This window comes from Bubalus kerabau, chromosome 9, assembly GCF_029407905.1.
Source record: "Bubalus kerabau isolate K-KA32 ecotype Philippines breed swamp buffalo chromosome 9, PCC_UOA_SB_1v2, whole genome shotgun sequence".
Taxonomy (NCBI): domain Eukaryota; kingdom Metazoa; phylum Chordata; class Mammalia; order Artiodactyla; family Bovidae; genus Bubalus; species Bubalus kerabau.
This window is the reverse complement of record NC_073632.1, coordinates 70087827-70359911: the sequence shown is the minus strand read 5'-3', so window position 1 is coordinate 70359911 and position 272085 is coordinate 70087827. Positions and strand designations below refer to the sequence as shown.

Genomic DNA, 272085 nt, shown 5'->3' with positions numbered 1-272085 from the left:
TATAGTTGATTTACAATGTTAAGCAAAGGGATTCACTTATATCTTTTTTATATTCTTTTCCATTATGGTTTATCATAAGATACTGAATTTAGTTCCCTCTGTTACACAGAAGGACCTTGCTGTTTATCATACCTGTAATTTAAAAGTGATGTTAAAGATAGGTTGGCTGGCTGTTGAGGCAAAAAACCTGGGGGTGAGAGTGGGGGTGGGAGGGCTCTGTCCCTGAAGATGGTGGGATGGTTAAAGGTGGTACTAAACTTTACAAATTCAGGAATTTGACTTTACCTATTCTAATCAACCCTCTTTTGATCTTACAAGATTCCTAAACACAGAAAAGAATGGCTGATAAACCACAATTTGGGGTTCTGAAGTTAGGGCTGAAAGTAAAATTGCCAAGCAAATAAAAACACGAAATACGATTTGCAAAGCTAATATCAGAAAGTCATCTGGTAAGAATAAAAGAATCAGAATAAAGGGAGCTAGGTCACGTGGTCAACTCCTCTTCTCCCAGGACTTCTCTGAAGAGTTCTGACCATATGTTGGACCCAGTGTCATTTGGTCAACACCATTTCAGCAGGTCATAGCCCGAATTCATTTTCTCTACCAAACTTGTTTCTCCCTCTGTTTTTCCTTCTGTGGTCAAAGGTATCACCACATACTCAGCAGCATAAATTAAAAACTTCTGGACTGTCTCCCACAGCCCCTACATTTAACTAGTCATTGCACCCCGCTGATTTGGCTTCAGCTGCCTTTGAGATCCGTGTCTTCCTATTCTTATTGCTGTTGTCGTAATTTAGATTTAGAACTATTGCCTGATTCACCAGCATAATTTTTGTAATATATAAATCTGATCAGATCACCTGGCTCCCTCCCCGCCAACCCTCACTCCCCTTACTTAAAAAGACACTTTTTTCATTATCTAGGGGATAAAGTAAAAATTCCTTAACACATGTGAGACTTTTCAAAATATATCCCTTTATCTTTCAGTTGCATATTCTTCCTCCGTGCTCTCTGTACACATTATATACATAGTAGGCAGAGTCCCAACGGTCTGAATATATTAGAGTCTTCAATATACCTTTGTCCCCTGGAATAGACTCCACAGACAGACCTAGGAAATGTTTGTCCCCATGAAATCTGTTCATCAGTTCAGTTCAGTTGCTCAGTTGTGTCTGACTCTTTGCTACCCCATGGACTGCAGCATGCCAAGCCTCCCTGTCCATCACCAACTCCTGGAGTTTACTCAAACTCATGTCCATTGAGTCAGTGATGCTATCCAGCCATCTCATCCTCTGTCATCCCCTTCTCCTCCTGCCTTCAATCTCTCCCAGCATCAGGGTCTTTTCCATTGAGTCAGTTCTTTGCATCAGGTGGCCAAAGTATTGGAGTTTCAGCTTCAACATCAGTCCTTCCAATGAATATTCAGGACTGATTTCCTTTAGGATGGACTGGTTGGATCTCCTTGCTGTCCAAGGCACTCTCAAGAGTCTTCTCCAACACCACAGTTCAAAAGCATCAATTCTTAGGCACTCAGCTTTCTTTATAGTCCAACTCTCACATCCATACCTGACTACTGGGAAAACCATAGCTTTGATAAGACGGACCTTTGTTGGCAAAGTAATGTCTCTGCTTTTTAATGTGCTGTCTAGGTTGGTCATAACTTTTCTTCCAAGGAGCAAGCATCTTTTAATTTCATGGCTTCAGTCACCATCTGCAATTTTGGAGCACAAAAAAATAAAGTCTGCCACTGTTTCCCCATCTATTTGCCCCATCTATGAAGTGATGGGGTCAGCGGCCATGATCTTAGTTTTCTGAATGTTGAGTTTTAAGCCAACTTTTTCACTCTCCCCTTTCACTTTCGTCAAGAGGCTCTTTAGTTCTTCACTTTCTGCCATAAGGGTGGTGTCATCTGCATATCTGAGGTTATTGATATTTCCCCCAGCAATCTTGATTCCAGCTTGTACTTCATCCAGTCCAGCATTTCTCATGGTGTACTCTGCATATAACTTAAATAAGCAGGGTGACAATATACAGCCTTGACGTACTTCTTTCCCGATTTGGAACCAGTCTGTTGTTCCATGTCCAGTTCTAACTGTTGCTTCTTGACCTGCACACAGATTTCTCAGTAGGCAGGTCAGGTGGTCTGGTATTCCCATCTCTTTAAAAATTTTCCACGGTTTGTTGTGATCCACACAGTCAAAGGCTTTGGCATGGTCAGTGAAGCAGAAATAGATATTTTTCTGGAACTCTCTTGCTTTTTTGATGATCCAGTGGATGTTGGCAATTTGATCTCTTTTTCCTCTGCCTTTTCTAAATCCAGCTTGAACATCTGTTTATCAGATTTCATTTTTTCAGTGAAGGTTTTCCCCATCACCTTTGAGATAATTAATTTTTCTTCCTTGGATTTTCACAGGAGTTTATACATACTTTTACTATAATAGGGCTTGAAGTAAAAAGGTCTATATGTGTCCCTCTGTATTCTCCCTGTTAGACTGTGCATTTCTTGAGACCTGAGATGTGTTTTAGCCATTTTTACATCCCTAGTATTGTTACTGTATCTGAATGAGTTTTTTAAAAAAGGAATGAAAGAAAGGACAGACTGGAATCAGGGTATTGGTTGAGTGATTACTTTAATAGTCAAGGTGGTAGTTCAGTGGCAAAGTAGTTATTGGAAAATAAAAGGAAGAAACACAGAGAGGAAAAAGGAGATCACCTTTGGGGAAGTTGGTGGAAAATAAAGCTGGATGAGGAGGGTTGGCATAGATTTTGTAGAACTCTGAAAGACAGAGGAATGTGTTGCCTTTCTGTAGTATGATATTAAAAAACTACAACAAAACACTGGCTGATCCTGGAACAGAAGATCTACTGAGGGAGAGAGATGCTGGAATTGGTGAGATGGAGAAAAGTGAAAGTGAGAGTCACTCAGTCGTGTCCGACTCTTTGTGACCCCATGGACTATACAGTCCATAGAATTCTTCAGGCCAGAATACTGGAGTGGGTAGCCTTTCCCTTCTGCAGGGCATCTTCCCAATCCAAGGATCAAACCCAGGTCTCCCGCATTGCAGGTGGATTCTTTACCAGCTAAGCCACCAGGGTGAGATGGAGGGGAAGCTGTTAACAAGGGTTAGGGCATTGTGGTTTTGGATGACAGGAAGGGACAAATGTGAGATTTAAGGAAGGAGATATAACAGCCCAGGAAAGAGAAGGGAAAATCAAAGTTTCTACCCTGGGAAACAGAGGATGATATGAGAAGGGGAAGTGGTTGGTCAAAAAAGATGATGTGTTCAGTACTAGAAAATTTGAATTTAAGAAATGACAAAGAAAGAAAAGCAGAGGTGACTAGAATTTGATCTGGAGAAGGGTAGTTTGGGGGATCATCACCAATGAAGGGGGATGGAATGAGGAGGAAGAGAGAAGACAGAGAAGCAGTCAGAAGAGTAGGAAAAAATGTAAAGCAATCTCTGTGATCACGGAAGTAAGGTCTAGATCTTCTACTTATTATCAGCTGTGTTATCCGATCTCTCCCCGCTGAGTTTCTTCATCATCAAAATTGGGATAATGGTTCCCAACCCATTGGCTTGTCTGAGAGGATTAAACCAGTTCAGTTCAGTCACTCAGTCATATCCAACCCTTTGTGACCCCATGGACTGCTGCACTCCAGGCCTCTCTGTCCATCACCAACTCCCGGAGTTTACTGAAACTCATGTCCGTTGAGTCGGTGATGCCATCCAATCATCTTATCCTCTGTTGTTCTTTTCTCCTCCCGCCTCCAATCTTTCTCAGGATCAGGGTCTTTTCAGGTGAGTCAGTTCTTCACATCAGGTGGCCAAAGTATTGGAGTTTCAGCTTCAACATCAGTCCTTCCAATGAATATTCAGGACTGATTTCCTTTAGGATGGACTGGTTGGATCTCATTGCTGTCCAAGGGACCCTCAAGAGTCTTCTCAAACACCACAGTTCAAAAGCATCAGTTCTTCAGCACCCAGCTTTCTTTATAGTCTAACTCTCACATCCATACATGACTATTGGAAAATCCATAGCCTTGACTAGATGGACATTTGTTGGCAAAGTAATGTCTCTGCTTTTTAATATGCTGTCTAGATTGGTCATAACTTTTCTTCCAAGGAGAAAGTGACTTTTAATTTCCTGGCTGCAGTCACCATCTGCAGTGATTTTGGAGCCCCCCAAAATAAAGTATGTCACTGGTTTCCATTATTTCTCCATCTATTTGTCATGAAGTGATGGGACCATGATCTTAGTTTTCTGACCAGTTAGTTAACATGTGTAAAGCATTTGTCTGGTAAGTGCCTTGTTAATGTCAGCCAAGAGAGGAGAGATCCCCAGTGTTTTGTTTCTCCTGCACCCCCACCCTCATTTTTCCTGATTTCTGTTTTCTAGATCTCAGGACTTAGAATAATGCTTGGCACATTAGGACTTTCCTTAAATGTTTGATGAACAAACACAAGAGGCTGAAGGATGGAGTTGGCAACTGCTGAGCTGTTTTAACAGTGTTGGCTTGAGTTGAAATAAGATTGCAGCCAGCGAAGCAGAAAATTGTAAAACTAAGTACAAACTACTTATCAGTGACTGTTTGGCAGGAAAGGAGAAATGAGATTATGGTAACTAAAAATGGAAGCAGAGGAAAGGGAGAGTTAAGCTCAAATAAGAAATGTTTAACCTGGGGTGAGGGGAGGAGGAGATGAGGGGGTAGGGTGAGAGAGAGGTCCAAGAGGGAGGGGATCTATGTAGGCATTTGGCCAATTTACTTCATTGTACAGCAGAAACTAAGACAACATTGTAAAGCCATTATATTCTAATAAAAAGAAAAAATAAAATCTATTAACTTAAAAAAGAAATATTTAGATACTGATGATTATTACTCATTTAACTCTTTTTAAACTCAGTTCAGACACTGAATTTTACCTTGTGTCTTTGTATTTTTAAAACAAATTTTCTCAGTTCTAAAATGCTACAATCCTTCTGGTTTGTCTTTAGTAATTTTTATACCACAGGAAAGAGTTGTTTTAAAATCACAGTGAAAGTGCAAGTTGTTTAGTTGTGCCCGACTCTTTGCGACCCCATGGAGTATACAGTCCATGGAATTCTCCAGGCCAGAATACTGAAGTGGGTAGCCTTTCCCTTCTCCAGAGAATCTTCCCAACCCAGGGAGGGAACCCAGGTCTCAGATTAGTTTGGGATTTTTTTTAAATAGAAGAATGAGAGTAATATGCTTAATCTGCATTTGTCTACACAGTTCTTTAATGGTTTACTGTACTTTAAACCTTGCCACTTTTAGTAATCTATTGTACAAATACCATACTTGAATTGAGCTACAATCTCCTTAAGCCTTTTGGTATTTGCTTCCTGCACAGTCTTTTTGTTTAATGAAGTTCACGCTTTTACTTTGTTACTAATGGAGATAGTAGTGGGCTTCCTTTCATACAATTCATTGAGACTAGAGTAGCTCTGATACCTAAGCAGAGACAGAAGTGACAGGGTAGCGAGACAAATACTGCAGTGTGATAGTGACAATCAGAAAGATCACTGGGGTCTCAGATGGAAAGAGCAACAGCTGCTGTAAGGTTATTTCATCATCAGGCAAATGATCTTATAGCTCACATGATGGAGATGTCTGCTCCTTGCTCTAACCAAGGTTTGTACAGAAAACTAGACATACATAAAAGAAACACATTGAACTGATACTTGTCCTGGAAGACTTAGGATAATTCGAAATGAGAAAGTAAAAATTACCTTAAACCAAGAATGTAAATATCTGCTTGGCCATTCACTGGGCTGGGATGAGAAACACAAAAATCCCAGCTTCAAAGTTAACAGGAAACAATATCTCCCTCAAGGATATGCTACAGTTGTAAAGTATAATAACACCCCCCTTTTTTGAGTGTCTGCTTTCTAATTCACTGAAAAGTTTTGTTCTCTGAAATCATACACTACTAGGAACCCTGCTGTGGAAATTGTATCAGTAACAATGAAACACTCTATTCTTGCTTGAAGGATTTCAGTGACTTTGATCCAAGGACGCAGCTTCAGTTTCCAACCTAGTTCCAAAGCCTTCATTTAGGGGACTCCTGAGTGTAACAGTTCACATATACAGTAACTTTGGAGTTTCCAAGAAACAGGATCCTGAGACTATTCAGCTCTGATGTTGAGTTTTTCACACACAGCCCTGTTTTGAATCTAACAAAGTACTGCTTCTCTTTAAATTTCACCCACTCTAGTATTCATGTCTCGGAGAAGGCAATGGCACCCCACTCCAGTACTTTTGCCTGGAAAATCCCATGGATGGAGGAGCCTGGTAGGCTGCAGTCCATGGGGTCGCTAGAGTCGGACACGACTGAGCGACTTCACTTTCACTTTTTACTTTCATGCATTGGAGAAGCAAATGGCAACCCACTCCAGTGTTCTTGCCTGGAGAATCCCAGGGACGGGGAAGCCTGGCGGGCTGTCGTCTATGGGGTCGCACAGAGTCGGACACGACTGAAGCGACTTAGCAGCAGCAACAGCAGCAGTATTCATGTCTAGAAAATCCCATGGACAGAAGAGCCTGGCGGGCTACAGTCCATGTGGTTGCAAAGAGCTGGACATGATTGAGCAAACATACACAGTAAGTCCATCCTTCCCCCAGATTCTGTAACTGTCTTTTCCTTTGTTTCCCGAGACCTCCCACAGTAATTCTGATGTGCAGTCTCCTTCACTGGAATGGACCAATCATCCTGACGCGTTCTGACTATAGGTTTGTCCCTGGTGGGTTTTGGGCTGATCAGGTTAGGACAAGAGGCATCAGAATCTAGTCAAGGCTCATGGTAATGGAGCAGAAAGTCTTTGCAGGCAATGAAAATTTTAAGAAGGAAAATTTACATTATGTGAACCAGAAATGCCACAAAACTAGCTCTAAAGCATTTTACCCACCACCCTAATTATGATCAGTGTGTATATGTGTAATACTCTTCTCCCTGAGAAGGAACCATAGTTTCTTGAAGTGTAGTTGATCCCATGGCTTAGAAGAGGGAAAAATCAAGATTGGCCTGGAACCTGGGACCTTGTTGCCAGAAATCAAAAATGTTTCAAAAAATTTCTGCAGATTTAAAGAAAGGAGTGGACGTATAGGGTTCATACTGGGGCAATTTGAGTGTTCAAAGAATAATTATAGTTAATTGAAGTAAGTTGAAACTATAATGATGCTCCAAAATAGGAGATAAATAAACCATATAAAACAATATAGAACAAAATAAATGTATGATAGAATATTTTTAATTTTTGCAATTAATTTCAAGTACAGATATGAGTTTTTAAGTATATATGGGTAAGTTTAAGAACATACAGCAGGGAACTGAATAATTGCCTAAGTGAGAACTGTACCAATTATAGGAAGAGGTGATTAGCACCAGTCAGCACGCATACAACCAGGCAGAGGCAAGATTTAACATTGCTCTGAACTGAAATTAATCAAATGTCTCACTATATAAACCATGGTCTCCTTCTTTGACTTCCTTCTGATATTGTTGTTTAAGTTGCTAAGTCATGTTTATTTGCTAAGTCCTGCTCTTTTGATACTCCATGGACCATAGCCTGCCAAGCTACTCTGTCCGTGGGGTTTCCTAGGCAAGAATACTGGAGTGGGTTGCCATTTCCTTCTCCAGGGGATCTTCCCCACCTAGGGATACAACCTGCCTTCTTTACACTGAGCTATCTGGGAAGCCCCACTCCCCCCTATTAATGTGATGCTAATAAGGAATGAAAAATTTTGCAATAATATTAAAAGGATATATATATAAAAAATGATCTTAGGTTCAATTCAGTCACTCAGTCATGTCCAACCCTTTGTGACCCCATGGACTGCAGCATGCCAGGCTTCCCTGTCCATCACCAACTCCTGGAGTTTACTCAAACTCATGTCTGTTGAGTCGGTGATGCCACCCAACCATCTTATCCTCTGTTGTCCCCTTTTCCACCCACCTTCAATCTTTCCTAGCATCAGGGTCTTTTCAAGTGAGTCAGTTCTTCACATCAGGTGGCCAAAGTATTGGTGTTCCAGCTTCAGCATCAGTCCTTCCAACGAACATTCAGGACTGATTTCCTTTAGGATGGACTGGTTGGATCTCCTTGTTGTCCAAGGGACCCTCATGAGTCTTCTGCAACACCACAGTTCAAAAGCATCAATTCTTTGGTGCTCAGCTTTCTTTATAGTCTTTATTTCTTTATAGAGAAATATCCATATATGCCTACTGGAAAAATCACATCAATATATGGCTACTGGAAAAACCATAGCTTTGACTAGATGGACATTTGTTGGCATAGTAATGTCTTTGCTTTTTAATATGCTGTCTAGGTTGGTCATAACTTTTCTTTGAAGGAGCAGTGTCTTTTAATTTCCTGGCTGCAGTCACCTTCTGCAGTGATTTTGGAGCAAAAAAAAAAAAAAAAAGTCACTGTTTCCACTGTTTCCCCATCTACTTGCCATGAAATGATGGGATCAGATGCCATGATCTTAGTTTTCTGAATGTTGAGTTTTAAACCAACTTTTTCACTCTCCTCTTTCACTTTCATCAGGAGGCTCTTTAGTTCTTCTTCACTTTCTGCTATAAAGGTGGTCTCATCTGCCTATCTGAGGTTATTGATATTTCTCCCGGCCATCTTGATTCCAGCTTGTGCCTCATCCAGCCCAGCATTTCTCATGATGTACTCTGCATATAACTTAAATAAGCAGGGTGACAATATACAGCCTTGACATACTCCTTTCCCTATTTGGAACTAGTCTGTTTTTTCATGTCCAGTTCTAACTGTTGCTTCTTAACCTGCATACAGATTTCTCAGGAGGCAGGTCAGGTGGTCTGGTAGTCCCATCTCTTTAAGAATTTTCCAGTTTGTTGTGATCCACACACTCAAAGGCTTTGGTGTAGTCAATAAAGCAGAAGTAGATGTTTTTCTGGAACCCTCTTGCTTTTTTGATGATCCAGTGGATGTTGGCAAGTTGATCTCTGGTTCCTCTGCCTTTTCTAAAACCAGCTTGAACATCTGGAAGTTCACGGTTCATGTATTATTGAAGCCTGGCTTGGAGAATTTTGAGCATCACTTTGCTAGTGTGTGAGATGAGTGCAATTGTGTGGTAGTTTGAGCATTCTTTGGCAATGCCTTTCTTTGGAGTTGGAATGAAAACTGACCCTTTCCAGTCCTGTGGCCCCTGCTGAATTTTCCAAATTTGCTGGCATATTGAGTGCAGCACTTTCACAGCATCATCTTTCAGGATTTGAAACAGCTCAACTGGAATTCCATCACCTCCACTAGCTTTGTTCGTACTGATGCTTCCTAAGGCCCACTTGACTTTGAATTCCAGGATGTCTGGCTCTAGGTGAGTGATCACACCATCGTGGTTATGATGGATCATGAAGATCTTTTTTGTACAGTTCTTCTGTGTATTCTTGCCTTACCTCTTACCTCTTCTTAATATCTTCTGCTTCTGTTAGGTTCATACCATTTCTGTCCTTTATTGTGCCCATCTTTGTGTGAAATGTTCCCCTGGCATCTCTAATTTTCTTAAAGAGATCTCTAGTCTTTCCCATTCTATTGTTTTCCTCTATTTCTTTGCATTGATCACTGAGGAAGGTTTCTTCTCTTTCCTTGCTAGTTTTTGGAACTCCACATTCAGATGGGTATATCTTTCTTTTTCCCCTTGCCTTTCACTTCTCTTCTTTTCACAGCTATTTGTAAGGTCTCCTCAGACAACCATTTTGGCTTTTTGCATTTCTTTTTCTTGGGAATAGTCTTGATCACTGCCTCCTGTACAATGTCTCGAACCTCCATCCAGTTCTCAGGCACTCTATCAGATCTAATCTATTGAACCTTATTTGTCACTTCTACTGTATAATCATAAGGGATTTGATTTAGGTCATACCTGAATGGTCTAGTGATTTTCTCTACTTTCTTCAATTAAGTCTGAAAGTCATTTAGGGGAAAGATCATGCTACAGAAGGTGTAGGCTGCTGGGCATCTCACAAATATTGTACCCATGTTCCTGTAAGAATGGAGGTACTTATATCCAACAATATTTTTAACCAATCCACATATCTTGAAAACCATTTGACAGTGAATTATTTCTAATATCGCTTATGCCAATTAACATGCTTCAGTGAACGTGGAGATTATAGCGGTTGAAGTCTGTACCTGTTGATATGCCTAACGTTTTGAAGCGAAGATTGTGCAGTTAGAATGTCTAGTAAGGTAAATATAATCAGAGATGATGCTGATGATGAGGACACAGCCACAAGACTTTGAACAATATATAATATAAACTTTAAGTTTAAATAAGAGGTAACAACAGAAGTTAATGAGTGAGGAACTTAATGCAAGTTACAGAAGTTGCCTAGTTTCTGTTACTTTCTGGGTTTTTGGACGATATACAACAGCTTTGCCAAAATCCTTACATCGAAGACCAATTCCTATTTGCCGCCAAATCACCTGGTGAGGACTACAGTTCCCAGAAGGCAACGCTCGGCTCTCGCGACTCAGCCTCGTTAGCCGGCCGGGAGTTGTAGTTTACAAAAGAACGCTGTGGAACCTAAGTTTTTACTCCCTTGTCAACAGAAATTGGGCGATACCGGTCTCTTCTCCCTCCGGGTCCGCCCCTTTTCTGCAGCGGACGAATTCGTGAACCTAGTCCAGGTGCTTGGCTGGGCGGGAAGCCGCGGCCGGTTGGCCGGCGGGGCGCTCTAGGCCCCGCGGTTTTCGTCTCTATGACTCCGGGAGGCGGTCCCGGGTGCCCTGACGCCCGCGGAGCGGGTGCGGGTCAGTTCCGCGCGGCGCTGTCGGGGAACCATGGCAGCCCCAAGAGGTGAGGCCGGGGCCGGCGGGACTGGAGAACCCGGGTCGGGGGCGCTATGCCGAGCGAGCCTCGGCACTTGTCTGCACCTGTCTGCGGGCGAGCATCTTCCGTGCCCGCGGGGCTCGGGTCTCCGGGGGGTAGGCCCGGGCGTCGGGGAGCGGGGATTTGTGTTGAGCGGCTCCCGAGCTTGAGCTCGCGCTGCCACGGGTCAGGGGAGCGCGGGGCAGCCAGCCTCCCACTGCGGCTGCCTTCCCGGGGGGCGGACTCAGGGCCAGCCGGTTTGGCGGCCGGAGACCGCGCCTGCCTGGACGAGTGGGTGGGAACAGAATTCAGACAGGCCTGGGCTCTAGCGGACCAGGCGAGGGATCAGTGCTCCGGGCCCGGGCTGGAACCGCATCACCCAGCGGGAGGCAGGACAGGTCTCAGTGCGGGCCGGCGTCACCGCGTTTGCGGACTCCGCGGTGCCTTCTACACTGGGATGCTCAGAACCTTAAGGGTATGCTCCGGGTGCAGAACCTAAGCAGCGGCTGGTCCACCTAACAGATACACCTAACAGCCTTGCAATGTGACGAGACGGAGAAAGCTGTCGTTAACAGTTACTCTCTAGAATGTTATGTGGTTAGAAGTAACACTTGAATATTTTGTGGGAAGGATGATACCCATCCTCCGCCCCTGCCCCTTCCCCAGGGATAGCTCATTAGAGTAATAATGTTTGATGACTAATTGCCTTTTCCTGAGTGTAAGTATCATTAACTCTGCAGCTCGTTTGCTTTGCTGGATGGGATTAAGTTAAAACCGGAGTTGAGTTTCTGAATGGTCAAGCTACAAGAGATTGGGCAACACCCGGATTCTTCTCCACATTTCCTCCATAGAGCTCTTGGCTTCACCCCTGAGTATACGTTGAACAAATATTTGAACAATAGCTTTTTGCTTGGGTGGCGAATTATTTTCCTGGTTGGAGAGGCCACATTTATCCTTCAAGCCCTGCTCAGGGGCATTGTCTGCAATTGCATATGCTTCTCGCATTTCAAATAAGCCCACCTTTAAGAGTCTTTTATAGCAACACCCGAAATAAAGGAAAAAAGTAGAATTCTTTTGATAATTGATATAAAATGAAAATAGCAAGATGAATGGTGAAGGCAATTGCAGAATTACCTAAGTCAAATCATCTGAAATAGTCGCTCAATTTACAGATTTAGGCTTATTGCCAATACCTATTTGTTGTGCCTGGGTCGTGTGCTAAATCTTACATGTCCGCTAGAACTGTGTAATACAAAATTGCAATCCCGAACTTCTGATATTCACAAAGGATTTATTTATCTGGGACTTCCTAATTTCCACCTTCTCAGGTGTTACAAATAATGTCCCCTTTAAAATATAGTAAACTATAACAGAAAAATATACAACTCCAGATTGTAAATTTCTTTTGCGGGGCGGGGTGGTGGGATTCTCCACATATAAACAGAAGTTGTGTGGGAGCTAATGGGAGCTTTGAGAGAAGGAGAAAACAGTGTTGATGTGCCACTGTGCCCACTCAACAATGCAGTTGAGCTGTGGACTTTTTGCCACCGCATGGATCTTAGTCCCTGACTAACGATTGAACCTCTGCCCCCTGCAGTGAAGCTCAGGAGTCTTAACCATTGGACCACCAGGGAAGTCCCTGTATGGACTTGTGATAATATTACCTTGAAACAAACTGAAATTGCTAATAATTGCACTTTCATTATACAGATATCTAAACTTATTTGCTTGCTCTTCTATTTAATTGGTAGTTATTTTCAGGAATATCATGTGTATTCCCATTTAATCACTATGCTAATAGGTGTATTTTCAAAATTTTAGCCATTCATTGTGTTGTTTTGGAATCAGGAACCTATATAATCGCTGACATAGTTTTTAGTTTAGGAGTCCTAACCTCTCTTATTTATGAAAGTATTGATAATCTAGGACATGTGGGTTGGTAAACTTTTTCTGTTAATAGCCGATGGTCTCTGTCATAACTACTCACCCTGCTGTTGCAGGGCAAAAAAAAAAAAAGCCATAAATAATTCCGAAACAAGTATGTTCTAATAAAACTTTGTGACACAGTAGTTTGAATTTCATATAATTTTCATACATCACAAAAGGTTATTTAAAAACTTTTTTCCATTTAAAAATGTAAACCTATTCTCAGCTTTCAGATCATAGAAAAATGAGAGGAAATGTACTTTGTTCACCCCTGATCAAGAAGATGGGAAATGCTTTCTCCTGTACTGCTGTTTATTTTTTGTCTTACATTTCCTCCTTGTGTAGGAGAGTTTTAGGGCAAGTGAAGTATTACAGTAATCCTCTTCAATCTCTTTTACATTAACATTGCCTTTTGGGTCCTCAAGATCTATTGAAACTTTAGGCAGAGATAAGTTCTATTTTTTCTGTTCTGCCATCCAGCTTTTTAGTTAAGACCTAATGTACTTTTAAACATCTGCCTGAATTTTGCAAATAATTCTTTAATTCACCCAGGGGAAAATATTTATATTGAAGAACCTGTTTTCCTAGTAAGTTTCCACCTTACCATATAAAGATGATTTGTTTGAAACTTTTATTTTCCTGTGCAAGTCACCTTTGAATTATGGTTAGGTTTCCAAAGTAGTTAAGAAGCATACTTAGATGTAATGTAGTTATAGTAGCAGCCCAGAGTAACCTCTGTCCCTATGGTTCTTAGCCCAGGTTGTCAAAGTATGGCCCATTGGTCAAACCCAGCCTATCACTTATTTTTGTATGGCCTGTGAGCTAAGAATGGTTTTTACAGATGAACGTTTTGCAGTTGATCTGATGGAACACCAACTTTGAAGACCAGTGAAGCATAATGTTACCTGCCTCCACCTCCACCCCCAGAATTCCTGTCTTCTCAATACAAGAAAGCATTGTACTCAATTATTATTATATTTTGAATTTTTCCAATTAAATATAAGTTAAATGTGAAAATATGTTTTCTCTCTTGTCACCTAAGTACCTACGTGATATCCTTAATTTTGCCTCGTGGCCTAAAAAAACTAAAATATTTACTGTTGGCCCTTATAGGAAAAAACTTGCTGATCCCTGTTTAACATGTGCCTGAAGATTTGAAGAAGGTTAAATATAGCTGGGGATGAGGGAAGTATGAAGTGGGTAAAAAAAGTAGGAATAGTTTGAGTTTTAGGTGATGGCTGTCTCATAACAGGGCTGGGAGTACTGAAGGAGACCTGGCTCCCCACTGCTTGTGGTTTTATTGAAGTTGGTGGACCAGCCTTGGTGCCTGAATGACAGCTGATGCTCAGATATACTTACAATAAATTCTTAAATTGAGTGTTCATAAGTTGTGTATATTTCCTGGATTTCAGGTTTTACAGAACTTCATTCTTAATACTCTTTTTTTGTGTGTGTTATGAGTTATCTTTCATATAATGCTGTGAAATGAGAGGCTGGATGTAATTTATAAAATTCTGTATTATTTTATCATTCACTTATTCCTTTTGTTTTCTTCCTGCTGTCTCTGTTTAGAATATACATTGCTGCTGTTGTTTTTATCCTGCCATCAATGTTTTGCTTTCACAAGTATGAGTTATAAAGATATAGAAAGTGTGTAATTTATAACATCCTAAACTAGAGTTAGTTAAGCCAGATATCTTGCAACTGAGCCCTCCCCAGGAGCAAAATCTGTGCCTAACCAGTTGATATTGAGAGTCAGCTATGTATTGTGTGTGTGTGTTTCTTTTCATGTAGTTAGCATTGTTTTGAAAACAAATTTTTTAATGTATTTTTGTGCTTGAAATTGGAAAGCATCTTGAAGTATAACACTGATTAACTTTTATATACGTAATGTTGTCTATTAAATAATATCTTTGCACATATTTTCCAGAAAATGTCAATTTATTATTCAAGTTATACTGCTTGGCAGTGATGACCCTGGTGGCTGCAACTTACACCATAGCTTTAAGATACACAAGGACATCAGACAAAGAACTCTACTTTTCAACCACAGCCGTGTGTATCACAGAAGTTATCAAGTTATTGCTAAGTGTGGGCATTTTAGCCAAGTGAGTATAAATACTTTTTAGTGTGTTAAATTATTACTTTTTTACTCAGTTACGTTCTTTATTAGAAAATTCAAGCTATATCTTCATATGTTTGATTGCTCTAGAGCAAGCTTTCTCAGCTCAGGTCATTTTTGCTCCCCAGGAGGTATAATTTTGGTTGACCCAACTTGGGGGATGCTACTTACATCAAGCGGGTGGAGGTCAAGGGTGCTGATAAACATTGTGTGATGCCGTGTCCTCCAGGACAGCAGTCCATAACAAAGAAGTCTCCATCCCCAAATATCAGTGGTGCCAAAGTTGAAAAACCACCATAAAGCAGGTGGAGTTGGCTAACTATGGCCCACTGGTTAATCCAGTTTGCTGCTTGTTTTTGTTGCAACATAGACTGTGTGGCTCACACAGCCTAAACTATTTACCATTTGGTTCTTACAGAAAATGTGCTGACTTATGTTATAGAGGAATAAAGTGATCGTAATAGCTAACATTTCCTTAGTATTTTCTATGTTAAGTGTTAGACACTGTACTAAGTGCTTTTCCTTAGTTATCTTGTTTGGTCTTTATACATTCTTTAGGTAAGTACGGTAATTACCCCTATTTTACCTGCACGGTGTCTGAGGTTCCTCACTATCGTGCTATTAATATGTGGTAGCACTGGGGGCTTTGGATCAGTAACATTGGGTGAAAATTGTTTTAGCAAGGCTGAAATATAAGACAGGGTTGAGCATAGTGCCTTTGGAGTGAGACAGACCTAATTTTAGTCCTAGACTCATTGGGATTATGACTTTCCATATATTCCTTAGCTTCTCTTCTTCTCCTAAGCTTCAGTTTCTCAATTTCTTTTTCTTTTTTTAAAGTTCACATTTTAAGTCTTCAGTGCTGCCCATAAGCCCAGCAGTTTTTTACTTGTCTGTTTTCATTTCCCACATTATATTCATGGACTGGAATATTTTAAGTCTAATAAAAATCAGGTGACTTTCTCCCCACCAGTAAAGGAAAGTGGGAAATATATGCAAAGGGAAGTTCTGGACACTGTCTATAAAACCAGGGGTAAGAGTCCATTCAAGATAGAGGAAAATAGCCATAGGCTGTGGATGAGAGAAAACAGTAACAAAAGACAAAAGAAAATGAGACAAACAAGAAGGCAAGCTTCGAGTTACACAGTAGTTTCTTCAGTTTGTAACTGGAGAAAACAGAGTTGTGAGAATTAAAATCTGGTAGGAAATTACTTGAAAAGTTTTTTTTTAACCTTTTTTTTTTTCAGTTTACTTATTTGGCTCTGCCAGGTCTTAGTTGTGGCACGGGGGATCTAGTTCCCTGACCAGGGATCAACCAGGCCCCCTACATTGGGAGCCCAGAGTCTTAGTCATTGGACCACCAGGGAATTCCCATACTTGGGAAAGATGTACGAGATGGGGACCCACCTGGGTCATGTGGACAAGTGAATTCATACAGGTTTCAAGATGTATGCTGGTGAGTGTAAGAAGCAGTGAAGAATAGCATGTGTAAGGGTTAAATTACATTTAAACACTTTAAATTTCATTTAACAAATATTTATTAAGTGATTTCTCTGTGATGGTTTTATAATAGGTGCTGGATATAGAAATAGACTGGAGAAGGAAATGACAACCCACTCTAGTATTCTTGCCTGGGAAATCCCATGGACAGAGGAGCCTGGTGGGCTACAGTTCATGGGGTCGAAAAGAGTTGGACAGGACTGAGCAACTAAACGGAGAAGGCAATGGCAACCCACTCCAGGGTTCTTGCCTGGAGAATCCCAGGGACAGCGGAGCCTGGTGGGCGGCCGTCTGTGGGGTCACAGAGAGTCGGACACGACTGAAGTGACTTAGCAGCAGCAGAGCGACTAAACCACCGTAGAAGTAGACTTGGTATGATACGAAACAGATACAGTATAAATAAAATAGATGTTGTGGAATGAATGAGATATGGTTCCTGCTTGCTTCAAATTTAGGTTTAGTGGAAGAGACAGAAAATATACTAGAAAACACATGCATGATTACAAATAATCCATCTGAAAAAAATACCTTAAAAATGGTGTGGAAAGGGAGTAAAGAACAGAAAAATAACTTGAGGCTAGACAGTGGAAAGGTTTAATAGAAAATCTGTGTTTGAGATTTGTCTTAACAGGCAGAGCTACTGTGGCAGTCTAATGTGTTGGGTGGCAAGTAGGTTAAAATCTCAGACGTTTACAGTTTCTTAACAAGATCCATTTTTAAGGAAATTTGGCTTCCACTATTCTGGAGAATGTCAGGTAAAGGAGAGGCCTTATTGTGTCTTTAAAAGGCAAGAATCTCTGTATTTGAAATGCCAGAACAACAACCAATTTAGGAATAAATAAATTAATAAAAATCTTATGGCTTAACTTCTTTTAATACAAAAATGGAGATAGTGGAAAAGAGGCACAGGGAGCACATTTCTTCTCCTTATCCCCCAGCTTCTTTAGGGAGAAAAAATTATGACCCAGGAATGAAATAGGACTGTTAAGCATGGAATCCACTATTTAAAGCTGTAAGATCAAATCGTGGTTCAGCTGTTTTGTAACTGTTTAAGGATTTTTTAAAAAGCAGTGAAGCCTTTGGTTTAACTCAGCAGTTGGGCTAGTGTCCTGCCAACCCACTGCATGGACTTTTTGTGTTATTTTGATGCTTTCCCAGCTTTGCATTGCTCGCTGTATAGTATTTATTATTCTTAAGCTATTCAATGTTATGGGTATGGTCAGTTGAAGTTTGTTTTGTGGAAACTTTCTTTGAAATTAATATAAAAGCAGAAAAGTTTCTAAGAATTCATCAGATTAGTTAGATAATGGTGTTGAAACAACAACTGTGGAAAACCAAACTGTACTTCATTGTCGTCATCATCAATAACCAGGTGGCTGTTTATGTCACCAGGATAATGTAGTGAAAGTGAAAGTTGCTCAGTCATGTCCTTTGTGATCCTATGGACTATACAGTCCATGGAATTTTCCAGGCCAGAATACTGGAGTGGGTAGCTGTTCCTATCTCTAGGGGATCTTCCCAACCCAGGGATTGAACCCAGGTCTCCCACATTGCAAGCAGATTCTTTACCAGCTGAGCCACAAGGGAAGCCCAGGATAATGTAGAGCCTCTTTTATAAACATTACTTGCAGAGTTCACAAGACCAGGGACAATCAGAAAAAAGTAAAGAATTATGAGACAGAGTTTTGATGGCTGCTGGCATTTGACTTGACATGGCTAGCAAGAGTTTGGCTGCGAAGAAAAATCATTTAAAACACAAGGAGTTTCCAAGTGGGAAAAAACACTGGGGGAAAAAGAAAGATTACAAAGCATAAAAGAAGTGAAATGAATATGAAATTACTGGATTTTAAAGCAAACATAATTTTTAATGAGAAACATGTTGGCAAATTATGTGGTTATTCAAAACACGTTGGTAGGACAGAATTTCTTGGAGCAAATAGGGCATCTGTGAAAACGTTAATTTCTTGGAATGGTAAAATAGTGAAAGAATTATTTTACAGTGTTAGGTCACAGGTTGATAGCTGCAGAATGAAATGAAAGGACATTGTGTATTACTTCTTCAGCTTATTCAGCAATATGTCATGAGACAGTTGCTAATGAAACTAAATCAGCGCTGTGTGGGAAACACACCCAGTGAAAACGTTGCAAGTTGATTCTAGATCTTGAAAGGACAACTAACTAGCTTATCATGGTTCACCTGAAGCAGTTTGGAATATGGAAGAGATGAATAAAATAGATGGCTGGACTGTGATTGAACAGTTAAGAGTTGGAGCACGTGAAAGCGCCTAGAACTTTATGTTTGTCTTTTTGATGCAGTTGTGTGAAGTTTGCAAAGTAGATTTTCCAGATATTCTCTATGCTGTAATTTCTTTATACACATATTAAAATCAGTAATTTAAAAAAAGTGCACCAAAGGCAAATAGGATGTTAAGTAGTTTGTCCCCACCAAAAAAAGCCAGGCTGGATGTCAGTGCTTTATTTGCTGTGGTAGAGAGACTTCTAAATATCAGAAGATACTTGTTACTCAGAAATTTTAGGAGTTGCTTTGTTGATACACATAAGAAACAAATTGATTTCATAATTTTGAACTTATATTGTTTGAAAATGCTTTACTACCTGATGTTAAACTAATTCCTTCTATAAAGGTAAAAACATGACATTGGACTTTTTTACTTTGTTTTCAGAGTAGAAGCAACACTTTATCATCTGAGAGAAAGGATGACGACTTCAGGATATTGTGGGAGAATGTGAAAGAATTCTGTTAGAAATAACTAAAAATTTAGAACTTGGAGAATCTTCTGAGAAGAAAAAGGGAAAGTTAGATCTTCATGATTAATACATTTTCCCTATGTTCCAAAAAACTAAGTTAATGTAAAAATTAGATAATACTAAATTTTGATTGGAAAGTTTTAGATAATGACAGAAAAGGAAAAAAGTGAAGTACCATGTCAATGGAAAAAACTGTTAAAGGAGGTAAAAGCTTATTCACTTCTTCCCCCTTTTTACACTCTGTTAAAGGGCAATAACTTTATCGAGTTGGTAACTCCAGAACTTCACTTGTTTCTGATGTGTGCAAAGCTTGCCCCACTTACTTAGGATGGTCCCTCCAGTAATGCTCTTTGCTCAGTAGTATGCTTCAGTTGAGTTCAGTTGTTCAGTCCGACTCTTTGCAACCCCATGAATTGCAGCACACCAGGCCTCCCTGTTGGCTAATTGTTAAAGTAAGTACATATCATTTTATACTGTGTGGAGATGGGGGCAGAGACTCAGGACAGTTCTTAAAAGTTCTTAAGGTCTTGCTTATAATTAAGTTCACTTAAAGAGAAATGTGTCACTGCCATGTCCAAATAATCTGTTTCACTACCTTCAAACACTTTTTTCTAAGTTTTTTTTTTTTTTTAGATGTGGACTATTTTTAAAGTCTTTATTGAATTTGTTACAATATTGCTTCTGTTTTATGTTTGGGCTTTTTAAAAGTTGAATTTGTTACAATATTGCCTCTGTTTTATGTTTTTTTTGTTTGTTTGTTTCTGTGTTTTATGCTTTGGCGTTGCATGTGGGGTCTTAGCTCCCTGACCAGGGATGGAACCCTCACCCCCTGCATTGGAAGGCCAAGTCCCAACCACTGGACCACTAGGGAAGTCCCAAACAAACATTTTAAATATAGTCATGCTTTGTTTCAATATATTGCTAAAAAGATGTAGTGCAATAGTCAGGTTCATTCATTTATCAAGCCCCAGTTATTTGCTCTTGCCTGGAAAATCCCATGGACAGAGGAGCCTGGTGGGCTGCGGTCCATGGGGTCGCTAGGAGTCGGACACGACTGAGCAACTTCACTTTCACTTTTCGCTTTCATGCATTGGAGAAGCAAATGGCAACCCACTCCAGTGTTCTTGCCTGGAGAGTCCTGGGGACGGCGGAGCCAGGTGGGCTGCTGTCTCTGGGGTCGCACAGAGTTGGATACGACTGAAAGTGACTTAGCAGTAGCAGTAGCAGTTATTTGCTCAGCACTTTTCAGGATGTAACAAATATAGCTGCAAATTAAAAAGATCTAATCTGTCCTCATGGAGCTTGAGTCTGGTGGAAAACTAGATATTAAGCAAATGAATAATCAGTGGGTGGTGTTAAGAGGAAAAGTAGTTTGTTGCATAGTAGCTAAGTCATGTCCAACTCTTTTGCAACCCAATGGACTGTGGCCCACCAGGCTCTTCTGTTCATGGAATTTGTCAGGCAAGAATACTGGAGTGGGTTGCCATTTCCTTCTCTAGGGAATCTTCCTGACCCAGGGATCGAACCCATGTCTCCTACTTGGCAGGTGGATTCTTTACTGCTGAGCCACCAGAGGATAAATAGAGGATGCTGTAAATAAGTAAGAGGGGGGTCTCCATTTGAATATGAGGAAGTTATATTTAACACAGACCTGAAGATCAAGCAGAAGATGGGCAAGAAAAGAGCAGAGAGAAGGTAAAGAGATCAGTGTGTTAAAGAACAACAGATCACTGGAGTGCTATGAGAGTGGAGTGGTACTAACACGAAGCAGGAGAGGTGGGCAGGGCATCAGGAGGAACTGTGTGCCTGTGAAGGAGTTCAGATTTTATCTCAAGTGCATCAGGAAATCACCAAAAGGATGAAACCAGGGACTAACAAGGCGACCCATATTATGGTGAGTCACTTTGGCTCCTTGGAGGAGAATGGACAAGAAAGGTGTAAGAGTTGGGAGTAAAGAAGCTTATGAGAGCCCGGGGATTGTGGGCATGATGACAGTGTGATGAAGAGAAGTCAGTGAAGAGAAGCTTCTGCTTCTCAGAAGTAGAAGCTACAGGACTGGTGATGGCTTTGGATAAACAGTTGATTACTACTATCGCAGTAGTTCCCACAAACACTGAATTAGTGATTACTGAACTTGCTCCTAGAGGAGCAGGGGTAGGTTCCTGTGAGCCTCTGGTCACAACATTTTCATCAGCTGATCACCATAGAACCTTGTTTCTGTTTAAAGACACCTCATTTAATATGTATTGTTGACTTATTAGCATTGAACTCAGGGCCAGGAGTGCTGTAATTCATGCCTGGACAAAGCTTATCTAACGTGTTTTCTCTATAAGGCACACCACAACTTTCTTGCACTAAGGAACACTAGCCACCACTTTAGCACTATTGCTATAATGTATAATAAGTTGAAATTTCCTTAGAAAAAAACAAAGAATAATGCTTCTTTGGGTGTCTGTTGTGAAAAAAATTTTTGAAAACCCAATGAGCATATATCTAACTTCTTTTCTTTGGAAGGGAAGTGACCACTCTCTGGAATACTGGCTGTTAATCACTGTCAAAATGTGTTATGTAAAGTGCCAAACATCCTCTTTTAAGATTGCAGCAACTGCTCTTGCTGTCTTCAGACAGTCAGGATTGTTGCTGTTGAGAATGGCAGGCTACCAGAGAGTAAAGGTGTTAAGGAAACATTCTCCGCTTAAGAACAGGTGAGGGAGACACACAGGTAAACACAGCTTATTTTTGTTTGATTCTTGTTCCACTGTTTTAACCTTAGGTATTATTTCATCTTCTGTAATGAGAAATCTGAGGCTGAGGGAAGTTTTAATTTGCCAAAGATCCCTAGAAAGTGACTGGCAGTGACAGCATTAGAAAGTTCCCTGATTTTTACTTTTCAAATTATTAGTCTTTTAGAACAATGAAATAATTGAGCTGTTATGTGATTAGCCAGGGCAAAGATAAGCATTTAGTAGTAGCATTGTTAGACACCTCAATAATTTTATTTTTTTCCTTAAGTTTTCATTTCCAAATGTTAACATTTTACCATGTCTGTTTTATCATATTCTTGATTTCTGTGCATTTGTATGTGTGTATAAAGTTTCTATGAACTGTTTGAGAGCAAGTTTTACACAAGCTGCCCTTGTCCCTAAATTCTTCAGTGCATATTTTCTAAAAAACATAACATTCTCTTACATACTCACAGATATCAAATTTGAGGCATTGGTATTGACGTGATACTGCTAACTAATTCACAGACCTTAGATAATTTTGTCAGTTGCCCACTGGTGTCCTTTAACAGTAAAATAATCACACTTTAGTTTTATCTCTAGCTGCCTGTAACCTGAGACTGTTCCTCCATCTTTTTTTTTCTCATGTGTTTGCCACTGTTAAAGAGCATAGTCCATTTGCTTTGTAGAATATCCTTCAGTTTGTTGAATGCTTTGTTATGATTAGGTTTTTGGTCAGGAATATCACAGAAGTGATACTCCTTCTCAGTGCAGCTTATCAAGAAGCACATAATGTCTATTTGCTCCCATTACTGGTGATTTAACTTTGATTTCTTGATTAAGGTAGTGCCTGCTGCTGCTGCTAAGTCGCTTCAGTCGTGTCCGACTCTGTGCGACCCCATAGATGGCAGCCCACCAGGCTCCCTCGTCCCTGGGATTCTCCAGACAAGAACACTGGAGTGGGTTGCCATTTCCTTCTCCAATGCATCAAAGTAAAAAGTGAAAGTGAAGTCTCTCAGTCGTGTCTGACTCTTTGCAACCCCATGGACTGCAGCCCACCACACTCCTCCGTCCATGGGAATTTCCAGGCAAGAGTACTGGAGTGGGTTGCCGTTGCCAGGTTTCGCCAAATAAAGTCACCAATTTTCTCTTTGTAACTAATAAGTATCTTATGGAGAGAGATTTTGAAACTAGGTAAATATCCTCTTTCTCTTTTTTTTTTTGATTTGATGTTTCCAAATGGTAATTTCCCAATTCTAACACTCTCTACACATTGATTGGTTGGCTTTCTACTCTGAGGGTCTTCTGTGGTGGCTCAGACAGTAAAGAATCCACCTGCAATGCAGGAGACCCAGGTTCGATTCCTGGGTCGAAGATCCCCTGGAGGAGACCAAGGCAACCCACTGCAGTATTCTTGCCTGGAGATCCCACGGACAGAGGAGCCTGGCAGGCTGCAGCCCATGGGATTGCATAAGAGTTGGAAACGATTGAGCAACTAACACATACACACATATTTTACTCTAAGAAGCTTTTCCTTCTTTCTGTCCTTCACTCCCTCCATCCACCTCTCACTCTCAGTGTAGATTCATGGATTATCTTACTATGATGGCTGGAATCCATTATTATCACTCTTTATTTCTGTGCTCACATTGTCCAGATTTGGACAGTGGGATCATCCTCAAGCTTCCCCGTTTTTTTTTTGTTTTGTCTTTTTTCCTTTCTCTGTCTTTCTCATATTCTTACCAATCTTTGAGTAGTTTCTTTTAGCATAACAAAGGGTGTGTTCCCTGCCCCAATCCTGAAACCATAATTTCTCTAGGAAACCTTTCTTTTTTACAAGAATGGTATTTAGAAACCAGAATCTGGATGCATGATGTGCATATTGGTACTGGAGAGAGATCATTATTTCTGGGCCCTTTGAGTAAACAGAGCTGGGTAACGTGTGTTAAATGTATCTGTTACTCTGTTTCTATATATGTATGTATATAACTATGAGTTATATATTGTTTGATACCTGCAATTCTGACCCAGTACCACAGAGTTCATTACAACTTTCCCCTTTTCTGTATTTTCTTTTCCAATGATGGTAAGTTTGACTTTCATTATTTTAAAGATATTTACTTATTTGCTCAGTCCTAGAATATATAATAAGTAGATTCAGAATTTCTAACATACAGCTGTGGAAAAGCAAACCTACTAACTAAAGTTCAGTATTTGTATGTAGTTCTTTTTGCATTTAGTTTTGAAGCATATAGTAAAAAGACTGTTTTAGAATACTTGGGTTAGTTCTGTTTTTCTCCATCAGTGTTATTTTGGTATTCATGAAAAAAACTGACAGGTTTGTTTTTTCTTTTTGGTTTGTTTGTTTGTAATTAATTTGGAGTTTTCCACCATCTTTGTTTGATTTTACTTTTAAGTTTCAGTAATTTTTGGAATATGAAATTATACTTGTTTTTATCATAAGTTAGAACTGCCAAAAAAATGGGGACTGGGGGGAAGAATTGATGGGTGGCTACCTTACTTTGATAAATAAGGTTTAAGGTTTAAATGGTCTGACTGGGGAATTTTAGTGCATGTAACTAAAATGCATGTACATGTATGTATGTACAATGCTTGTAATTTTGTGTGCATACAAAGTTTACACTGTGCTTTGCTTTTTAACTTTTTTCCACTTAAATGTTTTATCTTAAAGATGGTTCCATGTCCATACATAGAAATCTGTCTTATTTTTTTAAGAGCTGTGTGGCATTCTATTATACAGATGTATTATATAGACCAGTTTCTACTGATGGGCATTTGGATTGTATCCAGCCTTCTGCAATTGTAAAACAAAGATGTAATAATTATCTTTTAATATACACTGTTGTGCATATGTATGAGTTATATACATATGAATGAGTCATATATGTATGAGTCAGACCACTCGTATGGTAAAGGAAATAAATATCCTATTTTGTGGAGAGGGGAGCAGCTTAGCAGTCTGATGCAAAAGCAAGTATTTGAATGTTAAGTTATTGATTTCTAAGTTATAATCCAGTTGAAACATAAAACAAATAAATGTTTTAGGTTCATAAAATAATTACTACAACAATTCACAGGAAAATTGCTAGTTAGCTTTACTAAACTCTGTCATAGCTATTAAAATGAACACTTTTGATTTACATCTGTCATTGGTGATATGAAAAAGGAAGTGCAAACATTGTTACATTGTCTTAGAACAAAGTCAGCTTTTTGTAATTTGCTGTCCACCACAGCCTGTAAAGACTAAAGAAACCTAGCTGCTAAGTCACTTCAGTTGTGTCGGACTCTGTGCGACCCCATAGACGGCAGCCCACCAGGCTCCCCCATGCCTGGGATTCTCCAGGCAAGAACACTGGAGTGGGTTGCCATTTCCTTCTCCAATGCAGGAAAGTGAAAAGTGAAAGTGAAGTCGCTCAGTCGTGTCCGACTCTAGCGACCCCATGGACTGCAGCCCACCAGGCTCCTTGGGATTTTCCAGTCAAGAGTACTGGAGTGGGGTGCCGTTGCCTTCTCCAAGAAACCTAGAAGGATGTGTAAATAAACATATTACTTTGTGTGTGTCTAGTAATAAATGCATCTTAAATCTTTGAACTCCTTATCCATGTAAGACTGGAGAAAATTATTTTACTATTTCGTAGTATTACCTAGAATAATGAATGAAGATTAACTTTGCAGATAAGAAATTTGTAAGCAAAACTGAAATTTCTTAAGCTCATGAGTAACTTGTGCTGTATTATTATTCCATTTTACACAGTGCCTTGGTAACCTAGCCAAGGATTTTAGGTCTCCTAGTAGTTCTCGTCAGATCAGGAGCTGGAAGAATGAGACCTACTTTTGACCAAACATAGATCAGAAAGAATTGGTTTCAGCTGGTTAGTAGGAAATTTAGGGGGGTAGGCAGCAGCAGAATCTGTCTACAATCAACACAGAGCATCAGCATTTCTTCAGGTAAAAGAGGTTGAACATAGATTCTTTTCCAGTGATAAAAATCAAACAGTAAATTTAATGGGACAGACTATTTTTTTTAAATATGCCTTTTGATTTTAGACATGTTTTCTCTTATCTCACAATGTCATTTATATAATTAAATTCAATAAATTTGCTTTTAACAAAATGTACTCATTAAAGTGCATGGGATTTGATTTCCAAGAAAATATCAGGGTGGGAAAATGGAAGAAAAAATGGCCTTTGGTTTTTATGTGTTCCTTTCACTAGGGCTTCCCTGGTGGCTCAGAGGATAAAGTGTCTGCCTGCAATGCAGGAGACCTGGGTTCGATCCCTGGGTTGGGAAGATCCCCTGGAGAAGGAAATGGCAACCCACTCCAGTATTCTTGCCTGGAGAATCCCATGGACAGAGGAGCCTGGCGGGCTACAGTCCATGGGGTCGCAAAGAGTCAGACACGACTGAGCGACTTTACTTTTCACTCACTTTTTTCACTAGTATATTCAGGGCTGTAGTATATTTAAAATTGATCATTTATCTTTGTCTGCTTAACAGTAAAACAAAAGGATAGATGATTACTAGTGTTTTCTGGAAGATACATAGGTGTGTGTGTGTGTGTATATATATATATATATATATATGTATATAAACTTTCATGAGTAAAACTAAGTTTTAGAGCTGTTTTCTTCATATGTTAAAATTAAGCAAGATTTAATCTCATGCTGAAATAATTTACCTCTTCCTTTAAAACTTTCTGTGTGTTGATTCCCATATATTCTTTGTTATACTTCCTAAATCTCTTTATTGAGGAAGTTGCTAAGTGGTGTCCAACTCTTCATGACCCCATGGAATGCAGCACGCCAGGCTTTCCTGTCCTTCACTATCTCTCGGAGTTTGCTCAGACTCATGTTTGTTGAGTCAGTGATGCAATCTATCTCATCCTCTGCCACCCTCTTTTGCTTTCAACCTTACCCAGCATCAGGGTCTTTTTCAGTGAGTCCGCTCTTTGCATCAAGTGGCCAAGGTATTGGAGCTTCAGCGTCAGTCCTTCAAATGAATATTCAGGGTTGATTTCCTTTAGGATTGACTGGTTTGATCTCCTTGCAGTCCAGGGGACTCTGAAGAGTTTTCTCCAGCACCACAATTTGAAAGCATCAATCCTTTGGCGCTCAGCCTTCTTTATGGTCCAACTCTCACATCCATCCATGACTACTGGAAAAATCATAGCTTTGACTATAAGGACCTTTATTTTACTCTACAATGTCATTAATTATTCTTGAGCTTTTGTTTTCTTTTACAAGTTCTTCTAGCTATCTCGGCTATTTTTTGTAACTTATTTCCAAATGTCTTGTTATAATTAAATATTGATATAATTCTATGGTGAAGCTTGAGCTTTCCACTAATAGCATTCTGGTAGACCTTGGCTTCTCTAATATCTGCATTAGAGAAGAAACCAGAAAAAGATACTAAAGCCTTCTTGGCAATGAAGAAGTAGTAATTCCTAAGCATCCAAGAAAAAAGATCCAATAAAAAGGATCTAATAAGGAGCCACAGACCTGAAGGTTAATCCGGACACAGTACACCATACTCTGCTGGTTTGCTACATTGAAGAAGTGGAGTATTCAGATTGACCAGTGATGTCTCACAGCCCTTCTTTTGATGTGAAAGCTGAAAAGTGTAGAAGTGATAAGAAAAGTGACATGGAGAAAAGATGCCACAGCAACCCTGATTATTGTTGCAGGCATGGTGGTTAATAGAAGAAGCAATCAGATCTGTAAGCAGCCCATACTCGTGCAGAGCAAGAGAGTCAGTGATAAAGACACCAACTCTGATCTCTGGATAGCCAGTAGTTCACCTGATACTCTTGAGGGTTTAGAGTATCTCTATGGAGTGGATGTGGGGTGGCATTGCCCATAGATGGGGATTAGAGGAGGGATAAATAGCCACTATTTAATCTTTTTTTATCTTCAGTTTTATAATGGAAAATTTGAGAAATTTTTCTTTATACTCTTTTAAGATGTGGAGAATTATATGGAACATCATAGATTCGTGTTTGTTTTTTTTTTTTTTTTTAAAAAGAATGTTAAAGGTTTAAAGGGCCAAACTTCAGGTGTCTGGAAATCTCTATATAGATTTTCCCAGTAGAGTCATCTTTCTTGTATTCTCTCCCTCTTCTGGATGGCATTTGTCCTCTCTCTCTAGGCTGTGTGTTACTTTTCAGCATGAGGATTTCCCATTGTGGTGTGGAGTGTATTGAATTTGGCAGCAGACGGTCTGTAACTAAGGACATTGTGTGTTTCCGTGGTCCAGGCCAACTTTCCTGTCTTAAGTATTTTCTTGGGGGCTGTAGTGTTCTGTGGTGCAAAGGCATGGGTAGTCGGTTCAACATTATGGACTTTTTGCTCCCCGTCAGAACCTGGGTAATTATTTTTGCCCTATTTAATATGAAAATACCCAGTTAGTGACTGTTGATTCTAATATGTTAACCGAAAATTTGGAGGCTCATTTTGTGAGTTGACATAGATTGGTCTTCCCAATGAAGCATTATGGTCCTCTTAAGGATATTTTGAACTGTAGTTAGGAGCCTTTTGATATAACATTTTTTGGTGTTGATGCTTATGAAAATGTTCTTTGATATGTATTTTCAGGGAATAAATGAGCTGATTTATAGCAGGGGAAAGTATAAGTCAGATTAGCTATTAATAGTTCTTCCTGCAGAAAAATAAGAATACTTAAGAGCATGCATTAATCAATATGCAGTCAAGTAGTGAACTTTATGTACACTGTAGATACAGTTTACTGGTATTAATCAGATTTCCTGCAAAGTTATATAGATACACACTTGAGTTTTATGAGAATATGGTTATCTAAAGATTTATTGTCCACCGTATTGCACAAACACCAAATTAGTTTACAAATAATATTGACCTACATCACTCAATTCCTATTCCTATCTTATTGAGTGATGCAGGTCAATATTTATAAATTAATCTCAAGTAACTTCTTTAAGTACTAAAGCCTTTTCCTTTTGTTTGCAATTTAAATCTATTGTAATTAAAAATTGTTTAAAATGGATATGCAGTCTGATTAGTCTAAAAAATAATCGGGGTAAACTTGATGTAATGGCAGTTAAAGTGGCAGGGATTAATTTTTTATGGGTAATATCAGCAATTCTGGTTTTCTGTTATCTCATAACTTCATATACTCAGAAGCCTCTGGAGCTCTGAGCAGAGGTGGATGATGGTAAACCAAGTTGTCATATTTTCCCAAATAGAAATTGTAATTGTTTTCCACTTATTGTTGGTATATTTCTTTTAATAAATCTAAAATTAGTCAAAAATTCTAAAAATAAACTAAGTTTGCTAAATTCTATCAGTGAACTTAACACACTGTAGCTCCCCTACCTGTGATGGTATCTAACAGGATGACCTTTCATGTTCTTCCTCACCTCCTCTCATTTCCCCTTTTTGTTTTCAAAGAGAAACTGGTAATCTGGGTAGATTCAAGGCATCTTTGAGAGAGAATGTCTTGGGGAGCCCCAAGGAGCTGGTGAAGTTGAGCGTGCCTTCCTTAGTGTATGCTGTGCAGAACAACATGGCTTTTCTAGCTCTGAGCAATCTGGATGCAGCAGTGTACCAGGTAGGTGGTAATCAAAAGTGCAGAATCTTTAAAAACATGTTTTTATGGCGAAAGGATTTTTATTAACCCTTTATCTCACTATCAAATATTTTTCTCAATTCTATTAATGATACCAGATATATTTGTGTCAGAGTCTAATGTTAGCTGAGTTGATTAGTTCATTGTTTTGTTCTTAGGTGACGTACCAATTGAAGATTCCCTGCACTGCTCTATGTACTGTTCTAATGTTAAACCGGACGCTTAGCAAGTTACAGTGGATTTCAGTTTTTATGCTGTGTGGGGGAGTCATACTCGTACAGTGGAAACCAGCCCAAGCCACAAAAGTCGTGGTAAGAAACAAAATACTTAATGTAACTAAACTAGGAAACTTTTTAAAGTCTTATGCACTTCAGACAGTCACACTGAGGCATGGAGCTTGATTATATTTCTTTGAGTGAAAATAACCTTTGCCAGACTTTCCTGGTGGCTCAGACAGTAAAGCATTTGCCTACAATGCGGGAGACCGGGATTTAATCCCTGGGTCGGGAAGATACTCTGGAGAAGGAAATGGCAACCCACTCCAGTACTCTTGCCTGGAAAATCCCATGGATGGAGAAGCCTGGTAGGCTACAGTCCATAGGGTCGCAAAGAGTTGGACATGACTGAGCGACTTCACTTTCACTTTGAACCTTTGCCTTACATATATCCTTTTTTCTCCTCAGGAAAATGTTATTGTTAAGGAGAGGTATACTGGCTTCTTTTTTTTAAAGAGGAGAATATGCATAAAATACGTTAGAGATGGATGGTATCTTAAACTCAATATAATGCCCCTCCTTCATTTTATGGATAACAAAATTGAAGTAACTTCAAAGAGAGGAAGTAACTTATTCAAAGTTCCACAGTTAACAGCTAACCTGTGACTCAGATTGTGCAAACTTCCACACAGTGTATATGTTCAGAATTTCTAGGCCTCTTTTAGACGTTTTCTCAGAAATACTGGGCAAAGTTTTCTCCATCTAATTTTCATGTTCTCCTGCAGTCACAAAAATTTTTGCTTTGTACATAACAACCACTGTCAACAATTGGGCTTAGAGAGGAGTGGTAGTGGTTTTCCTGATAATTGATAACTAAAATAGGGCAAAAGGCGCCTTCACGTCTTTTAGTCCAAGAGTTAAATATTAAGGTATATACCTGATTTTTTAAAAAAAGTATTATATGCTTTAATTGGTTGTTTTCCCAAAGAGTAGAAAGTAGAACCACAGTGGGGATCTGAAGGCCAGGAGCTTCCTTCTGCATATTCCCAAATGAGAGACCATGGGTTCTCCCATCCAAGTACTAACCAGGTTCCCACCTTGCTTAGCCTCCAAGATCAGAGGAGTTCAGAGTGGTATGACCATAGGGGGCCCATGGTCTTTTAGGAGCGGAAGGCAGCCGGGGAGGTATACAGAGCTTGTGAAAGTAGAAAAAGTCAGCTTTTTACGTACTTTCTGGCCTGGCTGAAGAATTTTTTTTCTCAGAAACTGAGTTTTAAATTAGTTTTTATTGTCTTTACATGATGTTTAAATGTGCTTATATTCTTGGTGACATTTCAAACACTGATCAAAGGTGTACTGCACTGTAACTCAGATGTAGACCATTGGAGAAATAATTTGTTTGGGAAATAATGCAAACACTTAAAAGTTAAATATGAACTTCCAGGACCACTTTACATGTTTAGCAAATGTCCACCTCACATAGGTAATGTGTACTAAAAGCTTAGTAAACTAAAGCAGAGAATTTGACTACTGGAGCACTCTAGAAAGTTCTTTCGTATCTTGAACAGAATGCAGCTTCCTGTAACTGCCTCTTGTTCCCTGCTCTCATCAGAGTAACTCCGATCCCTGCTAGCTCCACATGATGATCCTCGGAATGTCTGAGAACAGTGTCACAGCCCTACCCTCTGTGTCTGTTTCTGTCCCGCTATTGAGAGAACCTTGTTTCTTTCTCTAATATGCCTTCTGGAGACTTTGTGATCCCTGGCTCGTGCCAGTGCTGCCTTGTATTTTGCCGAGGTCCAGCCCCGGCTGATCCAGGGTATTCGAAGGGGAGACGGAGTAGGCGACCTATTTATTTATTTATTTATTCAGAGATATAAAGAATAATAGAATGAGGATAGCTCAGTAGGAAATTTCAGTGGAGAAAAGAAGCTGAGTGGCTTGGTTTACGTGGGAGACCAATAAAACTTCAAGACAAGAAGTTTGCACCACTTACGTAGGCCGCAGGCGTCCTTCCGTTCTCCCGAAGGAGAGGAGACACTGAGGCCTCCCCGGTCAGATCTTAGAAGCCCAGGCATAATTAGTAAGCATGGTGGGTTCCGCGCTCCAGATGGAGACTCAGCTGGAAGTTAAAGGGAAGAATGACATGGGGAGACCAAGCGTTGGTGAGCTAGGCCCCTAGCTTTATTTTCAAAAGGGGCTTTTATACCCTAAGTTACACATAGAGGATAATAGGGGATGCAAAGTCAGCAGTCTTTGATGCTTATCAAAAACCAGGGTTTCTTTCCTGCAAATTGATCGTTTACAAATGGTTTAGGTGATTTACATCATCTTCTGGCCAGAGGCCTATTAACATTTTATGACTCTTGACAAGCACTTATCAACAAAGACTTATTTTCTCTAAGAGTAATTATTTTAAGGTTTGGCGCCATCTTTCGAAGATAAAATTACATTCCTATAGGGCGGATGTGTAATGGGTTTACAAAGGAAAGAATTTATTACCTTAAGGGTCTAAAGTTACTAACACCAAGGCCACTACTTATTTTTTCTACATACCAACTATATTAATTAATACATATTCAAGGATACAATACAGGGGATGTGGAAACTTGGCAGCAAGCATTGGCTCGTCAATGAAATCTATTACTAGTTTTATTCTGACAGTTTCTAACTCTCTGAGAGGCTCTAAGCTATTTGAATATCTTAAGCTTCCCGTGCCTCTTGAGGCTGGGAGACTGTAAACAATCGTATGCATAGCTGTAGGTGTCCGGGTAAACTTGTCAGGCGAGTTAGAGAGCCATCTGAGGGGTTTGGATTTGAACACTCCTAATTGCCCAGGAACTTTATTAATTGGAGCTGTAAGTTAACTCTTTGACAGAGAGAGCGAGATGGTGGTGGGGGACAGCTCCCAGTAAAGTCAGAGGTGAGAGCACAAAGCAATAAAGCAGGCAGACTCTGGTTTTTTGGGGGTAGATGCTCGCGAATATCCGGGGGCACTCCCAAGGCTCGATCCCGCCTTTGCATATGCCGAGCCTCCTTCCTCATGACCTTTGTCACGAGTGGAATGTCTCTCGCCGGCTTCTGGCAGTATTTCTTTTCTAGATGCCTTTATCCATTGTTTTTCCTCAGTATGTCCCCAAAGTTCATACCATCTCCAGATGTTGACTGAATAGTGTGAGTTGTGGTGGTGGTGGTTGGTGGTGGTTTAGTTGCTAAGTTGTGTCTGACTCTTGTGACTTCATGGACTGTAGTCTACCAGGCTCCTCTGTCCATGGGATTCTCCAGGCGACAATACTGGAGTGCGCTGCCACTTCCTTCTCCTGGGGATCTTCCCGAGCCAGGGATAGAACCTGGGTCTCCTGCATTGCAGGCAGATTCTTTACCAACTGAGCTGAGTTGTAGTTCGCTAATTACCTCTAGACTTGTTCAGTCAGCCTAAGGTTATATCAGGGTGTTTTTTTTTTTTTTTTGGTTGGAGGTGGCTATCCATTCCGTAACTGATTATATAACCACATGTAGCTGTTTCACACACACACACACACAGTTTTTCTCAGATGTGTTTTGTGCAGCGGGCTTCTAAACCAAAGTGCAAGATGCGTTTATAGTTATTAAGCCCATCTTGTTAGCTTTGGGTTAATGTTCAAGCCTCTGAGGACTTTCCAGTCCTTATTGGTTGTTAGCTTTTTCTTGAAATGTTATTATGCTTTCTGCAGATGCAACACATATGTCTTCTGGGTCTTCACTGAAAATTTTAGACAGGACAGGATCAGAGTTCTGTGGACATGCCTTTAGATCTCTCTTTGACTCTCTTTTGTCCTCTTGCTTAAGAAACATTTGTTATCTCTCTCAGTTTTCATGAATCAGGAATTCAAGGGTGCCTGAACTCTGGCTTCTTTTAGACATTCTGGCTTGAGGGGTATCAGCCAGGGCTGCAGGCAGCTGAAGACTTGAAGCTGTTTCTCTGGTGGCTCATTCATATGCCTGGCTGGTTGATAGTGGTTGTGGGTCTAGCTTGGTTTTATTCTGTTAATTAGCACTTTGCTATATGAGCATTCACTCAGCTATGAATAGAACTAGTTATCCTCACTCCATTTCTCTGTCTTAGTAACAAAAATACTATGCAAATCTGTCAGATTTCTTACTGAACATTATCTCTGTGGAATTCCCCTCATCACTTAACTAGGAATCCTTTCAGTAAGACCGTTTGGTATGTCGTCTTCTCATTGAAGCCACACCATTTGTGTGTGTGTGTGTGTGTGATGACCATTAGACTTTTTAAGCTCTGTAAGTCATGTGTTCTGTGACCCTGCTTGTATTCAGTAACAGCACTGCCGTCACACTAGTTATTAGCAGTGTTTTAAGTGCTTTACACACATTAACTCACTTATGCCCACACCAATCATATGAGATGTGTGTATTTATTTCCATTTTCATATGAGGAAACTGATAGGGAAAGAAGCTTAGCAGTGGGTCCACAGTGACCTTGCTTGAGCCCAGGCAGTGTGGCTCTAGAGTCTGTGCTTTTGGTAAGTGTACTGGCATGCCTTCCACGTCTCAAGCTGCTTTTGATAATTTCTGCAGCTTTTCCTCTGCTCTGCCTTTCTGAAAATCAGGACAGTATTTGCCCAATTCAGATTTTCTGGCATAGTTTCCATGCCCCAGTAATATTCACAGATATAGTGAACACTACCTTGACTTGTTACGGTTCTTAGTCAAGATGCTTCTGAATTTAGGTAGGTGTTTTTATGATAGCAAACCACACATCTTAGACTTTACTTCCCATTCATTCATTCATTTAAAATCATTATTCACAGAGAAAGTGGAAACTATATTTGGGTAACTCTTATTTTCTTGCTTTCTAATAGTATGTCATTTAGCTAAAGAAACACTTTTTTCTTCTCTTTTAAAGGCCGCCTTCAAAGTTTTAAAGTATTTTTGCAAGCCTCCACTTGTTCTGAGTTTTTGATTTTTTTGATACTAAAATTTCTGGTTCCTCTTGGTTTTGTATACTGTATTTTTTTTTTTTTAGTGTTCCTATAAAATGAGAATTCATCGAAGATGCCCTTAACTAGTGACACCTGACTTCTTTACTATTCATGAGAACCTCATTCTTATGAAACTCTTATCCTTCTTGAACCATCTTCCCACTAGCTATGGAATTTGTTTTATTTCTTTGAATTTTCATTTATTCAAGACTGGAGCTCAGGTCTTCTTAACTATGCTGTGTTTGGCTGTTGCTCATCCTCTTAAAACACTGCCCTTAAGTTTCCATGACTTCTACTTCATCACCCGGTAGTTTATCAGTTAGAATTAAGTCTAGAGGAGCAGTCAGTGTCCATCACCATTTTTCCTAACTGTAGAGATTAAACTGGCAGAAAAGCCAAGAATTTGTCAGACATTATATTTAGTAGCTTGAGCTTTCTAGTGTCCTTCCGTTATTTTTTCTCATCTCTATGCCAGTCTTATAGTTTATATTAGGAAAGCATCCATGTTTATCCATTGTAGTCTATAGCAGTGGTCCTCAAAACAGTGTACATCAGAATTAACAGGAAGGTTAAACAGATGATGAGGGTGGAGGCTAACAGTTTATGATTCGGTAAGTCTGGGGAACGCCTGTCAGTTTTCATTTCTAACAGGTGATGCTGCTGCTGCTGTTGTTCCAGGGACCATACTTTCAGAATCATTAGTTCATAGTATCTTCTATTTCTCCTTTTATCTTTATGCAGATATTTTCTCTCTCAGGTCCTTAAAGTAATACTTTTCTTATATCAGGCTTCTTGTTTTGAACAAGGTATGTGCTTATCACATTACAGTCATGTGTCTCAACCCTTTAGTTTCTGAGTGCTACCACTCAGATTACATTGATCTCTGAGAAGAGAATGATGAAAGCTCCTGAGGGTTAGTTTAGGAAAGAGGAAATAAAGTTGAAACAATAGGTTGGGGGTCCATATACCTGCATCTGTTAGCAAAGTATTATGAATATATATACATGTTAATCTCTTACATTAATGAACTATTTAAGAATCAGAGCTGTGTAGCACCTTCCTCTTTATTCATTTAGTATCTAAAATAGTGTATATGGTACATAAAAGTCATGCTATTAATATCTGATAAAAATTCAGTAAAGCTGGAAATCGTACAAGTCCTTTATCCCATAGGTGATAGGGAATAAAACAAGTCAAAGTGTCGTTATTTCCATGATTGATCCTATAAGGGCTTGAGTTATGGTGGTGTCAGAAGTTAAAATTAAGTGGTGGCTGCTGCTTGCATGATAAATTGCTTCAGTCGTGTTTGACTCTTTGTGATCCCATGGACTGTAGCCCTCCAGGCTCCTCTGTCTGTGGGATTGTGCTGGCAAGGATACTAGAGGGTTGCCATGCCCTCCTCCAGATCTTCCCAACCCAGGGAGCGAACCCATGTCTTTTATGTCTCTTGCCTTGGCAGGCAGGTTCTTTACCATTAGCACTGCTTGGGAAGGCCAGCAGGTGGTTGACTACGCACAATTCTGTGCTCGGGTGCCACTGTTATTAGGAAGAAGCCACACATGTTTATCATTTATTGTGCCTGTGATTTGACCAATATGTTTTTAACTTAATACTTTAGTTTGTCCCTGGGATGGCATTTTGTTTGGTCCTGTCTTATTCTACAGAAAAGCTGTGTCTGATACACATACTTGCAGTAGAACTGTAAACAGATGTTTGTATTCCTTTGTTTGGTCTCTTGGATGAGTTGTGTTTTTGGTCACTAAGAGTAACTTGTAAAACATCACTGTTGCAGGTGGAGCAGAATCCCCTGGTAGGATTTGGCGCTATAGCTGTTGCTGTATTGTGCTCAGGATTTGCAGGTAAATCATAAAAGCACCACTTGATTCAGTTGTCAAATTGTTTTTCTGGGAAGCATGTAGTAGTGTTTAACTCAGCTTAGATCTCAGTCCTTACTCATTTTTGCAGTTATCTAAGAATGTATTTGTCATCATTGACTATCCCCAGTCCATCTAAGAACCCCAAAATAAATGAAAAAAGACCTCTGAAAATGGAATGTTAGCCATCAGAAAGCTCAAGTACTTTTTTCTATTTTTCTGGCACTGACCTCAGGCTAGATTCAGCTGCTTTACGTTGCTAGTTACCAGCTTGCTATCTGTATTTCCCTCATACTCTCAATTTCTTTCTCTGCTTCAAAAGATTAGGCATTATGGAGTAGGGAGGAAAGGGAGGTGGGAAATACCTCAGAAAACCTAGTACCCAGAAGTAAGAGCCAAAAAGGGAGAGAAGAATCAAAACCACTAATATCAGATAAACATGGAGGTCTGGACTCACATGTGTAGGGAAAAGCAATCCTTCACTGTATCAAGGAGAGACAAAAGTATGAATGTTAAGTGCAATATAAGAAATGAGATGTTTTAGAAATAGTTCCAATGGAGAAGAAACTGAAAGGGTATATTAGTTATAGCTGTACATCTTTATTATTTATTTGTACTATTTCAAGAGTTAAGACTTTTTTTATTATAGTACTTTATTTTTGACTGGGAAAGTAATCTTTTTCTCTTTTCATCTAGTTATTTGATAAGAGGGGAAAATCTAAATTTAGGAATAAACTTAATGACAGCATTATGCTAGACTTTTATTCTTAAACAGCAAATCAGAAACAAAAATTGACTTACACTCGAAATAATATACTGTTTGATTTTTAGCACTATTTTGAACAGTTAAAGTGTGTCCAACATTCTGTTTAGTTCAACCTTTCAGTACACAAGTGAGAAAACAGTAGGTGGTTTAATACCCCTCTATGCTTGGAGTAACTGAGAACTGAATAGTTGAATGGTTTTTCCAGATGAGGAAAATCAAAGTTAGAAATAGGAGTAGCCATTACGTTTGTTTCCATTCTCTGGCTCTTTCCAACACAGGTTCATCAAAGAAAAAAATCTGGGTTTTCATTTCATTTTAGTTGATGAGTACTCCAGTGGCAGAGTCTCTAGCGTTTGTAACAAAACTCTTTAATGTTCTTGTTAAACACGCATTCATTTTAAGTATAGAACTTATAGCTGTGCTATATGACTTTTTGAGGGAGAAGTTATGTGCTCTTTTGGAGTACCTAAAAAGCTATGGATCATCAACCGCAGAAAAATGCACATATACACAAAACATATTGTCTAGTTAGGGAATTCATGTTCTTTCTGACAGTGTGTATGAACTTGGCCTATGGACCCCTGCTTTAAAGCAAAGTGGCTTCACTCAGCAAGTTCTATTTAAATTTTATTTTGGTTGTGTTATTCTGAAAAAAAATTCCTGGTGGTGATTATATAGGTTATTTTGCAAAGTGGAGAGTATTCATCACTAAGCAGATACTATAGGAGTATGATTAAGATAATTGACTCTTAACAGCATAGTTTTCTAGCTGACCAAACCAAGTGCTTTGGTGGCATTAGTAGACAGCTTTGGCGCTCTAGCTCACTGCTATAATAAAGGCAGAAACTTAACAATATTCAGAATTTCCATTAAATATGGGTTAGAAAGCTCCCTCTTGGTTATTAATTCTATATGCTCTGTAAAAACAAACTGGTAATGTTCAGTATGGCATAAGTCATAACCAGCATAATAAACGTGCATTAAATTAATGTAAAATATTTTGTTTCCTAAATCATATACTTTGTCTTTAGATTTTTATTCTAAATGAAAGACATTTTCATTTCTAATAATATCTATTTCATATTTGCATGCTTAATTTTTTTTCAGGAGTATATTTTGAAAAAGTTTTAAAGAGTTCAGACACTTCCCTTTGGGTGAGAAACATTCAGATGTATCTATCGGGGATTGTTGTGACATTACTTGGCGTCTACTTGTCAGATGGAGCTGAAATTAAAGAAAAAGGATTTTTCTTTGGTTACACATATTATGTCTGGTTTGTCATCTGTAAGTATCTAGGAATTAAAGGTTCTAGGTAGATCTTTTTAAAAAAAATATTAACAATATAGTATATATTATATTATGTAATATAAGTTAGATGTCATTTAAGCCTTTATAGCATTTTAAAATTGTTCCTTTGATACTGAGAATACCAGCTTGAAAATGTAATTTTGATTTTATTGACTTACTTTTGTGGCAAAGCTATCCCAAAGCAATTTTTGCCTTCATAATCAAAAGTACCTAATGTGTTAGCAATAAGTGTGTACAGTTTAGTAGTAGAGTACATAGCCCTTTGGGCATCTGAAAAACAATGTTTTGTAGGAATTACGACTCACTTTTAGTACAAACTCTCTCAGAAGGCTGCGTCTAAGGAAAATAGCATTTTCCTAGGTAAATTAGTATGGCATCTCTGAGGATGAAAAGTGCCCCACCGTCATAGAATGTTTCATATGAGTGTTAAGATTCTCTTTCTTTCTGTACACAAGTCCTTGCAAGTGTTGGAGGGCTCTACACGTCTATTGTGGTCAAATACACAGACAATATCATGAAAGGCTTTTCTGCGGCAGCTGCCATTGTCCTGTCTACCATTGCTTCAGTGATGCTGTTCGGATTACAGATAAGTATGTCTTAGTTTGTACTCTAAGTTTTTAACAGGGAAGAGCTTCTCATTTCCTTGGTTCATCTTTTATTAAATATGGCAGTTGCTTATAGTGTTTACGGAAATTCCTTAGTTTTGCTATAATTTATCCTAGAAGTGCACCAGTTCATATGTGTGTGGAATGTGGGGTTCACGGTACTTAGGTTATTTAAATGGTTCCAGAGCTTAAACCGAGGGTGTTACTTCTGTGTGAGAGTGAGCAGGCTACTCAGTAGGAAGAGCATTTTTGCAGTCAGGGCCTTCCTGTTTCCCAGGTATTATATACAAGACAGCTTAAGTGCTTCAATGTGAATACAGCATGACTAGGTACACAAGGAAAGAAACAGAAGGACTTGAGGAATTGATTACTTACCCCAGGGAATTATAGTAAACTTGGCCTTTTATTTTTGAGGAAAGAATAGTAAAACTTCATTTCCCCCTTAGTTTGTACCTTCCTGTTTTAGACTTGGGTATAACCTGCTTTTGAAACTACAATCCAAATCTAAATTTTCTTTTATAAAGCTATCTTTATTTCATTTAATATGTAATTAATAAATTCATTACTGTAGCTGGCATTCTGGCACCTCCTTTATGCTTGTCCTTCTAATATAATTTTCCCTAGCCATATCCACTATTAGTTGGCTTCTGAATTATTTAAGCAGAGATACTGACTTATCAGTTATACCATAAACTAATACATGAGGAAAATCTGTCCAATATCAACATTAAGTAAAAGAATCAGATCTGGCCTATATTTACATTTCATTTTAAAACTGACTTTTGTTATAAATGCAAATAGAAGAACATCAATGTTGTAGATATCTTAGAAAAAAAATTGATAGTATGGTTCAAATCTTGCTTGTACCATTTATTAGCTGAACAGCCTTGGGGAAGTTACTTAACCCACGTCTCAGTTTCTGTGTCTGTAAATTGGGAACAAGATCATCCATCTCCTAGGGTTATTTTAGGCGAAGTGCTTATTCGAACAGTGCCTGGCAGTAATGTAAGCTAAGCAGCCGCTTACCATTTCGAAGCCCTCCTTTAGATGTTTTTTCTTCTCTTATTTTCACTTTGTGTTTTGATCCAGCTTTATGCTCAACAAATCCTATGCCTGTACTCCTAATGAATATCTGAGAACAGTGTAAATGCTTTCTGGTCAGTGTTGTGGCTGACTGATGTCAAGGAACTTAATTAAGAATGTCAGCAATCTTAGTTTTCTATTTAATTTACCCTCTTCCCCCCCTTTCTGAAGGAAAAGCTAGTCTGTCTTAGGGATGAATTAAAATCCATGGCTCGATGTCATTTCTCTGCATGACATTTTTTTAAAAGATAGTAAGACTGTGCCATTGTACTCCCTAAAATAGAATATGGCTTAGTTTTGAACAGAATATACAGTCTGACACAAATATTTAGTTATATAATGCTTACTTTGGGCAAGTAATTCAGTTATGTCCTGATTTTTAGAATTAAGATTAAAAAAAAAGGTTAGCAGAAAATATAGGTTTACTGATTAAATCACCACTAATCATTTGCTATTCAGGAATGCAATCCTCAAAGGTTTGAATCATTAGTCACCTAACTTTTTGAATTTGCTAACTACCTCTTACTCTAAACTTTAACAGGCTTCTAGTATCATGGAAAATCCATACTCCCCTGCCTTTTCAGTCAGCATATAGGGATGTTGGTATGCTCTTGGTCCGTGACCCAAGACAGTGATACGTGTGTTCTTGAAAAGTGTGTAGTCAGTGATTGCCACTCCCTTGACTTTACCACTTTTTGTTTTTTTGGGGTGGGGGGTGGCGCTAGAATTGATTACTTTTCTAAACCTTACCATCAAAATACAGAACACTTAAAATTTATTTTCCATACAGTCTGATAGTGTAAACCCACAGTTCAAAGTCTTCAAGATTTTAAACTGATCATTGTTATGTAGTTTTAAGGGCACAAATACAGATTAAGCTCTTTTTTTTTTTTTCCTTTCCAGCACTCACCTTTGCTCTGGGTACTCTTCTTGTTTGTGTTTCTATATATCTCTATGGATTACCCAGACAAGACACTACGTCCATCCAACAAGGAGAAACAGATTCAAAAGAGAGAGTCATCGGTGTGTGACTTTAGCCTCAAAAGAGATTCCTACTAAGACTAAACCATTTATATTAAACTAGAGCCTTAAGTCAATTTCAGAAGGTAGATTTAAAAAACAAAAACTGTTTGGCCTAAGAATTAAGAAGAAAGCTATGTGAATGAATTGCAGAGTTTTAATGTGACCTGTTTGGAATCAACCTGTTTTAAGAATGAAGGATTTTTATTATTGTGTATATAACAATGTATATATAAAAGTATGGAGATGATGTGGTGTTTAAAAAAAATCATGCAAGGCTGCAATATTCAATTAATGAGGTTTGGGGTTATGTTAAAGGTTAAAGTGCCAAAGCCATTTCTGTACTAACTGTTCTCTTGTTCAGGTACCAGGGGAGAAGGGTTGACCCCTCCTTATTCTCCAAGGCATGTACAGTATTTAGTCCCAGCAGCAGTGAAGACTCTTTTCTTACAAAAGGGAGGCAAAACCAAGACAGGCTAGTTCAGAAACAAACTGAATGTGTAACTTCTCCAACTGAATCTATTTAGAAACTCAGACAGTGATGTGTGGGTGGTGACTGAATACCCCTTTAAGTGCTGTCTTTGTGCCATTCATTGTCTGGATTCATATTTCTTTGCTGTTAGAGGATATACTTTTCTTCAAGAAATATTTCTAATGTCATTTTTGTACTTTTTTAAATAAAGTATGTAACTGTTGGGCTCTCAATAATTTGTGAAACTTCAGTGTTTTTTAAAAAAAATTTCTATGTTATGGGAAAATTCAGCAATAAACTTAATTTATTATATGAAATGTTTGCTCACTACTTGTATTGTAGATATGACCATTAAGATAATGATTAAGCATAAACACAAGCCCAAACCATTAAATTTTTTACTTTCTATATGCAGACTTATATCAAGTTGCAAAAAAGGGCTATAAAGCAACTCTAGCTAGCATTAAACAACAACAAAGGGAATTTGTAAGACTGTAGGGCTCTAGGCTGGATCATCGAAAAAGCAAGAGAGTTCCAGAAAAACATCTATTTCTGCTTTATTGACTATGGCAAAGCCTTTGTGTGGATCACAATAAACTGGAAAATTCTGAAAAAGATGGGAATACCAGACCACCTAACCTGCCTCTTGAGAAACCTATATGCAGGTCAGGAAGCAACAGTTAGAACTGGACATGGAACAAGACTGGTTCCAAATAGGAAATGGAGTACGTCAAGGCTGTATACTGTCACCCTGCTTATTTAACTTATATGCAGAGTACATCATGAGAAATGCTGGGCTGGAAGAAGCACAAGCTGGAATCAAGATTGCCAGGAGAAATATCAATAACTTCAGATATGCAGATGACACCACTCTTATGGCAGAATAAAAAGCCTCTTGATGAAACAAAGGAGAGAGTGGAAAAAGTTGGCTTAAAGCTCAACATTCAGAAAACTAAGATCATGGCATCTGGTCTCATCACTTCCTGGCACATAGATGGGGAAACAGTGGAAACAGTGTCAGACTTCATTTTTTTGGGCTCCAAAATCACTGCAGATGGTGACTGCAGCCATGAAATTAAAAGACGCTTACTCCTTGGAAGGAAAGTTATGACCAACCTAGATAGCATATTCAAAAGCAGAGACATTACTTTGCCAACAAAGGTCTGTCTAGTCAAGGCTATGGTTTTTCCAGTGGTAATGTATGGATGTGAGAGTTGGACTGTGAAGAAAGCTGAGCGCTGAAGAATTTTTTTTTTTTTGCGCCGAAGAATTGATGCTTTTGAACTGTGGTGTTGGAGAAGACTCTTGGGAGTCCCTCGGAGTGCGAGGAGGTCCAACCAGTCCATCCTAAAGGAGATCAGTCCTGGGTGTTCATTGGAAGGACTGATGTTAAAACTGAAACTCCAGTACTTTGGCCACCTCATGCGAAGAGTTGATTCACTGGAAAAGACGCTAATGCTGGGAGGGACTGGGGGCGGGAGGAGAAGGGGATGACAGAGGATGAGATGGCTGGATGGCATCACCAACTCGATGGATATGCGTTTGAGTAGACTCCGGGAGTTGGTGATGGACAGGGAGCCTGACGTGCTGTGATTCATGGGGTCTCGAAGAGTCGGACATGACTGAGCAATTGAACTGAATTGAGGGCTCTAGGCTATAGGAATTTACATTTCTTTCAGGGACCTGCTTTTTCAAAGACTTGGCTCTAACAATCATTGCCCCTGTGTCATTTTACTCAAGAGTCAAATACTAAGGAAGCTAGGAATACTAAGGATCTGGGAAGAGGAATGTTTTTTCAAAGAAGAGGTGGGGGATACTAGACCTGTAAAACATGTCCCAATTTATGTTTTTATTCCATGGCTGATTTATGCTGAAGAAATATTGATACTTTAAGTAGAGAATTAGCAATCTGGAAGCTAATTCACTTAAAATTGGAGTCTTTTCTAGGATTAACAATGTATACCATACTTGCCAATATAAACCTAAGCTCACTCAACTAAAGAAGCTTTAGTTCATGCTAATTGGCTTCTCTATGCATAAAAATGGAGAAGGCAATGGCACCCCACTCCAGTACTCTTGCCTGGAAAATCCCATGGGCTGAGGAGCCTGGTAGGCTGCAGTCCATGGGGTCGCTAAGAGTCAGACAAACTGAGCAACTTCACTTTCTTTTTTCACCTTCATGCATTGGAGAAGGAAATGGCAACCCACTCCTTTCTTGCCTGGAGAATCCCAGGGACGGGGGAGCCTGGTGGGCTGCCATCTATGGGGTCGCACAGAGTCGGACACGACTGAATTGACTTAGCAGCAGCAGCAGCAGCATGCATAAAAACAGACTGTCATTGGTATTCAGAAGACTTCTAGTAGCAATAGTTAGAATAAAATTTAGCAGATCAGAAAGGAAATTCTCAGATGAGGATAGCTGAACCTATAAAACAGATCACATTCTACTCATGTTCCCTAAGCAGGTAAATGTACTTAACAATATGCAGATACACGAAACTGGGAAACTATTTCAAATATGCTTTAATGGACTAATTTACAAAGATCCTAAGTCGGTATCTGTAAAGTAATTCCTTGTTATTCAAATGTATTCAGTGCCTCAGTTCATGTAGTGTGCTAAGAGTTACCTGTACACAGCAATGAAAAGATAAGTAGAAGATCTGTTCTCTGGGAGTAGTCAGCTGTATTGGCAAAAAAGCTTAATTTTGGTCCCCCTAAATTTATTAAGAACACTCATAATCCTAAGAAAATTGAGATTTTTCTTCACAAGTTTTTAAAAAACCAAATAATCTTATTTATAAGAAGAGTTTCTGGATGAATGGTATAGTAAGAAACCTCAAGCCAGAACTCACATCACCCCACAAACACATACATCAGCATGTGGAACAGGTCTCACTGAGAAGTAACTGGAAATGGGCAGAAACACTTGTACACCAAGGTTGTAAGAAAGATCCACACAGAATCAGTAGGAAGGGAGGAGAAGCAGAAGTTTGGGACTGGTGCCCCAGGGAGGGGACACAGAAGGGAGATCACACGGGTGGAGAATCCTGGGAGTGAGCAGTTTAACACACATACTGGGCACCCCAGCCCTGGGTCAGACACAGCCAGCCCCCTTGGCTGGTTGGAGGGCTGGTGGGACAGGAGGGCTGGGGGAAGCCTAGGTGCCACTAGACTGGAGTGTGTGCACCTGTGCTCAGACACAGTAGGGACTAACTCGCCCTGTTGGTGGGAATGTAAATGGGTGCAGCCACTTTGGAAAACAATATGGAGGTTCCTCAAAAAACTAAAAATAGAGCTATGATCCAGCAATTCTACTCCCGGGTATATATCCAAAGAAAACAAAAACACCAAAGAGCTATGCCTGCCCCCCCCACCCCCAGATTCACAGCAGCATTGTTTCTAATAGCAAAAATATGGAAACAACATAGTATCCAGCAACAGAAGATGTGTAATATACATGAATATTAGCCATAAAGAAATGAAATTTTGACATTTTTGACATTTTCAACAATATGGACGGGCCTAGAGTTATTATGCTTAGTGAAATAAGTCAGAGAAAGACCCTCTTGTTATCACTTACATGTGGAATCTTAGAAGTAAAACAAATGAACACAACAAAGACAGATACAGAGAACAAACTAGTGGTTACCAATGGGAAGTGGGGAGAAGCAAAACGGGTCGAGCTTAAGAGATACAAACTACTATGTATAAAACGGGTAAAGAAGAAAGATATATTGCGTTGCACAGGGAAATACAGTCATTGTTCTGTATTAACTTTAAATACAGTGTAATTTATAAAAATAGTGGATCACTATGTACACCTGAAACTAATGTAATATTATAAATCAAGTATCCAGTACTCTTGCCTGGAAAATCTCATGGATGGAGGAGCCTGGAAGGCTGCAGTCCATGGGGTCGCTGAGGGTTGGACACAACTGAGCGACTTCACTTTGACTTTTCACTTTCATGCATTGGAAAAGGAAATGGCAACCCACTCCAGTGTTCTTGCCTGGAAAGCCCCAGGGACGGGGGAGCCTGGTGGGCTGCCGTCTATGGGATCGCACAGAGTCGGACACGACTGAAGTGACTTAGCAGTATACTTCTATTAAAAAACAAAACCCCTCAAGCCAGAGTTTAAACTCTAGTCCTTTGTCTCCAGTAGACCAAAGTGACTTTAAAAAGACTTCACTTAGTTTTATAAAAGTCTTTTTAGTACTTACTGACCATGAGAGAACTCAGATGATTTTTTTTAAAGATAAAAAGATTTAATAAGTTGACAAATCACTTAATAAAATGTAGACAATAAAATATAGATTCTGACACAGAATAATAGTCAATTCTATTCTAAATAGCAAGGCATATAAGAATAGATAACTAGAATTTAGTATTTTAAAAGCAATTTAATTAGAAATTACATTCTACATACAGGTGTTATTCCAAGAAGTTTCATTCCGTTGGCTAGGACTGAGCGGACAGCTCTGAAAAGGTGAAGTCTGGCCTACAAAATAAATCAAAGAATGATCAAAGGTCAATCCAGTAACAGGCTAACTATAACTAAATAAGTAAAATTGCTTTTAGAAGAAATTCTAACATTCTTCTAAATTAAAGTAGGAACAATATCTCCAAGTGCCCAAGGGTTGGCTGTGAGCAAAGAAAGACAAATTCCTAGAATTTGTTTTAGGAAGACTGGTACTCAAGGGTGGTGGGATGGGAGTGACAGAAACACCATGAAGTACAGCTTCAGATGAGAGGAACTAATCACTCTATCCCCTGATGCAGGAAAATGTTTTGTCGTATGTTGGAAAGTAACGTTGATTGTTACAGCCTAATTCCAGTTACCGCCTGAGTATGTAAGTACACTGCTGTAGTCTGACAACAGGATGCTATTTTAGGAACATTTACAAGACTGACTCAGTAATAACAGTCTGAGGATGCTAGAGATGACAGTGAGGAACTCGATACAACATACCCCAGCCACCTCAGGAGGACTGTTTCTGATGTGCAGTGTTCTGTGTGCCACCGCAGCGAGGTGACTGAAACGGGAAGAGAGAAATCAGGATCAGAACCAGCAGGAGTTTCCTGTGTGACATATAAGCTTGATGTCTAATCTCACTCCCTCAATTTAGACAAGTCAAAGCCCAGAGCCACTGAAGGGTATTTCCAAAGCTGAATGGATGAGACTGAATTCACTGCTTGTCGCTAACTGGCAAAGTGAAATACATGAAACTCCAGTTTTAGATTTTTGGTCCTGGTTCTACTACTAGGGCTTCCCTGGTAGCTCAGATGGTAAAGAATCTGCAATGCAGGATACCCAGGTAAGATCCCTGGATCGGGAAGATCCCCTGGAGGAGGGAATGGCTAGCCACTCCAGTATTCTTGCTTGGAGAATCCCATGGACAGAGGAGCCTGTTGGGCTCCAGTCCATGGGGTCACAAAGAGTCAGACACGACTGAGCAACTAACACTAACACTACTATTAATAGTAATGGATGGTATTATAATTTTGTTGTCCTTTAAGGTTATGATTTCACTATTTTATAAGTACAGGGGATTATTTTCTAATAATTAGCTTTCCTTTATTTAGGCATCCCTCAGGATGAGATGTAACACAGCCTGGCCTGTCTCCTCTGTATAGTGAGGTGGTGGTGTAAGACTAGTTATCAACCTACTCTGCACACACTGGCCACTCTTAAAATATTTTTTCTGTTTAGGTTATGGCAGCAAGAAGAATACTGTGCCAGAGAAATGATGCTTACAACATTGGTTTCAATGATTAAGTGACAATAAAGATTTTATGGCTTCTTCATTTCTATATGTCTAAGTGAAAATTAAAAGGAAACAAAAATCTATAAATCTGGGGAAGACAGGTAAAAAGCATGATCAAGAAAAAAGTCCCAGTAAATCTCTGATTTCAATAAATCTTGAGTAAAAGCAGATACTTCCTTTCTTAAAGAGCTTTATGAGAAGCTACAACTTTGTTGCTCTAAGACTCAACCTCTATTCAGAGTTTCTAAAACAGCCACTGCGAAACTTCTATCAAAGTGTCACCTACTCGCTTTCCAATTCATCCTCTACCCTCTATCAGACTGACTTTCCTGTGCCTCTGCTTAAAACTTTTTTTATGGGCCTCACTGTCCTGAACATAGGCTGGAATGCTTCAGTGCACAACAAAAAGGCCACGCATTTGTTCCTCATTCTCCCAGAGCTGCGTTTGTAGTTCCCTGAATGTGTCACGTTCTTGCCCAGCTTGGGCTTTTCCCTCCACTGCCACCTTGTTTCTCCTGACTCACATCTACTCCCCTCCTCTGAGAAGTCCTCTCTGATCCCTCGAGGCTGGGCTGAGAGCCCTAACCTCGGCCCTCATGTCCACTCTATCCTAACGTGCACTCTACTGTGACCATCCACGATGGAGCTATTGGTTCCCGTTCAGTGGACGACAGTGACAGGACCTTCAATCACTGAGTGAGTGAACATTAACTGCTAACTGCAAAGATGAAGCGAGAAGTCCTGTAACTTAAAGTGTGTAATTTTTTAGGCTGACAGATTTGTCTATGGGAAACCTTTAGAAAGAAAGGTCCTTTGTCATATCAGGTCTCAAACACTTAATGCCTGAAAATAGCAAGTTTTTAAAGTACCTTAGAGTTAGAAGGTAGCTGACAATGTGCCTGGGCTGAAGGTCTTGAGATGACCTATAAAGTACCTCGTCGAACCTAAAAGAAAGATGAGAGGAGTGGTGGGCAGGGGAAGGCTGGGCACGTATTACCCTCCGCTAAGATGCTAAGACAAAGATGGTGAAAGGTTGAGTTGATATCATTAACGGTATTAGACATATGCAAAACAACCTTGTGTAAATTTGAAGGTGAAGGCACATTTTTCTTTCTTACAAATTCCTCCATGGCAGGTACTTTCTAAATTATCTTGAAATCCTGTAGGACTAGCCTAAAGCAAGGACTTAAATCATAGCTGTTAAATGTACATAGTCTCTAGCCATGTTTAGGAACTATTCACTGCCAAGAAAACCAGGTTGGCTTATTTTTTCCTCACAAGTAAGCCAAATGTAAATAAACTAACCCTTCTTCCCAGGAAAGAACCAGAGACCACTGTGTGGCAGAGAAAATGCCCTTGTTGCTAAGCATCCACATCCCTTCCAGATATTCCGGAGATTAGTCAGTCTCTCCTGACAAGTATGGCTTCACTGATAATTCTGGTGAGAGCTCAGAAGTATGGTCTCTTGCCCAGTGTATTTGAGGCTGCACTGAAGCCAAGAGGCAAATGACAGGCTTATGGTCTCAGGGAAGGTGCACAAAGGCAGGGATTTTCCTACACTTACCACACAGGGTGAGAAGATCCTTTCTGAAACTTAAAAGGTTATGCTTTTCTTAGGCTTTACATTCTCATACTTTGATTTAAAGGATGTTAGGCATCTGGGCTAATTCAATGGTGATACTATTTTTAAAGCCTCAGCATTAGCCGTGAGCATGCCCTCTGCCTGCTCTCAAAGGGTAGGCACTCACTTTGTGGTCACATCTTTGTGGGAGACCTGGGTTCAATCCCTGGGTCAGGAAGATCCCCTGGAGAAGGAAATGGCAACCCACTCCAGTATTCTTGCCTGGAGAATCCCATGGATGGAGGAGCCTGGTGGGCTGCAGTCCACGGGGTCACAAAGAGTCGGACACGACTGAGCTACTTCACTCACTCACTCGGAGAAGTGCTGTCTACAGTCACTGGCCTGTTCACCTCAGTGGTCAGCAAACGACAACAGTCCCTTCACGGGGCAGAAGCAGACTGGATCTTGTTAGGACACCATACCTGAGAAGATGCTGGAGAATGGAAACAGATTGTGGCTCTTGTAAGCAGGCAGTGTTGAAGTCATTGAGATAACCACATCCAAATGTCTCTTCCAGACTGTTGTCAAAAGTTTAAACACAACAAAGGATTAAGCAAGTCAGCTGGGGTACGAATAGTTGCAAGTAAGGAACATCATCCCAGCGTGCATACTCTCACCCTCCTTAATCTACTCCTAGACTCGGAAACTAACAGCATTTGACTCGATGCCTCAATTTTTCCTAAATCTGTTTCTTCATCTGAAAATGGAGTATGTTCCTTGGCGGGATTATTCTGAGTGCTAAATAAGGTAATACACAGAAAAGCATTGTTACATAGGTGTGCAATAAATAAATGTTCAAAAACCCCCTCAAGATCCAAATATAACAGGAGGTCCACCAGACTTCATCTGGCTTTGAAAGTTAGATGTTGGAGAAGTGCAGAAAACAGAGCCTTTGGTCTTGGAATCACTCCACCCAGGCCTCACCCTGAGAAGGCCAGAGCCGTCCTGTATTTCCCTGCAGCCCCTTGTCACCTGTGGAGGCGGGCGTGTGTGTACTGCAGGAAGACTCCTGTGTCTCCGCGGCTCTGGAAAACACGATCCCAGCTGAACTGATAGTCCGACAGCAGGAAACCTCTGAAGTCCTAAAACGACAGGAAATCTTCAGCATGAGGAGTTGTTGCAGTACCAAATCAAAGGCCCTCCCACCCAGGACGCAGTTTTCACAGACCTGAATGATGAGGGCTGCGAGTCCCACCTGCTCTGCTGTCTCCTGGGGATTCTCCAGCTCTTTGGTCGCTGAAACAGACGAAGGTAGCTACTTACACCTTGCGTGAAACTACAAAACCCAGGATTGAAGTGGAGATGTGCTGTGTGTGCTAAGTTGCTTGAGTCCAACTCTTTGCAACCCTGTGACTCTAGCCTGCCAGGCTCCTCTGTCCACGGGATTCTCCAGGCAAGAATACTGGGGTAGGTAGCCATTCCCTTCTCCAGGGGATCTTCCCAACCCAGGGATCAAACCTCTGTCTCTTATATTGGCAGGCGGTTCTTTCCCACTAGCGCCACCTGGGGAAACCTGCCCAAGTGTATGTGGACAGCATCAGAACAAACAGGTGCACAGTGGGTACTTTACTTGCCTATTTGGGCGGACTTAACTTTGCTAATGATGTTTCCCAAGCCTTCATTAAAAGGGAAGAGACATAATTTTTCTTACAAATATCCCATGTAAGACATTAGACTTCTTTACTTCTGTTACTTCTTTTTCCAAGGGTGAAGCTTACACAAAGCCATGAGGACTTGTGACTTGCTTCAATTACAGAATACAGGAACTCTGCATAACCACTCCAGCTGTGGAGTGACGATGCTGGAGCTGCCTGGGCAAAGAGGCTCAGTGTGTATCGATTCACATTACTGGACCAAGCCACAGCCAAGTAGCAAGCACCAAACCCTAGCACCCTGAATTAGTGAAGCTATATTTGACAAGGTTAGTGAAAGTTCCAAGGAGGGATGGTCAGAATAAATCACACTGCACAAAAAGTCCAGCAAAACATAAGAGTGGACGTAAGTTATGCCTGTAACAAAACAACGAATTTACTCTTAACAGAAGCCATGTTCTGTAGCATCCTCAATCGAATCTCATTTAGAACATCTTCCAGAAAAGTAACATCTCCTCTCCGAGTTTTCATTCCCTGCACTACTCCAAAGGGCACGTGCTGGCACCTGAAATGGAAAAGCAGGCATTTAGTTCACTGGAAACTAAAAAGGAGCTGCTGATCAAAGCATGTAACAAGACACTTACAGAGAACAGTTTCAACTTTTAACTCCTGTAATCAATAAAAAGTGAAACATGCTGTGATGTGCTGTGTGCCACAGAAGACGTTAAACACACAACCTCATTCCATAGTCACAGGATATGATTAGATTGTTAGTTGCCTTTATGAAAAAAAGGAGATGGGAATTAAGCATTTTGAAAATCAAGGCATTGAGAGCAGTTATCTAATAAAACCATGTATTAAATGTTTAGACAATAGAAATTAATATAACCATGCAAAGCTAAGTGCAAAGAACAAATGTTTTTCCACACTAACAGCTTGAAACAAGAAAGTAAAGTTTGAATGAAAACCTTTATCAACCTGGTACATTTTTGGACATGGCTGACCTAGCAACAGTTGAATGCTCTTGAGAAGGCAATTTAGAATCACGCAGACCGTACCTTTCTGCCCAGTCATATCCCATGATCTGCAGCATCTGGAACACTTGCTGAAAATGTTTTTTTTGCCCTTTATCTGTCTTGAGAAAAAAAAGTGTATTTAAATAAAAGAACAGTGATATGTTAAATCTACAGTGTTGTTGTTTAGCTGCTAAGCTGTGTCCAACTCTTTGCGGCCCCATGAACTGTAGCCTACCATGGTCCTCTCTGTCCATGGGATTTCCCAGGCAAGAATACTGGAGTAGGTTGCAATTTCCTTCTCCAGTTGATCTTCCAGACCTAAGGGATGAAACTCACGTCTTTGGCATTGGCAGGTGGATTCTTTATGACTGAGTCACCAGGGAAGCCCATTAAATCTACAATACGTTGGACATAAATTATATTAAAATATTTGAGTTTTAACAGCCTAGAGTCATTATCAGTGGATCAGTTTTAAACATATGAAGAGGATGTCACTGGAAGAATGTCTAAGCAGAGTGCTTTATAAGAGCAGGAAGAGCTGCAGCACTGCACTGAGTATTCTACCCAAATTACTCCTTTCTCAGCTATTGTGACCTTTATCTCCAAGAAGGCCAGAACTAAGCACTAAAAAGATATTTAATAGCAATTCTTCCCCCTTAGGAGAAACGAAGGTTTCACATGGAAAGAAAGGAAGGGAAGAGGAGACTAGAATATTACTCAGCATAAAAGGAATAAACCACTGACATACATAATAGTTTGGGTGGATCTCAAGGGCATTCATTATACTGAGTGATAAGAGCCAATCTCAAAAGGTTACCTAGTGTGAATCCATTTATAGAACATTCTCAAAGTGACAAAATTGTATGATGAAGAACAGGGCAGTGGCTGCCAGGGATGAGTGTCGGTGGAAGACGTGATTACTAAGTGGTTGCCATAAAAGAAGTTGTTTTGTGATGGCATAGTTCTGTATCATGAATGTGGTGAAGGTTACCCGAACATACATGTGATAAAATTTCATAACCATCCCATCCTTCCACAATCCAGGCCCTAACACAAGTGTCTGTAAATATTGGTGAAATTTAATTAGGGTCTCTACCAATGTTAGTTTCCTGGTATCTTTGAGGAAGACTGAAGGTAATATGCTGCTGCTGCTAAGTTGCTTCAGTCATGTATGACTCTGTGCGACCCCACAGACGGCAGCCTACCAGGCTCCCCCCTCCCTGGGATTCTCCAGGCAAGAACACTGGAGTGGGTTGCCATTTTCTTCTCCAATGCAGGAAAGTGAAAAGTGAAAGTGAAGTCGCTCAGTTGTGTCTGACTCTTCGTGACCCCATGGACTGCAGCCTACCAGGCTCCTCCGCCCATGGGATTTTCCAGGCAAGAGTGCTGGAGTGGGGTGCCATTGCCTTCTCCGGAAAATATGGAAACCACTATTCTGAAACTTGTGAGTCCTAAAATAATTAAAGTAAAGAGTTATTTTTAAAAAATGCATTATGACACATACATATTCATTACACATAACCATTCTTTTGTATAATTTTCTTTTAATATGAAGCAATGTGAACTCTTTCATTTTTAAAGTTTTTTTTTAAACATAGTGGTTGCCACCGTAAACACACTTACCACTGAATTCTTTCTACAGTTTGACAAATTATTTTTGCATAGTTTTTCAACAAGGCTTTCAGTTTCTATCTTTGCAGTTTTCATGAGGCAGGCATCATAACCTTTTGTTTTTTACTGTGATTACTTACCACATAGATCATTTTATCAAAATTATACTTTTCCATTCGATCTATAGCAGCTGCAAGATCTCTGGAAAAAAATGGCCGTAGATTAAGTTACTATGCAGATCTGGGTAATAATTTGTTTCACCTATTTAATAGTAATGAAACTTCTAATTAAGAGCTACTGTTATTCCTCAGCCTCAGGTATAGTACCCATGCTTCTATAATCCCAATACCATGCTTAGCTACAAAGCAATTAATAACACAATCAGCTTTGGGAAAAGAATTATGAAAGTGCTGTGAAAAGATAAAAAATAAATAAAAGCTCTGGGACAAGTAGTAATAATAACTAAATAGCTCTAGGCAAAGTGTTTCTAGGTAAATGCTTTACGATTTGTTAAGCCTTTACTGGAAAGAATCACCTTCCTGTCACTTTTCTGCAATATGCTTTCCTAAAGAACATATTTAAAGCATAGGTGATACAACACCTGAACAGGTATCTTCTAGCCACTCTTCCAAAGCCTTGAATCACTCATAAGCAATATTTTCTAAAGTATTTGAAAAATACCATAAATTCTTTGACTAAAATTCTACTTATCTCTGGTTAAGTATCCAGTTTGCACACAGTATGAAATATTAAAAAGTAACAAACCCATAAACTATGCAATTTTAAGTAAACATTATTTAAATATTGAACTTAAAAATTATTTTAATTACCTTATGGGGAATACAGTCAATAACTAAGTAATACCTTGTATGGTGACATATTGTACCTAGACTTACCATGCTGATCATTTTGAATACACAGAAAAACAAAGTCACTTACACTGCTGTGAACTGGGAACTAACAGTGTAGTAGGTCAATTACAATTAAAAAACAAACTCACAGAAAAAGATCAGATTTGTAGAATTTCAGAGGGAAGGGATGGGGGGTTAGAATTGGGTAATGGTAGTCAAAAGGTATAAACTCACAGGTAAAAGATAAATTTAAGAACTAGGGATATAATGTACAAAATGGTAAATTCACACTGCCATATTTTACATAATGAAGTTGTTGAGAGTAAATCCTAACAGTTCTTATCATAAGGAAAAAAATTTTCCTATTTCTTTAGTTTTGCTATCTACATGAAATGATGGATGTTCACTAAGTCTACTCTGATAAACATTTCATGATGTATATAAGTAAGTCATTAGGCTGTACACCTTAAACTTACACAGCGCTGTATGCCAATTATATCTCAGTAAACTGCAAGAAAAAAAATTAAAGATACTTTTGCTTAACACTACATGACACTGAGAGAATTTTTAAAGTTCCTACATCTTTCGAAATGTGGAGTCATCAATATGTCATTTGTACTCACCTCACGCTCCTGATAAAAGAGAGCATGCATCCTGAATGGAGGTAAAAACTGTCTTGTGAGGGGCCAAAAAAAATTCTTACATATGTATATAATCCAGACAAATATGTGGTGTTAAAATTTCACGAGGGTGGACACAAAGAAAAATATGGCTAAAAAAGCTCTTGAGAAGGGTTATAATAAAAGACGGTTGTAAAACACTGATATAGATTATCCCAAAAATGAAGTCATAAATATACACCTCCATTATATTTTTCTATTTGACTCAAGGACAAAAATAAAGAGAAGCTTTTTGATCCAATGAAAAAAAGAGATGAATATAAGAAAAAGTCCTAGGTTGAGTTTGTAGAATCTGAATTTGAAAGCTGAAAGAAATGCCAGGTCATTTAGTTCAGGTCTCTTTTCACCAAGTAGGGATTCATGGCCCAGAGAAGTTAAGTGATTGATGATTATGGTCTCAGAACAAAAATTCAGGTCTCTAGTCTCACCCTGTGCTCTTGTTGGTATCATCCTGTACTTTCGTTTGTCTGTTACAACAATTCCTTTAACTCACATGCACACACATAGTTTTATTTTATAAGGAAACCATCAAGGGACAGAAACAACTGAAATTAGATCAAGGTGAAAAATCAAACATTTCTACACCTGGCAAAAAGACAGTTATTCTCCCAAAGAAAAAGTGGAAAGTACAGGTATTAAGGTAAATACACAGAAAAATCTGGACCTAATGATAGCTCTGCAAAAGATATCAGATAAGAATAGTTACAGAGTCTCCATTCTGAGTGGACACATTTCTTTTTTATTTGAGTATAGTGGACTTGCAATATTGTATTAGCTTCAGATGTACAGCATAGGAATTCATATTCGTGAAGAATATAGTCCAGATGAGTGGAGAAACAACTCCAGAAAGAATGAAGAGACGGAGCCAAAGCAAAAACACCACCCAGTCGTGGATGTGACTGGTGATGGAAGTAAGGTCTGATGCTGTAAAGAACAATATTGTATAGGAACCTGGAATGTTAGGTCCATGAATCAAGGCAAACTGGAAGTGGTCAAACAGGAGATGGCAAGAGTGAATGTCGACATTTTAGGAATCAGTGAACTAAAATGGACTGGAATGGGTGAAATTAACTCAGATGACCATTATATCTACTACTGTGGGCAGGAATCCCTTAGATGAAATGGAGTAACCATCATAGTCAACAAGAGAGTCTGAAATGCAGTACTTGGATGCAATCTCAAAAACAACAGAATGATCTCTGTTCGTTTCCAAGGCAAACCATTCAATATCACAGTAATCCAAGTCTATGCCCCAACCAGAAACGCTGAAGAAGCTGAAGTTGAATGGCTCTATGAAGACCTACAAGACCATTTAGAACTAACACCCAAAAAAGATATCCTTTTCATTATAGGGGACTGGAATGCAAAAGTAGGAAGTCAAGAAACACCTGGCGTAACAGGCAAATTTGGCCTTGGAATATGGAATGAAGCAGAGCAAAGGCTAATAGAGTTTTGCCGAGAGAATGCACTGGTCATAGCAAACACCCTCTTCCTACAACATAAGAGAAGACTCTACACGTGGACATCACCAGATGGTCAACACAGAAATCAGACTGATTATACTCTTTGCAGCCAAAGATGGAGAAGCTCTATACAGTCAACAAAAACAAGACAGGGAGCTGACTGTGGCTCAGATCATGAACTCCTTATTGCCAAATTCAGACTTAAATTGAAGAAAGCAGGGAAAACCACTAGGCCATTCAGGTATGACCTAAATCAAATCCTTTACAATTATACAGTGGAAGTGAGAAATAGAATTAAGGGACTGAAACTGATAGAGTGCCTGATTAACTATGGACAGATGTTCGTGACATTGTACAGGAGACAGGGAGCAAGACCATTCCCAAGAAAAAGAAATGCAAAAAGCAAAATGGCTGTCTGAGGAGGCCTTACAAATAGCTGTGAAAAGAAGAGAAGCGAAAAGGAAAGATATACCCATTTGAATGCAGAATTCCAAAGAATACCAAGGAGAGAGAAGGAAGCTTTCCTCAGGGATCAATGCAAAGAAATAGAGGAAAACGATAGAATGGGAAAGACTAGAGATCTCTTCAAGAAAACTCAAGATACCAAGAGAACATTTCATGCAAGGATAGGCTCAATAAAGGACAGAAATGGTATGGACCTACCAGAAGCAGAAGATATTGAGGTGGCAAGAATACACAGAAGAACTGTATGTACAAAAAAGATCTTCATGACACAGATAATCAAGATGGTGTGATCACTCACCTAGAGTCAAACATCCTGGAATGTGAAGTACAGTGGGCCTTAGGAAGCATCACAATGAACAAAGCTAGTGGAGATGATGGAATTCCAGTTGAGCTATTTCAAATCCTAAAAGATGATGCTGTGAAAGTGCTGCACTCAATATGCCAGCAAATTTGGAAAACTCAGCAGTGACCACAGGACTGCAAAAGGTCAGTTTTCATTCCAATCCCAAAGAAAATCAATGCCAAAGAATGCTCAAACTACTGCACAATTGCACTCATCTCACATGCTAGTAAAGTAATGCTCAAAATTCTCCAAGCCAGGCTTCAACAATACATGAGCCGTGAATTTCCAGATGTACAAGCTGGTTTTAGAAAAGGCAGAGGAACCAGAGACCAAATTGCCAACATCTGCTGGCTCATCAAAAAAGCAAGAGAGTTCCAGAAAAACATCTATTTCTGCTTTATTGACTATGTCAAAGCCTTTGATTGTGTGGATCACATAAACTGTGGAAAATTCAAGAGATGGGAATACCAGACCACCTGACCTAACTCTTGAGAAATTGGTATGCAGGTCAGGAAGCAACAGTTAGAACTGGACATGAACAACAGACTGGTTCCAAATTGGGAAAGGAGTATGTCAAGGCTGTGTATTGTCACCCTGCTTATTTAATTTATATGCAGAATACATCATAGGAAACGCTGGGCTGGATGAAGTGCAAGCTGGATCAAGATTGCTGGGAGAAATATCAACAACCTCAGATATGCAGATGACACCATCCTTATGGCAGAAAGTAAAGAAGAATTAAAGAGCCTCTTGATGAAAGTGAAAGAGGAGAGTGAAAAAGTTGGCTTAAAACTCAACATTCAGAAAACGAAGATCATGTCATCTGGTCCCATCACTTCATGGCAAATAGATGGGGAAACAGTGGAAACAGTGGCAGACTTTTTTTGGGGGCTCCAAAATCACTGCAGATGGTGACTGCAGCCATGAAATTAAAAGACGCTTACTCATTGGAAGAAAAGTTATGACCAACCTAGACAGCACATTAAAAAGCACAGACATTACTTTGCCAACAAAGGTCCATCTAGTCAAGGCTATGGTTTTTCCAGTGGTCATGTATGGATGTGAGAGTCGGACTATAAAGAAAGCTAGTGCCGAAGAAATGATGCTTTTGAACTGTGGTGCTGGAGACGACTCTTGAGAGTCCCTTGGACAGCAAGGAGTCCAGCCAGTCCATCCTAAAGGAAATCAGTCCTGAATAGCCATTGGAAGGACTGATGTTGAAGTTGAAACTCCAATACTTTGTCCACCTGATGCGAAGAGTTGACTCATTTGATAAGATCCTGACGCTGGGAAAGATTGAGGGTGGGAGGAGAAGGGGATGACAGAGGATGAGATGGTTGGATGGCATCACTGACTCAATGGACATGAGTTTGAGTGAACTCCGGGAGTTGGTGATGGAAGGGAGGCCTGGCGTGTTGCAGTCCATGGGGTCTCATAGAGTTGGACATGACTGAGCAACTTAACTGAACTGATAGGTTATTATAAGATAACAGATTTAATTCCCTATTGCTTATGAGTAAACACATTTCTTATAACAACTACTCAAAGGTTTATTTAATCTGTCCAACAATATTGGCTAGCATAAAAAAGATTTCTACCGTATATCTTTGTATCTAGAAAAAGAAATGTACCTCTTAGATATATAGGTGCGTAAGTCCAATTATATGGAACTTACAAAAGGAAATGCCAAAAAGTAACAGAAAATAAGAATTTTCTAAGGTACAGTAAGATATCAGATGGTTGTTTACAGTTGTCTGGGAAAAAAATGATGGTAGTTAACAACAACAACAAAATATCATGACTTTATGCTACAGAAGTGGTTTGTCATCTAAGACTCTAGGATGGGAGACACTAGAACCTTCTGCCAGCAGTGCTGGATTCTGGCTGCGTTCTGCTTGTGTGGTTTTTTTTTTACTGTCCTGTCTTCTCCTTGCTATTAGCTTTGTCTCAGAAATAAGGGTGCTTGATAAACCTGTGCTGTACTTAGTTACTCAGTCATATCTATCCGACTCTTTGCGACCCTATGGACTGTAGCCTGCCAGGCTCCTCTAAGGGGATTCTCCAGGATAGAATACTGGAGTGGGTTCCCATGCCCTCCTCCAAGGGATCTTCCCAATCCAGGGATTGAACCCAGGTCTCCCACATTGCAGGCAGATTCTTTACCGTCTGAGCCACCAGGGAAGCCTGGTAAATAAAGACTGCTCCTTTCCACAGGGTTGGGTCATGGAGACAGATGACAAAATTTAAGCGACATGGCCTACGTCCCCCGTGGCCTATTTTACCAATCAGAATGAGGACTGGCACTCGTGTGCCTAATCTTTACAGAGTGAGGATACCACTGAGCCAACATGAGCTCCTTGTAGCATACATATTCTGGCAATGTGCAAATATAAAATATTTATAGTTGGCAACAAGGTACTTCAATTTTATAATCTGTAGAACAGTGTATTCATCTCTGGAAGTCTTATGATGTTTAATGATAAACAGTTTTCCACTTACTTTTCTGATGATATTAAACCTTTCCAGGAACTATAAATGGCAATAAATATAAACTCAATAAAAATATCTTGAGTGATGAGAAGAGATTTTAAGAAAGTAGGATTTGATAACAGTTTTGAGAATGAAATAATTTGTCTTAGAATTAATTCTAGAGCAAAGAATCATACGTTCTACTGATGAGCTTCATATAAGACACAAACCTGGTTGCATACAGAGACGTCCCGTCACTTCGCATTACAGTACAAATTGAGGAGGGGTCACCATTCCCTGAAAGATCTACTACAGCAGTGCCTTTTCTAGAAAACGCAAAAAAAGGGAATTCTGAAACAACATAATGAATTAAGACCTTTAACAATACAGTATCTATAACCTTATCTTTGGCAAACTGGAAGCTATTTTTATTCCTTAGGTAGCAATAAGCAGTATTAACCAACAATGAAGAAAAACAGGAGGCAATCTGCACTTGAATGACTATTAACAGTAGGTACTTGGTTTAATATTTACTTATCTTTTTAAATTCTGTAGCTTTGGATGAGGTAACTAAAGTCTTTAACACAGAGTTGAAAACGAGATTTCAACTACAGTTTACCCATGAAACATGTTCTTCAAATCCAAGTTATTATAACACTCAATATTGGGTTAGTTTTTAACATGCAAGAGTAAACTATGAGTAATAAAATAACCAAATTTTGTCACTGTCTTTCCTGCCCAATCAAAAATTAGAATCTGTACATGGCGATCTAAAAATTTTCCTTAAGGACACTATTGAGGATGCTGTGAACCACATCCTCTTGTCTTTCTTAAAAGGATGATGAGAGAAGCTGCTCTTTGGGGCTATAAAAAATGGTACATCTAAGCAACTGGTTTGCTTCTGTGTTACACATGCCTGGGCTCCTATGAAGGTACCATTTCTCTGGCTGATGAGCTCAAAGCTAAATTGGAAACCTACTGTAAGCAAAGAAGCAGAATCCCAGTGTGTCACATGATGTACTAATATCATTCCTGACTTCCTATTATTTTTTCTGCTCCTGCTTCTTGATTTCCTCATTTTACTCTTTCAAAAGCTTTGGGTTGTACTATACCTATTTTCAGAAGCTGTTTTAAATCCTTTTGAACAGGACAGGATCTTTTTAAAAAGGCAGGGTTGAGTATGAAGAGTTCTATTTCCCTGTTCCAGTTATACCATTATCAGCTTGTGTGAGCTTAGACAGATCACTTTACACTTTCTGTGCTTGTTTCCTCATATGTAAAGACAGGATAATAGTCTTTTTGTCAAGCATACCAGGATTTTGCTTTGGCAGCACAAAACAGCATGCGGGAAACTAGTCTGAACAGCAAAAAGCATGATAACAAATGCCAGGAAAGCTGCACACAAGACTCTGCTATCTTTACTAAGAGAATACAGCAATACTAACGTCAAAGAACTACAAAGAACTTTCTAAAGAACAGGAACCTGATCATACAGTGTTTTCTGTAGGAGTCCTTTACTGTCCAGCAACTTTAAGACTTCTTGAGATTTTTCACGATAAAACGATTCTCCTGAATATTCATCAAAGTGTACTCCTAGACGCTAAGAAGGTTCAGAAACAAAAGGAAAAAGTGTTACTTACAAGTCCTATTATCGTACCCTAAGACAAAATACGATGCTCTACAGTCTGTCATTCAGATGGGGAAAATAAGAATTAAATCAAGTCACTCTGGCACTCCAGCCTTCTAGTGGCTCCCCCATATCAGTCAAGCCCCCACAGTGGTACTGTGCTGTCCGGGAGGGGAGTTGCTAGGCACCTGTGGTTATTCAAATGCACATGAAAGAAAAGTGAATATTTAGTTTCTCAGTCACACTACTCACACTGAAGTGTGAGCCCTTGAAAGCGCTCAATGGCCACGTGTGGCAGGAGGCCGCCATATTGGGCAGCACAGATATGGGACGTTTCCACCGTAGCAGGAAGCTAGCCATTTCCACTGCACAGTCCTGGAAAATGTCCTATCTCCTGCCCCACTCTACAACCCCTTGGGCTGCTCCTACTGTTCTTCATCTCGCTTCCTTATTCCAGCCATGTGGGTTCTTTGCTGAAACCCTGCTCAGGCAGCCCATCTGATCCTCCCTCCTCTGTTTCACTTTTCTCCATGCATGCATCACCACTGAACACACTCTCAAAGTTCTTGTTTAATCTGTATTGCCTTGAATTTGTTTAATTTGCTGTGTCCATGTGAGAATGTAAAGTCCATGAGAAAAGAACTTATATGTCTTTTACTAACTGTTGTATTTCTCCCATTCCCAAAATGTTATTAGATGAACAAATTTTTAGCCATCACATATATGACTAAGGAAGCAAGAGAAGAAACTATGGTTAAGAAAAAGTGAAGGGATGATAGAAAGAAAAGAAATGCCAGACTGAAACAAAGTATCAGGATATCACTTCATATTCAGCCTGTGAAGTTCAGTTTTTAAATTTATTTCATAGCTCCAACTTTCAGCCCAAAGAACAATATGTGAGTCCCAACTATCAGTGACAAACAACAAATCTGAGCCTCAGAAGCAACCTTTCTAGCCAGGAGTACAGTGAAGAGCTGTATTACATGACAGGATAGCAGGAGAGTGGATGGGTACCTGGTAAATCCGCATGTACTCGTCTATGCTCAAGTCCCGAAATTTCTGCCATAGTGCAAGTGCTTGCATGTCGCCTAGTTCCAGTCGCTGGAAGAACTCATGTGCTGATTTTGCTACATTTTTATTGTCTGCTGCTTCTTTATTAACTTGTACATAAACCTAAAGGCATAATAGTATATTAAATGAAGTACACTACCAGTCACTGTTATCTTCAAAACAGAAAAGAGGAAAACAAACCAATCCTGAGAATTTTCATTTAAAGGTTACACAAGTGCCCTTCTCATGAGTGTAACCTTTTCTTTTTCTTTTTTTGCTATGGACCCTTAGTGAGCCCTACCAACCTGTTCTCAAAATGCATATACATAGGATTATACAATACAGGAAATAATCACATTGAAATATAAATGTTCAAATATTTAAAAATATTTGTGATATAGTAACAGAGGAAAACATTAAATTTCTGATTGAGGTTAATGAAAATAATGCATAATTTTTTTCTTTTCATCCAAGTTCATATACTGTTAGGTCAAGAATGCCTGGTTTAGACTAAGCTAGCATTTCTTCTTAAAAAAAAAAAAAAAAAGTGAAATTATTATTGCTGCGACTTCTCTGAGAAAAGGCTGAAGACAGTAGACTAGTTCAATCTGGGAAAGAAAAGACCAAAGGATGATTTAGCAGTTATTTAGCAGTAATGAAAAACATTTTAAACTCTTCTCTAAATCTGCAAAGACCAGGAAAAAAAAAAACACAAAACAGGTGATATAGGAAGACCTTTGGGTTAGCTAGCTTAATTATACTCCGACTTGGGCTCTCAAGAACCGTGGGAAGTGCTCACTTCAGTGTGCTTTTGCATGATTTGTCCTGGCTGGCTTAGCTCTGCCCCCCCCGGTGATGGGAGTCCAGGCAGATGGCTTATTAAGGGCTCTTCCAGTGCTAGGATTTTGTGTTCACAGAATCATTTTCCAGTCTCTAAAATACAAGGTTGATAAGTGATATAAAAATATCAACAATATAGCTCAAGTAATAGTGAAGTGATGCATTATAGACTATAAAGATTTTACTTACAAGTTGTAACTCACTTCCAGGGTGAAACATGAACAATAAATTTATTATCCTCATATTTTTTCCAGCAAGCTATTAAAGTAGTATGATAAAAAAAAAAAATTGGCAAATAAGCTACCCAAAAATATGAGACCTCTAAACCCTTGCATACTCTTAAAATATCATGGTAGCAGCACTTAGGTAAAAAAAAAAGTGATTTTATTGCTGGAGAATACTTTAGGACAACCATAATGTGGCTTATGGGTTCCCAGGTGGCTCAATGGTAAAGAATCCACCTGCCAATGCAGGAGATGCGGGTTTGATTCCTGGGTCACGAAGATTTCCTGGAGAAGAGAATGGTAACCCGCTCCAGTATTCTTGTTTGGGAAATCCCATGGACAGAGGAACCTGGAGGGTTACAGTCCATGGGGTCGCAGAGAGACAGACATGACTTAGAGACTAAACAACAACAATGTGGCTTATACCCACTAGATACTACTAACAAAAGGAACAGGGTATTAAACACTTATCTCAAGCTAAAAAGGCCTCAGCATTCATAGATGGCTCATGTTAATTACTGGAATTGCAAAAGTGAACAAATAAGTGCTTTCACATCAAGACTGCTGTTGTTTAGTTGCTAAGTTGTGTCCAACTCTGAAAAGAGTTAATAACACAGCAGGTCTAGAAACTGCTATCCTTAAAATGTGTTGTCTGCAAGTTTAGCTCTTGGCCGCCATCTGGGCAACTTGAATTTTGACAATGCTCCTACCAATCTAACCAGTAACAGTGGGTCACAGTGCCTCTAAACTGCTTGTGCAAACAATATGGTTTATGAAAAACACCCGCTTTTCTTCTAGGAGTTTGGAATTTTAGTACCTAGCTACACAGAGGGCGGCTACATAATCAGCCTCCAATAAGCTTCCCTGGTAGACAACATTTCACACAGGCTGTCACAATTTGTTGTAGCAGGAATTAAATATATCCTGGGTGACTCTATTAGCAAAGGACTTGGAGGCTTGGGCCTGATTTCCTCTGGACTTGCCCCCATGTGCCTTTTCCCTTTGCTGATTTTGTTTGGCATCTTTTTGCTATAACACATCTTAGCAGTGAGTTCAACCATATGCTGAGTGTTGTGAATCCTTTCAATGAACCTTTAACTTGAGGGTGGTTTTGGGAGACCTGATACTTATCATAAAGAATTAATTTCTACATGGTCCTATGAATAAGTCAGTTAGAACACAGAGAAAGAAGATTTTTGGTATGAAAAGTTATGACCAACCTAGATAGCATATTGAAAAGCAGAAACATTACTTTGCTAACAAAGGTCCGTCTAGTCAAGTCTATGGTTTTTCCTGTGGTCATGTATGGATGTGAGAGTTGGACTGTGAAGAAAGCTGAGCCCCAAAGAATTGATGCTTTTGAACTGTGGTGTTGGAGAAGACTCTTGAGAGTCCCTTGGACTGCAAGGAGATCCAACCAGTCCATTCTAATGATCAGTCCATCCCAGATCAGCCCTGGGATTTCTTTGGAGGGGATGATGCTGAAGCTGAAACTCCAGTACTTTGGCCACCTGATGCGAAGAGTTGACTCATTGGAAAAGACTCTGATAATGGAAGGGATTAGGGGCAGGAGGAGAAGGGGATGATGTAGGATCAGATGGCTGGATGGCACCACTGACTTGATGGACGTGAGTCTGAGTGAACTCCGGGAGTTCACTCAGACTAGCGTGCTGCGATTCATGGGGTCGCAAAGAGTCGGACACGACTGAGCGACTGAACTGAACTGAGGAAAAAAGAGTCACTGCAAAACAGTAATCTGCAGACTTCCTGACTTTTGAATGACCTATCCAATGACAACTGCTTAACAGTCCAGCCTGCAGAAGTAAAGGCATACATATATCCATAAATGGCTTGTTATTCAAAATTAATATCTCCACCCTCTCCCTGTCTCTCTCACACCTCTTCTCTCCATCTCCCTCTCACATACACGTGTGTGTGGTGTGTGTGCGTGTACATGCACATTCAGTTTAGAAGTAAATATATTTTTAAAAATCCTTATTTTCAGAAGAGGAAAGGTATTAGATTTAAAAAAAAAATCTAGGATCCTAAACTCAAACAGTCAAACATTAAAAAATCTAATATACACTCAAAATACTGATAAGAATATTTTAGGAAAAACATCACCAGAATCTTTTTCTCCCTTTCTTAAGATTTAAAACAGAAATAATTAAAACAAAAAGCCATTCCTAATTCATGAAGACAAGCTTGGCATTTCATCAATTTGTAGGGAAAAACCAAACATTACTGAGAATCAACTGACATTATTAAACAGAACAATAGAAGATCCTTAATTAGCATTTAACAATCTGCCTGTAAGCATACTATATAAAACTATTAACATTCATTAGCATACTAGAAAAGAAATACTTTTTCCTTCGAAGTAAAATTTTATACAATGCATTTCTGAAATTACATTTTTCCATTTACAGTTACTTTGAATCCACTACCCTCAGAAAGTATGTATTCTGAAGACAGCCCCCTTCTGAGGTTAGATCCAGACTCAAAGGGAATAAAAAGGAAATTTTAAATTTGCATTTGATATGTAACAGTATGGCTGAATTAAAGTGTTTTTGAGAATGGTTGAAGAAAAGTGTTTTTGAGGATGGAGATGCAATTTTTCTTTTAGGTTACTAGAATGCAAAAGCCAGCTGTATTACTAGTTAAGAGAATAAAATAAACATCTGAGACTTCCTGAAAGGAGTATTAATCGTTCCTTCTATTTCTAAATGTTGGGATTGCCAAAAAGCATGACATTTTATTTCTAATTTAATTGATTAATTATAATCAGCTCTTGGGATGATCTGCCCAAATGAAAGAAATAAGTGTGAAAACTTGAAGTAGCAGATAATGCTCTCTCACTCCCCACTCAGTCCTTAAATTTGATTCTTGAATACATGAGCCGCATAGGCACACCTGAATTCCTTAATGCAGGGTTCTAACTCCACTCCTGGTTATTTTTGTTTTTAAAACTGAAAGTAACTGCTAAGGATGGTTAGCATAACTTTGACACTAAAGATTCTTTTATCTCAATATTCGTTTGTCCTCTATCTTAAAATGCATTTAATTTTGATCTCATATTTTAGAAAATAACATGTAACAAATTTCTGACTATAATTCAAACAATCTCATTTAATGTTTCATGTATTGATCAGAAATTTCTCTGGTTGGGACAAATTCCTAATATTAAATGAAATATCAAAGAAATTCAAATTCATGTTATTATAATTTAATATATCAGTTAAAAAAGTAAAAACTTCCTAGGTAAAAAAAGAAATCATTTGATGTAACTAATGAATTAATGACCAAACTTCTCCTCATTAGAACATCAGCAGCAGCATATAAACAGCATTTTATCATCCCTTTATCTTCTTTTAATGTCTGGAATTTCTGATTTTTATTCTGTGTACATATAATTACATTCATGATATCTTACACCTCTGTCAAAGGGTGGCAGTTGCTGACTTGCTGTGGGTCACCATGCACATGCCTAATAAATACTGTTCTCTGCTGAAAAACCCGTTCTTCCCACATTTCAGTGGGGTGAGACGATGACAGAGGCCTTAACATGCAGTCTGGCCTTGCTCGATATTTCCATTCTTGTTCTAAGAACACCCAGAGAACAATGGGACCCCATGGCGCTGTCCGAGGGGAGTAAGGGTGAGGGACAAAGCATGTGGCTTTGGGGAAGACATCACGAGCAATGGTGAAGCAGGGAAGTTGCCAGGAGAGAGGAGAGAATTGCCTAGACTGAGAAGGGCCTGAGGGGAAAACTCCTGGGGACAGTGTGGGCTGGGCAGCCCCTCAGGTGGCGGCAGGCCCTCACAGGGCAGTGGTTCATAGTGTCCCCACACATGGAGGCTGGTCTCCGGGCCTGTGGGACTGAGACTCAGCAGGATCTCCCAGGTGAAGTCTGTCATGCAAGCAGAGCTGGGTGCCTCCAGGGCATAATGTAGGCTTGGATCCTGGGCATGTCAGTCACGAGTAGTGTGCACTGAAGCCAAGAAGACGTCTCGATAGCTCTCTTGGGATGCACACAAGAGCCTCTGTGTGACGTGGGAGGTGGAAAATCCCGAACCTGACGAGTTGGCTCCCACCACTCTCAAAAGTGATCGCTGGGTTCAGACTCAGGTTTATAATTTAAAAGCTATTTCTTGTAGCTGTTATAACAAGTAAAATCCACCTCAATCACAACAATCATTTTCCCTGAAAAAAGTAATGTGGATTAAACCAACAGATTACATTTGAATTCAATTCTTTAAACAGTATGAACTATTAACTGCATATATAATCCTATATATGTCTAGAATTGATTTAGTCGATTTACTTTGAGAAATTGCTTTGAGATTCTGAAGTCAGAAAAAAACATGGTCTTTTGATTTTAAAAAATGGGAGCAAGTAAACATTATCACTTTTTAAATTGGTGCTTTGGTCCTGCCTTATCTTGTTTTTATTATTTTGCTACTGATACTGGGAAACTCAGGGCAAAATCTCTTACATACACATTACCTAGTAATACATTATCTCCAACTTTTCTATGTCTTTTTTGTTAAATGTCCATCACTGTGATTACCTCAAATCCTTTTAGAAAAGGGGCAGGGTAAAAATAATGAACTACTATAGGGATCATTCTGAATCTTTACAAATGCCAGGGCTAGGGGACTTCCCTGGTGGTCCAGTGGTTAGTACACAGTGCTTTCCTTGCTGGTGCCCAACTTTGTTCCCTGATCAGGGAACTAAGATCCCACAAATTGTGTGGCATGACCAAAGGGGAAAAAAAAAAAAGCCAGTGATAGGGTACAAGGCTAATGCATATTGTATTGGCATATTTACCTCTTATGAGAGGCTGCTCATATTTCAGAGAATCTCTATAGTTCTCAAAATACAATTAATATGCAACATCAATGAGTGAAGCTCTAAAATCTTCTGTAGCAAACAACAAACAAGCAAAAAAGCCACCAAACCAAAAAACTGAAAACAGAAAAAAGTGACTGGGTTCTATGTTCTTAAAGGTACAGAGTTAGCTTTTATTACGGTCCATTCAAGTAGCTTAAATCTAAGAGGAACTGAGAAATTACTTTTAAAAATCATTAAAACTGAGTAAATGATGACCCCCATATACCTATGATTTAGATTTAACATTATTAACATCGTAAGAACTATTTCTCTTATGTTAGTAGGAAGGCTTTTTGAAAAGTATTCCAAAACTTACTACTACTGTTTTCTTTGAATCAATAGTGTGAATTTTAAACAGCAAATATATTATTTAACTCATCAGCCAATTTGGGGGAGGGGAAGAACTATTAAAAGCCACTTCTCTGTTTCGTGAAAAATTAGTAGAACAAGGAAAGGAAAGGTTTCGAATGTTGGCTAAAAAATAGTCCTATATCAATGCACAGCATGGCCAGATGTCCTGGTTAAAGAATGACTACAGGTGCAGAGAACAACCATTTTAAATAGAGCAAAGCACAAGCATGGAAATGTAGCAGAGAAATGACTGCATTAAATATTTTCGTCACAGAAAACAAATGCTAAAACTATGATATAATTTCTAACCTGGCTAAGAAACTGAAACTGGGGGGATACTGATCATGGTGCAAATTAGAGGCACCCAGGCCATGAAATCTGCTCCTGGATGGCCAAAGCGAAATTTAAAATAAATACGCCAGAAGACAAACTGTGACAGCTAAACTACTAGTTGTGCCTGGGGTACAGCAATTTAATTTTGAAAGAAAGGAAAATGCTTTGTAAATAATGACAGCCAGTGGAAATGACTGGCTCAGAAAGGCACTCTGCGGGGCCAGTGGTGGGGTAAGGCAGTACAGCACACAGAGCCCTCTGGAGCAAAGTTGCCTGTGGTGGATTCTTGGCCTTGGCACTTGGGTTCTTCACCAGTAAACTGCATAATAAGTTAGATTTTGGACAAATGCTAAATAGTGTATCCTATGATAGTTAGCCCTTCCTTGGAGCTTTACAAAAGGTTTCTTTATGCCATAACTTAAACAGAAGAGGCAAATTCATTGAAGCATTTACTGTAAGGCACTGTGTCTGAGGCTGCAGATAAAAGACCAAGAAGACAGATCCTTCCTCTAAAAGAGCTCCATTTGTAACTTGAGAAGGAAAAAAAAAGGGTTTGACCAAGGTTCAGGTTTTTTGTTTAGAAACAGGACAAAATCATTAACATTTGCTTACCACTCAAAAAGGGACAAACTTTCTCATTTATATTAAAAGCTGTTGCTGGAAGTAACCTACAGTGACAATTGTAATTTTAAATGAAACTGGGTCTGCAAAAATAGCACAAAGATAAAATAACCTAGAGTCTTCCATAGTAGGCGCTGCATTTTTCTCCATTCAGCAAAGGAAGGAGGAAGAAAGCAGATAAGTGCTCTAATGGATTGCTGTTTTCTATTACAAACAGCAAGGTGGGTGTATTTGACTAGCTCTATTTTGTCTATAAATACTGCTCCTCTATGAAGCTGTTAGGGCTTCCCACGTAGTTCAGTGGTCAAGAATCATCTGCCAAGCAGGAGGCACAGGTTCGATCCTTGGGTCGGAAAGATCCCCTGGAGAAGGAAATGACAACACACTCCAGTAATCTTGCCTAGAAAACCCCATGGGCAGAGTAGTTTGGCAGGTTACAGTCCATAGGGTCACAAGAGTCAGACATGACTTAGCAACTAAAACACCACCACCATGAAGCTATTAGGCAAAAGAACACTTAATGAAAGCAATATTATTGTGCCTTGAGTTTTTTGTTATTCATAAAAGTACCCCCTTCGCCTGTTCCTTTTGTGTGTCTGTCAATTAACAATCTCTAATGTAGATGTCTGATATCCCTCTTTTTATGAGGCTCAAGAGGCAGGAAACTGTATTAAACTGCATAGAATAAAATGTATGTTTAGGTTGCCAGAGAGTTTAAGAACAAATTTTACTACAATATTTAAAAGATTATGGGCCACAAATATTTACTATTGTCAGGATTAAATTAAAAACTTCTGAGATTGGGTGGGAGAAAATGCCAGGAGTAACTCTCATATGTCAAACTGTACTCTAAATTCTTAAAGAATGTTCTCTGAACAACACAAGGTCTCCAAGTGGTTTCTTGCATTTCCTGCACTGTGGGTTTGTCTCTGGGGCCTGGATCTGATGAAAGGTTCACTAAACTCATGATAAAAATACTCATGATTATTCACAGTTTTAGAAAATAATACAGTAAAATGCCAGGCACTAGGGCAGCATACTTTATTGACAACCATAAAGATTTACTAATTTTTAAACTCTCGACTATTCATAAAACTCTCAATGGGAAAGAGGGGGGGAAAATCTTTTGGTTAACAGTATAAATCAAATGGCTCAGATGGTATCAAATGGCTCAGATGGTAAAAAATCTTCCTGCCATGCAGGAGACTTGGGTTCAGTCTCTAGGTCGGGAAGATCCTGTGGAGAAGGGAATCGCAACCCACTTCAGTATTCTCGCCTGGAGAATTCCATGGGCAGAGCAGTCCATGGGTTTGCAACGAGTCACACACGACTCAGTGACTAACACTTTCACTTTCATAAATCAAAACATAGGCATTTAAAATGCAAGTGAGGGTACAAACTCAGGAGGAAATCACAAATGTTAATGATATTTAAGAATCAGATGTGTTTTGTTAAATTTAACTACAAAATAATATAACAAAAATGAAAACTAAGCGCTCTCTGTGGCTCTGGCTAGAGAGGTAAAGCGTCGCTTGGCAAGTGCTCTTCCTCACACACAACCTTAGTCTGATCGCCCGTATGTCACCAAAGTGGCTGGAGGTATCTGTGCTCCTTGTCAGGCCCAGAGATAACAACTGGGACAATGAAAACGAAACACATTTCTGGAGATTAATTGGACAGGAAGAGCTTTATTGATAAGCTCCAGGAAGAACTGAGGACAGAAAAGCAGAGTGAAGGGACTAAATGAGGTAGAATGGAAAGACGTGCACACTGGGCAAAAGCCAGGAAAAGGAGCTGAAAGACAAATGAAAAAGGACACACAAATTTGGAGAGACACATATATGCCTTCCTTCTACAACAGAACAAGAGCAAAAACGTATATACTCATGTTTCCTCAAGTCTAAATGAATTATAGTTATTACAGCAAAGGAAGCTGCAGTACATAACAACAAATAAAAGCCCATAAGAATTCTTTGCTGAATCTGATATTCTGTGTGTTTATGCCAAGATTCTATACCTGAACAAATACTGTCCCAAATCAACTAAAATAGTAATAAAAGAAATATTTGGATAAGAAAATTAAAGTAAGTCCTTAGTAAAATATAAGCAATATTTTCAATAATTTTGGGTCCTTGTTTTAAGAACAGCTTTGTTGTTTGTTTTTTTTTTTAAAGCCCCTGGGAGTAAAAATGTGTTACCAAGCTGCACTGTACTCTGAAAAAAGATGAAGCATTTTCTAATTTTTTTTTCGCCAACTTACTTCAAAGAGATGCTGTAAAGGACTGGACTGCAGTTTTTCTTCATAGCCAAACAGCTGGAAGCCAGTTCCCAGAAGACCTACCACAATAATCCATAAATGACAAAATTTAAAAATGGAACAGTAGAGAACAGTCATGGCAGGGAACAGGTATGCATCCTAAGAATATTGCGAAACACACACTATCACATCCTGCTACCCATCAACTGACACAAGTCAAATTCAATATATTGAATCACAAATTAAATATATATAGAAGGGCTCACTGAAATTAATTCCACAGAAACCAAAAGACTGTGAGCTCAAAGGCAGAGTCTGGGACTAATTTATCTTTGTGCTAACAGTGCCCAACACCTACCTCCCTACAAGACATCAGTAAAACAAGCATTTATTGAGCAACTACTCTGCAGAAGGACATCATGCTACCAGGCACTAGACACACTAGACACTCAAAATTTGTGAAAAGACAATGATGGGAAGTGATTTCAAATATCTTTTAAAATTTGTAGATGTGAAAATAAAGATAGGAATCAGATTAGTGTTACAATTATTAGTTCTCAACTGAAAGTAAAACTCTGATTACTCTTCTCATTCAAGGTGACAAAATGCTTTTATCTGGCTATATATTTGTCTTTCACTTGCCATTGTTTTAAGTTTTTGGGTTTTTTTTAGTCTTTTGTAAGTTCAAAATTCAGAGACGGTATTAATTTGAACTTTTAAAAAAATAATAGTTGAGGTTTGAAGATGACAATGAAAATTCTTAGTACAGACTGTGAATATTTATATTCTTAAGATATTTTGCTAAAAGGTGACCACAGTTTTGGATTTGAAGGATATATGTAGCTTGGGCCAAGAGTAATTTGTTTCTATGTCAGTTATGTAGCTTCAGATCTAAAGAAGCTATTGCTGCTGGGCCTTGCTGATGTACATTTTTCTATACAGACTCAGCAGAAAGTGGAATGTTACTAAACACAGGGTAGGTAATCTTTGGAGCTTAGACAAGAACTAGAAGGATGACTAAAGTAAGTACCAGCACTATTCACTTTTAAGCAAAAGCAAATGTGATCATGATTCAGGGTCCTGGAAGTTGGGTGTGAAAAGACACCCAAAGCATTCTAAAGAAATGGAGACAGGAAAAGTAAAGGCCAATTCCATTTGACATTAAACCTAATACATTTTCAAAAATTATTTCTGTACTTAAGAACTGTTGGTCACTTTTAATATGGGATAGGTGAACAGCCAAAATTAAAACTCGTTAACAATGATGGTTTGATGGAAATGTCGACAGACCATTAACCATAGTAGTCCTTTAGAGAAAAACCACTACAATAAAATTCTGCAGCTAAAATTTAATGAATATCATAATCACATATTTGCTAATGGCTGTGAAGTGCCTGCATCAGTCAAACTCATATAACGTGGATGCCATCTATTAAATCTGACTGTTGAGCTTAGAGCCCAAAACTCTGAGTGCCCACTGTGAGCTGCAGGTGGGTTTTTTAAATGCGAGGTGTGTTTTCTGTTCCTCCACAATGAATAGGAAGGGCACTGTTAGGTTCAAGTTCTATTCTTTTTAGTGTCTAACAAAGATTTTTATTAACTGAGAGGATAATGCTCATAAGAGAAGATCATGATAAATTTATCTTTCAGAAACTCTGATTTCATTTCAGTAGATATGGAACATGCTATTTAGTACTGAAAATGTTACCTAGCCTTTCTTTTGGAATAGACTGTGAAAGACTTCCCAAGACAGATTCTTTCATCATTCTGAGTGCCTATTATGTGCTAAGCACGATGGATACAAAAATAACTAAGACATAGCCCATGCTTTCATGGAACATTTCACCTAGCAGGGGAGAGTAGCATACAAAAGAATACAGTAAGAAGAGAAGCCCATTTGGGTAGAACTGGATACTAGGAACTTGGTGATGTGAGAAGGTGGGCAAGGGTGTGTCGGGGTGTCAGAGAATGCTTTTCTGAGATGACACAAGGGCTGGATCTTAAAATGCACATGGTAGCTGCCTGAGATTTTAATAAAAAAACTTTGCATTTTACATGCTACTAGTCCTTCCCCACCACATCAACTTCATTTACTTTATCATTCCACACCTTGACTACTGCAGTATATGAGCTGGGAACGGTTCTGAGTAAACTCAAGACATTAGAGATAATCTGTGGCATTCAACTCTTTGGGTCTCACGCTTTTCCTTCTCTTTTCATTTTGACCAATCGCCCACTCCATGACTTGTACAATTTAAGGGGAAGCCAAAATATTCCAGGTTGTTTTTCCTCTAGGCCACTGGCTCAGGCTATGACAAATCCCATTTCCTGTAGGTTGGCCCGGGGAGGCTGTTGAGAAGGGTGTATACCTAGTCTTACTTTTCCTCTAATACTTACATCTACATTTAACTAATGAATGTAAGCTACTTTAATAAAACCACAGAAGTCTGTATTTTTCAGGACTTGTTCTGTATATATGACGTTTCCTCCCCCCCAAACTTACTTGTATGGTGAGAATTATTCTAATAAGTAAAATACAAGATTTATGGAAAAGAGCCATCAGGAAAAAAAACAGGTAGGAGGCACTACTTCATCCAATGGGAGTTTGCCCATATTTTGTCCAGATGATCAAGTAACGTGATATTAAAACAAATTAATCTTAACAATGATGTGAAAAATAAAACCTCAAACTTACTTACCAAACTGCATGCCCCAATCGCCAAGATAATTTATTCTTGTTACTTGATGTCCTAAAGCTTCTTTGAGATTTGCTATAAAATTTCCTAAGTAATCAATAAAATACATAGTTTCTCATTCTTATATGTTTTGGCATAAGAACCATCTAATATCAAAGCATAACAGAAAATTCTGTTGACAAAATTTACTTTTTTTAAAAAACAAAAACATTTATTATTGTGTTTTCATCTGTATTATGGAAAGGGAGTAGAAATTATTTTGGAGGATATAGTTATTCTAAATCTCACAATTTTCATCAACATTAATGGAGGTTATGAATACACTGTGATTCCAAGTCAATTCCAAGGACAGAAAATAACAGAATCTCAGTAATTAACAGAGAATATATAATTTGGTTGTTCCCTGCTTAGCCATATAGTGTTTTTTTTTTTAAGTAGCTCAGTACACCTTCTTTCAGTTATGAAGTCCAACCTCTCATGCTGCTCCCTAAATAACAGCACATAGGAATCCAAGGCCTCCACCTTTCTGTACTGCTGATGCAGGTTTGACATTTGACGTCTATTCCATTCTGCATATACTAAAGCTAAAAGTAACAGACCCCAGAACCTCTTGCAGTTAGGGTTCCAGAAGTCATGGGCAATCAGATATACTTTGCTTGTGATCTAGAAGGTGAAAAGCGAGTTACCTTTATTTTTTCTGAGAAGCACAGTGGTGGAGGTTTTGACTTTTAGTGGCATCACTACTAGAGGTCCTACTGTCCTGTCATACAACTTCCAAGGGGAGTGAAAGATAGGATATGGGTGGCCTCTTTTGCTTCTCTGAATTCTCGAAGGTACAATAAACCAGGAATGATGGCAGGTTCCTGACTCTGGCTGCAGCAGTAATCGAAGAAAAGGCAGAAGCTCCCTTGATGATGAAGTTCTGTGGTAGTTTTGGGCATCATCTATGTCAGCTTAATCCAAAGCATCTTTAACATTCCCAACAACTCTGCAAGCTATTCAATATCCCATTGTAAATTCCCTCCTGCTTTTACTAGAGGAGATCTGCTGCTGCTGCTGCTGCTAAGTCGCTTCAGTCGTGTCCGACTCTGTGCAACCCCATAGACGTCAGCCCACCAGGCTCCCCCGTCCCTGGGATTCTCCAGGCAAGAACACTGGAGTGGGTTGCCATTTACTTCTCCAAGAGGATATCTAGTTTTCTGCAAATAACCCCTCACCAATAGGCATAGCTGACAAATTACAGTAGCTACTTATCCAGTTTCCCTACTTCTAGACTTCCCCAAACTCTATAGCCCCAACAACAGAATTCACCTTTTGCAGATGGTACTCAGACTGTATCCCTATTTTTTTGTAGTACCTTATTATCTTATGTGTGTGCTTAGTCATTTAATCGAGTCCAACTCTTTGCAACATCATGGACTGTAGCCTGTCAGACTCCTCTGTCTATTGCTTGGGGATTCTCCAAGCAAGAGTAGTGGAGTAAGTTGCCATGCCCTCCTCCAGGGGATCTTCCCAACCCAGGGATCAAACCCAGGTCTCCCGCATTGACAGATTCTTTACCATCTGATCCACCAGGGAAGCCCATGAACACTGGGGTGGATAGCCTATCGCTTCTCCAGGGGATCTTGCCGACCCAGGAATCAAACTGGGGTCTCATAGCAGGCAGATTCTTTACCAGCTAAGCTACCAGGGAAGCACCTATTATCTTATAAATCCAACAAATGCTTGAACCTAGGCTTTCGGAATTAGGCTGCTGCTGCTAAGTCGCTTCAGTCGTGTCCAACTCTGTGCAACCTCAAAGACAGCAGGCTCTGCTCCCCACACCCCCCTCCACCCCCAACCCGGGGATTCTTCAGGCAAGACCACCAGAGTGGGTTGCCATTTCCTTCTCCAGTCAGAATTAGGCTACCTAATTTCAAATCCTTGCTGCTATACTTCACTAGCTTTGTGATTTGGGGAAAGTTACTTTTGGTGTCTGAGTTTCCTCATCTATAACCAACAGGACTTAATAATTAGGGCTACTGTGAAACTAGTTCAGATAATACATGAAAACACTTAACATGAAGTTTCAATAAATATTATCTCTTCCTGGTTCAAGCATTTCCCTTAACAAGTGTCAAACAAGTTTATCATGCTTTACCCATCAATTATTCCTATGCTTTTGACTAATGTAGTTTTTCTTATACAGTATATTTCTTATATTCTTTTTCATCAAGTCCTATCATTTCCTCTCTTATAATGCTGCTTGAGAACTTTGTAAAAAGAGTCGACTATAGTGCAACATAACCTATTCCAGAAATACGGACATTCTCCAAATCTTTAAAGTATTCCAGTATGGATTAAATCACTTTCTTGTAAGTATTCAAAAGACAGATTTCTATACTGGAAGACAGATTATATGAGATAAACTCTAAAGTCCCTTCCAATTCTAATATTACACAATTCTAACTGCAGTTTTAAGATGGGCTACTATATAAATCATTTTTTAATAGAAATCATAAGTCTACTGTACACTCAAACATTACAACCAAGAAGTATTACAGTAATCTTTGTTAGGATAGTCCTGTTTAAATTTTCAGTCTTGAAAACTCTCAGTTAGTACTCATATGACTCAGTTTATTTTTTAAAACAAAATATATGGACAAAAAAAATTGGGAGGATAACTATCAATTCTATATAACCGTTTTCATTTATGCATCTTTCAGTTCTTCTTAATATGCATACGTACTTTTAACAAGTTAAAATCAAAATATACATACCTGGTTTCTAAGTCAATCTTTTGGTTTTGAAACAAATTTCTTTTTGTCATTTTTAAACCAATTTTTTTTCATTTTGGGGTCATATTTAATTAGCATTAAGCTCATATAAACTTCATTTTTTTGTTTCTTTGTCCTTTTGCTACTTAAGCATTAAACCAATACTGCTCCAAAAGTCATGTTCAGTATTTTCTGTGAAACTAACAGTACTTACCTATGATGGTAGAACGCAAATGTCCAACGTGAAATTTTTTGGCAACATTAGGTGAACTGCAAGATAATTGTAAAAGTTATTTTTTTCTGTTCTACAAACAAGAGTTCTAAAATGAATTAGGTTATAGCTTTATAGTTTAATATAATTGTGGACTAAAGCCTTTGGTAATTTTGGACAAAGACAGTTAAAAATTAGACATTTAGAGTACTTCCCTGCTGGTACAGCGGATAAGGATCTGCCTGCCAGTGAAGGAGACACAAGTTCGATCCCTAGGCCGGGAAGATTTCACATGCCAAGGAGCAACTAAGCTTATGTACTACAACTACTGAAGCCCATGAGCCTAGAGCCTGTGGTCCACTGCAATGAGAGCCCGTGCACTGCAACGAAGAGTAGCCCCTGCTCGCCAAAACTAGATAAAGCCCATGCGCAGCAATGAAGACCCAGCGCAACCAAAAATAAATAATTCAAAAAAATTAGACATTTAGAGCAAAGATAAATTAGATCTCAGAAAGAACCACCCTTAGGGAATTGATCCTGTGACTCAAGAGGTAGTCACTTAACATACATAGAAGTGGCACACTCAGCAAGCAGATACAGTAGGGGCTTGGTAAAAAGATGAAGAAATTCAGAGAGATTGTTTTGACACAAACAAGGTACATTATTAGAAATTAAGTTTAGTGCACTAGTTCTCAATTCTTTAGAGTCTAAAAATTATTGTGGACCATAAAATAATTTTATTTATATGAGTAATATCTATCAATATTTATTGTATCAGAAATTAAAACAAAAATATAAAAATATTTATGTGGAAAGCTTCCCAGGATAACCAGAAATAGAATTTACCATTCCAAATTCTCAAGCAACAGATTTGTTGCTCTTGGTGGTTGAGAAGTTGCAATTAAGATTTAACAATACCTAATGCTAGTTGGAGAAGACTCTTGATAGTCCCTTGGACTGAAAGGAGATCCAACCAGTCCATCCTAAAGGAGATCAGTCCTGGGTGTTCATTGCAAGGACTGATGCTAAAGCTGAAACTCCAATACTTTGGCCACCTCATGCAAAGAGTTGACTCACTGGAAAAAACCCTGATGCTGGGAGAGATTGGGGGCAGGAGGAGAAGGGGACGACAGAGGATGAGATGGCTGGATGGCATCACCGACTTGATGGACATGAGTTTGAGTGAACTCCAGGAGTTGGTGATGGACAGGGAGGCCTGGCATGCTGCGATTCATGCGGTCGCAAAGAGTCAGACACGACTGAGCGACTGAACTGAACTGAACTGAATGCTAGTCAAGTAATGCTCAAAATTCTCCAAGCCAGGTTTCAGCAGTATGTGAAACGAACTTCCCAGATGTTCAAGCTGGTTTTGGAAAAGGCAGAGGAACCAGAGATCAAATTGCCAACATCCGCTGGATCATGGAAAAAGCAAGAGAGTTCCAAAAAAACATCTATTTCTGCTTTATTGACTATGCCAAAGCCTTTGACTGTGTGGATCACAATAAACTGTGGAAAATTCTTCAAGAGATGGGAATACCAGACCACCTGACCTGCCTCTTGAGAAACCTATTTGCAGGTCAGGAAGCAACAGTTAGAACTGGACAAGGAACAACAGATTGGTTCCAAATAGGAAAAAGAGTACGTCAAGGCTGTATATTGTCACCCTGCTTATTTAACTTCTATGCAGAGTACATCATGAGAAACGCTGGGCTGGAAGAAGCACAAACTGGAATCAAGATTGCCGGGAGAAATATCAATCACCTCAGATATGCAGATGACACCACCCTTATGGCAGAAAGTGAAGAGGACCTCAAAAGCCTCTTGATAAAAGTGAAAGAGGAGAGTGAAAAAGTTGGCTTAAAGCTCAACATTCAGAAAACTAAGATCATGGCATCTGGTCCCATCACTTCATGGGAAATAGATGGGGAAACAGTGGAAACAGTGTCAGACTTTATTTTTTGGGGCTCCAAAATCACTACAGATGGTGACTGCAGCCATGAAAGTAAAAGACGCTTACTCCTTGGAAGGAAAGTTATGACCAACCTACATAGCATATTAAAAAGCAGAGACATTACTTTGCCAACAAGGGTCTGTCTAGTCAAGACTATGGTTTTTCCACTAGTCATGTATGGATGTGAGAGTTGGACTGTGAAGAAAGCTGAGCACCGAAGAATTGATGCTTTTGAACTGTGGTGTTGGAGAAGGCTCTTGAGCGTCCCTTGGACTGCAAGGAGATCCAACCAGTCCATTCTAAAGGAGACCAGTCCTGGGTGTTCATTGGAGGGACTGATGCTGAAGCTGAAGCTCCAATACTTTGGCCACCTCATGCGAAGAGTTGACTCATTGGAAAAGACCCTGATGCTGGGAGGGATTGGGGGCAGGAGGAGAAGGGGACGACAGAAGATGAGATGACTGGATGGCATCACCCACTCGATGGACGTGAGTTTGAGTGAAGTCCGGGAGTTGGTGATGGACAGGGAAGTCTGGCGTGCTGTGATTCATGGGGTCATAAAGAGTCAGACATGACTGAGCGACTGAACTAACTGACTGAATGCTTCTAGAGCACATTCACTCTCCGACAGCCACAGTCTGACACACTTTACATGCATTAACTCAACAGTCAGAAGAACTGTGATGTAATCTCTTATTTTTGATGAGAAAATTGAGACACACAAAGGAAAAAAGATAATGAAGCACATTTGGCAATATCTTGAGGACTCCTGAACCTAGATGATAAGCACACGGGGCTTAATATACATTTTCTCTCTTTTGTGTATGTTTGAAAATTTCTTAAGTTTTTCAATATTAAAAAAGATAGTAACTAGGACACAGCTGGTTAAAAATGGCAAAAACAAGAGCTTACTTGTAGTCTGTCTCCAAAGCCTTGTTATTTACCTTTTTAAGGGTATTACAATTTAAAACCTTGAACTGACAGATCTGTATACAATTGTGGCAATTATGAAACTATAAGGAAATTCATGTAATCATTATTGAGAAAGAAAGCAAATGTTCTTCTATGGGATTAAATAATAAGTAATCTCCTGCTTCTAGTCAAGAGAGAAGAACAAGGCTTAGGCTTAATTATCCGTCTTCCTTAAACAACTAGAAAATTAGAAAGATTTATGGAACATTGGTTTTATGAAACTGAACAGGACAGTGAAGGACTGTGATCCCTAGGAGAAGGTCAGCCAACAGGGTGACCCTTAGGACTGCTTTACTAGCAAATTCATGAGATGTAGCCAAAGTAGACCAATGTATACCATGAAAATGTTTATATCAGAACAGAAGAAAGGTTTCAAATCAATGATCAAAGACTCTTCTTTAAGAAACTAGAAAGGGAGGCTCAAACTAAATCCCAAGTAAGCAGAATAAAAGGGAGTAATTGAGATGAAGGTTAAAAAAAAAAAAGACAGAGAAACTGTGATATCATAACCGGTAGTGGTGGTTATGTGACCTGGCATCTTTGATAAAACCCATTAAACTGCATGTTGAAATACAGTGATTTGCATTGTACTATATACCTCAATAAAGCTGATTTTTTTAAAAAATACTATAAAAAACTAAAAATAAGCTGGCCATGGATGTGCTGATATTAAAGGAATATAAGATACATTGTTTAGTAAAAAAGGAGAACAATGTATGATGTGTATGATCTCTAGGTGGGTAAGCAAGAAACTGATATCAGTGAATGTCTGCATAAAGAGAACCAGAAGACTGGGGTAGGGAGGACACTGCCTTCTCACTGCACACCCTTTTGTCATCTTTGAATTTTCAAAAACTAAGGTTATTATCTAATAATATAGTTTTTGCATAGCTTTTGCATTTTTAAAAATGCAAAAAGGTATAGTTGATGTACATTATATGTTTCAGATGTACAACAGTGAATCACAACCTTTAAAGAAAATACTCCATTTAAAGTTATTATAAAATGTTGCCCTGTGTGGCACAATATATCCGTGTAGCTTATTTCATACATAGTAGTCTGTATGTCTTAATCCCCTATCCCTACCTTTCCCCTCCCCACTGGTAACCCTGTTTGTGCTCTGTATCTGTGATTGTTTCTTTTTTGTTATATTCATTAGTCTATTTTTTAGATTCCACATATAAATAATAACATAAGTATTTGTCTTCCTCTGACTTATTTCATTTAGTACAATGCCCTCCAAGTCCATCTATGCTGTTGCAAATGGTAAATTTTCATTCTTTGTTATGGCTGAGTGGTATTCAAAACAAACCTCATCTTTATCCATTCATCTGTTGATGGACACTTAGATTATTTCCATATCTTGGCTCTTGTAAATAATGCTGCTGTGAATGTTGGAGTGTATGAATCTTTTTAAATTAGTGTTTTTCTTCTTCAGATATATACCCAGGAGTGATATTGCTGGATCATATGGTTAATTTTATTTTTAGTTTTTTGAGAAACCTCCATACTGTTTTCCACAGTGGCTTTACCAATTTACATTCTCTCCAACAATGCACCAGGGTTCCCTTTTCTCACATCTTTGCCAACATTTGTTATTTGTGATCTTTCTAATGATAACCATTCTGATAGGTGTGAGGTGATATCTCATTGTAGTTTTGATTTGCATTTCTCTGATGATTAGCAGTGTTGAACATCTTTTAATGTGCCTGTTGGTTAGAACTTTTGTACTTTTTTTTTGAATTAGAAGAACTGAATCTTTCTAGAGCTTCAAAAAACCTCCCTTGAAATATCAGTTTGACGTTCTCTGGCACCACATTCCTACTTGGAAGGGAATACAGTGAAATGGAAAATACAAATTCAATTCCTTTGGCAGCCAAAGTAACTACTATGGATTACAACTTGTATGCTTTACTGGAACTCTGAAATATTACTTCATGTAATTTCCTCAATCTTGTAAGAAAAGAGATATTATTACTCTTATTTTCCACATATAAGAGACTAGAGAAATAAACTATCCCATCCCAGATGACCGAATCAGTTACTAAGTGAAAACTAGTACCCTGATCTCCTGGACTCCCATTTTCCCAGAGGTCAATTTGTTTTCTGGGAACACTTCACATCGAGGAACAGCAGTGGGTGGGGGAACATGTGTTGATAAAAGAAAAGAATGGCTATCACTGCTGACTCTGCTCCTGCAGATTTGATCTGAACACAATAGGAAGGGCTGACTCAGGAGAGAGGCAACCGCTGCTGATGGTTCAAGTCTTACTCTACCACCAGGTAGAGCCAAAGTCTGAGGTAGACAGTCATCTACCCTGGCACTTTATCACACTCCTCTTGGATCTGACAAAATATAGGGAAACCAACCATATATCACTATATCAGGGAGGCAGTAAAGGTTAAGCATACAGGATTCAGAGTTAGCTCTGTGACTCTGAGCAAGCTCCTTGACCTAGCATCACCATCATCATCTCAATTTAAGGGCCAAGTTTCTATTTTTCAAAGATTTCTTTTGATGTGGACCATTTTAAAAGTCTTCACTGAACCTGTTACAATACTGCTTCTGTTTTATGTTTTGGTAGTTTGGCCCCAAGGCATGTGAGATCTTAGGTTTCCGACCAGCGATCGACCCCTCACCCCTTGCATTGGAAGGAGAACTCTCAAGCACTGGACCACCAGGGAAGTCCCTGGGGCAAGTTTCTTGAACACAGTATTTCTATCTCTTTACTTTGGGATGAAGTCACCTGGTCTATTAAAGATACTATATATTTAAAGAAATTCTCTCTTCCCATCTCTTTCATTTTCAGAAGAAATTCAGGAAGGATGTTTTCTATCAATTTTTACCCTCCTGTCTACCTCTGTGTCTCCCTTTTGAAATCACAATAAGAATCACAGAATCTGGAATACTTCTAAGGGAGGAAACAGCTCTAGTCCCCCACCAATGCCAGATGAAAAACAACAGAAAGCAGAGATGACCGCTGGGAAATAGACTCTGCTTTCATTAATGATCAGATGCTTATAAAAGTTCCAGCCTTCCTTAACTGCTTTGGAAAAAAGTTGAGAGAGGCAAATCTGTAAGTAAATAAACTGTAGTTCAAAAAGCCTCCAGTATACAATTCAAATGGAACACGCTATTTTTAGACATTTCTTATAAGCATAAACAAAAAGGATTATTATATGGGAAACAAAAACTTTGGAGAAAAACCAAAGAATCAATGACTAAGACTAGTCTTGGTACTTTGATTTTGGTTGGGGAGAAGGGATGGTAAAGAGGAAGTGAACATTAAGAAGGTGCATGTGTGGCAACTTTTCACATTTCAAGAAGCTGGCAATAGCACTATTTCAAGGGTGAATGTGCAGTAACTGATACTATTCTACTTTCCTCCTGATATTCCTTTACTGCTAGTTAGGTAAGAGCAAGGAGTGTAAGAGTACTGAAGTGCTTCCCCAGAGAAGGGTATGTATACTGCATCACTGTAAAGATATAATGAAAAGAATTAAAAGTGTCTACAAACTCTTTGCCACTCTTTCATTAAGAGATATAATCTACTTCCCTGCCCCGAGTCAGGGATGATCTTGTGACTTGCTTTGACCAGCAGTGACATAAGTGATGATATGCCTGTTACAAGACCAGATATTTTACTATTTTGGAGTCCTGAGCACCTTTGTAAAAAGGTCTGGCTACTCTGCTGGAGAGAGAATACAGAGAGATGCCTGGCCAACCCACAGGTGAGACACCAGAAAAGTAAATGAGTTACCTGGATTTCTAGCCCTAGTATAATGTCTAGATGACCAGAGTTGCTTAAGTGACCACAGGTAAGCAAAAAAACCATTAGGCTATGCTCTTCCCAATTTCCTGGTCTATACATGAAACATAAAACAACTGGTTGTTGTTTTAAAACACTAATCAGTAGTGTGGCAAACTTTTTCTTAAAGAGCCAGACAGTAAATATTTTAGGTCATCTGGTCTCTGTCTCAATTATTTGTCTATTGTACTCAATTGCCACTAGAGTATCAAAGTAGCCACTCTGAAAATATGTAAATGAATATCTAAGACTGTACTCCAAATTTACAAAAATATAGCAGGCTGGATTTTGCCCATGAGCTAAAGTTTGCCATTCCCTGTATCAAGTTTTGTAGTGGCTTGTTAAACAAGAGATAATGGAAATGACAAGCAACTTTCTTTGGAGGATGGCCTTAGAGTAGTTCCTCTCTGGTGTAAGGATGACTGCAGAAGTCTCTGTTCTTTTGATGCAACAACATTTAAACTTTAAATATCCTGATTGAAGCACAGTGGTAGCATAAGATTTATTCATAATTTATATCTGCTCCATAAGAAGGTTAGCTTACTCAACAATCAATCCTTGTCATAAACAGGTGAGTTTACCAAGTCTTAGAGGGTCTGCTTTTTCTAAGAACAGGATTGAATGACAGAAGACAGTACAAATAAATCCCATTCACCTCTGATTATCCAGGTGCTAATCATAACTAAGTTTAAGTTATCACCATAAATTATGAGTTAAAACAGAAATAGTATTTACCACGTCCACTTAAAAAAATCTTCCACAAAAACATATACTAAGAAAAAGGCTCTAGCAAGTTCTAGCTAAGTGAGAAAACAGCTCATCGACACTTTTCCTTAGCTTTGAAAAAGGCAAATACAATTTCTCCAATAATGGTCACCTGCTAGCCATACTCCCAAAATAATCTTTTTCTTTTTTTTTTTGGTTACCTAAGAACAATTCAAAGATTAGATAGTTTCATTGATGGCATGGCATGTAAGAAAGTTATCATGAAGACTATTTAGAGCCATATTAAAACATCAAGCTATTTTTCTGGTAATTTTAAATAATATGCATTTCATGTAATGGACCCTGGGATGTTAGATCTGAATTGGTAACATCAGTAAAAATTGAGTTCCAGTAGTAATAAGCACTCTTATAGCCAGAACTTGGCTTCTAAATACCTTCCCTCACAAAAAGGGAACTAGGACTTCTTGGGGGAAATGGACAATTCCAGGTCTGAGTAAGACTGGAACATCTTATGCCAAAAAGAAAGTATACCAGGACTTAAGGGAACATGCAAAGAGAATAAAGGAGCCTGATCTGGGATAATTTGAATATGTGTGTGCTCAGTCACTCAATTGTGTCCAACTCTTTGCAACCCTATGGACTGTAGCCTACCAGGCTCCTCTGTCCATGGGGATTCTCCAGGCATGAATACCAGAGTGGGTTGCCATGCCCTTCTCAAGGGGATCTTCCCAACTGAGGGACTGAACCCAGGTCTCCCGCATTGCCGGTGGATTCTTTACTGTTTGAGCCACCAGCAATCCCACTTCTGGGCATATATCCAAAGGAAACAAAATCATTATCTTGAAGAGATGTCTGTTCTCCCATGTGCACTGCAGCATTATCACAATTGCCAAGGTATGGAAACAGCCTAGGTGTCCATCAGTAGATGAATGGATAAGGAAAATGTGGTATGTATATATAATGGAATATTATTCAGCTTCAAAAATGAAGGAAATTCTGTCATTTGCAACAACATGGATGAAACTGTAGGGTATTATGCTAAGAAAAATGAGCCAGACAGACAAAGACAAATACTGTGTGCTATCATTTAAATGTCAGATCTAAAGACTAAAAAGTCAAACTCTTAGAAACAGAATAGAGAAGTAGTTGTCAGAGGCTGGAGGCTAGGAGAAACAGGAAGAGGTTGGTAAAAGGTTCAGACTTTCAGCTATAAGACAATAAGTACTGAGGATCTAATGTATAATGTGGTGAGTACAGTAGATAACACTATCTTGTATAATTGAAATTTGTTAAACAAGTAGAACAAATGTTCTCACACAAAGAAGTAAATATGTAAGGTGACAGAGCTATCAACTAACTCAACTGGGGAAATCCTCCCACATTGTGTGTGTGTGTGTGTGTGTGTGTGTGTGTGTGTGTGTGTGTGTGTGTGTGTGTGTATCAAATCATGCTGTACACTTTACCTTATAATTTGGTCAATTATACCTCAATAAAGCTAAAAATACATACACATACATCACAAACACAACAAAGCTTGTTTTCTGGTAATTATATTACTTTGCAATTCTTAATATGATAGTAACCATCATATGTACCTTAAGAGTCTACTAAAATGAACTAGTTCTTCTAAAAAAACAAATCAAAAAATCTATTAATACATAATTAATAAAGGAAAAAACCCATAATAACCATTAGGTACTTTTTTGATTAAAAGTTCAAAAAGTTTTATTCATGGTTTAATGATCAACTCACTGTGACTTTAATTACATACTCTCACCGATTTTTCATTTTTCCATGTGTAATTTTGTGAGACCCAGATGATAACAGTAAAATACCCACCTGCCCAGTCAGTTGATCAACCAATGCATATGACTGGTAGGTACTCACCTGAATTCAACCACGATCCTCTTCTGGGGGAGGCCAGAAAAAAGTTCACTTTTTAATCCATATTTTGAGCCGTCTTCAATCACCTGTTGCAGTACTGTCTGTAAAGTAAAAGGTATGGGATTTAATGATACAGAAAAATTGCAATTTTCTTAATTACTTTGTTACTGGGAACTAATTCTTGCTAATTTTCTCATTCTAATTTATGGAGCTGAGAATTTTACAGCATTGTTAGCAGCACTGCCTTCTTTGATCGCTAATGCTAATCAGAGCAGTCATGACACAAGTTAACATCTACGGGGCTCATGTCTATTCATCCTTACAGCAGCCAATGATGGAGATATTTTACAGATGAAGAAACTGAAGTTTAGAGAGGTAACTGCCAGAAGTCCATAGCAAATAGCAACAATAATACTAGAAGCAGCATCTAATATTTATTGAATGCCGATTTCAAGCCAGGCACTGTACTAAACATTTTATATGTATTACATATATTACTCCTCACAACTACCCTGAAATGAGTATTATTTTTACAAGTGAGGAGACAGAAGCTCAGACTGGTTAAGTAACTTTCCCAAGGTCACATTGCAAAAACTTTGCTCACTCCACAGCCTAAGTGTTAACTCGGCATGGTGCTGCTACTTCTGTGATACTGATGATCTCAGTAATGGTAGAAAACAAATAAAAAAAAATCTAATTCAAGTGCCTCTTGGCTATATAAGGAATGAGGCAATACCACAGAAACTGTCAAAACATATTCCAGTTAACTTTTAGTTATTAACCACAGAATTACTATATAGGTTACAAAATTCATACTGTATTTTTTGCTAAGGGTGATGATGCATTTATTCATTATTTATTTTTTATTGTAGGATTTTGAAATGACTGATAGATTTTTATTTACTCTTATATTGATTTTGTTCCACAAACAGGATTTTACGTCCTAAAAATGTAATTTCTGACATGAAGAATTCTATCGTTAGAGCTCTTAAGACAGTCACTAAATCGAAAAGGCAGAAAAGGCAGAGGCTTCTTAAAAGCAACACTTTTAAGAAGCCTCTATAGAGTGCCAGGTTCAAGTCTAGAAGCTTCTACGTTATCTTTAAGCCTTACAATCTTAAAATGGGCAACATTTCCCATTTAACTGATGCAAGAACTAGGTTCAGATATAGAGAAAATCCTTCCCTGACACTGTGCATTAAGCCATATAGAGAAGATTATATAGACATTAAATACAGTATTGTCTATTGTACACGAGGGACTCATTCAATGTTTGTTACTCCAAGAACATGGGTCACAAGAAGACTGCAAGTAGGGCAGTAAATGTTATAGGTAATTCATACTTGAATCATTCAGAGGTTAAGGCTTATTCATCCTTTTCACCTTCTATCCCTTTTTATGTAAGAGATGGCAGACACCAAAAAAGGTAGTAGCAGTTAGTTAGAATTCTCTTTTAACAAATGACTCTTGAATAATTGATTTCTCTGGCATAAACAAACTAACAAAAAAAAAACTTTAAGACTATCTTATGTGCTTCACTTCCAAAGCACTCACTGACAATTGAACCACCTGCTAACTAGTTTCTTTACCACTTCACTGAAGGTGCTCTCAAAATCAGTATTTTAAATGTTAACCCAGCTGAATACTTAAGTTGTGTTTATTAATCAATTCATTTTTTGTAAAATTAAAAAAATTAAACAAATTAAGATAGGGCTAAAGTCTGCTCTAATCTTCGTCCCTTTCTGCCTTCCCCAGGGGCAACCACTTTTAAGCATCATTTTGGTGGATGACGACTCCCTCCTCCTTGAAACTACCCTTCCTTCCTTGGTTGCAGTGACATCATTCTACTGACTTTTGCTTTCCTTTGCAGATCCCTCTTTCAATGCCTACCCCGATTCCCTCGCTGCACTCTTTTCTCACTTCTCGCTCCTTATTTACACTTCTTCTAGGTGTAAAGTCCTAAGACTTCACCACTTACCTACCAGAATCTTGTGCTATAGACTGACCTACACAACTCAGGATCAAGTATCTCCCTCAGGCACTTCAAACAGAACATACTCCTCTTCCTTTTACATTTTTCATTTCCACAAACTTCACTCTGAACCCTCCAGCTAACCAAGTCAGAGACCTGGGAGTCCCTAAGATCTGCCTTTTTCCCCTCAACTTCCAGAATCAATCATCTGTTAATCACCAAGCTCTGCATGTGCTGTCTCCTACATATCACTCTAATTTTCTCCTCTGGTTTAGACCCTCATTATCTATCAGCTACACTGCTACAAAAACTAAAACAGTTTAAAAGTAACACCTATCTTACATAATATACATATTCAATTAGGTCTATGGGCTTTCCTAGTGGCTCAGTGATAGAGAATCCGACTGCCAATATGGGAGACACAGGTTCGATCTTTGGGTTGGAAAGAGCCCCTGGAGAAGGAAATGGCAATCTACTCCAGTATTCTTGCCTGGGAATCCCATGGACAGAGGAGCCTGGTGGGCTAAGGGCCATGGGGTCACAAAAGAGTCAGACATGATTTACTTTCTGTTTAAAGGTTTCAATGACTTCTTACCACTTAAGTGATTTTACCAGTTTCTAGTTTGATTTTTACATGCATATCATTTTTACTTTTTTAATTTTGAGGAAATTGATTTGTTGAAAAGCACACTGTAATACTGATAAAAATCACAAGTTAGAAGTGTTTTATAATAACAGATAATATATAATGATTAAAATGAAATAAATTTCATTAGCATAATACCAAAAAATCATAACAGGGGCCACCTTTGGTACACATAACTCACCATGGAAATGACAACAGAGGAAAAATCTGAAACTATTATGCAGAGCATGTAAGGCCCTTCCCACTGTGTAATTTCACATCCTTCCCCACGCCATCCAATGTACAAATCATACTCAATCACCTTCCGACTTCCAAACAATGCCATATTCTTATTTGTACCCTGGCCCAACTGTCCCCTCTTCCTGGAATGCCTCCCCTCGTATCTCCCAAGTATATTCTTTATTTTCATCCTAATTCAAGGTTGTCTTTTGCCTCCTCAAGACAGATTTACTTTGAGGGAGTAAAGGAAAAAAAGAAAAGATTTATGTGCTTCTTTCTTTCCACTGGGGTTGCATCTTATACATGCCTTCATTATATGATTCATCCCAGTGTCTAGCCATTACACATTACCTTGTGATTTTTTTATGCTTTTCTTTCCTTGAGGCCAGGACACATGCCATTTGTCTCTATATTTCAGTAATATAGTGCCTGGCAAATAATAAGCAAGGAGTTTATTGAATTAGTGGGCACAAAGAAGAATGTCAGAGAGCTAGTAAAGTTACCAGATATTACAAATGAGAAATAAGTTAGGGGCCATCTATTCACCAATATTTATGTTTAAAGGTAAGATATACTTGGTAATGTAAATGGAGGTACATAAAGAACTTATCAGAAATTAAATCTTTCAAAAGTTTCTTTTTGGAATGCTTTAGCCAATTAATGACTATTCCAATTGGCTGGTACTTTCTGTTTACCTACCACCATTCCATTTTCTGTGGATGAATTTTGCCATTTTATTGAATTCTTTATTGGTTGGTATTTCTCTACAACTTTCAACAGAACTTCTAATGAAGCTACCACTGCTTGATTAACAGATCAGTTCCTTAGTCAGTAGCTGAAACGTGCTTAATCATTCATTCTTTCCATGTGTTCAACTGACACTACACATGACTTGAATGTAACCACTGCCTACTGACATAAACTCAATTAGTGAAATAATGAGCAAAGTTAGAGCCACTGAAATCAGTCTTTTTTTTTTTTTTTCTTTTCCTTAAGTTTTGGAAGAGCATGCACAGTTGAATTTGGCAAATAAAACTGCATGTATGTGAAATAAAAAAGGTTATTCATTGTGTATTTCTAAGGCACACCCAAAAAAAAAAAAAAACCCAAATAGGATTTTGTTTGCTTTTTCCCTATGTGGTTACACTCGTTTTCTGTTTTTCCTCCCTGTAAACCGAATTAACTATTAATTGAAGCTATAGTTCCTTCTGAAAGTCATCTGTGAAAAGTGAAAGTGAAAGTTGCTCAGTTGTGTCTGACTCTCTGTGACCCTATGGGCTATACAGTCCATGGAATTCTCCAGGCCAGAATACTGGAGTGGGTAGCCTTCCCCTTCTCCAGGAGATCTTCCCAACCCAGGGATCAAACCCAGGTGTCCCGCACTGCAGGCGGATTCTTTTACCAGATGAGCCACAAGGGAAGCCCAAGAATACTGGAGTAGGTAGCCTATCGCTTCTCTAGCAGATCTTCCCAACGGAGGAATTGAACCGGGGTCTCCTGCATTGCAGGCAGATTCTTTACCAATTGAGCTATCAGGGAAGCCCAAGGAACAAGTTTGGTACCAAAGTGATTGTTCTTCATAGTGATAAGTTCTTCTAGCACTGAAAAATGTATTATCTAGCCCCAGAGATTTGGCAGTTTGCACTACTTTTAATTTCATATTTTAGCCTCCTACCTTTGAGGATGATTTATATGAGGACAGTATAAACTGCTATTAGTGATCCAAACCTAAGCTAACATTTAATCATCCCGATTCTGCCAGTATTAATAACTCAACTGCAATGCATGAACAGATACATTTTATGCAAGGCTAAATTTGTACATGTGTAAGCAATGACAAACTCATAATTCTCTGCTTGATGATTAAGTTTTGGACATAGATCATTGGCTACATGTTAATCTTGATAACTTCAAAGTGGAAAAAAAAGTTTTATAATGGTCCTGAGAGGGTTGAATTTTCTTTTCAATGTGATCTGGAAACTTGAGACTTACAAGTGAATATTGTTTAAGGCCCAAAAATAATGGAGCCAAGTGTAGAAGAAATTAGGCTTTGAGCAGATAAGAATTACTATTAAATCGTAACTTATAACACAGGTGAAATGCTTAATATTCCTTTCCCAAACTATGAGTACTGCTCTAGGATGTATCTTTACTGTGACACTGAGCAGGGCTTCTGTAAGCAATCTGCTTGCCCTTTAATGAAAATCACATTATCCAGAGCCTCAAAGTTGTTACAATGAAGGGAGGGTTTCCACATGAGGAAGAGCAGCTGAACCCCAAAGCTCTCACTTTTCCCCCCACACTGTCAACTGAGAAGAATTTGCGAATATTTTTAATAAGTGAGCTAGTGGGCATCCTTATACCACAGAAAAACCTCAATTAATTGTAATAAAGCATGAAAACTCACAACCATTGAAATTTTAAATTATTAACAAAATATATGCCTTGCCTAGAAATATAAACCACATCTTCTTCAGCTAAGCTGGCTATAAAGGCAAACATCTACCACAGCACATTTTCCCATCTCAGGGAAAACAAAAAATGTAAAATATTGGCGTCTATCAAGGGGCGTAAAATTTGGAAGGCACACTGGTAAGCTGCCTTTCTCCTTCTACAAACACTGAAAAAGCAACTGGGAAGAAAGAGTCATTTATTTAAAAATGGGACATTAGATTCACTGGTTTGCCAAGTTGACATGAAATGTTATCAAGAGCCCAACAAGATAAAGACACTTTTTGACAAGCTCAAAACAAATTTCCTTCTTGTCCCTGTGACAGATTTTGGTTTAACAAGTTCAATCTTGAAATAACAGTGGAAAAAAAGATGAAAAAAGTTCAAACATCTAAAGACAAGCATGAAACACTTTTTCAGAAGAATTATAGGACTGATGGGTAAATATCTGTAAACTATATAACCTTGGTAAGAAACTGTATTAGAAGTTTTGGTTTTATCTTTATTTGCAACTAAAGACCACAGTATATACAAAGTCTGACCTACCCAACAATCATGTTGTGTTTTTTTTTTTAATAATAGACCAAACAATGCATTATGATAAATTTTAAAGTTCGACTGAGATAAAACTCAAAGGGTCTCACACCACTGCTTATCTAGGATTACCTGTCCTCCACACTCCCTCAATGGAGACCCAATTCCTCTATGAGGTTTCCCCAACTCCTTCAGGTCATCCTATTTCGCCATCTCTGATCTTTCTTATGCTTACTGTACCAATCACTTTAAGAAAATTCATATTGTTTTATTAAAAGAAAAAGAGTCTTATGGATTTTCTCGTATACATCTTATGCTTCCAATAGATTATAGGCTACTAAAGAGTGGCAACCAGCTACTGCTTCCAAAGTATTCAATGTACTACTTTGTACTTTGTACAATGTACTTTCAATGTACTGCTTTCCTGTATTCAATACGGATTCCAATGATTCATTTAATAATAGTTATCTCGCACTTACTGCATGCCTGGTGCTGTGCTAGGAACTGTGTATGTGAGAAAAACAGATGCTATAAGCCCTAATGGAAATTAGAGTTTAAAGGGCAAAAGGCATTCATCAAATAAGAAAAATGTAAAATAGCAACTACAGTTAAGTTTTGCCAAGGAGGCATATACAGTGTTAAGAGAGTGTATGAATGAAGGGGTCAGAAAGGCACTGCTAGGGAAAAACCAAGATGTGCAGGATAAGCAGACTGAACTTGGGGTGATTTCCATGCAGTGGGATCAGAATGTGTAAAAGTTCTGAGGCAAGAGGAGGCAGGATAAGTTTAAGAACCGGAGGGAAAACACTGTAGCTGAAGCGGAGAACACGAGAGAAGATGCGAGAGAAGGTGCAACAGCTGCACCGTAACCCGTATCCATTCTTACCTTTGTTAACAGTTCTCTGTTGATTTTGAAATTTACAGTCCCTTGACCAGTGCTGATTTCACTCACCACTGTGTCACATTTTAGCTGAAAATATAAAGTAAAACAGGTATGTTATAAAATAGGCCTAATGAGTTTTGCAGTTCTAATCCTGTGGGACTGGCTTCCAAGGACAGCAGATGGGTCCTTTCTCATAGTCATGTGTCTGGACTTGGGCTTAGCTGGTCTCTCCAGCTCTGTAATTATATTTGTGTTCATATGTTTTCTTCTTTCCCGGCTGGAATGCTACTCTACTCAGAGACTCTCTCTTCCTCTTTCCCATTCTCTCACTTCAAATTCTCTAATGTGGAAAAAAGGGAGCCATCACTTGACCCCCACCTCACGTACTGTAACATGCAATGAACTCTTTATTATACCCACCTTTCATAAGAGTGTTAGAACATGATACCCTGTTAGGGCCTCTGCTAAAACAACTTACACCCCCATAAAATATGTAAAAACTTTAAATATTTGGTCTTTAATGAACACATATTACATTTTTAACCAACCAGATGTTCAAAGCAGCCGGGAGACTTAAAGAGATACCTGCTGTTACTGAGGAGCCACCAGCTTTCATTTTTGAGAACTCACAGGAGGAGGAAATAAATATTGTAGTTAGGAGAATTTTATTCCTGGTATGCTTCCTGATAAAAATCTGGGTTGAGAGACTATGGGTTCAACCCCTAGTTGGGGAACTAAGGTCCTGCGTGCAGTGTGGCAAAAAAAGAAAAAAAAACCTGGGGTGATTTCTGTGGTCAAATAAACATTTACTTAGCTACCAGAGCCTCTTTATTATACTCATTCTTTATACATTTTTTTCTGTGAAACTGACTTTCATTGTTTGGACTCTTCAGAGTGCCCATGCCTTCCTCAGTGTCACATGTAGTAATCCTATTTAAAACACAAACAAAACAACTTTGTCCCAAACCTTCCTCTTTCTTTCTGAAGGTATTAAACACTAACAGTTTAGATGTGGTCATTCTCCACAATCCTTTCAACTCCTCTCTTAGATACTGAGCCCATCAGAGAAATTAGAAATGAAAGAGGATTATTAAATTATCTAACCACTTCTTCTCTGAAATCATGGTTCTATTTACATCTAATTATTTCTTCGCATATTTTAATGTTCATCTTCTCAGAAACTCATTTTTTAAAACTGCAGCCCACTGTTCTAATTTATTAAACTTGTTTTCCTGAATTCAGAAGTCCATCCAGCTTCAATCTGTAAATTTAATTAACACTCAGTCTTCCTATAAGTAATCAAAAAACTGAATACTGTCAGCTCAACAGGAGTGTTTCATAACTAATTTCAAAAACCATCCTAACATTATAGTACGCAGCTAAAATAAATTTAAATTATACTTTCCAAGGTGTCTTGAACAAAAATACTATTAAATCCATTATTATGGCTGACATAGCCTGCAGAATATTTTTTTATTTAACATGCTTATTATAATGTCAAAAGAGATAATAGTGCTGAAGTACCTTCTCTGCCAGTCTCATGGCTTGAATTTGAATATCTGGTCTTGAATGGTCATTGTTGTTTTCCAATAGAGAATCCACAGAAAGCTGGAAGTCAGCTACCTCTCTAAAGACAGACGTGAAATAGGAAAAGACTGTTACCTTAAAAATGTTACCAGAGGGAAAACAACAAAAAAAGACTAATCACTTTGGGTTCTCTACACTGACATAATCTTATCAGAAGAAACAAAGCAATTAGAAGTATCATCACTATGTACTGATTGAGTACTTGATCTTATAAAATTCTTCCTCTTCCATTACCCAGCTGTAGCCTTATGGTATCTCTGTAAGAGACACACAGCAACCACCTTATTTGACAAATGTGAAAAATGTCGTCTGGCAAGTTCATTGTCTCCCCTAAAAGTCTACTGCAACTAATAAACAGTCAGAAAAAAGCTCAAGTCTCTTGACTTCTACAAATCTTCCTCCACTATTTCAAATACTTCCTTCTTTCAAGCCTCTTCATTGACCTTCAGACGACCAAAGCAAAATTTTTAAAAACTGGTGAAATCTGATTTTTAACATGCTGCTGCTGCTGCTGCTGCTGCTAAGTCGCTTCAGTCGTGTCCGACTCTGTGAGACCCCATAGACAGCAGCCCACCAGGCTCCCCCATCCCTGGGATTCTCCAGGCAAGAACACTGGAGTGGGTTGCCATTTCCTTCTCCAATGCATGAAAGTGAAAAGTGAAAGTGAAGTCGCTCAGTCATGTCCGACTCTTAGCGACCCCATGGACTGCAGCCTACCAGGCTTCTCCATCTATGGGATTTTCCAGGCAAGAGTACTGGAGTGGGGTGCCATTGTATTATTCTTAACCCTCAGTAGTTCTTTAAAGAGACAGACACTGCCCTTCTTTTCATTGGGTTGATGATGAAACAATGCAAAAACAAAGAAACCAAAAAAGAAACTAGGCAAGGGATTAGTGAAAACAATCATTTGCTTCAAAGAGCAGTTATCTCTAAGGAAGGATGGTATACAGGTGGCTTCAACAGTAACCAATGTTTGATTTGTAGAAAACAAAATTTGGAAAAAATTAAGACCTAACATGTTAGAAAGTGAGCATGAGTGTACATTATTCTCTATAAATTTTCTATAGTTTGAAATTGTTCAAGGTATAAAAATAATATACAAACATCCACATAATTACCAACACTGAATGTTTAATAATGAAGTAGAGAATGAGACTCTCTGGGCAGAATAGGTGGGCTGAACCACTGTCTGTCTAGCCCATTTCTAGCCCCCTCACCTGCTCTTGGACTTCCCTGGTGGCTCAGCTGGTCAAGAATCCGCTTGCAATGTGGGAGACCTGGGTTCAATCCCTGGGTTGGGAAGATCCCCTGGAGAAGGGAATGGCTACCCACTCCAGTATTCTGGCCTGGAGAATTCCATGGACTGTGTAGTCCATGAGGTCACAAAGAGTTGGACATGACTGAGCGACTTTCACTTCACTTCAACACAAAACACAGGAGCACAAATAACTTCCTTATCATTCTTGAAATCCAGGCATATGTCTAAAAAATTGTGTAACTTCTGATCACATTAAGGAATCTAGTCAATAATAACCACTAAGAATTTTCCTGAGCCTTGAGCAGTGACCAAGGTGGCAGAATAAAAAGACCCTGAGCTAACCTCCTTCTGCATGCACATGAAAACTGCACTATTTAACAGAGCAACTATCCACTGAAGTCACTGGATGACTAGGAGAAAAAACCTGGCGGCTCAGACAGTGAAGAATCCGCCTGCAATCCAGGAGATCCAAGTACGATCTCTAGGTTGGGAAGATCCCCTGGAGAAGGAAATGGCTACCCACTCCAGAATTCATGCTGGGAGAATTCCACGGACAGAGGAGCGTGGTGGGCTACAGTCCATGGGGTCACAAAAGAGTTGGACACAACTGAGTGACTAAGTATAGCAGCACAACTTGGGACAGAGACACTGACAGCAGTCAATTTAGGGAGCTCATTCATGAGGATACTGGTGCTAGTAAATACCATCTTGAAATTCTCCTTCGAGCTTATTAGTGCTGGGTTCCAGCTTCAGGTACCAGCCAGTCTCATCAGTTCGGGGGTATTCCAGGCCAGGTACATGGCCCCACCCAACAATGGGCTGACAATAGCCAAGGGATCCCCAGGCTGCCACAAGTGGTCCTAGGGACCCTCCTTCCTCACTGGGGTGGGCATCTGCCCTGGGATTCCTGGGCCCTGCAGCAAAAGATATGGCTCAGCCTACCAGTGGGCCAGCCCACTAGGACACAGCCTTACTCAACATAAGGCTGACACCACCTCCAGGATATCCCGGGCACCTCAGCCAGCTGGGTCAGGACATGGCCACACTCACCAGTGGGCGATCACCAGCCTTGGGTCACTTTGACCCTGCCCTCCAGGAGGCCATCACCAGCCCCAGGACTACTCAAGGCCGTGGCCCTGTTCATGAGCAGGCTAACACTGGCTCTGGGACTGTGGGCCCTGAAGCTAGCCACCCTAGGACTTAGCTCCCTAACAGAGAGGCAGCACTAGTCTCAGGATCCCTGGGGCCCTGTAGCCAGTTGTCTTATAACCCAGCCCTACCCATCTGCTGGCCTGTACCAGGCCCTGGGGTCCCCTGGCCACACAGCCAGCCACCTCAGGACCCAGCCCTGCTGATCAGCTTGTCGGCATCAATAATGGGACACATCAGGCCAAGTACATCTCTTGTACTTGTACACAGCCCCACCCAGCTGAAGGTCAGGTATCTCAAGACCTCCCGAGTCCCAAGCTTCCCTGGGACTTGGTCCTGCCCACCAGAGGGCCCAGGACCAACCCCCACCCTGGCTCCCCATCCCCCCATTGCTGGCACTACTCCTGGACCCTTAGGCTTACATTAGACCCAGTACCACCTACCAGTGGGCTGACAGACTGGGACCACTAGAGGGGCCTTGCAGCTACAGACTCCAGGACCTGGCTCTGCCACCAATAGGCCAACACTAGCCCTTGGACCCTCTGGGGCTCTGTAGTCAATTGACTTCAACCAACCATGGATCATGAAGTACCACAGTTCATGCTAGCTGAAAAAAAAATCCACATATAGCTGCACCCATGCAATTCAAACCCACGCTGTTCAAGGGTCAACTATATAATTCAGAGATTTAGACTACCTGAACAAATAGATTCATATCACATTAAATAAACCACATCAACAAAAATAATATGTCTTAATTTTCCTGGCATGTTATAGCACTTTAGAATCAAATTAGAAATACAGAACAGTTAGGCTTTGTTTCAGTACTCTAAAGGATAACTGGGGTTATGAAGACAAAGCAGTAGCAATTCCTTTAAACAAATTCAATATGCAGAATTTTCAACTGGTAGATTAAATAATAAGGAGGACCTCAATTTCTCTATTTTCTATGAAACAAAATCTTAGTTTTTCAGACTGCTAAAGTGGAACTGCCCAAAGGAACTCAAAGCAGGTATAGAAAATCTTATTCAAAAGAGGGGCCAAGACAACAGGCAAGTGAAAAGATGCCCAGCATCACTAATTACTAGGAAAATGTAAATAAAAATGAGGTATCACCTCACATCAGAATAGGTACTGTCAAAAAAGTGAGAAATAACAAGTGCTGACAAGAATGTGGAGAAAAAGGAACACTCATACACTGTTGGTGGGAATGTAGATTGGTGCAGCCACTACGGAGATTCCTCAAAAAGACTAGAGCTACCATATGATCCAGCAACTTCTGGGTATTTATCCAAAGAATATGAAAACACTAATTTGAAAAGATATAAGCACCCATATGGAGAAGGCAATGGCACCCCACTCCGGTACTCTTGCCTGGAAAATCACATGGATGGAGGAGCCTGGTAGGCTGAAGTCCATGGGGTCGCTAAGAGTCGGACACGACTGAGCGACTTCACTTTCACTTTTCACTTTCATGCATTGGAGGAGGAAATGGCAACCCACTCCAGTGTTCTTGCCTGGAGAATCCCAGGGACGGCAGGGCCTGGTGGGCTGCCGTCTATGGGGTCTCACAGAGTCGGACACGACTGAAGCGACTTAGCAGCAGCAAGCACCCATATATTTATTGCAGCATTATTTATAATAGCCAAGGTATAAAACAAGCTAGTGCCCATAAATGAATTGATATAGAAGATGTACACACACACACACGAACAATGGAATGCTCCTCAGTCATAGAAAAAGACGAGATCTTGCCATTTGGGACAATGTGGATGGACCTTGAGGATATTACGCTCAAGGAAGTAAGTCCGACCAAGAAAGAAAAATACCGTATGATTCTGCTCACATGTGGAGTATAAAGAACAAAAAATAGCCTGTTACAAAGTGAACAAATCAAATCAAACATGCAGATACAGAGTTCTAGTTACTAGAGGGGAAGGGGTGGTGGGGAGAAGTAAATGGGTAAAGGGGATCAGCATATAATGACAGATGGAACACTAAATTTTTGGTAGTGACAGAGCATGCTATATTGTATACAGAATATTGTCCATGTGAAATATATATAATGTTACCTCATTTAAAAAAAAAAAAAACAAGAAACAAAAGATGGGTCAAGACAGTTCAGCTTACTAAAGGTCTTTGAAACATAAAATAAAAACTGAGGCATTTCCATTATCATGCAAAATGCCCTTTACAGATTCATAAAGTAGGTAACTGTTTGCAACACTGAATCAGTTTACATACAAAGCCCATCTTTTGGTCAGTGGTCTCCTCTATTCTTAGAACTCAATACAGATGAAGTTGTAACAGGCTATTTTAAAAACGCTCTTTTATAAGACCACATGTAGCCTTTCTCTTTCTTTTCCACTTATCCATTTGTCCTATTCTGGGAAAAAACATTCATTCTCCTTTGTCTTCAAATCCTAACAAAGTTAAGGGGACAAAATATTTAAGGACATGATAGAATAGTAATAATGGTATTATATCGTAACAGTATAATGATAATTTAAGCTTAAAGCATTACGCCTACTATGTAGCTAATTTCTTGTCATTATTAATTAACTGAGAGAGTATTTTATTCAAGTATTGAAATTTTCTAGTCAACTGGGAGCCTGGTGGGCTGCTGTCTATGGGGTTGCACAGAGTTGGACAGGACTGAAGCCACTTAGCAGGAGCAGTCAACTGGTAAACAAGTATCAATGAGAATGACCAAACTCACAAAACAGCTCTCTCTGAATTCAAGTAGCAACTATATAGATTATATGTAGCCCTAACCAGTAGTTCTCTATCACTGCTGCTGCTGCTGCTAAGTCACTTCAGTCGTGTCCGACTCTGTGTGACCCCATAGACAGCAGCCCACCAGGCTCCCCCGTCCCTGGGATTCTCCAGGCAAGAACACTGGAGTGGGTTGCCATTTCCTTCTCCAATGCATGAAAGTGAAAAGTGAAAGCAAAGTCACTCAGTCGTATCCAACTCTTCGCGACCCCATGGACTGTAGCCTATCAGGCTCCTCTGTCCATGGGATTTTCAGGCAAGAGTACTGGAGTGGGATGCCATTGCCTTCTCTATCACTGGGGGGTCCTCAAATGGAAACAAGCAAAAAAACTGAAACCAAACAAAACCACTAAAAATCCAGCAGTCAACATGGCAAAATAGTATTCAGGCATTATAGGTGTTTAATCTCTAAGATCTCTTCAAAAACTCTGATTTTCTAACTAGAATCATAGTTCTTTTATTTGCTGTTACAGAATTAACTCAAACCTTATTCCAAATTTCTCAAAAACTGCCATATAGTTATTACACTAGACATCAAAACAACATGAGAATATTAATATAATCTGCCATGTCAGAGTATTAAAGTATAGAATTTTATTATTTAAAGCCATGGGAATAACACATTAAATCATGTATTAAGGATAATTTCTTTTGTAAACTGGAGAGTAACTGCATTTTTTGGTTAACTGACAAAATCAATCACATTCTAGATCATTACAAATATATTATACTCAACTCTTTTCTGGAAATCGGAACTGCAGATATTGACTTGATCAAGTTTTCTGGTGGAAGATCCAACACTCTGGAAAGCTAGAAATCAAACAAAAGAATAAAACAGAGCAAGATTGTTAATATATTTGTTCCAGATTAACAGAATGCTACTCAACAATTAAAAAAAAGGCTGAACCACAACACAAATGAGCTTCAAATGTACTTTGTTTTGTGACAAGTGCCAGAACTCAAAAGACTGTATAATGCACAATTCAACTTATTAGACATTCTGGAAAGCCCAAAACTCTAAGATTGAAGATTAGATCAGTGGTTGCCAGGAGTTGAGGACGAGAAGAGGGTTTGACCATATATTGGCAAATAGAACTGTTTACTAAAAAGGATGAATTTCATATTTGTAAATTTAAAAAACTTTTCTTCAAAGAGTAGGGATAAAGCACTGAGGACCAAAGATAATTTGCTTTTTATTCATTCATAGAGTCTTTTTGTGCTAGACACTGTTTTAGGAGTTATGAATACAGCCGTGACTAAAGGACAAAAATCTCACGCTACTTAAACAAGCAAACAAATAAATAATGGGGGGGGGGGAACCTGACCCCCAGGCTCTACCAAGTTTACTCCCTTGCATTTTTGAAAAGCTCACTGACTGACTATAACACAGTCACAGTTATGAACTATTGCCCTCATCAGAAACTCCAAGTTTGTCGGAGGAGACATTCCTACATATTGAATGATTCTCACATGATAGAGATTTCTTACACGCCTAGTTTTTCTCCCAAATAATCCCATGGATCACTATTGTAGACTTCATGAGTGATGAAACTGAAGTTCAGAGAATTTATGTAATTTGCTTAAGCAGAAAAGCAGAGATGTGAACACAAGCTATCTTATAAGCAGAACCTACATTTAATCTCTATGTCATATCTATATCCTTTCAAAGAGAAATGCATGAAAACAAAACAGTGAAACAGCAGTACAGTCATATGAATTTAAAACTGTCTTCACCTTTCTCCCCTAATTCCTCAATCTTTATGCAGCCTCTGCAATGGTCAAGTCATAGCTGGTGAGAGAAGGGAAAGGGAGCAATGGGGTGAATAAAAAAAGAATGTTGGAAGAGATTAAGAAGCAATCTTAATCCTCTTCAGAGGTGTTTCTAAGTGTTCAGAAGGAGAGGAATAAAACTAAAGCCACTACCCCCATTATGAGTAATAATATCTATCCTCCTAATATCAAAAGAAATTGGTAAATTTCATAAACCTAAAAAAAGGTTAAAACTTGCAGACCTGGAGCTATCATTTATGTTTAGGATTCTCTGTAGTTATGCTTTGATCTAGCATATGCTGATTCTTTAAGTTTAAATCTCAGAGTGCCGTCTTTTTAAATTCTAGCCTTTAGGAATTGAATTACTGTATACTTTACAAAAAAGGCTTTTTTTCCTTAAGACACTTGCCCAGAAGTGGATAAATAGTTCCAAAGCATTTACCAAATAAAGACTGTAATAGTTCATGTTTATATTGCAAAATGTTCCTGCCAGCACAGCTACATCAATAATAAAGGGTCCACTTTTACTATCTATGAGTCCTTGAGAAAGTCATTTTACATCAATGAGCTTAAGTTTTCCTATCTGAAAAGCGGGGATAACAAATCTATTAATAATAAACTAGGGCTCTTGTGAAGACTAACAAAATTGTGTCACACAACAAGCATGTAATAAGTATTATTTCCTTCTTCCTTTAAAGGGTTTTATTTTGGCCATGTCTTTCAAACTTACCCATAGCAATAAGATCTTCTGTCTATTCTTCTATTATATTTTTGCCTATTTTAAATATATCTAAACGCTGCTGAAAAATAAAAGACTGTCACTCACCATGCAGTTATAAACAAATTAACTCATTAGCCACTGTAGTTGCTGACCAATAATACACCCGACAAAAAAAATGAGGCACTCTGTGCTTTGGAAAATCAGGCCCCTTAGAAAGGTCTATGTACATCTCAGCAAGAATTTTAATAACCCTGATTCTTGAACCTTCCCATATCTGAAGCAGCACTGAAATAATTAACTGAGACATTTGTTCCTTGTGATTAGCTGTAATCTCTGAGATGTAAGCTTGACTGTACGCATTCCCTAGCCAACAGCCACGATTCAACTGGCTTCTCTTGCTACCTCTTTAGAGCAATTCACTCAGAGCTTCGAAGTGGCGGTCTCCCAGTCATCAATAGGGTCCCTGAGTAACCCACTCCAGTGTTCTTGCCTGGAGAATCCCATGGATGGGGAAGCCTGGTGGGCTGCCGTTTATGGGGTCACACCAAGTCGGATACGACTGAAGTGACTTAGCAGTAGCAGCAGCAAGGTCCCTGAATAAAACTGAAACTCACACAATGGAATACTACTCAGCCATAAAAAGCATAAAGCCATCTGCAGCAACATGGATGCAACCAGAATGTATCATAATAAGTTAAGTAAGCCAAAGAGAAAGACAAATAACATATGATATCACTTATATGTGGAATCTCCAGGAGATGGTGAAGGACAGGGAAACCTGGCACGCTGCAGTCCATGGGGTTGCATAGTCGGACACAACTGAGCGAACGAACAACAAATATGTGGAATCTAAAAATATGACACAAATGAACTTATCTACAAGAAGAAAGAGACTCATGGACAAACAGAACAGACTTGTGAAGGAGAGGTGGAGTGGGAGGCTGGAGTTAGTAGATGGAAGCTATTATATATGGAATGGATAAATAACATCTTACTGTACAGCATAGAGAACTATTGACATAGTATCCTATGATAAACCATCATGGAAAATAAGAGAATGTATATATATGTATGTGTAACTGAATTACTTTGATGTATAGCAGAAATTAAACACTGTAAATCAACTGTACTTCAATAACACTATAAAAAAAACATGGTAAATTTGGTTATGTGTTGTTGTTCAGTTGCTCAGTCGTGTCCGACTCTGCGACCCCACTGAACTGCAGCACACTGTGCTTTCCTGTCTGTCACTATCTCCCGGAGTTTGCTCAAACTCATGTCCATGGAGTCAGTGATGCCATCCAACTATGTGTATTTGTCCGCTATGTGTATTTTCCCACAATTAAAACCCAAAAGACAGACTTGGGGATTAAGTAATAGAAAGAAGTCTTCTTTAATCATCTCCCATTTCCTACCCATTAACAAATTAAAATGAAAAGGAAGGAAGAAAGAAAAGGAGAAGGAGGGAAGGTTAGAGGTTGGTTGGTTCTCCATCAACAAATATATGTGATAGGCACAGCTCAAAGTTATAAACTTTAAGAATGGAATCCAAGGAAAGATACAGCAGATTCTGAGAAGAAATGGAGCAGCCCTGTTTGGCAAGGCTCCTAAACTGAATTAACAATCTCATTAATACACCAAATCTGGAGAGAAAACATTGAATTCCGCGCCCCCCCCCTCCCCCGGCCCATCTATGACTGATAGATGCTAGCTACAGAACTGCAGGCAAGAACGGGTAAAACAGAGAAGTGATTTAGGGCACTTTCCAGCAGAAGTGGAGATTCTAGGGCTAGAATCTGAGGGCTTCCACAATGAAAACACAATATACGCCCCAATCACAGGGAGTAAATCCTGATATTGTGTTGCATGGGCAAGAGTCATAGGAGAAATTTTTATAGGAAGACGGAAAAATGTCAGAACTAGCAGCAAAAATATGCCAAGTCAGAGTTCAGGAGTAATGTGTACAGGTCACCACGACCTCCTGGAGAGACAGAAGAGGAGTAGAAAGCTGCAGAGTGTATATTTTGTAACCACAAAAGTGAGCTGAGCCAAGAATAATGCTGATATGGAGAGTAAGGAAGTTGCCCACACAATGAGGAAGCAAATATGAAGTCTGGGCAGAGCTGTCAAGCACTAGTAAGATGAAAAAGAACTGGCATGAAAAAGACAAACTGAAAGAGAGCTCGATAAGGAGAGAGCAGGGGCAGGGACTGAAAGAAAAAAAAAAGAATGAAAGGAATGTGGCATACAAGAGATCAAAGAACTCTAGAAGAAAAATACAATTTAATACAAAGACATTCTTTACAAGGGCTTCAAGATGTCTGAATATAATAACAAGAACTAAACAACTGAAACAGAGTGAAATAAAAAGGGAGTCTGATGATCAAACATTATAGAACTAATAATTAAATACAAAGGAAGAGTGTAGTCAGAACTGAAAATAGAACATAAAAGGGCTAAGATAATCAGAGAATATACATTTAAAAAAAACATAAAGCAATCAGACAAAGATAATTAAAACTGGGTACAAGATAACTCAACCTTAGGGTAACTTGTGTCCCTAAAATAATAGATAGCCAATGGAAATTTGCTGTAGGACTTAGGGAACTCAAACTAGGACTCTGTAACAACTTAGAGGGGTGGGAAAGAGTAGGAGGTGGGAGGGAGGTTAAAGAGGGAGGGGACATTTGTCACCTATGGCTAATTCATGTTGATGTATGGCAGAAATCAAATCAATACTGTAAAGCAATCATCCTTCAATTCAAAATTAAAAAAGACACCAGCAGCAAAGAAGCAAGTGAACAGGAAGGAGAGGTACACTGGCTCTCCAGCTGCAGTAAGTCTAGAGAGACAAAGTACAAACCCACGCTCTAGTGTGCCAAGAAGAGATGCAAAAGATTCTCAAACAGAATGGAGCAGCCTTATTTAGCAGGGCTCCTACCTTAGTCTCATTTACCAGCAGTCATAGAAATGAATGAACAAAACCTAAGAAAAATAGAAAGTACTCATAGATATATATCGTGGCTCCCCCAGAAACGGGGCCTGGGAAAAGGACTGCGTGCAGGCAGTTTATCTGGGAAGTGACTCCTGAGGGCAGAAGTGATATGTGGGGGAGAGTGAGAGAAGAGAAGAAGTAAATATAAGATAGTGCTATCAAGGTCACTGATGCAGGCAAGAGCAGCTTAATTTCTATTTTACTTTTGTATACAATGTATACTGAAAGTGTCTATCCAAAAGTAGGGAGCAGGAGCCTCCATCCCTCAGTGATTGAGTGGGAGGTCCTTGAGAGTGTTAACACCACTCCACCCAAGCTGAGTCTGTGTTGGTAGCAGGCTTTTTGACAGGATGAAGTGCTGTCGATGGTAAGTACATGGAAGCACATGTTAAACTGTTCACATCAGTAGCAGCTAGAATCAGGTGTGACCTAGGTAACAGGGCATAACTGTCAATAAAAGGGACAGCATCCCTGAAATAAAGAACTAAATCTAAATTGTGGTGTATTACTGCCATGGCACACCACTCACCAGTAAAATGAAAGAACTTGATCTCTGTGCACCATTATGGAGAAATCTTTTAATATTTGAAGCAAAGAAACAACAACAAAAAAACACCCCAACATGCAGAAGGATAACTAAGTTTGATTACTGCCTATATAAAATTTAATAACTTGCAAAAGAATACTATATAGGAGTACTTTCGTAGGTAGTAAGTCACATGCACAGATATGATAAACACAAAACCTCATATGTGAAGAGAGTTTGCAACCAAGGATGGATCCCCAGGGGATTTTAATAGTATTTGTAATAGTTTATTTCTCAGGTTGGGTGATGGGTACATGGGTATTAATAGTATTCTCCATGATTAAAGACTGTCTTAAAAGGAAAAAAAGAGACAAACAAATGGAATCTACAGATCAAAATAAATGACTACATCAGAAAAACGCAATACAGAAAATGACCCATCCTAGTCAAGTCACAAAATTTCAAAAATAAAGCACCCAATCAAGAAGACTCCACAGATGAAATAAATGTATTTTACTTTGTCACCATGCTAACTATTCACAAAGATCACATTCTGGTTAAAGCAAATAATTCAGAATTTATATAGGGCGAGTTTCATCTACTGGAGAAGCTACAAAATGATACACTTGTTTCATCTGCTCAGTTGGTTTGTAAATTGAATTAGTTGCCAATATATGAAAATCAGAAAAATTCAAAATAACATTAGATTATTGTATGGTGTTTGCATCTGTGGTATCAGACTTCGGAAAATCAAAATCAGAACTAAACAATCTGGTGTTATTGCTTTATTTCTAAAATGAAGATTTTTAATATTATTCCTAAATCTACTCTTTTCATAGTTTTTTTAAACATGCTAATTTTCCACTGATTAATCCTCCTTTTGATATGCCTAGGATTTTTTTTATCTGAAAAGTCATAATTTCTTTTTAAAAAAAGTTAAAAAAATAATGCCCTTCTTGAAAAATCTACTCAAAGAAAGGCAGCCAATTAAGCCATGTATCAGGAAGATTGGTCATATACCAGGTAAGCATTGTATTTAATTAAAAATAGAATAGAAGTATGCAGATATCATTAATAAGTGTTACTAACTTTGACAAAGTTACTGAAAAGGTAGAGGAAAGTTACACCAGCCTTAAGAGTGTCATGTATACTGCCTAAATCTGAAACATCACGATTTTAAGAAATTAACATTCAATGTTATATTAGTTTCAGGTGTACAACACAGTGATGCATGAAATGACAGCCAAAATAAGTGCAGCTACCATCTATCACCATACAAAGTTGCTACAATATTACTGACTATATTCCTTTATGCATACATTGTGTCTGGTGACTTAATTATTTTATAGCTGGAAGCTTGTACATCTTAATTCCGTTTACCGCTTTTGTCTGATTCCCCCAGCCCTCCCCTTTGGTAATCACCAGTTCTCTGTAGAGATGAGTCTCTGAAACATTAAGATTAAAAAAAAAATAACGCTCCAAATTGTGATGTTGTTCATGATCTCTTAACTGCTCATTAGAAAATGAGGGTTCATTTAGAAAAATATATCAATAATTCTTTGAAATGTACTTTTGTTGCTACTGTTAAATTCAGGCTAAACTGTGTTTAACACTTTTTACTTAAAACTACATTTAGGTTACGAATATATGAGGAATCATGATAGTATACTTTTAGCAGTCGGACATTATTCATTGTAAAGCTTAAAAAAAAAAAAAACTGGTTACAATACAGCCCAATTTTTATAAAAAGCCTATCTATCCTTTTTTCCACCTGTATACCTGCAAAGAAATGTATCTAATATAAAGGTCAACACTAGTGATAACTACTTATGGGGGAGATTTTTAAAAATATTCTTGGTACCTTTTTTATTGTAATTCTTTACAATAAGCAGGTATTACTTTTGCAAAAATGAGAAAGGTTTTTTCCTTTATGCACAACTTTATAAAAGTATCTGCTGTTAAGGAATTCCTGTTGAAAATTAAGCAGTATGGTTCAGATACACAGTTTTCTAGTTACCTAACTTCATGTAGGGTTGTTGCACCGCACCCTGCAGGCCCGAAAGCCTTGTTGATGCCCAGCCTGGAGACCAAAGAAAGGGACCAGGAGACAGTGACAGACACTAATGATTTATCAGATAGAAAAATCTTACGTGTCTGAAGCCTGCTGCTGCTAAGTCGCTTCAGTCATGTCCGACTCTGTGCAACCCCATAGACAGCAGCCCACCAGGCTCCCCCGTCCCTGGGATTCTCCAGGCAAGAGTACTGGACTGGGGTGCCGTTGCCTTCTCCCGTCTGAAGCCTAGGACCTGGAAAACATCCCACCCTGTAGAGCAGACAAGACACAGCAGCCATTTTTGCTACTTGGGGGAAGAAGGAGCTACCATTTATAGGCGGAACTGCCATCAGGTTGGCTCACCAGTTACCAGAAAAACCAGCAGCTGAGGGAGGGTTCAAGAAAGAAGGCAGTAACTGAGTAAGCTCTAAAATTAAGAGGATTGGATAGTCATGTGAGTGAATCAGGGCCTGGTCAGCAGAGAATAGAGAGAGCAAGGGAACAGCCATCTTGAATGGCCTGACCAAACAGGTGCTAGAGTTTTTACCTAGGCTAGTGGATAATAATTAGGTCCCCAACTCCAGCCTCTGGGGGTAGTGGTGTAGAAAGGTGGTTCAAAATACCACATCCTCAAAACTCTAAGATAATAATGACTAATGAGTACTGCATTTATACAATATATAAAACACAATCCTGAGCACTCTATTAATTCATTGAATCTTAATGCCAAGTCTATAAGGGAGCTAAATAATTTTCCATTTTACAAATGAAGTACAGTGAACTTACCTACTTATCAGAGAAGCTGGATTTAAACCTGTATCTTCTGTTCTTAATCACTATACCAGGGGTTCCCACATTTTGCTGCCCATGGGAATGACCCAGGGATCTTTAGAAAACACTGGTGTCTGGCTCCCACATGCAAATATTCTAATTAATACAGGGTGTGACCTGAGCAACAGATGTTAAAAAGCTCTTGGGATTGATTCTAACATGAGGTAAAACATGGGGACCACTGTACCATACCTTTCCGCTGCTGGTCGTCTTTAGCTAGCTGCTATCAAGCCTGAGTGAATATCAGAATCACCTGATAAGGTTTAGAACTTCAAGGCCCCTAGCTCATCACAGCCCAAGGGACCTGGGCTTAGGTATTGTTTATCATGCTTCTCAGGTGATTCTCGTCTCAAGTAGACAAAGCTAGAGACAAATTGCATAGGGAGAAACCAGCTGCCTCCCATGTTAACAATCAGTGCCCAATTGAGGGAGGGTTTTTAATTAATTCGAGGAGTATAATTCAAATGGATGGGGCACACACACAAAAATAAGAAAACATTAAGAACCACTGTCAAATATTGGAGAGCATGGTTTTTCATTTCCTTACAGTCTCATAGGTTCCAAATTGTTCTGGAAATAATAGGACTTTCTTCAACTGTCTCTGAGATTGAAATTAGTGTTTTCTCTGATGAGAAAGTGACCTAAGAGTTTCTTTGGCTACAGATTTCTTTTTTATTTCCCTTTAGGTAAAAGTGTTCTCCTGGGTTTCATCTGGGGCTACCACAGATACAACAAGGGCATTTTGCTAGCTATCCACTTGAAGCCTCATAATAGTGAAAGAAAATTTTTTTAAAGAATATGTCAGAAGTTTATTTAGTTGAAAATAAAACACTAAAAGAAGACTAAGGCTCAAAAATTTAAACCTGAAGACAGAGGAATAAAATCCACAAAACATTAGGCACAGTCCTTGAAAAATAAACTAAATAACTTAAAACTGAGCAAAGAGGAAACCTGAGGTTGAAAGCAGAACCATGTCTAAAAGGGAGAATCAAAGTGAAAATTCACATATGCCAGATCTGGTTTGGGAACCTATCACCAGAGATTCTCATGAATAACACAATAATAACACCTACTGAATGCTGACAATGTGCCAGGTACAATTCTAAGCCTTGGATTTGGCAACCTAAAGTCAAAGATTCTAATGTAACAGAACCTGGCTCCCAGGATACCTGGCATGAAAAAGACAATAATTAATCAGCTTGAGGGCAGTTCTCAACAATTTGTTTCCCTTACACACAGGCACACATAAGTCCCACATTTGGTAGTCAGGAACTGAACACAGAGTCAAAAAAATATACTATCAGTGTGGCTAGTCTACACAGACTTGAAATTCAGTTAGGAGTTTAACTTGCCAGGTTCCAGATCAAAATCTCCAATAGCCACATAAAAAATCCTAACTTAGCTGATGAAAAAAAGATCCTTATGCTTTAGCAACCAAACATATATGTGGCAGAACTAATACCTTATGAAAATTAGTTCTATATTTTTACCCAGATAACAGTCTACAAGGCAATGAGTTTCAAAATTCTGGAAAGATGATCAATCTTTGTTCCAGATTCTGAATTACTTAAACTATCACTTATCCTTGGTTATTCCTCATTTCTGAGTCTACTATAACCAGATCCCAGGTCTATGTTTGCCAGCAAGAGCCAGTGCACCAGTATTCCCACGTATGCAGAATTTCTTCAGGTCTGAACTAGTTCAGACTCAAATCGTCAGCAAACAAGGTATCAACTGAAACTTCAGTTCAGTTCAGTTGCTCAGTCGTGTCCGACTCTTTGCGGCCACATGGGCTGCAGCACAGCAGGACTCCCTGGTTCCTGTCCATCAACAACCCCTGGAGTTTACTCAAACTCATGTCCATTGAGTCAGTGATGCCATCCAACCATCTCATTCTCTGTCATCCCCTTCTCCTCGTGCCTTCAATCTTTCTCAGCATCAGGGTCTTTTCAAATGAATCAGCTCTTCACATCAGGTGGCCAAAGTACTGGAGTTTCAGCTTCAGCATCAATCCTTCCAATGAATATTCAGGACTGATTTTCTTTAGGATGGACCAGTTGGATCTCCTTGCTGTCCAAGGGACTCTCAAGAGTCTTCTCCAACACCACAGTTCAAAAGCATTAATTCTTTGGCACTCAGCTTTCTTTATAGTCCAACTCTCACATCCATACATGACTACTGGAAAAACCATAGCCTTGACTAGACGGACCTTTGTTGGCAAAGTAATGTCTCTGCTTTTTAATATGCTGTCTAGGTTGGTCATAACTTTTCTTCCAAGGAGCAAGCATCTTTTAATTTCATAGCTGCAGTCACCATCTGCAGTGATTTTGGAGCCCCCCAAAATAAAGTCTGTCACTGTTTTCATTGCTTCCCCATCTATTTGCCATGAAGTGATGGGACCAGATGCCATGATCTTAGTTCTCTGAATGTTGAGTTTTAGGCCAACTTTTTCACTCTCCTCTTTCACTTTCACCAAGAGGCTCTTTCATTCTTCTTCGCTTTCTGCCATAAGGATGGTGTTATCTGCATATCTGAGGTTACTGATATTTTCTCCCAGCAATCTTGATTTCAGTTTGTGCTTTGTCCAGCCCAGCATTTCTCATGATGTACTCTGCATATAGGGTGACAATATACAGCCTGACGTACTCCCTTCCCGATTTGGAACCAGTCTGTTGTTCCGTGTCCAGTTCTCACTGTTGCTTCCTGACCTGCACAGATTTCTCAGGAGGCAGGTCAGGTGGCCTGGTATTCTCATCTCTTGAAGAATTTTCCACAGTTTGTTGAGATCCACACAGTCAAAGGCTTTGGCATAGTCAAAGGTATGACCTAAATCAAAAAAGAACTTCCCAAGTGATTTGACAGTATGTTACCTGCAGTTATTTATAATTAAAGAAATTTAGCACGGCTCTTACAGAACTTGTGGTTTGAAGCTGAACTGAATGCTGGTGAGCCTGTAAGAACAGGTTGGAAGCAAAGTACACATTTTAGATAATACAGTTGTTGCTGCGGTTCACCCGAATGTGTGCGAGTATCTTCCCAAATTACCAGGCCTAAGCTGCAAAATTTATGTTGGGGAGATACTCCAGCTTAGGACTAGAAGACAACAACTTGGACTGGTTTAACGGCTCCTTGAGGTCATGAGATTTGACAACACAACTCAGCAGTCAGGGAGCCGTGTCTGCTCGTCACTGTCATCAGTGTATCTCCTCTATCAATTTATATATTCAATAGATAATAGTGAGGAGGGGAACTTAAGGCCTTTAAAATGTAACAGTCACATAACAATGAAATGCAGTGAGCCTATACTGGAAAAAAAGGCTGCTGAAAAACATCAACAAAACTGGAATGGATTGTAAATTAAATTTTAGAAAAAGTCTATCAGTGTGATATGAATCTAGTAACTGAACTGTGGTTATCTAAGGTAAGCCTTGTTCTTAGAAGTAAACAGTTGGGTATTAGGAGGTTCAGGAGTTAATTTATGAAACCTACTCTCAAATGATACAACAAAACAGATCATACAGATATAAAGATAATTATGAAGCTAATGTGTAACACATTTATTGGTGAATCTGGAAAAAGGGTGTATGGAGTTCTCTCTACTACTCTTACAACTTTTCTGTAAGTTTGAAATTGCTTCAAAGTTAAAAGGAATTAAAATGAACTAGCTTAATTTATCCTCAGCATCAAAACCTAAAGGAAAAGCAAGTGAGAAAGGGAAACAAATCTATACCGTGTCATTATGTTTCTGAGCCAGACAGAGTGCTGAACATTTTACCAAGGTCATAGTGCAGAATCCAAACAATTTGTGTTTTGAGTCAGTTGGGTTGGTTAGTCACTGAACTCCACAGTTTTGTAGCTCTGTGACTTTATCCTCTCCATCTTCTTGAGTCTAAGTGTCCTCCTCTATGAAGTGGAGATAATGCTGCCAAGAGCATAAGATGAGTGAGATGATTAAATGAGATGCTAATATCAAGTACTGAACACCTCATCTACATACCACTGTGCTGAGGGTTGGGAGACAAATCTCTATGGGACTCTAAGTTTCTCCAAGTCTTATGCAAAACCCAACTAACTGCTGTTTGTCCTGGACTATCTTTTCAAGGATATTTGTATTACAAATAGCTATGTGAGACAAAAATAGTGTTGCACATCAGAATAAAGGGGAAAATGCCTGCTGTCATTACAAAAGTCTCAGGGTCCTCTCCTATATAACACACATCGTCTGACCCTCTGCACAGGGCCCTCTGGGAAGAGTTGGAGCTTGGGGAATCCACATAAGAAAATGTTGATACTCTGGCTACTACTTTTGCTGGGAATAATGAAATAATATAATCCTTTCTCCCAGGGCTCTTATATTTTCTGCCACTGTCCATGAACTGTGGCTGACTAACTTGTAGGGTAAAATCACAAACTCTTCACAGTTTTCAACACTAAGCCCTCTGTGTTAATATTACATTATTAAAGCTTATCAATAGCCCTGTAAAGTTCAGTAAAATGCTGCGTGGTACAAGTAAGATATTCCATATTATCATCATCATCATCATCATCAATCCTTGCAATAAATTAGCAATCAATACCATCATCTGATAGCTGACAGATTAATTAAAAGCTGCCAAGAGTAAATCTGTTACATTAATGAAAGGACTGGAGTTTGATTTCTTTGCACTTTTACCATGTCATCTCACAGTTTTAAAATTATGAACTTATTTGGAGAAGCTGAAAAGTTTATATTACATCCCAACAGGTATTTTTCAGGCACTTTGCTGATCTGGGGAAAGAACAGTGAAGAAAACATGCTCTCTGTCTTCATGATGCTTATAACATACACCAAAACAAGTAAACCATGACAAAATAATTAACTCAAAAGTGTTATGACAGAAGCAGACAAGGGACTGAGACAGAGAACAACTGGAGGACGTATTTATCAAACTACAGGTTGTCAGTTGGGAATAAATGCAGTGAGTTCCAACCAGGATTTCTGCGGGAAAATGAAGCAGTGCAGAATAGAAAAGAATGCACACAGATTACAAACTATTGTTTTGCACAACTTCCATCTAGTATAGGAAGTCATAGTACAAAGTGCATTTCTTCAAGGCACAGGGAATAATCTATGCAATCTGAATGTGATGGCAATGGAAAGAACTTACTAGGTTGGAAAATAAGAAAATTACAGTGTGGCTACAATCCTACAGAAAGAAGGGCTAGAGTGGCACGAATTACTGTTGGAAAGAAAGATGTTAAGGTTCTGACAGTGAGTTTGTGTAGTTTTAAACAGATAAGTGATCTGATTTATGCTCTAGAAGTCACTTTTGTTGCTATAAAGAGAATGGATTGGAGAGAGGGCAAGAATGGAGACAGAAAGACCCATCAGAATGCTGCTGTAAGGAGCTGATGCAGGTGACTACGGTAGTTTGGCTTGGGGTTGGGGGAAAGAAGGAACAGCAGCAATGGGAAAAGAGTGGATGAATTCAAGATATTATTTTGAAAACAGAATCAAAAGAACTTACTGAAGTAAGCATCAGAGGTATACTCTAAAGAATCAGTCATCCCCAAATATTGTGGTTCCATGAGCATGCCATGCTCTCTTATGTGTCTATGGATATGCTCTTCATGAAAAATCCCATCCCCTCTAAGCTCTCACTCTCCTCACTTAGTATACTGCAACTCAACCTCTCCTCAACAGCACCTTTTCCACAAAGCCTTCTCTGACACTAACAGGCTATCTTCTCCATATTCCCTCAGCATTTCACACATGGTTTTAATACAGTGGTTACAGACTGTACTGCAGCAACCTGTTTATATGACTGTTTCTCAAATTACTCTGAAGCCATGCCAGGAAAGAACCCATATTCCATTTACTTTCAGCTTTGGGTCTGAGGTGCTTAAAAACTTTAGGTGCTTAGAAAGTGCTTAGAAAACTTTAGACTCCGAGAACCAGAGAAATGACAACATAAAAAGATCTCAGCTGGGTCGCTAGTGTTGAAGAAGGAAAGATGAGACCATGAACCAGTTAGTAGGAGTGTCCAAGATGACTGGGTAGGAAGACCCTGAACTCACCTCCTCCAATAGGTATAGCAAAATTACAACTATTTACAGATCAACTATTGAAGAGAAAGACCTGAAGACTAGCAAAAAATGTCTTCTTACAGTTAACGATATAAAGAAGGAACCACAACTACAATGGCTAGGAGAGATGGAGAATAGTATAATCAAGACCCATACTCCCAAATGGACAACAAATGGGAGGAAAATTACAAGACCAGAGGTTCTTCCAAAGGAGCAGGGGATCTGAGCCCCACATCAGGCTCCCTAGCCTGGAGGTCTTGCACCAGAAAAACAAGTTCTCAGAACATTTGGCTTTGAATGGTGGAGGGGTTAACTTTCGGGAGAGCCAGAGTCTGTCTGCAGGAAACAGACTCCACTCTTAAAAGGGTGCACACAAAATATCATACACTCTTGAGACCTATGGCAGAAGTAGTACTTCAAAAGGAACAAAAAATAAGTGAGCGAGCCTGCACCAAACTAAATAACTTTTGCACAGCAAAACAAAAAGGTCACCTACTGAATGGGAGAAGACAATTGCAAATGATACACCAGACAAGGGGTTGCTACTGCTGCTAAGTCGCTTCAGTCGTGTCCGACTCTGTGCGACCCCATAGACGGCAGCCCACGAGGCTCCACCATCCCTGGGATTCTCCAGGCAAGAGTATTGGAGTGGGATGCCATTGCCTTCTCCAGACAAGGGATTAGCATCTGAAATATATAAAGAATTCACACAACTCAAAAAAAACCCAGAACACCCCAATTAAAAAATGGGCAGGGGACTCAAACAGACATTTTTCCAAGATATGCAGACGGCCAGTAGGCACATGAAAAGATGCTCAACATAACTAATCATCAGGCACATGCAGATCAAAACCACAATGAGATGTCAATTCACATCTGGCAGAATGGCTATTATCAAAGGACAACAAATAACAAGTGTTAGTGAGGATGTGGAGAAAGGGAACCCTTGTGCATTGATGTTGGGAATGTAAATTGGTGAGGCCACTATGGAAAACAGTATGGAGATTTCTCAAAAAATTGAAACTAGAACTGCCATGCTGCTGCTGCTGCTGCTAAGTCACTTCAGTCGTGTCCAACTCTGTGCGACCCCATAGACGGCAGCCCACCAGGCTCCCCCGTCCCTGGGATTCTCCAGGTAAGAACACTGGAGTGTGTTGCCATTTCCTTCTCCAATGCATGAAAGTGAAAAGTGAAAGTGAAGTCACTCAGTTGTATCCGACTCTTCGCGACCCCATGGACTGCAGCCCACCAGGGTCCTCTGTCCATGGGATTTTCCAGGCGAGAGTACTGGAGTGGGGTGCCATTGCCTTCTCCAAGAACTGCCATACAGTCTATGAATTCCACTTCTAGGTATATATCCAAAGAAAATAAAAACCCTAATTCAAAAAGATATATGCACTCTTATGTTCATTACAGCATTATTTACTATAGCCAAGATATGGAAGTAACGTAAGTGCCCATCAATAAATTTATGGATAAAGAGCATGTGGTATATGTATACCATGGACTATTATCCAGCCGTTAAAAAAAAAAAAAAAGAGTCTTGCCATTTGCGATGACAAGGATGGATTTAGAGGATATTACACTATGTGATATGTCACACAGAGAAAGGCAAATATTGTATGGTTTCACTTTTATGTGGAATCTAAAATGCAAAACAAATGATCAAACATAAGCAAACAGAAACAGTTATAGCTACAGAGAACAAACAACTGGTTGTCGGTGGGGAGGTGCTGAAGAAAAATATCAATAGGTAAGAGTGATTTAAGAAAAAAAATGACTCATTAATCAAAATTTGCTGAATCAATGTGCTCTTTCATGTAACATATTCCTTCATTTCTAAATTAGGTAAGGAACCCCATTCATAAAGGTATGTATTGCACATATTTTTATTTTTATCCTTGTTTCAGATCATCTCTCAATTATCTTGTTTGGGGAAATATACGTTTGCTTAGTCTTAGTTTATGTTGTCACACAACTCTGTTACATTCTGTTTAATGATTGTATTGTGCTCCTCGCCTTCACAAACTAAACAGCACAGTGTATAGGAAGGAGCTGATTTCAAAGTCAGATCTTTGTTCATGAACCAACTCTTGGGTAGGTTATTTAATCTCTCTGAATCTCAATTTGCTCACCTGTATCACAAGGTTAATACTTCTCTATTGTAGGGGTGTCCCAAGGTTTAAATGTGACTGTGAAGTAATTAGCACAAATATACTCAATACATATTAATTCCTGTTTCCCCAACTTGCTTTCTCTGTAAGGAAGGATGCTGCTACTGCTGCTGCTAAGTCGCTTCAGTCATGTCCGACTCTGTGCAACCCCATAGACGGCAGCCCACCAAGCTCCTCTGTCCATGGGATTCTCCAGGCAAGAACACTGGAGTGGGTTGCCATTTCCTCCTCCAATGCATGAAAGTGAAAAGTCAAAGTGAAGTCGCTCAGTCGTCCCCGACTCTTAGTGACCCCATGGACTGCAGCCTACCAGGCTCCTCCATCCATGGGATTTTCCAGGCAAGAGTACTGGAGTGGGGTGTCATTGCCCGAAGGATACAGCCTTTGAAAAATTAAACACAATACGTTTCTGGTAATGGCACTATCTTGACCTCAGGGTGTTTGTGACCAACTCACATACACACAAAAGCTTGGACACTGAGGTCCAAAGCTACTACCCTGGACATAGTTCACATGACTAACATGTTTTTATTATTCATGTTAACATGATTCTCTTATTTCTTTGCTTTCAACAGCATGATTTTACTTTTTTGGAAGAGTAAAAAAAGAATTATTTTTGATGAACTCTAACGTTCCAGTGTTTTATTTCCATCCTTACTACAGAGTTGTTTAAATACTGAAACTGATTCTCCCTAAAACCGAGTTCCTCTGCCAAGTTCACGATTAACCTCTCAATCCACAATGTTATTCCCTTTCTTGTCTAACACCTGATCCCCTCAAGACTGAGGAGGAGCATCAAAGAAAAAGGACTGAAACCAACCAGGACCCTGTGGGTCCCTCTTGGGTATAAAAAACTTTCTACTTCCCTTCAGCCCTCTAGCTCTTCCCTGAGTTCCAAATAGGCAGATTCAAAAAGTTATAAATTCGGAAAGTGAGGGAATACAGAAAAAAAGGAAAAGCAATCAAACAACCAGGTAGGGAGAAGGCAGAATCCTAATTACCCCTCAGGGGATACACAAAACAATCTACTTTGAATTTCTCTACTGTAACTAGGCATCCACCCAGGTGAAGGAGGGTTAACCATCTGCTAGCTAAGAACTCGGACTGGTCAGAACCTAAGGAATGAAGATGTTGATCCTTTCTGACCCTGGTGATTTCAACTAAACCTTATACTCTCAACCACTGACTCAATATGATATGGAATTCACCTGCTCAAGCCCCTTCAGGAAAATGCACAATACCTTTAGCTTAAAACCTCCCCGATTTTGCCACCTGAGAAGATACTGCTCTGGGAAAGGTAACCCTTGGCAACCCCCACTTCTCCGTACTTGCGGCAAGTAATAAATCCTTCCTTCTCATCTTTGGTTTGGCTGCGTCTTCTGCCCCGACACCCCTAAAGAGGCAAAATGTTTTCCGGGAACAATATGCCTCAGAATCAAAAAAAATAGGGCCTCATGTTACATTTGGAGTTACCAAAAATAACACTAGGACGGGCAGTCAAAATGACTGGAAGAGAAATGACTAGCTTTGAAGTTGTTGCTGCTGCTAAATCGCTTCAGTTGTGTCCGACTCTGTGCGACCCCACAGACGGCAGCCCACCAGGCTCCCCCATCCCTGGGATTCTCCAGGCAAGAACACTGGAGTGGTTGCCATTTCCTTCTCCAATGCATGAAAGTGAAAAGTGAAAGTGAAGTCGCTCAGTCGTGTCCGACTCTTCGCGACCCCATGGACTGCAGCCTACAGCCTACCAGGCTCCTCCATCCAAGGGATTTTCCAGGCAAGAGTACTGGAGTGGGGTGCCATTGCCTTCTCCGTTTTGAAGTTAGCTCTTTTCAGATGGAAATTCAGATCCATCAACTACACTAAGAAAAATGAAGTGAAGTCCGTGTACTGTAGCCCACCAGGCTCCTCTGTCCATAGGATTCTCGAGGCAAGAATACTGGAGTGGGTTACCATTTCCTTCTCCAGAAAGGATCCAGAGATCGAATCCAGGTCTCCCGCATTGGAGGTAGACGTTTTAACCTCTGAGCCACCAGGGAAGCCCAAAACTATGAGAACAGAACACTAACTTCTAGGGGGTCTAGGCATGGCCCACTGACTTTCTATCCAGGTAACTCACACTGAGCGGCGGGGCGGTAAGCAGTGAGCGAAGCAATGTGCGCCTTTCAAGGTTTACTTTTCACCCTGACAACTGATATGGGCCGCAGGCTCAACCCTCGACCGGGTTTGCCTCGGCCGCTCCAGCACCTCCTGAAAGCCGAAAGCAGGCGGGAAAAACAAACAGGGTATCAGCAAAACCCACGAGGCCTCCCGGTGACTGCGGGCTGGCTCGCAGCGGTGAAAGGGGCTTCGTGGCTCAGCGGTCCACCATATGCCCGTTCCCGGGCCCGTACCTGACTGGCGATGGACCTGCGGAAACCACACGCCATGTCTGACTCCACGAAGCGGACTCCACGAAGTTCTGACTCCAGAACTTCGCTCCTCCCTTCTCTGCACGCCCCGCCTCCGCGCGCCGGAAGTCCTCCCCGAAGGGTGCTGCCAGCCAATCAAACAGCAGCGTGGCCCGCTACTAACCTCTGCCCCGCTGCCGCGAAGGAGCGCGGGAAATCCCGAGTGCATCTGGCTTTCCACAGGTTGCTGGAGCCATGGCCACCTCTTCGGTGTCCAAGGTATGTGGGGGCGGACGCCTACTAGGACTCCATAGCTGCCTCATTCTCTTGTGAAGGAGGGATGAAGCAGAGGTTACATTGTCCAGTTGTCCTGGCTCGAGGGGCAGGAGCGGCGGGCGGAGCTGAGGCATCTTTGCTCCGCGTCTAGTGCAGGCCAACTTTGGGGAGCGAAAACGCCGAAATGCCTTAGTGTTTTGCCTCGCAGGAGGTTTTAAGTTCTGCTTTGTGGAGGTCGGATCCCGGGAGGATGTGCCCTAGTCTGCCCTCTTTTTTCCTTCTCGTGTTTATTGTGCGCCAAACGCTGTTAGATACCGAGATACAAGTGGTAAACAAAATAGGCGCAGATATTTTCATCATTACCGAAAATTCTTTTAGTGCCTCTTTAGACACTTAAGTGCCGCTTAGTAATATTAGGAGTACAGCTGGAAGCTCCTGAAACTTAAGTTATGTGATAAACCTGTGAATGCAGATACAGTTGCAATGACTTTTCTCCCGTTCAAACAGTAAATTAATGAAGGATATACCATGGATTTAATTTTTAATTTTGATTAAAACTACATTAGAATAAAATTATAAGACTCAGTACTTTGCAAGAGTACATATTTGGGAAAAACTACAAACTGTAGGATTCAAGCGTACTGAAGTTTGAGCGACTGTGATGCTAGATGCAAATGCCAGAAGAGCTGTCACTGCTAGTATTTTTTTTTTTTTTTTTAGGGTTGATGCTGTTTGCATTTTGCCCTGGTTATAAAGTTCATAGGTTTTAAAAAAGTTTTATTGGGAGTATAGTTGTTTTACAATGTTGTGTTAGTTTCTGTTGTTGTTCAGTTGCTAAGTCCTGTCCTTGTACAACAAATGAATCAGCTATATGTATACATAAATCCCCTCTTTTTTGAATTTCTTTCCTGTTGGTTCCATAGGTTTTGAGTGGTCTGTCCCCCAGTCCTTTTTGTTGCTTAAGCTTTTCTTATTTTTGTATACTTTGCAGGATTGTGAGAGGTTTATGGTTTTTTCTTTTTTCAGGAAAGCATTTATGACATAACAGATGCTTGTATTGACATAATTATGAAGGACACCTTACATAAATGAGAATCTTTAAGGACTGTTTTATTGGTTTATTGAACTGTCATCTTCCTTTTTTATTTAAACTAAACTTCTCTTTCCTTGTCATGTTTTCTGGCTGTTGGCGTTCCTCCCGTCTTCTTCCGTCTCCAACACCATTTCTCGATCAATAGTTGAAAGTGAATAATGGTATTACTCCCGCTGCCATATATTGGGATCCATTCCCAGGGCTCTTCATATCTCACTCCTTCATTGTTCCTTTTCCTGCTCCTGAATTGCAGGTGGCTATAGAAAGGAGGCAGTGACAAGCTTGTCATGGCACCAAAAGATTTTTCTTAAAAAAAAAAAAATTAAAAATACTTGTGTATTTTAAATCGTTCATTCAGTTCAGTTCAGTTCAGTCGCTCAGTTGTGTCCGACTCTTTGCGACCCCATGAATCGCAGCATGCCAGGCCTCCCTGTCCATCACCAGCTCCCGGAGTTCACTCAGACTCAAGTCCATCGAGTCAGTGATGCCATCCAGCCATCTCATCCTCTGTTGTCCCCTTCTCCTCCTGCCCCCAATCCCTCCCAGCATCAGAGTCTTTTCCAATGAGTCAACTCTTTGCATGAGGTGGCCAAAGTACTGGAGTTTTAGCTTTAGCATCTTTCCTTCCAAAGAAATCCCAGGGCTGATCTCCTTCAGAATGGACTGGCTTGCGGATTAAATTGTTCAAGACACAATTCTTATTTTGGACCCTGCTTCCTAGGTAGCTCAGTGGTAAAGAATCTGCCTGCCAACGCAGGAGACTTGGGTTCAATCCTTGAGTTTGGAATCCGCTGGAGAAGAAAGTGGTAACCCACTCCAGTATTCTTGCCTGGAAAATCCCATGAAACAGAGGAGCCTGGCGGGCTACTGTCCATGGACACAACTTAGTGACTCAACAACAATTCACATGGCCAGTTTATATTTGTACAGCAGTCCTTGGATCTATCCCGAGATGGCTTTTCCTAGGTATATTTCTTTCATTTTCCATAGAAATGGAAATCTTGAAGAAGCTGTCCATGATACAGCTTTAGGATTGTAGAACAAGCATAGGACCAGCAGCTTGGGGCCTGTGTATCACTAATCAAATAATATGAAACTCAGTGTAGCTAGGAAATTACCCAAAAAATTATTTGACAAGCATTCATCCATTTTGTATACTGATTGCCTAATGTATATGTTAACACAATCCTAAATACTGGGGAGACAGTTATGAGTTAAATGCAGTCTGTACTCTGAAGGTGCTTACTAACTGGGGAGACAGTCATAAATAGCTATCTTACATAGGGAAAATAATTTAAAACAAAGCAAAACAAAGATATGCAGATATGAGATATTAGATATGAGATATTAGGGGAAGGAATAATTCTTCTGATTAGAGAAATTGGGGAAGGGTTCCCAAAGCAGGTGAATTGGAGTCAAACTTTAATGGATAAATGAATAAGGATTTTTTTTCAGATGAAGAAAGATATGTAAGGTGAATCAGTAGCCAGAATTGTCTGTGTCCTGCCAAGGTTCTAGATACTTGGAATTTAATTAAATAATGAATGTTTCTTTAGAGATGGGAAGGTGTCAGTATTTTGTCTCATCTTGATGTTCATATTAATGTTCTTTTTTCACTGGGTTTTATAAAAATGGAGCTTTAATGGGTTTAAATTTCATCAGTTTTTATTTTCTTTGTCTCTTAGATTAGCTCCCAAAGAGTAAAATCAAAGAAGAGCTTCCCATTGGAGGGAGGAGAAAGAAGTATTTAATTCCTTGTTGTTTAAGAATTTCCCTTCTATAATTCAGATTGAAGAAAGATTTCTTAGCACTTTAAAGAAATGCCTTAAAAAAATCTGTTTATTCATAAAATACTATGTTAATCAGATTTGTCTGCTCCTTGGCTGCTTTGACTTTATGCTATTTTTTCTCTGTCTTTTTTGTAGGGTTGCTTTGTGTTTAAGCCAAACTTCAAGAAGAGAAAGATCTCTGTGCCAATAGGTAAAATATCTTAATACGAGATTTGTTAGTTTTCCTCCCTCGAGTCTGAACTAACCTAACTCTTAATAAATTAGTAATTCTCTTGCCTAAGTTTGCTTTGCTTACCGTGTTGATATAGCATTTATGTTCGAAGGCATAGGACAAAGTGGTAAGGGCACTGCCCTAGGCTCTAATCTAAAAGAGGATCCAAATGTGCATTCAAAAGACAAATTGAAATTTCCCTCAAAGGGTTACCATTCTTCAAAAGAGATTGTCTTAAAAATCCCAGTGATTTCTTGGAATGAGGTAGGGAGAGTTGCCTGCAGAAATGCAAGAGGGATTTTTTTGAGTGATGGGTATGTTCTCTAGATAGGATGGTTACGTTAAGTGTACACCTTGGTTCAGTTCAGTTCAGTCACTCAGTCATGTCCGACTCTTTTTTTTTTTTTTTCATGTCCGACTCTTTGCAACCCCATGAATCGCAGTATGCCAGGCCTCCCTGTCCATCACCAGCTCCTGGAGTTCACTCAGACTCATGTCCATCGAGTCAGTGATGCCATCCAGCCATCTCATCCTCTGTCGTCCCCTTCTCCTCCTGCCCCCAATCCCTCCCAGCATCAGAGTCTTTTCCAGTGAGTCAACTCTTCACATGAGGTGGCCAAAGTACTGGAGTTTCAGCTTCAGCATCATTCCCTCCAAAGAAATCCCAGGGCTGATCTCCTTCAGAATGGACTGGTTGGATTTCCTTGCAGTCCAAGGGACTCTTCAAGAGTCTTCTCCAACACCACAGTTCAAAAGCATCAATTCTTCATACCAAACTGTTAAATGGGCATATTTTATTATTTGTAAATTATACTTCAATAAAATTAAACTATTAAAAAATACTATCTTCTATTTATATCCAAATATCTGTTTAGTGGTCAAGTTAGAAGACTTGACTACTTCAAACAAATTAAGATGTTGTTACCAGTCAGAAAATGTTTATTGCACTGGTTCTCAATTGGGGCTGCAGATTATAATTAGTTATTTTTACATATTTATTTAGTTGCTCTGGATCTTAGTTGTGGCACACAGGATCTTCATTCGCCACATTTGAATTCTTAATTGCAGCATGTGGGATCTAGTTCCCTAACAAGGGATCAAACCTGGGCCCCCTTCATTTCGAGCACGGAGTCTTAGCCAGTGGACCACCAGCGAAGTCCCAAGATTAGAATCACTTGAGGAACTTAAAAAAAAAAACAAAAAAACTGATTATTTTTTCAGTATAATTGTAGATTCATGTGCAGTTGTAAGAAAAAGTGGAGAGAGTTCCCTTGAACTCTTACTCAGTTATCCCTGTTGGTAGCATATCTTGTGCCTGTAGTACAGTTTCACAACTAGCAAACTGACAGTGGTACAGTCTGTCGACCTTATTCATATTTCAACTTTCTTAAAAACACTGATGCCCAGACCCTATCCCAGACCAATTGAATCAGAATCTGTGGGAGTGGGACCCAGGTGTTAGTATTTTTTAAAAGCTCCTCTCAGGCATATTGAATATTTCCACTCAATATTCAGTACTATGAAGATTCATTCTGATGGGAAAATTATGTGCAGTTAAGTATACTCATGCACTAATTTTGTATTAAAAAAGGAAAACTGGACTATCCTATTGTTTGGCTAAGAAAATAAACAGTTCAAATTGGATTTTTCTAAATCATCACAGAAAGTAGACCTTAAAAGTGTTAATCCTTCAGTTTGAGACCAGCTAGGCTTCCCTGGTGGCTCAGTCTGTAAAGAATCCACCTGCAATGCAGGAGACTGGGCTTTGATCCCTGGGTTGGAAAGATCCCCTGGAGAAGGAAATGGCTACCCACTCCAGTATTCTTGCCTGGGAAATCCTGTGAACCGAGGAGCCTGCTGGGATACAGTCTATGTATGGGGTGGCTGAGAGTTGGACACAACTGAGCAACTGACACACACGTGTTAATTTATTTAATCCTCTCCGCAAATGATGAAATCAGTTTTAAACTGTTTTCTGCACTAAAGTATGTGAGGATACTTAGACTAGAAAGAACTTTCTCAGTGATAGTGCTAGCAAGTGGCAGAGCTGAAATTTTAAATCAAGCTGATTCCAGAGCCTACAGTCTAACCACTACTTAATACTGTCTCATAATATGAGGCAAGTTTTTGCTTAGAACTTTTTGTGTTGAATTTCAGCTGTAACTTACTAAGATTTGTTTAAAGATTTTTAGTGTTAATAAAGCTAATATGTATAATTATATAGTTTGAACTTTGAAGTACCTGAGGTTTTTTTTTTTTTTTGGTATGTGTGTGCTGATTAAAGGCCAACAGATACTGTTTTATTACGAAACTCTTAGGGGGAATTGAGCCTGATTATAAGATGGAGCAGAAATGAGGAAAACAAATCCAGATTTTAGCACTTGCTTTCGCTGGCTTCAGTTCTTGAAACAAATTGCCTGAAGAAGTAGGAAGATGCTCTGCATTCCTCACCATTTGTCCCCTTGGCTTGAAGACACTTGGGCATATATATAAAAGAAGAATGGTACCTCTCCCTTGCTTCAGGGTTGTGCGGATGACTGCACATCTGTAACACAACTGGGCAAGAGGTGGAGAGGGAGGGAGGGCCAGGCAGCGGCACTGGCACTGTAGGAGGTGTTCACCTGAGCAAAGCAGCTAGAGTAGGAGCAGGAAGGAATCTGTCAACAGGGAGCGCTTACCTTCTTTAGCTTAATACTTACTTTTTTAACTTTTTACCTACCAAATCTACAAATGACAGCAGTTAAAGTGTCCTGCTGCTGTTTTTTCCCTCCAAATTCTAATAGTTAAAATTATATATTTTGATGTAGCATAAAAGGTAATATCTTGATTTACCACTTTAATGTTTTATATGCTTTTACTCTTCAAATTCGGAGAAGGCAGTGGCAACCCACTCCATTACTCTTGCCTGGAAAATCCCATGGACGAAGGAGCCTGGTAGGCTACAGTCCATGGGGTTGCTAGGAGTCGGACACGACTGAGCGACTTCACTTTCACTTTTCACTTTCATGCATTGGAGAAGGAAATGGCAACCCACTCCAGTGTTCTTGCCTGGAGAATCCCAGGGACGGGGGAGCCTGGTGGGCTGCCGTCTATGGGGTCCCACAGAGTCGGACATGACTGAAGCGACTTAGCAGCAGCAACTCTTCAAATTAAAATGACTTTTTCACAATTAAAAAATAGATAAATTTAAAAAATAAATAAAATAGCTTTTTCTATTTAAGGACCTGTGTTATTCTGTTTTATCTCTTAATAATGTATCTTCCGGAGAAGGCAATGGCACCCCACTCCAGTACTCTTGCCTGGAAAATCCCATGCACGGAGGAGCCTGGTAGGCTACAGTCCATGGGGTCGCTGAGGGTCGGACAAGACTCAGCGACTTCACTTTCACTTCTCACTTTCATGCATTGGAGAAGGAAATGGCAACCCACTCCAGTGTTCTTGCCTGGAGAATCCCAGGGACAGGGGAGCCTGGTGGGCTGCCGTCTATGGGGTCGCACAGAGTCGGACACGACTGAAGTGACTTAGCAGCAGTGTATCTTCTTGCTTTTATTTGGTTTGCATTTTTATTCCATAACCTTGTCTGTCCTTTGCCATATGATGACTTCAGTATATTCTAAGGCTTTTGATAAATTTTAAAAATCAGTACTTATCAAAAACTGAGTAACAATTAGAAGGAAGAGTTCCTAAACTTGAAAGAAAATTTCTATTCCAAAGTATCAATTAACTTTAAAACTTGTTCAGAGGATTCTAGCAGCATCTCAGTGAAATCAGAAAAAAGTATGTACTTTCCCAATTATTTTTTAATACCATGACACTTCTAGCTGTTGCAATATCTATCAGTAAACAGGAAATATGAAGAGAAGTGGAAAACTATAAAGCATATAAAATATTTGACTATTTTACATATTCGAATATTAAAAAAGAGACCTGTAGTATTTGGAGATGTGAATTTTTTTTAGCATATTAAAAATGTCACTTCTTCCCTAGTCGTCTACAGATTTTACTTCATCCAGTCAAACACCAGTATAATTGGTTTTGAGAAGTGACAAAATTAATTTGAAAGAATGTCTTAAATTTTTTTGAAAGAGAATAATGTTTGATGGTAGTACGAAGAAGCTGAATCGATTTGATATTAGAATGTACTACACAGCTACAATAATTAAAAGAGTCAGAATTGGTACGGGAGTAGAGTTGGATTTGGTAGAACAAAAGAAGTTCAAAAACAGTTTCAAGTGTATTTGTAAGTATTCAGACCATAAGGGCATCTTACATTGGTGAGAGCAAGGATGGATTATTCAATAAATGAGTATTTTTTAAACTGAAAGTTTGCAACCCAAGTGTGAGTCATGAAATCAATTCACTGGGTCCTGACAGTTTTAAAAACAGGTTGGAAAACGTTTGCTATCACATGAAAATGAAAAGTACTTTTATAGGACTTTTTGTTTTTCATAGATGTACATGTATAGGATGTAAATGTGTTCCTTAGTATGGATCATGGTTTAAAGAGTTTGAAAACTGTTGCAATAAATAGTATGTTGATAAATGGCTAACCATGTAGAGGAAAACATTCAAGAAGGATGTAAAATGCAGACTAAATAAAAGACTGCTATACTATTTCACTTGAACAAAGAATAAGAATAGTAGCAGTTAAATGAATGAGAATTAAATGAATGAAAATAGGAAAAAAAGAAAGAAAAAGAAAATGAATAGTAGGAGAAGAATTAATGAGAATCATTTAGTAAAGGAGAATTAAATGAGTGAGAATCACTTAAAGGAGAGTTCAAATATGTGAAGTATACAGAACCTTGTAAGAGCAAATAGAGAAAATACATTAATACTAGATGTATGTACCTCAAACTAAAACCATTAAATAAACTATTAGAAATTTTTAAAAAATTATAGAAATACAATCAAAATTAAAAAGATTTTTGAACTTACAGATACCATTAGTATAGTAAAAATATAGATATAAATAAAATTAAATATAAAGGATACTGAATGTTACTTATAAAATATATATATTTCTGATGTTTATTAAAAAATTCAATCCTGTCACTTCCTGTGTGATTTTGCACAGAGATTTCCTAAGTGTTACCATGTAAAAAAGAAACTGACTGATTTCTTTCTGTGTTTTTAGAGGACTATTTTAATAAAGGGAAAAATGCATCCGAGGACAGTAAGCTTCGCTTTGAAACTTACCAGTTAATATGGCAGCAGATGAAATCTGAAACTGAGGTGAATCCCTTTTATTTTTTTAAATAAATAACGTTTCTTTAATATCATACCTCTCATGTTTGTTGGCTTCCCATTTTACTTTCTACCAATTTATAAGAATATTGATGACATATAGTTAATCTTGGTTAAGTATAATATGTATATCCTAAAACAACCACAACACTCTTGTTTCAAGTATTAAGCCTAGCTTCAGGTATTGGGACATGTGTTTACAGTGGTGGCTCCTAGTGCATAGGCCCTTTTCATATCGTCACTACTTTTAAATAGTGGCACTCTTTTTATTTTTTTAATTAATTTAATTGGAAGGTAATTACTTTCCAATATTGTGGTGGTTTTTGCCATACAGCGACATAAATCAGCCATGGGTGTACATGTGTCCCACCTCCCTCCCCATCCTATTCCTCTGGGTTGTCCCAAAGCGCTGGCTTTGAGTGCCTTGCTTCATGCATTGAACTAGCACTGGTCATCTGTTTTACATATGGTAATACACATGTTTCAGTGTAAATAGTGGCACTCTTTAAATTATCCATTCAGTTACACATTTAAGAAATCAAGCTAATTCTAAACTACTTCATTCTCTCATCCCCTTTTTCAGTTGCCATGTTCTTAATATTTCAGCTCTGAAAAGTTTCTCCACCATAGCAGATTTGTAGATGTGGGGCCAGCATCTTGAGGGGACTTGTTTTGTTCGACCACACAGGATTGTATTTCTTGTTCTTTTGTGTCTTTAGGGGGCAGAGTTATGTACTTCCAGTTTATTACTGCCTCCCACCACCCTCTATTGCTTTCCACCTGATGGCTTTGCTCCTTGCTATATTCTGTGGGACCCTTGAAGCAGTTTGGATTTATGGTTTCTAGTTTAAAAATGCTAAATCGCTTCAGTCGTATCTGACTCTGTGTGACCCTAGAGACAACAGCCCACCAGGCTCCCCCATCCCTGGGATTCTCCAAGCAAGAACACTGGAGTGGGTTGCCATTTCCTTCTCCAATTAAAAAATCTAAATGGCCCTAATAGATTGTCATCATATCCTCTTAACTGATGTCCCTGCCTCTGATGTCAAACCCTTCAGGTCTGTCGCTTATCCCTATGCCACCATTGGCCAAATCCTGTGGGGCAGATCCAGCCCTATGCCAGGCTACAGGGGTTTTCCAGCCCCACTACCAGAACAGCTTCTATGATCCCGTCTAATCTGGCCTTCACAGATTAACCCTTCTTAACCCCGATTTAATCATACCTCTGCTTCAAATCCCTTTAATGGTTCTCCCCATAGGACAAAATCCTAATGCTTCAATTTCAGATATATATTTCCTTGGCCTAGTCCCTTGAGTGTTTTGTCCAGTCTCATTCCTGGCCACTTCTCATGTTCTTTATGCTTAGCTATGTCTTTGATTGCGCAGATGATTGGTGCTTTCTTCCTTGTTTGCCTTCTCCATTGTCCATTCCCATTCCTTCTTCATTTTTTTTCATCCACCATCACCTCCTGCATCACCTGCTCCCTGCTTTGGCTCAATTATATTACCTGCTCAGCTTAAGTTGGATGGTCCTTCTTTTTGCATAGATTGCTACAACAGTATTGGAACAGTGTATTTTAATTTAATTGTAAGTGTTCTATCTCAGTTCTTCTCTTTTCTTGGGGAAGAGATTTTTTTCATTTGTAAGGTGATTAGAAAAGCCTTGTTGAATAAATAAATGAGATTTTTTAAAGGAAAGAATCCCAAACACTGGATATTCACTGGATATTTAAGGAAAAAAAATTTAAATTTCATCTAATAATCATTTTACATGTGATCTTTGGAATTGAAATTATGATAGTTTTCTTTCTCAGATTTGGAAAGATGTAGCAGATTACTGCTAAAAATAATTTGTGAAGTTTTGTGTTTTCTTTGTAGCGACTACAGGAGGAATTAAATAAAAACCTATTTGACAGTCTCGTTGAATTTCTGCAAACATCTCATTCTGGGCTCTGGAAGAATTCTAAAGACTGGAGCTGTGAAATAAAACTCAGAGAAATTCCAACTGCTGCACTTGTTCTAGGTACAAATGTGTGTGTTTGTTTTTTTCATAAATAGTGGTTTTGTTGTTGAGAATAGTATGGAATCACCTGTTCTGATAAATTTGTTTTGTCGTTTTCATTTGCAAAATTACATTGATCAAAATTTGCATACTTTGAAAACCAATTAAGTGTTCTTACATTAATCATACATCTGTAAATTAAATTGACCAAGGGTTAGTTAGTACCCTCCTCACCTTTTTATCAGAAAAATGAAGGGGCAATAAATTTGTATTACTATTACTCTTTCTTCATTAGTTATTTTAATATGAGATTTGAATTCAGTAATAAACTATCAGTATATTGATAGATGTGACTTTTATTTTTTAAGTCATATCTTCAGTGAAATTACTCTGACCTTAATTTTATTTCCCTGTGCTTATTTTTAAAAATTTTGTATTGTAATATTGTGTTAATATTAACTGTTTGGAGGGGGAGGTTGGATGAAATATATATGTTACTTTCAGACTGCAGATGTAAATTTTTTAGGTGCTTAAGTATCCATCACTAATATCTCATTTTAATTAAACATCTAGAATGCAGGATATTGGAAAAAATTCTTTGGAATATTATCAAATTTTCTTCATTCCTTTTGAAAGGAAAGTTGGATTTATTTGGATTCCAACTTAAATTCCAATACATTTAAGAGTATTCCAAACATACTTTTCATTGTATTTCCAATTTATTATTTATTCAAGGTATTTATATTAGTGAGCTCTCAGATAAGAAATTAATTCTGTTATTTAATACTGCCTCTAACACTGTTCATTACCTAAATATTCTTCCTGATATTCAGGGCAATACCTCTCAAACTTTAATGTACCTATAAATAATCTCCAGGGATCTTAGTAAACACAGATTTTCATTAATAAGTCTAGGGTGGGGCCAGACTTATTTGCTGGTTATTTAAGCGTGCTCATTTCTAACAAGCGTCCAGCTGATGCCCATATTGCCAATCCCAGGACCACTCTGAGTAACAAAACTCCAGCGAATGGTTGTTGTAATGCTGTGGACCAGTTTTTCAGTGCAGTTTTAATTTTAAACCCCTTCCATTTACTGATGAGAAACAGAGACCTAGTGATGGCTGGCCTGTACTGTCGGGGTTTTAGTTTCTCTCCTGCCAGGTTATACAGCCTGATAGATGGCTATTGTTGTTCAGTCACTCACCTGTGTCCAACTCTTAGTGACCCCATGGACTGCAGCCTGCCAGGCTTCCCTTTCCTTCACCATCTCCTGGAGCTTGCTTAAACTCATGTCCATTGAGTGGGTGATGCCATCCAGCCATCTCATCCTCTGTCCTCCCCTTCTCCTCCTGCCCTCAATCTTTCCCAGCATCAGGGTCTTTTCTAATAAGTCAGCTCTTTGCGTCAGGTAGCCAAAGTATTGGAGCTTCAGCATCAGTCCTTCCAGTGAATATTCAGGACTGATTGCCTTTAGGATTGACTGGTTTGATCCCCTTGTAGTCCAAGGGATTCTCATGAGACTTTTCCAACACCACAGTTCAAAAGCATCATTTCTTTGGCACTCAGCCTTCTTTATGTTCCAACTCTCACATCTGTACATGACTACTGGAAAAACTATAGCTGTGACTATTTGAACCTTTGTCAGCAAAGTAATGTCTCTGCTTTTTAGTGTTCTGTCTAGGTATGTATAGCTTTTCTTCCAAGGAGCAAGTATCTTTTAATTTCATGGCTGCAGTCACCACCTGCAGTGATTTTGGAAGAAGAAAAAATCTCTCACTGTTTCCACCGTTTCCCCATGAAGTGATGGGACCGGATGCCATGAGCTTAGTTTTCTGAATATTGAGTTTTAAACTTTTCACTCTACTCTTTAACTTTCACGAAGAGGCTCTTTAGTACCCCTTCGCTGTCTGCCATAAGGGTAGTGTCATCTGCATATCTGAGGTTATTGATATTTCTCCCAGCAATCTTGATTCCAGCTTGTAATTCATCCAGCCCGGCATTTCACATGATATACTCTGCATATAAATTAAATAAGCAGGATGACAGTATACTGCCTTGATGTACTCCTTTCCCAATTTGGAACCTGTCCGTTGTTCCACGTCTGATTCTAATTGTTGCTTCTTCACCTGCATACAGGTTTCTCTGGAGGCAGGTCAGGTGGTCTGGTATTCCCATTTCTTGAAGAATTTGCCACAGTTTGTGATCCACACAGTCAAAGGCTTTAGCATAATCAATAAAGCAGAAATAGATGTTTTTCTGGAAATCTCTTGCTTTTTCTGTGATCCAGCAGATGGTTGCAATTTGATCTTTGGTTCTTCTGCCTTTTCCAAATCCAGCTTGAACATCTGGAAGTTCTCGATTTGTAAACTGTTGAAACCTAGCTTGGAAAATTTTGAGCATTACTTTGCTAGCGTGGGAAATGTGTGCCCCATTGTGCAGTGGTTTGAATATACTTTAGCATTGCCTTTCTTGAGATTAGAATGAAAACTGACCTTTTCTAGTTCTGTGGCCACTGCTGAGTTTTCCGAATTTGCTGGCATATTGAGTGCAGCACTTTAACAGCATCATCTTCTGGATTTGAAATAGCTTAGCTGGAATTCCATCACCTCCACTAGCTTTGTAGTGATCCTTCCTAAGGGCCACTTAACTTTGTACTCCAGGATGCCCGAGTCTAGGTGAGTGATCACACCATCATGTTTATCTGGGTCATTAAGATCTCTTTTGTATAGTTCTTCTGTGTATTCTTGCCACCTCTTCTTAATATCTTCTGTTTCTGTTAGGTCCATACTGTTCCTGTCCTTTATTGTGCTCATCTTTGCATGAAAAATTCTCTTCAGTTCAGTTCAGTTCAGTCGCTCAGTCATGTCCGACTCTTTGCGACCCCATGAATTGCAGCACACCAGGCCTCCCTGTCCATCACCAACTCGTGGAGTTCATCCAGACTCATGTCCATCGAGTCAGTGATGCCATCCAGCCATCTCATCCTCTGTCATCCCCTTCTCCTCCTGCCCCCAATCCCTCCCAGCATCAGGGTCTTTTCCAATGAGTCAGCTGTTCGCATCAGGTGGCCAAAGTCTTGAAGTTTCAGCTTCAACATTAGTCCTTTCAATGAACACTCAGGACTGATCTCCTTTAGGATGGACTGGTTGGATCTCCTTGCAGTCCAAGGGACTCTCAAGAGTCTTCTCCAGCACCACAGTTCAAAAGCATCAATTCTTCAGCACTCAGCTTTCTTCACAGTCCAACTCTCACATCCGTACATGACCACTGGAAAAACCATAGCCTTGACTAGACAGACCTTTGTTGGCAAAGTAATGTCTCTGCTTTTTATTATGCTCTCTAGGTTGGTCATAACTTTCCTTCCAAGGAGTAAGCGTCTTTTAATTTCATCGCTGCAGTCACCATCTGCAGTGATTTTGGAGCCCAAAAAAATAAAGTTTGACACTATTTCCACTGTTTCCCCATCTATTTCCCATAAAGTGATGGGACCAGATGCCATGATCTTAGTTTTCTGAAGTGTCTCTAATTTTTTTGAAGAGATCTCTAGTCTTTCCCATTCTATTCTTTTCCTCTGTTTCTTTACATTGATCATTTAGGAAGGCTTTCTTATCCCTCCTTGCTGTTCTTTGGAACTCTGTATTCAGATGGGTTTATCTTTCCTTTTGTCCTTTGCCTTATGCATCTCTTGTTTTCTCAGCTATTTGGAAGCCCTCCTTAGATAGCCGCTTTGCCTTTTACATTTCTTTTTCTTGGATATGGTTTTGATCACCACCTCCTGTACAGTGTTTGGAATCTCCATCCGTAGTTCTTCAGGCACTCTCAGATCTAATCCCTTGGATCTATTTGCCTGATACATGGTTGTTTGATAAAGTCAGGGGTCTGAGGAGAACATATTTCCAGTTAAAGACAGTGTTGGTTATCATGTTTCCAGTAGCAGTTTTCAAGCAGTTAAAGTTTTATAGTAGCAAGTCTCAAGCTGTTACCCAATGTCTGCTATTGGAACCAGCCTAAGCATCAAGGCACCGTCTAGAAATCACAGATTGTGATGTTAGGGAGCTTATCAGTAGATAGAATTTTTTTAGTGGGGAAATGGCCAGTCAGCTCTGATAACTGCATGCAGAGCACCAAAACTGATTTGTGGAAATGAGACCCAGAGATACAATAAATTCTTAAAGAACCTAAAGTTTTAATTTAGTTTTAGACTGTTCCCTCAAAAATCAACTTAGCATGACTTACCTTTTGTATTTTGCTATGATCATTTAATAGTATTAATGTTTGGATTCTCCTCAGTTGTTAAGTTAGGGTCACACTAACGGCCTTATTGTTGAATGATTATTTTAAAAGCTCTTTATGAGTTTGAAATTCCTCCTAAGATGTTTTCATGGGTCATTACACATCCCCAGTAATTTTTTTTTTCTTAAAGAAAAGTTGTGTTAAATACCTTTCCTGACAGGTATAGTGCCTGCCTCTTTGTATGTGTTTGTAATGGAGATCTTTTCATTTATGCAGTATATTTTCTTATTTTCTATTATTAATCATGTTTTGAAAATGTTTTACTTAGTAATTCACTTGGCATGTAAAATTGCTTTTCTTATTGTTAAATTATTAATGATAAAAATGGTGGTATAATATTGGTTTATTATCCCATAGGTGTGAATGTAACAGATCATGATTTAACACTCAGAAGTCTAACAGAAGTCCTTCAGAATAATGTCACTCCTTATGTAGTCTCATTGCAAGCTAAAGATTGTCCAGGTAAAGTATAAATGCTCTAACAGCCTTGATAAGATGTTACAAATCTCCATCCTTTTCTTTTCTCGCTTTAATTATCCTCTTTATTTGTGGGAACAGCGTGGCACTACACTTTTGGCAGGATGAGGTTTTTTAAGTGCCTCTCAGAGTAATCTTGACTTTTGCAAGACTCTTGACCACTTTTGTTCAGTTTATTCTTGCCCCACCCCTACCATATCAGCTTCACTACCAGTGATAGTTCAGGCACTTCCCAAGATGTGTTCCTGAAGCCAGTAAAATTTTAATAAATTGGGCAGTTTGGAACAGGAAGTTGAGAATTGAGGACTGAGGAACTTTTTATTTAGCCCAACAGAGAAGAGACTACATACATAGGCTCATATTTACAGCCTCAAATCATTGTATCATTCCACTTTGAAAGACCACCATAGTCAAAAAAAAATAGTCCATTGCCAGAGCTAATCTCGATGGAGCCATTAAATCATGAAGAATGTGGACACTAACAGAGTCAGATGTGCTTAGATTTGGACTGACAAAAGGGCTTTAAGTGGTTATATTCATGTTCATATACTATTTGAAATTAAATAAAAGTCCTTGGGACATCTTTAAAATGACTATAGGGATTTCACTGGCAGTCCATTGTTTAAGACTGCACACTTCCAATGGAGGGGACACGAGATTGATCCCTGGTCAGAGAACTAAGGTCCCACATGCCGCATAGCATGGCCACCAAAAAATAAAAAAGATGATTATAAGGAAGAGTTTAATCAGTAAAATAACTTATGTAAATAATATTATTGATCTCTTTTTAGGGGCCTTAAAAACCTTTTGCTGTCCAGTGTAATTTAAATGTATATTATTCCTAATATAATTTGTAGTTTCCATGTTTACACATTTGCTTAGGTAACACTTTTATTACAATAAATAAATACAAACTTTGTCCTAGTATTAGTCTGAATTAATAAAATTTAAATATTAAGGAGAGAATACTAATGAACCTTAATAGTTAATATGTTAAATGTTATGTTAATATTAAGTGTAGGAAAACATGTTCTACTGAGATAGTGATCAAAAAGTCTTAGATTTGTTTTAAGGGAATATTCTTTCTTGTTTTATGTTCTGTAGATATGAAACATTTTTTGCAAAAGCTGGTCTCACAGTTGATGGACTGTAAAGTAGATGTGCAATCCAAAGAAAAAGAAAGTGTTCAGGTCATCCAGAAAAATGTACATTATTCAATGGATTCTCTTTCCGCTTGGTATATGAGTGTCACACAGGTAAATGTAAACTGACAATTTTTTTTTTTTTTTTGCCAAGAAATTGGCGTATGATTGAAGAGGCTTGGAATTACAGTGAACTTAGTACTGTTTTCATCTAATAAGGATATGTTTATGCAGCACTAGGTAGCTAGTTTAGTAGTAGCTACTTATTTTTCCTAAGGTTACTAGAATCTAAAAGTTTTCTTTTATTGGTGTGCAACCTAGTTCCTGGGAAGTGTTTAGTTTTTTACAGAGTCATTTTATTTGTGGGAGAATGTTATCTAATGACAAGACAGCATCAGGAATTTGTTCTGCTGCAGATTCTATCTCTATGACAATGGCTATAACTTTAATATATTATCTCTTGGGTTCCTCGTTATTTACTTTGGTGCAGTAGAACCATGCTTTCAGTACCCATTGTTTGATGAGGAATAGTCATATATATATATATATTCAGTTGAGTTCATTCACTCAGTTGTGTCCAACTCTTTGTGACTCCGTGGACTGCAGCACGCCAGGCTTCCCTGTCCATCACTAACTCCTGGAGCTTGCTTAAACTCATGTCAATCAAGTTGGTGATGTCATCCAACCATCTCATCCTCCGTTGTCCCCTTCTCCTCCTGCCCTCAATCTTTCCCAGTATCAGGGCCTTTTGCAATGAGTTAATTCTTTGCATCAGGTGGCCAAAGTATTGGCGTTTGCGCTTCAGCATCAGTCCTTCCAGTGAATATTCAGGACTGATTTCCTTTAGGATGGACTGGCTGGATCTCCTTGCAGTACAAGGGACTCTCAAGAGTCTTCTCCAACACCGCAGTTCAAAAGCATCAATTCTTTGGTGCTCAGCTTTCTTCACAGTCCAACTCTCACATCCATACATGACCACTGGAAAAACCATAGCTTTGACTAGACGGACCTTTGTTGGCAAAGTAATGTCTCTGTTTTTTAATATGCTGTCTAGGTTGGTCATAACTTTTCTTCCAAGGAGCAAGTGTCTTTTAATTTCATGGCTGCAGTCACCATCTGCAGTGATTTTGGAGCCCATAAAAATAAAGTCTCTCACTCTTTTCATTGTTCCCCATCTATTTGCCATGAAGTTATGGGACCTGATGCCATGATCTTCGTTTTTTGAATGTTGAGTTTTAAGCCAGCTTTTTCACTCCTTTTTCACTTTTCATCAGTAGGTACACACACAGATATATATATATATACACACACACACACACATAATGTATTCATGTATAAATCTCATGTGTTCCATGTTTGGAGTTCTCAACGAATAAATGCTCTGTAAGTAAAGTATGTTTAACAGGCAGATAATATAAATAGAAGTTTCATTCTACCATGACATCTCTGGTGAAACTGAATAAACCTAGATGATTCATGAGTAACTGTACCATAAAAACCACAGTCTTAGTTTATGATGCTGTTGTAGCCAGATAGTATGGGAAAAGTTACTGAAGTGACATTTTCTGCTGAATGTATTTGCTGAAGTCATCATAAAAGAAGTTTGTTTTGCTTTATATAGGGATTAAACTGGTTCTAATGCTTACCAGAATATGTTAATTTGATCCACAGTTTGTTTCTGGAAATCAAATACTGCCTGAGATTTAGGTCAGAAATCTTTAAAAGTTGGGATTGGATCAGATGATATTTAATATGTTTTTCAACTTGAAATTTCACAGTAGTGGAGCAGCAAGTAGTGTTACTCATTACAGTTTTTAATTAGAAACACTGGTTCTCCCCTTAAAGCAAAGCAAAATATAACATTCTATGAACAGAAAAATCAATTTTATAGAAAATATTGTCTTCTCCCCTTGCTTTTCCTGTCATTTTCTCAAATAGAAGAAAATATAAATATTTCATATGAGTTATAGATTTTATGAATTTTTTTCTTCTTGGTTATTATTCCCATGTCAGCCACAGAATGATTCTGCTAATAACTGTTGGAATGAATTTCTCTTTATTATGTGGGAGAAATAAAAGAAATAATGTTACTGTGAAATATGAAGAACAGTATATCAATTTGTGGCATTATAGCATTGTTTGGGTGGTAAAGCTTACTTTTAACTCTTTCTTTCCACCACGGCTCGAAAGAAGACAGACCCCAAAATGCCAAGAAAAAAGAGGACTTCTTCCAGCCAGTGGCAGTCTCCTCCTGTTGTGCTTATCCTAAAGGATATGGAAAGCTTCACCACAAAAGTACTCCAAGATTTTATAATTATCAGCAGGTAGATGGTGTATCTTCTGGCTTTTTCACAAAATTTTTTATTAAGAAGACATATAATTTTTAACTCAAAAAACAACCTTTTGCAGAGAAAATGCATAGCAGTTTAATCTTCATTTTGATGCTAATGGATTGAAACCAGGAAGGTTTCAAAGTGTTTATAAAATTGAACGTTTAAAACCACCTATCAGATTTTCATGTGCTTTTTGATCCAAAAATGAGACTCAAAAGACAAGTTAGCCAGTTTTTAATTAGAATGATAAAGCAGAATGAAATGTAGTTTCTCTCCCAAGGTTGTCTGTTTCTTACTTGCCCTCTAGACGGATAAGCTACTCCAGATTGAGCTATTCTTGTCGTGTCTTATTTTCTGATGCCTATCCACTTAGAAGGTCTGAGTTACATATGTCTCTACTGAGCAAGAAATTTTTTTAAAATAACATTATTTTATATGGATTTCTAATGAGAAACAACTTTTATGACCTTACCTGAACTTCAAGACAATCCTGTGAGACTTGGAATTAAAATAAATAACCCTATGTAAAAACCCAGTGACATGCTTTTCTCATGGTACATTTTTTTGATGTAATTTATATTGGCATCTTCTGTATGTTAACTTGCTTCATAGTTATGGCTACATTTGCCTAAACCTATATTGTGTGAGAATCTACTAATATTAATACAATTCTTACTTTGATAGTCCTTCCCCGCCCCCATTTGAAGCTAAGATTTCCGGATTCTTAAGACTTCTCTTAATGTTGACACTGAACAGATTTAACATGCTGAAAAAATGCACAGTACAGAATAGTGATATAAAAACTATACTTTTTGGAACTCAGACTTGTGACTGCTTTTACTATCGAAAGTAAGAAAGAAAAACTTAAGCAGTAATAGAGTGCAAGTACTTTATACTATGAAAGTAGACCTGCATACCGGTAGAATACTGAGAAGCAGTACCTATTATGAGGGAACAAACAAAATCATCCGCCACAATACAGAGGGCTCTGATCTACAGTAGCTCTAAGGAATATTGCTGCTCTAGTCTGTGGAAGTCATTTGTGTTCATACTGGTAATGCTAAGAATAAATCATGTTCAGTAAGTTTGAGTTAAGAATGCAGGGAAAGGATGTAACATTTTAAAATTATGTCCATTAAAAATATCTTACATGTTTTTAAGAAAATTTTTCTAAAGCTTAGCTATTATGGCGGGATTGACATAGCGTGTAGAAATGTCCATAAATTAGTGAGCTTCGTGTGACTGAACTGTTAGGCTAGATGTCTAACCATGAGGAAGACTGTAGGTATGGCTCAAACTTTGGATGAGAGTTTGAATACTATCTGACACTTGTTTTAACACTGATTTTGTATAACCTAAGAGGGAAGCACTCGGTCTCTCTGGACCACCATGTTCTTATTGCTAATCTATTAAATAGATTGATTTCAGAGCTAAAATGTCCGGGAAATAGCTAATTCTGTGCTGCCATAACAGAGGAAAATGAGTGACCTAAAACTTTTTATTATTTAGAATGATCTTCCTTAGCATTGTGTTATAAAGTAGGCATTAAACAAAGGTTGTCTTATTTTAAAATATGATGTATTGAAATATATTTGCTAAAGACTTTGAATTTTTGTACTTCCTTTGAAAACCAGTCAACATCTACATGAATTTCCACTAATACTCATTTTTGGAATCGCTACATCTCCTGTTGTCATCCATCGGCTGCTTCCTCATGCAGTATCATCTCTATTGTGTATAGAACTGTTCCAGTCTTTGTCTTGTAAGGAGCACCTGACTACAGTACTTGATAAGGTAAAAAGAAAAAATTGTACCAGTGCAATAGGATGAAAAGAAAACTTCCAAGAATAGACTATAAATATAAATGTTAGTGATAAATTTCTGTATCTCTTACTATGATATTGTATATGTTCCTACACATATTTTTTGTGTTTTTATTTATTTTATAATGTATAGTTTGGCCTCCTCACTTAAAATATAAGCTTTATGGAAAAAGTAATCATATCTTTCTATATCTACCTACCTATTAACCCTATTAACTAGTCATTACTCAATGGAAAATTACAGGTTTTTTAAATAAATTTTTACAAAATTTAATGACTCCTTAGTAACAGTAGCAATGTTTTGACACTACATTTTATGTTAAATGATTTGGAGTTTTTATGGACTCTTTCCTGTCATGCTGCTCATGACAAAAAGTAAATACTAAGGTATTCCCAGACTTTAGCTCTGTGTTTCTACCTAAGTGGAAATACTCTACTTTAGTATTGACCTTCTGTGAATTGTTGCTGAACTCAGTTCCTTGAAGATGTGCTTTGTACTGCTGCGTAATTTAAACTAATAATGACATTCCACTTATTTAATAATCACTTTGACATTTTTTCCCTTTAAAGGTGGTATCCATTGACAGCTGGAAATTTTTCCAGCTACAGTATTTAAAGTTGCTTGGTTGTGACCAAATTCATTTGGCCTTCTGTAACTCTGCTTCAGTTTGAAAAGCCTAGTATGACTTCATTTTCAGATTTTAAATCTTCAGTGTTGCCACTGAAAATTAGCTGAGTGATACAAATTTACCAATTTAATATTTTTTAAATAGACACCTGTTATTTTAGGTTTCTCATTCAACAGTACATAATGCGTTACTCTTCATTACTGTGCATAGATGAAAAAGAAATCTTATCAAATAATAAAAATTGCCACAGCCTACAGCTTCTTCAGTGACTTCTGATGGGAGAAAAGAGATTGTATAGATGATATTTTTTGATAGAATTTAATAGAACTTTTACAAATTAGGAATCGAATGAAGGATGATGGACATCTTTGATTTGAAGATGTAGAATGAATAGCTACTTGTGTTGTTGTTACTGTTTCATAAATTATTTTAAAGTTTTGGTTGATATTTGTCCTACAAAAAATCTAGCTAGTGGTATAGCTTTCGTAGATACTGTGTTATAGTATTATTTTTGCCTCATTATTTACTTGATGTTTATGATGAGTCAAGACTAACAGGGAGTATGTCCTGCCTGCCTTTTCTCTCTTTCAGCTTCTTCTTACAACTCAGTTTCCATTTAAGCTAAGTGAAAAAGTGTTGCAGATTCTGACCAACATCTTTTTGTATCATGATTTCTCAATTCAAAACTTTATAAAAGGACTTCAGGTAAGAAGACACTAGTAGGTTTGAAAGTTCACAAGCTGATTCTAAATAAATTTGTGTGTTATTTCAGACTGACTTTTGAATGTGATAATTAGACATTTTAAATGACAAGATCTGGATAAGTAAATTCAAGTTATATTATTCTGTGTTCAATGAATCCTTTGCTATCTTGCATCAAAATGTAGAAAATATGTTAATTCAAATATTAAAACTTGAAAAAGACCTCTCTCCTTTTCAGTGATTCTTAACCATTTGGTGGGGGAGGAGGGGAGGACTTAACTTTTTGAGAATCTGATGAGCACTAATGGGCTTTTCTACCCAAGAAATGATATATATAAAGGGTCAGCAAAGTTTTTCTTTAAAGGGCTGTATATTAAATATTTTTGGCTTTGCATGATACATGTGGTCTCTGTTGAACGTCTTATTTTTTAAACATAACCATATTGGGACTTCCCTGGTGGTCCAGCGGTTAAGAATCTGCCTTGCAGTGCAGATGTGGGTTTTATCCCTGGTTGGGGAACTTAGATCCCACCTGGGAGCAACTAAGCCCACACACTGTAGAGAGCCAGTGTGCTGCAACTGGAGAGTCCATGCATCTCAACGGAAGATCCCGCATGGTACAAAGAAGATTCCACATGCCACAACTGAGACCCCACATAGTCAAATAAATATATTTTTAAAACAATCCTTTTAAGGTATAAAAAATGATTCATAGTTCCTGCTGCTGCTGCTGCTAAGTCGCTTCAGTCGTGTCCGACTCTGTGCGACCCCCATAGACAGCAGCCCACCAGGCTACCCCGTGCCTGGGATTCTCCAGACAAGAATACTGGAGTGGATTGCCATTTCCTTCTCCAATGCATGAAAGTGAAAAGGTGAAAGTGAACTCGCTCAGTCTTGTCTGACTCCTAGCAACCCCATGGACTGCAGCCTACCAGGCTCCTCTGTCCATAGAATTTTCCAGGCAAGAGTACTGGAGTGGGGTGCCATTGCCTTCTCTGTCATAGTTCCTGAGTCATATAAAAATTGGCTATAGACTGTAGCTTGCAGTGCCCTGCACATGTGTTTGTGTTCATTTTATTTATTCCTGTATACTGTGAATGCATTTTCACTAAGGTTTCATAACTTGCCAGAAGAAAATTCATGAACCTAGTCTAAATAACACCTAATCTAAAAATGGACCCATTCCCAGTAATTTCAAAGTTAATAATACTTCCTTCTCTTGGCAATTACCTAAAATACCTTAACAAAGTGTAATTGTTGTGAACACATGCTATTTGTCAAGTTCATTAAAACCTATGTATTAGTAATCTTTAGCCCAAGAGTACAGTAGGATATTTCATGTTCATGTAGTGCCTTGAAGATTACAAATTCTTTTCTCTTATGTATTCTTCTTTTATATTAAACACAATAGTGTTTTATTACATAAGAGTATTAGCTCTTATGGCGAATATGTGTCTTGTTTTTTCAACTTTGACTTTGTAAAAAGAGTATTTTAAAGCAAGAAAATATTATTTACCTTAGCAGTGAAAAGAAAGTAAAAGTCGCTAAGTTAAGTTCGTTCAGTCGCTCAGTCGTGTCCAACTCTTTGTGACCCCATGAATCACAGCACGCCAGGCCTCTCTGTTCATCACCAACTCCCGGAGTTTACTCAAACTCATGTCCATCAAGTCAGTGATGCCATCCAGCCATCTCATCCTCTGTCGTCCCCTTCTTCTCCTGCCCCCAATCCCTCCCAGCATCAGGGTCTTTTCCAATGAGTCAACTCTTCACATGAGGTGGCCAAAGTATTGGAGTTTCAGCCTCAGCATCAGTTCTTCCAATGAACACCCAGGACTGGTCTCCTTTAGATGGACTGGTTAGATCTCCTTGGAGTCCAAGGGACTCTCAAGAGTCTTCTCCAGCACCACTGTTCAAAAGCATCAATTCTTTAGTGCTCAGCTTTCTTTACAGTCCAACTCTCACATCCATACATGACCACTGGAAAAACCATAGCCTTGACTAGACAGACCTGTGTTGGCAAAGTAATATTTCTCTGCTTTTGAGTATGCTATCTAGGTTGGTCATAACTTTCCTTCCAAGGCGTAAGCATCTTTTAATTTCATGGATGCAGTCAACATCTGCAGTGGTTTTGGAGCCCCCAAAAATAAAGTCTGACACTGTTTCCACTGTTTCCCCATCTATTTCCCATGAAGTGGTGGAACCAGATGCCATGATTGTAAGTTTTCTGAATGTTGAGCTTTAAGCCAACTTTTTCACTCTCCTCTTTCACTTTCATCAAGAGGCTTTTGAGTTCCTCTTCACTTTCTGCCATAAGGGTGGTGTCATCTGCATATCTGAGGTTATTGATATTTCTCCTGGCAATCTTGATTCCACCTTGTGCTTCTTCCAGCCCAGTGTTTCTCATCATGTACTCTGCACATAAGTTAAATAAGCAGGGTGACAATATACAGCCTTGACATACTCCTTTTCCTATCTGGAACCAGTCTGTTGTTCCATGCACAGTTCTAACTGTTGCTTCCTGACCTGCATACAGGTTTCTCAAGAGGCAGATCAGGTGGTCTGGTATTCCCATCTCTTGAAGAATTTTCCACAGTTTATTGTGATCCACACAGTCAAAGGCTTTGGCATAGTCAATAAAGCAGAAATAGATGTTTTTCTGGAACTCTCTTGCTTTTTCCATGATCCAGCGGATGTTGGCAATTTGATCTCTGGTTCCTCTGCCTTTTCTAAAACTAGCTTGAACATCTGGAAGTTCACAGTTCACATATTGCTGAAGCCTGGCTTGGAGAATTTTGAGCATTTACTAGCATGTGAGATGAGTGCAATTGTGCGGTAGTTTGAGCATTCTTTGGCATTGCCATTCTTTGGGGTTGGAATGAAAACTGACCTTTTCCAGTCTTGTGGCCACTGCTGAGTTTTCCAAAATGTGGGCATATTGAGTGCAGCACTTTCATAGCATCAGCTTTCAGGATTTGAAATAGCTCAACTGGAATTCCATGACCTCCACTAGCTTTGTTCATAGTGATGCTTTCTAAGGCCCACTTGACTTCACATTCCAGGATGTCTGGCTCTAGGTGAGTGATCACACCATCATGATTATTTGGGTCGTGAAGCTCTTTTTTGTACAGTTCTTTGTATTCTTGCCACCTCTTCTTAATATCTTCTGCTTCTGTTAGGTCCATACCATTTCTGTCCTTTATCAACCCATCTTTGCATGAAATGTTCCCTTGGTATCTCTAATTTTCTTGAAGCAATCTCTGATCTTTCCCATTCTCTTGTTTTCCTCTATTTCTTTGCATTGATTGCTGAGGAAGGCTTTCTTATCTCTCCTTGCTATTCTTTGGAACTCTGCATTCAGATGCTTATATCTTTCCTTTTCTCCTTTGCTTTTCGCTTCTCTTCTTTTCACAGCTATTTGTAAGGCCTCCCCAGGCAGCCATTTTGCTTTTTTGCATTCCTTTTCCATGGGGATGGTCTTGATCCCTGTCCCCTGTACAATGTCATGAACCTCAGTCCATAGTTCAGGCATTCTGTCTATCAGATCTAGTCCCTTAAATCTGTTTCTCACTTCCACTGTATAATCATAAGGGATTTGATTTAGGTCATACCTGAATGGTCTAGTGGTTTTCCCGACTTTCTTCAATTTAAGTCTGAATTTGGCAATAAGGAGTTCATGATCTGAGCCACAGTCAGCTCCCGGTCTTGTTTTTGCTGACTATATAGAGCTTCTCCATCTTTGGCTGCAAAGAATATAATCAATCTGATTTCTGTGTCGACCATCTTGTGATGTCCATGTGTAGAGTCTTCTCTTGTGTTGTTGGAAGAGGGTGTTTGCTATGACCAGTGCATTCTCTTGGCAAAACTCTATTAGCTTTTGCCCTGCTTCATTCCATATTCCAAGGCCAAATTTGCCTGTTACTCCAAGGTGTTTCTTGACTTCCTACTTTTGCGTTCCAGTCCCCTATAATGAAAAGGACATCTTTTGGGGGTGTTAGTTCTAAAAGGTCTTGTAGGTCTTCATAGAACCGTTCAACTTCAGCTTCTTCAGCATTACTGGTTGGGGCATAGGCTTGGATCACCGTGATATTGAATGGTTTGCCTTGGAAACGAACAGAGATCATTCTGTCGTTTTTGAGATTGAATCCCAGTTCTGCATTTCGAACTCTCTTGTTGACCGTGATGGCTACTCCATTTCTTCTAAGGGATTCCTGTCTACAATAGTAGATATAATGGTCATCTGAGTTAAATTGACCCATTCCAGTCCATTTAGAAAGTTGCTCAGTCGTCTCCAATTCTTTCCAACCCTATGGACTCCAGAGTCCATGGAATTCTCCAGACTAGAATACTGGAGTGGGTAGCCTTTCCCTTCTCCAGGGCATCTTCCCAACCCAGGGATCGAACCCAGGTCTCCCGCATTGCAGGTAGATTCTTTACCAGTTTAGCCACCAGCGAAGTGGTGAAATTGAGATATAACAACTTTCTAATTTTACTTCTCTCATTCATTTCATTTCATTCATTTGTTTATTTACTTCATAAGTGTTTATGGAGAATCTAAGTCAAGCACTGGGCTAAGCCCTGAAGATACAGAGGACAAAGAAATCTCTGTCTTCAAATTGCTTATTCTTTACTGAAGGAGGCAGAAAAGTAGAACTGCAGCTCTTGAGTAGTCAGTGCTATTAGAGAAACATGCCTGGGGATTCCATAGAGAACAGAAGTGTATCCTAAGGAACAGGAGCTTGCTGGGTCAAGGAAAGGTGACAGTAGACAGAGAGAGCTCCGTTGGAGGGGTACTACTTCCCTGGTGGCTCTGATTGTAAAGAATTCACCTGCAATGCAGGAGACCCAGGTTTGATCCCTGGGTTAGAAAGATCTCCTGGAGAAGGAAATGTTTACCCACTCCAGTAATTATTGCCTGGAGAATCCCATGGACAGAGGAGCCTGGCAGACTACAGTCCATGGTTTGCAAAGAGTTGGACACAACTAAGCACAGCATAGTAGTCTCGACAAGTTAGGAGAAGGGCTAAACTAAGGTAGTGATGGTGAGACTAGGGAGAAGGAGACAGATTCGAAGATGAGACAGAATCTTGTGGCTGATGGGATATGTAGGAGAGGAGCATCTTACATACACACAGGTTCTAGCTTAGCAGATGGTTTGAAGTTCGGTACCCTTTATTAAGTGTATGTGTTAAAATAAAGCCAAGAACCCATTTGTCAGAAAAGGATATTTCTTTCTATGTATGGTAAATTTAGGGCACTTTGGATATAAAAATTTGTACCCAGGAGAAAGATCTGGACTAGAACACTTAGGATTTATCATTGAAAGGTAGGTGGCTGAAGCTGTGTCATAAGGATGAAGTATCACCTAGAGGAGTGAGGAAAGGACTAAGAGCAGACCCCTAAGGCAAGCTTACTATAAGAGTGAGCAACAGAAAAGGAGACTAGAAACAGTAAGGAAAGCCAACAGGAGAATATTTCACTGAAGTCAAAGGAAAAGGAAATATAAACTGTATGCTGCTGCTGCTGCTAAGTCGCTTCAGTCGTGTCCAACTCGGTGCGACCCCATAGACGGCAGCCCACCAGGCTTCCCCGTCCCTGGGATTCTCCAGGCAAGAACACTGGAGTGGGTTGCCATTTCTTTCTCCAATGCATGAAAGTGAAAAGTGAAAGTGAAGTCGCTCAGTCGTGTCCGACTCTAGCGACTCCATGGACTGCAGCCTACCAGGCTCCTCCGTCCATGGGATTTTCTAGGCAAAAGTACTGGAGTGGGGTGCCATTGCCTTCTCCGATAAACTGTATGCACACATACAATTGAGAAAGTGGGTGAAAAAAAAAATCCATATTAGGACTTTCCTCGTGGTCCAGTGGTTGAGAACCCACCTGCCAATGCTAGGGACATGAATTTGGCCCCTGGTTGGGGAAGATGCCACAAGAGCATTAAGCGCTCATGTTGCATCTACTGAAACCTGTGTGTCTAGTGCCTGTGTTTGCAACAGGAGAAGCTGCCGTAGTGAGACGCCTGCACACGACAACTAGAGAATAGCCTCACTCACTGCAACTAGGGAAAGTCTGTGCAGCAGTGAAGACCCAGTGCAGCCAAAAATAGAAATAAATGAGTATGAATAAAGATTACTTGTTAATAATTAAAATATTAACCAGGTTACTTAATCTTTCTGGGTCTCAGTTTTCTCATCTGTAAAATGAAGGGATCTGATTAGATGATTTTTTAGGTTCCTGATTATTTATGTTATTATTTATGTTAGGTACTGTATTAAGTATTAACATTGCTCCATTGGTATGTATTATCATCTCCAGTTTTGCACTTGAGAAAGAGACTTAGATTAAGTAGCTTGGCCAGGATCAGACAGCAGAATCTCAATACCCCATTTGTCCAGTTTTCCTAATTATCAGTTGTTCCATTGCTCAGTCATGTTTTACTCTTTGTGACCCCATGGACTGCAGCACGCCAGGTCTCCCTGTCCTTCACCATCTCCTGGAGCTTGCTCAGACCTTATGTCCATTGAGTTGGTTATGCCATCCAACCATCTCATCCTCTGTTGTTTCCTCCTCCTGCTTTCAATCTTTCCCAGCATCAGGGTCTTTTCTAATGAGTCAGCTCTTTGCATCAGATGGCCAAAGTATTGGAGCTTCAGCATCAGTCCTTCCAATGAAATTCAGGATTGATTTCCTTTAGTATTGACTGGTTTGATCTAGGGACTTCAAGAGTCTTCTCCAACACAATTCAAAAGCATCAGTTCTTAGGCACTCAGCCTTCTTTATGGTCCAGCTCTCACATCCATACCTGACTCCTGGAAAAACCATAGGCTTGACTATATGGACCTTTGTCAACAAGTAATGTCTCTGCTTTTTAGTACTCTATCTAGGTTTGTCATAGCTTTTCTTCCAAGGAGCAAGTGTCTGCAGTCACCATCTGCAGTGATTTTGGAGCCCAAGAAAATAAAGTCTGTCACTGTTTTCACTGTTTCCCCATCTGTTTGCCTTGAAATGATGGGACTGGATGCCATGATTTTCATGTTTTGAATGTTTAAAATTTAGTTTTTTGAATGTAAATTTTAGTCATCAGTGGGAAATACTATGTGTAAGTCTTTATTTCTGTAGAAGATGCAATAGGGCATATAATCACTATATGTTTAAGTCCCTCCGTCATTAGGTAGATATAACCAGCTTGTTAATTGACCCAAATATTGACAACACACTTGAACTAAATAGCTGAGTGTTACTGGGTTCTTGTTTTATCTACAGCTGTCCTCCAACTCAGGTGACTTAGTTCCAGCCCTCCTCCCCAGCAAGTCCTATATTGTGTTTGGTTTTTACTTTTCTCATGTTTAAAAAGTAGTGTTAACATTGAAATAAATATAATCACATTAATATAACTATATAAGCAAGGAAGAAGACTATGTTAGTATGTGGAATGATAACATAGTACTTGGCATGAACAGTCTCTTTCTATTTTGTACTTGTTTCCAACTTAGGCTGCCCCTTTGCTTTATAGCCCTATACCTCCTGTAGAGTGGACTGTTTTGGAGGATTTGCTTTAGTCTTGGATATTTGGTCTTCAGCTCTACAGGCTCAAAAATTCATTATCAGTTTACACATGAAAGGTCAAGCTCAAACACCTTAAGACTAATATATAGGCTAGCATGTTAATTTATTTATTTGTGGTGGGGAATACTGTTTTCCAGTGACCAGAATTTGTTTTCTTCACTATCTAGGGAGCTCTCTCTTTGGTACAAGGTACCTGGAAAAACCAAACTGGTCATGAGAAGCTTTCTTAGAGTCAGGAGTTTTTAACACGTGCATAGTCTTGCAAAATACATCTTACAAGTTATGGTAGAAGCTGGAAAATCAGTCCCCCTTGTACTGGAGAGACCACAGAACTCTAGTTACTGGACTATACATATCTACCAAATGTGTGCCGTCTTTTCCTCCATGACAAAACTGAGTTTTAAAAGATACACTGTCTTTAGACATGCCTCATTTTTCGTTATTTATTTATTTTTTTAATCAGTAAGCAAAGTTCTGCTATTGTAGCATTTTTATTTATTTAGCAGACCAGTTTTTACACTGATTTTAGATTGGTATTTTCTTAGGAATATTGATCACACCACAGTCACGTCTCCATCACAACTATTGTTATTGTAAGTGAGTAGCTTCTGCGGATAGCTGATCTATCCACTTATGGTCGTTTCTTTCAGTTTATACTTCAGAGATTACAATTTTCTGACCTTGTCCGCAAAATTGGAGCCCTAAAATACTCTAGGTATATAGCCAGTTATGCATTGTTTGTAGTTTTATTGTGACATTAAATATATTAGTGCCATAAATACTTTTCGCTGTTTAAAAAAAAAAAACCCTTGATATTGAGCAGACATGGGGCAAGAGATTTACTGTCAAATACAGCAAATATATGTAATCTTCACTTTTCTTTCAGCTTTCTCTATTAGAACATTTCTATTCCCAGCCGCTCAGTGTTCTGTGCTGTAATCTCCCAGAAGCCAAGAGAAGAATACGTTTTTTATCAGCTAATCAGTGTGAAAACATCCGACGTCTTCCATCATTTAGAAGGTAAAAAGAGAAGTACATATTTAGTATATCTTGTAAAAGAGTTGGGGCAAAATAAGGGATCTCAGAGCCAGTTAATTTTGAAGTGGGTAAAGGAAAAAGAACTTTTTTATTTAGAGCAAAATACTTTTGTTTTTAATTGAGACATTTGGCATAAAGAAAAATATTTTTGCAGGAGGGCATAATTTTCAGTATTGTTAGTTACTTTTTATAAGTAACATTTCCTGTTTGTGGAGTTTATGACCTTCGTTTAATATTAGACCCCTAGACTAAGAAATGAACCTGATTTAAGGACTTGACCATGACTTGGATTTATTTTTGAAAAGAAATAAAAGAATGTGGCCACCAATCTAGGTAGTTCTTCATTTCTGTATGCTATTCAAGTATTTAAATTTTTCATTCTCTGTTTTTGTGTATATGGTGGTAAAAATTTTAGGTATGTGGAAAAGCAGTCTTCAGAAAAGCAAGTTGCATTGTTGACCAGTGACAAATCTTTGAAGGTAGGAATATGGATATATTTGTTGCTGTTTTATTCTTTTGTTTTCCCTTCATGAAGAAGAATATGCACAAAAAGTTTACTGAGTTTATTTTTAAATAACTATACACTCTAATATGCTTTGCATAGTGGAGTATTAGATCTTGATAATCCTATAGAAATGTGATTGTTAAAGGTGATGTAAAACCTCAGTTCTAAAGGAAGACTTTTTTTTTTTTTTTTTTAATCAAGAAGGAAAAGCTAGAACATGAGGTTTCTCCTGTGGTCTGTTTTGGAAACACTTGCAGATCTCAACTTTCTTTTCCACATAGTAGTTTTGGAATCTGTAGGTGGTCTCATTTTAATGTTCTTATAAGGGCTGTCAGAAATAGAAGCCATTCAACTTAGGGCCCCACTGCTAAGTGGGTATTGATTTGATTTGGAAAAAAAAATCATTACATATTGATAATATAGTGCCAGGAAAGACGTAATGAGCTTAGAAAATTATGAGTTAACTATACAGCATGGGGAATATCAAAAGAGGGAGTTGTTTTCTTTCTTAAATAAATAATACTTGGACATGGTACATAATTCAAAGATAAAGATAATATACAGTGAAAAGGCTCCCTCCAACCTTAGTCCTCTACTACCCACTTACCCTCCCTGGATATAGCCAGTGTTGCTAGTTTCTTATGTATTAGTCTTTAGATATTTTCCACATATACAAGTAACAAGTAATTATATCTATTTTGGAGTTTTATTCCCCGGTCTTACAGAAGATAAATACATACACTATTTTGTATTTTGTTTTGTTTTCTTAATCTTGGAAATAATTTTATATCACTACTAAAGAGTGGCATTGTATTATTTTTTAGATTAACTTTCTTTATTGTGATGTAGTTGATATACATAAGTTTCAGGTGTACATCTTACAGCGATTTATAATTTTTAAAGGCTACATTCCACTTACAGTTGTAAAATATTGGCCATATTCCCTGTTGTACAATATATCCTTGTAGCTTATTTATTTTATACGTTGTAGTTTGTACCTCTTAATCGCATTCCCCTAACCCTTCCTTCTCTCTACTGGTAACCATATCTGTGAGTCTGTTTCTTTTTTGTAATATTCACTAGTTTATTTTTTAGATTCTACGTATAAGTGATATGTAGTATTTGTCTGACATATTTCCCTTAGCATAATACCCTGTAAGTGCATCCATGTTGTTGCAAATGGTAAAAGTTTCATTGTTTTTTGTGGCTGAGTAGTATTCTACTGTATATGTAGTCCCACATCTTCTTTTATCTATTCATCTGTTGATGGACACTTAGGTTGAACATTGAGTGCATGTATCATTTCAAATTAGTAGTTTGGGGTTTTTTTCAGATACATATCAAGAAGTGGAATTGCTAGGTCATATAGTAGTTCTGTTTTTAGCTTCCTGAGAAACCTCCATACTGTTTTCCACATTGTCTGAACCAATTTACGTTCCCCTCAACACTGTACGAGAGTGTCCTTTCCTCCACATCCTTGCCAGCATTTGTCATTTGTGTTCCTTTTGATGATAGCCATTCTGATAGGTGTGAGGTGCTATCTCATTGTGGTTTTGATTTGCATTTCCTGGTTGATTAGTGTTGAGAATCTTCATGTGACTGTTGGCTGTCTGCATTTACTGTTTGGAAAAATGACTCTTCAGTTCTGCCCATTTTTTAATCAGATTGTTTGTCTTTTTTTGAAGTTGAGTTGTATGAGCTGTTTATATATGTTGGATATTAATCCCTTATCAGTAGTATAATTTGTAAATATTGATTCCCATTCAGTAAGTTGTCTTTTCGTCTTGTTGGTTTTCTTTGCTTTGCAAAAGCTTTAAGTTTAATTTAGGTACCATTTGTTTATTTTTTTGTTGTTGTTTCCTTTGCCTTAGGAGACAGAGCCAAGCAAATACTACTACGATTTATGTCAGAGTGTTCTGCCTGTTTTCTTCTAAAAGTTTTATGGTTTTCAGTCTTATATTTAGGTCTTTAATTCATTTTGAGCTTATTTTTATATTTAGTGTTATAGAATGTTCTAATTTTATTCTTTTACACATAGCTATAAGAGTGGCATCATATTTTATTGAATGAATGTACCTTCATGTATTTAACAAGTCCCTTACAATTAGAATGTGTGATGTCACACTTATTTTCAGACTTTATACCTTTTTAAGGAAAATGTTTATTAGAAAATTGTAGTAAAATTAAGATGAGATTGAAGTTAAGCCCTAGCACTCTGTGGGTTTTACTGATACAAACTATTTTCAAATTTTTTTTAATTGGAGGATAATTGCTTTATAATGTTATGGTGGTCTCTGCCATACATTAATGTGAATCAGTCATAATTATATGTGTTAATATATCCCTTCCCTCTTAAGCCTCCCTCCCCTGCCACTCCACCCATCTATGTTGTTACAAAGCACCAGGTTGGGCTCCCTATGTATTAAATTTTGAACAAAAGAATATTAGTTCCTGGAGGGCATGTGTTCTATATAGGTAAAGACTAATTTACCTCCTTTTAAAAAACTCTCAAAAAATATTGAGAATGGCTTCTTTTTGATGTTGTTCAGCCATAGTTTACATATGTAATTACAATGCAAAATGGCTTTTATCAAACATTATTTCTGATGCAGAATCTACACTAGGCCATAATATAAAAATCACTTCTAGATTGGATTTAATAATCATTTTAATGAACTCTGTAATCTTTTCAGAGCAGTATAGGAAGTCTTCAGACACTAAAGTAGGTTATTTCAATATAGAGGAAATTTAAGAACCAGTGGGAAAGGATGTGTGCATGTTATTGAGTTTTTTGAGATTAGACAACTTAGCTCTTTTGAGTCAGTGAGCTGCCAAGTGTATTTCCAGCTAGAAGTTTCTGTCAGGAGTGTACTTTCAGAGGTCAAGAAGAGATTTTTAAAGAGTACCTTTAACCATTGAAATGACAAAAGGAGAGAATGTCTAGGCTGGCCTGTTGCAGAAATTTCTTGTGTTCAATGGCTCAGTAAAGTCTGACTCTTTGCTAACTCATGGACTGCAGCACTCCAGGCTTCCCTGTCCTTCACTATCTCCCTGAGTTTGCTCAAACTCATGTCCATTGAGTCGCTGATGCCATCCAACCATCTCATCCTCTGTTGCCCCCTTCTCCTCCTGCCCTCAACCTCCCCCTGCATATTGGTCTTTTCCAGTGAGTCAGATCTTCACATCAGGTGGCCAAAGGACTGGAGCTTCAGCTTGAGCATCAGTCCTTCCAATGAATATTCAGGGTTAATTTCCTTTGATCTCCTTGCTGTCCAAGGGACTTTCAAGAGTCTTCTCCAGCAGCATAATTTGAAAGCATCAGTTCTTCAGCATTCAGCGTTCTTTATGATCCAGCTCTTATATCCATACATGACTTCTGGAAAAACCATAGCTTCAACTATACAGACCTTTTGTTGGCAAAAATTATATCTCTGCTTTTTAATATGCTGTTCAGGTTTGTCCTAGCTTTCCTTCCAAGGAGCAAGCATCTTTTAATTTCATGGCTGCATTCACCATCCACAGTGATTTTGGAGCCCAAGAAAATAAAATCTGTCACTGTTTCCACTTTTTCCCCATCTGTTTGCCATGAAGTGATGAGACCGGATGCCATGATCTTCATTTTTTGAATGTTGAGTTTTAAGCCAGCTTTTTCACTCTCCTCTTTATTAGAGTGGTATCATCTGCATATCTGAGGTTGTTGATATTTCTCCTGGCATTCCTAATTCCAGCTTGTGATTTATCCAACCCTGCATTTTACATGATGTACTCTGCCTGTAAGTTAAATAAGCAGGGTGGCAGTAAACAGCCTTGGCATACTCCTTTCCCAATTTTGAACCTGTTCATTATAGTCTAATATTAACTTTGCTTTTCAGTAACTTTGTGTATTTTCTAAGCATTTATTTATACTGTGCTCAGTTTTCAGACCTGTTTGTTATCATCTTTGCCATATTCATTTTCGGATTGCATATTTAATCATTTAGAGGTGTATTTTCTTGGGACTTACATAGTAAGAAATATGAAGGAGCAACAAAGATTTGCACCTTTAACCTGAAAAAATTTTATGATGGCTACCTGCTGAATTCAAGGGACAGAAGTTATCTCTGAAAAATTAATGTGTTGGTTTTTCTACTTTAGACCAAAAATATCTTTGAATATTTTATTCTTATTATAATGCTTTTCTTTTTATCTTTTTATAGTTTTGGTTTAAAATTCGTGATAATTTTATATGTATTTTTCTACAATAAAAAAAAATTGGAAAGAAATGCCAGATGATAATCAATAATATAGTACTGCATGATACAGGGGATGATTCATCTCAGAAATCTTGTGTTTGAACTCCAGCTGCTCAGCAGCCATGTGTACTTAAGGAAATCACTTACCCTGTTTAAGCCTTAATATCCTTGTCTCTGAATTTAGATAATCCCTAGTAATGATTTCTCCATAGGGTTAGTGTTAATCAAAGTCTATTCAGCAAATGAGAGTGAGTTTAAAACAAATAGAACAATAAAACTTTTATAAATGTAAATCAGAAATAGTTACTATTGATTTTTTACCATGATAAAAATTAAGATATAAATTAAATATACTGTTTTATATATTCTATAACATATATACAAAGTGTATATAATACTCTGTTATATAGTCATATAGAGTATATAGTTATATAGACTTACCTCCTATTAGTTTTGTGCTCATTTTCTACATTTATATTTCTGAGACATAGATCTCAAAGTGTAATCTAGTGAAATTTATATTCTTTATATCAAGATTGTTTCTGCCCTAAAAATCTACTGGCTGTCTACTCTGATGAACTAAGTGACTGCTCGAGACCTTAGCATATATCAGAATCACTCGGAGCACTTGTGAAATGCAGGTGTCTAGGCTCCATCTCCAGAGTTTCTGATTGTGTAGCCCTGTGCTCTGCCCCAAGAATTTGCATTTCTAGAAGGGTCCCAGGCAGTGCTTATGCTGCTGGTCTGGAGGCCATTCTTTGAGAACCACTGACATAGACGACTCCCTAGAAGAAAACATCATTTATTGTCTCCCTTTACCTTGTTTTCTTAAGTGTAGAAGTAAGCTAGTAAATGCCAGCCTAAACAAATGATTCGTCTCATTTGTCTTCTGATTGGACTCAAGATGTAAAAGAAAAAAAAAAGCAAACAGAAAAACTCACTTCAACTCCCTTAAGATTATGGACCCTTAGTTTCATAGATAACTGCTTTAAAATTGTATACCAGCTTTGTATTTCATAAACTTTAGGAATGAGTTTTTTGAATGTACTTAAATCTAAAAATTTAGCTAACTCAACCATATACATTTGTAGAAGATTTATTAAGAAGTTCAAACTAAGGTGAGACATTAGAAGGCCACATACAGTTGATGAAAGAGTCAAGATTCTGTGCATTTTCTCATTTCTGAGTAGTCTGTCCCTTGAGCAGTTGTACGGTGCAGCTGTGTACAATGCCTGGAAAGTATGCTCTCATAGCTAACAATTAGGTTCTTCTAAGTTTAAACAGAATAAGCTTGTTCAAGCTCCCATTAATTCAAACTTCTGATGTCCCAATAGCTTTCAAAGCCTATAATAGAAGTTTAACAAATAATCTTTGAAGTTTCTTTTAGAATGCTAAGGTTTTATTTACTTGTTCATTAAACAGATTAATAACTTTTCTTCTGACTGGTTAAATCATTTAGATTCCTCATTGAAAGTTCATTTTAGTGTATAGGTTTAAATGAAATTAAATCAGGCAGTTTATTATGGTAAACAGCTATAGGATTTAAATGAAACAGCAGGAACAGTGACTGGATATATTTTTACAGTGTTTTGTCCCAAAGTTTTGCTTTAGTAATCAAGCTTTCTTTATTTTTTTAACTTTAATCTTTAATTTATGAAACCCTATTTCATGAGAAATTGAGCTGTCAGACATGTCTTAAACAGAACTTTCAAATTCACCATAATAGATAAAATTTTTACTCTTTGTTGTGCCTGAAATTTTGTTTGAAGGCAAATATTAAGGAGAGTTTAGATTTTGGCCTCATATCATATTTGCATAATTTTTATCTGATAATAAAAAAACTAGTTTTGATATACTGAAAAGATTTTTTTTTTAGTAAGTAGTGAAAAATTATCTTGCTTTCTGTGAGGAAATGTTTTGGTGGCAGGAGAATATTAACAGCCTTTCCCAATTAGTAGTTTTTATGCCTGTCCCAACACCGTATCTAAGGTTGCTGCTGCTGCTAAGTTGCTTCAGTCGTGTCCGACTCTGTGCGACCCCATAGACAGCAGCCCACCAGGCTCCCCCATCCCTGGGATTCTCCAGGCAAGAATACTGGAGTGGGTTGCCATTTCCTTCTCTAATGCATGAAAGTGAAAAGTGAAAGTGAAGTCACTCAGTCGTATCTGACTCTTAGCGACCCCATGGACTGCAGCCTACCAGGCTCCTCCGTCCATGGGATTTTCCAAGCAAGAGTACTGGAGTGGGGTGCCATCGCCTTCTCTGGTATCTAAGATTAGGTCCATTTTAATCTTGTGCCCTCTAAACCAGCCACATTCTATATTAGTAATAATGATTTGCTATACATGTTGATCCTGTCTTGTCAAGAAATTAATTATGCTCATTATGTAATGAGTGACTAAGTTCATATACTTTGTGTAAGAAAATAAATTTATGTATTTTTATTCAAATCTTATTTAAAGCTGTGTGGCATCTTCTTAAAGCATTAAACTTCATGGTATGTAGAAAACTGAAATTCAGTCTCTTGTAGGTGACAGCCGAAGTTTTATTATTTTGACTAGTCAGTATTTCATGTCTCTAAGCTTATGTGCCCAAGTAGATTTAAACTCCATTAAGGGCTGGAAGTAAGAGAAGTCTTAAAATTTGTAGCGTAATTACTATTAGAAAGATAACCTGATACAGCATGCTTATTTTATTGAATTCAAGTGAGGAACTGGAGCCAAGAGAAAGTGAAATATCTGAAGTCACAGAGCAAGTTAGAGGTAGAGCAGGGACTTCTGGTGACCATTGAGTGTGCTTATCACGAGTTCGTGGAGACCTGCCTTTCACCTTTCTGCCTACCTCTTCTTTCTGTTTTTTTGTTTTGTTTTGATGCAGAACTAAAAGACAAGAGGAGGGGGAAAATCTATTTGAAAAAATAATAAAAGGGAAGGAAAAAAGAAAATCTCTCCAAACAAACTACCAAATGTGATCAGACAAGCTAGGCGTTAGCAGGGTGATGTGTGAGAAATTGGCAGTTTCAATCCAAACCCTTCCTCAAGTGTTTCTGATATAAATGCTGCTGCTGCTGCTGCTGCTGCTGCTGCTGCTGCTGCTGCTAAGTCCCTTCAGTCGTGTCCGACTCTGTGCGACCCCATAGACGGCAGCCCACCAGGCTCCCCCATCCCTGGGATTCTCCAGGCAAGAACACTGGAGTGGGTTGCCATTTCCTTCTCCAATGCATGAAAGTGAAAAAATAAAGTGAAGTCGCTCAGTCATGTCTGACTCCTGATATAAATGCTAGGGTAGCAGTATGGAGGCTAAAGGGCTGAGAGAGGCAAGAAGATTAGCATTCCTTCCACCCAGGGAGCTAGGAGAAAGCCATGGTTTGCTGTTCTCTAGGTACCTGCCATGTGAGAAGTCAAGCCTAGGAATCATCTTCAGCTAAAATTTCTCTCTAATGAGAAAAATAATGCTTAGTTCTGTCAAGATGATAAATAAGAAAATGCTGTGTTCTTGGACAGCTGATGCATTTTAATCCTAAAATTTGTTTTACCAGCTTTCAGTGAGCGGGGAATTAACTGAAAGGAATAAGTTGCTTAAGTTTAGTCACTTTTACATGCTTTCGTTTAGTTTTCTTGAGCTCACCCTTCACCCCATGCATGTAATTCTAGACACGAAAGTGATAAGTACTCTGGAAAGAAGAGAAATTAATGCAAGAACTAAGTATCATGGCACATATTATTCTACTAATCATGTTTTATTTACATATATATATATATTTAAGTTTTACATAGTCATTGGCTTCTGTTAAAAAAAAGTAACTAATCCTTAATGATGGGGCGGCCTTGTCACATGAGTAAACAGTAATGATTTTTGAATGAATGACAGACAGACATAATTTATGTGACTGGAGATAGCATATTTAAACGGCTGTATTACACATTGCCAGCACTCAATATGCCAGCACATTTGGAAAACTCAGCAGTGGCCACAGGACTGGAAAAGGTCAGTTTTCATTCCAATCCCAAAGAAAAACAATGCCAGAGAATGCTCAAACTACCGCACAATTGTACTCATCTCACACGCTAGTAAAGTAATGCTCAAAATTCTCCAAGCCAGGCTTCAATAGTATGGTGTACTGCGAACTTCCACATGTTCAAGCTGGATTTAGAAAAGGCAGAGGAACCAGAGATCAAATTGCCGACATCCGCTGGATCATGGAAAAAGCAAGAGAGTTCCAGAAAAACATCTATTTCTGCTTTATTGACTATGCCAAAGCCTTTGACTGTGTGGATCACAATAAACTGTGGAAAATTCTTCAAGAGATGGGAATACCAGAGCACCTCACCTGCCTCTTGAGAAACCTGTATGCAGGTCAGGAAGCAACAGTTAGAACTGTGCATGGAACAACAGACTGGTTCCAGATAGGAAAAGGAGTATGTCAAGGCTGTATATTGTCACCCTGCTTATTTAACTTCTATGCAGAGTACATCATGAGGAATGCTGGGCTGGAAGAAGCACAAACTGGAATCAAGATTGCAGGGAGAAATATCAATAACCTCAGATATGCAGATGACACCACCCTTATGGCAGAAAGTACAGAAGAACTAAATAGCCTCTTGATGAAAGTGAAAGAGGAGAGTGAAAAAGTTGGCTTAAAGCTCAACATTCAGAAAACTAAGATCATGGCATCCGGTCCCATCACTTCATGGGAAATAGATGGGGAAACAGTGGAAACAGTGTCAGACTTTATTTTTCTGGGCTCCAAAATCACTGCTTATGGTGACTGCAGCCATGAAATTAAAAGATGCTTACGCCTTGGAAGGAAAGTTATGACCAACCTAGACAACATATTCAAAAGCAGAGACATTACTTTGTCAACAAAGGTCTGTCTAGTCAAGGCTATGGTTTTTCCAGTGGTCATGTATGGATGTGAGAGTTGGACTGTAAAGAAAGCTGAGCACTAAAGAATTGATGCTTTTGAACAGTGGTGCTGGAGAAGACTCTTGAGAGTCCCTTGGACTCCAAGGAGATCCAACCAGTCCATCCTAAAGGAGATCAATCTTAGGTGTTCATTGGAAGGACTGTTGTTGAAGCTGAAACTCCAGTACTTTGGCTACCTGATGTGAAGAGCTGACCCGTTTGAAAAGACCCTGATGCTGGGAAAGATTGAAGGCAGAAGGAGAAGGAGATGACAGAGGATGAGATGGTTGGATGGCATCACCGACTCAATGGACATGAGTTTGGGTAAACTTCGGGAGTTGTTGATGGACAGGGAGGCCTGGCGTGCTGCAATTCATGGGGAATCGGACACGACTGAGCAACTGAAGTGAGCACACATTGACTGGCAACTGACAGCTGGCTATCAGTGTGATTTTTTTAGGTCCATGGTGGTTTTATTTTTTTAATCTGAGCCAGCATTTACAAATAGAGAAATTTTATATTACAAATTCAGACTTTTGTCTTCTTTTGAAAAACTACTAAATCTGGCCCATATCAGCAAGACAACAGTGGTTGATCTTTTTTTCCAGCAGTTACTCTTACTGAGGAGAGAGACTGCATGTTGGCCTCTGTTCATTCACGTACTACTTCATTCAACAAATACTTCTTGAGTGCCTACTGTGGGCCAAGTATTAATCTAGTACAGGAGTGAACAAAACAAGCAAACCTCCCTGCCTTTGTGGAGCTTACCTGCTATCAAAGTGAGTAGGTAAAACATCTTTGTGAGTAATAATTGCTAAGAAGAAAACAGTGAAAGAGAGAAAGGGAGTACTGGCAGTGTGCACAGGGAATGAAATTGAAACTTTAAATAAGAGCCTCATCAAGAAGGTGAGTTTTGAGTAAAGAGGAAGTTATAGAGCATCCCATACAGGAATCCAGAGGAAGAAAATTCTAAGCAGAGCCACAACAAGTGGAGAGGACGTGAGGTTGGAACTTGTCTGGCATGTTTGGGGAAGAGCAAGGGGACTGTTTTTGCTGCTTTTCCTACAGCTCACTGTTTTCCCATATCTGTCTCAAAGATCAGTAGAGACCAAGAGGTCTTCTTTTAAGAACAGAAGAAAACATTTCTTTGGTAAACAATAAATATTTCTAGGCAGTGCATCTCTGTTGAAAAGACCATCCAAACACAGTTATGAAATAAAACCGTGGCAGCTATGACTGGTATGGAAAAGATTCCGGAGGAAAAATTTAGTGAATAGAAAACAGAACTATTTCAACAGGCTATGTTTCTGCATGAGCATGGTGTGATGCTGCTGTAATGTATTAAGAGGGAAATTTTCTCATGCACCAGGACCTCTTACAGGCTGAAGTTTATGAAAATGTGTTCATACAGTGCTTTAGGAATTGTTGCCCTGCACATTTGCAGGTAGCTGTCGAAGTAAGACAAAGAACTTAGAGAACAGGTTACATGAAAAAGTTAAATTAGTCATTGGTGATGTTTTCTGTTGCAGCTGATAAGCACACAGGTATAAATAACAGTGGAATCTTTCTTATATGGAGTAAAGTTCTAAAGTCAGCACATTAAGTCAGAGATTTTGGATGGTCAAAATTACTGTTGAAGATCCCTTAGAAAGGTATAACAGATCTCTCAATTAGTCCAGTGTAGCCAGTTTTATTTCCAGTGTTGCAATAAGAACTCCCATATCCTCAGATGAAATAGTCTGCCATGTTATAGGAACAAAACAAAAGAAGAAAAAATGTTTTTTAAAGGCTAGAATTCTAATCATCACAGGGATGTGAAGCACAGTGGAAAATGTGAAGGTACTAAGACTGTTTGGGAGAAAACATGTTTGTATGTTTCCTCTTGCACTTACTCCAGGGCATCTAGTTCCTGGAGTGTGCAACATTGCCCATACTGTGTCAAGTATTTCTTTTCTTTCCACATCCAAGTAAATTTAGTGAAGATGTCATTCATTTCTACTGTATCACCCAGTTATTTGTATTTACAGTTAGTCCACAAAGCAAAAGTAAGAGGTAGTTCATGAAGTACAGTTATTATTCAGTAATAGATTCCTTTTTCTCCAGAATATTGCCCCCGTTTACAGGCTGTTTACTCACATATCAAGGTGAGCCATTAGTGGCTTTCTGCAGTCTCTATGTTCTAGCTCACAGTGAAAATAGAAATTAAGTGTACTCTGACAGTGGCAGTTAAAATACCCTTTGTTGTGATAGAAGACCTAGATTTTTGAAATTAACAACTAACTCAAATACTGGTGGGAAAAAACTTTGATACTAAAAGCTTTTCTTTCATTTGCTCTATGCTTTCAGGTAATGACTCAGATTGCTGACCAAGGAATTGATTTCTAAGTGAGTTAGAGTTCAGGAAAATATATCAGATTTGTTATATTAGATAGTTTAGATTTGTTTGAATTTTTTGATATCTGGGGGCTTTCTGGGTAGCACAGCTGGTAAAGAATCTCTCTGCAATGCAGGAAACCCCAGTTCAATTCCTGGGTTGGGAAGATCCCCTGGTGGAGGGCATGGCAACCCACTCCGGTATTCTTGGGCTTCCCTGGTGGCTCAGATGATAAAGAATCCACCTGCAATGCAGGAGACCTGGGTTTGATCCCTGGGTTGGGAAGATCCCCTGGTGGAGGGCATGGCAACCCACTCCAGTATTCTTGTCTGGAGAATCCCCAGGGACAGAGGAACCTGGCAGGCTATAGTCTTTGGGGTTGCCAAGAGTTGGACACAACTGAGTGACTAAATGCAGCACATTGATACCTGGAGGTGTTATTTTCTGTATGGCTGACCACTGAAATATTGGGTATCTGCAGAATATTGCAGGAAAAAAGACAGTTCAGTACTTAAGGTTGTTTAATTTGACTTCTTATTGGAGAAAAAAATTTGAAGATGGTACCACAGATCATAATCCTCTTAAGAAAATGTTACAGAAATAAGTGATAAAAGTATTTGAAGTATGAAAAATGCATGATAGGGTATAGTATTTTAAAATCCCTTTTAAAACATTTCATAAAGTTCTAGAATACTCTCCTAATCATCACCCCTCCAAAGAAAAGCCTTTTGAAACTGATTTGTGAGATTGGTCATCCCATAAGTTTCTTAAGACTGCCTCCCATATCACACTTCTTAGATTCTAAATTATACAGCTTGTTGGCTTCAGGGTTCTAATTTTCAGTTTCACCCGCTTAGTTGGTAAAGTGAACAAAACCAGTATTGGAGAATCTCAATGAAAAAGCAAAGATTTATCCTAGTCACCTGCATGTTTCTACTACAGTCTGTCCTTCCCTTTCAACACAACTTTAGTAGGACTATGAGAAAAGCATACAGGGACTTCCCTGGTAGTCTAGTGGTTAAGACTCTGTGCTCCCAGTGCAGAGGGCATGGGTTTGATTCCAGGTCAAGGAACTGAGCTCCTGTAATGCTGCATGGTGTGGCTTAAAACATCATGGAACCACAGTAACCATTAATTACATTGGTACTGGGGGCTCTGGTGATCTCTTCACCTCTCTAATGCCACGGAAGCTAGAGGATGATGGCCATCCCTTGCTGTGATATACACCAGATGACTGATGTGGGCAAGCGTCCAGCAGGTGCTCTTTTGCACACTTGTATTTTGGAGGGGCCAAGTCTTTGTGGCAGTGCTTTAGACAAGAGGAAATTAAATTAGTTACAAAATTAATTTAGTTTTGGTATGTATAAAATATCACCATACTTGACACTAAATAAAAAGTATCCAACTGTTATCCTAGATTTTGTGTGCATGATGAATTCTCAGACTTAAGGTTAATTTGTAATTCTGAATCTTCTCTCATCAGTTTTCTGGAAATTAGATTTTATTATTCTACTAATTGCTGACTTACATATTTGTAATGACTTTTTTAGGAGGAAACACAATCATTACTAGAAAATCTGCATGTTTACCATAAAAATTACTTCCTGGTTTTGAGATGTCTTCATCAGTTCACCTCTTCTCTTCCCAAATACCCATTGGGTCGACAGGTAACCAGAACTTACTCATTTGGAATCTCTGATGTAGGAATATTACTGGTTTTTCCCTTTGAGTTTACTAGCATTCAGGCCTCAGAATTTGCAATGGATCCACATCTTGCCGTGTGTGCACAGTCTAAATCCATTCCAGCTGTACATGTTACTGGTAATTGAAACAGTATTTTTTGTTCTGATGGCCACAACTAGAAACAGCCATGTGAATCCAAGCGGTGGTGCTTTCCCTTCAGTGTGTTTGTGCTAAGTCATTTTAATTTATTCTCTTTAATACTTGGTCACTTATACTGAGAAAACTGATCCTCCACTTTAGTGAAATAAAAAAGGAATCTGTTTGAGACCGCCTAATGGTTAACGTTGCATTATACCCAGAACTAAAGGAAAGTAGTACTTTTGCTTCTTGCAGAATTATGCTCTGCTGGCGTTTGGGTCATAACATAAGCCTGTGAACCATCTGCAAGGGAAGAATTCTGTATTCCTAAATCTTTGCATTCTCAACTCAGAGGTTTAGAGAACAAATATAAATGTAAGAATGACTTGTTTATTTTCTGCCATTAAACCTTCTTTTTAGTAATCACATCATCATTTTAATAATTTTCTTATTGCAAAGTGACCAGTGATATCAGCCAATCCCAATAGGATCTCATTTTGCTCTCATGTGAATGATGTTTTATGTAAATGCACAATCCATGTGATATGTTCCCAGTCTATTGTCATCTACAGAAAATGGCTGTTTTTAAAAAAAAATTTTTTTTGACCTCATTTATGATTTTCCCAAACTAGTAATGTGCAAACTTAGATCATTTTTGGTCCCTCACAAGTATGCTGTTCACTTCCAGATCAGAGAGCTGTACTGCATGTGTTTAGAAAAGAACATATGGGATTCAGAGGAGTATGCATCAGTCTTGCAGCTGCTGAGGTAGTTTGTTTTTTTTTTCCTTTTTTATCTACTCTAAGCCTGCCAATAAATAACACCTGCTTCCCGAACTCTGCCTGCCAAGGAGTTTCATAAGTAGCCACGTTGTAACTAATATTTGTATATATCTTGAATTTTATGTTTGTAGTTAATAGAAACCATCCATTTCTTTGCTAGTCTTACCTTGTTTTTAAACTTTTGATTTTTTTAAGTAAAATCAGTGTTTGCTTTGTGAATTGTTGATACCACACAGGGAGAACCTTGGTATTGATCCCTTCAGTTCAGCCAGCTTGCCGTTATGATAGGGAAGGTGGTCACAGCAAGCACGCTCCCATGGCTCCAACCTGGTTGGGTTGAGGAGCGGCATCACCGAGTGAAGTGCATCCTGTGAAGGCGGCCACTGCTGACCCAGATGAGGAGTGGCTGCCGCTGGGCAGTGGTCTTGATGCTTTCCCCAACCTGAGCTGACTCTGTCAACATTAACGTTGGCTAAGCTGTAACTTTTTTCTAGTATTATATGAATAAGTAAGGTATCTTGGTGCTGTTATCAGATATCAAAGATCACTTATTCCTGACAAATTTATCTTTTAAAGTTATAATTATTTGTTTTCTTTGGCTTTATGCCTTATATGTATGGTGACTTGTTAGTCTTTCATAAAAATAATGACCACTTGAGTAGTGAAAGAAGGAAATCCAAGTGTGAGTTGTTTTTGCACACAGTCTTATAATTTTCCTCAGTGGATATAAATGTTCATATGAAAATATCATAAAGAAGTCCAAGAACTGAATATTTACTAAGCCTTGGCTTCCCCTGGGTCCACAAGAAAAGAACAGATGGGCACAGTAGGAGGAAAATTCACATTGAAAGCACTTTCAGTCCCGAGACTTAATAATACAAATGTTAGTTATCCAGCAGGTGCAGTTTAAGATAGGAAACTAATTTTATGCTATCTGGAAAAATAACTCCCCATGGAAACTAGATTGCCACTGAAAAGCTATGTTTTATTTCATTTTCTTTAAATGCCAATAAGAGATTTCTGTATATTTACATACTTCAACTGGAATGTTCCTGAGATTTCTTTTGTTTTCTATTCAAGTCAGCATACTTATCTCAAGCACCCAGTTGATTCTTGCTGGGTTTCCTCTTTAACCTTCATGATTAGCAATTGCCTTCCTTTTCCAGTTGGGTATTTCTAAATTCATAGATTTCTTTGTCAGGGAGAGTCAGGGATCAAGAATGCCAATTCTAAATAAGGGTAAGGAAATGTGAACAATGATAGTTATGGTATGCACTATTGGATAGTACTAATCAGAGATCATGAAGTCTTACTGTGTCAGGCACTGTCAGTACATTTTCCAGTCTAATACTCAGGTGCGCCTTTGTGGCAGATACCATTAGCCACACTTTACAGCCAGTGAAACTAAAGCACAGATAGGGTTTAAGTAATTTGCCTGAGATCTTATAGCTGTTGATGGAACTAGGATTTTAATTCAGATCTGACTTTAAAATTTTTATACTTTCCACTTTTCTTTGCTCAGGTCTAAAATAGGGATTTGGGGATCTGAATCAAGCAGAACCAGTGAAAAGAAAGCAAAGTTTCAATCATATTGCTAATCTGAGGTCAGAAACAGGAATATTAAAAACACTAAGGATAAATACAGCAGTTAGAGCAAGGACAGGCAAGAATCTGGGAACTACCAGAGAGAAAGAAATCTGCCACCTTTCAAACTGGAATTCTTCTTTTCCCCTTTGTATAGATAAGATGTTGACAAAAAATCAGGGATACTTGTCAGTTTAGTCATTCTAAATAGGAAACATCTGAATTTAGGAAACCAGACATTCTTGTCTCCTGTCTTCAAATAATTGAAGTCATAAGAGAAAATTAAGTTAAAAATGATCACTGAATGTTTCTTTGGAACGAAAATCTGTAGTACTATTAGAAATATAGTCTAGTAACATTTCCAATTTGAACTTTTTGTTAAGAGTACATGAATGGCAGTATTTTTCTTGAAAAATCCCTTTTATCTGGAAACTGACATGTTTAAATAACCAGAGGTCTACTTGATGAAATATTTTGTGACCATTAAAAAGTACAAAATTCCTAACATTTGTGTGGAACTGCAAAAGACCCTAAAGAACCAAAACAGTTTTGAGGAAGAACATAGGTGGAGACATACTTCTTGATTTCAGTGTACATTACAAAACTGTAGTAATCAAAACAGTATGATATTGGCATGAAAACAGACACACAGAGGAATGGAGCATAATAGAGAACCCAGAAATAAACTCATGCTTACATGGGCAGTTAATTTATGACAAAGGAGACAAGAATATACAATGGGCAAGAACAGCCATCAACAAATGGAATTGAAAAAACTGGACCACTAATCAACTCAAAATGGATTAAGGATGAACACAGAGTTAAAACCATAAAACTAGAAGAAAACATAAGTAATGAGCTCCTTGACATTGGTCTTGGCAATGGTTTTTTGGCTTTGACACCAAAAGCAAAGACATAGGAGTGGAACTGTATTAAGCTAAAAAGCTTCTGCACAGCATAGGGAACCATCAACAAGATGAAAAGGCACCCTACAGAATGGGAGAAAATATTTGTAAATCATATATCTGATGAGGGATTAATATCTAAAATATATAGAGAACTCATACAATGCAATAGAAAAAAAATCTGATTAAAAAATGAGCAGAGGATATGAGTAGACATTTTTCCAAAGAGGACATACAGATGGCCAGCAGGTACATGCAAAAGTGCTAAACATCACTAATCATCAAGGAAATGCAAATCAAAACCACAATTAAGATATCACCCATTAGAATGACTTATCAAAAAGACAAGAAACAACAAGTATTGGTGAGGGTGTGAAGAAAAGGGAACGCTTCTTCCCTGTTGGTCGGAATGTAAATTGTGCAGCTACTATGGAAGACAGAATGGAGATTCCTCAAAAAGTTAAAAATAGAGCTCCTTTATGATGCAGCATTTCCACATCTGCATGTTTATAAGAAGGAGAGGAAAGCAATAACTCAAAAAGATATCAGCACTGTGTTTACTACAACATTGTTTACAGTAGCCAAGACATGGAATGAACCTAAGTGTCCATCAGTGGTTGAATGGATAGGCAGATTGTGTGTGTGTTATTCAGAAATAAAAAGAAGGAAATGCTGCCTTAACACTGAACTTACAGAGTCAGAGAACAAATTGGTGGTTGCCAGGGGTAGGGGGTGGTCAAAATTGGTACAAACTTCCAGTTACAAAGGAATCCTAGGATTGTAATGTACAGCATGGTTACTATTAATAATACTGTATTGTGTATTTGAGAGTTGCTTAGAGAAACTATGTGAGATGACAGATGTTAACCAGATTTATTGTGGTGATCAGTTCACAGTATATACATATACTGAATCATGTTGTATACCTGTAACTAATGTTATATGTCAATTATATTTCAATTAAAAGATATTTACAAGGAACTTACAAGAATATTGAAAATGTCAACTATTTGTAAGTGGAAAAAGACCTATAGAATTTTTTATCAGTTACTTTTAAGTGTAAATGACAGACATTGATGTGTGGAGAGTATGCATTTATAATATGTCATAATCTGACATGAGTGCAGTGGTTCTGCATGTCTTCCATAACCTTTCCTCTGTCAGTCAACTCTTGGAGCCTGAAGACCACATTCCTATACGGGATATGAGTTGGTTAATTTTCACTCAACCATGTGTCATTATAAAAGGATATATTTAAGTTAAAACACTGGGAACAGAAAGTGGTAAAAAAAAAAAAAAAAAGTTATGCTAGCTGAGCAGTAAGCTAGGTGAGTGTCTTTTTCTGGTCAGCTGTGAAAGACCTTAAGAGGAAAATTTTAGCTTTCTATTGGAGAGAATTTCTAGACAGCCACCTAAATATCAAACACTAGACCAAGAATTTTTCAGATTTTAAAATTTGAAAAATCATGCTTCAATAATAAGATTTAAAGGGTTAACATAAATCATAAAGTCCTCCACTTCTAGGCCACTGATGGCTCAGCTGGATGGAGGCACACTGCCCTACCCCAGCAGTACCATTGGAGCCCCATAGCATTGGTTCTCAGACTGGGCCCTTCTTCTGAGGAGAATTTACTGTCCCTTGGCCCCTCTGCCATCAACTGAGATCACTCATCTAGAGTTATCACATTGTTTTTCTCCAATAAGGAAACCAAAGCCAGAAACATTGAGTGACTTTTCTGCGGCTGGCAGAGCTGGAATTTAACTCCAGATCTTCCATGTTCAGTCAGTTTTTCAGCCCTATTCCAATTATTCGAGTGGTGGTATAAAAGGAAATTTATATGGGTTTGTGGCCAGAAGTCCATGTTGAAAGGGTACCCCACATTTTAAAATGAGCCAGCAGAGCAAGCTCCTGTGGACTCAACCCACACTCCATCTTGAGGACATATTGGCACAGTGTGCAGACATCTGTAATGAATGGAGCCACAGTGTCTAGTCTGCTTATCCCAAGTGGAACCTTATGAGCTTGCTACAGAAACAGATTTTTAAATTCAAGTTGATTGATAGGTGAAATTTACTTTAGGCTGAAAGAGATTATTTTAATTTCTGAATAAGGCTTTTGAATTAAACAGTAATATATTAGCAGGTCAGCTCAGCTTTCATTGAGTTTAGAAAAAAAAATGACTGAAGTAATAATATTGACATTTGATCACTTTCAGTTCAGTTCAGTTGCTCAGCTGTGTCCAACTCTTTGCGACCCCATGAATCGCAGCACGCCAGGCCTCCCTGTCCATCACCAACTCCCGGAGCCCACCCAAACTCATGTCCATAGAGTCGGTGATGCCATCCAGCCATCTCATCCTCTGTCGGCCCCTTCTCCTCCTGCCCCCAATCCCTCCCAGCATCAGGGTCTTTTCCAGTGAGTCAGTTCTTCACATGAGGTGGCCAAAGTATTGGAGTTTCAGCCTCAGCATCAGTCCTTAGCTTAGTTCAAACAGACTAGAGGTTTAGAATCTAAATAATGCATTGTTTCTTGACTTTGCAGATTAACTTCGATAATATTTAAAGATCTTGTTATGAAAAATGACACAACTCCACAGTCTGTGAGGCACTTCCTAAATAATAATAATCTAACTTCTCATGATCAAGATTTATCCATGCAAAAGCTCTCTGAGACTGCAGCACTAAAATATGATTTCAACGGGGATTGCTAATCCTCAATTTGCATCGTATCAAGCCCTGCACAATTTTCTGTGGGCTGCTGCTTAACTCAGACAAACAGCTGAATTGTTGAAGCTCATTTTAAAGCAAAAGATGCTGAGTGGCTTTAGTGTATGTAAGAATCAGCTGAAGCATTAAACATACAGATTCTACCCTCCCCCCAAAGATTCTGAATGTGACTGCTGGAAACTTGGGTGTAATGGTCAGCAGAAATCAGAATTTAAGAAGCACTTTACATTTGTACAGGTGGTCCAGGGGCCACACTTTGAGAAATGTGCTTCTAAATAATAATGGAGAATAAGAAAGGAATACAAAAAAATTGAGGGAAGAAATGAAGCTGAAAAAGAAGCTGGATGGCTTTAGGCAGTTGGAGTCAAAGTAGTTCCAAAACTAGACCAAGGTATTCTACTGCTAATAGTGAGCTGTGTTTTTTTATCTCAACAGATAGAAAAAAGATCTGCATTTGTGTTTTAAGTTTTTCTTTATTAAACATTTAGTGCCTACTACGACTTTACTGCTAGTAAAATGAATGGGTAGCTAAGAAATAATTAATTTAAAAAAATCAGAAATAGCTAATTAAACTGTTCGAAAGCTTTACTTCTTCTGATTTCAGGGTTATACTTTTGTAGTGCATCAGTAAAAGTATTTACGTATTTTATCTTGCTGAAGTGTCTCTAACCATATGGTAGAATTGACTCATTTTGACATAGTACAAAAAGCTTGAAAGTGAAAATGTTGGTCGCTCAGTCATGTCAGACTCTTTGTGAGCCCATGGACTGTAACCCACCAGGCTCCTCTGTGCATGGGATTCTTCAGGCAAAATACTGGAGTGGGTTGCCATTCCCTTCTCCAGGGGATCTTCCTGACCCAGGGATCAAGCCTGGGTCTCCTGCATTGCAGGCAGATTTTTTACCATCTGAGCTACAAAGAGCATGGTGCTCCATGAGCCCCATGACTTCAGGGTGCTCCCTCCAGGAGCCAATTTGAAAATAGAGAAATTATTCTTCACCTGAGGTCATGAAATTCTTTTTTACTGCTTGGCCACTATCTTGTTTACCCATTCAAAAAATGTTGTTTTTAATACTCCATATGTGGAGTCACTGACCTGTTGACAGTGATGACTAGTCCTTACCCACATTGAATCTTGGCTGAGTAGGGAGATTAAGGTGGATAAGTAGATAGACAGGTACAATACAGGATAATAAGGCCTGTGTTGGGTATGGTCTAGTGCGCTAAGGAACTAATAGACTGGACAGTTACCCTCTGTTTCTTGGAGGAAGTGACCTCTAATATGAAATATCAAGGCTTAGAAGTAATTAGGCATATTTTGGTTTATTTCACTTGTTACCATCATATGTGATTGCTTTGTTGTGTTGTCTTGGAAGAAGACAGTCTCTGTGAGTATGTTTTTGGCAAGCCTTTTCATTTTGCTTTCTTCTAGTCTTTGTTGATGTACTTCCAGGTTTGAGTCTAGAACATTTGAATATTTTTCAAAGCTGTGCTGGTAGTGTCTGCCTAGAACTTGAGAACTCATTATTCAGAAGATCTTTGCGTTAGCCATGGATTGACCAGTTTCTCCTCTAGCCTGTTCTCAATCAGACGTTTATATTGACCAGTTTCTCCTCTAGCCTGTTCTCAATCAGACATTTATATAATTAGTACTTAACCGGAAATTACTGCCTTTCTGCATGATGAAGCAGAACACTCATTGCTCTTCAGGGTGATTGCTCTTATGATTGCTAAATGATTCTCTTTCTGTCTTAGTTTAGGGAACTTTTTTTTTAAAATAACAAGCTATAGAACTTTTAACACATTAAGTACCACAAGCCTTTTTTGAACCATTTACCCAAAAGTGATATAATCACTTAATCAAGTTGGTTCAAGATAGAATAGCTTTTTCAGCACTAATGAGACCTGTCTTAGATGTGTTATTTTTCCTTTCTCTTTAAAGTGGTGGTCCCCACCCTTTTTTGCCACCAGAGGTCAGTTTTGTGGCAGACCACTTTTCCACGCATCCAGGGTTGGATCAGGGGGATGGTTTCAGGATGATTCAAGCACATTGTATTTATCATGCAGTTTATTTCTGTTATTAGTACACCTCAGATAATCAGACATTGGATCTTGGAGGCTGGGGACCCCTACTTCAAAGTGGTCTGGTGTGCTGACTTTCAAACTTTTTGATGCAGTTCATCCTCCATATCTGCAGGTTCCACATCCATGGATTCAAGCAGCCACAGGTTGAAAATATTTTTTAAAATTCCAAAAAGTTCCAAAAAGCAGGGGGGAAAATGCATGTGAGTTTACTGTGCACTGGCAGCTATTTACTTTGTATTCATATTGTATTTGCAACTATGTGCATAGCATTTACATTGTATTAGATTCTATAAGTAATCTAGAGATAATTTAAAGTATCTAGGAGGATATGTATAAGAGATATGCAAATACTGTGCCATATAATGGATTCCAGCATCCTCAGATTTTTGTATCTGCGGGAGTTCTGGAACCCATCCTCCACAGATACAGTAAGGACAACAGTATTTTCTTCTCAGTTTTATTCTGTTTCTTTGAAAGCAAATGCTAGATGGAATTCACAACAATTTGAAGCATATCACACTGTCTCCAGTTTCTCTTCAGTCTCTCCGTAGCTGATTTGGTTTCCGCACTCTTTTGGTCAGGGTCACCAGTGACCCTCATGTTTCTAAGTCTCATGGTCAATTCTGTCTTTATTTGCGTTAACCTATTATCATCTAACACAGTTCATCACTCCTCATTAATGACTTTCTAGGGCCTAGATTCTTTTGGTTTTCCTCATACTTCAGTGCATGCTCCTCCCCCTCAGTCCTCTTTGGTGATTTCTCTTCTCCCTAACATTCTAACATTGCAGTCCCTCAGGGCTTAATCAAAAGCCCACACTTTTCTCCTGTGTGTCAGACTCTTAGGTCCATCTACCTGTTTGCATCTCCACTTGGATATCTGTATATATCTCAGAATTAGCATGTTTAGAACTGAATGCCTGATTTTCCCCTGAAACCTAGAATCTTCCCGCATTCTTTCTATCGCTCCAATTGTTCAAAGCCGAAAACTTGCATTCTGCCTTCAAAATATTTCAAGAACCAGACCTCTTCTTAACACCTTTCCCATTAGTACCACCACTGTCCAAGTCACTGCCATCTCTCATTTGGATTATTGCCATCACCTCCTGACTTCCTTGCTTCAATGCATGCTCCCTTCCAGGCTTTTCTCAAAATAGAACTCAGAATAATCCTTTTAAAATATACCGGATAAGGACATTTCCTGGCAGTCCAGGAGTTAGGATTCTGTACTTAAACAGTGTCAGGGCCTGGGTTCAATCCCTGGTCAGGGAACTGAGATCCCGCAGGTGGCATGGTGTGGCCAGAAAACGAAATGAGATGACATGAGATGAAATACGGCCAGATAATGTCCCTCCTTTGCTCAAAACTCCCATTTGCACTCAGTATAACTGCAATCTATACAGTGACCCTGCGTGATTTAGCCCCCCATTCCCTCTCTCTGATTTCATCTTCTGCTTCTTGTTCTTGCCTTCCACTGTGTGGCAAGTAATTTAAATGAGAACATAACACTTTTCTGACATTAATGCTTGTGTTACATATCTCTGAAAGCCAGTCATTTGCTGGTGGCTTTTTGTACTTTGAGATTTTTCCTGGTACAAACATGTTAAGTCATACTATATACAGTGTTCCACAGCTTGGATTGTTTTTTGGATTCGTCTGGTTGGTTTTTGTCGTTGCAGTTACTTGTTTTGCACCTAATATTCTACTTAAGGTGCTTCTATAATATCATTGGTAAAAGCATAGATGCCAAGCCAGACTAGGTTCAGATCCCAGCTTGCCAGTTACCAGACTCTGAACAAGTTGCCCAAGTTTTCTGTGCCTCTGTTTTCTCATTTCTTAACATGATAATAATAATAGTATCTGTATCATACAGTGTTGTGGAGATCAAATGATGCCTGGTATATATATGTGTGCTTAGAAATATTAGTTGTCATCACTTGCATTGCTTCACTGTTTATCACTGCTATATAGTATCCCTTGTTTTGAAAGTGTAGCACTTGATTTTATTAGTCCCTTGTTTGATATATGTTTAGGTTGTTTATAATTGTCTATTACAGTTATCACTGAGGGTGAGTTTGTGTTTGCACATTAGTATAATTATTTTCACAAAGTACACACATAGAGTTTTTGAGTCCAGAATATAAACACAATGGTATTAAAGTACACTTGCACCAGCATGTCTCAGTGTTTCCCCACACCTTTGCTGATGCTGGATGTTATCAGACTTAAAAAGCTTTCTTTTTTCTTCTAGCATTTCATGATTGATGGAATAGTTCTTTCCCCACTTCTCACACCACATTCACATTTTAATTCTTTGTGAAAAATGCTGAGGGTAGTGGTCAGTTTTTTTCAAGCTAGTTATTTCTAATACTCCCCATCTCTTCCCCACTGATTTGAAGTGCTACCACTATGTCATGTACCGAATTCTCATATATACCTCTCTTTCTGGACCCTTATTTCATTCTGTTGGTCTGTTTCTGTACAAAGTACCATCTGACTTTAATCACTGTAATGTATCCCTTTTGATATATTAGCAGCCCCACTACACATACTGAAGTATACAAACATTGTTCCTCAGTTTTAGGAACATGAATTTTTTTTCTAGATAAATTTTCGACTGTTTCTTTAGGCTTTTAAAATATGCCCACTGGAATTTGTTTCAGAACGTGTTGAAATGTGGATTAATTTGGAATGAATTTATTTATTTACAGTATTGAAGGTTAGAACTGAAAATGTCTATTCAGGATTTTAATATTTTGCTATGTCTTACACATTTGTTATAACATTCTGTAGTTTTTGTTGCCATTTTGAACATGCTCTTTTTTTCCATAGTTAGGCTTCCCTTGTGGCTCAGCTGGTAAAGAATCTGCCTACAATGCAGGAGACCTGGGTTTGATCCCTGGGTTGGAAAGATCCCCTGGAGAAGGGAATGGCTACCCACTCTAGTATTCTGGCCTGGAGAATTCCATGGACTGTATAGTCCATGAGGTCGCAAAGATTCAGACATGACTGAGGGACTTTCACTTTCACCTGTAAGATATTAATGTGTGTGTACATATACACATGTATATGTATTTACCTTATATCCAGACACCCTTTTATATGCTTTAATCTTTTGTAGCTTTCTTAGACTTTCTAACCTTACAGTCATATCATATGCAAATAATAAATTTCATCTTCCTTGCTTATATTTGTACCACTTGCTTCTTTTTTCTTAATTCGTTGTAGAATAGATTCTAGAATGATGTTGAAGAGTAGCGATGATAGCAGGTATCTTTGTTGGTTCAGTTTATGTAAATAACTGAATTGAAAATTTTTAATTAATAATTTTATTGGATTGATCACATTGCTAGCTCTAATCAGTGTTACTTCAGGTCTTATTTGTTATTAAACCTGGGAGTACTTAAGAAAGTGTAAGGTCATTTCTTATTCTGGAAACAATAGGAACAGTCTTTGACTATGAATAAAAAGAGGAATAAGTATCCAAATCTCTAGAAGTCTTCTATACCTGAGATGAAAGAGCCACCCTTTCCAATCAAATGTCATATTAAAAATTATGGCTAGTAAAGTTTGATTTCAAAATTATATGACACAATGCCATTTTTTCCTGCATCCTGAAGATGAATAATAAGGTTTACCCTCCTCAATATTCAGTTTTGTAAGCTGCCCGGGGATAAGAGGTATGGCTGCCTGTGGCCTGAGAAGCTAGTCAGTCCTTAGGGGCTGCTGGTGTGGGTTCTACCTCCATCAGCATTTCCTCAGCCCTGCCAGCAAGCCAGTGCCTGTGATTACTTGGAGCCTGGCAATGCAGCTCTTGCCTGAGTCTCTCGGCCGTCTGAGTAGGGCTAAAGGTCGGGGATGACAGGTTATTCAGGTGTGTCTGACTTTGAGTTAACTCTCTTCTCTTCATAGTTTGATTCATAGTCTGGGCAATAGGAAGCCAGAAGTTTTAAATAATCTCAAATGTAATCAAGATTTTAATGTGTTGGCTTGGTTTTCTTTGACCTGTTAACTGCCTTTCATTCACAGATAAAGATTACACTTTGGATAATTATTTCATTATTGTAGAATGAAGAAGAGATATTTTTCTTAAAATGAGGAAAAAGTATACTTTTTGTCCACCCCTCTCAGTTTCTACATTTATTGGTTATTTTCTTCATTTGTTTTTGTTTTAGAGTCTTTGTGGTGGGTTGTTGTTTTTTTTTTTGTTTGTGTTTAAATTCTACTTGAAGTAATCAGCTTGATTTCTAGGTAATCATAGTCTACTTAGCTTTTTCTCTAAATTAGTAATATTTTTATTTTGAAAAATTAATTTTTCATCTTGAAAATATCAAACATAAGATAGTTTTTACAGAATCACTCAGATTCTGAATTTGGCTGCTTTTTCCTGATTAATTTAAGAACTGGTAATCACTGTCCTGTTACTGACTATGATCTTAGGGGAGAGATCCTCTAAGTAATGACCCTGAAAACAGAATCTTAATTTTAGAATATGTGTTTCTTCTCTGTTTCCTTTAAAAAAAAATTTCATTTTATTTAATTTGGTTGCGCTGGGTCTTTATTGCTATGCATGGGCTTTCTAGTTGCAGCAAGTGGAGGCTTCTCTTTGTTGTGGTGCACGGGCTCTAAGACACACAGGGTTCAATAGTTGCGGCTCGTGGGCTCTGGAGGGTGGACTCAGTAACACAGGCTTTAGTTGCTCCACAGCATGTGCAGTCTTCCCAGGCCAGGGATCAAACCTGGTGTCCCCTGAATTGGCAGGTGAATTCTTACCCACTATACCACCAGGAATGTCCCCTTCTCTATTTCTAACAAAGATTTTCTCTGTGGACTTGAAGGAGTTGCGCAATCGTTCTACCTATGCTATAGAATAAACGCAATTGCCTACCAGTTTAAAGTTCAGTGGATTTACTGCCTGGTGTTAATAAAGCTGATAGAAGATATAAAACCTAGCCAAATTGGTAATAAGGAAATCATTGATATACTTTTTGGTCATTTCACATGTGCTTTCATTTAGCATGTTTTGTTATATCCTCAGTGGATGTTTCTTGTCTCTTAATTTACATTTAGATCTGAAGGAAAGGAAAACTAACCTCCAGAGCCTGCTGTGTGATAAATAAGCACTGTGCTAGTCTTCAGCTGCATCTTCTCATTGAATTCTTAAGGCTCCATCTCACTTGTGAAATTTGTGAGTTACTGTTTCCATTTTAGAGACAAGGAAGCCAAGAATCAAAGATGTTTAGTAACATGTTCTTTATTACAAAATAGCAAGTGCCAGAGCCAGGCTACAGATGCAGATCTTTGTAAATTTTACAAGTTGAGCTTCAATTTTTCAAGTTGAGAACTCTTCTGAGTACTTTGCAGTACTTTGAATATCACGTCCATTGAGGAAGGTCTCTCCAAAAATAGTTGGTAGCTACAAATAAAGGATTTTACACCGTCTTCTTCTGAGCAGAAACATTTAATATGTGGCACTGTTTTTTAAGTATATTGATTTTCCAGTTATATTACATCTCTTGTCACGGATTCTGTTCTAGGTTGTTGGCAAAGGATGAACTGATGGCCATGCTTCAGAACTGTTTCAAGCTTTTTCAGTCCTCTTCTGGAAAGGAGCTTGGCAACACAGCAAAAAAAATAGAGGAGTTCCTGGCCCAGTTTCAGATCCTTGATGGTGAGAATATAATATCTTGCCAATTCTACTGGCTATGACAATCATTTGACTAGAATAACATGGAAAACCCCGTGTTTTGATGCACTGAGAGATGAAGAGATAATGAGTTTTTGATCAGTCGGTATACCAAGCCTCAGAATAGCAGATCTTTGACAACCACAACTAGGGCAAATGGATGGTTCTCTTCCAGCTTTGGTTAAAACAATGAAAACTGTCAAATGGGCAAGAAAAAATATTACTTTCTCCAGATGGACTGTTTGGAGGACTTACCTTTAAAAAAAAAAAAAATAGGCAGCAAAGAGAAATAAAAAAGAGGTAGTAGAAGGGCATCATAATTAAGAACTCCTTTTAGATGTTGTTTCTTAAGCATTTCATCAGGTTCTTTATAGATTTCAAAAACAGTGCATAAATTATTTGTAAGCCTGAAAATTAATAGCTGTGAACTGCTTTCCCAGCAGAGAGGCTCAATGCTATGCTGATTACCAAAATATGCTTGAGGTTTGCTTTAATCAGATTTACAAAGCTTGAATCTCTCAATCCTCAATGAATTGCAGCAGCCTGGCATTTCTTAGTGTTGGAGGGCACAGTTCGCTTTATCTTGCGTGATCTGCACAGGAATTGGTATGTCTGCCGAATGCTGGAGCACCTGCTTGTGTGCAGGCAGCCTGTCTTGTGCTCTGATGCACCAGGACTTCTTTGTTCTGAGGGGGCTCCATGAGTTGATACTGATGTTTAACTTTTTGTGGGCTCTTCCCTTGCTCCATTTCTAGCACTAAAGTATGGTACTCCTTTGGTAAAACAAAATGACTATGTCCTTCTTATTTTCCCCTATTTAGGGAAATTTTAGTGGAGCCTCGGGAAAAGAAGCAATCTGGTGCGTTTAAGCACATAGATTGGACATGGCATGGTGAAAACATTTCACTTAGAATGTCTCTATCAATTTTTCCTGTGTTTGGCAAGTGTTCCTTTGTCTTTAAATCCTTTGGATTTAGGAAACTGCTTTTGCTGAAGCCAGTGGAAGATGAAAGAGCCAGTCTATTTGACTGGAGGGCCACCCCACAGTACAGGGGCTCCCTCCAGGTCATGCTCAGGCATTGCTCTATACAGCATTTGCATGACAGTCTGAGCTGAACCAGTTTCAAATCATAAACATTGTAAAGGACTAAAAACTGGTATCACAGAGATTATTGAGTCCAGCTGCAACAGAAACTAAAGCCCTGGAAGAGAATCCTCTGAATTGAGATCTCAGAGCTAGCCAGGATAGCATCCAGCCTAGAGCTCACATATTTCTTAACTACCATCTCATTATTTTTTTCTCTCTGATTCACAGTTACCACCTAATTATGGTCACTAGGACAGGGACGGACCACCCTTAAAGATATAAATAGGACAGAAGACTTAGAAGAATATAAGATAAATTAGCTATATTTCAATCTTTTACAAAATCGGACTTGGATTTTTATAAAATGAAACTGTAGATATAATCATGTTAATTAGAATTTGTGTAACACAAGCTAGTGAACAAATCTTGTGATGTGCTAATACTAAATAAAGGAATGTGGCTTTTAGAAATGGGAAGGTTGGTAATTAAGGTAACAGTCTTCTTCAGAAGAATTTTATAAGTTGAAGCAAAACCAGTGTCTTAAATAAATGTACTTCTCTATTTTTAAAAGTGCCATGTTGTTAATAATGAAGTGAAATTAACCCTCCCTTCCCATACTGGGCCAGTAGTAATATTTGACTATATGCTATCTCTGGTTCCTTGACAGTTATTACGTAGTACAGTTTAGGTTTAAAATTACATTTGGAGGGTTTGGTAGGTGAGAGTGTCATATGAGATTTATTTTTAAGGCTCTGCAACATGTTACTGAAATCAGATAAAGAGTTTATTAGGTGTTTTAACCTTAAATCATGTCTTTCTTAAACCAAGAATTATCACTAGCTAAAAAGAAATTTATTCTTTGAGAACAAAGCAGATTCTCCAGCTGCATCTTCAATTCACTTCAGTTCAGTCGCTCAGTCATGTCCGACTCTTTGCGACCCCATGAATTGCAGCACGCCAGGCCTCCCTGTCCATCACCATCTCCCGAAGTTCACTCAAACTCACGTCCATCGAGTCGGTGGTGCCATCCAGCCATCTCATCCTCTTTCGTCCCCTTCTCCTCCATCTTAGGTTTGGCCAAATAAGCCTTGAAAGTGTGAGATTCCAAAACCTGCCCTACTCCAGGAAGAGGCTTTCAGAGTTTCATGATCTTTAGAAACACAACTACACCTTTTACAAGATATAGTTCTTTCTTATATAAAGAACCATGATGCATTTTGTGTTTTCATAGATTATCTCAAAACTTTTATGTACTGGCCATTTTAGATGTAAGTAGCATTATGTCCGGAGAAGGCAATGGCACCCCACTCCAGTACTCTTGCCTGGAAAATCCCATGGGTGGAGGATCCTGGTAGGCTGCAGTCCATGGGGTCGCTAAGAGTCGGACACGACTGAGTGACTTCACTTTCACTTTTCACTTTCATGCATTGGAGAAGGAAATGGCAACCCACTCCAGTGTTCTTGCCTGGAGAATCCCAGGGACGGGGGAGCCTGGTGGGCTGCCGTCTATGGGGTCGCACAGAGTCAGACACGACTGAAGCGACTTAGCAGCAGCAGCATTATGTCGAATACAGTGCATCAGAAAATCGAGGCTAAGTTTGCCAGGGTGTTGGTTTGTATTGTTTACATCAGTCATGGCATAGTCAGAGAAATACAGTTTAACTTTTTTTAAAAGCTATTTATAATAACACAAACATTTGGAAAATATTTTCCTGTTAGTTTGGAGGAGTTTATTTTCATTGTGGTCACATTTTTAAAATTCAGTAGCTGCTTTTTTTGAAGACCTCTCTGTAGCATAACTTATGTAATGTTTATTGACTTTCAGTCTCTGGAAGAGATCATTTATCTGATGGAACCTTGATCTCTTGCCACATTAAAAAAAGAAAAAGGATGAAACTTTCCCCTTGAAGTAGTAGAAATGTTTGTTCTCTTGAATGGATTTACCCAAACTGCTGTATGTCGGTTTTGTATTAAAAGCAGAAACCAAAGAGGAAGAAGATACTTCTCAGTCACAGTCAAAGGGGCTTCAGAAGACGGACCTCTATCATCTTCAGAAGGTCAGATCATTCTCTTTTCCTTCCAGCTACATCCCCTGATGCTCCTGTGTGCTCTTGATTAGCTCTGCTCGGATGTTTTTGTTTTCATTTTAAAATCACAGCTAGGAACAAAGCAGACTTTGTAACTCACTTATAAATTGAACATCCTGTTTACCCCATAGCTATCTTCATTCTCCTTGTAGAAATCTGGAACTTACTAACCAATAAAGATAGAACCTGTTCTGATAGCCTCAGGGAGAAAGATAATTAATTAATATCAATAATGGAAAATGGGAACATGGTTGCAAAAAGAAATCTGATGATTTATCTGATGTATTTGATTTTCAGTTTGGTCAAATTGAAATTCCAAAGAGACTAACTCATTAATTTTATATATATTCCTTGATTTATTTATTTTTTAATGTATATTGATTCATACAGTGTGTCCAATATAGCCTTTTTCAGATAGTTCTCACTTTAGGATCTTGGTTCGCGAAATAAAGAACCTTCTCTGTACCATGATACCAAGTTATGATCATGTAGAATAAAATACCAATCTAAGCAAAACAAAACTTATGGAGTCCATCCTGTTAACATGGCAAAGAGAAGGATTTTTTCTTCTTCTTGGAAGTCCTTTCCTTAAATGAAGTAAAGAGCTGTGGCTAGTGAGCGCACTGCCATATAACATAGTAATGAAGTAAACTGCTCATCTCCTCATTCCTTGAAAAGTTACTTGATGTTTTTTTGAAGCAGTACGCCTAGGAGGAGAGATTCTTCCCAGTTCTTAAAGATGATAGATAAACACAACCCATCTTGATTTGGTTCTGTTTCTGTACACCCTGTCATATGGAAGGGCATTGACTACTTCTGCCTGAGCAACAGAGCTCCCCCTCTGAGGGGCTTCCTGTCTCAGAATCACCATAGGTCTGTTCTTTCCTCCACAGTCCTTACTGGAAATGAAGGAGTTAAGAAGTACCAGTAAGAGGCAGACCAAGTTTGAAGTCCTCAGAGAACAAGTTGTGAGCTTCGTTGACAGTCTGGTGAGGTGAGTTTATTGTTGCTCTGCAGAGCTAGAAATCAGGCTTCTTGCCCAAATGACACTGGTGTGATAGTTGTCTTCAGCCAGTGCGGGACTCTTCCGGTTTAGGCTTTATGCTTCTCAAGTCCTTCCATGCAGCTTAGACTTGTAATGTTGATTCCTTTCCCATCCTTATTAAAGCAGCTAACCAGATGACTTAGTTCATTATTGAATAGAATACAGGCTTAAATTTAACCTGGTTCATTATGCTGACGGGAGAGAGGGGAAGTGGGGTTGGAAATAGAAAAGGATTTTTCTCCTTTCTAGTAACAAGGTGTTTTCATTGTGCTTTATCCTTGTTGTGTCTTTGCTCAGAGCATGCTGGATCTCAGCCAAGCCCAGAAAACAGACAGCCCAGCCCAGCCCAGCCATAATGCCCTATTTTATTCTGAGTGAAGGGTTTCTAAGGGAGACCAGTGCAGCTCATGATCATGTCAGCACCAGTGTATAGTGAGAAACACACTCAGAGTCCGTTTAGAAGTACACCACTCCTACCTGTATTTTAAGATGATCCCTTTCTTGAGAAACTCAAATCATTCTGAGTTTGGATTTCCCAAAAGCCAGCTCTGTAAAATCACCTACCTAACCTGCAGTTGGGACATGCCATCTAGAAAAAAAAGTGAGAAGTCTTAAAAATAAAACGATCAAATAGTTTAAAAGTAGGAATAGCAATTATCATTGCTTATCCTGTTTTTTTAATGGCAGTTCAGTCTCAGCAGCAGACTGGGTACTGAATAGAATCAAGTACTAAAAAAGCAATTCAGTTATTGAAGATGAAGAGTGGTTTTCTGATAAATTACCTGTCCCTCTTGTAAGTGAACAGTTCCATTTTCCAGGACTGTGTGGGGGCAGTCATTGATCCTGGTCACTGGGGAGAAATTACTGATGTCAGGACAGAAGTCAAAAGGATCAACCAAGTGTGACAAAAGGAAGGTTAAAGTGAGAGAAATGTGTCACATAAAAGTGATACAGTGCAACGCTAAAGTGACCTCCTGGCTAAAAACGACCTTGGAGAACTCACAGAATTAACCTTGCCCCACCGGGCTTTCCCATGCTTATAGTTTCTAGACCCACGTGCCTAGTTCTCTTTTCCCAAGTTGTGACCATTGTAGTTGCTAAAAATAATTTTACAGTGTAATGTGGCATAATTTATAGGTCGAATGTCATGTTCTTTTCTGAATTCCCACAGATCCCAAATTGTAGGCTCTGCAACCAACCAGCCATTCCCTTTTCATGACCTTTGATTAATTAATATGTCTGACTTTTCACCTGAGTAGTTACTGAAATAAAACTGACCATGATTGTGCACAACTGCATTGTGTTGTGAAATCACAAAAATTTCCATACCAAGATTTATTATCTTTCCCAAGATTGAGTGTCCCTGCAGGGAAGAGGTTAGGACTGTGTAGCATGTTAGAGCTAAACAGGACCAAGTCATGCGGCAGCTAAAGCCCAGAGAGAGGTTGTGACCTGTGGAAAGTCAAACAACCCCAGTCTGCTGACATCTGACAGAAGGCCCATTCCATTTCCCCACACTGTCCCCAAGGCTCACACCACAGATGTTTACAACAGAGCTTGGAGTTCTGGAGAAAAGAAGTCCTTAAAAGATAAATAACAAGCATTAGACTCCAGGAAGCAAGCAGAGTTCCTAGTATACCATGAGCAGCTCTTGCTGAAACTACTGAGAAATGAGAATAACTTGCCACTGAGTTAACTGTTTTCACCAAAATGCAAGCTTCAGCTTTGTAACCCTTGTGGATACTAAAGTGGTCATACCAGTTCCCCTCAGACCACCTCTTTTGCTTGTAGACTCTGATCTGAGCATCATGTAGAGTTCCAGTGCTAGACTCACTGCTGATTTCTGTGCCAGTCTCCATATTTGTATTTGGATTAAGAATTCTAATACATGGTGATGTTTTATCACTGTTGTGCAACTAACATAGTCCAGTGGAAACAAAATACAGGCAAATATTTTGACCCTGATGGAAGTTCTTTAGATACCCATCTGAAAAGGTGTTCTACCTTGGTTGCTGCTGCTGCTGCTGCTAAGTCACTTCAGTCGTGTCCGACTCTATGCAACCCCATAGATGGCAGCCCACCAGGCTCCCCCGTCCCTGGGATTCTCCAGGCAAGAACACTGGAGTGGGTTGCCATTTCCTTCTCCAATGCATGAAAGTGAAAAGTGAAAGTGAAGTCGCTCAGTCGTGTCCGACTCTTAGCGACCCCATGGACTGCAGCCCACCAGGCCCCTCCGTCCATGGGATTTTCCAGGCAAGAGTACTGGAGTGGGGTGCCATTGCCTTCTCTACCTTGGTAATTACCTGAATCTCTAAACATTAAATATAAGGATTTTAAAAAGCGAGAGAAGGACAAATATGAGACAGTATCTTTTCTGAAATTGACCTGATTTGGTTGCCTTGTTAGATTTCCAGTCCTTATTACAGAGTAGGGATTCCAGCATGATCTTTTAATGAACCATCATGTATGATGATTGAGGATAGCCTGAGATTGGGATAGGAAAAGTTTGTGGTCGGAAATTACAAATGGGTAGCCAGCCATCCAGGTAGGCAGCTGGCATACCATTCCCAGGGCTACAGCTAAACCGCCTAATCCAGTTGACTTGAGAAGGAGCAGCATCTGGAAGTGAAGTGAGCAGGGGGTCTGGGGCCCTTGAGATGGGCAGGATGGAGTTGGTGGGGCGTGATATACATGGTTTGGACCCTCTCTGCCTCCTCTCTTCCTCAAAGCCAGACCACGCAGATGGAGCAAGTGTCGTGGGATTTTTCTAGGCAGTGTTATCCTCTCCAGGAGGGAAGAAAGCCAGAACACTGGAAAGAAGAGTAATTTCCCTGGTGGATGGGCTGAAGAAGCTGCCTAGCTCTGCCTGCACTGGTGGGAAAAGGAGTTGATACAAATCAGTCATGTGACCAAAATACTTTAGGCCCAGGACTGGCTAAACCCCAGGAATCTTTATGAAAGCATTGTGAATTAACTGCTTTAATCGCGCTTGTGACTTATTACTCTGCCTTGGGGTTATAGATGCCAAAGTTTCCCCATTCTGATTTGCAACCCAGTGGGCCACCCAGGAACCATGTACTTTCATGGCTGAGACTGGCTGACAGACTTATTATATATATATTCAGAGTGAAGTTTTTAATGCTTTTAAAAAAAAATTCAGATTTCATTAAAATTGGTTTATTACCTAGTCAGATAAGACAGAAGAATCTCAAATTAGTGATTTTTTTTCAGTAATTGAAATTTTAATGATAGGTGATTTTGTTTTAATACTCTGAAGTGAAAATTTAGCCTTTTCTGCTTATAAAGAGAAATTCTAAGACATAAAAACTTCACATATATTTCTTCTATGAGAGATATTCTCCATGATCCAAAAAGATTTCCTAAACTCTTAATTCCAGGTCTGAGGCCTGTGTTTAACACTGCCAAGAGTTAAATGTTTGCTATGGTAAGAAATATGACATGTTTCCTAAATAATTTAAGAAAGTATTCATTGACACTTGAAGAAATGCTACCTTAAAGATTTTGAGCAAAAATGTAATTTGTATACATTTGTTCCTAGAGATTTGAATCAGAACTAAGATATGGTTTCCTTTACTCCAGAGAGTAGAAGTTTTAAACAATATTACAGGGAAGAGGTAGAATTGAGGACAGCTGCACTGGATTTTATACTTATTTTGTTTTGGCTGTTGTTGATTTTGCTTTTTAAGTAAATTGCTCAGTCCTCCACAGAGGAGTAACACAAATACTATATTGAAATGAACCTGTGCTCATCTAAAAGCTGATACCTGACCTTGATGGTTTCAGAGAGTACCTCCTGCCTCCAGACACCCAGCCTCTGCATGAGACGCTGTACTTCAGCTCTGCCCACACCCTTCGCCAACACCTGAATGCCGCCCCTCGCATAGCCCTCCACACCGCGCTCAACAACCCCTATTACTACCTCAAGGTAAGAAGTGGACATTTCTCTGACAGTTCAGTTCAGATTCCAGGCTTTATGTAACTTAGAAATAGTGTAAATTTGCTGTTCTAATGAGCAGGGAGCAGGCAGCTCAGTGTTGTACCTTTTTCAGATATTTTAAAAAACTCTTTAGATTTTAGAGGGCTTTTTTCTAAGCCTGTGAACTAACACTACCAACTTTTGATCATGTGTGATTGTCTTCTCTTTCATGTAATAAAACCAGGCCATAGGAGTAACTTGAGTATCATGCTACTACTCTTGAAAATAAGGGAAAGGCTTCTTACAGATGTAACAGCAGATAATTGGTCAAACTTTGTGACTCAGTGAAATTACTTTAAAAAATCCAAATGATTATTTCTGATGGAAAAAGGAAAAACTTTGCAATTTCATCTTGGATTTTAAACCAAAGAAAGATCTACCCTGAGAGTATCTCCAAAACTGAATGTAGATGCCGCCAGCAATCTGCTGGAAATAAAACTCCTAAACTCCAGACATATCTGCCAGTTCCAGGTTGTTCTTTAAACAAAGAGTTCAATGACAGGTAACATGATCACTTTAAACATTTCAGAAAGCTGAAAGTGTCAGTTGTTATAGACACACATAAAATAATGTGTTGATAATTTGCTAAGTTAATATTAAATTGCTAATTTGTTAATAAGTTATCAACTCAAGCACCTGGAAATCTTACAACAGAAGATACTTAAGAAGTGACTCCATAAAACATATGAAGAGAGTTCTAATGTACTGGTTTTCCATCTGAAAGGGCACGCAAACTAACATGCTAAGTAAGCATTGTGAGAGAATGCTGAGTAGGAAGGTGTAAATCATAGTTTTCAGTAATGTCGGTAGTGGGGTAGTTGAATAATTTCATGTTTAAGGCACAGAATATCAATTATTTTTATTATATAAGCCACGAATTAAAACTCTACAAAATACATCTTTTTTTTTTGGCTAGTATCAAGTCACAGAAGAGAAGTATTGTGATTTCAGAAGTTTGGGGGAGTATATAATTCACGTGTGTATATTTGAAAGAGATTTTGTTTCTTAATAAGAACCATCAATTTCAAATAGGTTGAAAAAACACTGATGGTTTTGTGGGGGATAAGATCTGCAATGCTGACAACACAGTCTTTGAGCGACAACCTGTAGTCCTGGTAGTGGTATGTTGGTATTTATTAGTACAGTATAGTAATTGCTAGAATTCAGGTAATTAGCAGTGTTGGAAGTGGCAGTTTATTGAAAATCCACAATTCCATAAAATTTTATGGAAACCAGAAATGCATCAGAGTCTCAGTAATGAATAATGTATGATTTAAATGAAAAAAAAAAGAGATTAATAATTAATGATGAAAATGAAAAATATTCCTGTTTTTTGATCCTGGCAATATCCATCCAGTGACTAGGAGCTAGGGAGATTTTGACCAACAACCAGTTAACTATTGGAGAATAAATACAACTCACAAAATAAAGGAAACCAAAGACTTCATTTATTAGCTTAGTAATTTCAGGTTAATTAATTTGTGATTTTGTTCCTCATGATTTTTGAAAGGTAGTTATCTTAGTTTACTGTTATTTTTAGAACGAAGCACTGAGAAGTGAAGAAGGTTGCATTCCCAATGTTGCCCCAGACATCTGCATAGCATACAAACTGCACCTGGAGTGCAGCAGGCTAATCAACCTTGTGGACTGGTCAGAGGTAGGTCAGGGGGAAGGAGCAAGCTGTGTGTCTAACCAACCGTGACACCTTTCTTGGGCTGTTTTTTTACTTTCAGTACTTTGGAAGTCATCTCTTTCTTTCTCAGTCGCCTGTCTTTGGTTTGGAAAGCATTATAAATCACCTGGCAAGTTTCTCCGAAAAGGCACCTAACTGCTCAGCAGTTCCACCCAAGCCCCAGAATGCTGATCCCAAACACCTCAACCAAACTAATTCTGTTAATAATGCTATGTCCTTGCCAGGTCAAAATAAGTACATTTTAGTATGTTTAACAAAAGCTCAACAGTTGAGGTCAGTTCTGTTATCCCACAGGATGAAACAGTCTATTATTAACTAGCATTTCCCTTATTGGATGAAAGAAAAGAAAATATTGGAATAACTATACAACAGATTTAGCAATCAGAAAGTACAAGGAATACTTGGCAAGGCAAAGGACAACTGTTATTATTCTTTAATAATTATTCTTTCCCTCTTCAGAATATTAGAAGTTAACTTTGTTAAAGGCCCTATTTGAAGTATGTCTTGTCACTCTTTAAAAATATGGTAATTGGTTGCTTCCAAGAAAAATAGGCATTTTCCTGGGTGACGGAGGTTAGGAGTAGAAGATACAGGACAGCCTCATGCTTTTCAACTTTTTCAGCTTCTCAACTTTTATTTCTTGTTTTTCTCTGCACATTTCTTAGTTCTCTGAAATACAAGATTATTTGGGAACCATTCCACTTTCTTTTAATGTGTACTTATTTAAAGTGATCATCAGTGTAGTTCTGAGACCCTAAAATTTGGTACAATTTTTAAAAATGTGCAGCTACCAGCAGCAGCAGTGTTTGACCTGGCTTAAAAATACAGAGCCTTTAAGTGCAAAAAATAAAAGATGTTTGACAACAGCAGATTTTATCTTCCTCTGTCCTGTCTCTCAAAAGGCTTTTGCAACAGTTGTGACAGCTGCTGAAAAAATGGATGCAAATTCTGTAACCTCAGAAGAAAGGAATGAAATTATCCAGTATCCTTTTAAAATCAATTCTACAATGTCCAGGTAAGCATGCAGAATAGTTTATAGTTTCTCCAGATCTACACTAGAGATAGAACCATACCACACCAGAATAAGTTGTTCCTTAATAGTTATTTCTAATTTAAAATGAGACAAATTGAAACTGTTTGGTCTAAAACTTATATAAAGGTCGTTTTTCAAAGTTCACCAAAAATGTCCCAGAAAGGTCATTATTGAATTCTGTTTCTTAAGTTATTGATGTAGTTTAAGAAGTTGGCAGGGAAGCAGTTTCCATACTCCTTGAAAGATGAGAACTAGTTAAGTGGTAAGCACTTTTCCATTTGTGTCTTATTGACAGTAGAGTCTAATTATACTTAATGTTTTCCAGTAAGAGTTATAGTTTAATCTAGTAGTATGCATTTGAACTGTACTTCAGCTCACCAACTAATGTTTTAACACTGAGATTTTAACTCCCATTTTTGGGGTCAGAAATACGTGGTGAATTTCCTTAGCTATAGCCTCCAGTGCTCGGTTTATTAGAGCTGTCTCTGAATTAGAACTTTTGGGATTTATAAAGCCTACCAAACAGAAGACTGACCATGTGGCAAGGCTAACATGGGGAGGCTGCTAGACAGCAAACGAGTGAAGCCAGAAAGGTAACAGTTAGCCTAAGAGAAAAAGACCAGTCATGTTTACACACGGCTCAAAGAAGATTATCTGGCAAGAAGAGAAGTGTGGAATCCCTGTGTGATGTTTAAACAGAAAAGTAGACTGTTAATCCCAAACAGGAATGTATCAAAGCCCCTTTGGAGAACTTTGAAATCCAACAAATAACACGCAACTAGAAACTTTCTCAGAATATCACTGCAATTCTCAGTCATGAAGAAATTATGAATAAATTGTTCTTGAACATGAATAATATATAAAAGTAATAAATCCCTTTATCTAAGAGAATCAGTTGATCTGCAGTTGATCTAATAGTATTAATAGTTATTTTTGTTCTACCAGTTTCTTGCACTGGTATTCACTTGTGTAAATTATGTAATAAGATGAATATTCTAGAGGATTATTTCTCTCCCTCCAGAGGTTCTAAAACTGCCTCTACTGCCCCATTTCCTTTAGTCTTATAGCTTAAAAAGTCTCAAGTTGTTTGGCTTTCTGATAAAAGACAGTAAATATTGTACTTTAGGTTGACCCATCATGGAGTCTTAAATAGCCTCAAAAATCTTTACAAATCACATCAACCCTTAAGGCTCAGATGAAATGACACCTGAATCTCTTCCATAATAAGAATTCAAATCAAGATAGTGAAACAAAGAGACCTCAAGTTCATTATTTAATGTCCTGGTTCCAAGAGAATTCTGGGATGTGTCTTTAAGTATACTAACATACCAAAATTACCATGCAAATATGACTGGGAGGGAAAAAGTCCAAATTCAGTGAGGACTATTATAGTTGAAGACCTTAGAACTATGCACTTGTAGGTCTGTGTTTAGAGGACAAATTTAACATAAACAGACTTAATATGTAACTTAAGCCTCATTAATTCTGGAGTATAAAGGAGGTATTATGTAAGTATAAAGGGCTCCTTAGCCCTGTGGCAACAAGGTGAGCTGAGATAACATTAATGGATAACCGCTCCCTTCCCCACTTCCTGCTTCAGAAACTTTAAGTGCTAGATGAAATGTTCAGTTCAGTCACTCAGTAGTGTCCAACTCTTTTCGACCCCATGAATTGCAGCACACCAGGCCTCTCTGTCCATCACCAACTCCCGGAGTTCACTCAGACTCACGTCCATCGAGTCAGTGATGCCATCCAGGCATCTCCTCCTCTGTCATCCCCTTCTCCTCCTGCCCCCAATCCCTCCCAGCATCAGTCTTTTCCAGTCAGTCAACTCTTTGCATCAGGTGGCCAAAGTACTGGAGTTTCAGCTTTAGCATCATTCCTAATGTACCCCCAGACAAATTATCATAATTTTGCCAGGGTTAAAAAGAAAAGTAAATCCCAAGGTACCAGAAATAAAGAATCAATTGTAAGCCAGAGCATAAAGTGTCTAGCCCAACAAAGCCTTGAGACAATTACCAGAGTTGCATTAGTTCAGATAGATTAAATGTCTTATCTTCATCTTAGAAGATGCTAAATTTCTTATTCAGCAGAATTGAAACACATGTACATATGCACAAAGGGCTGTCAACTTGGAAATTAAGGAATTCATGATGCAAATGAATGTATAAATACAAATACAAGAGGCTTTTGACACCTTGGAATCCATGTGTTAGAGGCAGAACTTCTAGGGGTCATCTAGGGGTCCCTGAAATGAGGCATAGAGCAGAGCAGATCATGGACATGATCAAAGACTAGATTTCTGTTGTGTGACATTTTCCAGTGTATCTTCACAACTAGGTCACTATTTTTTCCTCAGTATTTCCAGCCATTCCCCTTCAGTCAGATGTGCCCTCAATCATCTGTTTCATTTTTGACTATGGTTGGTAAAATCTAGGTAAAGAATGTGTGATTGATTTGTTCACAAATTATTTATTGAGCATGTATCATGGGACACTGTTGCAGCAACTTGTAAGTACTTCAGTGAGCATAGATCTTTGCCCTCACTGCCTTCTATCAATAGCAAAGAACAATCATACAACGTTTAAAAAAAAAAAAACAAAACAGCAAAAGGGAAGCAGATCATGCTGAACATGCCCTGCCTGAGATGGTGTTTGAATAAAAAGATTTAGCCATGATTTTATGGAAGAAGTGCATTTTAGATAGAGAACAGCAATAACAAAGGTCCTAAGGGAAGTACGCAAGCTGCACTGGAGGAACAGCGAAGGCGGCCAGTGTGGGACACACAGTGAGCAGGAGGGAGACTCGGAACTGAATGAGGTGGAGTGGAGAGCTGTAGACCACTGTAAGGTCTTTAACTTTTATAGGTAGGAAGCCATCTAAGCCATCCTTTCAGTTCAGTCCAGTCATGTCCGACTCTTTGCGACCCCATGAATCGCAGCACGCCAGGCCTCCCTGTCCATCACCAACTCCCGGAGTTCACTCAGACTCACGTCCATCAAGTCAGTGATGCCATCCAGCCATCTCATCCTCTGTCGTCCCCTTCTCCTCCTGCCCCCAATCCCTCCCAGCATCAGAGTCTTTTCCAATGAGTCAGCTCTTTGCATGAGGTGGCCAAAGTACTGGAGCTTTAGCTTTAGCATCATTCCTTCCAAACACCACCCAGGACTGATTTCCTTTAGGATGGACTGGTTGGATCTTGTAGTCCAAGGGACTCTCAAGAGTCTTCTCCAACACCACAGTTCAAAAGCATCAATTCTTCGGCGCTCAGCTTTCTTCACAGTCCAACTCTCACATCCATACAGGACCACTGGAAAAACCATAGCCTTGACTAGACGGACCTTTGTTGGCAAAGCAATGCCTCTGCTTTTGAATATGCTATCTAGGTTGGTCATAACTTTCCTTCCAAGGAGTAAGCGTATTTTAATGTCATGGCTGCAGTCACCATCTGCAGTGATTTTGGAACCCCAAAAAATAAAGTCTGACACTGTTTCCCCATTTATTTCCCATGAAGTGACGGGACCAGATGCCATGATCTTAGTTTTCTGAATGTTGAGCTTTAAGCCAACTTTTTCACTCTCCTCTTTCACTTTCATCAAGAGGCTTTTGAGTTCCTCTTCACTTTCTGCCATAAGGGTGGTGTCATCTGCATATCTGAGGTTATTGTTATTTCTCCCGACAATCTTTATTCCAGCTTGTGCTTCTTCCAGCCCAGCATTTCTCATGATGTACTCTGCACATAAGTTAAATTAGCAGGGTGACAATATACAGCCTTGACGTACTCCTTTTCCTATTTGGAACCAGTCTGTTGTTTAGAAAGACCGTTAAAGGATCACTGGCTATGAGAATAGACTGGAATAGGTGAGGAGACACAAATGAGGCAAAACAAAGACCAATTTGGAGGTCACTGGAATCACCCAGGCAAGACACAGATGTCTCCTACAAGGGTAGTAGTAGAGATGGTTGAGATTTTAGATGGAAATCAAGATTGGATGAAGGATGTGAGGAATTCAGTACTCTCTGAAAAGCTTCTGAATGGCAATGCCATCAACTGAGGAGTTGATACTAGAGGCAAGGAGCCCCAGGTCATCTCTAGGCATGCTTTAAAGTTCAGAGAAAAGACCAGGCCAGCAACCAGCAAAGGAAAGAAAATCAGTCCAGTGTGGTGGTTGGTGTTATCTTGCCACCAACTGAACAAAGTGTTTCAAATGTTGATTAGATTTAGCCTTGCGCAAAATGTTGGTGGCTAATGAGTGGCTGAAGAGTGAAGACAAAAGCCTGGCAGGCATCACCTATCATAGCAGTTTGTGTGATATAGTAACAGATCATAGCATCATCTTATACCATGAAGTTTTAACATGAAACTAATAAATGCTTTAGACTTAACTTCCAGATTACAGTACGTTTAAAGGAAGAGTTTAATGACATTAATTAACGACAAATATTCAATAAGATGACAAGTTTAGTTGTTCCAGAAAGTCAGAATCGTAACTGAATTCTGCTTTAGGGAGGAAGAAAAGCTGCAAAAGACATTTTGAGGACAAATGGGAAAACCTGAATATGGATTAGATGTTAAATTAGGAAAGCATTCCTTTAAGTAGGAGGTAAAAGAATCCACCTGCTAGTGCAGGAGACCTGGGTTCAATCCGTGGGTCAGAAAAATGACAACCCACTCCAAGTCTTGTTGGGAAATCCCATGGACAGAGGAGCCTGGTGGGCTACGTGTTCTTAAACAATATACATACAAAGCAAAAAGGGCAGAATAATTGTTCCCTTTAAGAGGATTGTTGGACTGTATTTTTAGCTTTTGATTTTCTAATAAAAATTGACCAAAAAAGTGGGAGAATAGAAGTTTAGAAAATTCTCCTGAGTTTTGTTCTAAAGATTATAGAACACAAAAATAGGTAATACCTAAAGAGGGATTATAGGATGAAAAGACTTAGTCTTTTATCAAGTTTTTTATGAGAATTATATATAAAAGGAAAATGGGTGCAGGAGAGAGGACTGTTGGCTCTACCTTTGAATGAGCTAATGCTCCCCAGCTGGGGCAAAGGTAGGCGCACATAACTGCTGGAGCCCTATCTGTGAGTAGACAGGGACAGGCTCATCAGGTGTTTTAGCAGGATATTCACTTATTAACACCAGTTACTATGTAATTTTGAAGTAAGGGAGTAACCCAAAAAAGGCAGATACAATCATTTCCAACCTTGGATCAGCTGGGGAACATGTCAAACAGATTCTGACAGTCTTCACCTCCCCTCAGTCTTCTAAAGCAGTCTCTAGGGGTAGAACCTGTAAAGAGCTCCAGTTAATGTTGCTGATGCAATAAATATCTCATTTGGAAACCATTTTCTTTAGGATATAAGTTCTTGCAATAGGCCAAAGATAGCATTGATATTTTTAAACTTACTATATTTTTTTCACATTGCCTGTGCCTGTTTTTCCTATACAGAGAATTATATCCAGTGATTTACCCTAGTTACATTACAGTAACCGAGTACAGCACAATACCAGCACAGCCTTTTACTGTAAAGAATAAGATGACTATTGGCCGACTAAATTCTATACTTACTGGAAGCAATTTCAGAGCTTTTTGGGAATTCAAAGTGAGGCTTGCATCTGTACTAATCACCACTTACTGGGTCCATCTAAATCTTAACTGTTAATAAATCCAAGAAGTTGCCCACATTTTTCATTTTCTGAAATTACGTCACACACTAAATCAGTTAAAATTAGGAAGCAGCCCATAAGACAGAATTTTGGGGTAAGGTGGATAAGCAGAAATCTGGCTGTGGGGGAAATTTTGTTCTTGATCAAAGTTGAATCTACAATTAAAATGTTATTTGAGGCTCCATTCAGACTGCCAGCACTAGTTTTCCTTACAGCATATCCTCTATACCAGACCAGTTTATAAACTTTAAATCTACACGAAAAGTCACACGTGCTTATTATATAAAAAGAATGTTCATTTTGGAGTGAAGAAGAGATAAAGCATATTTACATTCTATCCTCACTCCTCCATAATTTTTACTTACTCTTGCATTCTAAAATGCTGTCCCACTAGACCAGTGGTTCTCAGCTGGGGACCATTTTAACGCCCCTGCCCTGACATTTGTCAGCGTCTGGAGGCACATTTTTGGTTGTCAGGACCGGGGGAGGGTGTTACTGGCATCTAGTGGTAGAGGCCAGAGCTGCTGCTACACATCCTACATGCAATAGTCTTCCCCACAACAAAGATTGAATCTGGTGGCCCCAATTGTCAGTAATGCTGAGGCTGAGAATCTGTCAGTCCATTAAAACCAGGTAGGATTATCCACCTTACTTATGGCCACCCTTGCTATACCAATGTTTCTAAAGCACTTAATGGGCATATGGATTACCTGAGGATCTTGCCAAGGCCCTCTACCACTTTTTGGCCTTGGTTTAGACAAGAATATAATTTTGGTGAAATATAATCACTAAAGTTAAAAAGGAAAAAAAATCCTTTTTGTCTTCCACTAATTAGGTCAATTATAAACATATCCTAGTATATTTATGACTTAATTAGTAGAAATATGTTAATAGAATTTAAAAGAATTCACTGAAGCACTTTTTGGTCACTTCATTATAGGAAAGCTGTGTCTGAAAAGTATGTATGGAATGGGAATTAGAAGTACTGAATGATGCTTTCATATATTTTCCTTTAAAGTATACAGTTGTTAAAACTAACCTTCAATCATGCAATGAGGAGAGAGACAACTTGGAATCAGAACTCAGTTTATGAAAAGACTGATTTTGAAATCTTATCAGAAAATTGATTCCTGGAAAATGCTTACATTTAAAACACTGGCTTTATTCAAATACTACCCATCTGTACATTAAAAACAAGCAGATTAGAAGTAAATGTTTTATTCTTCCAACTAAATTCCAGTACTACAAGGGCAGTAAAACAATGATACATGGGGGTGGGGGGGGGAAATGCAGCTATAAACATTCGTTAAAAAGACTGATAGAATAAATAAAAACTACCAAAAAAAAAAAAAAAAAAATCCCAACAGGGAAATCATATAAACCCATTTGAAACCCCAAGAAGTCCTGGAATACAGAAATGCCCTCCTCCTCCACTAGTTCATAGGAAGCACTGTAGGCTATTCGCTTAATAATGTCCTGGGATTACATCCTAAATTATTAACTGGTTATAGCTTGGTTGTAGTGCACAATTAAAATCACACTAACTTCATCTGAAGTGTCTTTCTACAGTTTTATTTACACAACCAGTGAAGGGCATGTTCTTAGAATACCAGCTTTAATCCTTTCCAAACATTAATAGAAGCCAAATTGTAATGATACAGCAAAGGAGGCCACTGGCATTAATACAGGTAGCAAAGGTCCACATCCGGGTGGTATTGACATCAAGGAAATTTCCAAATCCAGCTGCTGCCTAAGAGTGGTTGCCACTGACGAAAGCTTGAAATAACCTGTATTCACAGAGGGGTATTGGCATTGCTGCATGTCATAATTGGGACCTCTTGCAACAACTCAACAAGGAACAAGGCAGCCCATAAATGCAGAAAACGTGATTCATGAAACATCTAAAGGGAGAGAAAAGGAAAATGAGTGCAAAGTTCAGATCAAAATTTAAACATGCCAAAGCTTCATCCCTAATATACTGCCCTAGATATTTAAGTAAGCAAAAGTAATAAGCCTGAGTAAAATTTTACTGCCTATTTCCTCCAAATTTTTTCTCCTTGATATTGTTAAGTTCTCTTGTGTATGAAGATAATTATAATAAATTATAACAAACATCTCCATAAGATTGTCTTGTATTTGGTTCAAAGGTGAAATACTTACAACTAGCAGGCTGTTCTCCATATCGTCGCATTATCTGATCATGTGTAAACTTCACAAATGCATCATATTGTTCTATAAATAGAGATAGTTATCAATTACATGATTTGTAAAAATGCCCTCTTAATATATCAAGGCCAGAGAAACTCAAAAGTCCAATATATATAGTGAAATAATTCTAAGTTGGCACTTAGACACACAACCTCAATAGTAATAGCTTTTCAAATGGAAAGAGCATGGAGCTTAGGAAACCCACATCAGCTGAAATCACACAACCTCATGTATACGCTGGGTGGGGCTTATTTCTTATCAAAAGTAAAGATATTTTTCCTCTGAAAATTATTATAAGTAGTCTATGAATGGTAATGTACTGCAATGAGAGGAAACAGGACAAAAAAGCGTAGTAAAATATGTAATTAATCCAAATATCCACCTGTAACTTAATTAGATGCCACAGAAAAAGATGTTATATAACTAACAAACTCTCTCACCTATATTAGCACTTTAACTCCCTAATCATGAAGTTTACAATATCAATATCCATTAAATCTGTGGCTTAAAAATCAGGGGGGAAAATCTGATTATGTTAGCACACATATTTTATTTACTACACTTAAATTATCAAATTTTATGGAAAAAAATTTTCTGGATAATTAAAAGAATGCAGCAGATTGATAAAATTATGTACACAGTGCCAGTTAAATTTCAAGTCTTCAGACTGATGCAAAATTATCATGAAAGATACAAAGTCAAAAACCTCTTCAAACAATGTGACCAATAAAGAATTAATCTCCAAAATTTACAAGCAGCTTATGACAACATCAAAACAAACAATCCACTCAAAATGGGCAGAAGACCTGAACAGACATTTCTCCAAAGAGGACAAACAGATGGCCAATACGCACATGAAAAGATGTTCAACATGGCTAGTTATTAGAGAAATGCAAATCAAAACTACAATATCACCTCACAGTGGTCAAAATGGCTATTATCAAAAAATCCAAAAAACATGCTAGAAGGTGTGGAGAAAAGAGAAGGTGTGGAGAAAAGGGAACCCTTCTACACTGTTGGTGGAATGTAAATTGGTACAGCCACTATGGAGAACAGTTTGGAGGTTCCATAAAAAAGTGAAAATACAGCTACCATATGACCCTGCAGTCCCACTCATGGGCATATATCTGGAGAAAAACGTGATCTGAAAGGATACCTGCACCCCAGTGTTCACTGCAGCACTGTTTACAAGAAGACATGGAAGCTACCTATATGTCCACTGACAGAGGAATGGATAAAGATGATGTGGTGTATATATATACAATGGAGTATGACTCAACCATTAATAAAAGTGAAACAATGTCATTCGCAGCAACATGGATGGATCTAGAGTGTCATACTAAGTGAAGTCAGAGAAGGAGAAATTATATATATCTGGAATCTAAAAAGAAACAATACAAATGAACTTATAAAACAGAGAGACTCACAGACTTAAGAAAATGAACTTATGATTGCTGAGGAGAAGGAAGGAAGGGTTAGTCACTCAGTCAAGTCCAACTCTTTGCAATCCCATGGACTGTAGCCTCCTGCCAGGCTCCTCTGTTCATGGGATTTTCCAGGCAAGAAAACTGGAGTAGGTTGCCATTTCCTTCTCCAGAGGATCTTCCCAATGCAAGGATTGAATCCACATATCCTGCACTGCAGGCAGATTTGTTACTGTCTGAGCTACCAGGGAAGCCTGAGAAGAGTTAGTTAGGGACTTTGGAAAGGTCATGTACACACTGCTATACTTAAAATGGATAACCAACAAGGCCCTATTGTATAGCACATGAAACTGCTCAATGTTATGTGCCAGCTCTGATGGGAGGGGGGGTTTGGGGAGAATGGATACATGTATATGTATGGCTGAGTCCCTTCACTCTTCACCTGAAACTACCTCAAACATTGTTAATCGGCTAATACCCCAATACAAGATAAAAGAGTTCAAAGTTTGGAAAAGTAAAATAACTTAAAAAAAAAAAAGGTAGAAGCAGAACCTAAAAATATAAAAAACAACCAAGTGTTTTAAAAAAAAAAAAACCCACAAGCAAACTGTAGCCCTCCAGGCTTCTCTGTAAACAGCCAAAGCATAGGGTACTATCAAAAGAAATATCTAGTTTCCTAATATTGCTGCTCATCTACATGGCTAACAAATACTATTTCTTAAAGTCACTAAGGAGGGCCATGAGCTATAGCCAAGTTCATTTCCTTTCTTGAAATTCTCTGGTTCTTAGAGAATATGCCTACCAGTGTATAGAAGGGGTAATTTAATTGATGTGTAAAATGTATATAAGAAAGAATGCATTTCTTTGGATGAGTTTCTGGAAAGACTCTAAAACTCATCTCTTACCTGCAAGTTTTGTGTTCAATATTTCTTCATATTCTTCTCGAACTTTCTCCTCACGTTCTTTCAATAAACGTTCACAGATCATCCCAACCTGCCGTAGAGTGAATAAGGGCTGTTCTTTTTTTAATGGTGAGGATGTTCCTGATGGAGTCCCTATGTACAACAGGAACAAAAACCTCATCAGATTTAGAGCCATCGTAGAAAACCATCATCTAACTGAGGTGGTTTCATGTGAGTATTTCCAGTGCTCATATAAAAGCACTTTTGTATCAGTCTTTAGCACAGTATTTCCCTAGTCTTAAATCAGGTTTAATCCTATCAGCTTACAACTTTGGAAAGACACAGCAAGATGTATGCCATCAAATATAAGGGGGGGAAATGTGAAGGTGAGTTGAGAGAATAACAAAATACAAACAATAAATTTTTTGGTTTTAAATTAATTATTAGCTACGAGAGACTTTGTAAAAATAAATACTGAGAATATATTCCTAATATTCAACATTAAATTTTACAGTTCAGCATCCTTAAAGACTATTAATGTAGCAGCCACTTATACAGTGATAGATTTCTTCAGAATGCACTCCTCTTGAAGTATTTACTTAGGGTACTTTTATTTTCCAAAAACATCATTCTTCTTTTCTTGAAAAGAACATCTGAAATTAATATTTTTTAGAACTCAGGGTTATGACAGTCACTCAAGATAACACTGCTGCAAGTATTCTATAAACAGAAATACACAGATTTGCTATCAATTGTTTGTCCTGTTTATCTGCCCCAATTCCTCTTTATACCTGCTCTTTACTAACTTGATGGCTGGGACTAGTTAACTGAGTATGTTTGTCCTGTGTCCAGCATCAGCTGTTAACAGAATACCAGAATTCTTGTGTACTGATATACAAGAATAAAGCATACCAGCTTTAGTCCACAGCTACCAAACTAAGACTATCTTTACTTACTTTCAAAATCTCAGCTTTGCTGAGGCTGCCAGTTAATTGATTTTATAAGTAAGCTGACAAATGAGAGGAGCTTGCTTTCCCACGATACAATCCTGTCTCTACCCTTACCTCCCCTTACCAAATTTCACCAACTTATCCCCTTCACGTGGGAGTCCCTTGGACAGCACAGATATCAAACCAGTCAATCCTAAAGGAAATCAGTCCTAAATATTCACTGGAAAAATGGCTGCTGAAGCTGTAACTCCAACACTTTGGCCACCTGATGCGAAGAACTGAGTCACTGGAAAAGACCGTGATGCTGGGAAAGACTGAAGGCAGGAGAAGGGGACGACAGAGGATAAGATGGCTGGATGGCCATCACCGACTCGATGGACATGAGTTTGAGCAAGCTCTAGAATTGGTGATGGACAGGGAAGCCTGGTGTGCTACAGTCCATGGGGTTGGAACAGTTGGACTGAGTGACTGAACTGACTGAAAATTTTAAGTGTATTTGCAAACTATCCTCTCCAATAAAAGGTAGGTAAAAACAGATGTAGCATCAAAATAATCAACCTTTAGGCATTATCCTAAAAGACAAGTGTGTGTGAGGGTGCATGTTCAGGGACATTTTTGGTAATAGAAATTTCAAGTCTATCATTATTAAATAATTATGGGAAATCCATAGAATGCAGTCTTTAGCTAAGGCAAAGTATATCTATACCTGACAGAGAAGCATATGGCTGTATTTTTTTTTTTTTTCTTTAATAGAGGCTACGAATCATAGTAGCATTTATGGGGAAGTCCACTTAGGGGATGTTACCTACAGATGGCTGTCTTTGAGTCATGGGAATCCAAGTGGCTATTACCTTTTTTGTACCATATTTTTAAGAGATTATGAGTTACCTGTATAAATGTTTTTTCAAAAATCAAGGAGAAATAGGAGCTTGATGACTAAAGGCAATTTGTTTTCCTTTTTCCCATACTAAGTAACATTTCCTTTCACACTTATCAATTCTTTTATTACCTGGTGAACCTGGTCCACTGAGGAGAAATGCGTGTGGCTGTGCATCAGAAGTACAACATGGATCTGTCTGTTGAAAACTAGTTTCTAAATGTCTTCTCTTCTGCATGCGCTTATACTCTTGTTTTATGTTATATAGAATTTGTTCTAGAAGAAAAAAAGTCAAAATTTGGCAAGACAACACTTTCAAGTTAAAAAATAGGTTGGGTTCTACTGAAAATATTCTCTTCAAATATCTAGAAAACTTATGTTTTGGGAGGAATTCATTTCAGCATAATGGGAACACTCAATCAGAAATAACACATACACACCATCTGGAATCCAGCTATTCCAAAATGCCATTCTTTCTGAGCACTCATTAGTTTAAAAAAAAAAAATAAATTTTTCATTCAATGGTAAAGATAAGGGAGTCTGAACTGAAACATGTATTTCACTCATATTCTAAGAGTATCAGGCTCAAAGGTCATTTATTCACCACACAGAACTATTAAACAGGCTTTTCCAAGACCATAAATAATCAGAAGCAGGGAGAAGTATGTAAAATACAGGTACACAAGAGTGAGAGGTGACAGCAATATGTCAGCAAAATGACCGAGTTGTTAGGAACTAAAAAACCATTATACATTAAGCGGCCATGGCCATTAATATTAAGCTCAACAGAACTGATGAGTATCACAGTCTTAGCAGCAAAGTTCTGTCCTATATCTTTGGGGTAAAAACCCATGTAAAGTGATTGGTATATCACTCATTAAAAGATGATTAATTAAAAACCACTACACTACAGTGCCACCCTCTTGAACCACGACCATCAAATGAGGAATGAAAAAGCAGCAGCATATCCTTTAGGCCAGTATGATAAGTTTCAGAAGACTTCTAATTCAAAATAGTGACAGTTAGCCAGCCTCTTCAGAAAATCCCTGAGGTTCTCACTCCCTCCAAACAGACTTTCTTACCACCACCATAGTTCTTAAATTCATAGGATATCCATGGGAAACTACATCCCAGGGAGCGTGTTATTCCCGACCCAAAGCAAAAGTAAACAAAAATAACAGGCAATAAAATGTTTTGTAAATATAATGGAGTGTAATTCCACACCATTCTAAAATGATGCAATTTTAAAATGAACTGAAATGCACCTGAAGGCTAAAGATTTATGTAAAATGAAAACAATCCTTTTTGGAAAAGTTAATACTAGAAGTTGTTTTTAGGTATACACTTAAATCTCACTTCTCTTTTCTCAGTTTAATTTCCCCAGTAAGAACTTTTAGAGCTTTTGAGAGATAGACTGTGAGGGGTATCAATCAGTCCCTTAAGCATTTAGATTCTGCCAGTTTCATTACTATAAATAAAAGCAATTAAAAAATAAAGTTCTGCAAATAAAATAAAAATTTTTTAAATGTCTTGCAAGAGACATCTAGTGAAGAGTCCATTTATGTAAAATTTTGTGTGTAAACAAATCTGTTTTAAATATACATGAATACAAAAATCACGCATTGGAATGACTAACCTCAGGATGGTTGTTTGAATGTCTATAACATTTCTCAAAATGTTCTAACATTTGTTTATATTAAACATGGTCATCATTTTCAGTCCTTTTCCATTTATGTGAAATTGTAATTTAAAACAAAGTTACCAATGTGAAATAGCAATAGCTATCTACTGAACAGCTAAGCACCATAAGAGAAACACGCTTCCTAAGATTCAGAGGTGTCCAATAAAACCAGTGCAACATCCTGTACCAACCAGGCACACATACCCTTTTTTCAAAAAATAACTCTCTCAGTAGCAAAATTCTTTAAGAGGTTTCTAAAATAATGATGTTTCGATCTCATAGCAGGCTTCACTCATTTATCATTTTATGTTCAGTTACCATCATGCTGATCAAAAGTACCATTCAAAGCATTCAAAGTTTACTCACGAAGACTTCAAATATAATAGCACAAAGTAATTTGGCTTTAACTTCTTTTGTGTGACTTATTCTTTGATCATTGTGGTGACAAAACTGTTCTCAAGATTACTTATTCTTCCTTTTGCTTCACCCAAAGCACAACCAAATGTACCAAAAGAATAGCTGTAACAATTTGTTCATTTGAAAGTCTTGAACCAGTTCTAGCCTAAGAAGAAAGATATGGTAAAACTTTTAAAAATTTAGCTTTATATACATCTCCATACTATCTAAAATTTAAGAGATTTTATTAAGGACCTGTAAGGCATAACTTACAAATGAATTCACCAATTTAAAAGTACAATTTGATGAGTTCTGACAAGTGCAACATAGTTCTGGAACCACCACAACCACAATAAAGAACTTTATCACCCCAGCTGTTCTCAGTCACCACCTTTACCGCCACCACTTTCTCTGCTGTCAGTTTTGTGTTTTCTAAAACTGCTATCTTAAAGAGTAAATTTTTGTCTTCTTTCACCCAGCAAAATGGTTTTGAGATTCATACATGATGTTACATCAACCAGTAATCCCTTTTTGTTAATTAGTATTCCACTGTGTATATACGGTATATATCACACCTTATCCATTCTCCTTTTGGTGGACATTTGGACTGTTTCCAACTGGGAACTATTATGAATATTCAAGTACAAGCCCATAGGTGGCAAATTTTTATTTCGCTTAAGTAAATACCTAGGAGTGGAACTGGATGGACTGATTACATGGCTAAGAAATTGACAAACCATTTTCCAGAGTAACTGTATGTTTTGCATTCCCACCAGCAATGTGAGTTCCAGGTGCTCCACATCTTTATCAACACTTGGCAGAGCTGAAGAGTTCTGAATGCTACAGCACTGCTTTTTATACCTATTACGATAGAACTATGTCATCTAAGCCCCACTGTGCTCTTAAGATGCTTTAATACTGGTAACGTGTGATCAACAATGTTACTTAGTGAATGGTCCAATTTCAGTTCAGTCAGTTCAGTGGCTCAGTCATGTCAGACTACTTGTGACCCCAGAGACTGCAGCACGCAAGGCTTCCCTGTCCATCACCAACTCCCGGAGCTTATTCAAACTCATGTCCATTGAGTCGGTGATGCCATCCAGCCATCTCATCCTCTGTCGTCCCCTTCTCCTCCCGCCTTCAATCACTCCCAGCATCAGGGTCTTTTCAAATGAGTCAGTACTTTGCACCAGGTGCCCAAAGTTTTGGAGTTTCAGCTTCAGCATGGGTCCTTCCCAATGAATATTCAGGACTAACTTCTTTTAGGATGGACCGGTTGGATTTCCTTGCAGTCCAAAGGACTCTCAAGAGTCTTCTCCAACACCATAGTTCAAAAGCATCAATTCTTCGGCACTCAGCTTTCGTCACAGTCCAACTCTCACATCCATACATGACTACTGGAGAAACCAAAGCTTTGACTAGACGGACCTTTGTTGGCAAAGTAATGTCTCTGCTTTTTAATATGCTGTCTCGGTTGGTCTTTTTTTCCAAGGAGTAAGCGTCTTTTAATTTCATGGCTGCAGTCACCATCTGCAGTGATTTTGGAGTCCCCAAAATTCAACTCTCTCACTGTTTCCATTGTTTCCCCATCTATTTGCCATGAAGTGATAGGACCAGATGCCGTGATCTTAGTTTTCTGAATGTTGAGCTTTAAGCCAACTTTTTCACTCTCCTCTTTCACTTTCATCAAGAGGCTCTTTAGTTCTTCTTCGCTTTCTGCCATAAGGGTGGAGTTATCTGCATAAGGGTGGAGTCATCTGCATATCTGAGGTTATTGATATTTCTCCCAGCAATCTTGATTCCATCTTGTGCTTCATCCAGCCCGGCATTTCTCATGATGTACTCTGCATATAAGTTAAATAAGCAGGATGACAATATATAGCCTTGACGTTCTCCTTTCCCGATTTGTAACTGGTCTGTTGTTCCATGTCCACTTCTAACTGTTGCTTCCTGACCTGCATACAGATTTCTCAGGAGGCAGGTCAAGTGCTCTGGTATTTCCATCTCTTGAAGAATTTTCCACAGTTTGTTGTAATACACAGTCAAAGGCTTTGGCGTAGTCAATAAAGCAGAAATAGATGTTTTTCCTAAATCAACCCTGAATATTATTCATTGGAAGGACTGATGCTGAAGCTGAAGTTCCAATATTTTGGCCACCTGATGCGAAGAGCTGACTCACCACCCTGATTGCGGGCTGGAAAAGAGGGTGACAGAGGCTGAGGTGGTTAGATGGCATCACTGACTTAAAGCACATGAGTTTGAGCAAACTCTGGGAGGTGGTGAAAGACAGGGAAACCTGGTGTGCTGCACTCCATGGAATTACAAAGAGCCTGACACCACTGAGTGACTTGAACAACAACAACAAAGTAGCAGACAGCTAACTAGTAATACAAGCCTCAAGTTCAATTTCTATCAGTTCAGAGGTCTAGGCAGTTTTGAAGCAGATAACCAAGAAATCTCCCAAGATTCAGTATTCCAGAATTCACAAGTTCAATTTACATGTCTGGTCAACTTAAGTTGCTTCCATATCAGCAAGATAAAGGCCTTACATACATCAACAATGTACCTATGTTCACTTAATCTTAAACTAAAATCTAGCCGTCTCTTATGGAACTAAAATGACATTCTATTCCAAGTACATATAACATTTGACATTGTGTTGCCAACAAATTTACTAGTCCATTAAAGAAAGTGAAGCTTTACTAACATTATCAGTTGCACATTCCAGTTTTAATCATGCAGACTTCATATTTGGTTTGTGAAGCATAGATTAAATTCACAGCAAATCACAGAGCAAAATATGTATTTTCAGACAATCTACACTCAAATGGTTGTGGTATATCCCTTTCCAAAATCCTTAAAACTACATCACTGTTGTTCTTACATATACTTTTATCTTGAACAACATGGGAATTTTCAGGGTGCAGAATTCCTGCTGAAATTTCAGGGTGCAGAAAACCTGTTGAAAGTCCATGTAACTTGTAGTTTGACCCTGTATCCAAGGATATGGTTCCTCTACATCAGCAGGGTTCCACATCCTTGGATTTAACCACCTTTGGATCGTGTATTTACTATTTTATTTACTAGTGAAAAAAATCCACATAAATGGACCTGTCAGTTCAAGCCTGCACTGTTCAAAGGTTAACTGTAAAATATTAAGACTTTTTGCACTTATTAGGTTAAGTGAAAGTCAGTATTAGCAGATTTATGACTAAGGGCATTTTCATTCCCAAATCTAGTAAATTATCACTGAGGTTGCTAAAGAAATTCTCTGTAATAAGCAGATTATCAATGAGCCTATTCCTTTGGAATATCTGAAATATATACATATAAGCAAAAAGCCTAGGTAAATGTGAAAAGAAAAGGCCTGCCTGAGACAATAAAGCCTGTTTACTCATCTTAGTTGCCAACGACTACTTTGAAAACCCTGGACACAATGAACAAGGTCAACAATATAAACAGGAGAAAGCAAGGATTTAAAAAAAAAAAAAAAGCTGCTGATGATGGTAAAAGAAATAGAATCAAGATAGGACTGAGAGTGAAGGGAAAATGGAATTAGAAGCAATCAGCAATGTGTTTAAAGGAGAATCTCGAAATGGGGGGTGGGGGTGCAGGGTCATCATCAAATATCTTTCTAGAGTAGAGTCCATAACCATAAGATATCTAAAAATTGGTGATACATAAAACTAAATTTTTTTGCTCCAGACCTGTATGAACTTCCTGTTTTCCTACTGACATAGTTACTAGATCAAACATTAACAGTTTCAAATTCAGGTATGAAAGACCCATTTATTATCACCTTATATGCTAATTTCTCTATGGAGTATCTTTGGAAAGAAACAAGCTAAAAGTTCATCTAAACAGATTAACTCAAACAATGAGGTTAAAAATGAAATAAATCTTGAAAGCCTGTCAGATCTAGGGAGGAACACAAATGAAATGGAAAATCTGTAAACAATTAAGTACAGAAAACCTGCAGTAGCTATTAAGACCTAAAACTGAAACTGTTCCAAATAAAATAACAGACCAAATCTAGAGCTCTGAACTACAGACACTGTCATGTCTGTATTTTAATTTATCAAGTAGACAATTCAGAGTTGCTATGGAGACCCATCTTTGTAATTTCAATTATTCTCCTAGATCATCTGATCAGAAATTAGAATAGTTCTTAAGCACTAAGAGCTATCCAATTTAAAAGAAATGAGCTGATGCCATTTTAAATTTACTTTACAATTATTGCTATGTTAAAGGAACCTGAAACCAAATTTTAACAGAAGATTGTCAAGGTATATCTACAGTTTTAACTTCTGTTTGGATTACCATGAATCCTAATAAGCATAATATAGCTGCATATATTTATATAAACACCAGGGTATTGGCTACAGTATTTTAAAGGCAACTGACTCAGATTCTAAATTTACATTATATTTCACTGCATTAGAGTCATCCATTTATCCCCTACAAGAAGGATAACTATAATTAGTACAGGTCAAATTCCATTACTTCACTGGTACTACACAGTAATTACTTATTTGAAGTAAATGGCTCAATTTATTAAATTCTTCAGGTCTAAGTATAAATTACAAGTTAAATGCACAATGGAAGTCACTAATGCAAGGAATCCAAACCATGCTCAGTCAGCAGGTACCGCCTCCCCGATACACATGCAGTTTCATACCTCTATTTTATATTACATTAGATTCTATGTGCTAACCATGATGCTTTTGTTGTTTACTTCTTTACTATCTTCTCAAGTAGCTTACAAGCTAGAAAAAGAGTAATAAGAACAAAAAATGAAAGAAGTAAATGGTGAAGAGAAAGAGGAAACTGAACTATCCAAAACAAAATATGCAAGCTTTGGAAAACATTTAGTACCAAGTTTCAGCTTCTATTTCAAATAACCATGGGCCATCAAAACAAGGTCTGGAAGGATAAAGAGCAGGCTCCTTGAGGAGGACTGTAGGGCAACACAATCAAGCTAAACAACTAACCTGTTTCTCATAACAACTTATCAGGGCCCCCAAAACACACTTACATAAATATCGAGATACGGCATATCTGGAAACCAGAGGTTGCAAACTGATGATTCATGAATTAAATGGAGTCCAAAGACATGTCTGGCCTGAACTTTTTTCAAAACAATGTGGCCAACATTCAAAAGTTGAATGATCAGATTTCCAGCTACTGGTGATGGGGAGGGAGTGGCTGGGGGTAGGTATTGGACTATGTGGCAAAGTTCAGTTCAGAGTGGCTGCTGCCTTTTGGGTGTAAGTTCTCAAGTGCTTCTAAAACTTTAATGCACACCCAAATCACCTAGGGACTCTGTTAAAATGAACCCTATAAAGGATGGAGCCTGGGTTAAGCATTTTCTAATGAGTTTCCAGGCATTGCAGCAGGTCAGGAGCAAGACTGGAATTCACAAGTCCCCATCTTATTTATTTCAATCATTACTTGCCTGGAACTATGGACATTTAGGTTTCTATCCCCTGCTTAAAATAACTCTACTGGCAATTAAAAAGAAAAGTGTTTGGTTTATGTATTATTGGACATGTCAGGAAATGGGAGAGGAAGAGAAGGAAAGCAGTAGCAGCTGAGATTATTACAAGCACAAAAACATTAAGGATGATCTAATTTATGTTGCCACTCTCACCTGGATGGCTTTTGTAATTCTAACACATATCCTTCCCAAGCAGGAAAATACCTTGTAAATCAATTTAAACTTCACTGGCCCTACTTAAGGAGATTCATCACATGACATTAACAAAATCACTATGTTCATTATGTGACTGATAGTGAATAAACACGTTTGCTTTTTGATTTCTGCTTTATATATATGCATGTGTGTATATATATAAGTATATACATTTAAAGGAGCTATTAAGCCAGCCAGGAGTGGAGCTGAATGAACCTAGAACTAACGAACTCATGGCCAGATGAAGACAAAAGAACAGCTGGAGAAGTGGAAGAAAACAGTTTGCTGTCACAGAAGATTAAAATACACAAGATATTTCAAAAAGAAGGGAGTGTCAGCAGTGTAAGGAAGGTCAAACAAGATGAGGATTGATTGTGTGCCATGGAAGTCATCACTGGCTTGACAAAAGCCTTCTGAGGTACAAATATACTAGAAGTTGAGAGCCCAGTGGAATTAAGCAGACTATCTGAAACCTCTTGAGTCTAGTTTTGAAATGGAGGAATGTGGATGCCTGCTGGAGGAAAAATAAAGATGCTTCATTTCCTTTATAATGGGAGGCTTGACACTTATTTCAAGCCAAAAGCAAGATCTGGTTGACAGACAAAAACCAGAGGATAAGGTTCCTCTGGAGACAAGTGGGATCCTTCCTTCACTATGTAAAGGGCTATAATTATCTCATTTAATCTTCCTCAGTGATACTAAAAACAAAATATACAAAAACATTGGTAGAGTAGGTACTGGGAAAATTAAGACACTGCCATTTGATGGCCTCTATTTTTTCCATGAAGTACAAGTAAAAGGCAAGGTTATTCACTAAATAAACGGCAGGACTGCTGGACAATGTAAAAAGTCCCATTTGAGGTTGCCCAACTGTAACTATCTCCAGTACTCAGGGGCAGGAGATGCTCTTAATTCTCATGACATCCCCAGAAGGCAGATACTACTATCAAGTGCATACTTTTACAGATGAGGAAAATGAGGCTTTACTGCAATGTCTTCTGAAAGGTCATACAGCTGGAATAAGGCAAACCCAAGCCTTATTTAACTTATATGCAGAGTACATCAAGAGAAACGCTGGGCTGGATGAAGCACAAGCTGGAATCAAGCCGGGAGAAATATCAATAACCTCAGATATGCAGATGACTCCACCCTTATGGCAGAAAGCGAAGAATTAAAGAACCTCTTGATGAAAGTGATAGAGGAGAGTGAAAAAATTGGCTTAAAGCTCAACATTCAGAAAACTAAGATCATGGCATCTGGTCCCATCACTTCATGGCAAACAGACGGGGAAACAGTGAGAGAGTGATTTTGGAGGGGGCTCCAAAAATCACTGCAGATGGTGACTACAGCCATGAAATTAAAAGACGCTTACTCCTTGGAAAAAAAGACCAACCGAGACAGCATATTAAAAAGCAGAGACATTACTTTGCCAACAAAGGTCCATCTAGTCAAAGCTTTGGTTTCTCCAGTAGTCATGTATGGATGTGAGAGTTGGACTATAAAGAAAGCTGAGCGCTGAAGAATTGGTGTTTTTGAACTATGGTGTTGGAGAAGACTTTTGACGAGTCCCTTGGACTGCAAGGAGAGCAAACCAGTCCATCCTAAAGGAAATCAGTCCTGAGCATTCACCGGAAGGACTGATGCGGAAGCTGAAACTCCAATACTTTGGCCACCTGATGTGAAGAACTGACTCACTGGAAAAGACCCTGATGCTGGGAAAGATTGAAGGCAGGAGAAGTAAACTCTGGGAGTTGGTGATGGACAGGGAGGCCTAGCTTGCTGCAGTCCATGGGGTTGCAAAGAGTCGGACACGACTGAGTGACTGAACTGAACTGAAGCCTGATGTCAGGGCCTAACCTCTTAACATCTACTACCCTCTCCAGTATTATATTAGTACACCTAGTCAATATTCTGTGAGTACCTAAAGTGAAAATAAATCAGAAAAACAGAATGTCAGTTAGAATAGAGGGATCCACCGCCATGTACTACTAATACTTCACACAATGAAACATCAAACTCTATGACTGTTAAGGTAGTAAGCTTTTGGCACATAATTCTCATCTACTTAGAACCCTGCAAATACAATCATTGACTGTAACAGGATAATTATAAGAAATGTTTGTATTACATTCAGATATTTATACAAGGGATGCTTCAAGTGTCTTTAAACTGCTTCCTCTGAGGATAGGCATCTGTAACTAACTAGAATGATTTATTGGTGTTTCAACAGTTAGGAATTATTCTAAACTGACAAGTCAGCATTACCACACATGCTGAGTACAAGAACAGCCTCTGATAATGTACTATTTCACCCTGAGCCATGGATCAGGTTCCCCCATCTGTCACAACCACCTAAAACCTCCTACAGTTTTAACCAATTATACTGCTTAGAGAAGTTTTTCTTCCAGAGACTTATGCATCAGCATTAGGAACAAGGCAATCTTTTGTAACAAAAGGCAAAGTTCAAGGAAAGTAATGCTTGAAAAGCTGGCTTTCTGCAACCTTTCAAATTCTTCTCCCATTCTATTAAACTGCTACATCAGTTCAATGATGCTGTGCTTTTTAAAAAAAAGAAAGAAAAGCAACTCTTCCAGGTCCATTTCTCCAAACTTCCTCCCTTTAGTTCGATTTTTAGAGCGAGTTTTCTAAGAATTACCATTAAAGGAAATGAAAATAAATACTAAACCAAAGTCTGAATGTATACTACAGACTAAAACAATTTCAGAAACAGTCAATAAATAAGCTTCAGTAGTAAAAGTGTGATGTAATCAGTAAGCCAATTTCAATGCTCAGGCTGTCAAAGGTGAAAATAATGCTAATATGGACAACTGTCCACAGAGAATTAAAATAGGTATTTGATAAACCATAAAGTTTATGGTATTTTTCTTCATGTTTAGATAGTGTTACAAGTACCAGCAGTTGCAACTCTTGTCAGTACCCAGAGACTGTCTTTTCTTTGCCTAACCAGCCTAGAATCTGAAACTCAAAGGAGGTTCACAGAAACTTGAATAAGTGACTTTCAGAGAAAGTACTTACATTTTTTAATAATGGTAAGAAAATCCAGGTACATGAACAGAGAATTTAAAAATACAGTCAAATTCAAAAATTGTATTACTGAAAAAAAAATCATAGGTTTAATAAAATCAGAATGTTGTAAAGCATTTGTACTTCAGGATGATCTATGATATCTGACATATAAAAATTAGTGACTTACAGTTTTAAAGAGAAGAAAGCAGTTATACTCTAAGACAAACTACAAGCATATTGTGAGCTATTTTTCTAGTGCTGGAAGGATAAAAACCACTACCACTACCCCAAAAACCTATCATCACAAGAAAGATTATACAATCTGGCACAATGCAAAACTGTGATCAAAGGGCTCAAAATAAATATCAAAGCTGACACTAGAATTTTAATTTACCTGCAAGGATTCTCTCCCTGCTCAATTATAATTGCAGTATCTTCCCATCAAAAAAAAATTGTTTTAACTTAAATCATTCAATTCCTTTAGAAATGAAAGCTCAGAACTTCATAGTACAAATTATTTGTCCTAAAAATCATGTAAAATCTTTGAAAATGGTAAAATCCTTGTAAATGGGGCTATTTCAAATATTGTAGTACACATAACCATGTGGAGAAGGAAATGGCAACCCACTCCAGTACTCTTGCCAGGAAAATCCCATGGATGGAGGAGCCTGGTAAGCTGCAGTCCATGGGGTCGGGAAGAGTTGGACACGACTGAGCAACTTCACTTTCACTTTTAACTTTCATGCAATGGAGAAGGAAATGGCAACCCACTCCAGTATTCTTGTCTGGAGAATCCCAGGGACTGGGGAGCCTGTTAGGGTTGCCATCTATGGGGTCGCAGAGAGTCAGACACGACTGAAGTGACTTAGCAGCAGCAGCATAACCATGTTTATCATCACTATTCAGAAACATGAAGGAATACTTTTGGTGCACTTCAAGAGCCTCAAAATACTATTAGAAGTCTTTAAAATAAATACTATATTTGTTACTACTCATCTGAGTCACAGTTTTAAAAAATGTTGTCACATATTGTGGCTTTATTGTCACAGAAGGAGAAGTGAAATTATATTTTTTTCTTAAAACTGCCCAAACCTTAATTCAACAAATACATTCAGAAGGTATTTTAAAACTCTGTATAAGACATTAACTGAGAGAAGGTATAGCAGGTAATTCTCAAACTAGACAAGTCCCACCTATCCTCTCAAAATTCAGAGGACATTCCTTTTCACTAACAGTCTTTGCTACAAAACTGCCACTAATATTTCTCAGGTGTGTTTAGAAAGTTGAGAAACAATGGTAAGCTGCTGAGTTCTAGAAGTCCTATGCTCAGTAGTAAAACTGAAAATGCATCTCTTAAACTAAGGTCATTTATGAAGACCTCTTCACCATCTGCAGATGCCAGACAGGTTCATATAAGCTTTAACGAGTATTCCACTCTTCATACTTTTCTGAAGGTAGGCAGTCTTCTCAAAGTCAAGAAATGCACTGTGGTTTCACATATGCATAGACAGCATTCTGTACCAGCACAGGGTTAGCAATAGTAACTGTTAATGCTACTAAGTACTAGCAAGGACCGTAAGTTGCTGGTTAATTCACCTATGGGGCTTCCCAGGTGGCTCAGTGGTAAAGAATCCGCCTGCCAAGGTAGGAGATGCAGGTTTGAAACCAGGGTTGGGAATGGAGGAGGGCATAGCAACCCACTCCAGTATTCTTGCCTGGAAAATCCCATGGACAGAGGGTCCTGGTGGGCTACAGTCCATGAGGCTGCAAAGTCAGACACGACTCAACCTTGTACACAATTCACTTATGGGCACTTGAAAAGACCCAATACCGTTCGTTTCTTGTTTCGTGAACCAACTACCCAAGAGGTCCAAACTTAACCTATGCTATCATTATGCATTTTTCTTTAAGTGGAAGAATCATCAAAGGTTTCTTTTCAAAGAAGAAAAATACACAAAAATGGGCAGTTCCAATGAACCTCTTTCTCAACCTTTCAAAACTAAAGCATTTCTATCACTGTCTTCCTGTCTACCTCAACACTTAGGAAAAGGCCTATCTGAGTAACATACAATATATTCTTTTCCCTATAAAGCCATTCAAGAAAACTGAAGAAATTTTATTATTCTCCTTTACATTGGAACATTTTCACCTAACAAAGAGTTAGCAAATCTCTTCTCTGATCTAGACATGTTTACACTATGTGTTTCTGTGCTCAAGATAGGCTTTCATTTTTCTACTTTCAAAACAAAACAGCTTAATAATGAATACAACTGCACTCTGCTTTTAATGGCTTATAGACTTACATGATTCTTAAATGCATAATTCATAGAACTATTAAATAACTGCAGCTACATACACAGTCCTAAATAAAATATCAGGTTTAAAATCCAAAGTACAAAGACCATTAAAAACAGTTTATTTGCCAAATCCACTGAGAAACTAGAAGCAACCTAACAGCTGTCTAAATAACCACAAAATATTAAAAACACTTCTGGCTCAATATAAATGACATCTGAAGTGAAATGTTGCCTCCTCCAACAGACATCTCATTTGTTTGTGTAGAACCATTTATACTTCATTTAAGCCAGCTGGTGTCTCCATTTGCAGGCATGCATCAATGTCTACAGAACAATCTAAGTTCCTGTAAACCCTTCCCCATTCACAAGCTGCAATTTCCATTCTTAATGGCAAGTTTCCAGCAAATACAATGAGCTTTTACAAAGGAATTTAACTCTTCATCCAACTCAATTCCTAAGGCAGACTAGAGCAATGGTAACAAGTCAAATGATGTGTATAAACCTGTCTAGCAAATTCACAAATAGGTTGAGTTCACAGAAAGATCACTTCATTCAGCCACTCATTCATTCACTACACAATTATGAATAACAATGTGTTGGATTTGATTGACAGTCTCATATATTTTGATTTTATTAAAATATGTTTGCTCTAGGGAATGTCATGATAATCTTTTCACTAAGTGACAATATTGAGAGGTTTCAAAAACCAATCAACAAGGATAGACCTCTCAGAAATCAGTTTTCAATAAACTTGCCAGGATGAGTACTAATAAAGCTAAGTAGAGGCATTCATTTTTCCAACCACAGCAAATGGTTCCCGCCACTCCCCATCTCCAGTTATCATGCACTTTTCTTTTTCCACATCCTGAGATAACTACAAACCTCACTGCCAACACCCTCAACAAGGACTGGACAAACATTTTCTGAAAAGAACCAGACAGTAAATATTTGATCTTCGGGAAAATACAATCTCTATCTCAATTACTTGACCCCTCTGTTGTAAAGGGATATGGACAATACTTCAAAAAAAAAAAAAAAAAAAAAAAAAAAGAGCATGGTTGTGTTCCAATAAAACTTTATTTGCCAGTTCTTTCCTTTGTCCTATTAAGTTGCAATAGTTTGAAAAATATTGATTTAAATAACATTCATCAAGTCAAACCTTCCTGAGATGACCAACAACCAAAAAAAAACAAAGCTAGAGTTTAAAAGATACCCAGTTCCTGAAGTGACAACATGACTTCAGCAACATATCAGAAAACACATATATAAATATATCCAGAGAACAAAAGTAAATTCATAATAAATTATACACATGCTCTGAAAAAAACTGCACTTCGGTAGTCTAGTTGTAAATTGTTTAAACTATATTTGAACCCACAGAAATGAAAACAAAGAACTTCCATAGAGCCCCAGTCAGTTTCACTTTGGTAAGTTGCTTTCCATTTCCAATCCTAGCTACTTATTTCTGCTAAAGATATATGGTATTCACTCTAAACAAGTTAAAAGAATCACCACTTTTAAAATAGGAATTTAAAAATTAGGTCCAAGTTAGAGGACATGAAAACTGGGAAGCTCTTTGATACCTGCACAACACTGCAGCTCCCATTATGACACCATTACCAAAACCATACAAGAGCAAGCCCAAAACTGGCCGTGTAAAGGTAAGGCTAAATTAAATTAAATGTAAAATGTCATTCCAAGACCACAGTTAAAAACGTAAATTTTAGCAACTCAAAAGTTAATCAATTTTAACTGCTGTTCTCTAATTGAAATAGCTAGAAAAAAAACTTTTCAGAGAATCAATAAATATCAGTTAGTGTGTGACTTTAGAATTCAGGATATGATTAAACTTACAGCAGATGTCAAAAACACCTTGAAAAACAGGAAACATACCAATATTTTGGAAAAATGTGAATTTGAATCAGCCGGCTTAAACAATTTCAATAATTCCAGTCATTTTACTATTGTAACAGTAATGGTCCACTTAACTGAAATATAAGAAAATGTGGAGTCAATTGCATTAGTGAATGCTTCAAATACATCAACGAAATGACAGATCTGCAAAGAATCACAATTCTTTCTGAATTAATTCCCTTTAAAGTGAGGACAAATATAGCCCCTAGCTGACTGACTTTATATGCTCAAAGACTATTTTAGCACTGCAATATACTTTAACTCCCAAACCTGACACTGTATTAATTCACCCCCTCGAATGAAATTTACTGCTGGTTAGCTAGAGCTATTTTTAAGTGGCCTTATTAAGTACAGATTCCGCAGTATCATTTCAATTTTCAGTGATAGTCTTTCACTAAAAAGACAAACTCTGAAAATAGTATTAATCCCAGGAACTCATTCTTGACACTGTTCCAACAGCAAAAGATGGTAGCCTAGGCATTTGAGGATCTCCCCATATATTTGGAAAAAGATATTTTAAAAGTATGACCTGAAAAATAACAAAACTTATGTCAATTCCAAATGAAGTTACCAGTAGAGTTAAATACTGCCCACAGATTTTCTTTTTAAAGCTGACGATAAACACGTAAATCAAGCTATGAAAAGGCTTTGTCTACAGATCTTATTATCACCAAAGGCTCACACATGAAACCTTTACATGCTACACGCACAAAGGAAACATTTACACTACCAGTCCACATAAGCCTATGTTAAGACTATGCCAGGGACACACAAGGATTTTCAAAGTACAGGAAAAAACGGACACAAACGCAGCACAAAGCAGTCAAGAGGTAGCTGCCCAGTCACTTTCAGGAAATGTTTCAAGATGAACAGCAAAAATATTCTGAAGTCCCTTGGAATCTTGGGTTGATTTATTATTTTCAAGGCCTAGCCCTTTCCTTCCAAAGTACTTTCATGGGCAAAAATAAAGCACTTTTAACTAAAGCTACTACTCAGCCCCGAATTTCAATACAACTTGCTTTTCATTAAAAGTTCAAGTTTCTCAAGGTCTAGACATATATAGTGTGATCGTATTACAGTATTCGGGAAGAGCATTTTCTTTGTTGTTGACCCTGCTAAGGAAACAGGTCTTGACTCAGCCAAAGTGGCGTTCTTGTGGGTGATTAATGACAGGCCTAGATCTCGCCCCAGTAACATCCCTCCCCCACCCCCACCCCCTCCGTACTAAAATCAGCCATGTCTGAACTGGAAGAGGGGCGGCCGCCTAGCCTCAAACCACCCAGTTCCAGAGTTAATAGGTGCAACCCATTGATTCTGGGAGACAGCCATCGAGATTCGGGTGAAATGTGTGACCCTTCGTTTGCCTCGATTTCCGTGTAGCACTCTCTCTGATCATTTCCGCTGGGGCTCTCCAGACTACGGAAACGCTCGATTCCAGTCATTCGGCCCAAAGAATAAGACCTTCCTCTACCTCACAATACCCGGCAAGGCACCATCCCTACCCACCCCACCCCCGACCCCTCCCCCGATATCAGGCTATTCCTATTGTGTCTCCGACACTGAAAGAGCTCCTTAAGAAAAGTGTGGCCGCCGAGGACTCTGCTAAGGACGGGGAGCCGTCCTGCACCCCCAATCCCGCGGCCTCATCCCTCGCCCCCCACCCCCCGGGCGGCCGCAAGACCGACTCCCACCTGTGGTGAGACGAGAGGCGACGTCGCCGAAGGGAGATGGCTCCATTCGGAGATACTTCTGCGGCGAGGCGGCGGCGGCCGAGAAGGAAGCGGCGGTGGCCGCGGCTGCCGACGACGGGGTAGCGGCGGCAGAGGTGGGCGCCGACAATGGCGCACATCGCCTCCGCTTCGGGGACGCCGGGCTCAGCAGAGGGTCGAAATCCAGAGTCCGTTTCAGAGTGGCTCCGCACGCCATGGCCGGGGCGCCGGGCTCGGGTGGAGTCAGGGAAGGGAGGGCGAAGGAAGCGGGCAAGAGCGGGGCCCCGAAGAGAGCCTAACCGACGGGCTCAAGAGCGGAAAGCCGGGTGGCGGAGCGCCGGCGAGGGGAGCAGAGCCGCTGCCGCCGCCTCCGCGGCAGGGGCAGTGGCCCGGGCCGGCCGGGGCGAGAGCAGGAGAGGCGGTGGCGGCGGCTCACGCTGGCCGCGTCAGGGGGGCTCTTCCGCCTCCTCAAGCGCGGATCCCCCGGGGGACGCTCCGGCCGCCCCCGCCGTCCGTTCGGGCTTTGCGCCGCGCCTCAGGCACTCCTGCGCGGAGACCGGCTCCTTCAGAAGTCAATAACAGCCTCGTGAGATGTGAGGCTAGAACGCGGCTCCTAAGACGCCCGAATACCGTCCGTAGTTAGAGAGCGGTGGTCGATGCGGCGAGATTGAGAGGCTGCGGCAGCGGCAGGAGCTCCAGCAAACACGTCCAGCCGCTTCCCCCTCCACTGTCTGACTCTTCCACCCGCCGCCGGCCCCAATATGGCGTCAATAACAACGCCGCCGATTCAAATCCTGCGGCCTCAGGGCGCGTGCGCATAGCGGGGGGGCGGGAGCCCGAGCATGCATTCTGGGAGTTGTAGTTTATTACTGCAGGAAGGACTCTGCGTGAAAAGCGGTTAGGGAGAAGTCACGAAAACTACGACTCCCGTCATTCAAGGCCAGCGATTCCGAGTTCCGGATTGGAATTTAAATCCCCCTACACATCTTGAGTGCAAAAGGAACTGAGGGTAAGAGAAAGAAGAACCCGTGAGAGAGTGGGAGAAAAGAAAGCCGACCGGTGGGGAAAGCAGGTCTTGAAAAGCCTTTAAAATTCAGGTAGTAGTTGTCGTGGTACGCTCCCACAGTGATTTACCAACCGGGAACTTGAAAACGAAACCAACCTAACAGTTCAAGACTGATTAAAACAGTGCCAGAAACAAAACCTGTCACATCGACTGGCTAGGAAATACCAAGATTTTTGGAACCTATTTAGAATTGCAGGAGAGAACAGTGATACTATCAGGTTACAGGAACCTTGAATTGAACTTTATGCGTTGCCCTTTCCAGATAGCTGCTTGCAGCCACTTATTCGGCAAAGCCAGCTTTACCCTATAAATGAATAGGATTTGAACGACGTACAGAACTAAATTGTTCTGCTTTGAATAATAAAGCTAATATCAGAAGTTGTACTATCTCAGTATTGGTGTATATCTTGTGAACGGTAAAAAATAAATCGAAAGACAATGGAAAGTCTAGAGAGTAGATATTAGACCCATTTTGTAAGCAGAGAAAAAATTTTTTTATAAAAGTGATACTTCTAATCAGGTACCTAAAATACAAGTCAAATACAGCATTAGTAAAAAAAAAAAAAAAAAAAAGATTTATGTGAAAAACTATGCTTTGTCCTTTGCATATGGAAGCTATCACCAACCAGTCCAATACAAAACTAGTTATCTATGTGAATGCCATAATTATCTAATGATAAGTATAAAATATAGGCTTCCAATGCTTATTTATTCTTGTTATTTATTAACTAAAAGATGTACTATTTTGTGTATTATTCTTTACATCATTTTTAGACAATAGTTTAATACATTTATTCTTGTTTTACAAACTGTTCAACTCCTCAAAGATTAGCAGTCATCACTCTGTGTTAACAACTAAGCTGTGCTAATTTTAACATACTGTTTGGAAAATAATCTTTGGGAAAAGATCAACATTTAATGCAACAGCAGCTGAACTATGACATCTAATAGATAACATTTTTACTAAATTCTAAACACTCCATGGAATCTATGATATGGTGAAAATAACACAATATACATATGTAAATGAGTAGAAAAAGCTAGGTTAACCTATGGAAAACAAGCAACAAAGCATTTATATTCCTGGTAAATATTTTCTGAAATTAAGATTTAACCTGAAATTATAGAACTTAAATTGGAAAAGGAGTGTTAGGAGTTGAATTGTGTCTCCTCAAAATGTATATGTAGTCCTAATTCCAAGTATCTTGGGATGTGAGGTATTTGGAAATAGGATCATTTCAGATATAATTAGTTAAGATGATGTCATACTGGAATAGGGTGGGTCCCTAATCCAATATGACTAGTACCTTCTGTAAAAAGGGGAAATTTGGACACAGATAGGCAGAACACCATGTGCACATGAAGGCAGCAACCTAGATGATGCATCTACAAACCAAAGAAAGCCAAAGATTGCCAGCAAATCATCAGAAGCTAGGGGAGCGGCATGGAACAGATCCTTCCTCATAGCCCTTGGAAGGAACTAACCCTGCTGATAATCTTGACCTTGGCGTTCTAGTCTCCAGACAATGAGACAATAAAACCGAAAACTGTGTTGTTTAAGCCACCCACTTTGTGGTACTCTGTTATTAGAAAACTAATAAAGAGGCTTGTGTTTATTTGAGTTAGGATGATTGCCTGGAAAAGGAGGAAAGAGTTGTGTGTAAAGGTGGCAGGGATTATCTGGTAAACTTGACATTTTAGTCATAATAACTACCCTTGTAATCACCACTGCACTGCATATCTGCTAAAGGCTCTCGGTTAGGATTAAAACAGTGGGCGGGCTGGGGCAGCCTCTCCTTCTACCAGTGACTAAGGAACCTGTTCAGTTTAGAGGAACAAGGGGAATTTTGCCAATTCACCTCTGTGTCTTTGCTCAGGTTCTCTTCCATACCTTTTGCCTAACTACTGTAACACTCAACCTAGGCATTGTCTTCTATAGGAAACCTTCCCCAAGCACATCTAGGCTGAATTCGTTTTATAGATTCATAGAAAAAGAGACACTTATCTTCATTATTACCCTCCCCATTGTAGTACTGTTAATTCTTTGCTCATGACTCTGCCTCTCCCACCACTGGATTAGCTCCTGGCCAATAGCTTAGTACTTTGCACACTTCAAATACTCGTTGACTGTTTCTCAAACATTTTTAAATCACCTTATCCACCCAGTAGTCCACATTATACTTATTCCTTAAGATAGATACCTATGAAAATATTACAGCAAGCTTTTTAGGGTAGAAGAAAACTGTTGAAGGAGGGGGAAAAAAAAAAACCTAAACAAATTTCTTACACTAAAAAAAAAAAAAACTTGAAAGGCTGTAAGTCTTAACATGGCCTTAAGTCTTAACAAATTTAAAAATGAATTTGTATTTTGTTAATCAACAGGCAAAGAGAATTATATTTAATGCATTAATAAGTTGAATCAGGTCCCGTGAACCTAAATATACAGTACAGCTAAAGGCTTCAGTGACCTACACAGGCCAGAATTCTCTTGTGGCAACTACAAGTCTCCTGCATTGCAGGCAGATTCTTTACCGTCTGAGCCACCAGGGAAGCCCCACAAGGCCTATAACAAGTTTTAAAGGCTTGAAATATTTAGAATAGTTTTGCAACAATCTAGCAAGTATTTTCTGATTGGTACAATCTCACAGCCCACTCCAGTACTCTTGCCTGGAAAATCCCATGGATGGAGGACCCTGGTGGGCTGCAGTCCATGGGGTCGCTTGAGTCGGACACGACTGAGCGACTTCACTTTCACTTCTCACTTTCATGCATTGGAGAAGGAAATGGCAACCCACTCCAGTGCTCTTGCCTGGAGAATCCCAGGGACAGGGGAGCCTGGTGGGCTACCATCTGTGGGGTCGCACAGAGTCGGACACGACTGAAGCAACTTAGCAACAGCAGCAGAAGCCTCTGGAGAAAATCAAACTGCTTTACCAAGATGCTGGTCTTTGCCTGGTATTAGACTTTCCTGCTGCTGCTGCTGCTGCTGCTGTTAAGTCGCTTCAGTCGTGTCTGACTCTGTGCGACCCCATAGACGGCAGCTCACCAGGCTCTCCCGTCCCTGGGATTCTCCAGGCAAGAACACTGGAGTGGGTTGCCATTTCCTTCTCCAATGTATGAAAGTGAAAAGTGAAAGGAAGTCGCTCAGTCGTGTCCGACTCTTCGCAACCCCATGGACTGCAGCCTACCAGGCTCCTCCGTCCATGGGATTTTCCAGGCAAGAGTACTGGAGTGGGGTGCCATCGCCTTCTCCTAACTACTCCCAAAATATTACCCAGGATCTGATTCTGATGAGTCATTCTTTCTCTAAAGTCAGTAAAAGTATTCATCATCTTGAGCCTGAAGATCATCATGTACCATAAATCATTTTTTTTTTTTTACTTTACAATATTGTATTGGTTTTGCCGTACATTGACATGAATCCGCCACGGGTGTACATGCGTTCTCCATCCTGAACCCCCCTCCCACCTCCCTCCCCATACCATCCCTCTGGGTCATCCCAGTGCACCAGCCCCGAGCATCCTGTATCATGCATCGAACCCGGACTGGCGATTTGTTTCACATATGATAATATACGTGTTTCAATTTTTTTCTGATGTCAAATGAAGGCAAGTGCAAATATGTAAAGTGGGGAGAGGTGTTTGCTGACTTTGCATATTGAGTTTGAGTAATCATATGGTTCAGCATTAAGACTAGCAGCTCTAATTCAGAAGTCACTTCAAATCTATATTCAGAACAAGCATTGCCTAGGGCCAAAGAAATGTTTAATCATTGTGTATATGAGTGCAGTAGGGAAGAATAGAAATTGTAATTCTTTCCATATAAAATCTTGTAGGCTGGCTGGAGTCTCTTCTAAGCACCATGTTTGGCATACTATTGTACTTATTCACATATTCTTTTCCATTGTAGATATGATGCTGACCAGTATTAACTTTTCATTATTTTGGTTGTGGTCATTATTTTGACCTTTTGATTTGATTTGATAGACCATAGTGTTATCAAAATCATGCACATATACGTGGTTTCTAGAGGTCACCTATTCTAGTCCCCAGCCTCAAGGTATAGTTACCAGTGAATTTCTCAAGCCAAATCAGCGTGTCTGACTCTTCCTAAATATATTCAGGAGCAGCTTCCAAAATTCTGTTGTATAGGCAACTGCAAAATCTCTAATATTTAACTTTAACCTCCTCTACATCAGAGGCTGGTTTCAACTTGTATAGTACTTTATCAAGAACAATGCAGAAATTAATGCAACATTGTAAAGCAGTTATACTCCAATTAAAAAAATAAAAAGAACAGTGCACTCCAGGAAATAAGATGATTCCTTACTCATTCATCCTGAGGGACTTCAAGAGAAACCACAGAAGAATCTCTGGACAGTCAAAATAAGCTTTTACAAAGTCCTTTAAAAATTTTTTTGCATATTTTTCTCAGGTTTGTGCTCTCAAGGACCTGTAGCCTTATAGAAACTATTTACTTTACAGAGAAGCCAATCATGTCTAAGGACTTTATTTCTTAGTCCAAACCATTTAGAAGAGGGGAAAGGGAATTGAAGATGCTATGTGCCAACTACAAGTAATGCAATCATTGGATAGCAAAGAGAGACAGTAAAAAATAACTACAAAATTCAAAAAGCATTACAGCCTTGAGCCTACAGCCTTGAAACTCAATGACACCTTGAGCTCAATGACACCTGAGGAATTGCTGTATTATTACGTCACCATGTGATAAGGGTAGGGTTGCCAGATTGAACAAATAAAAATATAAGATGCCCAGTTCAATTTGAATTTCAAATAAGCAAGGTACAATTTGTTAGTACAAGTATGTCTCACATATTGCCTGTGTTTATCTGGAATACAAATTTTACCGAGTATCCAGTATTTATTTCATCTGGCGACCCTATATAAGACCAGGACCCCAAAGTCATCAATAAACTGTGCTTAGTATACAGCTCAAAAACTGTCACTAATATGATATTAGAAAATGTTTCATTGATAACATCTAAGATTAAGAAAATCAAAACTTTTAGTTGTCTTTGGAAAGTTAATTTAGGTGATATACTTTGAACAATGCATGTTCTAGTCATTGCAGAATGCCAGGCTTAAAATAAAGATTGAATAAACATTGGATGAAGAGTAAAAGCTTAAAACATCATCTCCCGATGCGGGAGCCCCTGCAGGCTGTCCCTAGCCCCACCTGGTCATTTAGTTTTAGCGTTCCTTCACACCTTCTCCTGTAGGTGTCAGTTCTTCTGTCTTGCTTGACTCCAAGCCTGACTCAGAGGTGCTGTCACTGTCCCCGTCAGGCTCCCGTGCCCTCTTGTGTCTGTTTTCTTGGGCTTCCATGATGCCACCGTGAACCTTCCCTGATGTGGCTTTTCAAGAGAATGAGATGATGCCTACACTTCCCTAGTATTTTGGGTTCCCTCTGTGAGCCCACTGATATAAGGGGCACTCAGGTGTGTGGTGTGAAGGAAATGAAGAAACAGGTCCTGCTCTTCCCCCTAGAAGAAGCTTTTCCACCCCCACTCCCTGATAACAAGCACCAACCTGGGCCAATGACTGGTCACTTGCAACCCTCCTGGCCTCTGTCAAGGGCTTCATTGGATGACCAAGAAAGTGCTAGATTTCATCCAGAAGTCACATCCCACATTTATTCTTTGTGGTCTGATTAGTCCAAGAAATCATCTCTATCTGAAAGGAGATAGTCTGCATTCTTAACAGGATTTGCCTCTGAGCAGTAGAACATGGAGAGGGTCTGTGGCAACCAGATGAACAAGACACGGTTCCCATCCTTAAGCTTGAAAGTGAAAGTGGCTCAGTCGTGTCGGACTCTCTGCAACCCCGTGGACTGTCCCCACCTGGCTTCTCTGTCCATGGAATTCTCCAGGCAAGAATACTGCAGTGGGTTGCCATTCCCTTCTGTAGGGGATCTTCCCAACCCAGGGATCGAACTGAGGTCTCCTGCCTTTCAGGCAGATTCTTTACCATCTGAGCCACCAGGGAAGCCTCAAAGAAACTTACTTCCTACTCTGTATGCTTATCTGAAGATACTTTTACAAGAATTCCCTTTATCATAATTTTTTGAAAACTAAAATATAAGTTTATGGAAATAACATCATCTCAATGATCATCAATCTGAAAATTAAAGGCCCGTAACGGTACATAGTACACAGTAAACCCATAGTGAGTGATGGTTGTTGTCATCATGCTAAGGCAAACTCCAAAATTTTCCCAAACCGAAAGTAGTAAAAGAATATAGAGAGTATCTTATTATTATTCTGCAGAGGCCTGTCACAGCTGCTGGGGTCTAGTTTCTGAGACCACCTCTCCCCTCTCTTCCATGCTATGCCACCAGGAGGAAACTAGGCAAGATCTAGGTTCTTAATTGGTATCATTGGGTTACAGGGTGTGCCTCACTGTGATCTCATTTAAATAGGTGAGTTAGAGCCTTGGTCGGCAATACTGGGAGGAATACAATTATTGTTTTCAGGGACCCCACCCCATCCCCATGGCCATGTGCTTTCTCAGTTCATTCTAAATAAAAATCCAAGGGAGTAATGTTAACCCCATTTGGCTCGTGAACCTGTGCATGTGTGCTAAGTCACTTTAGTCATGTACAACTCTGTGGGACACCATGGACTGTAGCCCACCAGGCCCTCTGTCCATGGGATTCTCCAGGCAAGAATACTGGAGTAGGTTGCCATCCCCTCCTCCAGGGGACCTTCCCAATTCAGGGATTGAGCCGAGGTCTCGCGCCTCTCCTGCGTGGGCAAGCGGGTTCTTTACCACTAGTGTCGCCTGAGAAGCCCTGGCTCATGCCTAAAATCACAGTCTTAAATGGGTCAGAGTTGGGACTATCACCCAGGTGTGTAAGATCCCAAAGGTGTGGCCTTGCACTCCACAATGTTGACTTGGGCAGTGAAGAAACCTGGAGAGAAAGAGATGGATTAATTTAAATTTTACAAAGCATCATAATGGAAATAAGCAACAAGTGGTCAATCAAAAAAAGTGTTCTTTTTAAGGACAGTGTAAGCAAGCGTTCCAGATGACAGCATAGAATGTATCCTATGACTGTCGTGTTTTGTTTCCCCATGGAATCTGATCCTTGAGTACCAAGCTTTGAGAGATGATATTGTGGGATCACATTTCTGAGGCAATTGTGAGATCCAGGAAGTGTTAAGGAGTCACACATAGTCCACGTGACTTATTTTTCTTTCTTAAGAAGATCTTTCATCCTGTCTTCACAACAGCTAGCTACAGATACCAAAAGTGAAGTGAAAGTAAAGTCGCTCAGTCATTTCCGACTCTTTGCAACCCCGTTGACTGGACTGTAACCTAGCAGACTCCTCTGTCCATGGGATTCTCCAGGCAAGAATACTGGACTGGGTTGCCATTTCCTCCTCTAGGAGATCTTCCCCACCCAGGGATCAAACCTGGGTCTCCCACATTCCAGGCAGATGCGTTACCCTCTGAGCCACCAGACAGATACCTAAATATCAGGCCTAAATAATATTAACCACATCTTTTACTTAATTTGCTAACAGGCAGCTAAATAGAAATTCAGGCTCCTTTCATTCCTCCTGATTGCTTGCTATGTAAGATGTGGCCCAACGATGAGAAAGTTTGGCGTCACCTGGGTGCACACCTGGAGCTAGCAGACAGCTTGGCATCACCTGGGTAGGTGTGCACCCAGGTGACGCCAAACTTTCTCATCATTGGGCCACATCTTACATAGCAAGCAATCAGGAGGAATGAAAGGAGCCTGAATTTCTATTTAGCTGCCTGTTAGCAAATTAAGTAAAAGATGTGGTTAATATTATTTAGGCCTGATATTTAGGTATCTGTCTGGTGGCTCAGAGGGTAAAGCATCTGCCTGGAATGTGGGAGACCCGGGTACAACTGCATAAAAATCTGCATTATAACAAAGCTCCCCCAGGTGATTCATGGACACTTTTTACACTTGAGAAGCTCTGCTCTAGTTCACTTAGCCTCTCCCTAGCAGATGTGTTAAAAACACTACACCATGGTCCTTAGGTGTACACCAGACCCTCCATGAAGCCACAGTGATACTGAGATAATGGAGACATGGCCTCTGTGGTAGAAAAGAATAAAAGGAGGAGGTCCAGGCAATCTAAAAATGCTCACCTGGATCAATGAGAATTCTTGGATCTAGATGTCTTTCTGCTCATGAAAGAATGGAGTTCAGAATGGTTTTCAGTAGAGACAACACAACTGAAAGCTGTGTTTGCTTTTCAAGAGATCGTAACTCAGGAAAGGAGTAAGAAGAAAAAGAAGAGGTGCATGCATCTTCCATGCTGCTAAACTGTTCTTTCCTCAGTAACTAGCCTTCTATAGCACTCCAGCAGAGATGTAAGACCGCTAAGCTTCTGAGAATCCGCTCACTCACACCTTTATTGAATGATTTCCATATGCCCATCTCAGTGCCAGCTGCTCCAGTTTCAGGTAAAAATTAAGTGGTCCTAGCCTTCCTGAAGCTCATTCATAGCTGTGTGTGGACAGGTTTTACCCAAATCTGTGACTGGGAGCGAAGGCTGTGGCTTGCAGTTTGAGAGGAAAGGGCTAATTCTGCTCCAGTTTTCCTTCCTTTATAAATTTTATAACATTACTTTCATGGCTTGAGTGTTCCTCTCAAGAATTGCTTTAGCACGTGAAATGCAAGTGGACAGGTAGGAGACAGCTACTTTCTTCAAAAGTGGAAATGATCTCAAAAAAAAAAAAAAGCTGAAGTATTATCTGCCATCCAACAATATTTCTTCTAAAATTAGGTAACTCACCATTCTAGAGCTGGGTTCCTTATCACTGCTACTCTAAGTGTGGTCTGTGGGTTTTTCCCCAGCCACAGCAGGATAAGTGTAGACATAGACAATGGTTTAGAAACTTTTAGAGCAATTTGACATTGTTACATCATGCACAGCCTCGCCAGAGGATCCAGTCTCATTGAACAGGGTGCTATAGATTGAATGTTTGTGCGCCCTCCTCCTCACCCAAAATTCATATGTTAAAACCTAATTCCCAATGTAATGGTCTTTGGAGGCATTCCTCTGGGAGCTGGTTAGGTCATGAGGGCGGAGCCCTTGGGAATGCAATTAGTATCCTTATAAAAGCCCCTAAGAGCTCCCTTGCCTCTCCTACTGTGTGAGGACACAGAGAGAAGGTACTGTCTATGAAATAGAAGCAAACCCTCTACTGATGTCTTGATTTTGGACTTCCCAACCTCCAGAACTGTGAGAAATGTTTGTTGTTTTTAACCCACCCAGCTTATGGTATTTTGTTATAGCAGCTGAACAAACTAAGACAACAAGGTCTAGTTCAGGCATTGCACTGGAATGGCTGAGTCACATGTGACATAGTCTTCCTATGAGCTATCCCAACATGTGGGAGATTTTAAGTTTAGTGTGTCCACTGTCATCCCAAAGTGTATAAATTCCAGAATCCATCTTGTTCACTAGTTTATCAAATATAATTTAAATTTAAAACTGATCTTTTAACTTTAAAAGATCAGTTTTGGAATTGACTACTGATGAAGGATTGAAAGTGAATGTTGAATATACAATATCATGGATTTCGTTTTAGACAAAAGTAGAAAATGAACATCCAGAGCTTGCAGAAATGGCTTTATTTTTCCTTTCGCATGAACCTACCTCTGTAAGATTGGTCTCTCTACTCTGAATGTTATTAAAACATAGAGGGACTTCTCTGGTGGTCCAGTGGTTGGGACTCCAAGTTTCCACTGCAGGGGGCATGGATTTGATCCCTAGTCAGGGAAATAAGATCCTGAATACCTCGAAGCATGGGCAAAAGATAATAGGAAGAAACTGTTTAAATATACATGATCCCCTCTTTGTAGTGCTTTCATCTATTCAATCTAGATTAAATAAATTAGTGAGCAAAAAGCAAGCTCACCTACCACATGAAAAACTTTAAATATTAATATATAAAATGCTTGTTTCAAGTACCCATATAAGCATTTACCATGGAGAATTGCTATTTTCCTCCTAATTTTTGTTTCACCACAGCTGTGGAATGACAAAAAAGTACTGAAGCTAAACTATTAATTGCCTGTACTCAGGTGTGCAGTGAACAGCAGACACATTTTTGTGATTTATTTTTTCCTGTGTTTTGTTCTTTGATTATGTCGATTGTAATATATATGCCTGTTGAATCTAATAAATATATAGGCTTAGTGTTATATATTCTCTTTTTTATTTCTTTTTTCTATTAATTCAGTTTTTCTTCTATTTCCAAATGTACTGATCCACCTAGATTAGAAGGGAAAACCTGGTCCTTCATCTCAGAGTTTGAGAAAAACTTCTCCATAGTAACCTGTGTGTTAATGACTACCGTCAAGCCCAGCTAATGAAAAAGATAGAATGTTATTAATATTGGCTCATATGTGTATAGCATTGGCTACCTGCCAGGCATGTCCTGTGTGCTTTACAAGTATTAGCTAGTTTGCTCTTACCTTGTGAATTAGGTGCTATTGTATCACCGTATAACTGTTGAGAACACTGAGGTTCAGAGAGGTTGAGTCCCTTGCTCAAGGTCACACAGCTCTAAAGCAGAGCCTAGTTCCAGAGTCCACGCTCTGACCCACAGAGGGATGCAACACAGGTGTCGTAGTCATAGTCCTCCACTAAATAACTATGAATTTATGTGAGTCATTTAACTCATGAGGGGAAAAAAAGGAAACATTAGAAAAGACAACAAAAGCTCCAATGCAGAGTCCCTCCCAGGTCCCAGGCATTGAGTTAAATGCTTTCCATGCATGATCTCAATGTCTCCTGAGGGCAGGGTGCTGGAGGATATGGCTTAGGTAGTAGGGGAGATGACTTAGTGGTGTGTGGGCAAGGCAGAAGTCAAGCTGCATCCCATAATGAGAAACTCTTGCTTCTTCAAGCCTGTGACTCCTTCTGATCACATCTGGGCAAGTCTCTTTGGTACAAGCCTTATATGACTTTCTCACACTGGCTTATTTCTTTTTGTTCCAAAAGGAGAGCAGGACTGAGCTGAACACCTTCTCTGGAAACAAGATCTTTTTTATTTCCACTGCACCTTCGATTTACGGCGAGTCATTCTCCATTGACGATAAAGATGTAAAATTTTCTTTCAAAATGTATTTAAGTTTCAGAAGTGAGCTTTGGAAAAATACAGAGAGGATATAGTTCTTACATGGACTTAGCAAAAGTTATAATGAATGAAGTTTGACAAATACTTCCATATCTTTCAACAACCTGGGAAGACAGGTACAATTGTTCTCCACTTATAGGTAGGAGATCTGAGGTTCTGAAAAGTTCAGTAAACTTCCAAAGGCTATTCTATAGGAAGGTGACTATTGGGATTTCAACGTAGAAGTGCTGCATCCAAAACTAGTGAGTGCCCTTACCTGTTAGGTACACTGCCTCCCTTAGATGGCAATCGTGCTTGCTTCCTCCTAGGACTGAGACTCAGAGCCCTCTGATTGTATTTCATGATAAAACCAGCCATTCTCATTGTATGCGCCTTGCTGCTGGTCCTCCGTAAGGTCCTCCTCTGGGTAATTTCATTGTAATACTAAGATGCTGTTTATCTCTTTTGCTCTTGTTCTCTCACAAGTGTACAAGGAAGTTTTTCCTGAGGCTGCATGGCATGTGCTATCACGACAGATTGAATGTAGAAGTAGATAGGAGAATCCAGCTACCTTCGATTAAGCCAAACATTAAAAGGACGAACAAAAATGTAAAACAATGTCATTCTTTTCATGAAATCTTTTTAACTTGTTGGCTTGTTTTAGAAAACACAGCTATTTTTTGTTTTTGTTTTGTAACTTTTAAACTTTATTTTGTATTGGATGACATGGCAACCCAACTCCAGTACTCTTGCCTGGAGAATCCCATGGACAGAGGAGCCTGGCAGACCACAATCTATAGGGTCGCAAAGAGTTGAACATGACTGAGTGACTAACACACACAGCCAATTAACAATGTTGTGGTAGTTTCAGGTAAACAGCAAAGGAACTCAGCCATACATATTTTTATTGTTTTAAATTGGAGTAACTTACTTTACAATGTTGTGTTATTTTCTTCTGTACTACACGGTGAATTAGTGATATATATACACACATCCCTCCCTCTTGGACCTCCCTCCCACCTTCCTATATCCCACCCCTCTAGGTCATGGCAGAGCACCAAGGTGAGCTCCCTGTGCTATACAGCAGCTTCCCACTATTTTGCACATGGTACTGTATATTTATCAATGCCCCTCTCTCAATTTGTCCCACCCTCTCCTTCCCCTGTCCCTGCTCTGTGTCCACAGTTCTGTTCTCTATATCTCCATTTCTATTCCTGCTTGCAAACAGGTTCATCAGTACCGTCTTTCTAGATTCCATATATATGCATTATTGTACACCGTTTTTTTTTTTTTCTGACTTAACTCACTCTATATGACAGACCCTGGGTTCATCCACATCACTACAAATGATTGAGTTTTGTTCCTTTTAATACAGCTGTTTTATTTTTTTAATTTAAATTTATTTATTTTAATTGGAGGCTAATTACAATATTGTATTGGTTTTGCCATACATCAGCATGAATCCGCCACGGGAATACAGCTGTTTTAAATTAAAAAAAAAAAAACGTGACTGATGTTAATGTGTAGTAGGTTTATTGTTCTTTTTACGTGAATAACTAAATACACATTTATCCATCTTAATTTTGAATGTATTAAACATCAGTATGTACTGGATAGCCCACTTTTGGGGGGCCATCAAGAACATAAAGAGGTCTTAAGATGTAAAGTATGTGGTAGGATAATATTTTTTAATATTAATGGAAACTTTTTTCCCCCAATATTTCCACCCTTCCTTTCCTCCCCTCTCCATTTAAGTAGGTAATTATGATTCATGGCTTCAGGGGAGGGACACTACCAAATGGAAAAGCAGAAATAGGGACTGCTGCTGCTGCTAAGTCGCTTCAGTTGTGTCCCACTCTGTGCGACCCCATAGACGGCAGCCCACCAGGCTCCCCCATCCCTGGGATTCTCCAGGCAAGAATACTGGAGTGGGTTGCCATTTCCTTCTCCAATGCATGAAAGTGAAAAGTGAAAGTGAAGTTGTGTCCAACTCCTAGCAACCCCATGGACTGCAGCCTACCAGGCTCCTCCGTCCATTGGATTTTTCAGGCAAGAGTACTGGAGTGGGGTGCCATTGCCTTCTCCGGAAATAGGGACTAACTTTTGTCAAAGCTGAAACCTACTATGGAAACTCTGCTAGGTGCTTTGAGGCTGGAATATCAGAATACAGCAAGTGCCAGTGAGAAAACATAATAGCAATATTGAGAGAGGGCAGTTTTCCCAGGACTAGAAAAAATAATTCTCATCTCTTTAGGATGGGTGTGGGAAGAACAAAGGCAAAAGAGAGATCAGGAGAACTGAAAGAAGACTGGGCTGAAGAGGCCAGGAAGACAGAAAGTAGGCACTGCTCAGCCACAGGGGGCATCTTCCAGTGTCCTGAAGCCATGTAGAAGCTGGGAAGTGTCACTGCCTAAACCCTAAACTCGCCCTCCATCCTCAGGCCAGTGCTCAGGAGTGACACATTCTGATTCCCCCAGCCTGGACACCTGCACCCCCAGAACATCCCTGGGCCATCAGAAGCCCAAGTGGGAGGTGACTGGGGCTCCAGGTGCCTTGAGGAGTAGTGGGGGGCCAGGTAACAGAAAACAGCTCTGGGCCCTGTAACTGCAACGTCTGATTGGAATCAGCTGCAGACTGCCCTGAGCTGGAAGAGTAGGTTTTGCAAATTTTAGGAGCACCAAACATACCTGTTGGCTGATAAGCAAATAAGAACTTGAGTTCTAGCAGAAACTGCCAACTGATGGCCATGTCCTTGTTTGACCCACAGGTGAGTGTTCTTGGTCCAGTACAGGGGACTTTCTTAGTTAGTTGGTTTGTTCTCATTAGATGCTCTGGGAGGAGTTCATGTACCATCCAGGGCCCGCTGTCCTTTCTCCCACTCAGGCCCTGCATTCACCAGCATTCCCTGCCAGGCCCCTGAGGACATCTGACTTTTCGGAGCTCTGCAATATGAAGTGAGTGATCTATAATAGAAAGACTGGTCAAGGGGAAACCCTGAAACTACATGGAATTGTGAACCTCTGCATTTTTCTGAGGACAGCATCTAAACTTTTATCAGCTACACAAAGGACTCTCTGATGCCTAGGTTAAAATCCTGGCCACTGTTTACTGGCTGCATGACCTTGACATGTCACTTAACCCATCTGTGCTTCGTTTTCCTCATCTGTAAAATGGGGTTGTTAATAGTATTTAACTCTCAGGGTTGATGTGAAGATAAATGAGCTGTGTGTGTGCTCAGTTGTGTCTAACTCTTTGTGACCTCATGGACTATAGCCCACCAGGCTCCTCTGTCCATAGAATCTTCCAGGTAAGAATACTGGAGTGGATTCCAGGCAAGAATCCTTCTCCAGGGGATCTTCCTGACCCAAGGATCAAACCCTTGTCTCTTGTGTCTCTTGCATTGACAGGCAGATTCTTTACCAGCTGAGCCACCAGAGAAGCCCATATAAAGCACCTGGAATGGAAAACCCTTCAGAAATGTTGACTATCATTATTATCAGGGAGGTAGACTGTTGTGGGTTAGGTGGAACCCCAGTGTCAGGGGGGCCAGCCTAGAGCAGAGAGATGAGTGAGGGCCCATCTTCAACATGTAGCCTGTGCAGCTCTCAAAACTCACTCATTCAGCACACTGGAGACAAACAAGTCCTCTCTGCATGTGACCAAAAAGGCTGCCAGCATCTAGGATGTGTGTGCCTCTCTTATCCTGGGAAAGATAAGGATCTGCAGGTGGCAGTCAGAGGGACCTGGAGCCATGATCTTGGAGACCACAGTTCTGCCCTGGAGACCAATGCTGCCTTAGCTCTAGGCTTGAGATACACAGCTGGGCAGCCCAGGGAGCAGAAAGCATAGCAGAGTCCATCAGAAACTGGAATCCTGTTCCACCACTTTCTAGCTGAGTGTACTTGAACAATTTACTGTAAGACTCCCTAAGCCATAGCTTCCTCTTTTGAGAAATTGAGGAATAATATACCCACTGTACCAATTCAATAATATAACATAAACGAAACACTTAGCAAGGACAGAGTCCTCAGGAAATGGAGCCAGGGTTCTGGCAAAGTGTGTATTCCCGAGGCAGGGCTCATAGAGTCTAATTGGATGGGGATCCTCAAAGAACAAAGGGGAGATAGCCTTAAACATCTCTTCCTTTTCTTTTTTTTTTGCCTCATGGCATGTGGGATCTTAGCTCCCCAACCAGGGATCCAACCGTGCTCCCTGCATTGGAAGTGGTGCACCTTAATCACTGGACCACCAGGGCAGTCTCTCCTTTCTCTTCTTGATGATGTGACCGAAACAGCTGACCCAGCCCAGCTTTGCCTCGTTTTGTGGTTGAAATGCAGCATGTTAGAGGTTCCTTGTTCTCAAACCCAAGTTCCCAGAAGAGGAAATTTATTGGCTAGCTCCTGTAACATACTCAGACCTGCCACTGTCAGCCAAAGGTGTGTATATATGGGGTGGGAGAGGGAGGAAAAGAAGTGAATGTTACGAATACACAGGCTCAACCAGTTCGTATAAGAAGAAAGCCAAATGGCTAAGGGACACCTGAAAAGATACTCATCTTCACTAACATTCAAAGAAATGCAGATTAGCCAACAATGAGAAGTGCTCATTTTTTTTTCTTTTTTGACATCATATTGGAAATTATGAAAAATAAAGATAATTATAGGAAACTTGTTAAGAGTATAAAGTGATATGACTTTTCTGGTTTGCTTTTGAACATCATGTCATATTTTTAAAATTAATTTTTATTGGAGTGCAGCTGTTTTACAATGTTGTGTTAGTTTCTGATGCATCAGACATACACATGCGCATGTCCCCACGCTTTTGGACTTCCTTCCCACTTGGGTCACCACAGTGCGTAGAGTTCCCTGTGCTATACGGTAGGCTCTCATTAGTTACTTATTGTATGCACAGTATCAATGGTATATTTGTTGTCATATTTTAAATGTTCATAAACTTTAACCCAGAAAGTCTAGTTGAGGAATTTATCCTAAACAGATAATTAGAACATGCCCAGGCATATATACATTGTATATATGTGTGTATATAGGGCTTCCCTGGTGACTCAGATGGTAAAGAATCCACCTGAATGTGGCAGACCAGGTTCAATCCCTGGGTTAGGAAGATCCCCCGGAGAGGAGAATGGCGAACGGCCACCCACTCCAGTGTTCTTGCCTGGAGAATCCTCATGGACAGAGGAGCCTGGCAGGCTATAGTCCATGGGGTTGCAAAGAGTCGAACACAACTGAGCGACTAAGCACAGAGAGAGCATATATATATATAGATAGATAGATACATATGCATATATGCATGCTAAGTCACTTTAGTTGTGTAGAACTGTTTGTAACCCTATGGATTGAAGCCCATCAGGCTCCTCTGTCCATGGGATTCTCCAGGCAAGAAAACTGGAGTGAGTTGCCATGCCCTTCTCCTGGGGATCTTCCCGACCCAGGGAGTGAACCCACATCTCTTATATCTCTTACATTGGCAGGCAGATTCTTTACCACTAGTGCCACCTGGTAAGCCCATATATAGGTATTTATTGCAATATTTTTAATATTAAAGAAAAACTTAGAACATAATAGATACCCTTCAATGGAGGGTAGAGATTATGGTATAATACTACTGAGAGGTTGTTATAAAAGGTGAGGTAGATTCGTATGCAAGATGTGCATGGCAAGCTGTTTAAAGTAAAAAAAAAAAAGCAAACCATAGAAGAGAGTAAACAATGTGATTTCATTTTTGTCAAAAACATACAGTATATAAGACACACTGTACATACTATCTTAGAAATGTGTCTGCATACACACTGTATGTATTTGCCTGTGTATGTTTGTGTATATTACATAATATATAACACTTACACATTATTTGTGGTATAACAGTTACATATTTATATATATATATGTATATATACATGTATAGATGGTGGCACTGGTGCTAAAAACCCAACTGCAAATCCAGGACATGTAAGAGATTCGGGTTTGAACCCTGAGTTGGGAAGATCCCCTAGAGTAGCAAATGGCAACCCACTCCAGTAGGCTTGCCTGGAGAATCCCATGGACAGAGGAGGGTTATGGTCCATGGGGTCGCAAAAGATTCAGACGCAACTGGAACGACTTAGCACAGCACCCATAGACATCTGTAAGGACACAGATATAAAACTAATCATTGTGTCCATCTCTTGGAATGGATAGAATTATGGAAAGCCTTCACTTCCTGCTTTATTCATTTTTATAGGATTTAACTTTTTAAAAACAACCTGAATTATTTTTATAGCTAGATAAAAAGAAAAAAACTAGTTAAGATACTCTATTTCAGCGGGTCAAGAGAGTATAGATTTTTTATATAAAAGAGAAACATTTGCTATTTTAAAATTAAAGAAGGACAACACAAATCCAATTTCCTAGTGGTAATAGATAATAAGAGGAGGCAACACAGGCTGCCCCCGCCCAGGGCCTGGGATTATTGAATGAGAGCTTTTCCTCGGGTGGAAAGGAGAAAAGTCAGCTTCTCCTGGTACCACAGAGTACATTACCTCTGTCCTGTTGGGAGATTTTGGCTTACCCACAACTCAAGGATGTTCCCCCTTCTTCAATAGATGAATTAAGGAACATAATTGAATTGAACTCTTCAGCTCAAATCTACAGATAATATACTTTTGTATTTACATATGAAAAGAGGAGGAAGATAGTAAGTGGTGAGAGCTGAGGTGTACAGTTAAATGAGGGGTCAGATACAGAAAGAACCAGAGGCCAACCTGGGAAAAGTGAAGGTGGCCTGGTTCAATTTCAGTGACATGTTTATCTGCTGTCCATCACAGATTTGTGTGGGACCTTGGGGCCTTTTTAAGAAACTTGAATAGGTTGGGAAATTGAAACTCTTACTGGCATTATTATTACTTTTTAAGTATTTCCCTTCAGATTCTTCCTTTTTTGATAGGAACATGCTAAATATTAAAAGAGGCCATTGTGAGAAGCAGGGAAAGATAAATTAGAAGTTTGGGATTAAGATATATACACTACTATATATAAAATAGATAACCAACAAGGACCTACAATATAGCACAGGAAACTCTATTCAATATTTTAACCAAATATGGAAGAGAATGTAAAAGTAGAATATATATTTAATATACATATAACTGAATCACCTTGCCATGTACCTATAACCAATACAGCATTGTAAATCAACTATATTTAAATAAAAATGTTTAAAAAATCCAATCCAACAGAAACAAATAAATGAATATAAATAAAAGAGCCATTGTAATTTCTTTCAATACCATAGTGAATTTCAGTGGGAAAACAATGATTGTTGTTGAGTAGGCCACTTTACAAGAATGCCTCAAGTTCACACATGGCAGGAGATCTGTATTAATTTGGCATAGATAGAAAACAATTTCAATGAACAGTCTTTTGTCTTTGTTTGTAGTAGACAGTTCACCAATGATGCATTTTAGAGCATTGTTCACCAACAGCATTAGAAGTCAATTTCACCGTATTACTTTTTCAAATCTCTAACACCTGGACAGGCAGACTCGTGGAGAATAAGACCCATTTTATCCTTCTCTTTTTCTTTTTGAATTCCACTCTAAGCAAGAAACATTTGCTTAATGCCTACCTAGGGACTTCAACATTGCTAGCTCATATAATGGCCTTCCAAAAATGTCTACAGTAATGGGAATGTTGGGGATAATATACCCTTGGCCATACTGCAAAGACAGCTTTTTGAATGATTGTTCATATAAAACCTGCCAAATTGCTGATATTAGCATTGGTCATTCCTTACATTATGAGATTTTGAAGATGAAAATAATAACTGGAGACAGCAAGAGCTGGCAGGTCATCTTATTCAGCTCCCTCAGGTAACACATGATAAAATGAGTCTCTGAGACAGCAGGAGCATTGTCTAGTTTCATGACTAAGAAGTGGCAGAGATTTTTTTTAAATTCCAAATCCTATGCTGTTATTATTACCACTCAGCCTGCCTCTCTCAGACCAAAGTCTGTCTCAGAAATGCCAGACATTCCCTTCTCCCTACCCACATTCCACAGTGGAGTCTTTGCCCCACTCCTCACCCTGGGAGGAGTGGTACTACCTACCATGTGACTGCGCCCCACCAGTCTCAGTGACTGACCCAGGGATAGACGTCTGACCTCAGCTGGGCTGAACGGATACTCTCCCAAGAATTTGGAACAGGGACAAAGAGGCTGAGTCATTGTGCTGTGAGGAGCAAAGCTGCAAGGTCACAGCCAGCGGGTCTCCCACAGCAGCCCCAGGCCTCTTCCTAATGAGTGAGGGGAAGCTGAGAAATCATGAGTCAGCAGAAAAGGTCCATCTACAGAAGGATGGAGCAGGTGCTCTGAGGCAAAGAGAGAGACTGTCCATGTCTGCGGGCTAAGTCGCTTCAGTCACGTCTGACTCTACGTGACCCTATGGACTGTAGCCCGCCAGGGTCAGCTGTCCATGGGATTCTCCAGGGAAGAATACTGGAGTGGATTGCTGTGCCCTCCTCCGGGGGATCTTATCGACCCAGGGATTGAACCCATGGCTCTTTTCAACTTCCTGCATTGGCAGGCAGTTCTTTACCATTAGCATACCTGGGAAGCCCAAAATAGAGACACTACCTCCAAATGTAGAAGAGAGACAGAGGGAGAAAAAAAAATCTACATAATCCCCTTTTGGTCCCCAAACACTCAGCTTTATCTCCTGCACTGGCTTATTGTAACCCCATAATGAACTCTGCCTTTCAATCAATCCTCTTTTGATTTGAGCTAAGTGGAGTTCTGTTCTTTGCATCTAAATTTTTCCTAAGACATTCCAATTCATCATGAATGTATTTTGGGGTGAAAAGACTGCTCTGTTTTTTATGAAGATTATGGAAATTGAAGTCTTATCTCAAAACCCACAACGGAATGATTGGTTTTCTGCATTCTCTTCATTAATTATCCAGACCCAACAGATGAAGCTTTCTAGGTGAATAATTTCCAGAATTTCTGATGGAAGTTAGCCCAACTTTGGGTCATCCCTAAAAATATGCTTAGAGTTGTTCTGTCCAGAAATAGAAATCTTACTGGAGTCTATAGCTGCCACCTTGGGAAGATACGTCAGGACTTCCTATAGTATTTCCATTTAAAGTTTCCAATGCTTGAGCCTGTTTTCTCAAAAAGAAAACTGTTCCTTTAGAGGCACCTGTAGCCCAACATTGACCTAACCAGGAAGTGGCCATATCTGTCACAGGGATATTTGTGTTATCTAAATAATGGAAAGAGCCTTTAAAAAAATTCTACTTATCTTTCTAAAATTCTTAAAACTAATATAAGTATAAAATAATGGAGAAATGATTGAGTACTTTAGGGTTCATTATATACAGTATATATGTGTGTGTGTGTGTGTGTGTATATATATAGTATATGTATCTCTATAACTATGTGATCTCAAATAATGGAAAGAGCCTTTAAAAAGAAATTCTACCTATCTTCTAAAATTCTTAGAATTAATATAAGTATAAAATAATGGAGAAATGATTGACCACATTAGGGTTCATCATATATAGTATATATGTATACTGTATATATATATATATACTCATATATAGTATATATATAATAATTGTGTGATCTCAAATAATGGAAAGAGCCTTTAAAAAAATTCTACTTATCCTTCTAAAATTCTTAGAACTAATATAAGTATAAAATAATGGAGAAATGATTGAGCACATTCAGTTCAGTTCAGTTGCTCAGTTGTGTCTGACTCTTTGGGACCCCGTGAATCGCAGCACGCCAGGCCTCCCTGTCCATCACCAACTCCCAGAATTTACTCAAACTCATGTCCACTGAGTTGGTGATGCCATCCATCCATCTCATCCTCCGTCGTCCCCTTCTCCTCCTGCTCCCAATCCCTCCTAGCGTCAGGGTCTTTTCCAATGAGTCAACTCTTTGCATGAGGTGGCCAAAATATTGGAGTTTCAGCTTCAGCATCAGTCCTTCCAATGAACACCCAGGACCGATCTCCTTTAGAATGGACTGGTTGTATCTCCTTGCAGTCCAAGGGGCTCTCAAGAGTCTTCTCCAACACCACAGTTCAAAAGCATCAATTCTTCGGCGCTCAGCCTTCTTCACAGTCCAACTCTCACATCCATACATGACCACAGGGAAAACCATAGCCTTGACTAGACGGACCTTTGTTTGCAAAGTAATGTCTCTGCTTTTTAATATGCTATCTAGGTTGGTCATAACTTTCCTTCCAAGGAGTAAGCATCTTTTAATTTCATGGCTGCAGTCACCATCTGCAGTGATTTTGGAGCCCCAAAAAATAAAGTCTGACACTATTTCCACTGTTTCCCCATCTATTTCCCATGAAGTGATGGGACCAGATGCCATGCTCTTAGTTTTCTGAATGTTGAGCTTTAAGCCAACTTTTTCATTCTCCTCTTTCACTTTCATCAAGAGGCTTTTGAGTTCCTCTTCACTTTCTGCCATAAGGGTGGTGTCATCTGCATATCTGAGCACATTAGGGTTCATCATATATAGTGTGCTGCTGCTGCTGCTAAGTCGCCTCAGTCGTGTCCGACTCTGTGCGACCCCATAGACGGCAGCCCACCAGGCTCCCCCATCCCTGGGATTCTCCAGGCAAGAATACTGGAGTGGGTTGCCATTTCCTTCTCCAATGCATGAAAGTGAAAAGTGAAAGGGAAGTCGCTCAGTCATGTCCGACTCTTAGCGACCCCATGGACTGCAGCCTACCAGGCTCCTCCATCCATGGGATTTTCCAGGCAAGAGTACTGGAGTGGGGTGCCATGGCCTTCTCCAATATATAGTGTATATATATACATATACTCATATATAATATATATCTGATGGAATGCTATACAGATATTTAAAACAGTATAACTAGCAAGATTAAACATGGAAAGATATTTATGATTCAGCAAACAAAGAGCAGAATACAAAGTTGTAAGTATCAACCACGTGAAAACAGATACACATAAAGGACTTTTTTTTCTTGATAGTCCTCAACAAGGTAGTTGAGATAGCCCCAACCAACACCTAGATCCCTTAGGTATTTAAGATAAAAATCTATTGGGCATTTCTCCCTAGGATGATTTTGGCTAGGCAAAAGTTGCTGACCTGGTTCAGGTCCTACATTTTTTCTTATATTGACCTGGTTCCAAGCCTTGTGCTGGTCTATTTTTCGGCCTGTCTATAGCACTCCCAAATGACATGACCTCCTGATGATGGAGAGTTCTCAGTCTCTCTGTGCAATGACTTGAGACCTTTTGCTTTGCACCACACAGATTTCAACAACTTTTAGACTTTGATTGCTTTTTGTTCTTTTTTTTTTTTTTAATTTACTATTTCTCAAAGCTGTGACAAGGTAGAGATGTGACTTTCCTTCAGAGTGCTAATAACTTCTGCAAAGTTTCTGGGAATAGCCTCCAAAGCTGAGGTGAGATGGAGAGACACTGAATCTCTTCTTGCATTTTGTAGGAAAAAAAAAATTTATAGACCAGCTACCACCTCTAAGACTTTCAATACAGAAAAGTTCTTCCATGGCTATTTTCATGATGTGTCTCCTCACCAAGCAGAGGGAGTTAAATACTGGCCCTTTCCTGCCTTATATAAGGGTTTGGTTGCCTAATTATCTCATGCCTACTCCAGCAGACATTTGTTATGTTTGTGGCCACATTCATCTCTTGGAATCCTCTCCCATGTCAAGGAAGCTTATATCTTTTGAGTCCTACCTTCTCAAGGAGAAATGAGGACTTACTATTCCAGCCTTCTGTGCAACCAGGGTGTAAGCATGTGACCTAGTTTCTGCTATCAGGTGCAGTCATGTAAGACTTCAGTGCAGAAGAGCAAAGCACAAGGAGCCAGATGTCATGCAGAGTCAGTTTTCTGGTTAAGGCTGCGGAGCTGGACAGAGGCACTGAGGCAGAAATGGTAGCAGCCCTGGTGGTGGCATCCCTTGCGGGGGCGGTTGGTGCCACTGCAGTACCCGTGCCAGTGTGTGACTTGAATATAACTTGCAGCGTAACCTCAGTGTGATTCCCTGGCCCTTCCAGGAGTCTGGATGCTATCTAATATTCTTTAAAACTTTAAACATTTTTCTTGAAAACTAGCACGGGTAGATTCTGTTGTCTGCAACTAAAAATCTTGAATAATACACCGACTGTCATGTTTTTATATTAGGCTGAAGGACTGAGAGGGGCTTCCCAGGTCATTCAGTGGGAACGAAACCTCCTGCCAGTGCAGGAGACACAAGAGACTCAAGTTCAATCCCTGGGTCAGAAAGATCCCCTGGAGAAGGATATGGTAACTCATGCCAGTATGCTTGCCTGGGAAATCCCATGGACAGAGGAACCTGGCAGGCTACAGTCCATGGGGTCACAAAGAGTCAGACATGACTGAGCATGCACACTGCTGGACTGAGAAGTGATTAATTTTTCTTATTCATTACACTTCACCAGCTGGTAGATACAATTAGGGTCGTAAGAATGACTGTTCTAAATTTGCCTGGCTCTTGCTCCCACTTGCATAATGTAGACTTTTTGGCCTCATGCAAAGTCTCCTTAGAATCCCCAGAGTTGTCTCCTATGTACTCACAGACAGTTCTTGAACTTTCTTCTCCATGGCTGCTTGTGTCTTTGGCTGCGGCTTAAGAAGCTACATGCAGGTCAGAATCTACATCAGTGCCAAGCATGATGAGACTGATACCCATGACAGATGTGTACTGCCTCTAATACTTTCACTCTGTGTCACTCCTGGACAGAAAGTCCTGCAGCCTATGTGCACTTATTTTATAGGTATCCTTTATAAAAACACATGCTTTACTGACCACATAAAGCCCTTCTCTCTAAGACACAGATGTGAATACCTGGGACGAAGCCAAGGGATCAAGCAGGTTGCTGTTTATCATTTTCACTTCCTTATTCCTTCCCCAACACACATGCTCTCCCCCGCCTCATCTTTCATGCAAATCAACTCAAGCAAATAGCCATCTGCAAATAGACATTACTGGCTATAACATTACTGTTTGGCCCTCAAACCTTATCCTAGCAGTATCCTCAAAGTGGGAACAATTTCAGGCCAAACTGATGGACTTCAGAAGCATGATTTTTATTTTCTACAATTTACAGTTGTTCTGATCATGCTGTTTTTCAACAAGTAGAAAAGCATGACCTGAAACAGTAAGTCCTATGAAATGTATGTTGACAGAGCCTGCTTTTGCCAGGATCCTTTCTTACAGACATCTTCTCCTACACCCTCGGGTATTTCTCTATTAATGGAATACAGGCAACTTCTTTGGCAAATAGATACAGAATGTCAGCGCCTGTAATGAGTCTTAGGAAAATGAAACAATTAGGGGATTTTTCAGCAGTCCCACTGCCAGTTTTCCCTGGACACTTCTATCAGTGTTTCTGTTAATGACTTTAATCAGGGCATTTTACTCATCCTAAGCAGAGGCTCAAGATTTGAGAGATCAACAGAGGGTTCAATGTATTATAGTCTTGCTTTGTAGAATTTATTGGGTGGAGTTTTTCTGTGAGTAGATGCAGCAGTAAAAATCCCTTCTTACCACTACTTTCCACCCGGTTTTGCCACTTGGCATCTGTCCACCTGTCGTTATTATAACAATTCCAGATTATGGTTTATAAAAGATCATAGAGCAATATTATGCCCATAGATTGAGCCCTGCAAGTAGCACCCCCAAATCTCTCTGCTAGAAAATATAAAAAATGCTTCAGAATTCTATACTTACAAAATTCCCATTGCTTTTTTGGTCTGTGTTATGATTTGGAAGGAAATAGGTTTGCTCCTGTACAGTGAAGTCCTATAACCATTTCCAAATTTATCAAAGAGTAAAAGAAAGGAAAGACTGGTAAATATGAGCTGGGACATCCAGCCATGTGCAGAGGGAAAGATTTCACAAGCTGCCAAAGTGGTCCAGGGACTTCCCTGGCAGTCTAGAGATTAAGAGCTCAACTTCCAGCACAGGGGTTGTGGGTTGAATCCTTGGTCAGGGAGCTAAGATCCCACATGCCTCAAGACCAAAAAATCAAAACATAAAAAACAGAAGCAATATTGTAACAAATTCAACAAAGACTTTAAAAATGGTCCTCATTAAAAAGTAGTCCAAAAGGATTTAAAGGAAATTGACACTCCAAGGAAGGCATAAGCCTTCTAGTTGAATTCAATCTAAAGTTGCCCTCCAATGAGATCTGACTGTTGAAAAATTATCTTAAGGTTCTTACTTACTTAAGATAAGTAAGCTGTATGAGAAGGGCTAGTAGGAGATGTAGGGAGAAATGTGACTTAAGATCTATGTGGGGCAGGACTTCCCTGGTGGTCCAGTGGCTAAGACTCCATGTTCCCAATGCAGGAGGCCTGGGTTCAATCCTTGGTCAGGGAACTAAGTCCCACATGTTGCAACTAAGACTCGGTGCAACAACAACAACAAAAAATGTATGTGGGGATGGTTTCATTCCCAGAGAGATGTGATTCTTTCATCAATGCCTGTTTCTATCACTGTTATCACTGTAATGCAATACCTACCCTCTCTTACATTTTCTGACAACCAATTTTTCCAGACATCCACAAGATATGTATAAATACTCATTTAAATTATCCAACCACACATGAGTTAAATGTCATGTTTTAATGTATCTGAAATACACTGTCAGGGGCTTTTTTGGTGGTCCAGTGGTTATGACTTCTGGCTTCCAATGCAGGGGGTGCAGTTTTGATCACTGATTGGGGAACTGAGATTCTACATGGCTCATGGGAAGGTTAAAAAAATTTTTTTAATATACTTGAAATATATTATCAGTTTATATTAGCAGTGGTTGTATTGAAAGTGTAGAGTGAAAAGAGATAATGAGGGAATAAGATACTGAATATATCCAATATTTTAAATAGCGTATAAAACATCTCATGGTACATGTTTGGTTAACCCGAAACCTTAAAGCGCATTAATCATAAAACTTGAGTTCTGAGATAGATATGATTTTTGCTTAGCCTATAAAATAAACTTTGAGTCTAGGGCACAAGAAGCACTTTTCTGAGATATTATGTTTTTATTTTTCTTATTTTTATCAGAAAAGCATAAGAATAATGTACAAAATTTATGGAAAGATGAAAATTTGCTTGTGTCTTTCTGATGACAAAAAGGTGAATGAGTCATTTGCTCAAACACCAGCCCAGAAATTTTATCTCATGCATCGTTGAATAAGAAGACTCAGCTGGGCGCCCCTCCAGTAAGTAAGAGGATCTCTGGGTCGCATGATGAAAGAGGGAGGGGCTGAACCTGCTGCCCTCCCTTGCTCCTCCCTCTGGTTTCTGGCAGCTTTTCTGCACACAAATCATCCTCTGCTGTGATTCTGCGGGTGAGTTTCCAGTGCCATTCCCCTCAGCCCACTTTCATTTGTATCAGGACCCTGAGTCTCTGTGGAGATGCAAAAGCCGACGGGTCTAACTCAGCCTCATTATGATCCCAAGGGTTATGACTTTTAGTTTCCCCGGGAATGATTTACACCATTGGCTGAGCCCCCAAGATCTAGGTCATCAGTGTGATTCTTGGAAAGAGATACAGAGTGGGTATCTCTAGTCTGAGCCAGGTGTCTCAAATCCTAAAATTTTATTTTATTCCTTTAGAAGATTTTTTGATGTGGACCATTTTTAAAGTCTTTATAGAACTTGTTTCAATATTGCTTCTGTTTTTTATGATTTGGTTTTTTTGGTCTCAAGGGATGTGGGATCTTAGTTCCCCGACCAGGGATCAAATCCACATCTCTTGCACCGGAAAATGAAGTCTTAACCACTGGACTGCCAGGGAAGTCCCTCAAATCCTGATTAGTATAATCAATGTATGCCATGGCTCTTGAGAGGAGCAGGCAGTAAGGAAGGCTGCAGGGAGGCATGTCAATTCTTGCACTAGAGAGAGATGTGAAGGGGTCACTTAGCCCAGACAGGTCACCTACACAAAAGCAGCTCAGAAGCACAGACTAGGCCCAGGGCAGGCTAGGCTACCCTCCTCTCCAGGAGAGCCAGTTCCAGTCACTTTCCCTTGCAGAGGGGGCAGGGAAGTCCTTCATTCTACCTTGAATTTCCATTGTGATAACTATGCATTTGGAAAGGAACTCAGATGAAGGAAACTCTGTGGCTTTCTTGGTGAAGTAAACTAGTTTGGTCCAGAAAGAGGTGAGTAGCCCATGTCAGAGTAGGAACCCTACTTCCTGTCTCTCCTCCTGAATCATCATGTAATAAGCTTCTGACATGCAAAAAGTCCTGAAGAAAGGCCACAGAGGAGGAAGTGAATGAGCCAACTGCATTGGCTCCAAGCCCGAGGAACACCCTGCTTTGAGGATAAAATTGCTACTCTCGTGCCAACAGTTCAGGCAAGGACACCTACATGAATAACGTTTGGAATTCAATGGAGGAATAGCTCAAAGGGATCTTGTGGTCATTAGTTTTGTATTGGCCTTTAAGAGTGCTCTTTTACTTGCTTTGTTTGTTTGCCTGCTTTTGCTCAGGTGATGAAAAGCGGAAGTAAATAACCCACATGCTATTGGTTCTGAGTAGCATCTGTTTAGATGACACAGAAGGATGTCAGGAAGGTAAAAAAAAGGTGTGGAACCCCGTCACCTCACACCTCCTTCCTGAGTACATGAAAAGCCGAGGGCTATTATAAAAAGTAATTTGTGTCCAGCTCTTGGGGGAGGGAAGTACATTTTCACACTCAGAATGTCACACTCCAAATTTCAACCTAGTGCTGTTTCCTGCTCTTACTCATAAAGTGACTCACAAGACTTCTGGTAACTTTAGCGTCTTCAGAATGGAGGAACAAGCAGGCCAGTGACCACCTGATGGATTACACAACATAGCTTATTTTGGAGGAAAGGGAAGTCAGGGTGAGGATGGTTTATTTCATTGGCCTCATGATCACAAAAGTTATCCAGGCTAAACACAGTCTTTAATCACTCTGCCATTTACATCAATACTTCTCCCCCGAGCTTCCAAATTCTCATACTTCAATTCTCTTTTTAGGAAAGCTACTTTTGACTTAAAAATTCTTCCTTCTGCCCATACTTTTCCACCACTTTTTCTCCTCATTGAATCATTTCCATTATCCAATAATAGAAATAGGATAGCATAAGGAGTTGAGGAGGTTTCCTAACTCAACCCAAAACCAAAGAGTAAGAAGAAAAATGGAAGACTCTCATACGCCAGTTTCTGGGCTATAACTAAGAAACCAGGCTGTCACCAAGTCCAATCAGTTAAATGAAAGAAAGCTGTAGGTTGGCCATGGACGTTACCATCAAACTGAAGTCATGAGGACGCTAGCATGGGGGTTTGACAAAGGATACCCAAAGATGAAGAATTTCAGGATCTGATAGTGAATCCAAGGAAGAGAGTTTATTGTGTGCTGGGCACTTTACACATATTAACTAAGCTACCAGGTATTTGGACTTCCCTCAAAGCTCAGTCAGTAAAGAATCTGCCTGCAATGCAGGAGATCTGGGTTCGATTCCTCAGTTGGAAAGATCCCTGGAGCAGGAAATAGCAACCCACTCTAGTATTCTTGCCCAGAGAATCCCATGGACAGTTCATGGGGTCGCAGGGTCGGGCACGACTTGGCGGCTAAACCACCACCACCACCACATATTTACCATTATTATCCCCATTTTGCAGATGAAGAAAACAGGAACAAAACCGTCCCTGTGATGGGTATAGAGAGGCCCAGTCCTTCAAAGGATTTTCTCCCCAGCTGCCTTCACCTGTGAGTGCCTTCAGGCTCTGCCTCTGCTATTTGGCCCAAGGTCATGAGCTTCTCAGGGCAGCCTGCGTTGGACAGGGAGACAACGTATAAAGACCCAATTATTGTCCTAAGAATCATCCCAAGATGGGACTATTATGGTGATAGTCACAGCAGAGCTCCCTGCCTGGTTGGTAGAAGCTTTGATGAGTCGGTATCACATTTCAAGTTGTGCTCCAATGAGGATGACTAACCATCCCAGTTTGCCTGAGAATGTCCTGGTTTTAGCACTGCAAGTTCTGTGTGCCAAGAAGCTCTCATCACAGGCAAACCAGAATGGTTGGTTGCTTCGGCCAATCCTACTTCCTTCCCCTTACTTTGAAATATATTGATCCCTAATAATGATTTTGGGCTTCCCAAATCCCAGGTGGCTCAGTGGTAAAGAATCTGCCTGCCAAGGTAGAAGACACAGGAGATGTGGGTTTGATCCCTGAGTCAGGAATATCCTCTGGAGTAGGAAATGGCAACCCGCTTTAGTATGCTTGCCTGGAAACCTCCAGGAACGGAGGAGCCTGGCGAGCTACAGTCCACAGGTTTGCCAAGAGTTGGACACAACTGAGTGACTGAGCACGCGTGTAGTAATAATTTTGCACCCCAAACTCCATCTCAATGGAACTTCCTGAGAACCCCACATGGACAGAGTGCTGATTACATTGCAAACAACAGACATTCTGGCATCAGACTGTGGGCTCCTAATCTCCAAGCATCATTAGTCCATTAAAAAAGTGTTCTGGTCACTAAAAAGGGGTGCTCAACAGAGAGCAGAGGCAGATTCTGCAGTTCCATTTGGCCCAGGGGAAGTATTTCTCCACAAGAATGAAAGTAGTTCATGTTACTCACTATGCCTAGCCTATGAAGGAGGTATCTATCAATATTCTTATTTTGCAAATGAGAAAGCTAAGGCTTAGAGAATTTGCTTGCCCTAGGACTTTAACCTGGGCACTCTGCTTGTACATTAGTTTAGATATACCTGAGTAGCTTAGCATGATAGAATGGAGAGGATTTTTTTGGAGTAGAGGTCATGACAACCCACTCCAGTATCTGTGCCTGGAGAATCCCATGGACAGAGGAGCCTAGAGGGGTTCATAGGGTCTCAAAGAGTCGGACATGACTGAAACAACTTAGCACACGGAGCCCATAGAGTGGGTTCAGTGAAGATTCTACAGTTCAGAAAAAGGCCCAGAAACATGGCAAGAGGCTACAATCCAATTTATTAATAAGAGCTAAAAGAGTTTAAGAGCAGGGATTTAAATAATTAGATGTTAGTTGTTTATGTTGCAATAAAGAAAATCTCTGTTGCTCTCTCCATCCTCTTGAACTTCTCAAACTCAAAGCTTCAGTAAAGTTTGGCACAGAAGAGCCTCACATTCCGGATGTGTGGAAACCACCAGGGGCTGCCTGAGCAGAGAACAGGAACTAGTAAAGGCAAGAAGTCAGAGTTAACGGGGCCATGAGGCAGCCGGCTCCAAATTCACCTCATCCCCACCTGCCACCAGGCCTGGAGGAATTTGCAGAAATGTTCAGGAGATTATTAGATTTTCCACAGGTCTGGAAAGAGATTGGAGCCTAATTTGTTTATATCTCTGGGACTAGGGAGATTCCAGATGGCAGCTGAGATGCACGTGCAGGACAAGAGCTTTATTAGATAAATCAAAATAATAAAGGCAGCTCTTTGGGAGAAGGAAGTAGGAAAATGGGTCATTTGTATTTTCTTTTTTTGTGTGTGTGTTTTTTCTGGGTTTTTAAGATTCCTACAATAAAATCGTGTTACCTCTGTAATCCGAGAGAAGAGCAATAAATGATCAATGTCTATGTCTTCTGTGTGCCTGATTATATAGACTCTTCTGTCTCTTGGGTGTGCCTTGTTACTGAAAAGAAGCAGATGAAACAAAGTAAAACCATGTCACTCAACCTAGATGGGTGGGATGAGGAAGGAGGTAGGAGGGAGGTTCAAGAGGGAGGGGCTATATGTACACCTATGGTTGTTTCATCTTGATGCATGGCAGAAACCATCACAATATTGTAAAGTAATTATCCCCCAATTAAAATTAAAAATTAAAAAAATCGTGTAACTGAGTCACACAGAGGTATTTTATATAGTCATAGAAATATAGTCTACATATTAAGTGAGGCCTCATTATCTTAGTGCAAGAACACTGAAAATGTTTCAAGTCAGTATCCTGGGTCTCCGAAGAGCAAAGGGTCTTTAAGATTTTACATTAATCCTTCAGACTTTAATCAGGTCAAGTTGACATTGATCAGATCAAGGTTTAAACTTGACTTGATTTCTGGCTCATGTAATTTTGAGTGTGCAGGTCATTTTCTCTTTTTAATTTTCCTCTTCTCAAAGTGACATATATTTATATTATTTATTTTTATATTTTATTTTATATTTATTATTTATATTTCCTCTTCTATTTAACTTTCCTCTTCTCAAAGTGACATATATATATTTATATTATTTATTATTTATGTTTTATTTTTATATGTATATTTATTATTTATATTTATTTATTTATTTTGCAAACAGATAATGCTTACAAAAACCTTTGATGTCTCTGGATTAAAGATTCTATATAAAAAGGGAGTTAGGACACATGACTGTCCAATTCTCTTGTTGATGGAGCTTAGTCCCTGGTAACTGAGGTGCCCAAATGATGTCAAATCTCCGCTATAAATGGTGGCCTCCTTCACCCTCGAGCAGTGAGGACTGTCATCATGTCCTGCCCTCCGCTTGTGGCACATGGTGGAATGTTGCTCCGGGACCTTCCTCAGCTGTGTTAAGATCCCCCGTCCGATACACACCGATGCCTCTGCAACTGTCTCTAGGGTTCTTTCTTCGGTCTTGAGGTTGGGCAACTCCAAGACTCGCAGGCCTGTGGGGTGCAGCCCAACAATCATTAAAAAAAAAAAAAGGAGAGTTATGATCGTGACATATTTCTATGTTATTGATCAAGCGAGTGACCAACATGCAGACCAAAACCAGAAACAATGATAAACAAGTTTCTTTACCTCTTTTGAGTAACATAGGTGGTAGTCATAAAAGAAATGTCTAATCTAAAACATAAATGTTTTTACTCTTCATCAGAAGTGTTTAACAGAAAAAACAAAGGCATAGTTTATTACTTTGAAATAGTTTAAATACTCTGGGGTACAGAGGGCTGAAATTTCCCTGATGTTGTGTCTTGGAAATATCATCTTTTGCTTGCTAATTTCTACACTTGGGCAGAGAGTGGTTAAAAAATGAATACTCCTTGTTTTTTTTAAAAATGAAGAGATCCTGAGTGAAGGCATGAAAAATTTAAAGTGTCATTATAAAGAGAAAAGAGATTCTGCAAGCGTTTAGATCCGTGTCTTGTTTCTTTCTTTCTTTTTTTTTTTTTGGCTGCGCTCCATGCTTTATCAGGATCTTAGTTTCCTAACCAGGGATTGAACCTGGGCCTTGAGCAGGGAGAGTGCAGAGTCCTAACCATTGGACCACCAAGGAATTCTCCAGATACATGTCCTCCTGACTGACAGGTTGGAATGTATTGTTTCTCTCATCCCTGACATTTTAGCCTAAACCTGACCATCAAGCTGTTTTTCCTTCTGCTGAAATGGTTCTTACTGCCTAGGAGCTGCTTCTGCCTCTATTCCTGAGTCATTGAGCAAGATTTACTTCTGGGGCCTAATTTATAAACAAATATATTTAAATCTTATAGTGACTTTGAGGTTTCTTTATTACTAATAAGGTCTCAAGAATCGTGAGAATATAAATGTTATCAGTTATGGTCAACTACTCTAGAACTGAAAGAACTTGCAAATATCTTAACCAGATGCATGTAACATTCATTTATGGTAATGACAGCAATAAAATTAGTGGGTAAGGTAAGAAATTAAAAGGAAAAGTTTGTAACTAGGTGATATACTGTAAAGTTTTTGTATGCTTGTTTTAAAACCTGTTTCCCTGGTTTAGATCCTGGTTTAGAAACTAGCTGTAAAAGACATTTGGGAATAATTAGGGAAAAATTTGAACATGGACTGCATGTTAGATTATATTAAGGAATATTCATTTTGTTCAGTGAGATAATCTTATATTCACCATGATGGAAAATGTTCTAACTTCTTAGTGATGTGTTCTGAAGTATTTGTAGGTTGGATGTCCCTATGTTTCTAATTTGCTTTGAAAACTTCAGCATAAAAAGTGAGTTAAAAAAATTAAAATCTGTTTCATGCTGTTTACATTTTAATTCATGATTTTTTCTTCTTAAAACATATCCCCTTATTATACTCTTATTTATTTAAACATTTATTTTTATTATAAAATTAAGATAACAATACTACAAAAACTGAAAATTCATAATTCCACCTCCCCCCCAAATATTGTCAAGAGGTGTATTTTCTTTCCATTTTTCCTCCTGAATTATATTGTTTTTTTTCACTTTGATCAGAGTATATATGATTCAGTCTTCCATGTTTTTGCCCTTAGCATTGTATCTTGAGTCTTGCCTCGTCTTAAATTTCCAAATATACATCCTTTCAGTGCTTCTAAAGGACAAGGTATTTTTAACTTCACTACAACCCATGCCTGTCCCTACTGTCTGTCTCATGGCCAGTCAAGTCCAGGTGACCCCTTACTGAACTCATGTGGCTTGCCTCATGGCCAGTGAGGCACAGCTGGAATGGACACGGAAGTGAGCTATTGCAAGAGGAAGTCTGGGCTTCTCCCTCCCATCTCAACCACAGCAGAAAGGCTGCCTTTAGGTCTCCTGCAAAAAGGGGAAAAGTCAGTTGTATATTTGCATGGGGCAGGAGGATGACTCCACAGATGATGCCAATTATAGGGAGAAGTCAGAACTTTGCAATGGTGAAATCTGGGGGTCACCAGTCAAATTCTGTGACCAAATTCTGCATCACCAGTCATGGCGCACTAGACGTTATGTACCTCTTGATATGGTGCAACCTGAAGTACAAATCTTCATCTGTGAAATATTGTTGCCAAAATGCTTAATCTACATCTCATGAAGCCTTCTGTATCTATGTTTCAGTTTACAGGAAATCCAGGGGGTTATAAGAAACACTTAAGTGGTACCATGAGGAAACAGTCATACAAATCTAGAAGTCTGGACATTCCACAAAACAACTGGTCTAGACTTCTCAACAGGCCAAAATCATGTGAAGAAAGGAGGAAGAAAGGAGTCTGTTTTATATTAAAAGAGACTTGAAATTCAGAATAGCAAAATGCAATGTGTGATCCTTGTTTGGATCCTGGTTTGAATAAACCAGATATAAATGAAAGTTGGGGAAAAGATAGTATTAGATGGTAATAGAAATTATTGAAATTTTGCTAGATTTGTGACATAGAAGAATGCTCTTTTACTTATTGAAGTCAAATGTTCATTGTACAATTTTTATTTTTCAATATATTTGTTCAGTTCAGTTCAGTCGCTCAGTCATGTCCGGCTCTTTGCAACCCCATGAATCGCAGCACGCCAGGCCTCCCTGTCCATCACCAACTCCCGGAGTTCACTCAGACTCACGTCCACCGAGTCAGTGATGCCATCCAGCCATCTTGTCCTCTGTCGTCCCCTTCTCCTGCCCGCAATCCCTCCCAGCATCAGAGTCTTTTCCAATGAGTCAACTCTTCACCTGAGGTGGCCAAAGTACTGGAGTTTCAGCTTTAGTTAGGTACAGTTAATTTATAATATTATGTTAGTTTCAGGTGTACAGCCTAGTGATTTGTTTTTTTTTAAATTATATTTCATTATGTGTGTGCTACAAAATATTGAGTATATTTCCCAGTGCTATAAGGTAAATCCTTGTTGCTTATCTATTTTATATATGCTCGTTTGTATCTGTCAATCCCATACTCCTAATTTGTCGCCTCTCCCCTCTTCTTTTGTAACTATAAGTTTTTCTATATCTGTGAGTCTGTTTCTGTTTTGTATATACATTCACTTGTATTATTTTTAGATTCTACATATAAATGATATCATATAGTATTTGTCTGTTTTATTCACTAAGCATAATAGTCTCTAGGTCCATCCATGTGCTGCCAGTGGCAATATTTCATTCTTTTTTATGGCTGATTAATATTCCATTATATACGAACCTTTGTTGGCAAAGTAATGTCTCTGCTTTTGAATATGCTATCTAGATTGGTCATAACTTTCCTTCCAAGGAGTAAGTGTCTTTTAATTTCATGGCTGCAGTCACCATCTGTAGTGATTTTGGAGCCCAGAAAAATAAAGTCTGACACTGTTTCCACTGTTTCCTCATCTATTTCCCATGAAGTGTTGGGACCGGATGCCATGATCTTCATTTTCTGAATGTTGAGCTTTAAGGCTATGGTTTTTCCTGTGGTCATGTATGGATGTGAGAGTTGGACTGTGAAGAAGGCTGAGCACCAAAGAATTGATGCTTTTGAACTGTGGTGTTGGAGAAGACTCTTGAGAGTCCCTTGGACTGCAAGGAGATCCAACCAGTCCATTCTGAAGGAGATCAGCCCTGGGATTTCTTTGGAAGGAATGATGCTAAAGCTGAAACGCCAGTACTTTGGCCACCTCATGCGAAGAGTTGACTCACTGGAAAAGACTCTGATGCTGGGAGGGATTGTGGGCAAGAGGAGAAGGGGCCGACAGAGGATGAGATGGCTGGATGGCATCACTGACTCGATGGACTTGAGTCTGAGTGAACTCCGGGAGTTGGTGATGGACAGGGAGGCCTGGCATGCTGCGATTCATGGGATCGCAAAGAGTCGGACACGACTGAGCAACTGATCTGATCTGATCTGATATAGATATATATGCTTAGTTGCTCAGTCATGTCTGACTCTTTGCACCCCCAAGAACTGTAGTCCACTAGTCTCCTCTGTCTGTGGAACTGTCCAGGCAAGAATACTGGAGTGGGTTGCCATGCCCTCCTCCAGGAGATTTTCCCAACCCGGGGACTGAATCCAGGTCTTCTGCATTGCAGGTGGATTCTTTACAGTCTGAGCCACCACGGAAGCCCATATATGTGTGTGTGTATATATATATATATATATATATATATATATATATCACATATTCTTAAGCCAGTTATCTGTTGAAGCGCGCTTGAGTTGTAGCCATGTTTCGGCTATTATAAATAACACTGCTATGAACAGTGAGTACAGGTACATTTTCGAATTAGAGTTTTTACCCAGGAGTGGAATTACTGGCTCATATGGGAATTGCACTTTTAACTTTTTAAGGAACCTCCATACTGTTTTCCATAGTGGCTGTATTTTCTCAATATATTTTAAGTATTTCATCATTAAAAAGGTCTTCTGTGAATGGAGTAGAGGCAGGAGAAGAGTTTTTCTTTCACTAGGAGTGGGCTGAGATATTTCTATTATTTTCTGTTATAATAAATAAGTTACTACTCAAGACATGCAAGATGAGATAACCAAATAGTATAAAGTTATACAAAATTAAACAGACTATATTTTCAAAGTGGTAGAATTTTAATTCATTTGCTTCTCTTAGAGATGAGGATAACACAGGCAGGCAGTCTTAAAATAGGAACACCTAATGCCTACTGCACAGGTGGATAGAGACAACAACTACAATGCGTAGATATTCAGGACCTACCACATCCCAGGCACCATGCCAAGTGTTGGAGATACTACAAGAAAGGCCAGTGTGGTCCCTGCCACAGTGGGATGTACTCTCTGAAGGGGAAGACAGACAAAAACATGCAACCAGACAAGCAATGTAACAGGAGCAATTCCTCTTGTGGGGGAAACAAACAGGGCTGCAAAAGAGAACCACAGGTGTGATGGTCAGGAAAGGGGTCTTCCTGGAGGCATATTGAGGCTGAGTCCTGTGAAAGGGAAAAGTAAGCCAGGGGACTGGCAAAGAGAAGAGCCATCTAGATGGAGGAAACTGTGTGTGCAAAGACCTTAATTGGGAAAAAGGAATTGAATAAAACCAGTGTGACGTAGATGTTATGAGCACAGGGCACTGTGGTAAGCTGGAGAAATAGCTTTTAGGCCATGGCAAGGAATTTAGGTTTTTTCCTAAGTGTGATGGACAGCCATGTTCAATAGTATTCATTTATTTTAAAAATTCCATTTTGAAGAAGGTTTAAGGAAATTGCCAACACACTGAAAGCTTAGGGACCATGTGTTCCATACTTCAGCCACACTCAGAATGACCATTCAGGGTAGTGCTCTCAGCTCTTCTAATTGGATGTCTCCCACCCTTCAACATGGCCAATGGATACTTATTGGTGCATCAGGAATCTATTGCTTGGTAACAACTTATCCCAAAATGTGGTGACTTCAACCAATAATGAATATTTATTATTTCACAGTTTCTGAGGGTCAGGAGTTCAAGAGTGGTTTAGCTGTCTGATCTGGTTTGGGGGTCTGTCATGCAGTTTCAGTCAAGGTGCTGGCTGAGGACATTGGACATCTTGCTTGGGACTAGAGGAGCCACTGCCAAGATGGCGCCCACACAGGGCTGTGGTCAGGAGGCCTGGCTTTCCTGTCATGTGATCCTCTTCATGAGGCTGCTTGAGCATCCTTATTGCATGGCAGCCGACCCCACTCAAGTGAGTGATCCCACTAAGAGTAAGGAGGAAATTACAGTGCTCTTGATAGTCCTGGAGGCAACATACACTGTCACTTCTGCCTCCCTAAGACATGGGTTGCTAAGTCCAATCCACATTCAAGGGGAGGGAAATTGTCTGACCTCTTGAAAGGAGGTGTTTCTAAAAATCTGTGGACATATTTTAAAACCACCACATTCAGTGACCCAACACATGTCATCCTCTGTGGGAAGCCTGCCTTGATTTTTCTGAGCAGAGCCGGTCGCTCTCTGCTCTGTTTTCAGAGCACTTCATTTCTGTCTTTTACAGCTCTTGCCTTGTTTATGGAAGTCTATTTACCCATCTGTCTTTCTCACTAGACCAGAAGCTCCTTCAGGCCTAGGAACATGTCTTCTGGATCTTCTGTGTCCTCAATCTGCTCATTAATGAAATTCTCATACCATCACAGGACACTACCATCCACCCCTCCTGAGTCAGGGTTTTTAAAAGACCCTTTCTCACTCGGTCCTTTTCCTGCCTGTCTTGATTTACTCATTGTATTATACATAGACATATCTTCTCAACAAGGTGATAAACTCCCAAAATAGGACTATCTTAGTCATCTCTCTTTTTAAATTCCTCATGGTTCCAAAGGCATAGCTCTGTATTATAATAATAAATATCCTTTTAGAAGAATTAAACAGGAGAGGGCCCTGCATAGTTAAAAAAATATTTTCAGCTTCTTTGGTAATTGAAATATCTCCTGGCTAGCTCAGCTCTGTGTAAACTCTAATAAAGAAAAATGACCTCAGTTCATAATGCAGGAAACATTCAGTGTTGCAAAAGGAACTCTGAAGCACAAGGAGTCTTCCATTCTGTTCTGTTTGCTTCCTTATTGTTTGAGAGACTCAAGATCTAACACTATCAGGATGTCCTTAGTGTTCAATGGAAAGAATGTGAGGAGATCTTTTTGTTTTCTCTCTAAATACTGAAAAGCCATATTCCCTCCTAGAGTCACAAAGTATCATCCTGCCCTTGGCCTTAGTTTCTAAGTGTGTTAAGTGTCGTTCAGTCCTGTCTGACTCTTTGCAACCCCATGCATTGTAACCCGCCAGGCTCCTCTGTCCATGGGATTCTCCAGGCAAGAATACTGGAGTGGGGTGCCATTCCCTTCTTCAGGGGATCTTCCCAACCCATGGATCGAACCCAAATCTCCCAAATTACAAGCAGATTCTTTACCATCTGAGCCCAATAGGATATTGTCAATTCAGGTAGTTTTATCGATATTAAGTTAGAAGCTTAGCTGGCCTTGGTTCTAATTTTTAAGAATCTTGGACATCCAGAGAAATCTTCTGGGGCAGATTTCTTTGGGGTTTGGAGACATGATTGGACCAGCTCTGAGCCTGTGACAGGCCCAGGTAGGGGTCGGGGAGAAGAGGTGAGCAGAGTCTGGGACATGACCTGCCCCTCTGCCCTGCTTCATCTTGACAACACCAATACAGTATACTAACGCATATATATGGAATTTAGAAAGATGGTAACAATAACCCTGTATACGAGACAGCAAAAGAGACACTGATGTATAGAACAGTCTTTTGAACTCTGTGGGAGAGGGAGAGGGTGGGATGATTTGGGAGAATGGCATTGAAATATGTATAATATCATATATGAAACGAGTTGCCAGTCCAGGTTCGATGCATGATACTGGATGCTTGGGTGGGACGACCCAGAGGGATGGTATGGGGAGGGAGGAAGGAGGTGGGTTCAGGATGGGGAGCACATGTATACCTGTGGCAGATTCATTTTGATATATGGCAAAACCAACACAATATTGTAAAGTTAAATAAAATAAAATTAAAAAAAAAGAACTAGGCACAATCCAAAAAAAAAAAAAAAAAAGAATCGAGGTGATTGCACATTAAAACAAAAGAGAGATAATGGAAGAGCCTTCAACAAAACAGCCAATGCTGCATTTTAAAGGGTCATTTTCTTCTCAAAAAAAAAAAAAAAAATGCATGTCAACTCCTTTCCTTTCTGTGTCTGACCTGTAAAGACAGAGCCGCCTTTAAAAAAAAAAAATTATTTGACTGCAGTGGGTCTTAGTTATGGCACATGGGAACTTTGATCAATGTGGGATCTTTAGTTAAGGCTTGTGAACACATAGCTGTGGCATGTGGGAACTAATTCCCTGATCAGGGATTGAACCTGGGCCCCCTGCACTGGCAGCATGGTGGAGTCTTAGCCACTGGACCACCAGGGAAGTCCCAAGACAGATCTGCCTTGACAGAACAAAAATGCCTGCTTTTAAGGGACTCTCCTGTTTGTCAGAAGATGATCTCTTCATGCTAAATCAGAAGCCCAGGTTTCACACTAAACATGGAAGCCCAGAACATGGTATCTGGCACACAGTAGGCTCTCAGGCAATGGTGACTGCTTGGATGGTTGTAGTGCTAAGGCTGGTTGGGTTCTCTGCTACCGTGACAACGAAGCTGCCATAAAATTCCTGGACTACTTCTCCAACAAGAGAGCAAATAAGTCCTAAAGGAAGAGTCAGAGAGTCTGGATTTCACTGGGTGGTATTTATTTGGCTTTGACACATTTGCATTCTGCACAACTCAATTAAACAGCAGAGTAAACTTGAAAGAAAGAACTAGGCTTTTAAAGATGTTTGAACGAAGTGCATCCTGGGAAACCTCTCCTCCTCAGGGGAGCGTGGCAGGAGGCCACTTGAAGGAGAAACACCTCCACCCTTCTAAGGGAGGATAGGAGACAGAGGGTGTTTGTTTCACAGCGAAGTCGGCAGCACAAATTACTGTTTTCTTTGTTAAACCGATTTCTGAAACATGTTAGTACCTTGCCTGACTGCTGCCTGAAAGGATGGAGGGCAGAGAATAAAACTGCAAATTGCTGGTTAGTTATACAATATTTGAGTTTTGACAAATCTGGAATTCATGCTAAAATTGTATTTAATTTCAAAGGTAATGTGAAATTTGGGAAATTTAAAATCTTGGTGATAATAAATGAAGTGATAAATCAATTTAAAATTCAATGCAGAAAGATCAAGAGCTAAAAAGCAAAATCATAGCAGTTAACACACGTTCTGCCCTGTGGTTCTCTTTTCTAAGTCAACTGAAAATATTTAATCATGTGCCTTTAATTAAAGCTCTACACCCATGGAGTAGAACAAAGTGGAGTTTGTTTCACTTAGACAAGAATATCTAATGGTTCCATCTATAAAATTGATATCTAAAACTATACGTTTCTAACAGACTCCATTTTGTTTCAAGTTGTGGAAAAACCAAATCTTCCTGAGGGGAAACAGCCTTAAACATCTCTTCCTTTTTTTTTTTTTTTTTGATCACATGGCATGGGGGATCTTAGTTACCCAACTGAAAATCGAACCCGAGGCCTCCTACATTAGAGTGCTGAGTTTTAACCATAGGACCGCCCAGGGAAGTCCCCATCTCTTCCTTTGTGTTTTTGTTGTTATTTTGTCTTTTAGTTGTATCTCATTCACAATGCTTATTACTGTATTAACTTGGCCTGAGCAATTGTATTTACATAATTGTCAGAGTGGGATAAGCAACCTGAAATTTATTTGCATAGAAGCACCAACTAGTTTCACCCACCACCCCCAGACCAAGGAGGAGAATTCACAGAAGCTCTGTGTGACTCACTGGATGCTCACCAGGGAGACAGAGGAGAGGACTGTGTCATGGTGGAAGGCAGGCTGGCCTGGGTCCTTCGTTCTAGCCCAGTCCTGCTGGGAACAATCTCTAAATCAGGACAGGCCATTCCCCATCTATGTTCTCCATTTCCTTCTCTAGACTTTGAGTGGGTTGGTTAGATGGCTCTTAAGATGCAGCTAATATTTAACGAGCCTTGCACATCTGTACACAGCAAGGTTCCATGATGTCCAATGTGACGTAGAGCCTAGGCGAGTCTGCAAACAAGTCTGGAGCAAGATAGTCTTGGCTCAGAGTGACTCTTAGGTGAGTGACTCACTGCCCTGTTCCTCATTTATAAAATGTAGATGATAATGAATCCCATGATATAGGACTGTTGTGAGGTCTAAATGTGATAAACCCCTTAGAATAGAGTCTGGTATAAATGCTAGTTGACATTTGATTTAAAAAAATACTTTCCTTTCCAGATGGGTTCAGTGCTTTTGCCTGGTCACCACCCCCAACTGTCTGGAGTGTCCATATGTCTCCTGTGAATATTTTGAGACGTTTATTATCCCATGGAAGTGTTTGATGGATGTTCTGCATGGTTATTAGAGATCTAATTTTCAAGCTGTGAAAAAAAAAAAGTGAAACTTGTTAGGGAAAAGAGCCTTAATCTTTAAATACCTCTAATGTTCTTTGGTTTTAATCTCAAGTGCAGTGGCTGCTATTTAATGCCTCTGCATGGCATTAAGTATCAGGATCTGAAGATTAAGTGTCAGGATCTCAAGGATGGTATTAGAAATGTTGTCGATGGTTCCCACAGTTTTACAAGTTATTAGAGTTTTGCCTAGACCCCAACTCAAAGGCCTTTATTCATGCACTCATTCACTCTTTCACTCACAAGCTTTTATTGAGCATTTACTATGTGTCAGTCACTGGAAAAGAGAAATAATACATGGTTTCTCCTTTAGCAGAGCTCAAAGCCTATGGGGAAGACAGATGAACAAATTTATAGATTACCAAAGTGGTAAGCACTGTTTTAAGAACATGAACAAAATGCTGTGGGAGCCCAGAGGACTGAGCAACTGATTGTGCCTGGAGGAGTCGGGAAGTGACAGATGAGCAAGTAAAGCCTTTGTATGTGATTATGCATGTGTTCATCTGCCTGGGTGTTTCAGGGAGAGGCAGAGCAAAGGCAAGGTGAAAGGGGTTGAGAGTCACTGAAAGGCACAATCTACATTACATTCCTGGGAAAGAATTAGCTTCTTTTGAAAGTGATGGGAGAGGGCTTCCCTGGTGACTCAGTGGTAAAGAATCTGCCTGCCAATGCAGAGAGGCAGGTTTGATACCTGGTCCAGGAAGATCCCACATGCTGCAGAGCAACTAAGCCCATTTGCCACAACTCCTGAGCCTGTGCTCAAGAGCCCGGGAGCTGCAACTCTTGAAGCCTGCATGCAGAAGAGCCTGTGTTCCACAAGAGAAGCCACACCTGAATCTGGCAACCAGAGAGTAGCTCCTGCTTACCACAGCTAGAGAAAAACCCTCACAGCAATGAAGACCCAGCACAGCCAATAATAATATAATAATAAAATAAAAATAAAATAAAGTGGTGGGAGAGTGAGAAGGAACAAGCTCATCTAACATTCCAGCTTCTTCCAGGACGAGAACAGTTATATCAGATATCCTGATGGCAAAGGCAATAGCACTGTGGATACTTAAGCGTTAAGTCTAGAACTTAAAAGCAGGTGTATAATTATTTTTAGGGCTTCCCTGATTGCTCAAGTGGTAAAGAATTCGCCTACAATGCAGGAGACACAAGAGACGTGGGTTTGATCCTTGGGTCTGGAAGATGCCCTGGAGGAGGAAAATGGGAACTCACTCCCGTATTCTTGCCTGAAAAATCCCAAGGATAGAGGAGCCTGGCAAGCTATAGTCCACAGAGTCACAAAGAATTGGACATGACTGAATGACTAAGCAATGATTTTGAGACCCCCTGTCTTCCCCTCACAAACAACCTGGTATAACCACAAACCAGCTAAATTCATCCTAAAATGTATGTAGCATGGGATGCATCCACAATTCCCCAAGTGTTTTTTAAGGTAGGCTTGTGAGTGAGGTAAAAAAGATAGATGTTAGAATATAGAAGATAAACAGAAAGATTTTACAATCTCACAAAATCAATGTAACGGACACGCATATACCCACCACTTAGATTCAACCATAGTTAACAATTTTCCATTTTACCATATTTGATTCACATAAAGATATGTCTGTGTGTGCATATATACAAATTTTGGAGCCATTTAAAATAACATTGCCAATATTGTGATATTTTATACCTAAATACTCTATACATATGCTACCCCCCTCCCCAAGTAAGGACACTTTCCTCCTTACCCAAACACCAGTATCATGTCTAACAGAATAAATTCCCTAATTTCTAATACTGAACCAGTATTTATTTCCCCCTGGTTGTCCCAAATTATCTTTTATAGCTCCTTTTTAAAAAACAAGACAAATATTTGTTTTTAATGGGTGGCATAGATTTTTGGACAGACTCCTTGGAGAGACATGGACTAGTATAATTTCTACTTTAAACTGTATTTTGCACTCTGCCAGATTTCTCTGAAGCCTGAAATATCACTTAGGCTTGTCTAAGTATACATAAATGCTCAAGAGAAATGGGATTAATCTGCCAAGGAAGCTAAAGAAAAGAAGAGCTGGGATTTAGAAAACAGTGACATTCTAAGAACCTCAGCCCTTCAGGCTGAGTCTCTCAGAAAGATTGATCTGTTTTTTGTTTTTTGTTTTTTTATTTAAACAGAGAGCCCTGGTAATATTAAGTTGATGGTAAAACAAAAATTCTAACAGATAATACTCAACTTTTTTTCTTGACTCTCCACAGTGAGCTTGGGTACTTTAATCAGATGTTAGGAAATTTTTAAAAACTGAAGCAAGAACATTCTGACTGCTTTTCAAAATTCTCTTTTCACACCTCCCCTTACCATCTCACGCCACCTAGGATTCAATCAGTGCCGCTGCCAGCCCTGCCAGGCGCTGTGCCCCAAATGTGAGACATTCTCCAAGGTGAGCAGCTGATGGAAGGTGCTCTGACTCCCAGGACAATGAAAATGTTTGTTTCTACCAAGAGAACTAAAGCCATGGTTGAAGGGAGAAGATCTTATTACAGAATAAGAATTAGAGACTAAAGGTGATACATTTAAAATATTTTGAAATGATCTCCAATTTACAGAAAAGTTATAAGCAAAGAATTTTGTTCCAAAATCATATAAGAGTAACATAAGCCCTAATACTTTATTCCTTTTTGGCACGAAGGACTGGTTTTGTAGAAGACAATTTTTCTATGGATCGGGGCCAGGGGGTGGGAGGGGAAGGTTTTGAAATAATTCAAGCACATTAATTATTGTGCACTTTGTTTATATTATTATTACATCAGCTCCACCTCAGGTCATCAGGCACTAGATCCTGGAAGCTGGGGACCTCTGTGACCTATGGAATCACAGTACATCTACCAAAATTAGGGAATTAACCCTGATAGGTTACTATGATCTAACACTCAGATCTCGTACAAATTTCACCAAATTCCTTTATAGAAAAAAGGTTCAGTTTGGAGTCACATGTTGCCTTTAATTGTCACATCCCTGTAATCTCCAATCTGGAAAAATCCTTCAGTCTTGACTTGAATTTTGTGATTCAAAAAATTCTGAGGACTCTGGACCAGTTGTTTTGTAGAATGCCCCTTGGTTTGTTTTTGTCAGATGTTTGCACATAAGTAGATTAAGTTTGCACATCTTTGGCAGGAATATTACAGGACTGATGATGATGTGGTCTTCTGATTGCAACCCATTTGGGTGGCATGATTTTGATTTGTCCCTTTAGTGATAATATTCACTTTGATACTTTGATTAAGATGTTATGTGCCAAGCTGCATTGTTGTAAAGTTACCTTTTTCTCTTTTGCAATTATTTAGTATTTTGTGAGGAGGTATTTTGTAATGCTGTAAATGTCCTGATTTTAATCAAGCTTCAAATTCATTCATTTATTAATTTTTGTCCTTAAGGTTTGTATTTCCATTTTAGTCAATGGTGTATAATGTGTTACTATCATTGTGTATTTTGATGCTCAGATTTTCCTGGATTTGTTTAACCATAGCCCTTTTGAGCTGACTTATGTGTCCTTTTGACAAAGCCTCATCATTCCTTGAGCACTTCTTTCTTTCTGACACAAGATATATTCCAAATTTACCTATTCTTTCCAGGCTCCAGCCCTGAGTCAGCCATTTTTCCTTTTAGTGGAGAATGGTATTTATTGGATTGGCCAAAAACTTTGTTTGGGTTTTTCCATAAGATGTTACAGAAAAATCTGAACGAACTTTTTGGCCAATACAATATAAGCCGGGTATGCTTCTGTTGGGTTTCCCAGGTGGGGTGGTGATAAAGAATCCACCTGCTAATGCAGGAGACACAAGAGATGTGAGTTCAATCCCTGGGTCTGAAAGATCCCCTGGAGGAGGAAATGGAAACGTGCCTCAGTATTCTTGCCTGGAAAATTCCATGGACAGAGGAGCCTGGCAGGCCACAGTCCATTGGATCACCAAGAGTTGGACCAACTGAGGGACTAAGCACACACACAGGCTCCTTGTTACAGGGGATCTTCTCTCAGGCTCTCTTATTGTACAGAACTAACCAGTATATATGTGTACTACTTTCCTATTGCTGCTGTAATGCTTACGACAATACATGTTTATTATCTCAAGTTCTGGAGATCAGAATGCTTCAAATCAAGGTGTCCGCAGTGCCATGTTCCTTTTGGAGGCTCTCAGAGAGTATTCATTTCTTTGCCTTTCCAGCTTCTAGAAGCTGCCTGCATTCCTTAGCTTGTGGCCTCTTTGTCACAAATGTCAAGTAGCTAGCAGCACAGTATCTTCAAATCTTTCTCTCCTGCCTCTACTTCTGTCATAACATCTCTGACCCTCCTGCCTTCCAACATTATCACAAGTACCCTTGTGATTATATTGGACCCCCCACTCCGCCCCCCAGATAATCCAGGATAAGTTTCCCATCTCAGGATATGTAATTAGATCCACAAAGTCCCTTTTGCCCTGTGAGGTAACACAGTCACAGATATGGGGCATTAAGATGGAGACATTGGGGGAATCCATTATTCTACCTTCCACAGTAGGTATGTGGGTATATACACATTGATTTCTGTATCTATATAAATACATTGGAAACCATGATTCACCTAGATACTGCCAATTCTGATTAAACAACTGCAGAGTTCATTTCTGTTTCAATATTTGCAACTCTCTTATGGCTCAGCTGGTAAAGAATCCACCTGCAATGCAGGAGACCTGGGTTCGATTCCTGGATCAGGAAGATACCCTGGAGAAGGGAAAGGCTACCACCAGTATTCTGGCCTAGAGAATACCGTGGACTATCCATGGGGTCACAAAGAGGTGGACATGACTGAGTGACTTTCACTTTCACTCTTCACCAACAGTGAGAAACCTAGCTCCCCCTGTCCTTAGTAAGTTAACTCATGTGATTTATCACTTCTGTGTAACCAGTCTCTTATTCCACTCCCGTCCTCTGACCCCTGCCAGAATGTCCTCTGATCTGCCTGGACTCTGATATGTTATACTTGGCTGCCCTTCCTTGGGGACACCCTCTCACTCCACGTGGACTCTGCTACTCCAAGCCAGCCTGCTGCTTGCAGAAGCACCCCCAGCAGACCCACTATGGGGATACCCTTCTCCCCCTACTGGGGCTCCAACAGCCAGTTTTGATCACCTCTTAGGTCTGTGCCTTGCCCCACCTAATGGATTTAGGAGCAATCTGTTGCGGGGAGAAAGAAAAGTCCAAATGGCGTATTTTTAGGAAGGAGAATGGGCACTGAAATCCTGGTCCAAATGAGGGTGGGCAGTTGGAGTGCTGTTGGGGTGGGAGGAGAGTAAACTGAGAGAAAAGGACCAAACAACTGGGGACTTGAGGCCTGAGAAATATTTGTGCAGTAATGTGCCCCTGGTCTTTGGCCTCTTTGCGTATTTGAGGAGTTGCCGCATATTTTTCTGGGCTGAGAAGCTGCCACCAGCCTGGAGCCGCATCAAACCACTTTTTATTTAAAAACCTCCCTTTGGCTCCTGGTGTTTTTTATGCTGATTAAGAACACTGACTTGGCTACATGAGCAAGAGGGCTGATTGCTGCTCAGTCTCTTGAAGCAGAAGAAGCTTTTGATCAAGTTGAGTGGGAGTCAATGTTTGAGGTACTTTAAAAAATGAAGTTGGGAGATAAGCTTATGAACTGAATTTGAACTTCATTCCAAGTTCATTGAACAGAAAGGTTTCAAATCCTTTTAATCTGGAGAAAGCCCATCGTAATCGCCCTTTTCATCCCTTATTTTTCTTTAAGATAAAGTTCCTTCTCAAACTGCTGAGCGTTTATCTAACTACTGAGAAGGGCACTTCAAAAATAAACTCTGAGGCTTAAAGATGTATGAGTTTCTTTCTTTCTGAGGGGATGTTGGCATCTTAGCTCGGCTGCCTTCTCGTTTCACCCCCTAGCACCCAGACTAATGATGCTGTCTGCAGTGACTAGGGAGGACCAGTTTTTCCGAGAGGATCTGGGGTTGTGCTTGACTTTGCAGTAAGGGGCTGTGGGTTGGCTGCACAGAAAGAAGAAGCTTGTGGGTTCTAATCTCAGTTCCTCCTCTGACTTCTCAGTGACATTAGGCAAGTCACTTCCTTTCCACATGTTTGGTCTGCTTCATCCACCATCTGGAGCAAATGATACCCCTTGTCCATTTATCTCACGGGAATGTCGTCAGGGCTGATTAATGTACAGGGCAGTCAAACGCTGCATACGTGCGATGAGCTCAGAAAATTGAGACAGTGAACCCTGAGACTTCTTCCAATTAGGGGTGATCTTTCCATTTAGGAATGAGCTGTTTATAGTGCTAGTAATTTGGGGCCATTTCACTGTTTGTCTTATTAGTTCAACTCATGCTATCATTAGTTATATACATAATAATATGCTTGGCTCAATACAGATGAAGTCATCCACTTCAGTATTTTTTGTGTACTTCCTGTGTGCTTGGCACTCTCTGTACTAGACTTAAAAACCTAAGGAAAAACCAAATTATGGGAAGGTCAAAAAATGTGAAATATTTATGAGCAAATTCATGTTTATGTTTCTACTGTTCCCTCTGATGATTTATTTGTTTGAACAGAGGTGCCTATTTTCTGTCATATAACTTATCTGAGGAAAGCTGAGCTTCAGTTTCCTGAGTATTTGTGAAAGACATGGCTTAGTTTTTTTTAAAGGAAAGGCTCCTTTAGCCAATCTCTCATAGAATGACAGTCCCCCTAAAGACATGGTGTTCCACTTAATTTCCACATAGCTGTTCCCTGTTAAAATGGGCATTAACCCAAATCAGGCCTGTCCCTTTGCAGTGCCAAGCAGGTAGTAAAATTGAATGCCATCGTATATTCTCAACATAGGGAGGTTAAGCCAAATTGGACATGAATTGAAAACTAAGCTAAAAATGATTATCTCATCCTCCTGGAAAGTCTTCACCATGCCCATGTGGAAAGAACTGCTTTCCAATGGCCACCACCCCCTCCCTGTGCAGATGGCCTCTGCCTTCAATGACGTGACCTTTGTAAGTGCAGCTGCAGGAAAGCCTTGTGCTTTTTGTATCAACCAGAGCTGACGGCTAAGTTTCAAATACCAAAGGGAGAAAAAAAAAACCCCACAAAATAATACAATACAGAGCGGGAAAGAAGGGTTTGGCAACTTTGTTTCCAGTTGCTGGCTTTGGCTCTGAGTAGGGCTTCTGACTGCCGCTTCTGGAAAACCTTTGGACTATTTTCGACAGACGGAACAAGCCACATGAAATGTCTATTATTACTTCAGTCTTGGCTGGCTGTAGCACATAGCATCGGCTGCCTTCTGTCCTCGTCCTGCAGTCTGATTGCTGAGGGTAGCTCTCAAACATGGAGACATTCCCCAGAGCCTCACTGCTTAGTGGTGAGACCACCCCCAGTTAGATCTTCTCCACCCTGTTGCTGCTGATGTTTCTGGAGGACAACAAAGCCCAGCCTGATTTTTCTTTTCTAAAACTGTGTCAAAATCTAAGGTACCAGCGAGCCCTTCAGTCTGAAGCCAGAAGAAATTCTCTAGGATTGCAACCTTTAAGATGCCCAGGTGTTTCTAATAAGTATTTGAAAAGCAGGGACACTGTAATCAGTTCTTTAAGCAACTCCCACATCAAGAGCTTGGTTTTGCTCCCCAAATTCTATTTTCTCTTTCTTGGTGAAGGAGGAAGGATGAGACTTTAAAAAGAATCCGTGAAGTTTCAAGTGTTTAAAAGTAAAATTCTCCTATCTTTACATGTGTAACCTAGGGTCTGAAAAAAGCCCAGAGGCCTGTGGTCTAACCTGTTGATGTTGACATTCCCTGGGCTCCTACAAAAGAGGAGGGACTTGTCCATTTCCTTGGGCTTTGGACCCTGTAAGAGAACTCTGTGGTGTGCCAAAAGGCTAGGATTGGCTGTTTTCGATTTTTATTAGGACTCCTGAGCTTTAGGAAAATGGCATTTTAGCTGGAGGATGGAGCAGCTTTGTTTTTGAAATGTATTTTTGTTTCTTCAATCTCAAGTGCCACTGCCTTGGGAACCATTAAAAATGGAAGCATGATGACAAGACGACAAGCATCTTTAGAAAGATCAGTTGGTAGAGAAATTGAGCCAAGGAAGGGCCAGGGCGGTAGGGTTACGACTTTGTCACTGATCTACTTATGCAGTGAGCTGAACCCACTCTTGATTGCTTCACAACTCCATTTCTCTCTCTGTAAAGTCAGGATGAAGTCAAGATGCTTACCTTCATGGCACCAGCAATATGGCAAAAGGATTGTCTAGAGGCAGATGCCCTGTTTGAGTTTTAACCCTACCACTTCTAAGTGTGCAACTTTGAGCGAGTTAACATATCTCTATGCCTCAGTTTCCTCATCTGTAAAATGGGGATAACAACAGTACCTTACTTCTTAGGACTGTTGTGTAGACTATGTGTCAGAATACAGATAAAATGATTGTCCTGTCAGTATTAGCATTGTTTTATGTGTCTGGAACTAATACTGGCATTACTATTATGATCTAACCAGAGATACTGAGGTTCAAAGAAGTAAAGCAATAAGCACAAATAGAAATTTACCTAGAGTCTACTTTTTTTTTTTTTAATCCAGGCATTTTATAGACAAGACAAGAACTTTTGCAAATGTGAACTCACTGGGACTATTTCACAACTGCCTCCCCATGATGTCAGCAAACATCTAAAGAATAAGCAGAGTGACGCAAGATCAAGGAGCAGACTGGGAGGTCCCTGCCCCTGTCACTATACCCAAGCTTAGGCCAAAGCACTTACAGGATCTCAGCGAGATCCTCATAACAATTATTTTAGATGGCATTTGCATTTTACAAACATTAATTAGCTTCTGGGGTGAGGTGTGCACTGTGTCACTCCCTGGACTGGGTTCATTCAGTTACAAATAAACAAATGCTTTGAGATGTTGTGTTCTGAAGGATCCACTTACAGAGATGAGAGAACCCAAAGCCACAGAGTCAGGGAAAACCTGGATCTCACTTGGGTCTTGTCTTTTTAAAACTGGCTCTATTCTTCCAATTTGGGCTGATTTTCTGCTTTTCCCTTCGTTTGCTTCAGCTCTGCCTCCCATGGTCCCAATGTCATCTAGTACTCAGGCTTTCATCATGTTGGCCATCTTGGAGAGTTTCCCTTTCTTACCTTCCAATCCATATTTTGCTTATCTTTTAAGGCCCCCAAAATCAGCTTTCCTGCTCATATATACATCCCTTTCTATGCTGCTCTCATGATTTCTCTCAGCATCTAGTATGTACGTAAAAAGAATTATGTATGTAAAAAAAGGCTTCCAGGGACTTCGCTGATGGTCCAGTGGCCACCTTCCAGTGCAGGGGATGTGGGTTTGACCTCTGGTCAGGGAATTAAGATCCCACATGCTGTGGGGCAACTGAGTCTGTGCACCGCAAAGACTGAGCCCTCATTCTGGAGCCCACGCCACAATTAAAGAGATACCTGTAAGCTGCAGTGAAGATTCTGAGTTCCAAACTAAGACCTGATGCAGCCAAAAAAAAGGCTTTTTTTTTTTTTTTTTTTTTTTTGCTATTGACAAAAGGGTCCCTCCTTGCACATTTAATGAATGCTTATTGGAGAAGGAAACAGCAACCCACTCCAGTACTCTTGCCTGGAAAATCCCATAGATGGAGGAGCGTAGTAGGGTACAGTCCATGGGGTTGCAAAGAGTCGGACACAACTGAGCGACTTCACTTCTTCTTCTTCTTCTATGACATGACACCTCTGTGCTAGTAGCCAGATGTTCTAAGTGGATATTATTCCCATTTCACAGATTTTTTTTTAAAATGAGACTTTAAGGTATTAAGTTATTTGCTCAAGCTGGTAAGTTACAAGGAGGGAATAAAAATTTAAGTCTGTTCTGTTTTCGTCTTTCTACAGAGAATATCATGAGCTGAATGTGAACAAGTCATGATGAGTAGTTGAGGGGGAAGAAAAGGGCTTTTTAGATCTGGAGATGAACTTGACAAAGGAATTAGACATGGTTACAGATTCAGTAGGTGGTTGGGTGGGAGTGGAGTGGGCAAAGTGTTCAGGGCTGACAACATGAGTAAAGGAGAGGCCAAAGGGAATATTCATGGAAGACCAGAGGGAAATGGGGTCTCAGAGTTGGGTAAGGGCCACTGCTATTTGACTTTTTTTTTTGTCCACGCCGCTGGCATGTGGGATCTTAGTTCCCCAACCAACCCATTCCGCCTGCAGGGGAGGCTCACAGTCTAAACCACTGGACCACCAGGGAATTCCAATGACCTCCTGTCTTGTGGGGAAACTTGCCTAAGTTTTGCCTGAGCACTGGCCAGAGGCTTAGTGCCAGGCTGAAATTTTCTCCAAACAGCAAAGGAGAGATTTTAAGGGTGAATGTAAGCTTTGCCCTTAGGAGGGAAGAAAGCCAAACTGGGCTGCTCCTTCAGTGGGGCCAGAACTGGGAAACCAATCTGAGTTTCAGAAGCGAGCTGAACACTAGGATGGGGTGGAGAGGCAAGGGTAAGTGAAGGGCCAGAGGCTGGGTCCAAACATGTGTGATGAATAGAGCTGGTACTGGGGTTTGTTTGCAATAACTGCAAGAAGCAAGATTGTAAACCAGCTATACTCTAATATAAAACGAAAATTAAAAAAACAAACAAAATCAATGTTAAAGAAAAAATGAAGCAAGAGTAGGCCTGTGTGGCTCATGGGCACGGGATCTGAAAAGAGAAGACACTAAGGGTCTTAGTGGACCATATGAACGGGCAGAGTCTTTAAAACGATCTCTCAACTCCCTTCTCAGAGCAAGTTGTCAGGGGTGGGGGTGGAGGTAAGGGGTAGGAGTGATGGAGGCAGAATCAGTCAAGGGTATCTGTAGAGTTAATCGACTGGGAACAGCAGGGGCTTCCCTGGTGGCTCAAACGGGAAAAAAAAATCTGCCTGCAGTATGGGAAACCTGGGTTTGATCCCTGGGTTGGGAAGAGCCCCTGGAGGAGGGCATGGCAACCCACTCCAGTATTCTTGCCTGGAGAATCCCCATGGACAGTGGAGCCTGGTGGGCTACAGTCCATAGGGTCACAAAGAGAGTTGGACATGACTGAGTGACTAAGCACAGTACAGCAGAGGGAGGGGTAGTGTGCCCTATCCCCCCCCAAATTTCACTAACTGTGGAATGACATGCCTTTAGGAGGAGGTCTGTTGGGTTTTCTGTAAGTCTCGTATTGTCTATAGGAAGGCTTCTGCAAGACATGTTTGGGGGATTTATGATTCCCCTCCTTTCACAAATATTCATCTGCTTATTCACTAATTATCTGTTGAACACATCACATTGTACTAGATACCACTCTGAGCACTGGGAACAGTGGGATCCAAGGCACCAATGTCCATGTCTG

General features: G+C 39.3%; 4 protein-coding genes across 14 annotated transcripts; 2 read left to right on the top strand and 2 right to left on the bottom strand.

Moving 5' to 3' along the window:
• The first annotated feature begins 10596 nt into the window (after window positions 1-10596).
• On the top strand, window positions 10597-42164 carry SLC35A1 (solute carrier family 35 member A1). 3 transcript variants are annotated; one of them, XM_055535537.1, is made up of 8 exons: window positions 10597-10846; window positions 14715-14892; window positions 29342-29501; window positions 29678-29830; window positions 36512-36578; window positions 38467-38643; window positions 39123-39257; window positions 41259-42164. In XM_055535537.1, exons 1-8 carry the CDS (start codon window positions 10831-10833, stop codon window positions 41384-41386), a joined length of 1014 nt encoding a protein of 337 aa, XP_055391512.1. In that variant the 5' UTR covers window positions 10597-10830; the 3' UTR covers window positions 41387-42164. The 3 variants fall into 3 exon arrangements, with proteins under 3 accessions (XP_055391512.1, XP_055391515.1, XP_055391514.1); XM_055535540.1 differs by lacking the exon at window positions 10597-10846 and adding an exon at window positions 11315-11333; XM_055535539.1 differs by lacking the exons at window positions 10597-10846; window positions 14715-14892 and adding an exon at window positions 20830-20870.
• Window positions 42165-46090: 3926 nt separating this feature from the next.
• On the bottom strand, window positions 46091-120084 carry RARS2 (arginyl-tRNA synthetase 2, mitochondrial). Of its 5 annotated transcripts, XM_055535534.1 has the most exons (21): window positions 119928-119946; window positions 102133-102187; window positions 101135-101208; window positions 95154-95256; window positions 93633-93716; window positions 86928-87025; window positions 77586-77641; window positions 74619-74702; window positions 71923-71999; window positions 62365-62523; window positions 61217-61323; window positions 59954-60049; window positions 53593-53653; window positions 51884-51960; window positions 51266-51390; window positions 50402-50469; window positions 50206-50315; window positions 49656-49751; window positions 48482-48556; window positions 46817-46880; window positions 46091-46345 (listed from the first exon to the last, which is right to left on the bottom strand). In XM_055535534.1, the coding sequence occupies exons 4-21, from the start codon at window positions 95169-95171 to the stop codon at window positions 46259-46261; spliced, it is 1542 nt and encodes a 513-aa protein (XP_055391509.1). In that variant the 5' UTR covers window positions 95172-95256; window positions 101135-101208; window positions 102133-102187; window positions 119928-119946; the 3' UTR covers window positions 46091-46258. The 5 variants fall into 5 exon arrangements, with proteins under 5 accessions (XP_055391509.1, XP_055391506.1, XP_055391511.1 ...); XM_055535531.1 differs by lacking the exon at window positions 102133-102187 and having other exon boundaries at window positions 119928-120084; XM_055535536.1 differs by lacking the exons at window positions 102133-102187; window positions 119928-119946 and adding an exon at window positions 109487-109520.
• Window positions 120061-196118, top strand: ORC3 (origin recognition complex subunit 3). 4 transcript variants are annotated; one of them, XM_055535524.1, is made up of 20 exons: window positions 120061-120203; window positions 123219-123273; window positions 128432-128529; window positions 130420-130564; window positions 135194-135298; window positions 136418-136569; window positions 138649-138779; window positions 140423-140582; window positions 141832-141945; window positions 150392-150525; window positions 150959-151022; window positions 164110-164226; window positions 165069-165148; window positions 178000-178133; window positions 181213-181292; window positions 182216-182316; window positions 186172-186313; window positions 187905-188021; window positions 188960-189039; window positions 189553-196118. In XM_055535524.1, exons 1-20 carry the CDS (start codon window positions 120180-120182, stop codon window positions 189656-189658), a joined length of 2139 nt encoding a protein of 712 aa, XP_055391499.1. In that variant the 5' UTR covers window positions 120061-120179; the 3' UTR covers window positions 189659-196118. The 4 variants fall into 4 exon arrangements, with proteins under 4 accessions (XP_055391499.1, XP_055391500.1, XP_055391498.1 ...); XM_055535525.1 differs by having other exon boundaries at window positions 138646-138779; window positions 189546-196118; XM_055535523.1 differs by having other exon boundaries at window positions 120063-120203; window positions 138646-138779; window positions 181216-181292.
• AKIRIN2 (akirin 2) lies at window positions 195902-224346 on the bottom strand. Of its 2 annotated transcripts, none has more exons than XM_055535542.1 (5): window positions 224131-224346; window positions 201254-201397; window positions 199298-199447; window positions 196921-196992; window positions 195902-196661 (listed from the first exon to the last, which is right to left on the bottom strand). In XM_055535542.1, the coding sequence occupies exons 1-5, from the start codon at window positions 224246-224248 to the stop codon at window positions 196651-196653; spliced, it is 495 nt and encodes a 164-aa protein (XP_055391517.1). In that variant the 5' UTR covers window positions 224249-224346; the 3' UTR covers window positions 195902-196650. The 2 variants fall into 2 exon arrangements, with proteins under 2 accessions (XP_055391517.1, XP_055391516.1); XM_055535541.1 differs by lacking the exon at window positions 224131-224346 and adding an exon at window positions 217820-218213.
• Window positions 224347-272085: the final 47739 nt, after the last annotated feature.

Bases quoted from the DNA above. Each gene is read 5' to 3' on its own strand.
- ORC3 (XM_055535522.1), top strand. From the start codon at position 120,180: ATGGCCACCTCTTCGGTGTCCAAG. The intron at 140,583-141,831 runs GTAAAAAGAAAA...TCTCTCTTTCAG, and splicing joins TGACTACAGTACTTGATAAG to CTTCTTCTTACAACTCAGTT. The intron at 182,317-186,171 runs GTGAGTTTATTG...TGATGGTTTCAG, and splicing joins TTCGTTGACAGTCTGGTGAG to AGAGTACCTCCTGCCTCCAG.
- AKIRIN2 (XM_055535541.1), bottom strand. From the start codon at position 218,054: ATGGCGTGCGGAGCCACTCTGAAACGGACTCTGGATTTCGACCCTCTG. The intron at 199,448-201,253 runs GTAATAAAAGAA...TGTTGTACATAG, and splicing joins CAGTGGACCAGGTTCACCAG to GGACTCCATCAGGAACATCC. The intron at 196,993-199,297 runs GTAAGAGATGAG...CTCTATTTATAG, and splicing joins ATTGAACACAAAACTTGCAG to AACAATATGATGCATTTGTG.
- RARS2 (XM_055535531.1), bottom strand. From the start codon at position 119,963: ATGGCGTGTGGTTTCCGCAGGTCCATCGCCAGTCAG. The intron at 53,654-59,953 runs GTTTGTGTCTTA...ATTTTTTTCCAG, and splicing joins ACGTCTCTGTATGCAACCAG to AGATCTTGCAGCTGCTATAG. The intron at 50,470-51,265 runs GTAAATTCGTTG...CGTCTGTTTCAG, and splicing joins GAACATGGCTTCTGTTAAGA to CGACCAAAGAGCTGGAGAAT.
- SLC35A1 (XM_055535537.1), top strand. The intron at 14,893-29,341 runs GTGAGTATAAAT...TTGTTTTCAAAG, and splicing joins AGTGTGGGCATTTTAGCCAA to AGAAACTGGTAATCTGGGTA. The intron at 39,258-41,258 runs GTATGTCTTAGT...TTTCCTTTCCAG, and splicing joins GCTGTTCGGATTACAGATAA to CACTCACCTTTGCTCTGGGT.